General features: G+C 45.2%; 4 protein-coding genes across 4 annotated transcripts; 1 reads left to right on the top strand and 3 right to left on the bottom strand.

Moving 5' to 3' along the window:
- Positions 1–61,495: 61,495 nt before the first annotated feature.
- Positions 61,496–164,623, bottom strand: PTGES (prostaglandin E synthase). Its single transcript, XM_073541028.1, has 3 exons — positions 164,427–164,623; positions 155,208–155,290; positions 61,496–66,765 (listed from the first exon to the last, which is right to left on the bottom strand). Exons 1-3 carry the CDS (start codon positions 164,529–164,531, stop codon positions 66,516–66,518), a joined length of 438 nt encoding a protein of 145 aa, XP_073397129.1. The 5' UTR covers positions 164,532–164,623; the 3' UTR covers positions 61,496–66,515.
- Positions 164,624–183,843: 19,220 nt separating this feature from the next.
- On the bottom strand, positions 183,844–215,505 carry LOC141046568 (torsin-1A-like). The gene is made up of 5 exons (XM_073541030.1): positions 215,120–215,505; positions 210,585–210,847; positions 200,948–201,123; positions 186,847–186,971; positions 183,844–184,882 (listed from the first exon to the last, which is right to left on the bottom strand). Exons 1-5 carry the CDS (start codon positions 215,259–215,261, stop codon positions 184,638–184,640), a joined length of 951 nt encoding a protein of 316 aa, XP_073397131.1. The 5' UTR covers positions 215,262–215,505; the 3' UTR covers positions 183,844–184,637.
- Positions 215,506–224,665: 9,160 nt separating this feature from the next.
- SPOUT1 (SPOUT domain containing methyltransferase 1) lies at positions 224,666–231,569 on the top strand. The gene is made up of 12 exons (XM_073541031.1): positions 224,666–224,778; positions 226,452–226,494; positions 226,576–226,737; positions 226,873–227,032; positions 227,117–227,206; positions 227,305–227,354; positions 227,441–227,571; positions 227,661–227,724; positions 230,172–230,258; positions 230,333–230,435; positions 230,688–230,835; positions 231,417–231,569. Exons 1-12 carry the CDS (start codon positions 224,749–224,751, stop codon positions 231,489–231,491), a joined length of 1,143 nt encoding a protein of 380 aa, XP_073397132.1. The 5' UTR covers positions 224,666–224,748; the 3' UTR covers positions 231,492–231,569.
- On the bottom strand, positions 230,061–241,896 carry ENDOG (endonuclease G). The gene is made up of 4 exons (XM_073541032.1): positions 241,840–241,896; positions 233,580–234,113; positions 232,019–232,128; positions 230,061–231,949 (listed from the first exon to the last, which is right to left on the bottom strand). Exons 2-4 carry the CDS (start codon positions 234,057–234,059, stop codon positions 231,667–231,669), a joined length of 873 nt encoding a protein of 290 aa, XP_073397133.1. The 5' UTR covers positions 234,060–234,113; positions 241,840–241,896; the 3' UTR covers positions 230,061–231,666.
- Between the last annotated feature and the right edge of the window lie 22,604 nt (positions 241,897–264,500).

The following is a 264,500-nucleotide window of genomic DNA, read 5'->3' on the forward strand; positions in this document are numbered from 1 at the left end:
CGCAAGTGTAATCCCGGCCATAGCAGAAGTTTCGACCCTCCCAGGTCTTACTCATTGTGTCACTAAAAAAGAAAATTAACATACGAGCACAGAGAAATGTAAGATCCATTATCACTCAAACACTGAGATTAATAAAAAATACAAACCATTAAATGATCTCCCCATATGACTTCCTGAATTACAAAAAATAGAGCTATACAGCCATATTCCAATCAACTTAGGATTGTGTTCAAAATAATTAATTAAAATTCAGAGAATTCAAAAAGACTGAAAAAAGCACACATTGAAACTGAAAGTTCAGTATCTACATAGTATTGTCATTAAAGTAACATAAGAGATCAAATAACCAAGGAAAAGTAGATTAAACAAGATATGGTGCTATTAGGGTACTGTCACACTTAGCGATGTACCAGCGATTCCGACCACGATACGACCCAGTCAGGATCGCTGGTGCATCGCTAAATGGTCGCTAGTGAGCTGCCACACAGGCAGATCTCACCAGCGACATAGCAGCGGTCGGCGGTCGTTACCTGTCAGATGCGGAGATGAAGACGTCCACCCGCCCGCGTCCACGCCAGCAGGAAGCCCAGCAGGAAGTGGCCGACGAGAAACGATCCAGGACGTTCTCGCGCGATCAGCGATAACCAGCGGGGGAGCCGGTCGGAGGTAAGTATCACACATAGCGCTGCTGCGTCACAAAATCGGTGACGCTTTAGCGATATCGCTAGCGATCTCGCTGTGTGTAACAGGGGCTTTATGGTTAAATGTATGGTATGAGATAATGTAGGATTACCTGTATGTAGTGAACAAGGCCCGTAATGGGACTATCAGTAGATTCCAGATATTGAGTACTGTGGGAAATAACAAGGAACAAGTATGGGAAAGCTGTAGACAGGATTATAGAATGAGGGATAGATCCAGTACCTCTGTATATTGGCTGCCCCAAATAGTGGTGACCTGTGATAGATAGAGTTAGGGTCAGTGCATTAAAGTGAAATGAGGTACATACATAGCAAAATAGGATCCATAGGTGTTCTTCCGGTAGCGTATGTGAGAATACCTGGTGATCTAAGTGGAAAGTGGCGCTCCCGAGTCTTGCTCTGTCGGCGTGGTCTCCTGGACGATGCCGGTGTAACAGGCCAGATTAACCCCCCGCCCAGAATATACCCAGGGTTAAAGTGGCCTAGGCCAGATTATATCCCGGGTATATTCTGGCCTAGGCCAAATTATAGCCCGGGGTATAAAATTGGCCTAGGCCAGATTATACTCCTCCGGGTCAGAACATACCCCAGCTGCTGTAGATCAGATTTTTCAAGCTTTTGAGAAGCATCACAAATGGGGCCCCAGGCAGCACACGAGGCCCCAAGCTGCATACGGGGGCACCAGGAAGCGCACAGGGCCCCAGGCAGCACATGGGGCCCCAGGCAGTACACAGGGCCCCAGGCAGCACACAGGGGCCCCAGGCAGCATACAGGTTCCCCAGGCAGCATACAGGGGCCCCTGGCAGTGCAAAGGGGGGCAGAGACAGCGCACAGGGCCCCAGACAGTGCACGGGGGGCAGAGACAGCGCGCAAGGGGGGGGGGAAACTGTTTCTACCCCCCTGTGCAATGTTTGGGACCCCCTGTGCGATGTCTGGTGTCCCTGTGCGATGCCTGAGGCCCCCGTCTTCTGCCTGGGGCCCCGTGCGCTGCCTGGGGCCCCGTGTGCTGCCTGGGGCCCCGTGTGCTGCCAGGGGCACCTGTGCGTCGCCTGGGGCTCTTGCCTGCTGCCTGGGGCCCTGTGCGCTGCCTGGGGGCCCCGTGTGCTTCCTGGGGCCCCCGTGTGTGCTTCCTGGGGCCCCTGCATGCTTCCTGGGCCCCCTGTGTGTGCTTCCTGGTGCCCCTGCGTGCTGCCTGGGGCCCCTGTGCGTTGCCTGGGGCTCTTGTCTGCTGCCTGGGGCCCTGTGCGCTGCCTGGGGCCCCCGTGTGTGCTGCCTGGGGCCCCCGTGTGTGCTGCCTGGGGCCCCCGTGTGTGCTGCCTGGGGCCCCCGTGTGCTGCGCCTGGGGCCCCATTTTTGATGGTTCTCAAAAGTGTGAAAAATCTGATCTACAGCAGTTGGGGTATATTCTGACCCGGAGGGGTATAATCTGGCCTAAGCCAATTTATACCCCGGGGTATAGTTTGGCCTAGGCCAGAATATACCCAGGGTATATTCTGGTCCAGAGGGGTATAAACTGGCCTAGGCCAGATTATACCCCGGGGTATAGTTTGGCCTAGGCCAGAATTTACCCGGGGTATAATCTGGCCTAGGCTTTAACCCGGGGTATATTCTGGACGGGGGGGTTATTCAGTAACATGCACCTAGTGCGCATGCATGTCCATAACCAGGGAAGCGCTGTCAGTAAGCACCAATACTGGAATACAGGGGTCATAGAAGCATCGTCCGGTGCTGATAGCGCATTTACTTATAACGGGACACAAATTAAATATAACTGATGTCATATAATAAAGCATATATGATGCAGTGCGGTATTGCATACTTTGAATAAGGATTACATCCAGATAGTGTTAATTAGGATAATATAATAGGTAGAGAGATATGGACTAGTCACCGCATTGGGGTATTAATCAGACAAGTGTAGGATCTAGTAGATGTTGAATATTAAGATGAGCTACAACTAATAAAAGGACGAGTCAGTATTATTTATGGTCATATAATATCCGGTGGTAATGTAAATTAACCACCACATTGGCAGCTTAGGGATGACTGGATGCTGTTAGTAACCTGTAGGGAGAGAATAGGGTTATATGGACTCATGTAGGGGAACCTCACCAAGTTGTAGGGGGAGTCAGTGTGTCTGAAAAATAAGGTAATTTCAGGTTAGATGTATATTATAGAAGCCAATCAATCTCTCTGTTAAGGCCCTTAGGTGCTAATGTATCTAGTTTATGCATCCAAAAATTTTTCCTACTTTTGAGTAATCTAATGTGATTGCCACCCTTCTTGGTCTTGGGACATGTTCTAGGACCTGATAGCATAATTGTGCCACAGTATGTCTTAGTTTGCAAAAGTGATTAGGTATAGGCAACCAGGTTTTCCCACACCGTATCGTAGATTTGTGGCTGGCGATGCGGTCTTTAACATGTTGAGTGATCTCCCCTACATGCCACATGGGCATTTCATCAAGTTGACAACAAAATTTGAATCACAGGTATAGAATCCCCTTATCGGGTATGTATATCCTGTTCTAGGGTGAGTGATATTCTCTGACTTGATCACATTGAAGCAGGCTGCACAGTTTAGGCATGGAAAAGTGCCCATAGACGGTTGGCCCTCGCTTCAGTAGAGCCAAGATGCTGGTAAAATCCCACATAGTCTCCCAGAAATTCCAGTAGGGTAAGGTTCCAGTATACAGGAGGAACCAGTGCCATGAGAAGAATAGGCATAAAGGTGAACCGTGTGTGGTGAAAGGCACCAGCTCCAAAAACTGCAGCTGTGATGACTGCACACAATGATTACTGCAATCTGGGCCTATTAGCCTGAAGTGACCCCATCTCAGCACATCTTTGCTATATTGAGGACTCCGTCGCCATCTACTGTTCAGAAATGTACATTACTTCAGTAACATCTTCACAGGAATAACCTCAGTTCACATGAATTTGTCACTAACCGTGCGGAATATGGTTGCAAAACTTCAGTTCCTCTACTTATTACATAGAGATTATTGAAATAAAATAGTCCATCTGTGGAAAAGATGGGTTCTCTGAAGGAGAAAACCATAAACAAGCAGGCCAGCTGATGTAACTGGATATTGTGTGGCTCCTTCTTTATAATAATTATGGTTAATCAGAACTCTGGCCAGCGTCGGACTAGAACACCATGGGCCCACCAGAGAAAATCATTCTTGGGGCCCACTATGTAGCTACATAGAAATAAATACAAGACCACCAATTGTGCGGCAAAATGAGCTAATATCAAGGTATAATATAAGGTAGTACAAATCGTAATTATGTAGCAGGAGTTGGGATAGCCTCCTTCATAGAATATAAAGCAGCCCCCTCATAGAATATAATGCTGCCCCCCTCATAGAGTATAATGCACCCCCTCATAGGGTATAATACTGCCCCCCTCATAGGGTATAACGCTGCCCCCCCTCATAGGGTATAATGCTATATATAGAGATAGATCGATCCAGAGATAGATCGATCCAGAGATAGATAGATATAGATATAGAGAGAGATAGATGTAGAGATAGATAGATAGATAGAGTATAATGCTGCCCCCCTCATAGGGTATAAGCTGCCTCCCTCATAGGGTATAATGCTGCCCCCCCTCATAGGGTATAAGCTGCCTCCCTCATAGGGTATAATGCTATATATATATATATATATATATATATATATAGACAGAAATAGATAGATATAGAGATAGATAGATAGATAGATATAGAGATAGATAGATAGATAGATAGATATAGAGATAGATAGATAGATATAGAGATAGATAGATATAGAGATAGATAGATAGATAGATAGATAGATAGATATAGAGATAGATAGATAGATAGATAGATAGATAGATAGATAGATAGATAGATAGATAGATAGATAGATATAGAGATCTGGGCTCTGTTTTTTAGCCAATGACTAATTAAACATCCAGCTACAGGTGTTCCATTTACCTCACGCCACTGCTATTGTGGTGGAGAGAAAGATGGCAATGAAGACTTGTATGGAGGTCTACCCTATCAAGCGATGAGTGCTGCTTTTGTCTGGGATGCAATGGTCTTGAGAACACATCGACAACACCAAGAACACGAGGGAACGTCACACCAGTGGGGTGGTATACTACACTTTAGCTTTACTGTGGCGCCCCTGAGGCTCAGTCGTCACAGAGGTACTGCACCTTCTCCTAAGGTGTGGTGCCCCACGATCCAGGTAAGTTGGAGGCTCCTGACCACGCTCCAACACTCGCACCCCACACAATAGAGTAGTTCAGCAAAGCCACATTGCGGCTCCTTGCTTAGAGAGAAGCAGAGCACCTTTGGTGGTTCCCTGCTTGGAACACTAGATGTGCTGGGAGGTGGGTGGAGTTTAGAATACATATAAAAGAGAGGGATGGTTTCAGGATTGGGGGGGTCAGTGAGGTCAGTCTGAGAGAGGAAGCCACTCAGAGAGGAGTGGGGATCCCTGGAAGAGGGATGGACGAAGGAGTGCTGCAGCTGCCTCAGTGATCTGAGCCAGCTGGCACGGGAAAGGAAAGAAGGAGAAAGACATTGAACTGAAGCCTGAGCTTCCATAGAAGGGAAAGACAAGTACGGAACGTAGGAGTGAAAGGTAACACAGAGGCCATGGGTTAGAGGAAGAACCCTGCCTAGAAGTTCTAAGCGCAAGGCTGGGGCCCGAACCTCGAAGTTGTATGGACACTAATGGTTCTGCAGCAGACACCGGTGGAGTAGTGGGCTGTAAATGCACTACTCCCATCTAAGACTTGGGGCACAACAGCAACATGGATAGAGAGCCGGGATTCAGGAGTAGAGAGTCCCCGAAGCAGGCTACAGCTGTCTGCCGTGCAAGTAGAGTTCTTGGGAACATCTGTCAGGAGGAACTCCAGTGTAACTCAGTACTAGGAGATCTTCACACTTAAAGGCGCTATAGAGGAGACGTTCAGAAAAGGCACAAAAGTTGGCGGAGTGTTGGAAGGGAGCATTCCATCTTGCCTGGAGGTTGGTTGAGTCCCTGACCCGGAGGACACGGCACAGAAGCGGGCACTACAGACTGAGTAAAGCATTGGAACTACATGCCCTGGTGTCCTCCATTCCTTCCTGCGTCCGCCCACCTGGCACTGCTACATCCGCTGCGCCAGACACTACACCATCTAAGTGTCTCCACATCTACACTGCCCTGGGACAACAGCCTTGCCTGTGGAGGGCTATACCATCATTGCTGCACCACAACATCTGTCCCGGAGTATCTGTTAGCAGTGTCGGCTTAACACCTCCCTTGCCGAACACCACAGGTGGCATCACAAACTATTCATCTAACTTCATTCCACTATTCAGATCTCGGCTATTGCTTGGGCGCCCAGGGCCACGGTCCGGGTCACCGCTGCTGTGACACATCCCGCTGATACCGGCCCGGTACTGAGTACCCCACAGCCCTGGGAGGGCGGACCATTACCCCTCTAGTATTCCTTCCAGGTACACTAACATCTCGGTGATGCATTGCTTTGGTTGTGGATCCACTGGTGCGGCTATTTCTCCAAAGTGTCCCAGGAGCCGTTTTTCAACACGGAAAGACCAGGCCGTACGTTGCTTGTGTTACTGTGAGCTGCCTGTGGGCCTAAAAGTGCTCCCATGGCTGCAACATCTACAATTTTGTCTCCCATCCAGCACATCTGGGATGTCACTGCATAGAGATTACACAGGAGATGCCAGCAGCGGATTTTGATTTGTCCAAGTGCATTCAGTGTTGCAGAATATTTTTCAGACAACCATTAAGACCTCACTGACAGCAGCCGTGGCTGTAAGTGACGGGATTTCTGCAGGTGGCTCATACTCCAGACTGAATAAATCGAGATATTGTGAACATTTTGTCTCCATTTTTCAATCATTTGTATATCAGTAACTTGTCTATCCACCCTGTGATTTCCATAATTCCTCAACTTTCACTTCTTGGTGTTGCTCTACAGTGAATGAATAAAAGACAAATCTAAATCCCATCAGTTTTGGTGTGCACCCTTTGCCTCCACCAATTCTCCTAGGTACTTGTCACTTGCACACAGTTTTTGACGGAACTTGACATTGAGGTTGTTCTAGACATCTTGGAGAATAACCCCAAATCTTCTGTGTAAATCTCTCATTTCATGTGATACCAGACAGACTGTGTGATGTGAGATCAGGGCTCTGTAGACGCCATATCATTAATTCGATCAATTCCAACTGCTGTCATCGAAGCTAAGGGCCCCGTCACACATCGCGACTCACCAGCAATCCCGACAACGCTGCGAACTTGTCAGGATCGCTGGTGTGACGCCAAACAGGCAGCTTCACCAGCGATCAGCACCAGCGACACGCGGGTAACAAGCGACGCACGTTGCTTAGTTACCCACTGTGTACCTTAGTTACCAGCGCGCTGGTACAGGGAGCTGGTAACCAAGGTACACGTCGGGTTTCTAAGCGCTGTGCGGCGCTTAGAAACCCGATGTGTACCTTGGTTATCAGCTCCCTGCACCAGCGCACTGGTAACTAAGGTACACATCGGGTTTCTAAGCACAGCGTGGCGCTTAGAAACCCGATGTTTACCTTAGTTACCAGCTCCAGCTCGCTGATCGCTGGTCTCCCGCCTGCCACACGCAGCGATGCGTGCTGGCCAGCGGGAGACCAGCGATCAAAAAAATGTCCCGGCCATTCCAGGACGATCAGCGATACCTGGCAGGGGAGCCAGTCGCTGATAAGTGTCACACACAGCGATCTCGCTGCTGAGATCGCTGTTGCGTCTCAAAACTGTGTGTGACGGGGGCTTAACTCATATCTCAGCAATGAGACTCAGATTACGACTGTATAACACAGATAGCACCAGCGCCGTATGGAGCAGGCACACCTCCCAAGCCTTTTCCACGCAGTGTGATATCTGCTGTACGAGTAAAAAAAGGAGAAACCTTGGCAAAGTGGGCACCTCAAGCACCATCAGCCCCAGCATTTGCCAAAGCTCGCTGGGTGTTGATGCTTGCCTTGATGTTAAGGGCCTGTCACACTAAGCGATATCGCTAGTGTTACAGAACCACTCAGCACCCAGAATATGTTGTGCAGTTATATGTATGTATAATAGGTTCCATGGGAGATGCATGTCCCTAATGTATCAGCCCACAGGCTCCGCCTAGCCACCTCCCCCACCTTTGTAATTCCCAATGTAAATATCGGCAGGCTCCGGCCACCTGCGGCTATTGTAATGTATGTCTGGCCTGCCGCTTATCTATTGGCCGGCCCTCTGTATCTGTGTGATATATTCTGTGTCCTGTGAGTAAAGTGTTGTCAGACTGGAAATACGTGGAAAAGCAGTGATCTTTTATATGCGCCCATGTAACCAAGGAATTCCAGCCAGCATCCTTCATTCAGACTCCAGCCAAAGCAGAGTGGACCTCCGGAAACACGGGATGGTACTGAAAGAGGTACCCGAGATTGGAAGACCCCGTTACAGCTAGCAATATCGCTATAACGTCACTGTTTTTTGTGACGTTATAGCGATATTGCTAGCGATATCGCTATGTCTGATACTTACCTACGACCGGCTCCCCCGCTGGTTATCGCTGATCGCGCGAGAACGTCCTGGACTGTTTCTCGTCGTCAGCTTCCTGCTGGGCTTCCTGCTGTGGAGAGACGAGTGTGGAGCCGGGCGGGAGGACGTCAGGATCGCCTCGTCTGACAGGTAAGTAGCAACCCCCGACCCCTGCGATGTCGCTGGTGAGATCTGCCTGTGTGGCAGCTCACTAGCGACCACTTAGCGATGCATCAGCGATCCTGACCGCGTCATATCGCTGGTGCATCGCTAAAGCCCCCGTTACACACTGCAATATCACTAGCAATATCGCTGCAAAGTCACCGATTTTGTGACGTTGCAGCGATATTGCTAGCGATATCGCTACATGTGATACTTACCTCCGACCGGCTCCCCCGCTGGTTATCGCTGATCGCGCGAGAAGCTGCTGGATCATTTCTCGTCAGCCACTTCCTGCGGCGCTTCCTGCTGTGACGATGAGCGACTCGTGGAGGGAGGCGGGAGGACGCACGATCGCCTCGTCTGACAGGTAAGTAGCGATCCCCGTCCCCAGCAATGTCGCTGCTGAGATCTGCCTGAGTGGCAGCTCACTAGCGACCACCTAGCGATTCACCAGCGATCCTGACCGCGTCATATCGCTGGTCGGGATCGCTGGTGAGTCGCTAGGTGTAACGGTACCCTAAGTGTGACAGTACCTTTAGGCACTCAGGAAAGCCCAACTAAATCAACCTATAATAAGAATAACAAACCAATCAGTAGATAATCTGCTTGTTGATAGTTTCCATTGCGTCAACTAACTGAAAACAATAAAAATAGCGATGTAGATATTAGAAGATGTTCAAAAGGCACCTTTATGTCCACAACTAATAACGTTCTTGCTGACTTTTCCCAGTGCCGACATTAAACAGTCATAAAGGTAGTGCAGATAAATTTCACACGTGGCAGATTTAACATTTGAAGACAATATGGCGGATGATCGTCAGATGTAGGACTTTGTTTTTGCCGCGTATAACGTTTTCTCTTAGGTAGATGAGATCCTTTGTTCTTTAGCCTTCTATAGCCTGACACTTCTTATAGGCCATGATACGTGTGACATCCTTCGTGCCTCGCATCTTTTATTTTTTTTAATGGATTCTGCTCGCTGTTATTTCTATTTTTTCTAAACCAGATTGCGTGAAGTGTCCTATTACCTAAAGCGAGTCCTGTAAAAGGCGGCGGGACGTAAATAGCTGAGTCTAGACGAAGATTCACTGACGGCTCTCCATGTCACACCTAGTCCTGCAGACGTCAAAGGAGATCCCAGCGAGACATAAGAACATTACTAAAACCCAGTACTGCTGGTATATAGAGGCAAAGGGTTAAATTTATATAGAGCGAATAAAAATGTTTGTGCAACCCCATCCCAAGAAAGTAGACTCCATTGTTGGCTGTAAAACCTGATCCAGATAACCACAGAGAACAATGTCTCCTGCACAGAAATACACTAAAGGCATTTTTAAGAGTAGGAAAGTGAATGATACTGCCATAGAGAGCATTAACACCAGGGGCTCCGGGAAGGGGGTTGGCGGTCTGCTCTGCCAACACGTTGTACCCCAGGGTCCTGAAGAATAATGTTTCTGAACACAATGTTGCACTCTCACTTATAAATAGAAGTTGTATTTATTTTGGTGTATCATATATCAGAACCGGAGACTCACATCATACAAGCATCTCTGTTTTTCTTTTATAGCTCGACCATTGAGATTTCCATTATGGACTAAGCAGAGTAAGTGATGACATTATGGCAGATTTTAGAGGAATTCCAGGTGGTGTAAATATCAAAACAAAAATGTGGGTTTTTCATAGTCAATGGGATCATGTTAAGCCTTGTTTGCTACAGATTAATGCACTCTGTGTTAGATCCCGTTAAGACTATGCACAATGGATGGCACTACACTAATTAGGGAATGTGCCACTGCAGAGCCCCTCCACCTTTTGGGATTTTTTATGATATCTCCCTCCCCACCCCTTTATTATCTGGTTATGAGTAGTATGTCCACTCTAATGTGGCCAGTGAGAGCTGGAATGGCTAGTGTAGGGAAGTGGACTGACCTGTGGACCTGTCTGACGTAGGAAAGTGAATGCGAGATGTGTCATAAATATACTTGATGTGAACTGGAGTATACTTAAAGGGGATCTGTCACCCCTTTTTATCCCCTATTAGCTGCCGGCATAGACATCGGGGGCTTATCTACAGCATTCTGTAATGCTGTAGATAAGCCCCCGATGTAACCTGAAAGAGAAGAAAAACACGTTATATTATACTCACCGAGGTGGGCGGTCCGGTCCGATGGGTGTTGCGGTCCGGCCCGGCGCCTCCCTTCTTCATGCGATGACGTCCTCTTCTCCCGTCCTGAAATGGCTCCGGCGCATTGCTCTGCCCTGTTGAGGGCAGAGAAGAATTCTGCAGTGCGCAGGCGCCAGACCTCTCCCGACGCCTGCGCACTGCAGGACTCTGCTCTGCCCTCAACAGGGCAGAGCAGTGCGCCTGCGCCGGAGCCATTACAGGATGGGAGAAGAGGACGTCATCGCATGAAGAAGGGAGGCACCAGACAGGACGACGACACCCATCGGACCGAACCGCCCACCTCGGTGAGTATAATATAACGTGTTTTTCTTCTCTTTCAGGTTACATCGGAGGCTTATCTACAGCATTACAGAATGCTGTAGATAAGCCCCCGATGTCTATGCCAGCAGCTGCAAAGCCAAAAAAAGGGTGACAGATTCCATTTAAGGGGAGACAGCTAGAAAGACTGGAAGATGGTGAAGTACTGGGCTTTGGCCACTAGGGTGAGACCAAGAACAGCAGGAAAGGGAGACGGTGCAGTACTAGAGTTTGGCCACAAGATGGGGATAGAGAGCAGTAAGGAAAGGGCTTATCAGCAGCTTAAAGGCTAGGAAACCACATAGTCATGGCGGGCGGAGATACGGGAACTTGGGAGGGGAATAAATAGGGAGAGAGAGTTCCAGAAGGTAGCCAGTCCAAGGGGAGGAGCTGAGCAGAGGAAGAGACTGAAGGAGGAAAAGACGGAAAGTGGAAGAGCTCCAGAGGGGACTGGAAGAAGAGACGATCAGGGGGGTGGCCCTGACAGGATAGCCGAAGGACAGAGGAAGCCCGGGGGTACCAGATGGATGGACTCCGATGGGTGAAGCACTGTGGTGGTAGGCCTAGGGCAGCCACAGCGATAGAACCGCGAGGGACGTCACTACAAAGGAAAGAAGGAAGGTGAAAGGTACCCGGGCCTGTGAGTATGGAGGCTGTCGTGTTGCTGTGGTAGTCGGGAGGACGACCAATAAAGAAGACCTGTTGAACGTAAATTGGTTTCTGTCTCCAGTCTGTTCGTAGCGCATAAGGGACCACCCCCCCAGTCGGCTCACATACCTACACTAGTACAGCCCCTTCCTCTTGCGTAAATGTTCCCTTCTAGCCAGTCTCCTCCTCTTTCGTTTTGGGTCCAGGAGGTGCTTGTTCTGCAGCACTGTCTGGCAGGAGAGATGTCTGACACCATCATCCAAATAGTATGTGCCCAGGCAGTACAGGAACATGAGCACTGGCTACAAGCCCTTATTTCTGTGCTCAGCACTCACCGTCACCTCCCTGTTCCGGCAATGTACAGAGGGTGGCGGTCCACAAGGTGTTTCCTCCCTCCTGCGTGCCTTAGGTTTCCCTTCTCCAGTAACTGTCAGCCGCTTACACGCGCAAAGCAGAGTTTAGTCCCACCCAATCTTTCCCCTCATGTCATGTCCTCCGAAAGAGCTCGGCTCCATTACCAAACCGCCAGCTCTGCCCCTGCTAGAGTCACCTTTTCAATTCATCAGTCTATGCACCAATAATCTGAGTGGGCCCATAACCAGATAATCCTTATTACAGCTACGTGGTGCACCCTAATTGTGAGTATAGGGGAACATCAGCAGATGACCACGCTGTGATTGAAAATAAATCTATATACAAAAACGAACACTGCTATTACTATATGGAGACCATATAGGAGTAGACACAAGTCCTGCAGACCATATAAGAGATCACAGTACAGCTATTGATGGCGACTTACAGCTGATGTTCCTTCTTATGGAATCGTTCACTTTTCCCTTCTTTTCCATCTGGCCCAGACCGACATGACAACTTCTCCAGCCAGGACTCATCTGCAGAGATTACAAAAAAGACACATCTGACTTCTCACATTTCTTTCACTGTTCATGTCTATGCCCAACCTGTGCAAACTACTCATTCTACTGATACCCCAATACTGAGACGCTGCTGCCATATGTGTTCTACAATAATGGCTCCTCTTACCACCCCACATAGTAATGCCACCATTGTGCCCCTTACATAGCAATAACTGACGCTGATGGGAGGGGGTATCACAATGAAGACAGGAGGCAGGGATTACTTACAGCACCGCACGCCCCGGAGCCTGGAAGAAATCATTAACATAACAAGAGAATATAACATTTCTCCACAAGAAGAACATAAATATGAGGCATACATATTTTTACTACCTGTATTCTCATATTAATAGGTCATATACGTCCCGGGAAGGGGGACAGATCCCCTTTAAATGTGATGCAGTTCATGGTTACTATGGGAGCTTGTTATACTAATACTTGTATAAGACCCAGCTGGTAAGTATTAAAAGCCCCCTACCTCCCCATCTTCAGCCCCCAGACAGCAATTATTACATGTAATAGAGTGAATATAATCTACAAACAAAACAGTATAATAATCAGCCCCTTTGGGCTCTGTTGCCCCTCAACCACCTCAGCCCTCACAATACCCCCATCCTCTCACATTCAGCCCCCCAGTGCCCTGTCCCTCCTCCTCCACTTCAGCCCCCACAATACCCCCATCCTCTCACATTCAGCCCCCCAGTGCCCTGTCCCTCCTCCTCCACTTCAGCCCCCACAATACCCCCATCCTCTCACATTAAGCCCCCCAGTGCCCTGTCCCTCCTCCTCCACCACTTCAGCCCCCACAATACCCCCATCCTCTCACATTCAGCCCCCCAGTGCCCTGTCCCTCCTCCTCCACTTCAGCCCCCACAATACCCCCATCCTCTCACATTCAGCCCCCCAGTGCCCTGTCCCTCCTCCTCCACTTCAGCCCCCACAATACCCCCATCCTCTCACATTCAGCCCCCCAGTGCCCTGTCCCTCCTCCTCCACCACTTCAGCCCCCACAATACCCCCATCCTCTCACATTCAGCCCCCCAGTGCCCTGTCCCTCCTCCTCCACCACTTCAGCCCCCACAATACCCCCATCCTCTCACATTCAGCCCCCCAGTGCCCTGTCCCTCCTCCTCCACCACTTCAGCCCCCACAATACCCCCATCCTCTCACATTCAGCCCCCCAGTGCCCTGTCCCTCCTCCTCCACCACTTCAGCCCCCACAATACCCCCATCCTCTCACATTCAGCCCCCCAGTGCCCTGTCCCTCCTCCTCCACCACTTCAGCCCCCACAATACCCCCATCCTCTCACATTCAGCCCCCCAGTGCCCTGTCCCTCCTCCTCCACCACTTCAGCCCCCACAATACCCCCATCCTCTCACATTCAGCCCCCCAGTGCCCTGTCCCTCCTCCACCACTTCAGCCCCCACAATACCCCCATCCTCTCACATTCAGCCCCCCAGTGCCCTGTCCCTCCTCCTCCACCACTTCAGCCCCCACAATACCCCCATCCTCTCACATTCAGCCCCCCAGTGCCCTGTCCCTCCTCCTCCACCACTTCAGCCCCCACAATACCCCCATCCTCTCACATTCAGCCCCCCAGTGCCCTGTCCCTCCTCCACCACTTCAGCCCCCACAATACCCCCATCCTCTCACATTCAGCCCCCCAGTGCCCTGTCCCTCCTCCATAATACCCCCATCCTCTCACATTCACCCCCCTGTGACCATGAGATGCCTACATTTAATCAATCTTACTTTGCAGGCAGTGAGTGAGGCAGGACCAGGAAGTGTCTTGGAAAAGTGCAGAGTGGGCACTAGGACCCAGTGTGCCTGAGCCAATCCCAGCGTGCACCAAACAGCAACCCGGTCAAGCTGGCACTGTACCCACTACACACACTGCAGGAGCCATGAGGGAAACTCCGCAACCGGCCACTGTGCCCGGCGTGCAGAATCTCCGTCAGGCAGGGGAGCAGGCATTTTCCTGCTCTCCTCCTGCATTATCAAAAAAGTCACAGTCACTCTTGATGGGCCCCTTCCTGTGACGGGCATCGGGCGACAGCCCCCAGTAGCTATGCTACTGCCCAGTGCCCACACACAGCCTTGCAGCGACCCTGCACCAGCCTGTGCCTCTGTACCAGCCTAATTTTCCCAGGGGTGCCAGAGTTAGTAGTTCTGCAGCTGCAGAAAATCCCCCCAATTAAATTAATCCCCAGCACCCCATCAGCACATACTCCAATTGCTGCTAAGGTGAACATAGATTCTTTAATCCCTGCACTTCCATGCACTGATGCCCATACAGCACCTGCTCAGTGTCAGTTTTATCTATGCCCCTTCCCGCAGTCAGACGTGGCAGGTGTAAATGCCGTGGGTTCAGCTTCTCTTCCGGTTCATCACACTACCGCCATGGATCATAAGTTGAGGATCCAAGAAAAGCACTTCTGAGCATCCGCGCTGCTTTAGTGATAAGAATTCTTCAGAAATCCATATAAATCTTTCAAGTTCTTTATTATATGTACTACAGAAACTACGCGTTTCGAGGTGACAAACCGCACCTCTTCTTCAGGTTACAGTACAGAGTTGTCAACTCTGTACTGTAACCTGAAGAAGAGGTGCGGTTTGTCACCTCGAAACGCGTAGTTTCTGTAGTACATATAATAAAGAACTTGAAAGATTTATATGGATTTCTGAAGAATTCTTATCACTAAAGCAGCGCGGATGCTCAGAAGTGCTTTTCTTGGATCCTCAACTTATGATACCTAGTGGACGCTGTCCACCTGCACGAGCTCTGCAGCAGCTATATGACTGCAACAAACGTTGAGAGTGGTTGTGTCTGAACACAACCCATAAAGGGTGAGTACTCCAGAGTACTTTTATATTTTAATTGATTTATACCAGGTGAAGCCCTATGTCTGCGCCCCCGCCTTTGTTTTCTCTTATACCGCCATGGATAGCATTCTTCAGGTCGGCGCAGCAAGCTCTCCACGCATTTGCGTCAGAGGTCCAGATCCAACAGGTGTCACAGATCCTGGTTCTCTAGATGGCGCTCTCCATACTCATGGTCGGTGTTTTCCTGTGCATCGGGGAGACCCGATTGGTGGCCTCGTCCTTGTGGTGAGAAATGCGATCGGAAGGTATCAACCAGGACTTCCAACCTGCTCAAGTCAAGGGCTTCACCCAGCACTTCCAGCCTGGCCCTTCCTCACACATCTGTCGTTCCTGGTGCCGTAGTTCCTCCTTCAGTAGGAGGCCCTCCTTCCAGTTTTTACCTGCCCTTAAGGAGGCTGTGTGCCCACGATGCGATTTTTAAGCGTTTTTACCACAAAAAAAATTGTGTACAGAACGCCCCCCCATGCATTCCTATGGCATTCCGCACATGCTGTGCTAATGCTGCGCTTTTTTCCGCGGCGGAATCGCATCACGGAAAAAATCGCAGCATGCTCATTCTTTTGTGCGGAATCGCAAAGAATTGCCGCGATTCCGCACCCATAGCAATGCATGAGAATTGCTTACTTCCCGCATGTGGCTATGCCCACCATGCGGGAAGTTAAGCGTCTCATGTGCGGTTGGTACCCACGGTGTGGAGGAGAGGAGACCGTCCTCCAGGCCCTGGGTACCAAACCCCTGTAAAAAAAAGAATAAAAAATCGGGGTATATTTACCTTCCGGCGTCACGCGCTGCATTCCCGGGCCTCAGCGTTCCCAGTAATGCCTTGCAGCAAGGTCCTGTGATGACGTGGTCTCGCGTGACTCTAGCGGTCTCGCGAGATCGCTATAGTAACGCGAGACCAACGTCATCACAGGTCTCGCAAGGCATCGCTGGGAACGGGAGCGTCGCTGAGACAGCGCGGGACGTCGGAAGGTAAATATACCCCGATGTTTTTGTTTTTTAATTATTTTTTACATTCTATCTTTTACTATTGAGGCTGCATAGGCGGCCTCAATAGTAAAAACTTGATCACACTTGTCAAACACTATGTTTGACGAGTGTGACCAACCTGTCAATCACTTTCCAAGCGATGCTTCAAATCACTTGGAAAGTGCTGAATATCGCGAACATAATCGCGGTAAAATCGCGCGGATAAAACCGCGCGATTTCTGGGAAGGAGACGGTTTTCAGTGTCCGGATTTAAACGCAACGTGGGCTCATAGCCTAAGGCTTTATTAGAGCCGTTTTCTGCACCGAGTAGTACTTTAATCTCTGAAGGTAAAGGTTATACGTCCTTTAGCTAACGTATATAAAGATTCCTTTTTCAGTGGGATTACTCCCCTATGGTCTCGTCTACATGAGGAGACCAGGAATAAAATTTGGGGAAATGGCTATATTGACATTTGGTCTTTAGTATTGGTGGATCAACACACAGTTGATAAGGATAGGAGACCAGCTGATACAGTGGGTACGGAAAGTGTTCAGACCCCTTTAAATTTTTCACTCTTTGCTTCATTGCAGCCATTTGGTAAATTCAAAAAAGTTCATTTTTTTCTCATTAATGTACACTCTGCACCCCATCTTGAAATGTAGGAATTTTTCCAAATTTATTTAAAAAGAAAAACTGAAATATCACATGGTGATAAGTATTCAGACCCTTTGCTCAGTATTGAGTAGAAGCACCCTTTTGAGCTAGTACAGCTATGAGTCTTCTTGGGAATGATGCATCAAGTTTTTCACACCTGGATTTGGGGATCCTCTACCATTCTTCCTTGCAGATCCTCTCCAGTTCTGTCAGGTTGGATGGTGAACGTTGGTGGACAGCCATTTTCATGTCTCTCCAGAGATGCTCAATTGGATTTAGGTCAGGGCTCTGGCTGGGCCAGTCAAGAATGGTCACAGAGTTGTTTGTTATTTTAGCTGTGTGCTTAGGGTCATTGTCTTGATGGAAGGTGAACCTTCAGTCAAGTCTGAGGTACAGAGCACTCTGGAAGTTTTCATCCAGGATATCTCTGTTCTTGGCCGCATTCATGTTTCCATCAATTGCAACCAGTCATCCTGTCCCTGCAGCTGAAAAACACCCTCATAGCATGATGCTGCCACCACCATGTTTCACTGTTAGGATTGTATTGGGCAGGTGATGAGCAGTGCCTGGTTTTCTCCACACATACCACTTAGAATTATCACTAAAAAGTTCTATCTTCGTCTCATCGGAGAATCTTATTTCTCATAGTCTAGGAGTCTTTCATGTGTTTTTTTTGCAAACTCTGTGCGGACTTTCATATGTCTGGCAATAAGGAGAGGCTTCCGTTGCGCCACTCTGCCATAGTCGGGCTTGACTGGTGGAGGGCTGCAGTGATAGTTGACTTTGTGGACCTTTCTCCCATCTGCATCTGTGGCGCTCAGCCACAGTGATCTTGGGGTTCTTCTTTACCTCTCTCACCAAGGCTTTTCTCCCACGATTGCCCGGTTTGGCTGGACGGCCAGGTCTAGGAAGACTTCTGGTGGTCCCAAACTTCTTCCATTTAAGGATTATGGAGGCCACTGTGCTCTTAGGAACCTTGAGTATTGCAGAAATTCTTTTGTAACCTGGGCCAGATGTGTGCCTTGCCACAATTCTGTCTCTGAGCTCCTTGGCCAGTTCCTTTGGCCTCATGATTCTCATTTGGTCTGACCTGCACTGTGAGCTGTGAGGTCTTATGTAGACAGGTGTGTGCCTTTACAGATCAAGTCCTATCAGTTTAATTAACCCCTTTACCCCCAAGGGTGGTTTGCATGTTAATGACCAGGCTAATTTTTACAATTCTGACCACTGTCCCTTTTATGAGCTAATAACTCTGGAACGCTTCCATGGATCCCGGTGATTCTGACACTGTTTTCTCGTGACATATTGTACTTCATGATTGTAAAATTTCTTTGATATGACTTGCTTCATTTGTAGAAAAAAAACAGAAATTTTGCAAAAATTTCGCAATTTTCCATCTTTTAATTTTTCATTCCTTAAAACAGAGAAATATGTCAGACAAAATAGCTAATAAATAACATTTCCCATATGTCTACTTTACGTTAACACAATTTTGGAACCAAAATTTTTTTTTTTGTTAGGAAGTTATAAGGGTTAAAAGTTGACCAGCGATTTCTCATTTTTACAACACCGTTTTTTTAGGGACCGCATCACATTTGAAGTCACTTTGAGGGGTCTATGTGATATAAAATACCCCAAAATGACCCCATTCAAAAAACTGCACCCCTGAAGGTGCTCAAAACCACATTCAAGAAGTTTATTAACCCTTCAGGTGCTTCACATGAATTTTTGGAATGTTTAAAAAAAAAATGAACATTTAACTTTTTTTCACAAAAAAATTTACTTCAGACTCTCATGATCCATGCGGCATCATGTCAGATAAGAGCACTGGCAACCTTCTTTTTTTCCTCTCTCTAAGCTTTGTGCTTAGAGATAGTTTTGTCCCCGGTGGCCAGTATGGTCATTGCACTGGTGTGCTTAGAGATAGTTTTGCCCCGGTGGCCAGTATGGTCATTGCACTGGTGTTTTTAGAGATAGTTTTGCCCCCGGTGGTGGTTAGTGTAATTGCACGGGAATCACTAACAGGTGTGTTTACTCAATAAAGGCGTGTCAGTTGTGCTCACTGACGTTGGTGATATTGTTGGTCTTTTCCAACCATGCTAGGTGAAGGAAGGAGCTGAGGAGAGTCCAGGACAGCTCAGTCAGAGTCCTGGAGTGGCAGCTATGGTGTCAGCGAGGAGTTCATGTAAAGCATGGTGGAGTGGCAGCTATGGTGTCAGTGAAGAATTCTTGCAAAGCTTGGTGGAGTGGCAGCTATGGTGTAGAGCTGCACTCAGTTGCTGGACTCTGTTGCTGGAAGCTGCACTCAGGTGCTGGACTCTGTTGCTGGAAGCTGCACTCAGGTGCTGGACTCCGTTGCTGGACAGCTGCACACAGGTGCTGGACTCCGCTGCTGGACAGCTGCACCCAGGTGTTGGACACGGTGGGCGGAAGATGCACTCGGGTGTTGGACTCTGTTGCCTGGAGCAAGTGCATCAGAGCAAAGCTAAGTGTTTCCCTGTTTGTCACTTTTCCTCATGTTGGTGTTAGTACAGCGGTGGGGCCAGTGCCTGCACCACCCACCTCCCTAGTAAGGAATAGGTGTAGGGTGTGCTAGGGTGACAGGTATCCTGATCGGCGACAGGTGAGGAGCCTGTATAGGGAACGTTAGGAGTGTTAGGGACACTGACTCAGGGGAGTTCAGGAGGTCTCCACATCCCCCGTACCCTATTGCAGGGCCCACCGTTGTAAATGTTTCCCTATCCCCTGTGTCTTGTTGTATTAGGTACTGGCCTGCGGGCCGCGTCACACTGGACAATTACACGTGCCGTGTCCTGTTGTATTAGTTACCGACCTGCTGGCCGTGTCACACAGGACGGGGCACGTGACATTATCACCAACCCTTACATTTTTTTTTCTGGTGAGCCTCGGGCCATGTTCAGACCTGTGAGCATTTGCTTCTGGGCCTCACTGAGGTGAGTGAGGAGCTGCATGGTGTGTAAGCAGTTCCAGCAGCAGAAATCAGGGTCTGGGGTCTTCCCTCTGACTCAACCGGAAAATCAAATAGCGGCTGGTGTTGTGAGTTCATTTTCCCCTTCGTCACTGAGGTCTGGGGAACTCCCAATTCTGGTAAAGGAAGGTAATGAGCTTGATTATCAGGCACCTGAGTCTAATGAGGATGACTGGCTGAGTGGAGTCACTGACTGGATATAAGGCTGCCGACGCCCTTCTGCCCTGCGGGTGATTTCTCTGTGGACTTCTAGGATACCAGTCTGATTCCTGCTTCCCTAAAGCTAAGTTTCTGCTTTGCCTGTTTGCATTTATGTTTTGTGTTTGTTTTCCTTGCTTTTCTGGATTCTGCCATTCCCTGCTGGGATGAGCTGAATCTCCTTTTGCCGGTTGCTCTGCCTTCAGAATATTCCTGAGTACTGACATAGCTTTTTGAAGCCTAGCGTCTTCAGGGCCTTTTTCACTGTCAGTCTGTTGGCTCTTATTTTCATAGGGTTTTTCACGGATTGCAGACAGCAGCCTTCCTGTCCTTTCCTATCTAGGTAGTTTGGGCCCCGTCTTTGCTCAGTCTATCTGTCTGTGTTAGTGTTTTCATCTTGCTTCACCGTCATTATATGTTGGGGGCTGCCTATTGCTTTGGGGTCTGCTCTGGGGCAGTTTAGATTTCCTCTTTCTTTCTTTAGGCCTATTTAATGCTCCGGCTGTGATCGAGGGGTCTAGGGCATCGTAGGAACCCCCCACGGCTACTGTTAGTTGTTGTGATAGGATCAGGGGTCTGCCATCCGATAGCTGCCAACCTCTCTGGTTTTCTGGACTTAGCTAGCATTTTTGTTTTTGCCTCCTACGGTGACTCAATCATAACAGGCTGGCAATGAAGCCCCCTAGAGTCGCTGCTGGGGAGCGGGACTTGCTCATACAGGCGGACGCACCCAGACGGGTGGGTGGAGTTGGTGTCCCCATGGTGCTGTCTGGGGTTCCCCGAGGTGAAGGGGTGCGTCTCTGTAGTGAGCAGACTGGTGATATGGTCCACGGGGCTCACGCCAAATCTTCCATACCACCAAAGAAGCCGCCCCCTACTGGTCGTGTGGAAGAAGGCGACATGGGAGTGTATTTTTCCTCCATATCCCAGGCCCCTCCCTCAACGGTGTGAGCAGCAGGTGTGTTGCGGGGGAGTAGGGGCAAGTCTCTACCCTCGCCATTAGCCAACCCTGGAGGCGCAGACCTCGTGGCGGAAAGGGTTGGGGGGTGGTGTACCACTTGGTGGAGTGCGGGGGTGTGAGTGTGGTGACACAGGGGGACACCTCTATTGTCAGTCCCAGAGAGAGTTCCCCGATTATTGACAAACGAATGTGTGGCAATAAACGTTTAGGTCCAGACCTGTGTGTGAGCGAGTGTGTATGGGTCCCACCAAAAAAAACATCTAGTGGGAGTGTGTTGTGGAGTCTTACCAGCTCATATCAAACATACACATATATAACTCGTTCCCCAGGACGGCGCTTTGGAGATGTGTGGTGCCTCCAGAACTTATATTGCCAATACCAGCGGTGCGTTTGTCATTAACCTGAAGTGCAGGTGGTTGCTGGGGGGAACTCTGGATCTGGGCGTCCCCTCTGTAGGTAGTTCCTGATGAGGAGCGGTTTTGAGGGTCCAGAGGCCCCTCATTAAGGGGAGGGTACTGTCATGATCCATGCGGGATCATTTCAGATAAGAGCACTGGTAACCTTTTTTTTTTCCTCTCTCTAAGCTTTGTGCTTAGAGATAGTTTTGCCCCTGGTGGCCAGTATGGTCATTGCACTGGTGTTTTTAGAGATAGTTTTGCCCCCGGTGGTGGATAGTGTAATTGCATGGGAATCACTAACAGGTGTGTTTACTCAATAAAGGCGTGTCAGTTGTGCTCACTGATGGTGATACTGTTGGTCTTTTCCAACCATGCTGGGTGAAGGAAGGAGCTGAGGAGAATCCAGGACAGCTCAGTCAGAGTCCTGGAGTGGCAGCTATGGTGTCAGCGAGGAGTTCGTGTAAAGCATGGTGGAGTGGCAGCTATGATGTCAGTGAAGAATTCTTGCAAAGCTTGGTGGAGTGGCAGCTATGGTGTAGAGCTGCACTCAGTTGCTGGACTATGTTTGCTAGAAGCTGCACTCAGGTGCTGGTGTTATGAATGAGTCACCATAGGAGGCAAAAACAGAAATGCTAGCTAAGTCCAGAAAACCAGAGAAGTTGGCAGCTATCGGATTGCAGACCCCTGAACCTATCAACAACAACTAGCAGTAGCCGTGGGGGGTTCCTACGATGCCCTAGACCCCTCGATCACAGCCGGAGAACTGCCTAGCCTAAAGACAGAAAGGGAAATCTAAACAGCCCCAGAGCAGACCCCAAAGCAATAGGCAGGCCCCAACATATAATGACGGTGAAGCAAGAAGAAAAAACACTAACACAGATAGAAAGATAGATTGAGCAAATGATGGGGCCAAAGCTAACTAGATAGGACAGGATAGGAAGGCTGCTGTCTGCAATCCGCGAAAAACCCTATCAAAATAAGAGCCAACAGACTGACAGGGAAAAAGGCCCTGAAGACGCTAGGCTTCAAAAAGACTATGTCAGTACTCAGGTATTTTCTGAAGACAGAGCAAACCGACAAAAAGGAATTCAGCTCACCCCAGCAGGGAATGGCAGAATCCAGAAAAGCAAGGCAAACTAAAACCAAAACACAAATGCAAAAAGGCAAAGCAGAAAACTTAGCTTTTGAGGAGCAGGAATCAGACTAGTCTCCTAGAATTCCACAGAGAAATCACCAGCGAGGCAGAAGGGCGTCGGCTGCCTTATATCCAGTCAGAGATCCCCGTCGCCCAGTCATCCTCTCCCAGCTCAGCTGCTTGGTAATCAGCCTCACTACCTTCCTTCACCAGAAGAGGGAGTTCATCAGACCTCAATGGTGAAGGGGAAAATGAACTCATAACATGCTGGACTCCGTTGCTGGACAGGTGCACTCAGGTGCTGGACTCCGCTGCTGGACAGCTGCACCCAGGTGTTGGACACGGTAGGAGGAAGATGCACTCGGGTGTTGGACTCTGTTGCCTGGAGCAAGTGCATCAGAGCAAAGCGAAGTGTTTCCTTGTTTGTCACTTTTCCTCATGTTGGTGTTAGCACAGCGGTGGGGCCAGTGCCTGCACCACCCAGCTCCCTAGTAAGGAATAGGTGTAGGCTGTGCTAGGGTGACAGGTATCTTGATCGGCGACAGGTGAGGAGCCTGTATAGGGAACGTTAGGAGTGTTAGGTGTTGTGAACTCATTTTCTGGTCTACCAGTTGTGAGTTCTCTTTCCGGGCTCCCTCTGGTGGTAACAGGAGGTAGTGAGGTTGATTTAATTAGTAGAGATCTGCCACCTGATGATGAGGATAACGATTGGATCTCTGGAATCTCAGACTGGATTTAAGACAGCCGTCGCCCTGTTCTGGTGCTGGTGATTCCTTCTGGCTTTTCAGGTCTTGGTTTTCAGCTGTGTTCCAGTCATCTCAAGCTAAGTGTTTCTGCTAATGTTCACACTTGATTTTGTTGGTCTATTCAGTTTTTTGTGTGGTCAGCCAGCCCCGGCTGAGGCTGTGCTGAATTTCCACTCTTATTTATCTGTATTTGCCAATTTGCTTTTTGTCCCTTATTAGATTGGCCTCTTTTTGCTCTGTCTCAGAATATTTCAGAGTGCTGATATAGTGGGAGAAGTCTAGTGACTTCAGGGTTAATTTTGTTATCAGAAGTGTTGGGCATTATTTTTGTAGTTTTTTTTGGGCAGATTGCAGACAGTGTCTTTCCTTTCCTATCCTTTCTAGTTAGTTTGGGCCCCATCGTTTGCTCAGCCTATTTTCTTGCCTGTGTTTGTGTTTTCATCTTGTTTCACCGTCAATACATGTGTGGGGGCTGTCTATTCCTTTGGAGTCTGCTCTGGGGCAGTTAGTTTTCCCCTTTTCTTGCTTTAGGCTTATTTAGTCCTCCGGCTGTGACGAGGCGTCTAGATTCATCGTAGGAACGCTCCACGGCTGCTGCTAGTTGTGTGGTTAGGATCAGGGGTCTGCAATCTGCATAGTTACCAACCTCTCTGGTTTTCTGTGACTTAGCTTGTTTAGTTTTCCTCCTCGGTGACCCATTCATAACAGTTAGGGACACTGACTCAGGGGAGTGCAGGAGGTCTCCACATCCCCTGTTCCCTATCGCAGGGCCCACCATTGTAAATGTTTCCCTATCCCCTGTGTCTTGTTGTATTAGTTACCGGCCTGCGGGCCGCGTCACACTGGACAATTACACGTGCCGTGTCCTGTTGTATTAGTTACCGGCCTGCTGCCCGTGTCACACAGGACGGGCACGTGACACAGATCCAATTTGTTTTATTTTACCAAGGGTAACAGGAGAAATTGGACCCTAAAAGTTGTTTAACAATTTTTCCTGAGTACGCTGATACCCCATATATGCAGGTAAACCACTGCTTGAGCGCATGGCAGAGCTCAGAAGGGAAGGAACGCCGTTTGACTTTTCAATGCATAATTGGCTGGAATTGAGATTGGACGCCATGTCGCGTTTGGGGAGTCCCTGATGTGCCTAAACAGTGGAAACCCCCCATAAGTGACACCATTTTGGAAAGTAGACCCCCTAAGGAACTTATCTAGATGTTTGGTGAGCACTTTGAACCCCCAAGTGCTTCACAGAAGTTTATAACGCCCGGGCGTGAAAATAAAAAAAATCGTATTTTTTTCCACAAACATGATCATTTAGTCCCCAATTTTTTTATTTTCCCAAGGGTAACCGTAGATATTGGACCCCAAAAGTTGTTGTCCAATTTGTCCTGAGTACGCTGATACCTCATATGTGGGAGAAAACTACTGTATGGGCACACGTCGGGGCTCGGAAGGGAAGTAGTGACGTTTTGGAATACAGACTTTGATGGAATGGTCGGCGGGTGTCATGTGCGTTTGGAGAGCCCCTGATGTACCTAAACTATTGAAACTCCCCACAAATGATCCCATTTTGGAAACTAGACCCCCCACGGAACTTATCTAGATGTGTGGTGAGCACTTTGAACCCCCAAGTGCTTCACAGAAGTTTATAACGCCCGGACGTGAAAATAAAAAAATCATTTTTTTCCACAAAAATGATATTTTTGCCCCCAATTTTTTATTTTCCTGAGGGTAACAGGAGAAATTGGACCCCAAAAGTTGTTTTGCAATTTGTCCTGAGTAGGCTGATACCCCATATGTGGGGGTAAAACACTGTTTGGGTGCATGGCAGAGCTTGGAAGGGAAGGAGCACCATTTGACTTTTTCAACGCAGAATTGTCTGGAATTGAGATCAGATGCCATGTTGCCTTTGGAGAGCACCTGATGTGCCCAAACAGTGGAAACCCCCCAATTATAACTCCAACCCTAACCCCAACACACCCCTAACCCTAATCTCAGCCCTAACCCTAGCCCTAATGGGAAAATGGAAATAAATACATTTTCTTTTAATTTTATTATTTTTCCCTAACTAAGGGGATGATAAAGGGGGGTTTGATTTACTATTTATAGCGGGTTTTTATTTTTGTCACACGCTAAAAGATGCTTTTTATTGTAAAAATAGATTTTGCATCACCACATATTGAGAGCTATAATTTTTCCATATTTTGACCCATCAAGTCATGTGAGGTCTTATTTTTTGCGGGACGAGTTGACGTTTTTATTGGTATCATTTTCGGGCACGTGACATCTTTTGATCGGAATAAAAGCGATTTTTTTGGGACGCAGAATGAACAAAAAACAACGTTTCATGAATTTCTTTTGGGGGGTGCGTTTACACTGTTCTGCCTGCGTTAAAATTGATAAAGCCCTTTTATTCTTTGGGTCAGTACGGTTACAGCGATACCTCATTTAGGTCTTTTTTTTATGTTTTGGCGCTTTTATGCAATGAAAACAATTTTATAGAAAAAATAATTATTTTTGCATCGCTTTATTCTGCGAGCTATAACTTTTTTATTTTTTGCTGATGATGCTGTGTGGCAGCTCATTTTTCAAGATAACGTTTTCAGCGGTACCATGGATATTTATATGCGTCTTTTTGATCGCGCGTTATTGCACTTTTTGTTTGGCGGTATGATAATAAATCATTATTTTTTGCTTAGTTTTTTATTTTTATTTTTTAAGGGGTTCTCTAAAGGGATTAACTAGTGGGACAGTTTTATAGGGTAGGTCGTTACGAATGCGGCGATACCAAATATGTGTACTTTTATTGTTTTGTTTTCTTTATTTCCAAAAAATGAATTTATTAGGGAATTTTTTTTTAAATTTATTTAGCGATTTATTTAAAATTATTTTTACACTTTTTTTTAACTCTATTACATTGTCCCAGATCAGCGATCTGTCACAGGCATTGCACAGGCTTTCCTCATGCCTGCGCTTTGCAGGCACTGAGGAAGCCAGCTCTCTGCAGGCCCCCGAAAGTCCCCGTCGCCATCTTGGATTCGGGGACCTGCAGAGATGGAGCCCCCCGAAGCAGCGCTGCACATTGCGCTGCTGTGGGGGGCTCAGGGAAGCACGGAGGGAGCCCCTGACACATTTTGCCGGGTGTCAGCTGTGATAATCAGCTGACACCCGGCCGCGATCAGCGGCGCTCACCACGTGGGCGCTGCTGATCGCTGTGACGTAGTATCCCATCCCTGGGAATTAAGTCCCAGGGCACATGGAAGGGATAGTACGTCACATGACAGAAAGGGGTTAAGGACCTTCCACCTACCTCTAACTTTGTCATTTGTGCCAATGTGCACCAAGACCGCTGGATCCTCACCAGCCCCTCCCAGTAATCTGTCAACCCGATCAGCGATGTGTCGGACTCGAGCGCCAGGTAGGCAGCACACCGTTCGACGATCCCTGTCTTTGTGACAGATTGCCCTATCTGTTCCCCTAATAATTGAGTCTCCCACTACCAGAACCTGTCTGGCCTGCCCTGCTCTCCTATTTCCCCCCTTACTGGAGCAGACACTCCTCCGGCTTTCAGAGGACATGCCTTGCTGCAACAGTGCTACTCCTGTACTAACACTCCCCTCATCTGCCAACTTAGCAAACTTATTGGGGTGTGCCAGATCAGGACTAGCCTCCCTGGTGCTCTTCCCTATACCCCGCCTTCTAACTGTCACCCAGCTAGCTGCTTCATTGTCCTGCAGCTCCAACCTAGCATCCCCCCCTCATCTATCCCATTGAGCGTCTGCTCAGTGAGCAGAAGACTCCTTTCCATATTGTCTATGGATCTCAGTGTTGCCAGCTGCACATTTAGATCCAGTATCTGGGCTTCCAAATGCACAACGTGCTCACATCTCGCACAGAAGTATGCACCCTCGACCGGCGGTTCAAGGATTTCATACATGCGGCAAGACGTGCACTGGATGGCATTGGCAATAGCGGAGCACATCCTAATGGGGATTGCACCAGACAAAAAGATAAGCAAAAATAAATAAAAAGTATTAATAAAATATAACAGTAATTCAGTAATACCTCCCTTGGAAACTCCCTGAATCCAAAGTCACTGAATCACAAGTCACACACTTACCACAGTTCGCACTTACGCTCAGGTCACATTCAACTTGCTCACACTCGCTCAGGCAGAAGATTTAAAAGATTTTTTTTTCCCCCTTTACCAGCACACCACCCAGCTGCTCAATGCACTTCCAAAAGGAGTTGAGCCCCAACCAGCTGCCCCTTATAAACCCTTAATTATGAACTCCCACCCTTAATTAACCCCTTGTGGATATAGTTACACCTCAAGATTTACAGTTGTGGCCAAAAGTATTGACACCCCTGCAATTCTGTCAGATAATACTCAGTTTCTTCCTGAAAGTGAATGCAAACACAAATTCATTGGTATTATTATCTTCATTTAATTTGTCTTAAATGAAAAAACACAAAAGAGAATGAAGCAAAAAGCAAAACATTGATCATTTCACACAAAACTCCAAAAATGGGCCAGACAAAAGTATTGGCACCCTCAGCCTAATACTTGGTTGCACAACCTTTAGCCAAAATAACTGCGACCAACCGCTTCCGGTAACCATCAATGAGTTTCTTACAATGCTCTGCTGGAATTTTAGACCATTCTTCTTTGGCAAACTGCTCCAGGTCCCTGATATTAGAAGGGTGCCTTCTCCAAACTGCCATTTTTAGATCTCTCCACAGGTGTTCTATGGGATTCAGGTCTGGACTCATTGCTGGCCACCTTAGAAGTCTCCAGTGCTTTCTCCCAAACCATTTTCTAGTGCTTTTTGAAGTGTGTTTTGGGTCATGGTCCTGCTGGAAGACCCATGACCTATGAGGGAGACCCAACTTTCTCACACTTGGGCCCTATATTATGCTGCAAAGTTTGTTGGTAGTCTTCTGACTTCATAATGCCATGCACACGGTCAAGCAGTCCAGTGCCAGAGGCAGCAAAGCAACCCCAAAACATCAGGGATCCTCCGCCATGTTTGACTGTAGGGACCGTGTTCTTTTCTTTGAATGCCTCTTTTTTTCTTCTGTAAACTCTATGTTGATGCCTTTGCCCAAAAAAGCTCTGCTTTTGTCTCATCTGACCAGAGAACATTCTTCCAAAACGTTTTAGGCTTTTTCAGGTAAGTTTTGGCAAACTCCAGCCTGGCTTTTTTATGTCTCGGGGTAAATAGTGGGGTCTTCCTGGGTCTCCTACCATACAGTCCCTTTTCATTTAGATGCCGACGGATAGTACGGGTTGACACTGTTGTACCCTCGGACTGCAGGGCAGCTTGAACTTGTTTGGATGTTAGTCGAGATTCTTTATCCAACATCCGCACAATCTTGCGTTGAAATCTCTTGTCAATTTTTCTTTTCCGTCCACATCTAGGGAGGTTAGCCACAGTGCCATGGGCTTTAAACTTCTTGATGACACTGCGCACGGTAGACACAGGAACATTCAGGTCTTTGGAGATGGACTTGTAGCCTTGAGATTGCTCATGTTTCCTCACAATTTGGTTTCTCAAGTCCTCAGACAGTTCTTTGGTCTTCTTTCTTTTCTCCATGCTCAATGTGGTACACACAAGGACACAGGACAGAGTCAACTTTAATCCATGTCAACTGGCTGCAAGTGTGATTTAGTTATTGCCAACACCTGTTAGGTGCCACAGGTAAGTTACAGGTGCTGTTAATTACACAAATTAGAGAAGCATCACATGATTTTTCGAACAGTGCCAATACTTTTGTCCACCCTCTTTTTTATGTTTGGTGTGGAATTATATCCAATTTGGCTTTAGGACAATCCTTTTTGTGTTTTTTCATTTAAGACAAATTAAATGAAGATAATAATACCAAAGAATTTGTGTTTGCAATCATTTTCAGGAAGAAACTGAGTATTATCTGACAGAATTGCAGGGGTGTCAATATATCAAAAAGCAGCCCTCTTTTTCAGCGGCGTCTACTGGTCATTCCTCAGCAGCATGTCACCGCTCATTTGGTTATCTATAGACCTGGAGCATGCTGGTTATTTAATGAGGGGACACTGTTTTTTTTTTTTTTTAAGATATGTAAATAGAAACACAAGCTCTTTTCCTGTGGGGAAGCTCATCCAGCAGCGCATTGCCCCCGTCCCTTAGGTAAATTACCAGCAAAACCCTCACTCGGCAAACACTAGGAAGTTAAGGATCTCGATGAGCGTATTCGCGATGGGGCTATAGGTTAGACCAATATCCCAATAAAGATGCAGAGGGTTAATTTCATTTAGTTTTTATTTACGTTTTTTTCATCCTCTGTAAAATTAATAGGAACAAGTATTTCGCTCATAATTTAAAATCAGCCAGAGAACACCCTGAGATATCACCCCGAGACCATCATGAGATCCTCCGGAATAAAATCAATAAAGATGTTGCATTATGCAGGATTGTTGGACCTTTTCAATCCCCTAAATTTTGGAACTTTAGAGTCTAAAATTAAAAAAATAAAAGAATTGGTCATGTTCCGACTTATACATCATCTATTTCACCCCAGGGGTGATACTGTTAATGATGACATCTCGTTGGAAGATAGCTTGGGTTCCTACATCTCCTTGGCCGGAGCCGGGGTTTAGAAAGATCCAGTATCAAAACTGCCCCAATGGGTTGCTCCATTTTATGTTATGATTTTGAACTTTTTAGTTCCTTCCTGCACTGGGTTGTTAAATTTGAGACTGGTATCAGGTCAGTTACCCATTATTTGGATGATTTTCTTTTTGTGGTATCAATTCAAAAGATTCATAATCATGTCATGTTATTAAACCATTTTAAAATTATCACCAGTCGTTTTGATGTCCCTTTATCTTAAAAAAAAAAAAGCAAAAAAAACTTTGGCCCCGTTACTACCCTGTCTTTCTTTGGAATTGAGTTTGACACCATGGCGATGGTTTCCATTTACCTTCGGCTCAAATTAAGAAGGAAGCTCATGCACTTGATCGAGGGTTGCCTCAGGTTATCGATATTGAGAGAGATGTTGCTGGTCCAGTGATATTGGTTAAACATGTAGGTGATAACGACCTTTGTTCCTACAAAGTGGCAGAATTGATAATAATGATGACATCGGACATGGATTGTTTTCCAAGTTTCTTCCCTGAATTAGTCTGAGATAATTCTCCGAGCTGTATGACAGGGAGATTGTAATGGTATGATGATTGAGCAGACCCACCGTACTAAAGATGCATGTATGTTCAAGTTTGTTTGTGAAAAATTTGGTTTCATGGTAAGACATCGTCAGCTTGAAGATGACAATTCATCTCTCCAAAGGTCAGATGGCGTGCATCTTAAAAACATTGGCCTTGATATTTTCTTATCTGGGATTCAAGATGGTGTTGAACTAGCATTGTTACTGACCTTCACCCATCAATTTGTGTGAGTGTCTTATTTGTTCTACAGGGTATTGGGGGGGGCAGGGAAGCATCTGAAATTTCATTTTGGGATCTCTGCAGTCTGATTAGCTGCCTGCAATGCAGGAAACATTTTAAGGAGTGTTTTTAAACATAATTATTGTATTCAGGCACCATCTGCTACTTGTACGGGTGTTGTTATATATAGGTAAACCCTTTAGCCGATCAGTATACCAAAATGTTATATGTAGATAATACAATTCTTCTTTTGGCATCACCCCCCTACACACACATTGTTATAAACTGAACTAGGTTGGAGTAGAGGTATTGCAACCTCTTGGGTCAGCACTGGCAGGTAGTGTACTCAGGAATAGCCAGGGGTCGGTATACGGGGCAGCAATGGAGTTAAAGGATAAGCAGGTAGCGTAGTCAGGAATAGCAATGGGTTGATACCAGCAGTATAATCTTGGAATGAAGGAATAGGTGAAAGAAAGCTTGACTAAAGGCTGTGAGCTCAAAAATCTCACAATGAAGGAAGCACACTGCCAGGTTTAAGTAGGGTGTTCAATTAGGGTGTAGCCAATCAAGAATCAGGGTGGAGACGATCAGAAACAACACAGGTACTAGTATATGGATTAGCAGAACAGTTCAGAGGGATGAACTGCCACCTGGTGCACAAGACCTGCTGGGTTCGAGTCCTGACACATGCTACCAAAAAATACCTGTGATTATCTGTTATCTCTAACATCAAATCCTCGCTGTATCTGAAAAATAACTTTTCCTCTACTAACCTACCTAAAGTACATGTAACACCCCTTTAGGGCTACCACGGTACACTGGGTGTTATGGGGGGTCTCACCTCTCTAGGGCGCTGTGCCTCCACCCGAATCTTGATTGGAGCTCTCTCTCTGGGACTGCAGAAGGACAGTTATCTTCTGCCAGGGGCTGATTAGGGAAACCCCTGCCACAGCTCAGTACACACAGTCAGGGAACAGGAGTAAAACCGTTTAATAGAGTTATTGCTATGCAGCAGAATTGAGGTGGATTTAAAGGAATAACATACAATACAAATAACGGTGCTCTAAAAAAGTCATATACACATCACAGTCTACTTCTACTTCGACCCTGCAAATATAACGTAGCAGGTTCCCCCTCTTTTGTATTAACTCAGTCCAAACGTTGGGGCCCAGTTGCCACGGATGTTGGCGCGCAAAGTAGAACCGTGGGTGCACTTAGATGAATATTACTGTCAATAGTCTGGGTTGTAGTGTACTCACTGTAAATAGCGTTGGTAGAACCACAAGTCTCAGAAGGCCACTCACTGTGTGTCTCAAACGGTCGGAGGATTCTCTGGACACCAGCTGGGGGCGGCAGGACTTAGGCCTTTATGCAGTGGGTGTGCCGGCAGAACTCTCCGGATCTTTGCTCTCTCCAACAGTGCGGGTCTCTCAGCGGGGGGCCGCCACTCTGCAGCATAGAGGAATGCAGATCCCCACTGCTCTGTTTCTCACAGCAAGCTGCCACATTTCTTCTCTCCACATTTACTTTCACTTTCTGCATAGCTCCCTCCCCCAAGTCCCTCCTCCTCCAATCCTCTCTCTCTCCTATCATCTGACTGAAAAAAAGGTCCCTGGGAATTGTAGTCCACTGCCACTCGGGAAAAACGATTAATGTCTGTAGGTCCCTGTTTAACAGCCGCTGCAAAACTCTTCTTAGTGTCGGTAAGCTCCAGTATGCCGGTAGATGCTCTGACAGTTCCCTGTGCAGGTGTTACATACACCTGCAATCATGGGGGTCTTATTGCTGATGTGATTTACCTTGATTAAGGTAACTAAGTACGGTGCACAATGATTGGCTATTTGCAAATAGCCAAACATTTTCAGGGGTGTACGATCAGGTGTCATCTGCTGCTTGACCAAGTGTTGCTATATTGTAGGTAAACATGACTGTAGTCCAGGACAGTACAGGAATGATATTGGCAAATAATATGCTTTTTCTTGTGTCATCATCCCCTCCCACTACAAAATACCAGTGATGATCTATCCAAGATCTCTAACATCTTGTCTTCTCTCAAACTGAAAACTTTTCCTCTACTAACCTACCTAAACCTGATGTTTCCATGTTACTGTGTGATACTACCATAACTTCTAGGCAGCACATGTAAAGCAGGTGTTTGGATGCACTGAGCAGACAGTGACAAGGCGGAAGTAACCAATTAACCTATTTATTTCTCTAGCGTGGTGGGAAATTGCGGTAGCTATAGCAACAGTGAATAGTACAAAGCAGAGTTGGAGCACCCGACCAGGGCTATCGGGGTACTCTGTACCGGGTCTGTCGATCTCAATGGGAGTTGTCACGGAAGCTGTGACCCGGTCTGTGGCCCTGGGGCTCCATGGCAAAAAGGGGGTGAATAGTTTATGAATAGTTTGTGACGCCACCTGTGGTGTTCGGCAAGTAAGATGTTAGGCCGATGCTGCATGCAGATCCTCTGGGACTGGTGGTGTGTTGCAGCCAAGATGGTGAAGCTCCCCACAGGTGGAGCTGTAGTCCCAGGGCAGTGTAGATGTAGGGGTAAGCTGAGAGGCGCAAGCAGTGTAGAAGCTGGTACCCAGCTGTAGTGGTACCAGGTGTGTTGGCACAGGAATGAATGGAGGACACCAGGGCTTGTAGTTCCAAAGCTTTACTCACAGTCTGTAGTACACACAGGTGCCTGCCTCCGTGCCGTGTCCTCCGGGTCAGGGGCTCAGTCGACCTCCAGGCAAGATAGGACGCTCCCTTCCAACACTCCGCCAACATGTGCCTTTCTCAACGTCTCCTCTATAGCGCCTTTAAGTGTGAAGATCTCCTAGTACTGAGTTACACTGGAGTTCCTCCTGACAGATGTTCCCAAGAACTCTACTTGTTGTCAGAAACACCGCACTAACCTTGCTCACTGAGCCAGTGCGCGTGTCCTGAGTAAAGCGAAACAGTGCTCAAAGATACCTGTGGAGCGGGCAGCAACCGAGTAGATGCGTACTTCAGAGCCACAGGACCTGAAGCACGTGACTGCTAGAGGCGTGGCCTAAACTCCACAGAGCTAGGAGCTGCAAGAGAATTCCTAGCAGAGTAACTGCGAGACAAAATTACCAAGGGGCATAGACAGGGAGAATAGTCAGGACGTAGCCAATGAGTCACACACAGAGATAGCTGCAAGGTACCAAAGGGGCAAACAGAGAGTAGTCAGGTCACAGGCAATGAGTCGTACACAGATATAGCTACAAGGTACCAAAGGGGCGAGCAGAGAGTAGTCAGGTCACAGGCAATGAGTCATACACAGATAATAACGCAGTACAAAATCAACAGGCAAACTCACAACGGGAAACAGAGCCAGGTCAGAACCATATAAACAAGCTATAGCAACACACAGGCACACGGGGGTCAGCACACTAGGCCAAAGGCAAAAGTATAACTGGCAGGGATTGAAGCTTCCCAGGGGTTTAAGTAGCTCTCCCAGAACCAGAAAGAGGCCACAATCATTAACCCCAAGTGTGCAGGTAAAAACCTGCACAGAGCTCAAGACATTAACCCCCGGTGTGCAGCTCAAAAACCTGCACTGGGATCATGACAGTACCCCCCTCTCAACGGGGGGGCCTCTGGACCCCCAGGCTTCCCCGGGTACTTGGCAAGGAAAGCCCGAACCAGGCGATCTGCATGTACCGAGCGAGCAGGGACCCATGAGCGCTCTTCTGGTCCATATCCCTTCCAGTGGACCAGGTACTGCAAAGAGCGGTGCACCAGCCGAGAGTTCACAATATGTCCGACCTCATACTCCAATTGACCCCATGCAATCGGACCACATGCTGCACAAACAACCTTGACAATGTTTCTGCTGAAGGTAATGCTGCCAAGGGAATGATATGGGCCTGTTTAGAAAACCTATCCACCACCACCCAGATCACGGTATTGCCCCTGGAAGGTGGAAGGCCGGTAATAAAATCCATGGAAAGATGAGTCCATGGCCTATCAGGAACCGGTAAAGGTATGAGTTCCCCAGCCGGTCGGTTATGCGAGCTTTTGGAACGGGCACACATGCCACAAGCAGAAACAAACTCCTTGACATCGGACCTTAATGAAGGCCACCAAAAACCCCTGGCTACTGCCTCTCTAGTGGCCGTGATACCTGGATGAGCACTCAGCCTAGAATCATGAAACTCCTGCAGAAGTCTAGGCCGCAATGAATCTGGAACAAAAAGTTTATCGCCTGGCCTGGTTGCCGGAGCTAGGGCCTGAGCCCTTAGGATTTCTTGTTCCAACTCAGTTGAGACCCCCGCCACTACCACCCCTGGGGGAAGAATGGAGGACGGCGGCTCAGGGGGAGACACTGGATCAAAACTTCTGGACAGGGCATCCGCTTTGACACTTTTGGACCCCGGTCGAAAAGTAATTGAAAACTGAAATCGTGAAGAAAAAAAAGGTGACCAACGGGCCTGTCTAGGAGTAAGCCTCTTAGCAGATTCAAGGTATGCCAAATATTTGTGATCCGTGACAACCGTGATAGGGTGAGCTGCCCCTTCCAAAAAGTGCCTCCATTCCTCAAATGCCAGCTTGACCGCAAGAAGTTCTCTATTGCCTACATCATAGTTTTTCTCAGCTGAAGAGAACTTCTTGGAGAAGAAGGCACAGGGTTTGAGATTGGTAAGGGTGACCGGACCCTGGGACAGCACAGCCCCCACCCCCACTTCAGAAGCATCCACCTCCACAATGAATGGTTTGGACGGGTCAGGTTGTACCAACACCGGGGCAGACATGAAACATTTCTTAATCGCTGAGAAGGATTCCTTAGCGAGTACAGACCAATTTTTTACATCAGCTCCCTTCTGGGTAAGATCCGTGAGTGGTTTAACCACTTGTGAGAAACCTTTAATGAATCTCCGGTAATAGTTCGCAAATCCCAAGAAGCGCTGGAGCCCCTTGAGATCTCGAGGCTGAACCCAGTCAGCGATCGCCAGCACCTTCTTAGGATCCATACGAAACCCCTCACAGGACACAATCAACCCCAAAAAAGACAGCTCCTGTACAAAAAACGAACATTTTTCCAATTTAGCGAACAATTGGTTCTCCCTGAGTCTCTGGAGAACTGTCCTTAGATGTTGCAAGTGAGTTTGATTGTCGGGGAATACACCAAAATATCATCCAAATAAATAATAACAAAACGGCCTATCAGATCAGAAAACACAACATTGATGAAATTTTGGAAAATAGCGGGTGCATTAGTTAACCCAAATGGCATTACCAGGTTCTCAAAGAGTCCTCCTGATGTGAGGAATGCCGTTTTCCACTCGTCCCCTTCCCGAACCCTTATCAGATTGTAGGCCCCCCCGCAGATCTAACTTGGAGAACCATTGGGCCCCAGCTAACTGGTTACATAAGTCCGGGATGAGGGGAAGCGGGTAAGAGTTCCTAACCGTTATCTTGTTCAGTTCCCGAAAGTCGAGGCACGGCCGCAAACCACCATCTTTTTTCCTCACAAAGAAGAACCCTGCTGCCACAGGTGACACAGAAGGCCTGATATGCCCTTTGCAGAGGCTCTCAGCTATGTACTCCATCTTGGCTTGGCGCTCAGTCCCAGACAAATTGAACAATCGAGCCTTAGGTAACTTTGCTCCGGGAACTAAATCAATGGCACAATCATAGGGTCTATGTGGTGGCAGCGCCTCAGCCTCACTTTCGGAAAAAATGTCTTCGAAATCCTTCAGGTACTCCGGAATACCTTCCAGATCGACAGACGACACAGACACGGATTTAACAGCGTTAACAAGATGTCCCCGGTTACCACATTTATTATTGCATCCCCATTGAGTAATTTCCCCTGTAACCCAATCAATGGTAGGATTATGGCGTTGAAGCCAAGGCATCCCCAGTACCAGTCCTGCAGGCAAGTTATCTAGCACCAGACAACTTAGTTTCTCCACATGAGTGGAACCCACTTTTAGAGAAAAAAGTTCAGACCTGCAACAGATACCGTCTTGGGTAAGAGGAGATGAGTCAATTGCCACAAGTTTAACAGGATCGTGAAGCCTGACTGTCCCTATCTTATTAAGAGTCATAACCTTGGTATCAATCAGGTTCACAGCAGAACCACAGTCTGAACAGGACCATAACCAAGTTCCAGTTCCACCTGCAGCACCATTTTTGCACATGAGGAAAATTGTACCTGAAGGTCTGGGTAGCCTCCTCGACTACTACCCAGACCTAGTCGTTTCCCACCATCTTGGAGGATGATGGACACGAGGGGAAGTCCTTCTTCCAATGTCCAGATTTACCACAATAGAAGCACAACTGCTTTTCACGGCGGCGTCTTCTTTCCTTTCCCTCACTTGTGACAGCGCTCACCTCCATAGCCATAGGAAGAGTCCGGGTCTCATCTCCACTGAAGAATATGGGCGTTTCCCGTTGCATAATGCCTCTAGCCCGCAGCCTGCGATCCATGCGAACCGCTTGGACCATGGCATCCTCCAGGGAGTCAGGCGGAGGATGAAGTGCCAAAGCATCCTTCAGCCGTTCACACAGGCCTCTGTGGAACAGCCCCCGAAGGGCGGCATCACTCCAGGAAATCTCCGCTGTCCAACGTCTGAATTCAGTACAGAACCATTCGGCCGAGTGCTCCCCCTGACAGACACTCATCACTTTGTCCTCAGCCAACCGCACTCTATCAGGCTCATCATAAATAAGCCCTAAGGCTTCAAAAAACACATCCACAGACATTCTCTCAGGGGCAGAAGAGGAAAGCGAGAATGCCCAGGCTTGTGGGGACCCCCTAAGCAGGGACATCACCACCCCCACCCTCTGTTTCTCATCCCCAGAGGAGCGGGGTCTCAAAGAAAAAAAAAAGCTTACAGCCCTCCTTAAATGCCCTGAAATCATCCTTGTTACCAGAAAATATATCTGGCAATTTAACCGGGGATTCAGGTGGGACTAAAATGTCATCTCTATTCCCCACCTGCTGGAAGCCTGCGGAAAGTACCCCCTGAACTGAGTCCTCCACCCGCTGTTGGGACTGGGCCAGAGCTTGGTGTTCCAAACTAAGCTTCTGCAGTGACTGAGTCAAGCATTTCACCTGCTCAGATAAAGCACACATTGGGTCCATGCTGCAGAAGTGAGGAGAGAAAAAAAAATTGTAGGCCAGTTATAATGTCAAAAACACCGCACTAAACTTGCTCACTGAGCCAGTGCGCGTGTCCTGAGTAAAGCGAAACAGTGCTCAAAGATACCTGTGGAGCGGGCAGCAACCGAGTAGATGCGTACTTCAGAGCCACAGGACCTGAAGCACGTGACTGCTAGAGGCGTGGCCTAAACGCCACAGAGCTAGGAGCTGCAAGAGCATTCCTAGCAGAGTAACTGTGAGACAAAGTTACCAAGGGGCATAGATAGGGAGAATAGTCAGGATGTAGCCAATGAGTCACACACAGAGATAGCTGCAAGGTACCAAAGGGGCGAGCAGAGAGTAGTCAGGTCACAGGCAATGAGTCATACACAGATATAGCTACAAGGTACCAAAGGGGCGAGCAGAGAGTAGTCAGGTCACAGGCAATGAGTCATACACAGATAATAACGCAGTACAAAATCAACAGGCAAACTCACAACGGGAAACAGAGCCGGGTCAGAACCATATAAACAAGCTATAGCAACACACAGGCACACAGGGGTCAGTACACTAGGCCAAAGGCAAAAGTATAACTGGCAGGGATTGAAGCTTCCCAGGGGTTTAAGAAGCTCTCCCAGAACCAGAAAGAGGCCACAATCATTAACCCCAAGTGTGCAGGTAAAAACCTGCACAGAGCTCCAGACATTAACCCCCGGTGTGCAGCTCAAAAACCTGCACTGGGATCATGACACTTGTACAGCAGACAGCTGTTGCCTGCTTCGGGGACTCTTTACTCCTGAGTCCTGGCTCACTATCAATGTTGCTGTTGTGCCCCCAAGTCTTAGATTGGAGTAGTGCATTTACAGCCCACTACTCCACCGGTGTCTGCTGCAGAACCATTAGTGTCCATACAACCTCGGCGACCGGGCCCCGGGCTTGTGCTTAGAACTTCTAGGCAGGGTTCTTCCTCTAACCAACGTCCTCTGTTCCATTTTACTCCTAAGTTCCGTACTCTTTCCTTCTTATGGAAGATCAGGTTTCAGTTCAATGTCTTTCTCCTTCTTTCCTTTCCCGTGCCAGCTGGCTCAGATCACTGAGGCAGCTGCAGCACTCCTTCCTCCATCCCTCTTCCAGGGATCTCCTTTCCTCCTCTCTGAGTGACTCTCTGACTGACTGACTTCGAACTCCCCGAAATTCTAAACCTTCCCTCTCTTTTATGTATTCTAAACTTCACCCACCTCCCAGCACATTTAGTGTTCCAAGCAGGGAGCCACCAAAGGTGCTCTGCTACACTCCAAGCAGGGAGCCGCAATGTGGCTTTGCTGAACTACTGTGTTGTGTGGGATGCGAGTGTTGGAGTGTGGTCAGGAGTTCCCACCTTACCTGGATGGTGGGGCACCACACCTCAGGAGGAGGTGCAGTACTTCTGTGGCAACTGAACCCTCAGGGGCGCCACAGAGTAATAACAGCATGAAACATACAATATAAGATATACGATAATTCTTCATATTCACTATTATAACAGTCTCATGTTGTTTTTTAGTCTTATAATTTTCTAACAGGGGTAATAATCCCAGTACTATGAGAGTCATTATACTGTTTCTTCCTCTAGTACAGGCCCTAGCGGGGGTCTCAGGTATTTTACGCCAGGCGACAAGTCCTTCTGACAGTCTAGCAAGGCTCGCTGGGCCTCCATCGCTTTGACTGGTCCCTGTCCTGTCTGCTGTACTATCCCATGGCCAATCCCTGTACCATACATCAGTGCTGGAAGCAACAGCCCAGCTCACTAGCACCTCCCGTTCTCCACTGCAAGTGTCCTTCCCTAAGCAGAGTTTCCTCATGGATCTTCGATTCCTGAACAATGGCGGACATCTGTATCCGGTGGGATGAGGGTTGGTCCTCGGCTCTTGACTGGCATCATCTTTGCTCCGAATCAAGACCGGTGCGGGTCTGGTCTTCGGGCCTTGACCGGCGCCGTCTGGATTCTGTTTCCAGGCACGCCACAACCTACTGGTTTAAGCTTCCTGTTGTTAGGGACGGCGGAACGCACTAAATATAAAATAATAGAAAGTGCGTTCGCCGCCCGGGTTCCACCGTGCAGAGGTGTTAAACTGCTGCTATGTAATGGCAGATACATAATATGGCGGTATAGCACACGTGGGTTGAACGTCACCTTGAGTGCGCTGGCGAGCTCTGTTAAGTTCACAGAGGCGCCTCAGGCATAAACATAAATGCCGAGCCTGTTGACCTCACAGGTCTCAGCGGTGTGCATGCACGGTATATGTGTCATGATACCAGTGCTGGGTGACCGGCACTGCTGGGGTTAATGTTCTGACCTCAGTGCAGACTCTCACCTGCACATCTGGGACCTATTATGGTGGCCTCTCATTGGTTCTGGGGAGGCTTCTCATAGCCTCAGGAAGCTCCCATCCCCCGTCAGTTATACTCTTGCCCTTGGCATTGTGTGGTGACCCCTGAGTGTTATGAATGAGTAACCGAAGGAGGAAAAAACAAAAATACAAGCTAAGTCCAGAAAACCGGAGAGGTTGGTAGCTATCGGATTGCAGACCCCTGATCCTATCCACAACAACTAACAGTAGCCGTCGGGGGTTCCTACGATGCCCTAGACCCCTCGAACACAGCCGGAGAACTAAATAGGCCTAAAGAAAGAAAGGGGAAATCTAAACTGCCCAAGAGCAGACCCCAAAGCAATAGGCAGTCCCCAACATATAATGACGGTGAAGCAAGATGAAAACACTAACACAGATAGAAAGCTAGGATGAGCAAACGATGGGGGCCCAAGCTAACTAAAAAGGACAGGATAGAAAAGCTGCTGTCTGCAATCCATAAAAAACCTACCAAAAAATGACCCAACAGTCTGATAGGAAAAACAGGCCCTGAAGTCGCTAGGACTTCAAAAAGACTATATCAGCACTCAGGTAAATTCTGAAGACAGAGCAAAGAGAAAAACTGATCAGAGACAAAAATGGAACTCGGCACACCCCCGACCGGGGATGGCTGAACTCCAAAAAACAAGGTAAACAAAACAAAACTAATAGGTTCAATAGCAGAGCAAAAACTTATCTTTGGGAAGCAGAAATCAGACTGGTCTCCAAGAATCCAGCAGAGAAATCACCAGCGACTCAGAAGGGCGTCGGCTGCCTTATATCCAGTCAGAATTTCCTGTTACCCAGTCATCATCTACCAGATCAGGTGTTTGGTAATCAGCCTCACTACCTTCCTTCACCAGAAGAGGGAGTTCATCAGACATCGACGGTGAAGGGGAAAATGAACTCACAACAGTACCTCCCCCTTGAGGAGGGGTCACCGAACCCTCATCCACGCCACCAGGGAGATCAGGATGGGCCCGATGAAAGGCACGAACCAATCTTTCGGCATGAATATCGGATGCAGGGACCCAAGAATTATCCTCCTGGCCATAACCCTTCCATTTAACCAAATACTGGAGTCTCCGTCTAGCAAGGCGAGAATCCAGTATCTTCTCAACCTCATATTCCACATTACCTTCAACCAATACCGGGTCAGGAGGTGCCACCACAGGAACTACTGGCTCAACAAACCTCTTTAACAGAGACTTATGAAACACGTTATGGATCTTAAATGTAACAGGAAGAGCCAATCGAAAAGAGACTGGATTAAGAATCTCCAAAATCTTGTAAGGTCCAATAAATCTAGGTTTAAACTTAGGAGAAGCCACCTTCATAGCGATATTCTTTGATGACAACCAAACCATATCATCCACCTTAAACTGGGGACCAATGGTCCTATGCCGGTTGTAAAACCGCAGGGCCTTTTCCTGGAAGAGAGACAACTTATCCACCACTTGGTCCCAGATCTGGTGCATTCTCTCCACCACAGTGTCAACACCTGGGCAGGCAGGAGGCTCCACCTGCCCTGAAGAGAATCGAGGATGAAACCCAAAGTTACAAAAAAAGGTGACATCAAAGTGGCAGAACTAGCTCTATTATTTAAAGCAAATTCGGCCAAGGGTAAAATTGAAACCCAATCATCCTGATCAGCAAAAATAAAACATCTCAAATACGACTCCAAAGTCTGGTTTGTTCTCTCCGTCTGCCCATTGGTCTGAGGGTGAAACGCAGAGAAGAAGGACAACTGAATTCCCAGCTTGGAACAGAAAGTCCTCCAAAATCTAGACACAAACTGAACTCCTCTGTCGGATACAATGTTCTCAGGAATCCCGTGCAAGCGAACCACCTGTTGCAAAAACAAGGGCACCAACTCTGAGGAAGATGGCAACTTAGGGAGTGATACAAGATGGACCATCTTAGAGAATCTATCACAAATCACCCAAATAACAGTCATTCTCTGAGAAACAGGCATATCAGAGATAAAATCCATTGAAATATGGGTCCATGGCCTCCTGGGCACCGGCAAAGGCATCAACAACCCACTAGAGCGAGAACAAGGTTTAGACCGAGAGCAAGTCCCACAGGACTGCACAAAATTCCTGACATCACGAGACAAGGCGGGCCACCAAAAAGACCGACTCACCAAATCTCAAGTACCAAAAATACCTGGATGACCAGCCAATGCAGAGCAATGAACTTCAGACATCACGCTCTTCCTCCACTGGTCAGGAACATACAATTTTCCAATGGGACAACGCTCAGGTTTGTCCTCCTGAAACTCTTCCAGAGCACGTTTCAAATCGGGCGAGATGGCAGAAAGAACTACCCCCTCACATAAGATGGTAGCAGGCTTGGTCACAACAGGAGAATCAGCAAAGAAACTCCTAGAGAGGGCGTCTGCCTTGACATTCTTAGTGCCCGGAAGAAAAGAGACCACAAAATCAAAACGTGTGAAAAACAAGGCCCACCTAGCCTATCTAGGATTCAAGCGTTTGGCCGACTCCAGGTAAATCAAATTCTTGTGGTCAGTAAGGACCACGACTTGATGTTTAGCTCCCTCCAACCAATGTCTCCACTCCTCAAATGCCCATTTCATGGCTAACAGTTCCCGATTCCCCACATCATAGTTACATTCGGATGGGGAGAACTTTCGGGAAAAGAAAGCACAGGGATTCATTTTAGATGTTACAGGATCTTTTTGGGACAAAACAGCTCCTGCACCAATCTCAGAAGCGTCCACCTCTACCTGAAACGGGAGTGAGACATTAGGTTGCCGCAAAACCGGAGCAGAAGTGAACCTTCGCTTCAGCTCCTGAAAGTAAGAAACAGCCTCCGGAGACCAATTCAGCACATCAGCACCCTTCTTAGTCAAATCAGTCAATGGTTTGGCAATACCAGAAAAATTAGCTATAAATTTACGATAAAAATTATCAAAACCCAAAAACTTCTGGAGGGTGTTATGGATGAGTCACCGAAGGAGGAAAAAACAAAAATAATAGCTAAGTCCAGAAAACCAGAGAAGTTGGAAGCTATCAGATTGCAGATCCCTGAACCTATCCACAACAACTAGCAGTAGCCGTGGGGGGTTCCTACGGTGCCCTAGACCCCTCGATCACAGCCGGAGAACTAAATTAGCCGAAAGACAGAAAGGGGAAATCTAAACTGCCCCAGAGCAGACCCCAAAGCAAAAGGCAGCCCCCAACATATAATGACTGTGAAGCAAGATGAAAAACACTAACACAGATAGAAAGATAGGTTGAGCAAATGATGGGGCCCAAGCTAACTAAATAAGACAGGATAGAAAAGCTGCTGTCTGCAATCCACAAAAACCCTATCCAAAAATGAACCAACAGACTGATAGGAAAAACAGGCCCTGAAGTCACTAGGCTTCAAAAAGACTCTATCAGCACTCAGGTATATTCTGAAGACAGAGCCAGAGATCAACAGATCAGAGACAAAAATGGAATTCAGCTCACCCCCGGGCGGGGATGGCTGAACTCCAAAAAACAAGGCAAACAAAACCAGAACTAAAGTGTACAAAAGGCAGAGCAAAACTTAGCTTTGAGAAGCAGAAATCAGACTGGTCTCCAAGAATCCAGCAGGAAAATCACCGGCAAGGCAGCAGTGCGTCGGCTGCCTTATATCCAGTCATCAGTTCCTGTGACCCAGTCATCATCTACCTGCTCAGCTGTTTGGTAATCAGCCTCACTACCTTCCTTTGCCAGAAGAGGGAGTTCATCAGACCTCACTGGTGAAAAGAAAAATGAACTCACAACAGGAGGGCCTTCAAAGAAGTGGGATGAACCCAGCGTCGGACTGGCCCACCGGGGAACCGGTGGATTCTCCGGTGGGCCCTGGCATCTGGTGTGCCCTGGCACCTGCAGGCATACAGGGCCAGTAGTTGCCTAGGGCCCCCGCTGCTCCAGGGGCCCCCAGCCAGTGGTGTGTCGCACACCATGCAGCTGCTATGGGGGCCCCTGCCAGCGGAGCAGCAGCGGGTGTCAGGAGGCAGGAGCCCCTGTCCCCGCTGCTAAAGAGAAATGAATATTCACTGCGAAGCAGTGAATATCATTTCACAGTCTCCACCCCCAGAGGCCCCGCCCCCAGCCCAGTAAGCCGCTCTGCATCTGTAAATCAGGGCCGGCGCCGCCCTCAGTCCCCTCTGCTCCTGGCTCACAGCCAGTGCGCGATGACGTCACTACATCGCGCACCCGCTGTGTGTCTGGCAGAGGGGGCAGCTCCTGACACTGAAGCCGGGATCAGCGTGGGAGCGAGGGGGAGAGGTGAGTATTGTGTTTTGTTTTGTTTTTTATATCTCTCTCGCTCTCTCTATCTGTCTCTCTCTATCTATCTATCTCTATATCTCTATATATCTCTATATGTCTCTCTCTCTATCTCTCTTATATCTATCTTTCTATCTCTATCTATTATCTATATCTATCTATCTATCTCTATATCTCTATATATCTCTCTCTATCTCTCTTATATCTATCTATCTTTCTATCTCTATCTATTATCTATATCTATCTATTTCTATATCTATCTCTATCTATTATCTATATCTATTTCTATATCTATCTCTATCTATCGCTCTATCTTTATATCTATCTTTCTATCTCTATATCTATCTATCCATCTCTATATCTATCTATCTTACTCTATCTATCTCTATATCTATTATCTCTATATTTATTATCTATCTAGCTACCATCTATATCTATCTATCTTTATCTATATATATCTCTATCTAATATCTATATCTATCTATCTCTATACCTATCTATTTATCTATCCGTTATCTATCTCTATATCTTTTCTCTGTATCTATCTATCTCTATATCTATTTCTCTCGCTATCTATCGCTCTATCTCTATATCTATCTCTATATCTATCTTTATATATCTATCTCTATCTATCTCTATATCTATATCTATTTCTCTCTATATCTATCTCTATATCTCTCTATAGCTATCTATCTATATATCTCTATCTATCTCTATATCTATCTCTCTGTATATCTATCTATCGCTCTATCTCTATATCTATATATCTATCTATCTTTCTCTATCTATTTATCTCTATATCTTTTCTCTGTATCTATCTCTCTCTATATCTATATCTATCTATCTCTATATATATCTATTATCTCTATATCTATTTCTCTCTATATCTCTCTCTATATCTATCTATTTATCTCTATCTCTATGTCTATCTCTCTGTATATCTATCTATCTTTCTATCTCTATATCTATCTTTCTCTATCTATCTATCTATCTATTTATCTCTATCTATTATCTATATCTATCTCTATCTATCTATCGCTCTATATCTATATCTATCTTTCTATCTCTACATCTATCTCTATATCTGTCTTTCTATCTATCTCTATATCTATATCTATCTATTATGTCTATCTATCTAGCTATCTCTATTATCTATATCTACCTATCTCTATATCTTTCTGTCTTACTCTATCTCTATATCTATCTGTTATCTCTATATTTATTATCTATCTTTATCTATCTATCTCTATCTATTATCTATATCTATATCTATCTCTCTATCTATTTATCGATCTCTGTATCTCTCTCTATATCTATCTCTCTCTATATCTACCGCTCTCTCTATCTATCTTTATATCTATATCTATCTATCTCTATATCTATCTATTATCTCTATATCTATCTACCTATCTATCTCTATATCTATCTCTATATCTGTTTCTCTCTATATCTATCTCTATATCTCTCTCTCTATAGCTATCTATATATTATCTCTATATCTATCTATCTATATATTATCTCTATATCTATCTATCTCTATATCTATCTATCTCTATATCTATCTATCTCTATATCTATCTATCTCTAGATCTATCTGTTATCTCTATATCCATATCTATCTCTATATCCATATCTTTCTCTATATCTATCTATCTCTATATCTATCTTTCTATCTAACACCATATCTCTATATCTATCTCTATATCTCATTATCTATCTATCTCTATCTCTCTCTCTTTATCTATCTATCTATTGATCTATCCATCTATCTCTATATCTATCTCTATATCTATCTATTATATCTATCTATTATCTCTATCTATCTATCCATTTATCTATCTAGCTATCTCTATCTATCTCTATATCTCTCTATATCTATCTATCTATCTTTCTAACTATATCTATCTATCTCTATACATATCTCTATATCTAGCTATTATCTCTATATATATCTCTATATCTATCTTTCTATATCTATCTGTCTCTATATCTATCTATCTATCTCTATATCTATTATCTCTATATATATCTCTATATCTATTTTTATTTATAGCCATCTATCTATATATATTTATCTCTATATCTATCTATATATGTCTATATTATTATTATTATTATATCTGTATATCTCTGTCTATTATCTATCTCTATTATCTATCTCTATCTATATATCTCTATATCTTTCTATCTATAGCTATCTATCTATCTATCCATTATCTATTTTCTATCTATCTCTATATCTATCTACCTATCTATCTATCTATCTATATTTCTTTCTATGTCTATCTTTATATCTATCTCTATCTATCTCTATGAATCTTTCTATCTATATCTATCCATTATCTACTTTCTATCCATTATCTACTATCTATCTCTATATCTATCTATTTCTACATCTATCTTTCTATCTATATCTATCTAACTCTATATATCTATATAGCATTATACCCTATGAGGGGGTGCATTATTCCCTATGAGGGGGGCAGTATTATACCCTATGAGGGGGCAGCATTATACCCTATGAGGAGGCAGCATTATACCCTATGAGGAGGCAGCATTATACCCTATGAGGAGGGCAGCATTATTCCCTATGAGGGGGGCAGTATTATACCCTATGAGGGGGGCAGTATTATACCCTATGAGGGGGGCAGCATTATACCCTATGAGGGGGTGCATTATTCCCTATGAGGGGGTGCATTATTCCCTATGAGGGGGGCAGTATTATACCCTATGAGGGGGGCAGTATTATACCCTATGAGGGGGGCAGCATTATACCCTATGAGGAGGCAGCATTATACCCTATGAGGAGGGCAGCATTATTCCCTATGAGGGGGGCAGTATTATACCCTATGAGGGGGGCAGCATTATACCCTATGAGGGGGTGCATTATTCCCTATGAGGGGGTGCATTATTCCCTATGAGGGGGGCAGTATTATACCCTATGAGGGGGGCAGTATTATACCCTATGAGGGGGGCAGCATTATACCCTATGAGGAGGCAGCATTATACCCTATGAGGGGGGCAGTATTATACCCTATGAGGGGGTGCATTATACCCTATGAGGGGGTGCATTATACCCTATGAGGGGGTGCCTTATTCCCTATGAGGGGGGCAGTATTATACCCTATGAGGGGGGTAGTATTATACCCTATGAGGGGGTGCATTATACCCTATGAGGGGGTGCATTATACCCTATCATTATACCCTATGAGGGGGCAGTATTATACCCTATGAGGGGGTGCATTATACCCTATGAGGGGGTGCATTATACCCTATCATTATACCCTATGAGGGGGGCAGTATTATACCCTATGAGAGGGGCAGTATTATACCCTATGAGGGGGTGCATTATACCCTATGAGGGGGTGCATTATACACTATCATTATACCCTATGAGGGGGGCAGTATTATATTCTCTGAGATGGCTGCATTATATTCTATGAGATGGCTGCATTATATTCTATGAGGGGTCTACATTATAGTCTATGAGGGGGCTGCTTTATAGTCTATGAGGGGGCTACCCCAACTCCTGCTACATAATTAAGACATGTACAACCTTATATTATACCCGGATATTAGTGTGTTTTACCGCACAATTGGTGGTCTGGTATTTAACTCTATGCAGCTACATAGTGGGCCCCAAGAATGATTTTCTCTGGTGGGCCCAAGGTGTTCCAGTCCGACGCTGGATGAACCCAATCATAAATGGCCTGTACCTTGGCCAGGTCCATTTCAATAGTTGACGGAGACAAAATAAATCCCAAAAATGAAATCCTCTGTACACCAAAAAGGCATTTCGATCCCTTGACATACAGGGAATTCTCCCTCAAAATCCGGAACACAGTCCGAACATGTTCCACATGAGGGTCCCAATCCTTGGAAAAGATCAAATTATCATCTAGATAGATGATCAAAAATGTATCCACCAAGTCTCGGAAAATATCATTGATGAAGCACTGGAAGACAGCAGGGGCATTAGTGAGCCCAAAAGGCATCACCAGGTAATCAAAATGTCCCTCCGGAGTATTAAACGCCGTCTTCCATTCATCCCCATGCTTAATGCGAATAAGATTACACGCCCCCTGAGGTCAAGCTTTGTAAACCAGCAAGCACCTTTAACTCTGGAGAATAGATCAAAAATCAGGGGTAACGGATACTGATATTTAACAGTAATTTTGTTGAGGGAACGATAATCAATACAAGGCCTTAATGACCCATCTTTCTTAGCCACGAAAAAAAACCCAGCACCTAAGGGTGAAGAGGATGGTCTAATATGACCCTTCTCCAACGACTCCTTAATATAGGATCGCATAGCCTCGTGCTCGGGTACAGATAAATTGAAAAGTCGACCCTTGGGAAATTTACACCCAGGGCTCAGCTCAATTGCACAGTCATAACTCCTATGAAGAGGCAAAGACGCAGACTCATTCTCACTAAATGCATCATAATATTCAGCCAAATAGTCAGGAACATCATGCGACTGGGGAGAGGTGGAGAAAACAGGAGCATCACTAAGGGCACACCGACAACCCCAACTCACCACAGACACAGATTTCAAATCCAAAACTGGATTATGGATTTGCAACCAGGGAAACCCCAGAACAATGGTATCATGCAAATTATGCAACACCAAAAATCTGCAATTCTCTTGATGGTCTGGGGCGACCCGCATTACCACCTGGGTCCAAAACTGAGGTTTATTCTTCACCAAAGGAGTAGTGTTGTGAGTTCATTTTCCCCTTCACCATTGAGGTCTGATGAACTCCCTCTTCTGATGAAGGAAGGTAGTGAGACTGATTACCAAACACCTGGGCAGGATGATGATGACTGGGTGACGGGAATTACTGACTGGATATAAGGCAGCCGACGCCCTTCTGCCTTGCTGGTGATCTCTCTGAGGGATTCTAGGAGACCAGTCTGATTCCTGCTCCTCAAAAGCTAAGTTTTCTGCTCTACTTTTTTCATTTGTGTTTTGGTTTTGTTTTGCATTGTTTTCCTTGATTTCTGCCAATCCCTGCTGGGGTGAGCTGAATTCCTTTTTGCTCTGTCTTCAGAAAATACCTGAGTACTGATATAGTCTTTTTGAAGCCTAGCGTCTTCAGGGCTTTTTTCCCTATCAGATGTTGGCTCTTGTTTTGATAGGGTTTTGGCGGATTACAGACAGCAGCTTTTCTATCCTGTCCTATCTAGTTAGCTTTGGCCCCATCATTTGCTCAGCCTATCTTTCTATCTGTGTGCTTTTTCATCTTGCTTCACCGTCATTATATGTTGGGGGCTGCCTATTGCTTTGGGGTCTGCTCTGGGGCAGTTTAGATTTCCCTTTCTGTCTTTAGGCTATGTAGTGCTCCGGCTGTGATCGAGGGGTCTAGGGCACCGTAGGAACCCCCTACGGCTACTGCTAGTTGTTGTTGATAGGTTCAGGGGTCTGCAATCCGATAGCTGCCAACTTCTCTGGTTTTCTGGACTTAGCTAGTATTTCTGTTTTTGCCTCCTACGGTGACTCATTCATAACAGAGTAGCATCAATACCCCTCAAAGGGATAGGCGTCCGCAGAGGTGTCATAGAAAATCCACAACGTTTAGCAAAATCCAAGTCCATCAGGTTCAGAGCTGCTCCCGAATCCACAAAAGCCTTAGCGGAAAATGTGGACAGGGAGCAGATCAGAGTAATTGCCAGACGAAACTTAGGATGAACACCACCCACAGCAAATGTGTGTGCAAAATGTTTCTCTCGTTTAGGGCAGACAGAAATAATATGCGAGGCATCACCACAGAAGAAACACAGCTTATTACGCCTTCTGAACTCCTGACGTTGCGCCCTAGACAAAACTCTCACATTGCATAGGTTCAGACATTTGTTCAACAGGTGGCAACACCTCTCGTGCGGTTTTGCATTCACGCAAACGCCGATCAACCTGAATGGCTAATGACATAGAATCGTCAAGACCACAGGGAACAGGAAATCCCACCATAGTATCTTTTATGGTTTCTGACAAACCCTTCCGAAAGAGAGCTGCCAAGGCACCATCATTCCAGGTAGTAAGGACCGCCCACTTTCGGAATTTTTGACAGTACAACTCTGCAGAATCCCGACCCTGGCTCAATGCCAACAGGGCCTTTTCAGCCTGATCAATAGCATTAGGTTCATCATACAACAACCCCAAGGCTTGAAAAAATGCGTTCACATTAGTAAGAATAGGATCATCAGGTTTCAAAGAAAACGCCCAATCCTGGGGATCGCCGCGCAGCAAAGAGATGACAATTTTAACCTGCTGCGCGGAGCTCCCCGATGAGTTAGGCTTCAAGGCAAAAAATAATTTACAATTATTCTTAAAATTCAAAAATTTAGACCGATCCCCAAAAAACACATCAGGAGTAGGGATCTTTGGTTCAGCAGCATGTGAATGAGCAAGATAGGTGGAAATTCCCCGCACTTCAGCAGTGAGCTGCTCCACACAATCAGACAATTGCTTCATCTCCATTGAGAAAGAAAAAAAAAATTTCCCCTACGGCCTCTGAGACATAGAGGAAAAAATATACACAAAAAAAAAAAAATACTCTGACAAACTCTTTTTTTTTTTTTTTTTTTTACAATTCTTTCCTGCTATTGTTGAGTACCCTAGGATCTGCGGTATGGCTGGTGATTCTGTTATGAATGAGTCACCGAAGGAGGAAAAAACAAAAATACAAGCTAAGTCCTGAAAACCGAAGAGGTTGGTAGCTATCGGATTGCAGACCCCTGATCCTATCCACAACAACTAACAGTAGCCGTGGTTGGTTCCTACGATGCCCTAGACCCCCTCGAACACAGCCGGAGAACTAAATAGGCCTAAAGAAAGAAAGGCGGAAATCTAAACTGCCCCAGAGCAGACCCCAAAGCAATAGGCAGCCCCCAACATATAATAAAATAGGGGGGGAAGCCAGCACTGCTTAAGGTTAGAACGCATAAATTGGAGTGCATATGCACATAATGTCTAGCTGTATTCAAAAATGAGATATTTAGCAAAAAAATTGATCAATTCAATTGAGCCACCCCGCCGCGCCAAGGCAATCTCATATGGGGGGTCCTACTCTATATATTTTTAATAAATGCTGTGCCATTACGGCCTCCTAAATACATTTAGAGCATGACCACATCAAGTGCAATCTGTACCTGAACATTGCTGGATCGCTCCCATGAAGCCAGATGAAGCAAGTGCAGATGAAGGCCAACCAGGTCTGAACACAGACATATCAGGAATGGCCTCCACACATTGCCTGACCAGCAAACATAGATGAAGGGCGATGTTGGTCCAGACACAGGTGCACAATTAAATAAAGCTTGGGGCAGGGTGGGGCTGCCGTGTGTGTGCACAGCAGCCTAATCCATCACAATGAACACAGAAAAATTATGGCGGACATAACCAAGCGTGCACGGCAACAGTGGTGGTGAGCCACAAACCAACAACAAGAAAATAGGGGGGGAAGCCAGCACTGCTTAAGGTTAGAACGCATAAATTGGAGTGCATATGCACATAATGTCTAGCTGTATTCAAAAATGAGATATTTAGCAAAAAAATTGATCAATTCAATTGAGCCACCCCGCCGCGCCAAGGCAATCTCATATGAGGGGTCCTACTCTATATATTTTTAATAAATGCTGTGCCATTACGGCCTCCTATTTTCTTGTTGTTGGTTTGTGGCTGACCACCACTGTTGCCGTGCACGCTTGGTTATGTCTACCATAATTTTCTGTGTTCATTGTGATGGATTAGGCTGCTGTGCACACACACGGCAGTCCCACCCAGCCCCAAGCTTTATTTAATTGTGCACCTGTTTCTGGACCAACATCGCCCTTCATCTATGTTTGCTGGTCAGGCAATGTGTGGAGGCCATTCCTGATATGTCTGTGTTCAGACCTGGTTGGCCTTCATCTGCACTTGCTTCATCTGGCTTCATGGGAGCGATCCAGTAAATGTTCAGGTACAGATTGCACTTGATGTGGTCATGCTCTAAGTGTATTTAGGAGGCCGTAATGGCACAGCATTTATTAAAAATATATAGAGTAGGACCCCCCATATGAGATTGCCTTGGCGCGGCGGGGTGGCTCAATTGAATTGATCAATTTTTTTGCTAAATATCTCATTTTTGAATACAGCTAGACATTATGTGCATATGCACTCTAATTTATGCGTCCTAACCTTAAGCAGTGCTGGCTTCCCCCCCTATTTTCTTGTTGTTGGTTTGTAGCTGACCACCACTGTTGCCGTGCACGCTTGGTTATGTCTACCATAATTTTCTGTGTTCATTGTGATGGATTAGGCTGCTGTGCACACACACGGCAGCCCCACCCTGCCCCAAGCTTTATTTAATTGTGCACCTGTGTCTGGACCAACATCGCCCTTCATCTATGTTTGCTGGTCAGGCAATGTGTGGAGGCCATTCCTGATATGTCTGTGTTCAAACCTGGTTGGCCTTCATCTGCACTTGCTTCATCTGGCTTCATGGGAGCGATCCAGTAAATGTTCAGGTACAGATTGCACTTGATGTGGTCATGCTCTAAGTGTATTTAGGAGGCCGTAATGGCACAGCATTTATTAAAAATATATAGAGTAGGACCCCCCATATGAGATTGCCTTGGCGCGGCGGGGTGGCTCAATTGAATTGATCAATTTTTTTGCTAAATATCTCATTTTTGAATACAGCTAGACATTATGTGCATATGCACTCTAATTTATGCGTCCTAACCTTAAGCAGTGCTGGCTTCCCCCCCTATTTTCTTGTTGTTGGTTTGTGGCTGACCACCACTGTTGCCGTGCACGCTTGGTTATGTCTACCATAATTTTCTGTGTTCATTGTGATGGATTAGGCTGCTGTGCACACACACGGCAGCCCCACCCTGCCCCAAGCTTTATTTAATTGTGCACCTGTGTCTGGACCAACATCGCCCTTCATCTATGTTTGCTGGTCAGGCAATGTGTGGAGGCCATTCCTGATATGTCTGTGTTCAGACCTGGTTGGCCTTCATCTGCACTTGCTTCATCTGGCTTCATGGGAGCGATCCAGTAAATGTTCAGGTACAGATTGCACTTGATGTGGTCATGCTCTAAGTGTATTTAGGAGGCCGTAATGGCACAGCATTTATTAAAAATATATAGAGTAGGACCCCCCATATGAGATTGCCTTGGCGCGGCGGGGTGGCTCAATTGAATTGATCAATTTTTTTGCTAAATATCTCATTTTTGAATACAGCTAGACATTATGTGCATATGCACTCTAATTTATGCGTCCTAACCTTAATCAGTGCTGGCTTCCCCCCCTATTTTCTTGTTGTTGGTTTGTGGCTGACCACCACTGTTGCCGTGCACGCTTGGTTATGTCTACCATAATTTTCTGTGTTCATTGTGATGGATTAGGCTGCTGTGCACACACACGGCAGCCCCACCCTGCCCCAAGCTTTATTTAATTGTGCACCTGTGTCTGGACCAACATCGCCCTTCATCTATGTTTGCTGGTCAGGCAATGTGTGGAGGCCATTCCTGATATGTCTGTGTTCAGACCTGGTTGGCCTTCATCTGCACTTGCTTCATCTGGCTTCATGGGAGCGATCCAGTAAATGTTCAGGTACAGATTGCACTTGATGTGGTCATGCTCTAAGTGTATTTAGGAGGCCGTAATGGCACAGCATTTATTAAAAATATATAGAGTAGGACCCCCATATGAGATTGCCTTGGCGCGGCGGGGTGGCTCAATTGAATTGATCAATTTTTTTGCTAAATATCTCATTTTTGAATACAGCTAGACATTATGTGCATATGCACTCTAATTTATGCGTCCTAACCTTAAGCAGTGCTGGCTTCCCCCCCTATTTTCCCAACATATAATGACGGTGAAGCAAGATGAAAACACTAACACAGATAGAAAGCTAGGTTGAGCAAACGATGGGGCCCAAGCTAACTAAAAAGGACAGGATAGAAAAGCTGCTGTCTGCAATCCGTAAAAAACCCTACCAAAAAATGACCCAACAGTCTGATAGGAAAAACAGGCCCTGAAGTCGCTAGGACTTCAAAAAGACTATATCAGCACCCAGGTAAATTCTGAGGACAGAGCAAAGAAAAAAACTGATCAGAGACAAAAATGGAACTCAGCGCACCCCCGACCGGGGATGGCTGAACTCCAAAAAACAAGGTAAACAAAACAAAACTAATAGGTTCAATAGCAGAGCAAAAACTTATCTTTGGGAAGCAGGAATCAGACTGATCTCCAAGAATCCAGCAGAGAAATCACCAGCGACTCAGAAGGGCGTCGGCTGCCTTATATCCAGTCAGAATTTCCTGTTACCCAGTCATCATCTACCAGATCAGGTGTTTGGTAATCAGCCTCACTACCTTCCTTCACCAAAAGAGGGAGTTCATCAGACATCGACGGTGAAGGGGAAAATGAACTCACAACACATGAGTGTGTTAGTCCTGTGTTCTGGTTACATGATTCTCTGTGTATGACTCGGTCTGTTCTCTGGATTCTGCTTTGGATTCTGCCTGGTACCTTCTACGCCTGTTTGGTTTTGATCTCTGCTTGGCTCTGACTATCTGTTCTGTCTCATCCCTGGTATTTTACTGAGATCTTGTGTATGACCTTTGGCTTTGTCTGACTTCCCGTCTGTTTATCCCTCCTGTACCTCGCTTGCCTGTATTGTGCATGACCCCCGCTTTGCCTGACTTTGAGTTTTCTACCTTCTTTGAAAGCAGGATGCTAAGCCCCACCCCCTTGTAGTCACATGACCGTAGGTCCAGTGCCTGCTTTCTAAACTTCTACATTCAGGTCCCGTGCATCTTTATTTTCTGGCTGTTCTTGTCCCCAGGAGTCCCTACGGTGCGGGTGAGTCCCTGCTTAGCGGGGGCTGTACGCCGGCGCTGTCAGGACCCTGACAATATGGTCACAGGACTCGGGCCCAAGACACAGGGTCAGTGTCCATCTAGACCTACCGTGCGAGCGGCGTCGCTACCGCGGATGCCAACAAGTGCTGCTGATTGTAGCGTGGCGACTGACCCAGCTGCTGTAAGACAATGCCCAAGAGGGGGCGCACTGTCAGTCGCTAGTACTGTGTAGATGCTTATTGTGGCTATAGCTTGCCACTGGCTAGTGCTGACTCTAAAGCTAAGTCCCTATACACACTCGTAATATCAGAGGGAGGGGATCTTAATGAGTCATTCGCAGGTTCATGCATCCATCATCATTCACACAGTAGCAACTAGAGACTATACTAGTGCATGGGCAAGCGGCCATGCAAACCTTTTATAGCCGGGACCTTCCGAAAGCTTCCAGATCCCTGAGGTGGACCAATCAGATCACGAGAAGGACCTGGGCATGTGACTCCCAATCTCCAATGGGAGATCGTCTCCTGAGCATGCCCAGTAGAGCAACGAGAGGACTTAGCCTCTGGAGTGGCTTGTTGCTGAGCAGCCTGCGATGCTATTGCTGACCCAGAGGTTGCAGCAACAGCCAGACCCACAGAGCTGGTCTGAGCAGAGCGTCTGGGGCGCCGGGATTGCTGTGCAGGCTCCTGAGCGATCGGTGGAGAATGGGAGACCGCTGAATGCAAGGCTCTGGACTCCTGCTGTGCAGCTGCAGGAACCCGACGCCTAACACCTGTCATGGCTGACACCCTGGCTTCCTTGTCACACGTCCATACCGTCCCTTGTCTTGGCGCCAAAAACTGCTCTCATTTTGGTGCACTGGCCTCTTATGCTAGGGAACTGCGTCATCCAGGTCACCTGACCTGGTACTCAGTCTAAATCCATCCCTCCGGAAACGTTCAAATCGAAACCTTTCGCTCCCATCTCCAAGACTATTCTCATGCTGCATTAGTTCCCTGGAATGCACTAGCCCTGACAATCAGGTATATTCCAGATATCCACAGTTTGAAACAATGCAGCACGTCTATTCACTGAGGATGGTCACATTTCATAAATTGATTCCTGACCACTATTTCTAAGAACCTCATCTTTTCATTTAAAAGTCTCTAAAACACTTCTTAAATCCTAATGTCCTTTATATCTGTCATCAACTCATGCAGTTTGATATGTACTACCTAATTTAACCCCTTTCTGCCATTAGACGTACTATCCCGTCCATGTGCCCTGGGACTTAATTCCCAAGGACGGGATAGTACGTCTAATGCGATCAGCGGCGCCCACGTGGTGAGCGCCGCTGATCGCGGCCGGGTGTCAGCTGATTATCACAGCTGACACCCGGCACAATGTGTCAGGGGCGGTCACGGACCGCCCCGACACGTTAACCCCTTGTACACCACGATCAAACATGATCGCGGTGTACCGGGAGTTAAAGGGAAGCATCGGCAGGGAGGGGGCTCCCTCCGTGCTTCCCTGAGCCCCCCACGGCAGCGCAATGTGCAGCACTGCTGCCGGGGGCTCTTTCCCTACAAAGCGCAGGCATGAGGAAGCCTGCTGCACTGCCTGTGACGGATCAGCGATCTGTCACAGGACTGTGGTGTCCCACCTAGGACTATGTAATAAAGTTAAAAAAAAAAAAAAAAGTGTAAATATAATTTTAAAAAAATCGCTAAATAAATTAGTAAAAAAAAAAAAAAATATTCCCCAATAAATTCATTTTTTGAAAAAAAAACAAAAAACAATAAAAGTACACATATTTGGTATCGCCGCGTCCGTAGCGACCCGCCCTATAAAACTGTCCTGTTAGTTAACCCCTTTAGCGAACCCCTTAAAAAATAAAAATAAAAAACGAAGCAAAAAATAATGATTTATTATCATATCACCGAACAAAAAGTGCAATAACACGCGATCAAAAAGACGCATATAAATATCCATGGTACCGCTGAAAACGTCATCTTGTCCCGCAAAAAACGAGCTGTGATACAGCATCATCCGCAAAAAAATAAAAAAGTTATAGCTCGCAGAATAAAGCGATGCAAAAATAATTGTTTTTTTATATAAAATTGTTTTCATTGCAAAAAACCGACAAAACATAAAAAAACGACCTAAATGAGGTATCGCTGTAACCGTACCGACGCGAAGAATAAAACAGCTTTATCAATTGTACCGCAAAAGAAATTCATGAAACGCTGGTTTTTGTTCATTCTGCGTCCCAAAAATCGGAATAAAAAGCGATCAAAAAATGTCACGTGCCCAAAAATGGTACCGATAAAAACGTTAACTCGTCCCACAAAGAATAAGACCTCACATGACTCGGTGGGTCAAAAAATTATAGCTCTCAATATGTGGTGATGCAAAAACTATTTTTACAATAAAAAGCGTCTTTTAGCGTGCGACAGCCGCCAAACATAAAAACCGCCATAAATAGTAAATTAAACCCCCGTTATCACCCCCTTAGTTAGGGAAAAATAATAAAATTAAAAAAAAGTATTTATTTCCATTTTCTCATTAGGGTTAGGGCTAGGGTTAGGGCTTAGATTAGGGTTAGGGGTGTGTTGGGGTTAGGGTTGGAGTTATAATTGTGGGGTTTCCACTGTTTGGGCACATCAGGTGCTCTCCAAATGCAACATGGTGTCTGATCTCAATTCCAGCCAATTCTGCGTTGAAAAAGTCAAATGGTGCTCCTTCCCTTCCAAGCTCTGCCATGCGCCCAAACAGTGTTTTACCCCCACATATAGGGTATCAGCATACTCAGGACAAATTGCAAAACAACTTTTGGGGTCCAATTTCTCCTGTTACCCTTAGAAAAATAAAAAATTGGGGGCAAAAATATCATTTTTGTGGAAAAAAATGATTTTTGTATTTTCACACCCAGGCGTTATAAACTTCTGTGAAGCACTTGGGGGTTCAAAGTGCTCACCACACATCTAGATAAGTTCCGTGGGGGGTCTAGTTTCCAAAATGGGGTCACTTGTGGGGAGTTTCAATAGTTTAGGTACATCAGGGGCTCTCCAAACGCACATGACACCCGCAGACCAATCCATCAAAGTCTGCATTCCAAAACGTCACTACTTCCCTTCCGAGCCCCGACATGTGCCCATACAGTAGTTTTCTCCCACATATGAGGTATCAGCGTACTCAGGACAAATTAGACAACTTTTGGGGTCCAATTTCTCCTGTTACCCTTGGGAAAATAAAAAAATTGGAGACTAATTGATCATGTTTGTGGAAAAAATACGATTTTTTTCTTTTCATGCCTGGGCATTATATACTTCTGTGAAGCCCTTGGGGGTTCAAAGTTCTCACCACATATCTAGATAAGTTCCTTAGGGGGTCAAGTTTCCAAAATGGGGTCATTTGTGGGGGGTTTCCACTGTTTAGGTACATTAGGGGCTCTCCAAAGGCAACATGACACCCGCAGACCATTCCATCAAAGTCTGCATTCCAAAACGTCAATACTTCCCTTCCGAGCCCCGACGTGTGCCCATACAGTAGTTTTCTCCCACATATGGGGTGTCAGCGTACTCAGGACAAATTGGACAACTTTTGGGGTCCAATTTATCCTGTTACCCTTGGGAAAATAAAAAAAATGGGTACTAAAAGATGATGTTTGTTGAAAAAATACGATATTTTTATTTTCACGCCCGGTAGTTATAAACTTCTGTGAAGCACTGGGGGGGTTCAAAGTGCTCACCACACATCTAGATAAGTTCCTTAGGGGGTCTAGTTTCCAAAATGGGGTCACTTGTGGCGGGTTTCCACTGTTTAGGTACATCAGGGGCTCTCCAAAAGCAACATGACATCTGCAGGCCATTCCATCAAAGTCTGCATTCCAAAACGTCACTACTTCCCTTCCGAGCCCCGACATGTGCCCATACAGTAGTTTTCTCCCACATATAAGGTATCAGCGTACTCAGGACAAATTGGACAACAACTTTTGTGGTCCAATTTCTCCTTGTACCCTTGGGAAAATGAAAAAATTGGTGACTAAAAGATCATGTCTGTGGAAAAAATACGATTTTTGTATTTTCACGCACGGGCGTTATAAACTTCTGTGAAGCACTGGGGGGTTCAAAGTGCTCACCCCACATCTAGATAAGTTCCTTGGGGGGTCTAGTTTCCAAAATGGTGTCATTTGTGGGGGGTTTCTACTGTTTTGGTACATCAGGGGCTTTCCAAACGCGACATGGTGTCCGGTCTCAATTCCAGCCAAAAACGTCAAATGGCGCTGCTTCCCTTCTGAGCTCTGCAATGCGCCCAAATAGTCATTTACACCCACATATGGGGTATCAGTGTACTCAGGACAAATTGCACAATAACTTTTAGGGTCCTGTTACCCTTGGAAAAATAAAAATTGGGGGTGAAAAGATCATTTTTGTGGAAAAAATATGATTTTTTAATTGTACCGCTGTACGTTATAAACTTCTGTGAAGCCCTTGTGGGTTCAAAGTTCTCACCACATATCTAGATAAGTTCCTTGGGGGGTCTAGTTTCCAAAATGGGGTCACTTGGGGGGGTTTCCACTGTTTAGGTACATCAGGGGCTCTCCAAACACGACATGGCGTCCGATCTGAATTCCAGCCAATTTTGCATTGAAAAAATCAAACGGCGCTCCTTCCCTTCTGAGGTCTGCCATGCGCCGAAACAGTGGTCCCCCCCCCACATATCAGGTATCAGCGTGCTCAGGACAAATTGCACAATAACTTTTGCAGTCCAATTTCTCCTGTTACCCTTGGTAAATTAAAAAAAATTGAACCTGAAGTATTTTTTTAGTGAAAAAAAGTTAAATGTTCATTTTTTTTTTTAAATATTCAAAAAATTCCTGTGACGCACCTAAAGGGTTAATAAACTTCTTGAATGTGGTTTTGAGCACCTTAAGGGGTGCAGCTTTTATAATGGTGTCACTTTTAGGTATTTTCTATCATATAGACCCCTCAAAGTGGCTTCAAATGTGATGTGGTCCTTAAAAATAAAATGGTGTTGCAAAAATGAGAAATCGCTGGTCAACTTTTAACCCTTATAACTTCCTAACAAAAAAAAATTTTGGTTTCAAAATTGTGCTGATGTAAAGTAAACATGTGGGAAATGTTACTTATTAAGTTTTTTGTGTGCTATATCTCTGTGATTTTAGGGCATAAAAATTCAAAGTTGGAAAATTGCGAAATTTTCAAAATTTTCGCCAAATTTCCGTTTTTTTCACAAATAAACGCAAGTTATTTGAATGAAATTTTACCACTAACATGAAATACAATATGTCACGAGAAAACAATGTCAGAATCACCGGGATCCATGGAAGCGTTTCAGAGTTATTACCTCATAAAGGGACAGTGGTCAGAATTGTAAAAATTGGCCTGGTCATTAACGTGCAAACCACCCTTGGGGCTTAAGGGGTTAAAATAAAAGATGGCCAGAGCATTGTACAAAATAAACATTTTGACCTTTTGTTTAATACTTATATCCTCATAGATTGTAAGCTCTTGTGTCCCATTTTTGATTTTCCTACTATGATACATATCCCTCTGAAATGTAAAGTGCTACAGAATATTCTGGCACAATGTAAAAATAATAATTCTTCATAGTGTAGGAAGCTCTTACCAGTCCACATCTGGCCATGCCAAATGTGGCCCAACGATTGGATAGCTATCGCCCTCGATTTCCTCCTAAGCATGTAAACTTGGATTGAGAATGACTTGGAGGAGGGATAAGCTACTTTCAGATTTCTCTGGCAACGCTTATCAGAGAAAAGAAGAAAAGCATAAACTAAAAATAAAATGCAGGAAGGAGCAGAATCCTATAGGAGCACAAAAAGACAATAGTAAAGACAATGATTGTACATCATTAAGACATGCAGAGAGCAATAATTTGATTACTAAGACCCCTTGCAATCATGAAAATAAAGTGTGATCAGTGCTAATAGTTATGGTGCCATTTTGGCACCAGTTAGCATCTATACTAGGTATACAGATAAAGTGCTTTTCCGAATAAGACACTAGAGGGCAGTATAAGAACGACACACGTAGAAGGAAGTTTATTTAGTGCATAAAATTCAACAGATAGTAAAATCAATAAATCCTACAACATAAACAAAGAATTGTGAAAGGACAATTTATTTAATATGACTTCAGAACCAACCCTCCAAAAAAAAGACCTCCCAACATTCTTTCATGAAAAATCATAAAGTTTAAAGCACCACTCCAGTTTTTTTTTTTTCCATTTAATCACTGGATTGGTACTACTAATCTAAGCTCCCTACCCCTAGTCTTATACTTGCCAGCTTCTGTCTTCAGCTATTCTCGACGCTGCCCCGATCCAGCACTACTATCTTGTGACCATAACTTCTGATGGACCGGAAGTCAGCAGTAACTACGGTCACAACCTCTCAATGTAGGTCTATGGGAATCTCTTTCTGGACTCCTTCTGGCTCTAATAGACTTAATATTTGGTTTTGACTTCTGTGTCACTTAGCAAACACTGGAGCAGTCAGGCACATAACCGCTGAAGAACAACAGGAGTGACATCGATAACAGAAGAAAACAGCGGCTGGAAAGTATGAGACAAGGGAAGGGAACTTCAAGTAGTAGTAGTAGTAAAAAAAATACATCCCTGGAGTGGCACTTTACATGTCTTTTAAACAAAACTATATACATTTGCAGTAAACAAACAATTGTTTAGTTGTGTTTCTTGGATGACATGAATGCAACGTGTAGTGTCAGTGTGCTAATATTCTAGAGCATAATTTTAAGCAAGGCCATACTAAAGGTCTGGATTATAGGCTGTTAGGCCAAGTCCACTTTAGCAAGAATCTAAAATTAAATTAAAAAAATAATAATAATAATAATATATAAGAAAATTGAATGGTCTGTATTTGAAACCCCCCACTTCTATTTTGCATACCCAGCCCCTCAGTAGGGTAAGAGTATGTGCACTTTAAAAAAACAACTCCATCCAATATTGAAGAAACTGCTAGCAATTTTTCACCCGAAATGCTCCTAAATTCCCCCTGGGCATCTTTTGAGCTCTCTCAGTGACTTATTTTACTATAACCTATAGAATGTCTTCAGAATGAAAAACTCTTGAAGAATCATCAGGTCACTTTTTAACTACTTGGCATCTTTTGAACTGTTTCAGGTTTCCAAAGATTGAACGCCTGAACATCAAGTCATGTTTGCATAGAAATAAATAGGAAGATTCTTTGGAGTGTTTTCTGGTTGCTTTTTCAGACGGATTTTAGAATAGACCCATCTGAAAAATATATTGGGGGCACATCCCATTAGGCTGAATTCACGTGGAGCTTTCTTTGATAGTTTTTGCAGAAGAGCCACGTCACAAAACAGACATTGACATTAAAAGACTGCAAAAACAAATTACCCATTCCCACCCCCCCAAAAAAAAATATTCCAAAACCTCTTAAAGAACAGCTTTTACAAAAGAAACACCTTCAAACCCGGAGAGCTTCCTGAAACAAGAACCTTCCAAGTCTGTGTGAACATAGCCCCGTGTCTCCATGGATACAGACTACAAACAAACCATTTGTAGTCTGATCCTGCTCTCTTCTAGATTTTAGAAAGGCTAGTGGAACAGTGATTTTTAAAAGTTAAATTGAAAACCCCTTCCTTTACGGTCTGTAAGTTGTCATGTATAGTGAGAGAGCAATAGGAGAGGAGTAACAGGTGACTGCAGAATTTTGACTACATAGGGTTTGTTTGACTTCTGTAACCACGGAGATGCATTTTTTAAATCAAGATTAGTAGCTTCATTCTGTAAATTTTAGATACTTTGGATCAGCAAAAAATGGGTGAAAAAGTAATGCATATAGGGACACTAAATATAACATTAGTCCATCTCACTATATGCTAGTCACAATGTGAACAACCCACTTAGGACAACCTCCTAAACATTAGAGGGAAATTCTTCTTGTGAACTGCGAGAAAAAGGGGTCATATCACTTTTGGCTGAGTTCTGTTGTGCTTCCAGTGGGAGCGACCCCTATCTACATGCAGAATGATAGATCCAATGCAAACTAGGACCCTTCATTACATACAGTTGTGGCCAAAAGTATTGACACCCCTGCAAATTTTGTCAGATAATACTCAGTTTCTTCCTGAAAATGATTGCAAACACAAATTCTTTAATTTAATTTGTCTTAAATGAAAAAACACAAAAGAGAATGAAGCAAAAAGCAAAACATTGATCATTTCACGCAAAACTCCAAAAATGGGCCAGACAAAAGTATTGGCACCCTCAGCCTAATACTTGGTTGCACAACCTTTAGCCAAAATAACTGCGACCAACCGCTTCCGGTAACCATCAATGAGTTTCTTACAATGCTCTGCTGGAATTTTAGACCATTCCTCTTTGGCTAACTGCTCCAGGTCCCTGATATTAGAAGGGTGCCTTCTCCAAACTGCCATTTGTAGATCTCTCCACAGGTGTTCTATGGGATTCAGGTCTGGACTCATTGCTGGCCACCTTAGAAGTCTCCATTGCTTTCTCTCAAACCATTTTCTAGTGCTTTTTGAAGTGTGTTTTGGGTCATTGTCCTGCTGGAAGACCCATCACCTCTGAGGGAGACCCAGCTTTCTCACACTGGGCCCTACATTATGCTGCAAAATTTGTTGGTAGTCTTCTGACTTCATAATGCCATGCACACGGTAAAGCAGTCCAGTGCCAGAGGCAGCAAAGCAACCCCAAAACATCAGGGAACCTCCGCTATGTTTGACTGTAGGGACCGTGTTTTTTTCTTTGAATGCCTCTTTTTTTCTCCTATAAACTCAGTGTTGATGCCTTTGCCTAAAAAGCTCTACTTTTGTCTCATCTGACCAGAGAACATTCTTCCAAAACGTTTTAGGCTTTTTCAGGTAAGTTTTGGCAAACTCCAGCCTGCCTTTTTTATGTCTCTGGGTAAGAAGTGGGGTCTTCCTGGGTCTCCTACCATACAGTCCCTTTTCATTCAGACGCCGACGGATAGTACGGGTTGACACTGTTGTACCCTCGGACTGCAGGGCAGCTTGAACTTGTTTGGATGTTAGTCGAGGTTCTTTATCCAACATCCGCACAATCTTGCGTTGAAATCTCTTGTCAATTTTTCTTTTCCGTCCACATCTAGGGAGGTTAGCCACAGTGCCATGGGCTTTAAACTTCTTGATGACATTGCGCACGGGAGACACAGGAACATTCAGGTCTTTGGAGATGGACTTGTAGCCTTGGGATTGCTCATGCTTCCTCACAATTTGGTTTCTCAAGTCCTCAGACAGTTCTTTGGTCTTCTTTCTTTTCTCCATGCTCAATGTGGTACACACAAGGACACAGGACAGAGGTTGAGTCAACTTTAATCCATGTCAACTGGCTGCAAGTGTGATTTAGTTATTGCCAACACCTGTTAGGTGCCACAGGTAAGTTACAGGTGCTGTTAATTACACAAATTAGAGAAGCATCACATGATTTTTCGAACAGTGCCAATACTTTTGTCCACCCTCTTTTTTATGTTTGGTGTGGAATTATATCCAATTTGGCTTTAGGACAATTCTTTTTGTGTTTTTTCATTTAAGACAAATTAAATGAAGATAATAATACCAAAGAATTTGTGTTTGCAATAATTTTCAGGAAGAAACTGAGTATTATCTGACAGAATTGCAGGGGTGTCAATACTTTTGGCCACAACTGTATCTCCCAGAATCTTCTAACGCAGGTACTCCGCCTTCAAGTATTTGCAGGAAAGTGCATAGCACGCATGATATATTGCTGTAGCCATATGACATGTAGATCTCCAGAACCTATTGATCAGGATTGAGAACCAGATTTGCAAATACTTCATCTTATAAAAGGTATTCATATTACGGTCACAGAAATTAGGAGCGTGCCTCATACCTAGCAACATGTGAACCTACCAGATTGGAGGTCGTTGGAAATTCCAATCCGGAATGGGCTTTTTAATGAATATTGTATAAACTCCACACCCCTAACGTGGTTCGGATCATGGATGGTAGGTTTATATGAAATATAGGCACAGAAAACAAATCCTTATCAGTATAAGAGTATGTTAAGAAGTAACCCAATATGTATGGTAATCTATGGAGTCCTGCATATTTCTACTACTATTAGGGATCTACATACAGATAAGGAACACATAGCAGTGTCTCCTGTACTATGCAGGGTCCTAGACTTCTTGCACTTGATCACCATTCCCTGCCTGGAAACTACTGGACCCCTTTATAAGTTCTCTAACATCCCCCCTCCCAACTATTATATTTAATCGAGGGTGTACATACAAATAGGGGCCAACCGTGTGGCCCCTTCAGTGAGGCCAATCCTCTCTGCCACCTACACAGGCTTTCCTTATTCCAAGCAACTTCAGTTTTAGCTAGCAACCATGTGGAAAATTGTCCCAAAGGTCAGGTAGAGTTAAATCCAAAATTCAGAACTATAATAGGGGGGCCGCATTGTGACCTTCATTATTGGGTCCCATGTATTCTATGCATGAAATTGTGAATATCTAATCTCTTTGTACTGAAAAAAAGGACCTTTTCAGTGACAAACTCCCTGGTCCAGCGCAACCACAGTCCATGTAGGTGACAGTATTGTCATGGTTCATTAGGAAAAACTTAGTTTTTTTACCCCTACAAACAGCGCCACTCTTGCCTATAGGTAGTGCTTGGTATTACATTTTAGCTCCGATCAAGTTAAGCTGTAATATCACACAGCCAACAATGGAAAACTAAAAGATCTCGGATATAAACTCCTTCAAGAAGCGATATTCAGCTTATTCTATTACCATCATAAAAAATCTTTATCAGTTGTATACAAGCCATATAATAAAACTACATCACAAATGGTCATGTAGTCAGAATACTGATATTTGATTACATAATTAAGATCATTTCAAAAATATAAATTCATAATGAATAAGGCTCATGGGGCACTTTGGAGGTCGAGGTCTACACTTGGTAAATTACCCTTATTGCCTTCGTAGACACAACATTGAACGAAATCCCGGCCATGGCTATGTACACGCTATACTTATGTCTACCAATAGGAGGCGACAGAATAGAGAACTTGGAAAGCCATAGAAAAGCATGGTAATTGAGCTAGGCTGTAGGCCACAGAACGTGTTGGGGCTTTCAGGACCAACACATAGGCTGCTGTATGTACTAATCGACCAATGAAGAAGACTAAGAAATGGATCCTGGCGATGCTTGGATTGGGATCCATTAAGGAGTAGATGGCGCCGAGGAAAAGGAACGGGAAGATGTTCTCCATGTCATTGCGATGGGCTCTAGGAAAAAATAAAATAGAGAATTAAATTAAATGAAAGGAATAGAAAAACCAAGACAGTATCAGCAAAAGTAATGAGATCCATCAACAGCAACTTTCCATAATCTGGTATCATGAACCTCTACCTCAGGCCCCCCATGAGGCATAAGACAGTATCATTAGCCTTTTCATGGGTTTCTGTTTTGACTTACATGTTGCACAAAATAATGGAATGCTGTTGATTGGACTAAAAGATCTTCTATGTAACTATCAAGAAGCTGCTGTTGATAGATCCAGCATCCGTGGTCAAGCTATACCTATTGAAGGAGTACCGTTTAAGACCTAGTGGATGCATCTTATCCTTTTTAGTGATTCTTTGAGTCTCTAATATTGTACTATATTTTTTTGGTTTGTTGGCCCTGAATCTATCCTTTTCTAAGGACTTAGAGTCATCAAGGGACAGATGACTTGTGAGTGGGGGCGCCACTGGCATGTAGAATTAGGGTGCCAACCTCTACGGACAGGAAGGTTAATCTAAAGGATACACAGGTTATCCATTGACTGTGATATCGATATTTAGTGAAGATCTTGTACCTTATTTTTGAGCACTTTATTCACTTGTATAGGTGGGACTTTTTAGGAATACTTTAATATCTTTAATAAAATTATATATTTAAAAAGGAGTTGTTTATATAAATTGTAATGTTCACATCCTTATATTCTTGTAAGTAAATCCAGCATCCTTACTATGGATTTTATTTGGAAGTGTGACTTATGCGCTGCTGTAATTGGGGAACTGATCGGATTGTCTTGTTCGTTTCTTTAAAATCCACTGTAAGATAACAATAAATCATGCTCACCATAGCGATCCACAGCCACTCCTCTTTCGATACTACGAGAGACCAACCCGTCTCATCACTTCCTGTTTTGACCAGGCTCTCTACTTCCTTTTCCATAAAGACAGGAAACCACTGCAACCAATCACTTATAGCAGTACTGACACTACTGTGGGCAGTGATTAGCTGCAGTAGTTACATTCCCCCCTTCTAAAAGATGAAGCATAGGATACTGAGTTTGTTAAAGGGGGAATCTGGTCTATAAGGCTTGGTTCACATCGTGTTAGGGCAATCCGTTTAACGGATCCGTTAAACAGATGCGCTAATGATGAGCCCCAAATTGTCTGTATTTTTGCGATCATGTTAACGCATGCATTAAAGCATGGTTGCATTGTTTCGGCCTGCGTTAGCAATAGAGTTTTATGCAGAGCGAACGCTTCCGTTCGCTGTGCGTTCACCGTAACAGACCCGAAAACGCGGTAGTCCGCGTTCGAAAGTGCGTCACAAAATAACGGACCATCACTAACGCATGCCAACTTTGACATGTGTTAGGATCCGTTACGCTAATGGAAGTCAATGGGTACGTTAACGGATCCGTTACATTGCGTTAGTGCCGCTTAGAAACGGATTGCCCTAACGCGATGTGAACCTAGCTTAACAGTTCTTGTTGCTGACAGTTTCTGAACAGCCTTTTCCCTTACTACACTGAGACCTCATTCAAACAGCTGTTTTTCTTTTATCATGTGCAATAAAAAAAAGAAATCAATTTTCATTAATGCGCTTGATCCAATCTTCATCCATTGTTTTGTCTATTTTTATTTTTTACTGTAGCATCTGTTTTACTGGTAAAACCACCAACGCCTATGAAGCTAAGCAAAAGCTGAAAAACAGCACAAAATGGAACAAATATTCTGGATTTTTCCCTGGATTTTTGCATTAAAGCATCTCCACAATACCAATTGGTTGCACTAAGGGGTCATCCTAACTGGACAATGTCTTCAGGGGAAAAAAAAAGTCACCGCTAAGGACTGGCTGTTGAAAACACCGATGATTGGATATGTTCCAAAACTAGTTTGTAACGCTTGGGTCAAGTGACTGGTAAATATTAGACAGTTCTATGGGTGGTAACATTTCCTTTTATTTCTGTGTGATTTTCACATAACTCTACCAAGTTGTGCCAAAACTTGCAGATGCAGTCCCATTAAGCAGAACAAATTGCAGATTTATGGGTGAGGCAGTCTCAAGTAAGCTCTTGTCGAAATGTGATATCTAGCCCTGGCCTTGCAATGAAAGCCCCTTCTCCAGGACCATGTTTTGGGGGTGGATTAGAGGCATATTGCCAAACACCAACTGCTTCTAGACTATGTTCACACAACCTTTAAAAAAGTTTTTATTAATGAATCTGCTTCAAAACCACACTTTTTTTTCCGAAATTCAGAAAAACCCCTGGGGAAATGGGGTGAAGGGGTGAATATGTATATACTGTATATATATATATATGTCCGACTCTGGTGTAATATATTAGTAGTGCAGTTTAGTGCTTTAATATTGCCACAATGCAACATTGACAGAATCCTGTGATATAGTGCCAACTGCAATCAACATATAATAGCGTTATATACTGCCTACATAGTGGCACCATATATAGTACATTGAATAAATAACAGTACCATATAGTGTAAACATCAAAATACTTCGTTTTACAGATTTGATGATGTCATGTGGGATGCCGACAGGCAATGGACTAATTGCCCTTTTACTCACGCTATAACCCAGTACGGATTTTGTGTACATTCTAGTGCTTTAACACTACCACCATGGAGTGCCCCCCATACAGTTAAACATGACAACACCATGTATTTCTCAAGTAATAATGCCAGATACTTCATAACAGAAGACACCATGATGCATTTAGGCATGGACGGTGGTGACTCTGTTGGGCAACTGCGCCTTTTTGTCATTGCTGTAATCCAGCCCTAAGTTGATATCATTGATATCAATTGATTATTGTACTTGTTTTTATTATGTATACCCCTCCTTACATGTAAAGCGCCATGGAATAAATGGCGCTGTAACAATAAATAATAATAATAATCAAGGATTTGTAGTAAATTCCCTACAGCCGGCAGGCCCCCGACTGTGCTGGCAGAGAGGAGTTTGTTCTTATAGGCTCCTAATATGCATTTCCAGTACTGGGGCCCCTACTAGAGGTAACAATTCCCCCAAAAGATGCCTGCAGATGTCAACAAGCGGCAGCAGACTGAGCGACTACAGGAGACCTGCAGCTGAGTCTCTTCATTCTGCAGCTTGTCTCCAATTTCCCAGTGTAGCCTTGAGCTTGGAATGTGATCCAGGAAAAAAAAAATTGCTGGAGAGAATAAAAGGCCAGTCTCTAAAGTAGACAGTCTCCCCCTGCCCTGTAATTAAGTGCAGATTTCTTAGGGGATGGATCCCTTCTTCTACACTTTCTCTTAGGGAGAATCAAAATGACAAGTGAGATGTTATATAAACAGGGGCTGTATAAACATAAGCTAGGGAGTTCCCTTTTCATTAGCCGCACAAGCAAAAGCCATGTATACACAAATCTCCGCCGTATGTGTGTGTATACATGGAATCAGCTCAGCTTTCAGTTGTTTCCGCATGCCTAAAACGTTCCAGAAAAGTTACAAACCACAGCATATGGTTCATTGAGGTCGTCATACAAGATCATGCTGAAAGCACATTCTTAGTTATACTTTACCTTTTTTCTCATCATTTATAGATTACCGATATATTCTGCGGAGACTGCACAGAAAAAAGCCGAGGAGTCGGGAACTCTTGAGAGAAGACAGAAGTGGTTTATTACCATTTCTGTCTTTTTTGCTGTCCAAATAGCGCTGATAGAAATTAGTTTTTTTTTTAATAAAATATATTTTATTACATACATATAACAAACACCCCTCAAAACTGAATATAATAAGTATCCATACAACGCAAAAACACGGGAATTTGTTCATGGAGATTGTTTGGTGTGAAATGTGAACATTAAGGGTATGTGCACACGTTGTGGATTTGTGTGCGGAATTTTCCACGCAGAATCTGCTATTTTTGGCAGAATCCGCAGGTCAAAATCCACACATTTTTCCTGCGGATTTATTGCGGAGTCGGCACGCGTTTTTAGACCTGCTGGTTCCTATAATAGAATGGGTGTAAAAACACTGCGGAATCCGCACAAAGAATTAACATGCTGCAGAAAATGAACCGCTGCGTTTCCGTGTGGATTTTTCTGCAGCATGTGCACAGCGGGTTTTTTTTCCATAGGTTTACATTGGACCGTAAATCACTAGGAAATCCGCAGCAAATCCGCAACGTGTGCACATACCCTAAAACAAAGCTCCCAACCGTCCCGGATTTGGCGGGACAATCCCGTTTTTGATTGCATGTCCCGCTGTCCCGGGCGGTAGCTTATTTTTCCCGCATTTCACTGAGACGCCACACCCCCCCAGACAGACCCACCGGCCACCGCAGCCCCACAGTGATGAATCCGAGCACCGATCGCTGGGTTCTTCAGTGCGCACAGGACCTGTGATGAGGTCACAGGAGGAGACGAGTCAAGGGTCACCTTATCAGGGGCCTCAGTGTATGCAGGACTCTGCTGTGCTGGTTGTCATGGTGCTGGATGAGGTGAAGTTTATGTGTGGGGTCAGGAGGGCTTTACAGGGTGGATGTAGCAGAGCTGTTTATTTACAAGGTGTACGGGAGCGGAGCCATGTGTGTACGAGGTGTACGGAGCGGAGTCGTGTGTGTACGGAGCGGAGCCACATGTGTACGAGGTGTATGGAGCAGAGCCGCACGTGTACGAGGTGTATGGAGCAGAACCGCGTGTGTACGAGGTGTACGGAGCAGAGTCGCACGTGTACGAGGTGTACGGAGCAGAGCCGCGCGTGTACGAGGTGTATGGAGCGGAGCCGCAAGTGTACGAGGTGTACAGTGTGATCATTTGAAATCCTGGCGCCTGCGCTATACTATATTTTCTTGGGCATGCGCAGTTAGCGCTGCCCGTGCTGTCACATCACATCATGGCCTTCCCATCGCGCCTGCATGGACACGTGGCCAGAGATCCCACCCCTCAGTAGCTTATGATTTATTCACACTGCCGGGCTGGGAATCTTGGGCATGAGAGCCGCAGAGAACTACTGCGCATGCCCAAGATTCCCAGCCCCGCAGTGTGAATAAATCATAAGCGACTGAGGGGTGGGATCTCTGGCCACGCGTCCACGCAGGTGCAATAGGAAGGCCATGATGTGATGTGACAGCACGGGCAGCGCTAACTGCGCATGCCCAAGAAAATATAGTACAGCGCAGGCGCCAGGATTTCAAATGAACGCTGAGGAGGTGGAGCAAAGACTGAAGGAAGAAATGACTGATGGATGTGAGGCGTCTGTGTCAGAGGGGGAAAGACCTGCCCCTGGTCAAACTTCAGGTATGTCTGACCAATTTTAAAAACGATTATTTCTGCGATGGAAGAGACGCTAAATAAAAGAGCCACCTTGACAGAATGCAGCATTAGTGCTGCACAAGGTGGCTCTTTTACTTAAAAACGCCTGGGGGGGTGACAGCTTCCCTTTAAGGGGTTAGCTAGCATTTGTTTTAATACAGCCCGTGCTATAAACAGATTAAAATCATGTTATATAACAAATTGCTGCTCGTTAGGTGCAAATAATAGTCATATATAAACACAGCTTAACACAAGCATCGAAAAATCAAACAGTTGGATGTTACTAGGTATGATTGGAACCCAATGCACAAAACTGAAACTTAAGGAAATGCAGCATCAGGAAAATAAAAATAATAATTATATTTTTCCACATATGATCTTTATTTATTTTTTTTTAAGAATTTTGTAATCTTACAATTTTCTGATTGGCCATTGAGCCATTTTAGACTCATTCTTTCTATTCTTTTAGGAAGAGTTTTCAGCAGGCTCATTATCATCAAAGACAGGATTACAATGACAGGTAACAGCCCTGAATACATAGGTGATAACACAAGATCCACCAATCACAATAGGCGATGTTATAGCTCCCTCTCCCTTTACAATGAGCTTTGCACGTTTATTAGACACTTCAATTCAATAGATGAGTTCTGTTCATTGTTGCTAGTGCAAATGTGAACTTTCTGAAACAGGAAGTGTGAGGCAAAAAAAAAACCCAAAAAGACAGTGGCCAATGTGAAAATTCCAAAGTTTCTAATCTTTAATACAGATTGTGATAGAGATGAAAAAAAATGATAATTACACTAAACGGTAATTTGATATTCCGGGGTCCATCAGTGCCATGAGAGGGGTGTACACCTCATAGGACAGGAAACCTGTGAATACAAAAAGTCGTAATCTTCCACCATTCCTCAGTGGTTTCTGAGAAAGAAGTCACCTTCATTTGGTTAACCTAAACATTTAAAAGTTCTTCTGGATGTGACACCCATTGAAATAACCCCCATCAATCATAAAAACAGAAGAAAAATGGATGAAATTTAGGGGTGCTGTAATGGGCTCCAGAAAATTAAATTACTAGTTAGTGTAATTATCATTTTTGCCTTCACCCATGGCAGCACCATGAGAGATTAGCTAGTAATCGCCCCTTAGGGTACCGTTACACTTAGCGTTGCACCAGCGATCCCGACAACTATATGGATCGCTGGTGCATCACAAAGTGGTCGCTAGTCAGCTGCCACACAGGCAGATCTCACCCGCGACATAGCAGGGGTCGCGGGTTGCTACTTACCTGTCAGACGCGGCGATCCTGACGTCCTCCCATCTGCGTCCACGCGTCGCTCGTCGGCGCCACAGGATGCCCAGCAGGAAGCGCCCGACGAGAAATGGTCCAGGACGTTATTGCGCGACCAGCGATGAGCAGCGGGGGAGCAGGTTGGAGGTAAGTATCAGACATAGCAATATCGCTATCAATATCGCTGCTACGTCACAAAATCGGTGACGTTCCAGCGATATTGCTAGCGATATCGCTATGTGTAACAGGCCCCTTAGGGAAGAAAGACAAGATATCTTATCTGCAGTGTCAGAATAAAGTAGATGGAGAAGGCCAAGTGGCTGTTCTACATAAAGAACCTATAGAAGCCTCTGACTTCTCTACCCAAGACATGGAAATGGCTCCAATGGAGTGAGCTGCAAGAACCCTTGGGGCTGGAGTAGAAGACTTGTAGGTCCCTAAAATAGTCTGTTTAATCGACCTAGCTATGGTCCTCTTACTAGCCACCTTCCCTTTATTTATTCCTCCAAAATGAAAGCAGGAACTAATCGAAAAGTGAAGGTAACCTAGAGATATTTAATAACACATCTTCCTACGTATAAGCAGTAAAACTCCCTTTCCTTTTCTTACTTCAGATGATCATAAAAAAAAACAGGAAAATACTGTCTCCTGAGAACTATTAAATTTGTTAGAGATTTTACTAAGGAAGGTTGGATCTGGTATTATTACAATACGGTCCTCTAAAATAGCCGTGTACGGAGGAGAAATGGACATCATCTGAAGTTTCCCAATGCGCCTAGCGGATATAATCGGAAACAAAAAACAGCATTTTAGTGTCAGTTTTTAAGAAAAGTTAATTACTTGGCTCAAGAAGGGGATTTAGTGAGCGCCTTCAACACTAAGTTTAAATCCCAAGGGTGCATCCTAGGAGCAGGAACCAGACGAGACCTAGAGATGCCCTTAAAATAAATTGCAACCCATGGATGGTCAGCAATATTATGTTGAAAAACAGTGCTAAGGACAGAGACGTGTACTTTAAAGGTGCCAACCACTAAGCCATTTTCGAAACCTAATTGAAGGATATTCAAAATCGATAGGAATCTGCCCTGTATTTAATCGATCTATCCTTGAACCAGATAAAAAAAGGGTGTCCAGGTTCTGAAATATATGTTAGGTCACTGGCTTTCTAAATCTCAGGAGTGTGAACACCACCTTATCTGAAAGGCCACCATTTAAAAGTTGTCTCCATTCAAGAGTCAGGCAGTTAATCTCAGGTTTTCCATACTGAGGTGATAAATAGTACCCTGGAGTAGAAGGTCTGTAATTTGAGGAAGAGGCATAGGCACTGTCTCATGAAAGAGGATGATCCATGAATACCAAGCCCTCCTTGGTCAGTCAGAAGCTATGATAACCTGGCTCCGTCCCCACTTATCCTCCTCAATACTTTTGATATTAAATTAAGCATTGGAAAGACATAACTGAGGAAGAATTTCCACTCTTGGCTGAGGTCATCTATTGCTAGAGGCTGGTTCTATTGATTGATTTAGGGAAAAAGAACCTTATATTTGCATTAGTTCTTGTAGGAATCGATGTAAATGCTTATGTCTCAAAAATATGAGAAAGCTCTTCAAGGAGTGATACCTTTATTGGCTAACCAGAGAAGTTATATTTGAAAGCTTTCAGGGCTCAGGAGGCCCCTTCATCAGGCTGAATTACAAGTGAATTATTGAGAAGAGACGGCAACATTTAAATAAGAATTACAACAGGACATGAGATGATGCTAGCTATAGACAGGCCAAGGAAATCAAATTAAGGTTTTTGTTATACATGCAGATGAGGTGCAAGTGTTCTATTAGACATCTGAAGACCTTTTTGTGGAGGTGCGAACTGTATCCATGTAATGAGTCATGAATCCAGGTGTCAAATTGAGTCCTATGGTTAGAGATTGAAACATATTTATAAATTTGAACTCCCAGATTTTTCTTTCTCTGTCACTATTAAAATGACCTTTCAATATTAGGGCTTTTAGATCTGCCAAGCTGTGTCCAGGTCTAGAGAAGTGTATCCCTACAGGCGTGTCCAGCTCATTTTTAATAGTGTGTCTATGCAGATTCATCCTTGTTTGTAGTTTTTGTTTTGTTTCCCCGATGTAAGTCCCTGCATTGCACCTTGTACATAGTATCATGTTCACCACATGAGAGGATGTACATGAAAAAGAGTCCATGATCAAAAGGGCCTTTTACACATAGTGAGATCGACCAATTTTGTGACGCAACAGCAATATCGCTAGCGATCTCGCTTTGTGTGACACGTACCTGCGACTGCCCCCCCCCCCCCCCCCGCTGGATAGCGCCGATCACGCTCAAATATCCTGGGACATTTTTTCCTCATTGGCATCCCGCGGAGCCAACTAGCAACGCATGGACGCAGGCAGAAGTCGTCATCATCGCTGCAGTGTGACAGGTAAGAGCGACCGCCGACGGATCACTTTTCGCTGCTGCGTCGCTGGCGAGATCTGCCTGTTTGGCAGCTCACTAGCGACTATTTAGCCATGCACCAGCGATCCTGACCAGGTTGTATCATTGTCGGGATCGCTGGTGCATCTCTAAATGTAACGGGACCCTTATAGTCCTGATTTGTGTTGGGTATGAGGACTTTATCTGTTGGTGATATGTGGGTGCAGGTTTTGCATTTCTTACTGTTACAGGGGACTGTGCCAGTCTCTGATGGTGATGCGAGGGCACTTCTGACAAGGATATTGCTTAGGTTGGGAGGCTGTTTGTAGGAGAGCAGTGGCAGTTCTGGGAATATTGCATTCAGTCTGTAGGAAATAATTCTACAACTGAATTCCTCCACTTTTGTATGATCCTGCAGTACACTGTCCAATTCAGACATCATTTTTACTGGATCAGAGGCTGGCAACTGAGAAAGTTTGCTCTCCTGTTATGTATCTGTTGTTAGTTCCCTTAGATTGGAAGAATTGACAGATGAAGAACTGTCCCACCATCAATGCACACTCTACGACCCCGTAGGGACCCCCAACCATAGGGACTGGCATCAGCAGTTATTATTAACAGGTTCGTCACCCTTCAAAGAACACCAAAAGGAAAGGATAGAACAGATCTGCCACCATTCCAGCTAATCATCTGTTAGTCCAGATGGGTGTCTTTGTCTCTACAATTGCTTAAGATCTGAGCTTGGAGGCATATGAAGTGGCCCTGTGCCCACTTTACCCACAGAATGCAAGAGGTCAGAAAATCCAGAACTGACATGGCCTGTCTTATAGTCACCTTTGGTTACAATATTAAATCTTCCACCAATTGATACACCTTTCGTATTATCTCCTCTGTAAGGAAACAAAGCATATGTATGGAGTCCAGCTATATGCCTAGGAAAGTGTGACTCTGGAGTCCAACCAACAAAGACTCTTGATGCTGCCGTTCTCTCGGGTCTACTATCAGGTAATTGTCCAAGTAAGGAATAAAAAGGATACCATCTTTTCTTATAAAAGCTACTATTTCAGAAACTTTTTCTGAAGATATGGGGGCCACTGATAGACTGAAGGGAAGACCTCAATATTGAAAATGGGATGACTTCCCCTGATAAATCATGGCTACCCGTAGAAATTTTTGGTGGTCTTAATGGGTTGGTATATGGTAGTAGGCGTCCTGGATGTCTAGTATCGCCATGGAGCAGTCCTGCCACAACAGACCCACCACCGACCTTCTCGTCTCCATTCTGAATTTTCTGTAACTTGTTTGAGACTTTTACGTATATAATGGTTCTCATCTTCCCAATGGGTTTTCTTGCCAGAAATAGATGGAAATAAAACCCTTAACCGTCTTGTTAAGTGGGGCAGGGCACTAGAACACTTTCTTTCACCAGAAAGGAAACGTATATGGTAATTCCAGGGCAGTTTGACTTTTTTCCCGTGCTATAGTCAGCTGAAATTTGTCCTCGGGGAGAAGGAGAGAAATTCTAGTTTCAAACCATTTTATATTATACCCAGGACCCAGGAATTTGATGTAATCCCTTCCCAACTTTAACCCCTTCATGACCCAGCCTATTTTGACCTTAACCCCTTCACCCCCAAGGGTGGTTTGCACGTTCATGACCAGGCCAATTTTTACAATTCTGACCACTGTACCTTTATGAGGTCATAACTCTGGAACGCTTCCATTGATCCCGGTGATTCTGACATTGTTTTCTCGTGACATATTGTACTTCATGTTAGTGGTAAAATTTCATTCAAATAACTTGCGTTTATTTGTGAAAAAAATGGAAATTTGGCAAAAATTTTGAAAATTTCGCAATTTTTCAACTTTGAATTTTTATGCCCTTAAATCACAGAGATACGGCACACAAAAAACTTGATAAGTAACATTTCCCACATGTTTACTTTACATCAGCACAATTTTGGAACCAAAATTTTTTTTTGTTAGGAAGTTATAAGGGTTAAAAGTTGACCAGCGATTTCTCATTTTTACAACACCATTTTATTTTTAGGACCACATCACATTTGAAGCCACTTTGTGGGGTCTATATGATAGAAAATACCCAAAAGTGACACCATTCTAAAAACTGAACCCCTTAAGGTGCTCAAAACCACATTCAAGAAGTTTATTAACCCATTAGGTGCGTCACAGGAATTTTTTTGAATATTTAAAAAGAAATGAACATCTAACTTATTTTCACAAAAAAAATACTTCAGGTTCAATTTTTTTTATTTTACCAAGGGTAACAGGAGAAATTGGACTGCAAAAGTTATTGTGCAATTTGTCCTGAGTACGCTGATACCTGATTTGTGGGGGGGAACGACTGTTTCGGCGCATGGCAGAGCTCAGAATGGAAGGAGCGCCGTTTGACTTTTTCAATGCAAAATTGGCTGGAATTCAGATTGGACGCCATGTCACGTTTGGAGAGTCCCTGATGTACCTAAACAGTGGAAACCCCCTACAAGTGACCCCATTTTGGAAACTAGACCCCCCAAGGAACTTATCTAGATATGTGGTGAGAACTTTGAACCCACAAGGGCTTTACAGAAGTTTATAACGTACAGCGGTACAATTAAAAAATCATATTTTTTCCACAAAAATGATCTTTTCACCCCAATTTTTATTTTCCCAAGGGTAACAGGACCATAAAAGTTATTGTGCAATTTGTCCTGAGTACGCTGATACCCCACATGTGGGGGTAAACCACTATTTGGGCGCATGGCAGAGCTCGGAAGGGAAGCAGCGCCATTTGACGTTTTTGGCTGGAATTGAGATCGGACACCATGTCGCGTTTGGAAAACCCCTGATGTACCAAAACAGTGGAAACCCCCCACAAATGACACCATTTTGGAAACTAGACCCCCTAAGGAACTTATCTAGATGTGTGGTGAGAACTTTGAACCCCCATGGGCTTCACAGAAGTTTATAACATAAAGACATACAATTAAAAAATCATATTTTTTCCACAAAAATGATCTTTTCACCCTCAATTCTTATTTTTCCAAGGGTAACAGGACCATAAAAGTTATTGTGCAATTTGTTCTGAGTACGCTGATACCCCACATGTGGGAGTAAACCACTATTTGGGCGCATGGCAGAGCTCGGAAGGGAAGCAGCGCCATTTGACGTTTTTGGCTGGAATTGAGATCGGACACCATGTCGCGTTTGGAAAACTCCTGATGTACCAAAACAGTGGAAACCCCCACAAATGACACCATTTTGGAAACTAGACCCCCTAAGGAACTTATCTAGATGTGTGGTGAGCACTTTGACCCCCCCATTGCTTCACAGACGTTTATAATGCCCGGGCGTGAAAATAAATAATTCGTATTTTTTCCACAAACATGATCTTTTAGTCACCATTTTTTTATTTTCCCAAGGGTACCAGGAGAAATTGGACCCCAAAAGTTGTTGTCCAATTTGTCCTGAGTATGCTGATACCCCATATGTGGGAGAAAACTACTGTATGGGCACACGTCGGGGCTCGGAAGGGAAGTAGTGACGTTTTGGAATGCAGACTTTGATGGAATGGTCTGCGGGTGTCATGTTGCCTTTGGAGAGCCCCTAATGTACCTAAACAGTGGAAACCCCCCACAAATGACACCATTTTGTAAACTAGACCCCCCAAGGAACTTATCTAGATGTGTGGTGAGCACTTTGAACCCCCCAGTGCTTCACAGAAGTTTATAACGCCCGGGCGTGAAAATAAAAAATTCGTATTTTTTCCACAAACATGATCTTTTAGTCACCATTTTTTTATTTTCCCAAGGGTACCAGGAGAAATTGGACCCCAAAAGTTGTTGTCCAATTTGTCCTGAGTATGCTGATACCCCATATGTGGGAGAAAACTACTGTATGGGCACACGTCGGGGCTCGGAAGGGAAGTAGTGACGTTTTGGAATGCAGACTTTGATGGAATGGTCTGCGGGTGTCATGTTGCCTTTGGAGAGCCCCTAATGTACCTAAACAGTGGAAACCCCCCACAAATGACCCCATTTTGAAAACTAGACCCACCAAGGAACTTATCTAGATGTGAGGTGAGCACTTTGAACCCCCAAGGGCTTCACTGAAGTTTATAATGCCAGGGCATGAAAATAAAAAAATCGTATTTTTTCCAGAAACATGATCAATTAGTCCCCAATTTTTTCATTTTCCCAAGGGTAACAGAAGAAATTGGACCCCCAAAAGTTGTTGTCCAATTTGGCCTGAGTACGCTGACACCCCATATGTGGGAGAAAACTACTGTATGGACACACATCGGGGCTCGGAAGGGAAGCAGTGACGTTTTGGAATGCAGACTTTGATGGAATGGTCTGCGGGTATCATGTGCGTTTGGAGAGCCCCTGATGTACCTAAACTATTGAAACTCCCCACAAGTGACCCCATTTTGGACACTAGACCCCCCACGGAACTTATCTAGATGTGTGGTGAGCACTTTGAACCCCCAAGTGTTTCACAGAAGTTTATAACACTCGGACGTGAAAATAAAAAAATCATTTTTTTCCACAAAAATGATATTTTTGCCCCCAATTTTTTATTTTCCTAAGGGTAACAGGAGAAATTGGACCCCAAAAATTGTTTTGCAACTTGTCCTGAGTAGGCTGATACCCTACATGTGGGGGTAAAACACTGTTTGGGCGCATGGCAGAGCTTGGAAGGGAAGGAGCACCATTTGACTTTTTCAACTCAGAATTGGCTGGAATTGAGATCAGACGCCATGTTGCATTTGGAGAGCCCCTGATGTGCCCAAACAGTGGAAACCCCCAATTATAACTCCAACCCTAACCCCAACACACCCCTAACCCTAATCTGAGCCCTAACCCTAGCCCTAACCCTAGCCCTAACCCTAGCCCTAACCCTAGCCCTAACCCTAACCCTAGCCCTAACCCTAGCCCTAACCCTAAGGCTGTGTGCACACGCTGCGGATTTTGCTGCGGTTCCGCAGCGGTTTTGGCTGCTGCGGACCCGCAGCAGTTTCTGCTGCGGTGTACAGTACCATGATTCCCTATGGGAATCAAAAACCGCAGTGCAGACGGTGCGGAATTTTCCGCGCGGATTATCTGCGGTTTTCAATCCGCAGAAAGAATTGACATGTCAATTCTTTCTGCGGATTCTCCTGCGGTTTGCCATCTCCTCTATTGAGGAGATGAAAAACCGCAGGACAAAACCGCAGAGCAATCTGCAGGTAAAACCGCAGGTCTTTTGACCTGCGGTTTCACCTGCGGATTTTACAAAATCCGCGCGGATGAATCCGCACCTAATCCGCAGCGTGTGCACACAGCCTTACCCTAACGGGAAAATGGAGATAAATACTTTTTTTTTAGTTTTATTATTTTTCCCTAACTAAGGGGGTGATAACGGGGGGTTTGACTTACTATTTATGGCGGTTTTTATGTTTGGCGGCTGCTGCACGCTAAAAGACGCTTTTTATTGTAAAATAGTTTTTGCATCACCACATATTGAGAGCTATAATTTTTCCGTATTTTGACCCACTGAGTCATGTGAGGTCTTATTTTTTGCGGGACGAGTTGGCGCTTTTATTGGTACCATTTTCGGGCACGTGACATTTTTTGATCGCTTTTTATTCCTATTTTTGGGACGCAGAATGAACAAAAACCAGCGTTTCATGAATTTCTTTTGGGGGGGTGCGTTTACACCGTTCCGCGTGCGGTAAAATTGATAAAGCGGTTTTATTCTTCGGGTCAGTACGGTTACAGCGATACCTCATTTAGGTCTTTTTTTATGTTTTTGTCGGTTTTATGCAATGAAAACTATTTTATATAAAAAATAATTATTTTTGCATCGCTTTATTCTGCGAGCTATAACTTTTTTATTTTTTCGCTGATGATGCTGTGTGGTGGCTCGTTTTTTGCAGGACAAGATGAAGTTTTCAGCGGTACCATGGATATTTATATGCGTCTTTTTGATCGCGCGTTATTACACTTTTTGTTTGGCGGTATGATAATAAATCATTATTTTTTGCTTCATTTTTTATTTTTATTTTTTAAGGGGTTCGCTAAAAGGGTTAACTAATGGGACAGTTTTATAGGGCGGGTCATTACGGACGCGGCGATACCTAATATGTGTACTTTTATTGTTTGTTTTTTTTATTATTTCCAAAAAATGGATTTATTGAGGGAATATTTTTTTTTTTTTTCTAATTTATTTGGCGATTTTTTTTAATTTATTTTTACATTTTTTTTTTATTTTTTTTTTACTTTATTACATAGTCCCAGGTGGGACATCACTGTCCTGTGACAGATCGCTGATCTGTCACATCACAGATCACTGTGACAGATCAGCAATCTGTCACAGGCATTGAAGAAGACTTCCTCTTGCCTGCGCTTTGCAGGCACTGAGGAAGCCAGCTTCCTCAGGTCCCCGAAGGCCCCCGTCGCCATCTTGGATTCGGGGGCCTGGAGGATAGGAGCCCCCGGCAGCAGCGCTGCACATTGCGCTGCCGTGGGGGGCTCAGGGAAGCACGGAGGGAGCCCCCTCCCTCCCGATGCTTCCCTTTAACTCCCGGTACACCGCGATCATGTTTGATCGCGGTGTGCAAGGGGTTAACGTGTCGGGGGCAGTCCGTGACCGCCCCTGACACATAGTGCCGGGTGTCAGCTGTGATAATCAGCTGACACCCGGCCGCGATCAGCGGCGCTCACCACGTGGGCGCCTCTGATCGCGGTAGACGTACTATCCCGTCCACGGTCATACGGGCCCTGGTACCGTGGACGGGATAGTACGTCGGATGTCAGGAAGGGGTTAATGACCTGGCCATTTTTTGCAATTCTGACCAGTGTCCTTTTATGAGGTAATAACTCTGGAACGCTTCAACGCATCCTAGCGATTCTGAGATTGTTTTTTCGTGACATATTGGGCTTCATGTTAGTGGTAAATTTAGATCGATAATTTTTGCGTTTATTTGTGAAAAAATCAGAAATTTGGCGAAAATTGTGAAAATTTCGCAATTTTCAAATTTTGAATTTTTATTCTGTTAAACTAGAGAGTTATGTGACACAAAATAGTTACTAAATAACATTTCCCACATGTCTACTTTACATCAGCACAATTTTGGAAGCAAAATATTTTTTTGTTAGGAAGTTATAAGGGTTAAAAGTTGACCAGCGATTTCTCATTTTTACAACAAAATTTACAAAACCATTTTTTTTAGGGACCACCTCACATTTGAAGTTACTTTGAGGGGTCTATATGGTAGAAAATACCCAAAAGTGACACCATTCTAAAAACTGCACCCCTCAAGCTACTCAAAACTACATTCAAGAAGATTATTAACCCTTTAGGTGTTTCACAGGAACTAAAGCAACATGGAAGGAAAAAAAGGACATTTTAATTTTTCCAGCAAAAATTTTCTTTCAGCATCAATTTTTTCATTTTTCACATGGGCAACAGGATAAAATGGATCCTAAAATTTGTTGGGCAATTTCCTCTGAGTACACCGATACCTCATATGTGGTCAAAAACCACTGTTTGGGCGCACGGCAGGGCTCAGAAGGGAAGGAGCGCCATTTGACTTTTTGAATGGAAAATATGCTGGAATATTTAGCGCTTGCCATGTTGCGTTTGGAGAGTCGCTGTGTGCCTAAACACTGGAGCTCCCCCACAAGTGACCCCATTTTGGAAACTAGACCCCCCAAGGAACTTATCTAGATGCATAGTGATCACTTTGAACCCCCAGGTGCTTCTCAAATTGATCCGTAAAAAAAAAAAAGTACTTTTTTTCACAAAAATTATCTTTTAGCCTCAGTTTTTTCATTTTCACATGGGCAACAGGATAAAATGGATCCTAAAATTTGTTGGGCAATTTCTCCTGAGTACACCGATACCTCATATGTGGTCATAAACCACTGTTTGGGTGCACGGCAGGGCCCGGAAGGGAAGGAGCGCCATTTGACTTTTTGAATGGAAAATTAGCTCCAATCGTTATCGGACACCATGTCGCGTTTGGAGAGCCCCTGTGTACCTAAACATTGGAGCTCCCCCACAAGTGACACAATTTTGGAACCTAGACCCCTTAAGGAACTTATCTAGATGTGTAGTGAGCACTTTGAACCCCCAAGTGCTTCACAAAAGTTTATAACATAGAGCAGTGAAAATAAAAAATCATTTTTTTTCCTCAAAAATGATTTTTTTAGCACGCTATTTTTTATTTTCACAAGGGTAACAGGAGAAATTGAACCAAAAAAGTTGTTGTCCAAATTGTCCTGAGTACACTGGTACCCCATATGTGGGGGGGGGGCACTGTTTGGGTGCACGGCAGGGCGCAGAAGGGAATGAGCGCCATTTGACTTTTTGAAATGAAAATTAGCTCCAATCGTTAGCGGACACCATGTCGTGTTTGGAGAGCCCCTGTGTGCCTAAACTTTGGAGCTCCCCCACAAATGACCCCATTTTGGAAACTAGACCCCCTAAGGAACTTATCTAGATGCATAGTGAGCACTTTGAACCCCCAGGTGATTCACAGAAGTTTATAATGCAGAGCAGTGAAAATAAAAAATCTTTTTTTTTCCCTAAAAAATTTTTTTTTAGTTGGCAATTTTTTATTTTCACAAGGGTACTAGGATAAATTGGACCCCAAAAGTTGTTGTCCAGTTTGTCCTGAGTACGCTGGTACCCCATATGTGGGGGGGAACCACTGTTTGGGCACACGTTGGGGCTCAGCAGGGAAGTAGTGACATTTTGAAATGCTGACTTTGATGGAATGGTCTGCGGGCGTCATGTTACATTTGCTGAGCCCCTGTGTGCCTAAACAGTAGAAACCCCCCACAAGTGACCCCATTTTGGAAACTAGACCCCCCAAGGAACTTATCTAGATGTGTGGTGAGCACCTTGAACCCCCAAGTGCTTCACAGAAGTTTATAATGCAGAGCCGTGAAAATAAAAAATGTTTTCCTCAAAAAATGAATTTTTAGCTCGCAATTTTTTATTTTCACAAGGGTAACAGGAGAAATTGGACCCCAAAAGTTGTTGTCCAGTTTGCCCTGAGTATGCTGATACCCCATATGTGGGGAGGGACCATTGTTTGGGCACACGTCGGGGCTCGGAAGGGAAGTAGTGACGTTTTGAAATACCGACTTGATCGAATGGTCTGCGGGCATCATGTTACGTTTGCAGAGCCTCTGATGTGCCTAAACAGTGGAAACCCCCCACAAGTGACCCCATTTTGGAAACTAGACCACCAAGGAACTTATCTAGATGTGTGGTGAGCAGCACTTTGAACCCCCAAGTGCTTCACAGAAGTTTATAATGCAGAACCGTGAAAATAAAAAATCTTTTTTTTACTCAAAAAATGATTTTTAACCCGCAATTTTTTATTTTCACAAGGGTAACAGGAGAAATTGGACCCCAAAAGTTGTTGTCCAGTTTGTCCTGAGTACGCTGGTACCCCATATGTGGGGGGGAACCATTGTTTGGGCACACGTCAAGGCTCGGAATGGAAGTAGTGACGTTTTTAAATGCAGACTTTGATGGAATAGTCTGCGGTCGTCATTATGTTTGCAGAGCCCCTGATGTGCCTAAACAGTGGAAACCCCCCACAAGTGACCCCATTTTGGAAACTAGACCTTCCAAGGAACGTATGTAAGATGTGTTGTGAGCACTTTGAACCCCCAAGTGCTTCACAGAAGTTTATAATGCAGAGACGTGAAAATGAAAAAATCATTTTTTTCCACAAAAATAATTTTTTAGCCCCCAATTTTTTATTTTCCCAAGGGTAACACGAGAAATTAGTCCCCAAAAGTTGTTGTGCAATTTTTCCTGAGTACGCTGATACCCCATATGTTGGGGTAAACCACTGTTTGGGCACACGTCAGGGCTTGGAAGGGAGGGAGCACCGTTTGACTTTTTGAACGCAAAATTGGCTGGAATCAATGGTTGCACCATGTCGCTTTTGGCGACCCCCTGATGTGCCTAAACAGTGGAAACCCCTCAATTCTAACTCCAACCCTAACCCCAACACACCCCTAACCACAGCCCTAACCCTAACACATCCCTAACCACAAGCCTAACCCTAATTCCAACGCTAACCCTAATTCCAACCCTAACCCTAACCCTCTTTCCAACCCTAACCCTCTTTCCAATCCTAACCCTAACCCTCTTTCCAACCCTAACCCTCTTTCCAACCCTAACCCTCTTTCCAACCCTAACCCTCTTTCCAACCCTAACCCTAACCCTCTTTCCAACCCTAACCCTCTTTCCAACCCTAACCCTAACCCTCTTTCCAACCCTAACCCTAACCCTCTTTCCAACCCTAACCCTCTTTCCAACCCTAACCCTAACCCTCTTTTCAACCCTAACCCTAACCCTCTTTTCAACCCTAACCCTCTTTTCAACCCTAACCCTCTTTTCAACCCTAACCCTAACCCTAATGGAAAAATAAAAATATTTTCTTTATTTTATTAGTGGTGCCTACCTATGGGGGTGATAATCGGGGGGTTTATTTACTTTTTCTTTCATTTTGATCACTGTGAGAGTGATCAAAATGAAAGAATTGAATCTGCAGCCGGCAGATTCGGGCGGGCGCACTGCGCATGCGCCCGCCATTTTCTAAGATGGCGGCGCCCATGAACCGGACCCGCCGGACACCGGGAGCGACGGGGGGACTTAGAAGGTGCCGGGGGAGGTGAGATGGGGTGAGGGGGGATCGGAAGCTGGCGGGGAGCGAAGGGAATGGGAGGGGGGCAGATCATGACAGCGGCGGCAGATCGCCGCTGTCATTCAGTTGAGGGGGGGGGCGATCGCCGGTGGGGGGGGTGGAATCGGTGTCTCCAGCCATGTCCGATGCTACAGCAGCATCGGCCATGGCTGGATTGTAATATTTCATCAATTTTCATTGATCAAATATTACTATCGCTCTGATTGGCTGTTTCACTTTTAACAGCCAATCAGAGCGATCGTAGCCATGTGGGGGCGAAGCCACGGCCCCTGTGACGAAGAACAAAGCCCCCTGTATCTGCGGGTCGGGTGACCTTTCAGTGACCTAGGTCACCCGACCCGCAGGGGGGGCTTTAAAGTCAAGACGCCACATAGGCGTCATGGGTCGTTCTGGCACGACTTTTCATGACGCCTACGTGGCGTCAAAGGTCGTGAAGGGGTTAATGAAACTTTTTCCCGGGTGTCATTTTCATTTTTTAGTTGATTCTGGGGGTGTATTTCCAAACAGGAATCCCCTTTTTACTCCCCCTGGAAAACCTCAACTTTGGTTCTTTTCCTCTGAGGCTTCTATCCCCGGCTTCTATCCCCATAAAATCTTTTTTTCCTCAAGGAAAGGATCTACTGGGTCTACTGGAAAAAAAAGGGAAACCCTTTTTTCTTTTTTATCATCGGCAGCCTGTGCTAAAATGTCGTCCAGGAATGAACCAAACGGGTGTAACTACAGTGGCCGCAGCAATCGCCACCCTGACTGGGCCCAGAGGGTGAGGGGCCCACTGACACCAGCAAATACTTCAGCTGGATGTGCGTCCTTGAACGTACATTCAGCTGACGTGTATTACGGCGCAGAGACCAGTTGAGTCTGTGCCGCCGCATTTTAAACAGCTGGCCAATCAGAGGTCAGCAGCTGATTACAGCGTGCATGTGACTGTGGGCGCATGGCAGTTGTAACGCCGGTGTGTTTTTACTTTGCTTCCCCGGCGTTACTCTGCATATCTGCATTAACCCTTTGCTCCTCTCCTCCTAACTAGCGGGGATACTGTTGCCTGTTACCGTTATGGATGCTGCTCAGGTCCCTGCCCCGCTGCGTAGCCGTACATGCGTGCGTGGCTCCGCTGCTTTGCAAGACCACCCGCTGGTGCGGTCCCTGGCTGCTGCTGTGGGAAGCTATACGTGGGTTAATAGGTCCTCTACATTGTGTATGGCTTACCACGTTTGTTCAGGCTTGCAGCTCTCGCCAGGTGTCCTCTGCAATGCTGATTTGTTTGGCCTTGCTTAGGGTGCGCGCGGCCATACCTCCCCTACTTTTATGAGGAATGGGTGTGTGCTACAATTGCTGCTCCAGCCTATCACTGTGAGGCAGCTGCTATATAAAGTTCCCTCCCCCTTTGGGGCGTCGCCAGAGCTTCGCATTGAGTTCCTGAACCTAGCCATGTGAGTGTGTGTTCAGCTCCTGCTCTGATTCTGATCAGTTCTAGGGGAGCTGTGGCTCTTTGTCCTTGTGTGAACTGTGTCTTGTTTGTTTGCCTGCTCTGGGGGCAGAAATACCCAGACTGCCCTTCCTGGAGGCTGCATATCCAGGCCTGTCCATGTTGTCTTGTTTCCTGAATCCCTGATCCTGGATCTGTTCCTGCACCTGACCCTGTCTGAATTGTCTTGTTTGTCTGCCTGCTCTGGGGGCAGAAATACCCAGACCGCCCTTCCTGGAGGCTGCATATCCAGGCCCGTCCATGTTGTGTCTTGTTTCCTGAATCCTTGATCCTGGATCTATCCCTGCACCTGACTGTCTGAATTGTGTCTTGTTTCTTCGCCTGCTATGGGGGCAGTAATACCCAGATTGCCCTTCCCAGAGGCTGCATATCCAGGCCTGTCTATGTTGTGTCTTGTTCCTTGAATTCTGGACCTGCTCCTCTACCTGACCCTGTCTGAACTGTGTCCTCTGTGGGATGTTCCTGAGGTCCCTCTGTGTCTTGAACCCTGTGGCCAGTGACTGTGACTCTTTGCTACCTGACTTGCTGTGATTTAACCTGGGTTCATCTTGGAAGTAGGAGTCCGGTGTGTCAGCTGAGTTTCTGCCACTCTGTGCTCAGCTGGGGATTCGGTGCAATTCCCTGCCGGTTCCAGTCCAACCCAGCAGGGTTTGCACCAGACCGCTGGGGTTCCTTTCTAGGTCGCTGCCAGATGACCGGAGCCTGATGACCGTGGCCTCTCGTCCGGAGCCTGATGACCACGGCCTGATGTCCGGAGTCTGACGACCCCTTCCAGATGTGCTGTGCCTGATGTCCTCTGCCAGATGTCCGGATCCTATGCTTCTCTGCCCGATGTCCGGAGCCTGCCGATCGCTGCCAGTGGTCCGGAGCTTGATGACTGCGGCCTGATGTCCGGAGCTGATGTACGCAGCCTGATGTCCGGATCCTGTCGGTCGCTGCCAGATGTCCGGAGTCCGATGCCAGTGTGCTGATGCTCTATCTGAGATCCGAGTCCTGATGCCCTGCCTGTGTCCTGATGTCCAGTCCGTGTTCCTGGTGTCCTGATGTCCGTGGTCCTGATGTCCGTGTTCCTGGTGGCCTGATGTCTGTGTTCCTGGTGGCCTGATGTCCGTGTTCCTGGTGGCCTGATGTCCGTGTTCCTGATGTTCCGCCAATTCCCTGAGGTCCACCCAGTGATGACGTCCTTCTGGGATCGGTGTTTGATGTTCTCCTGCTGAGCCTGTGCTACGCCTGAGGCCTGAGAGATAGGCCGTCCTGATATGCCCGTGCCAGACGACCCTGGACTGCATCAACCCGTGATGACCCCTGCCATCGTCTGAAGTCAGTCTGAGGTCGGTGTCTGATGCTCTCCTGCTGAGCCTGTGCTACGCCTGAGGCCTGAGGATGAGGCCGCCCTAGTATGCCCGTGCCAGACAACCCTGGACTGCATCAACCCGTGATGTCCTCCTGCCTTCGTCTGTTATCCTGAGACGTGTACCCTTCCCTGATGTGCGGAACCGGGAGCCTTGCATAACTGTTTTGTTTCTGTACCATGTCTTGTTCAAGTAAACTTTGTCTATACCTGAAGTTGTGCGGTGTCGTTCTGCCTCCTCGTCCACATGCTCAGCTGCCACAGACCCTGGTCACTACTCTTCCCTAGTCTGGGTATACCAGGGTCGCCCCTGTGGTCCAGTGGGTCCACAATCCGTTCCCACCTGGGATGCTCGCCCCACGTCGGCGTGGTCGGTCGGAACGTTTCTCCGAGCCCTGCCTGGTGAGCAAATTGGACTGCTCGGACCCCATGTGGTAAGTGGACTAGTTTCATCAATCCTGCGTTTGGTCAGCGGTTTGGATTTTTTGAGCTATGGACTCCGCTGCCATATTGTGAACTGTGGGACCTACCGCCAAACCCAAGTGAATTTTCTGGGGAATTTTTTTCACTTGGGGCTTCAGAAGAGGGGGCCTGAGGAGGGGGATACTGTAACGCCGGTGTGTTTGTACTTTGCTTCCCCGGCGTTACTCTGCATGTCTGCATTAACCCTTTGCTCCTCTCCTCCTAACTAGCGGGGATACTGTTGCCTGTTACCGTTATGGATGCTGCTCAGGTCCCTGCCCCGCTGCGTAGCCGTACATGCGTGCGTGGCTCCGCTGCTTTGCAAGACCACCCGCTGGTGCGGTCCCTGGCTGCTGCTGTGGGAAGCTATCCGTGGGTTAATAGGTCCTCTACATTGTGTATGGCTTACCACGTTTGTTCAGGCTTGCAGCTCTCGCCAGGTGTCCTCTGCAATGCTGATTTGTTTGGCCTTGCTTAGGGTGCGCGCGGCCACACCTCCCCTGCTTTTATGAGGAATGGGTGTGTGCTACAATTGCTGCTCCAGCCTATCACTGTGAGGCAGCTGCTATATAAAGTTCCCTCCCCCTTTGGGGCGTCGCCAGAGCTTCGCATTGAGTTCCTGAACCTAGCCATGTGAGTGTGTGTTCAGCTCCTGCTCTGATTCTGATCAGTTCTAGGGGAGCTGTGGCTCTTTGTCCTTGTGTGAACTGTGTCTTGTTTGTTTGCCTGCTCTGGGGGCAGAAATACCCAGACTGCCCTTCCTGGAGGCTGCATATCCAGGCCTGTCCATGTTGTCTTGTTTCCTGAATCCCTGATCCTGGATCTGTTCCTGCACCTGACCCTGTCTGAATTGTGTCTTGTTTGTCTGCCTGCTCTGGGGGCAGAAATACCCAGACCGCCCTTCCTGGAGGCTGCATATCCAGGCCCGTCCATGTTGTGTCTTGTTTCCTGAATCCTTGATCCTGGATCTATCCCTGCACCTGACTGTCTGAATTGTGTCTTGTTTCTTCGCCTGCTATGGGGGCAGTAATACCCAGATTGCCCTTCCCAGAGGCTGCATATCCAGGCCTGTCTATGTTGTGTCTTGTTCCTTGAATTCTGGACCTGCTCCTCTACCTGACCCTGTCTGAACTGTGTCCTCTGTGGGATGTTCCTGAGGTCCCTCTGTGTCTTGAACCCTGTGGCCAGTGACTGTGACTCTTTGCTACCTGACTTGCTGTGATTTAACCTGGGTTCATCTTGGAAGTAGGAGTCCGGTGTGTCAGCTGAGTTTCTGCCACTCTGTGCTCAGCTGGGGATTCGGTGCAATTCCCTGCCGGTTCCAGTCCAACCCAGCAGGGTTTGCACCAGACCGCTGGGGTTCCTTTCTAGGTCGCTGCCAGATGACCGGAGCCTGATGACCGTGGCCTCTCGTCCGGAGCCTGATGACCACGGCCTGATGTCCGGTGTCTGACGACCCCTTCCAGATGTGCTGTGCCTGATGTCCTCTGCCAGATGTCCGGATCCTATGCTTCTCTGCCCGATGTCCGGAGCCTGCCGATCGCTGCCAGTGGTCCGGAGCTTGATGACTGCGGCCTGATGTCCGGAGCTGATGTACGCAGCCTGATGTCCGGATCCTGTCGGTCACTGCCAGATGTCCGGAGTCCGATGCCAGTGTGCTGATGCTCTATCTGAGATCCGAGTCCTGATGCCCTGCCTGTGTCCTGATGTCCAGTCCGTGTTCCTGGTGTCCTGATGTCCGTGGTCCTGATGTCCGTGTTCCTGGTGGCCTGATGTCTGTGTTCCTGGTGGCCTGATGTCCGTGTTCCTGGTGGCCTGATGTCCGTGTTCCTGATGTTCCGCCAATTCCCTGAGGTCCACCCAGTGATGACGTCCTTCTGGGATCGGTGTTTGATGTTCTCCTGCTGAGCCTGTGCTACGACTGAGGCCTGAGAGATAGGCCGTCCTGATATGCCCGTGCCAGACGACCCTGGACTGCATCAACCCGTGATGACCCCTGCCATCGTCTGAAGTCAGTCTGAGGTCGGTGTCTGATGCTCTCCTGCTGAGCCTGTGCTACGCCTGAGGCCTGAGGATGAGGCCGCCCTAGTATGCCCGTGCCAGACAACCCTGGACTGCATCAACCCGTGATGTCCTCCTGCCTTCGTCTGTTATCCTGAGACGTGTACCCTTCCCTGATGTGCGGAACCGGGAGCCTTGCATAACTGTTTTGTTTCTGTACCATGTCTTGTTCAAGTAAACTTTGTCTATACCTGAAGTTGTGCGGTGTCGTTCTGCCTCCTCGTCCACATGCTCAGCTGCCACAGACCCTGGTCACTACTCTTCCCTAGTCTGGGTATACCAGGGTCGCCCCTGTGGTCCAGTGGGTCCACATTCCGTTCCCACCTGGGATGCTCGCCCCACGTCGGCGTGGTCGGTCGACGTGGAGGCGCCGGCTCGGCCGCGAACGCGGTCGCTAGTCGTGACAGCAGTGATGTCATCCGCTCCCATCACTTGCACTCTGGAGTAAGCTGCCGGCTTCAGAAGAGGACGTCGCATGGCGGGGGAGTGGAAGGCAGGTGAGAATTTATTTTTTTAACTCAGTGCGTACACGGTGCCCATACTACTACATGGATGACTATGGGCTGTGCATTATATGAAGGATATCGGCTGTGTATTATACTAATGTGGAGGTGCATTATACTATACTAGCTGAAGAGCCTGGCGTTGCCCGGGCATAATAACTAACTACGGTCAGTTATAACAAATTATAATGATTATATCTATATACAGTCATATGTAAAAGTTTGGGCACCCCTATTAATATTAACCTTTTTTCTTTATAACAATTTTGGTTTTTGCAACAGGTATTTCAGTTTCATATATCTAATAACTGATGGACTCAGTTATATTTCTGGATTCACATGAGGTTTATTGTACTAACAGAAAATGTGCAATCTGCATTTAAACAAAATTTGACCGGTGCAAAAGTATGGGCACCCTTATCATTTTCTTGATTTGAACACTCCTAACTACTTTTTACTGACTTCCTGAAGCACTAAATTGGTTTTGTAACCTCATTGAGCTTTGAACTTCATAGCCAGGTGTATCAAATCATGAGAAAAGGTATTTAAAGTGGCCACTTGCAAGTAGTTCTCCTATTTGATTCTCCTATGAAGAGTGGCATCATGGGCTCCTCAAAACAACTCTCAAATGATCTGAAAACAAAGATTATTCAACATAGCTTTTCAGGGGAAGGATACAAAAAGTTGTCTCAGAGATTTAACCTGTCAGTTTCCACTGTGAGGAACATAGTAAGGAAATGGAAGAACACAGGTACAGTTCTTGTTAAGCCCAGAAGTGGCAGGCCAAGAAAAATATCAGAAAGGCAGAGAAGAAGAATGGTGAGAACAGTCAAGGACAATCCACAGACCACCTCCAAAGACCTGCAGCATCATCTTGCTGCAGATGGTGTCACTGTGCATCGGTCAACAATACAGCGCACTTTGCACAAGGAGAAGCTGTATGGGAGAGTGATGCGAAAGAAGCCGTTTCTGCATGCACGCCACAAACAGAGTCGTCTGAGGTATGCAAAAGCACATTTGGACAAGCCAGTTACATTTTGGAAGAAGGTCCTGTGAACTGATGAAACAAAGATTGAGTTGTTTGGTCATACAAAAAGGCGTTATGCATGCACTGTATTGTTGACCGATGCACAGTGACACCATCTGCAGCAAGATGATGCTGCAGGTCTTTGGAGGTGGTCTGTGGATTGTCCTTGACTGTTCTCACCATTCTTCTTCTCTGCCTTTCTGATATTTTTCTTGGCCTGCCACTTCTGGGCTTAACAAGAACTGTACCTGTGTTCTTCCATTTCCTTACTATGTTCCTCACAGTGGAAACTGACAGGTTAAATCTCTGAGACAACTTTTTGTATCCTTCCCCTGAAAAGCTATGTTGAATAATCTTTGTTTTCAGATCATTTGAGAGTTGTTTTGAGGAGCCCATGATGCCACTCTTCATAGGAGAATCAAATAGGAGAACTACTTGCAAGTGGCCACTTTAAATACCTTTTCTCATGATTTGATACACCTGGCTATGAAGTTCAAAGCTCAATGAGGTTACAAAACCAATTTAGTGCTTCAGGAAGTCAGTAAAAAGTAGTTAGGAGTGTTCAAATCAAGAAAATAATAAGGGTGCCCATACTTTTGCACCGGTCAAATTTTGTTTAAATGCAGATTGCACATTTTCTGTTATTACAATAAACCTCATGTGAATCCAGAAATATAACTGAGTCCATCAGTTATTAGATATAAGAAACTGAAATACCTGTTGCAAAAACCAAAATTGTTATAAAGAAAAAAGGTTAATATTAATAGGGGTGCCCAAACTTTTACATATGACTGTATGTATATAAAGCTGAGTGTAGAGCCCAGCCCTCTCCGCATAACCACATTCACTATAATATCCCACATCATCCCGTCAGCCAGAGCTACCGGACTACTACCCCTAATATCCCACATCATCCCGTCAAAGCCACCGGAATACTACCCCTTATATCCCACATCATCCCGTCAGCCAGAGCCATTGGACAACTATCACTAATATCCCACATCATCCCGTCTCAGCCGCCAGACTACTACCACTAATATCCCACATCATCCCATCAGAGTCACCAGACTACAACCCCTAATATCCCACATCATCCCATCAGCCAGAGCCACCGTACTACTACACCTAATATCCCACATCATCCTGTCAGCCAGAGCCACCGGACTACTACCCCTAATATCCCACATCCTATCAGCCAGAGCCACCGGACTACCCCTAATATCCCACATCATTCCGTCAGCCAGAGCCACCGGACAACTACCCCTAATATCCCACATCATCCCATCAGCCTGGGGTCAGAACCAGAGCGTTGAGTGAAATGGTCCTAACTTCCATACCGGGGATCCCTTTAATAGAAGCCTGGAGTGAGAATCAGAGTGCTGAGGGATTTACCCTAATTTCCATACCAGAGATCCCTTTAAGAGAGGCCTGGGGTCAGTACCAAAGCGCAGAGTGGATTTGCCCTCACTTCCATACCGGGGATCCCTTTAAGAGGGGCCTGGGGTCAGAATCAGAGCGCAGAGTGGATTTGCCCTATCTTCCATACCAATGATCCCTTTAAGAGACCCTGGGGTCAGAACCACAGAGCTGAGTTGAACGGTCCTTACTTCCATACCGGGGATCCCTTTAAGAAAGGCCTGGGGTCAAAACCAAAGTGCTGGATGGATTTGCCCTGACTTCCATATCAATGATCCCTTTAATAGAAGCCTGGGGTCATAATCAGAGCACTGAGGGATTTGCCTTAACTTCCATATCGGAGATCCCTTTAAGAGGGAAGATGTGCCTATGGCGTGGAGGATGTGTGATGGGGATATGGGCACGGGAGGGGGTGATTAATTTTTGTCATCTGCTCTCTGCTTCTTTCAGGGGGGGCAGTCAACGGCTGGGAGCTTATGTTTCCCGGGATGTTAGATTTCTCCCACCTGGTCAGTGTCTGCTGAGGTGGTGTGGTGTGGGATAACTGTTGCTCATAGCAACCTGTTATGATTGAGTCACCGTAGGAGGCAAAAACAAAAATGCTAGCTAAGTCCAGAAAACCAGAGAGGTTGGCAGCTATCGGATTGCAGACCCCTGATCCTATCACAACAACTAACAGTAGCCGTGGGGGGTTCCTACGATGCCCTAGACCCCTCGATCACAGCCGGAGAATTAAATAGGCCTAAAGAAAGAAAGGGGAAATCTAAACTGCCCCAGAGCAGACCCCAAAGCAATAGGCAGCCCCCAACATATGACGGTGAAGCAAGATGAAAACACTAACACAGACAGAAACATAGACTGAGCAAAGACTGGGCCCAAACTACCTAGATAGGAAAGGACAGGAAGGCTGCTGTCTGCAATCCGTGAAAAACCCTATGAAAATAAGAGCCAACAGACTGACAGTGAAAAAGGCCCTGAAGACGCTAGGCTTCAAAAAAGCTATGTCAGTACTCAGGAATATTCTGAAGACAGAGCAACCGGCAAAAGGAGATTCAGCTCATCCCAGCAGGGAATGGCAGAATCCAGAAAAGCAAGGAAAACAAACACAAAACATAAATGCAAACAGGCAAAGCAGAAACTTAGCTTTAGGGAAGCAGGAATCAGACTGGTGTCCTAGAAGTCCACAGAGAAATCACCCGCAGGGCAGAAGGGCGTCGGCAGCCTTATATCCAGTCCGTGACTCCACTCAGCCAGTCATCCTCATTAGACTCAGGTGCCTGATAATCAGGCTCATTACCTTCCTTTACCAGAATAGGGAGTTCACCAGACCTCAGTGACGAAGGGGAAAATGAACTCACAACAGCAACCAATCACAGCTCAGCTTCTTTTAAACAGCTCTGGTGAAATGAGAGATGCTTAGTGATTGATTGAGGACTCTCAATTCTAAATATTCTTCGTGATTAATTGGTGATACACACATACATTCAATTTTATACAGTAGATGGATGACTATGGGCTGTGCATTATACTATATGGGGGATTATGGGCTGTGCATTATACTATATGGAGGACTATGGGCTGTCCATTATATTATATGAAGGATATGGGCTGTGGGCTTATCAATTATCGCACGAGTTATACGGCCGTCTGACTCTGCCCTTAAGGGTAGTACGAATTTCCCCTTTAATTATCTGATAGACCTAAACATAGATGATGTCTCAGCAGCTTTGTCTCCTCAATACACTTTTCACCTAGAAGCTTAGTGTAGGAGGCACCAAGTTTAGATTTACAATCCGCACATTCCTTAAACTTTGCCTTAGTTGAGGCTTTCCTAGGCCTTTCTTCCTATAGCATTAATATAAACACAGTAGCAGAGGGAAAAGAGGTTTTTGGCATTCAGCCACTCACGCATACCATCATTCAATACCATAGTGAATGGGGCAGCCGGGTCACAACTCATTTCGTCTGGACTATTGATCTTGTCAACCAAAGTCTCCAGGAGGATAAGCCCTCCTCCTGCGACCAGATCTATCCTTAAGAATACAGGTGATCCTGGGCTAGCTACTAATCGCTTTCACTCAGTGTGATTATGGGTCGCCCCCGTCCCAGGGCTGTGGGGTACCCGGTACCGGGCTGGTGTCAGTGGGATGTGTCACAGCAGCAGTGACCAGGTCCGTGGCCCTGGGCGCCCAAGTAATGGGGAAATGTAATGGTGTAATGGAATAGTTCGTGATGCCACCTGTGGTGTTTGGCAAGCAAGATGTTAGCCAATGCTGCGTGCAGATCCTCTGGGGCTGATGGTGTGTTGCAGCATAGATGGTATAGCTCCCCACAGGTGAAGCTGTAACCCCAGGGCAGTGTGTAGGCGCAGGTAGTGAAAAGGATGATACCTAGAGTAGCGGTGCTGACGGTGTTGGCGCACAATGACTGGAAGACACCAGGGCTTGTAGTTCCAAAGCTTTACTCACAGTTCGTGGTACACACTGGTGCCTGCCTCCGTGCTGTGTCCTCCGGGGTAGAGACTCGATCAACCTCCCGGGCAAGTCAGGATTCTCCTCACCAACACTCCGCCAACATGTACCTGTCCTGAACGACTCCTCTGTTGCGCCTTTTAGTGTGAAGAGCTCCAGTACCGTGGTACTCTGAAGTTCCTCCTGTCAGATGTTCCTAACAACTCTTCCTTGTACGGCAGACAGCTGTAGCCTACTTTGGGGACTCCCTTTATCCTGAGTCCCGGCTCTCTATACAGATGCTGTTGTGCTCCAAGTCTTGGATGGGAGTAGTGCATTTACAGCCAACTACTCCACCGGTGTCTGCTGCAGAACCATAAGTGTCCCTGCAACCTTGGGGACCGGGCCCCGGCCTTGCGCTGAGAACCTATAGGCAGGGTTCCTCTTCCAACCCACAACTCCTCTCTGTTCTCCTACTCCTTCGTTCTACGCTCTTCCTTCTCTCTCTTATGGAAGCTTAGGTTGCAGTTCTACGTCTTCCTCCTTCTGTTCCTTTCCCAGGGAGCTCGTTCCATTAAGACCAGTCCTCAGCCTCGCCTGACTGACTGTCTTCCTCCGCCTTGAGCTCCCCTCAGGCTGACCTCCTGTCAGACTGACCTGTAATTCTAAACTTTCCCACTCTTTTATACCTAACTCCACCCACCTCCCAGCACATCTAGTGTTACGAAGCAAGGACCCACGAAAGGTGCTCTGCTATCCTCTAAGCATCGAGCCGCAATCTGGTCCATTGCTGAACTATCCTGTGTGTGGGTGCAGGTGTTAGAGTGTGGAAAGGAGTTCCCAACTTACCTTGGTGGTGGGTCACTACACCTTAGGAGAAGGTGCAGTACCTCTGTGGCGACTGAGCCTCAGGGGCGCCACATACCCCCCGTTAAACACAGCACGTCCGCAGGCTGCAAGGTAGACAGCAAAGAAACCTACAAAAATTTTGTAATGCATAACAAACTTTTCTTATACTAATCTTCCTAGTATAGGAGGTACTCATCTTGAACGTTACAAACAATTCTATCTAAAATTCTATCTAAAATTTTTAATTCTAAGTGCAATTCTCAATTCAAAGTGCTATTCTCTGTAACACATTTTTCTAGTTTCCTTCTCTAGTACACATTTATTTTTCTACTTTCACTGTCTCTTCTAGACGCAAGACACTGACCGCAAGTACCTGGTCCGTCACCTGTCTACTTTGAATTCTTTATTCACATCACTTATCTCTAGATCAGACATTCCTAATTCTATAAAAGCCATTTCTCAGTTACTAATACTCTTATAAAACACATCAAATACCTAACAGTAAAATATTCAACAGTTATTCTTGTAAGTGCTGGACACCGCTCCCAGCCGGGATTTCTTGCAGTGTCCTTTGAGGTAGACATCATCTTCGAAAAGTGTCCATGCAAAAACATTATCTTCGCAAAGTGTCTCTATATGTAAAACTAAGAGAGGGCACCTAAAGAGGTGCAACTATTTACAATAAAAGTTTTTGGATCACTCCAAGTTCATGATCGCTAGTTCAAATTGGGAAAATGCTGCCATTGCAAAAACTAGGCAACAAAAGTGGTACCAGAAAACATGATAACAAGAAGGCACAACTGGTGCAAACAAACCCTCCTGGGTAACGAGATTTGGAAGTTTACTTGTGGTGCCCTCCTGGGGTTCTGGAAGCTGAACTGGATCTGTTCTCAGATGTGGTATCTTCATCTTGATTCTGGTCTGCTTCTTCGGGGATATGATTGACAGCTGCCTGTGCGGATACTGTGGTAGCTGATGGGTCTGTTACTTGGGGTTCTGCAGGGGTTGCAGCCGGTATTTCTGCAGTCAGCGATTCGGCCAAAGCGGCAGTGGGTACCGATAGATGTTGTTCTGCGACTGCAGGGGGTATCACAGCAAAGGATACTATGGCCGGCCGTTGCGGGTATAAAGCAATTTGGAGGCCACCCCCTGATGTTGGCACAACCACTGAACCGTGTCTGTCTCCGGGTGCGGCTATATACTAGGATCATGGTAGGGGCAGTCATCACACCTGCTGCCTCCCGCTGCTGTTCCGGCTCCTGCGGGGGCACTGGATGGCGAATGATGGCAGCCGCCCCGGGGTCGTCTGTCGTACAGCCGGTGGCTGTATCCGTTCCGGTTCAGGACCAGGACAGGCAGGCAGGAGCCTGCGCGGCCGCGCCGGCTTCTGGCTGGGACTCCGCTCTCATCCCCCGATCTCCGGGACTCTCATGTATCTTCTCCTGGCAGGCCGCATCCAATGACAGCACCGGCCTGGCAGCAGCGGCGGCCGCTGTAAAGGGTGTCAGAGCGATGGTACGCTCCGCGAGCACTGCCTGGGGGAGGGTGGCTTCCCCCCGTCATTTTCTTCTGGCCTCCGCACTCCTGCCATCATGGCGTTCTGGCGTTCTTCTTCCTGCCTCAGCCCCTTTCCCGCCACTTGCTTCTTCTGCCCCTCCTTCCTGGGGCGGCGTCTTCTTCCAGCGCCTCCATACCAAGCCAGTATGTGAACCCCTCGGGGGGTGGGCCATGTCGCTGTCACATAGTAATTCAGGCAGGAAAGGCCCAATACTCTTCGCGGTCTTTTCCTAGGACCTCCCATCTCTTCACGCCCTTCTTCTCCGCTCCAGCGGCCATTTCTAATGTCCATTTTACAGTTTATCAAATCAGGTCTTCTGCACATTTTCAAAAGCACAAAGTCTCACAAATTTCATGCGCACAGAACCCGATGGTATCGGGTCTCGTCATCCTGTTCGTGACGCCAAGTTGGGTCGCCCCAGTCCCAGGGCTGTGGGGTACTCGGTACCGGGCTGGTGTCAGTGGGATGTGTCACAGCAGCAGTGACCCGGTCCGTGGCCCTGGGCGCCCAAGTAATGGGGAAATGTAATGGTGTAATGGAGTAGTTCGTGACGCCACCTGTGGTGTTTGGCAAGCAAGATGTTAGCCAACGCTGCATGCAGATCCTCTGGAGCTGATGGTGTGTTGCAGCATAGATGGTATAGCTCCCCACAGGTGAAGCTGTAATCCCAGGGCAGTGTGTAGGCGCAGGTAGTGAAAAGGAAGATACCTAGATGTAGCGGTGCTGACTGTGTTGGCGCACAATGACTGGAAGACACCAGGGCTTGTAGTTCCAAAGCTTTACTCACAGTTCGTGGTACACACTGGTGCCTGCCTCCGTGCTGTGCCCTCCGGGGTAGAGACTCGATCAACCTCCCGGGCAAGTCAGGCTTCTCCTCTCCAACACTCCGCCAACATGTACCTGTCCTGAACGACTCCTCTATTGCGCCTTTTAGTGTGAAGAGCTCCAGTACCGTGGTACTCTGAAGTTCCTCCTGTCAGATGTTCCTAACAACTCTTCCTTGTACGGCAGACAGCTGTAGTCTACTTCGGGGACTCCCTTTATCCTGAGTCCCGGCTCTCTGTACAGATGCTGTTGTGCTCCAAGTCTTGGATGGGAGTAGTGCATTTACAGCCAACTACTCCACCAGTGTCTGCTGCAGAACCATAAGTGTCCATACAACCTCGGGGACCGGGCCCCGGCCTTGCGCTGAGAACCTATAGGCAGGGTTCCTCTTCCAACCCACAACTCCTCTCTGTTCTCTACTCCTTCATTCCGCGCTGTTCCTTCTCTCTCTCATGGAAGCTTAGGTTGCAGTTCTACGTCTTCCTCCTTCTGTTCCTTTCCCAGGGAGCTCGTTCCACTAAGACCAGTCCTCAGCCTCGCCTGACTGACTGTCTTCCTCCGCCTTGAGCTCCCCTCAGGCTGACCTCCTGTCAGCCTGACCTGTAATTCTAAACTTTCCCACTCTTTTATACCTAACTCCACCCACCTCCCAGCACATCTCGTGTTACGAAGCAAGGACCCACAAAAGGTGCTCTGCTATCCTCTAAGCATGGAGCTGCAATGTGGTCCATTACTGAACTATCCTGTGTGTGGGTGCAGGTTTTGGAGTGTGGAAAGGAGTTCCCAACTTACTTAGGCGGTGGGGCACTACACCTTAGGAGAAGGTGCAGTACCTCTGTGGTGACTGAGCCTCAGGGGCACCACAATTACCTGGAGGAAATGTTTACATTTACTGCGCGCCAACAGTGACGTCACTCAATCTTGAGTTCCGGTGACGTCCTTCCGGCGCTGGGAGCTGCACCGAATCCTATACTGATCCAAGGCCCGTTGCCTCTTCCTTAGTGCTCGGTAAGATGGGGCATCCACCGATCCCTCCTAGGATCTTGAGAAAGCTACTCCTGGGGCCGGAATGTGGTACTTTCTGGGAAACTACCGCATGCCTGCCTCCCCCTGGGAAGGCAGCCTCCTGCTGCAAAGGATATCTGTCCTCGCCTTACCCCAGTCAGCACCTGGGAATCCACAGGAACCTGCCCCTAGATTAGGAAGCCACTGAGGAATGGTGGAAGGTTCCATCTTTCTGTAACTACAGGTTTCCTGTCCTAGGAGGCGTCACCGCTCTCATTGTGTGGTCATGGGTGAAGGGAGAGGAAACACTACCATATACTGTATATATAGTATACATACTGTATGTATGTATATATATATATATATATATATATATATACACAGTACAGACCAAAAGTTTCGACACACCTTCTCATTCAAAGAGTTTTCTTTATTTTCATGACTATGAAAATTGTAGATTCACTCTGAAGGCATCAAAACTATGAATTTACACATGTGGAATTATATAGCAAAAAAGTGTGAAACAACTGAGAAAACTGTATGTCTTATATTCTAGGTTCTTCAAAGTAGCCACCTTTTGCTTTGATTACTGCTTTGCACACTCTTGGCATTCTCTTGATGAGCTTCAAGAGGTAGTCACCAGAAATAGTTTTCACTTCACAGGTTGCCCTGTCAGGTTTAATACAGTTAGGTCCATATATATTTGGACAGAGACAACATTTTTCTAATTTTGGTTCTAGACATTACCACAATGAATTTTAAACAAAACAATTCAGATGCAGTTGAAGTTCAGACTTTCAGCTTTCATTTGAGGGTATCCACATTAAAATTGGATGAAGGGTTTAGGAGTTTCAGCTCCTTAACATGTGCCACCCTGTTTTTAAAGGGACCAAAAGTAATTGGACAATTGACTCCAAGGCTATTTCATGGACAGGTGTGGGCAATCCCTTCGTTATGTCATTCTCAAGCAGATAAAAGGCCTGGAGTTGATTTGAGGTGTGGTGCTTGCATTTGGAAGGTTTTGCTGTGAAGGAAACATGCGGTCAAAGGAGCTCTCCATGCAGGTGAAACAAGCCATCCTTAAGCTGCAAAAACAGAAAAACCCATCCGAGAAATTGCTACAACATTAGCAGTGGCAAAGTCTACAGTTTGGTACATCCTGAGAAAGACAGAAAGCACTGGTGAACTCATCAATGCAAAAAGACCTGGGCGCCCACGGAAGACATCAGTGGTGGATGATCGCAGAATAGTCTCCATGGTGAAGAGAAACCCCTTCACATCAGCCAACCAAGTGAACAACACTCTCAAGGAGGCAGGCGTATCAATATCCAAATCTACCATAAAGAGAAGACTGCATGAAAGTAAATACAGAGGGTTCACTGCATGGCGCAAGCCACTCATAAGCATCAAGAATCAAAAGACTAGACTGGACTTTGCTAAAAAAACATCTAAGGCTAGTTTCACACTAGCGTTTAAACTACGCGCGCACGGCCCCGCTAAGCCACGCCCCCTGCCGGCTCCCTGCCCGCCCCTTCCTGTTATCGCCTTCTCCGAGCGCAGAGGGCTGCATGCGTTATGCGCACCCTATCTTTAGCATAGGGTGCGCAGGCCATGCGCAACTATGAATATAGCGTGCGCTGCGCATTTTTGGAGGTGCGCCATGCGCGCCGAACGCAGCATGTTGCATTTTGGCGCGCACGGCGCACATTCAAAAATGCGCAGCGCACGCTATATTCATAGTTGCGCACGGCCTGCGCACCCTATGCTAAAGAAAGGGTGCGCATAACGCATGCAGCCCTCTGCGCTCGGAGGAGGCGATAACAGGAAGGGGCGGGCAGGGAGCCGGCAGGGGGCGTGGCTTAGCGGCGCCGTGCGCGCGTCGTTTAAACGCTAGTGTGAAACTAGCCTAAAAAAGCCAGCACAGTTCTGGAAGAACATTCTTCGGACAGATGAAACCAAGTTCAACCTCTACCAGAATGATGGAAAGAGAAAAGTATGGCGAAGGCGTGGTACAGCTCATGATCCAAAGCATACCACATCATCTGTAAAACACGGAGGAGGCAGTGTGATGGCCTGGGCATGCATGGCTGCCAGTGGCACTGGGTCACTAGTGTTTATTGATGATGTGACACAGGACAGAAGCAGCCGAATTAATTCTGAGATATTCAGAGCCATACTGTCTGCTCAGATCCAGCCAAATGCAGCCAAACTGATTGGTCGTCGTTTCATACTACAGATGGACAATGACCCAAAACATAAAGCCAAAGCAACCCAGGAGTGAAATGAAAGCTGAAAGTCTGAACTTCAACTGCATCTGAATTGTTTTGTTTAAAATTCATTGTGGTAATGTTTAGAATCAAAATTAGAAAAATGTTGTCTCTGTCCAAATTTATGTAGGGAAGGTGACCTGACAGACGGACGGACTAGTCAGAGTGAAGAAGGAAAGGTTTGCACAGTGTAGGTAGGTGTCAGTTATTACAGTGGGGAAACAGCTAGGAAAGTGTAGTGGACGTGCAGTACCTTGGGTTGACCATTAGATGGCAGGGAGGAGTGTGAGCAAAGGACTTGACAACAGCTTAGGGCTTTAGAAACCGTTGGTCATGGGGGGCGGGGTTACAGTGACAGGGGACCGGGAGAGCTATAAATACTGAGGGAGGGTTCCAGAAGGTTCCAGTCCCCAGGGGGAGCTCCAGTGACAGGAGGACTGAGACAGTCTGTGCGCTGTGAGGAGAATCTAAACCAGGGGGACTGAGGAGAGAGAACGTCAGGGGGGTGGTCCTGACAGGAAGAACCGCAGAAGGGACGAGGCACTGGGTGTGAGACACCGTATTTTGACACGACGACTGATCAGAGGAAGCGCTGTTGGTTTAAGGGCCTAAGGCGGCCACAGTGACGGACCTGTCAGGAGCGTCGACGAGTGAAGAGGGGACGGTGTGTGCATACACGTCCCCCAGTGTAACGTGCGGTGTGTAAGAAGCGGCCCTGGAAACGGAGGGCCGTGAGGTAAAGGAAGTGCGGTGTGCTTCTGAGGCCGTCAGGCGGACGGCAAGTGAGAAATATACTTGGACTTGTTGCACCCAGAATCTGCCTCCATCGTGTCTCTGTTTTTATCTCTGCGCGGTAAGAAGAGGGACCACCCCCCAGCTCGGCCCCACCGACCCTACATTTGGCGTAGTCGGCAGGATCGCCGCCGCTAATACATCATCTTCTGCGGCAGACCTGCCTCAAAGAATGGAAAAGGACTTGGACTTTGCTGCTTGGATTATAAATACCTGTGGATTACAACTGGCTTACCTGTGGATTACAAATTGGGAGCGCTGTGGTGACTCAGTGGTGCTGACAGAAGATCCGGGGCGGTATCAGGAGCGGTGCAAGATGGCGGCATTACTACAGCGCAGGGGAGAGGTCCGAGTGTTTGCAGTCGTGTTGAATGGACTGGGACCCCATCCAACGTACCCCCCGTGGACAGCAGTATGTGCCCGGAGGCCGACGCTCCCATGTACTGGACCCTAGCAGATGGGTGAAAAGGCCTGCCAATGCCCCACCCAGCAGGAGGAGTGGCACAGGAGGACTGGGTTGCGGCTGTTTGGCGCCATTCGATTGCTGCCCCACGGACGGTATGAGACGCTGTGGGTGTCGGGGCCTCGGCCGCCTAGAGTGGCAGTGGCGGCAGGGGATGGAGCTGTGCCAGAAGTCGCCCTCAGGACCATGGGCAGGTAGCGGGATGCTGGGCTGGGGAGCGGAGCCTGAGCGGAGTCAGCGAGAGCGGCCGCCACCAATACCGGCAGAGGACTTCCCAGCGGAGCCCCCGAGTCTGGGGGAAAGGCCCACAGGACAGTGGAGCGAGGGACGGAGGCTGCGGGGGAAGCCGCGTGTTGATGTGATGAAGGCCGCAGCGCCGGGGAAGGTGAGAGTACCCCCGGCACCACCAGTGCCTCCGCAAGCGGCCCCCACCATTCTGCCACAGCACGCGGTCCCCAGCATACCGGAAGGTCGGGCTGCAGAGGGCCCTAGGATATACGCAGAGTTGAGTGAGGCCCCTGCCCCCATCTCTGAGCCATCCCGCCCGGAGTCACCAGGGCGGAGCTTGTTGACGGAAGATGCGTCTGTGCTCTCTCGGCCGGAAAAACCGCCATCACCAGAACCGGCTGTCACTCTGGCTCTGCTGGATGCGGCCTACCCTGCGGCCGCGGTTATGCCTGCATTAGAACCGGCTGTGGCCTGTGAGACAGGCCCTGTGGACCAGCCCCCCGGAAACACGACTGCTCCCATCCGCCACCCGGCCCCAGCGGCTGCTGAGCCGCAGAAATCATCGGCCGCCTCTGATCCACGCCCTTTCTCGGCAAGGTCCTGCCCACCGGACTCTGGGACTGGTGCGACACCCTCTGTCTGGGTTGCGGAGGTGATTAAACAAAAGAAGATCCGGGAGCAGGAGGTATGGAGCCTGCTTCACTCAAAAGGGGAGGCTGGCATGGCGGTGGAAAGATCCCGGGGAAGGCTGGTGTACACCAACACGGACAGGGGGTACGGTTTCATTCGTGACCAGTCTGGCCAGAAAGTGTACGTGAATGTAGCATCCATACGTCATGGCCGGGCCCTGAAAGAAGGGGACTTCGTCTCCTACTATAAAGAATACTGCCCCCGCGGGTATTATGCAGTGACAGTACTGGCGGAGCCCGAGCAAAGCGGACCCCCGTGAAAAAGGACTGATATGGACACTCTCGGTTCCCCCAGGAGTTCCACGGCTGTGGAGCCTTCACCTCTGTCCATTGAGAGTGGGATAGACTGTCAGGAGTTCGATGCACCGTTGTGCAGGTTATAAGGACAGTTGCATTTAGAAAAAAAAAATGTTTTTGTTGTTGTTTGTCGGATGCAACTATTCTCTCTCTCTTTCTTTCTTTTTTCTATGTTCTTTATATACGAAAATATGTTTACCTGACAGAACGGGGATACGGAAAAGCGGAGGAGTGTCCAGGTCCAAGGAAGGGGGGAAGGGAGAAAGAGGATCTGCAATGTTATGTTGTTATATGTTGGTTTTAAAAGCAAAAGAAAATGAAAAAAAAATTATAAAAATGGGTACTTGTGATATTGTAAAGTTGTTTTGGTGTACAATATGCACAAGAAAATGCAACAGGTCCGGGTAAGGGAAGGTCTGCGGGACCAAAGGAAAGTGTGAGATCCGGTAGGGATCTAAGAGTTGAGGAGGTCTAGGAGACCGGGACGCCGACCATGACATGTTATTGAAAGAAAGGAAAATGAGTTGGAAGACGTGAGGAAGACAGCCGTCCTAGGTCAGGTCCCCAACACCACGGACACCCCTGAAGGAGGAAGGAGGGCGCTGGTAATGATCTGGAAGGTAAGAGACCTCGATCATGGCGTACCGAATAGTGGAAGGTGACAGTAGGGGAGAGTAGGGGAAGGTACACGCCATAGAGAGAATATGGGTGTACCTAGCCCAATTTGAAAGACGTTGTCATGTGGCGTGCACGCTGGTGAGTAGGAGTAGGCTGCTCAGAGCATGGTGCTCCCAGTATGGTTCGGCCCCTGCAGATAGTGGGTTTGGCGCAACAGCTGGTCCGACAACAGAATGTAGGTGTAGCTTCAGAACGACGAAGGCAGGGATGACGATTGTCGAGGACGACAATGGACAAAGGAAGGGAGAGTGTAGGGAAGGTGACCTGACGGACGGACGGACTAGTCAGAGTGAAGAAGGAAAGGTTTGCACAGTGTAGGTAGGTGTCAGTTATTACAGTGGGGAAACAGCTAGGAAAGTGTAGTGGACGTGCAGTACCTTGGGTTGACCATTAGATGGCAGGGTGGAGTGTGAGCAAAGGACTTGACAACAACTTAGGGCTTTAGAAACCGTTGGTCATGGGGGGCGGGGTTACAGTGACAGGGGACCGGGAGAGCTATAAATACTGAGGGAGGGTTCCAGAAGGTTCCAGTCCCCAGGGGGAGCTCCAGTGACAGGAGGACTAAGACAGTCTGTGCGCTGTGAGGAGAATCTAAACCAGGGGGACTGAGGAGAGAGAACGTCAGGGGGGTGGTCCTGACAGGAAGAACCGCAGAAGGGACGAGGCACTGGGTGTGAGACACCGTATTTTGACACGACGACTGATCAGAGGAAGCGCTGTTGGTTTAAGGGCCTAAGGCGGCCACAGTGACGGACCTGTCAGGAGCGTCGACGAGTGAAGAGGGGACGGTGTGTGCATACACGTCCCCCAGTGTAACGTGCGGTGTGTAAGAAGCGGCCCTGGAAACGGAGGGCCGTGAGGTAAAGGAAGTGCGGTGTGCTTCTGAGGCCGCCAGGCGGACGGCAAGTGAGAAATAAACTTGGACTTGTTGCACCCAGAATCTGCCTCCATCGTGTCTCTGTTTTTATCTCTGCGCGGTAAGAATAGGGACCACCCCCCAGCTCGGCCCCACCGACCCTACATATATATGGACCTAACTGTAAGTGGGATTTCTTGCCTTATAAATGGGGTTGGGACCATCAGTTGTGTTGTGCAGAAGTCTGGTGGATACACAGCTGATAGTCCTACTGAATAGACTGTTAGAATTTGTATTATGGCAAGAAAAAAGCAGCTAAGAAAAGAAAAACGAGTGGCCATCATTACTTTAAGAAATGAAGGTCAGTCAGTCCGAAAAATTGGGAAAACTTTGAAAGTGTCCCCAAGTGCAGTGGCAAAAACCATCAAGCGCTACAAAGAAACTGGCTCACATGAGGACTGCCCCAGGAAAGGAAGACCAGGAGTCACCTCTGCTGCGGAGGATAAGTTCATCCGAGTCACCAGCCCCAGAAATCACAGGTTAACAGCAGCTCAGATTAGAGACCAGGTCAATGCCACACAGAGTTTTAGCAGCAGACATCTCTACAACAACTGTTAAGAGGAGACTTTGTGCAGTAAGCCTTCATGGTAAAATAGCTGCTAGGAAACCACTGCTAAGGACAGGCAACAAGCAGAAGAGACTTGTTTGGGCTAAAGAACACAAGGAATGGACATTAGACCAGTGGAAATCTGTGCTTTGGTCTGATAAGTCCAAATTTGAGATCTTTAGTTCCAACCACCTTGTCTTTGTGCGATGCAGAAAAGGTGAACGGATGGACTGAACATGCCTAGTTCCCACCGTGAAGCTTTGAGGAGGAGGTGTGATGGTGTGGGGGTATTTTGCTGGTGACACTGTTGGGGATTTATTCAAAATTGAAGGCATACTGAACCAGCATGGCTACCACAGCATCTTGCCGCAGCATGCTATTCCATCCGGTTTGCTTTTAGTTGGCCCATCATTTATTTTTCAACAGGACAATGACTCCAAACACACCTCCAGGCTGTGTAAGGGCAATTTGACCAAGAGGGAGAGTGATGGGGTGCTACGCCAGATGACCTGGCCTCCACAGCCACCAGACCTGAACCCAATCGAGATGGCTTGGGGTGAGCTGGACCGCAGAGTGAAGGCAAAAGGGCCAACAAGTCCTAAGCATCTCTGGGAACTCCTTCAAGACTGTTGGAAGACCATTTCCGGTGACTACCGCTTGAAGCTCATCAAGAAAATGCCAAGAGTGTGCAAAGCAGTAATCAAAGCAAAAGGTGGCTACTTTGAAGAACCTAGAATATAAGACATATTTTCAGTTGTTTCTCACTTTTTTGTTAATTATATAATTCCATATGTATTAAAGGGGTTGTCCGGGCTTTTCACATAATCTCAGTACACATCTGGGCTGCAGAATTATGACAATAAGTAATTTACTTTCTGTCACTAGTTTGCACGGTTTTCTAGATATTCCGAACAGAACGTCCAAGGGGGGTGTGTTAAGGCATTGAAATGAGAACTAGTCGTAACCTCCTACTCTACTCCAAATATGCCCTCTATAGCAACAACCCCACCCTCCATAGCTATAGGCCCTCCCCGTCCACATGAAGAAGCCCTCATCACACAGTAACAAATTCTTCCCCTCCAGCAGCCTCAGTGCAGAGAGCAGAGAGCTGCTCCTCCCCCAGACACACACTGAACAGTTATCTATGGAAAGTGATACTAGTGAAGAGGAGGGAAAATCATCCTGTATTCTGGGCCACTCCATGATTACAATGCATAACTCATCAGTAATTCCTTCCCTCACTGTCCCAGGCTGCTGGCAGCAGTGAGAACAAACTAGTGACAGAAAGTAAATTACTTATTGTCATAATTCTGCAGCCCAGATATGTACTGAGATTATGTGAAAAGCCCAGACAACCCCTTTAATTCATAGTTTTGATGCCTTCAGAGTGAATCTACAATTTTCATAGTCATGAAAATAAAGAAAACTCTTTGAATGAGAAGGTGTGTCCAAACTTTTGGTCTGTACTGTGTGTGTATATATATATATATATATATATATATATATTCTGCAAAGTAAAAGTCATTTTCTGATGACGCGTTTCTAAATTATATTATCCATGCCCTACAAATTCAATACTGGACTTATAGGGGTGTCTGAAATAAAGGTTCAACATTTCTTCAAGATATAGTGCCCTTCTTGCTTATGGCATGCATCTATTCACTTAACTGAGTTGTAATAACAAGCTTTTGTCTCCTTCATGATACATAATACCAAGGTACCTGTAGTGGTGCACCATATCTAATGTGCCAGTGCTGCATTGTCCTATTATAGCAAACATACACATGAGGATCACACGGTTAGCACCACAGCAGTAGCATGGTCTGTATTTATAGCTGGGATGCCTGACTCTATTGCAAGTCTACCAAACCGAATATTAACCTTTGGGTGAAATTATTGTAAAATGCAACATGTCATTACGGATATGTTTCATGTAGCATCATATCATTACAGAAAGCCTTTTTATGTCCCAGGAGTCATCCTACACTACGGAAGTCCCAATATATTTCAGCAGCTGCTGCGTCATCCCCGGTATCCATCATCTGCAAGTAAAGGCAGATACAGTTTTATAGTCTGATTAGAGAAGCAACTTAACCTAGCAATAAAGTAAACTGCTTTTTGTAAAGAATATCTCAGGGCTCAATTCCCTGATCCAAAGAGATCATATTAAACCCGAATGTAGACAAACACTGAGAACACAGGAACTGTGGCTGACCTCATGCACCAGGCTTCAATTTCCAAATAAAACCTCCTGGGTAGAATGATGGGAATCTGTACCAAACACCTTCAAAGTCACATCCAGGGCTCATCTATCTGTGCATTGTATTATCACAGTCAAATCTCATCTATATATGTAACCTGAAGCTTCTAGGCCTGAATACAGAAGCAGCCCCAAACCATTAAAGGGGCTGTCCATTTGTTGAAAAAAAAAAATACTTTAGACGCGTTTAAATGAAATCTGTCAGCAGGTCTATGATATGTAATCTGGCAGAAGCACGATGAAGAGAAAAAGACCCTGATTCAAGTAATGTATCACTTAGTTTAAAGGGGCAGCAGTTGTGATAGAATCAGAGTTTTCACTGCTGTAGATCTAGCAAAGCTGGGAATGCTGAGCTGTGTAACTCCGCCCATACCTCTGATTAGCAGCTCTCTGTGTACATTGTCAGCAAGCAGCCAATCAGTGGTGGGGGTGTGGGCGTGGTTGGACCAGGAGACATCAGATACCTAGTCCTGTAGTGATAATTTCCTTCCTGTGCTGATAAAACACTGATTTTATTGATACAGCAACACAGCCTAGTAAATGAGACAGCTGGAATCAGGATCTCTGGCCCTACATTATGCTGTTCTCAAATTACATAGCAAAGACCTGCTGACGGCTTCCCTTTAATATAGGCATATATAGAACTTACTTGCATTAAGATAAGTGCGCAAATCTCAAGGTATCAGCACCAGTACTGGGTTCTTTCAGTCATAATTTTGGCTTGCATTCGACACAAGAGTATCCTGTGTTGGTATATAACTAGTGTTCTGTGTGTAGGGGGATGGCTGACTGGCTCATTTAAATAGCTAAGCGAGTATATTCTTTTTTTGTCTGTGAATTATTTTTTGATGGAGAGGGGTCTGACTTAGCTGGTTGAGAAATCAGCCAGCCCCCTTCATATGAGGAGTTAAAACCCAAACAGGAAAAAGTCCTGCTGGGACTAGAACTAATATCAGATCAGGGCACATTTCTTTATACAAGTAAGAAGTGTAAGTATATTAGGAAGTTGTATAAGTTTCTTTTTTTTTTTTCAAGCGGACATCCGGACAACCACTTTACAGTACTGGTCTCCTCATGTGGGCCACATAATTAAGTCCCATCTTTTCTACATACTTCCATTTATGCGGTATTAGGTACATCATCAAATGTCACAACAATAACTACCAGCAGGGTTGGAGGGTTGGACTACACAGGGGGTGGGTTTCCTGCAAATTTTTGTAAAAAAAAAGAAATATATATATATATATATATACACACACACACAGAGTATATATATATATATACATATATATATATATATATACACATACACAGTGTGTGTGTATATATATATATATATATATATATACGGCTCTGGCAAAGATTAAGAGACCACTGCACAGTTTTATAAAAATCAGCTTCTCTACATGTCTGACAGCCATTCCATTCCAGTGTCGATTGAATTCCAACCAGAGTACTCCTCATTCTACTTAATGTACTTCTGATTAGGTGGTCACCTGAGCCTAATCTTACTAGACGAAGGAAAGTATAAAAAAACCAAACCCTGATGTGGTGTTCACAATCCTCTTGCAATAGGACTAGCTGGATGGCAAAACAAGTGCTGGTAATATCCGAAAAGTAGTAGGAATGAAAAAATAACTTTTAACCATGCCAAAGAAGTTGAAAAGAAAAGTCTTGAGTGAGGAAAAGAAGGCCTCAACACAATTCTGGCTTTACTAGCAGAGGGATACAGTGAGCGTCATGTTGACTCCATCCTTAAAATTTCTAAGATGGCAGTCCATTACAACAAGGTCAAGCAGCAGACATTGGGGGCAACAAAGCTACAGACCAGCAGAGGACGAAAACAACTCTCCACTGACCGGGATGACTGTCATCTTATTTGAATGTCACTCAGCAATCACAGGATGACATCCAGTGACCTACAAAAGGAATGGCAAATGGCAGCTGGGGTGAAGTGCATGGCAAGAACAGTTCGTAACAGGCTCCTAGAGGCAGGGCTCAAGTCATGTAAAGCTAGAAAAAAAGCCTTTCATCAATGAGCAAAGGAGAGCCAGGCTGAAGTTTGCCAAAGACCATAAGGATTGGACCATAGAGGACTGGAGTAAGGTAATCTTCTCTGATGAGTCTAATTTTCAGCTTTGCTCAACACCTGGTCATCTAATGATTAGACAGAGACCTGGAGAGGCGAACAAGGCACAATGTCTTGCACCCACTCACTGTGAAATTTGGTGGAGGATCGGTCATGATCTAGGGATGCTTCAGCAAGGCTGGAATTGAGCAGATTAATCTTTGCAAAGGACGTATGAATCAAGCCGCATACAAGGTTATCCTTGAAAAACAGTTGATTCCTTCTGCTCAGGCAATGTTCCCCAACTCTGAGGACTGTTTTTTCCAGCAGGACAATGCGCCATGCCACACAGCTAGATCAATCAATGTGTGGATGAAGGACCACCACATCAAATCCCTGTCATGGGCAGCCCAATCTTCAGAACCATTTAAAACCTCTGGAATGTAATCAAGAGAAAAATGAATAGTCCACAAGTCATGAAACAAAGAACTGCTTAAATTTTTGTACCAAGAGTGGCATAAGGTCACCCAAAAGCCGTGTGAATGACTGGTGGAAAGCATGCCAAGACGCATGAAAGCTGTGATTAAAAATCATGTTTATTCCACAAAATATTGATTTCTGAACTCTTCCTGAATTATAACATTAGTATTGTTGTTTCTAAATGATTATGAACTTGTTTTCTTAGCATTATTTGAGGTATGCAAGCACTGCATTTTTTTTTTATTTTGAACGTCTCTCATTTTCTGAAAATAAATACAAAATTTAGTGCATTGGAAATTCAATGTTAGGCGTCAGGTTTCTGCGTCTGCTCTGCAGGAATCCAGAGCCTCACATTCTGCGGTCTCTTGCTGTCTTTCTACTGCAGAGGAGATTACTTTGCAGCAGACCGCTCCAGAGACTAAGTCCCTCTGTGCTCCTACTAGGCATGTTCACGAGACGATCTCCCATTGGAGATCGGGAGTCATGTGCCCAGGTCCTGTTCCAGATCTCATTGGGCCATCTCGGAGATCTGGAAGGTCCCGCACGGCTATAAAAAGCGTGCATTGCCGTTCCGCCATGCGCTATTATAGACTATACTTGCTATGTGTGAATGGTGACGGATGTATGTTTCTGGTGACTGACTCATTATAAAACCCCTTCCCTCAGATATTACGCATGTGGATAGGGAATTAGTTTAGCAGTCAGCGCCAGTCAGTGGCAAGCCTTAGGCCACTGTGCTCACCGCACCTCTCCGCTAGTGGGTCGCCCCTCACACCCAGGGCAGCGGGGTACTCGGTACCGGGCCGGTGTCAGTGGGATGTGTCAGCAGCGGCGACCCGGTCCGTGGCCCTGGGCGCCCAATATCAATGGCGGTGATGTCAATAGTGTTATAGCTTAGTTGAATAGTTCGTGACGCCACCCGTGGTGTTTGGCAAGTAAGATGTTGAGCCAACGCTGCATGCAGATTCCCTGGACTGATGGTGTGGTGCAGCAAAGATGGTGTAGCTCCCCACAGGTGGAGCTGTAGTCCCATGGCAGTGTGCGTGCAATGGATGAGGAGAGGCGCAGAATGGTATAAATGCTGGTACCCAGATGTAGCAGTGCTGAAGGTGTTAGCGACGAATGAATGGAGGACACCAGGGCTTGCAGTTTCAAAGCTTTACTCAAACTTCGTGGTACCCACTGGTGCCCACCTCCATGCCGTGTCCTCCAGGGTAGAGACTCAATCATCCTCCCGGGCAAGTCAAGGTTCTCCTCTCCAACACTCCGCCAACATGTGCCTTCCCTGAACGACTCCTCTATTGCGCCTTTTAATGTGAAGAGCTCCAGTACCGTAGTTCTCTGGAAATCCTCCGGTCAGATGTTCCTAGAACCTTACTTGTATGATAGACAGCTGTAGCCTCTATCGGTGACTCCTCTCAGAGTCCTGGCTCGCAAATCGGTTGCTGTTGTGTCCCAAGTCTTGGATGGGAGTAGTGCATTTACAGCAAACTACTCCACCGGTGTCTGCTGCAGAACCATAAGTGTCCATACAACCTCAGGGACTGGGCCCCGGCCTTGCGCTGAGAACCTATAGGCAGGGTACTCTCTCAACCCACAACTCCTCTCTGTTCTCCGACTCCTTCGTTCCGTGCTGTTCCTTCTCTCTCTTATGGAAGCTGAGGTTGCAGGTCTACGTCCTTCTCTTTCTCTTCTCTTTCCCGTGCCAGCTGGCTCAGATCACTGAGGCAGATGCAGCACTCTCTTTCTAAACTGAACTCAAACTGAACTCAAAACTGAACTTCATAACTGAACTTCTCTCGCCTGACCTCCCGTCAGACTGACCTACTATTCTCTACTTTCCCCTTCTTTTATACTAACTCCACCCACCTCCCAGCACATCTCGTGTTACGAAGCAGGGTTCCACGAAGGGTGCTCTGCTACCCCCAGCCTGAAGCTGCTAGGTGAACCTACTGAACTATCCTGTGTGTGGGATGCAGGAGTTGGAGTGTGGAAAGGAGCTCCCAACTTACCTAGGCTGGTGGGGTACTACACCTTAGGAGAAGGTGCAGTACCTCTGTGGCGACTGAGCCTCAGAGGCACCATACTAGCGTCCAACATTGCGCTTGCTTTCTAGCTTTGTCGTAGAGCGGCAATGTCCTACGCCGCGCTGGTGTTGCAGCCCTTCTTGGCGCTTGCAGTAGCGATGCCGCACACACGGTAGGTCTAGACGGAAGCAGCTCCTCTGTCTTAGGTCGTGCTCCTGTGACCAGATACCGTGTGTGCATTTACTTAAGGCCTGTGACACTAACAGGCTCAGCGTTTTTGTAAGTTTTTGTTGCTGTGTCTCTGTGTGTGAACAGAGCCCGCTCTGCGCACTTTGGGTGAAGTTGAACTCGTGCGCATTATACCGTCATATTGCTCCTCTGTCATTACCTAAGCAGCAGTCACATCATCTACTGCACGGTGGACCCCGAGCGGCGAACGCACTTTATTATTTTTATTTAGTGCGTTCTGCCGTTCCTAACATTCAAAGACATGTTGTCAGTAGTTTATAGAATAAAAGAGCAATTTACAGTTTAGTCAAAAATGTACCTATAAAGAGAAAAATCAGACAAACTGAAAATTTTGCAGTGGTCTCTTAATTTTTGCCAGAGCTGTATATATGCACTTCTCAAAGAAAGTTATTGCAATTACACATGTTTTGTTATAGACATATTTAAAAAAAAGGCAGAATGGACATAATTTCACACAAACCCACAAAAACGGGCAGGACAAAATTGTTGCCACTTTTCCCAAATTGTGGGTAACCAACTTTGTTTCCAGCATGTGATGTTCATTCAAACTTTCCTGTGGCAAATAACAGGGGTGGGCAATATGAAAATCAGACCTGAAACCAGATAAGCATTGTGTGTCTGTATGTGCCACACTAAGCATGGAGAAGAGAAAGAGGAGAAGAGAACAGTCTGAGGAATAGAGAAGCAAAATTGTTCAACAATATCAACAATCTCAAGGTTACCAAGGTTACAAGTCCATCTCCAGAAATCTTGAGGTTCCTTTATGCATGGTGGGCAGCATAAACAAGAGGTTTACAACCCATGGCACTGTAACTAATATCCCTGGATGTGGATTGTCGACAAAAATTGATGAAAGGTTGCAAAGCAGGATAGTCCAGATGGTGGATAAGGCTGGGGTCACACTGCGTTAAAGGGAATCTGTCACCCCATTTTTCGACTATCAGCTGCCAGCACCGCCATCGGGGGCTTATCTACAGCATTCTGTAATGCTGGAGCGGTCCGGGTTCGGTTTTGGTCCGATGGGTGTAGCGTTCTAGTCCGGCGCCTCCCATCTTCTAACGGTGACGTCCTCTTCTTTGCTTCCCGTGATGACTCCTGCACAGGCTCACTCTGCTCTGCCCTGTTGAGGGCAGAGCAGAGTACTGCAGTGCGCAGGCGCCGGACCAGAGCACTGCAGTACTTTACTCTGCACTCAACAGGGCAGGTAAAGTACGCCTGCGCCGGAGCCGCGACAGGAAGCAAAGAAGAGGACCTCACCGCTACAAGATGGGAGGCGCTGGACCCCGACACCCATCAGACCAAGAACGGACCGCCCCCGTGTGAGTATAATATAACTTGTTTTTCTTCTCTTTCAGGTTTCATCAGGGGCTTATCTACAGCAGTACAGAATGCTGTAGATAAGCCCCTGATGGCGGCGCCGACAGCTGATAGTCGAAAAATGGAGTGACAGATTCCCTTTAAGGCAGTCTGTTTAACGGATTGCGTTACACCACGGCATAACGCTGTGTAGCGCAATCCGTTATCGCTGCCATTCACTTCCATTAGGAACGCATCGCTAGCGCATGCCATTAATCGGCATGCGCCAACAATGTGTCGTCATTCTGTGATGGACCCTCGAAAGCGGGCTGCAGCATCCGAGGGTCGGTCACTGTTAGCGCAGATATAGCATCTGTGCTAGCGGGCTCACATAACGAGATCGCGTTATGTGAGAAGCGTCAATGCAGTCCGTCATCGCTATGCATTGAATGGACTGCAATAATGCTATGTGAACCTGGCCTAAGCAGCGCTAATCAAGTTCCAAAAAAATTTAAGCTGGCCTGCAGGCTCTGGGTGCATCAGTGTCAGCGCGAACTATCCGTCGACAGTTGAATGAAATGAAACATTATGGCAGGAGACCCAGGAGGACCCCACTGCTGACAGACATAAAAAAGCTAGACTGCAGTTTGTCAAAATGTACGCGAGTAAGGCTATGTCCCCTCGATCAGGAAATAGCAGCGTTTTGGATGCAGCATATTTTCGTTGCATCCAAAAGGCTGCGTTCTAATCACGCAGTTAAATCCACATGTGTTCATTGAGCCATGTGATTTACTGCATCTAGTACATGGTTACGGCGTCTCCACTGCAGATAATTGATATGCTGTGGCTCATAAACTTGCACTGTTAAATAGAAGCACAGTCGGCATGGGATTTCTATAAATCCCATCCACTGTGCTTCTAATGTAGAACTCAGTGTTTTGGATACAGTGTAGGTGAGCTGCTTCCAAAATACTGCTCTTCCTGATATAACCTAAACCAAAATCCTTCTGGGAAAGCATCTTGTGGACAGATAAGACCAAAATAGAGCTTTTTGTTAAAGCACATCATTGTCATTGTACTGTTTACAGAAGAAATTGAATGAGGCCTACAAAGAAAAGAACACAGTACCTACAGTGAAATATGGTGGAGTTTTAAAGATGTTTTAGGGTTGTTTTGCTGCCTCTGGCACTGGATGCCTTGACTGTGTGCAAGACATCATGAAATCTGAAGATTACAAAAGGATTTTGGGTCGCAATGTAGTGCCCAGTGTCAGAAAGCTGGGTATTGCATCCTAGGTCATGGCTCTTCCAGCAAGACAATAACCCCGAACATGCTTCAAGAAGCACCCAGAAATGGCTGGAAACAGATGGCTGGAGAGTTCTGGAGTGGCCAACAATGAGTCCGGTTCTAAATCCCATTGACCACCTGTGGAGAGGTCTTAAAATTGCTGTTGGGAAAAGGCGCCTTCAATTATGTGAGACCTGGAGCAGTTTGTAAAACAAGAGTGGTCCAAAATTCCAGCTGAGAGGTGTAAGAAGCTTGTTGATGGTTATACGAAGTGATTGATTGCAGTTACAGTATTTGTTCAAAAGAGTGTGCAACCAAATATTAAGTTGAGGATGCCAACAATTTTGTCCGGCCCATTTTGGTGATTCTGTGTGAAAATATGTCCAATTTGCTTTTTATTCTTTGTTCTGTTTGTGTTGTTCTCATACACACAAAGGAAATAAACATGTACAGTATATAACAAAACATGTGTAATTGTAATAATTCTCTGCGAGAAATATTTCATTTTTTTTTAACAATTTCAATGGTGCCAACACTTTCAGCCATGACGGTATATAAATAATAATATTTCATAGGTGTTTGGGAGTTTCCAATGTGGATTAGCGATGAGACTTATAATGTCAACCACAAGATGCTATAATAGTAAATTAGGACTAATACTGCAATATAGGGAAACATTTTACAAGTAATTTAGTTACTCCTCTCCCTGCAAGACCATAAAAACTGAAAATGCTGGAATTTAGATATAAGTCCGGAACATTTTAATGGTCTAGATACGTTTACGACTGCAATGAAACGGTAACATTCCAGAAATGCCAAAAAGTGTGCTTTCATCTCACACATTAAAAGCTAGAGCAGGAAGTGATCCAAAATCCTGGGTCAATATAGAGACCCGCTCTACAGGGAGTGAAAATCATTAAATTTAGAAACAATTGATAGGCAACATAACTGTAATAAATGCCAAACTGACAAAACTATCAAGTCTGTCGAAGGTATAAAATTTGTTTCATATTTTTTAGCTTGTATTTTTCTTCAAAATTAAATATAGGATCAAGGCCATATTTACGGCACCCTTTTTCTTCCTGCATTGTTGGAGCAGCAGGATGTGTGCACTTCATTTAGCAGTTGCAGTTTATTCCAGTTAATTGACAGAACATTGTCTTAGGCTGAGTTCACACGTGGCGTTTTTTAGCGTTTTCGCGGCGGTTTTAACCATGCGATTTTGCAGCGAAAACGCGAAAAATAAGCATCCCATGCATTCCTATGGGATTCCGCAATGCTGTGCTAATGCTGCGGTTTTTACCGCGGCAGAATCGCTTTGCGGTAAATGCTCATTAATTTCGCGGAATTGCGGCAATCCCGCACCCATAGGAATGCATTGTTCTGCTAACTTTCCACATGTGGCTGTGCATACCATGCAAAAAGTAAGCAGAACATTTGCGGATGGTACCCATGGTCCGGAGGAGAGGAGACTGTGCTCCAGGCTTTGGGTACCATATCCCTGTAAAAAATAGAATTTAAAATAAAAAATATTGTTATTCTCACCTTCCGACGTCCCGCGCAGCCTTCCCGCCTCTCTCCACGCTCCCGGTCCCAGTAAGCCTTTGCGAGCGATGACGTCCGTCCTCGCGGGATCGTGAAGTCTCGCAGTCATTCGTGCAACGTCATCGCGAATGACCGCGAGACGTCGCAATCCCGCGAGAACAGACGTCATCGCGGTAATTGTCGCAAAGGATTACTGGGACGTGGAGAGAGGCGAGAAGGCCGCGCGGGACGTCGTAAGGTGAGAATAACAATATTTTTTTTATTATTATTATTGTTTACATTTTATCTTTTACTATTGATGCCGCATAGGCAGCCTCAATAGTCAAAAGTTGGTCACACTCGTCAAACACTATGTTTGACGAGTGTGACCAACCTGTCAATCAGTTCTCCAAGCGATGCTCCAGATCGCTTGGAAAACGCTAGCAATTCTGCAAGCTAATTACGCTTGCAAAATGCTATTTTTTCCGCGGCAATTTATAATGCGATTTTCCCAAATGGAATTCCGGAATTCTCGCAGTAATTTCCGCGAGAGTTCCGCTACGTGTGAACCCAGCCTTATATTGGGCCCCAGCCTCACAAAATATGAAGATGTTTTATGATTGAAAAAAATAAATAAATATATATATATTAAACACACATACGTATATATTTATATTTCTTTTATTTAGTTATTATGAGGTTACTGTGCTGGTTGCAGCCCAATCTACACATCAAAGCTTAAAACTGAGCTTCAGCAGCGCCACAAGCAACCTGTAACTAGAGCGTTTTATGGATTTTATGAATAGCTACCATAATAAATGCTTTAAAGGAAGATTACACTCTTACTGTTTGGGTATATGCACACATCTTTTTCAGGCAGATTCCTGCAGAAGAGTTGTCACCCTTGCATCCAAAAAGGCCCCCACACACACCACGCTTTTTTTGCAGCACCTTTTACCCATTCAAGTGAATATGTGAACAGCACAAGTAAAACACGTTTAGTGCGCAGTATTTTTCCTACCAATATTCTTTTTCTACAGAAAAAATAAAACGCCACGTGTGAACAGATTCTAATATCGCTAATGTGCTGGCAACTGCATGAAATATATGGAGGAGATCCAACAGGCTTCCAAAAATTAGTCAAAGTCCATATTATATACTCTGTGACTTCTGAGTCTTATGTAACACACAGTATACAATGTACCTATGTCTTACCTCTCTCTTCCAGATTTTCATCTGACTAACACAACATTGCGGTTACACCAAGACTGAAGAAACTTTGTACTTTCCTCAAAGACGACTTCACATCTTGCTGCCAAGTCATTAGCTAAACATCGTAAAATTGCCCTAAATATTACGTTTACTGTGGGAAAAAACAAAAGTTGAAACAGGGATTACTGTCCGTCCTAATCATGGCTTCCTGGACAGCCACGTCTGTTGACATTCCCATGCAGGGAAAGTCTTCCCTGAGGAATCCAAAGGGCACAGAGGAAAAATCAGAATGGTGGTATGGAATATACACAGTAACCAAAGCCTTGTGTAGTCAGGGGGCCACGACAACTGCAAAATATAGATGGAAAAAAACAGGGAGTAATCTGAATTATAACCAAGCTATATAATGTCTAAATAATAGTCATACATACCAGTGCTTTATCACAGGTGGTTTGGTGGAGGATGGTAGATTTTTTATACTTTTTTTTTCGCTGGTGGAAAAAGAGGCCCTGATGCGTCTTCTACCCCCCAACAACAATGAGCACTACGTGTATAAGGTGGGCGGTAGTCATGGTCAAGGAGATGCCGCTTGTCACCTTGGCTCCTTACAGATTAAATGTGTCCCGGTCTGTATGCACTGTGGGTGCAGAACACTCACGGTTCGGGCAAGATGCCTCCGCTGTCTCCAGGCTTCTGGAGTCAGGAACAGCCGCACATATATCAGGAGAAACCCGCTTCTTATCAACCAGTTCAACTTTACTAAAAAGCCCAAGTTCAACTGATTACAAAGCGTAGTACATTTCAATGTTTTTTGTTGGTTCAGCTTGAACTATCCTTTCGCTTACTTGCTCCTTCAGCCCCGCAGTATTCTCGAGACCCGCCCCGTCTTCCTCACACATTTCCCTGTCCAGGTTCCTCTTGTTGGAGGGGAATAAGGCTAGTACATAGTTCAAGCAGCAGGCCATGGACGTTACAGGAATGTCCAAAGAAAGTTGCCGACATTCTCATACTGCCAGAACAATATGTACTTGCCGTGATCCCGTGAATCCAGCACTCTGGCCTTAAACTATCTCTCTCACGCTATCTAATCTAATCAGGAAATGCTTCCCTCCCATGCTGGGCTGGTCCAAAACTTTTACCTGTATCCTAACCTATACATTATTTCCGACTACTAATATGCCCACCACTGCATATTTCCCTTTCCTAATTAAACCTCTAAGCCCGATACTAAACCTTATGTCCAAGATCTAACCCTATTCTTTCCCTATTTGCTATGCATTGCTAATACTGTTTATATTACATTACAATAACCACATCAATTAGCACTTATAAAGTTCTATGTCTTTTCACATATTACCCCACTCAATAAAATACAATAGAATCCCATGTCACAAAACACATCTTCGTCTTGGTCACACCCTTACATGTGCACTTTACTTGCAGGAATACAGAAGGGACTGAGGGCGTTATTTCAAGAGATGGTCATTGATGACTGAGCCTCCAGGTGTGATTTTTTTCTTGGGTGGTTGGTATTAAGCTACCTGTGTAAACAGAGAAGCTGATGTCTAGTCACTGCTATGCTGAGCCATGATGTAGCTGGGTTTTAAGGTACTGTCACACTTAGCGATGCACCAGCGATCCCGACCAGCGATATGACGCGGTCAGGATTGCTGGTGCGTTGCTAAGTGGTCGCTAGTGAGCTGCCACACAGGCAGATCTCACCAGTGACATAGCAGCGGTCGGGGGTCGTTACTTACCTGTCAGATAAGATGATCCTGACGTCCTCCCGCCCGCGTCCACACGTCGCTCGTCGGCGCCACTGGAAGCCCAGCAGGAAGCTGACGACGAGAAACGGTCCAGGACGTTCTCGCATGATCAGCGATAACCAGCGGGGAGCCGGTCGGAGGTAAGTATCAAACATAGCGATATCACTAGCAATATCGCTATAACGTCACAAAAACCAGTAACGTTATAGCGATATTGCTAGCGATATCGCTTAGTGTGACAGGCTCTTTAGTGCCTGGATGTAAAGACTTTACATTTATTTTGCACCCCAACTATAAAGGACAGGAGAAGCCCTGTCTGAAGCAAACTTCTGTGCAGCCATCTGACTGCATTTGATCCCATTCTGCCTACCGCTACGCAGCTAATCCTCCACTGCATCTACTGGCATTTCAAGCGGCGGAATATAAATGATATGGAAAATTGGATTGCAGGCCATGGAATAAAGGGAACAGGAAATCGTGCAAAGAGCCAGACATACAACAAAGGCCCCTCTTCCTCTGTGGTTTGTGGGATGTGATTGATGTGTTGTTTTAGTTGTTTTTTTTAAGACCTCTTCACATTTAATATGGTCCCAGCATGAGACATAACATGAACTTCAAGAGGAGCCCCCGACTTTGGTGAAACTACTCATTAAAATAATGCTTTAAAAGGGGTTTTCCAATTCTTCCATATTGATGATCTAATTTTAGGAACCCTCGATCAGCTGATTGCAAGTCTTACAGTGGCCAGATCCAAAATACCACAGCTCTGTGCATCGTGTAGTGGCTGTTCTAGGGTACTGCAGCTCAGCTCCCATTTACTTCAATAGGAGCTGAACTTCAGTAACCGAGAGCAACCACTACATGGTGCACATAGCTGGAGACTTCCAGCTACATACACTGTGTATATTCAGCAGTCAGGACCCTCTTTACAGCTGTGGTATCGGACCCCCACCTATTCAATATTAAACAACTTTCCTAAAGATGGGTCATCAATATCGTGTTCTGTACATGGGTCGCCCTCCCAGGGCTGTGGGGTACTCGGTACCGGGCCCGATGAGCTTCAATGGGAGATGTCACGGCAGCGGGGACCCGGCCCGTAGCCCTGGGCGCCCATTGTAAAAAGGGGAAAGTTTATGAATGATTCGTGACGCCACCTGTGGTGTTCGGCATTGGAGATGTAAGCCGACGCTGCAGACAGATCCTCTGGGACAGATGGTGTGGTGCAGCAATGATGTTATAGCCCTCCACAGGCAGGGCTGTAGTCCCAGGGCAATGTAGGTGAAGTGACACTTAGATGGTGTAGTGTCGGGCATAAGGGATGTAGCAGTGCTGGGCGGCTTGGCGCAGGAATAAGTGGAGGACACCAGGGCATGTAGTTCCAAAGCTTTACTCACAGTCTGTTGCAGGTACAGGTGCCCACATCCGTGCCGTGTCCTCTGGGTCAGGAGCTCAGCCAACTTCCAGGCAAGATGAAGTACTCTCTTCCAACACTCCGCCAACATATGTGCCTTTTCTGAACGTCTCCTCTTATAGCGCCTTTGAATGAAGTACTCCTAGTACTGAGTTACACTGGAGTTCCTCCTGTCAGATGTTCCTATGAACTCTACTTGTACGGCAGACAGCTGTAGCCTGCTTTGGGGACTCCTTCTACCTAGTCCCGGCTCACTATCGTTGCTGTTGTGCCCCCAAGTCTTGTGTGGGAATAAAGTGGTCACTACTTCTATTCCTCCGGTGTCTGCTGCAGGACCATTAGTATCTGTACAACCTCGGGGACCGGGCCCCGGCCTTACGCTTAGAAGTTGGGAAGGGTTCTCCTCTAACCCTCGTCCTTGTTCTCTTATTCTCCTCACGTTCCGTGCTAATCCTTCTTCCCAATGGAGAATCAAGCTTCCTGTCTCTTTCCTGTGCCAGCAGACCCAGATCACTGTGGCCTGCTGCAGCACTTCCTTCTTCCATCCCTCTCCCGGGGATCTCTGTCTCACTCTCTGTCCTTCTACATCCTCACTCACTGACTGAATGAATGACTCACTGACTGCACTCAACTCTTCCTGCTCTTTTAGGTGAACTAAGCTCCACCCACCTCCCAGAACGTTTCGGGTTCCAAGCAGGGAGCCACCAAGGGGTGCTATGCTACACTCCAAGCAGGGAGCCGCCAAAGGTGCTTTGCTACACTACTTTGTGGTGTGGGGTGCAGGTGTTGGAGTGTGGTCAGGTGTTTCCACCTTACCTGGATGGTGGGGCACCACACCTCAGGATGAGGTGCAGTACCTCTGTGGCGACTAAACCCTCAGGGGCGCCACATACAGCCATCCATATCTCAAATACTATAGACTGCCCTGTACAAACCTGGAGGATGTTATCTGTTCATGCCACACTAAGCTGGCCCTTCTTTTGAATGGCCCCAATGTAATAATACAAATTTAAGGGAGTGGTCAAGCATTGCTCAAGTGCCCATCTATACTAGGGTTGCCACACAAAAAATTGCCTACAAAACCCATAGCGACACTATCATTAGTTGGATACAACACAAAACTTTCAGACAGTAGGTAAGGCATACTAAAAAGTTTATGTTTTGTAAAGGCTCAGCTGAGTCAACCCAGTGTGACCCCCTCTACAGCGTTCCCTGGAGCACAAATTCCCATCTAGCTAATGGACGCTGACTTTTTATAGTCTACTTAACATACAAGACAAACACAACAAATGCCAGTCGTGTTTTTATTGCAAAATCAGCCTGCTGCGTAAAGGGAATTTGCAGATTTTCTTACCACATCGGAAAAAAAACCCCAACATCATAAACACCTCAGGGTCAGCCTAAAATCTTTTTTCAAATAGCTGCGGTTTCCGGATCACAGAACATGCTGGGTTTATAAAATAAAGAGGTACATAGGATAAACTATCTTTAGATAGTGTTGATCCAGAGGAAGGAAAAAAAGCTCCAAAGCAGGGGTCGAGATGAGAGGGCCCATGGTAAAGATTAAAACCTGTTAGCCATTAGCCATGGCAGATAGTAGTCATAAAGAGTCTCTCATTCAGGAGGCCCTAACATGTCCATGCGTTTCATGAACCCTACTGATCTTATTAAGCACCATTTAATACTTGGTTTCTACTGTGGAATTAAAGGGGACCTGTCAATTTTCCATAAATATGGAAGTTTTTCCTCTGGTATAAATGTCTCCTCAATGCGGTGCCATTTTTCTTTTGTTACTGCATCTCTCCATTCCTCAGGTATATCTCTCTCTTTCCTGTATGTAAAATGTAGTTGTGTTAGCCAAAAGGCCATTGTCCTCAAGGTGACACCCACAGATGTGGTCAGGATAACACCCATTTGTGAACAAGAGCAGATTTTATATACAGGAAAGATGGGGTCATATCTTAGGAGCAGGAACAAAAGAAAAACAGCTCCAGATTCAGGAGAACAGGGGCATTTATACACAAAAAAACAGCAGATCACCAGGGTTTTAGCAGTAAACAGCTTATTGTTGGGGGACACTTTTACTATCATTTTTGAAAAATATGGGTCATCATAAGTAAAATTGCTTCATGTATGGGCAGCCCTTCTTTTACGGTCTGTAAATTTGCAAGTATAGTAGACAAAGGGATTACAGTACGGATCATAATTCATGGGCTTTGTTTCTAGACTGTGACCATGGAGGCACAAATCTGTATGAGAGCTAAAATCAACACAAAATTACTAACTTGCTTCATTTCTAATTTTAGATGCACTGGAGAATGGAAACTATTGCAAAAGTCTACATACCGTTTTGATACATAGCTGTCAAGGCTGAACTTTATATCCCCTATTACTAATGTACCCTTTAGTGAATGTCCCATTTCTTGTGCAAAAGAAAGTGACTCACGCCGGCATTTCATATGACTTCTGTTTTATTTAAGTGTGAATAGAGCCGGGCTGTTTATGCCAGAAATTTGCTTTCATTACAGAGGAAATAGTAATAGTGTGGTCAGATTTGGCCGGGACAGCGATGGTTGAAGCCGAGGAAGCTGACTAGTAGATGAGAGACTCCGGCAACAACATAACATCTACCATCCATCCTCCAATTAATACATCCTTATACGGCCGGGACAGAAGCAGGCGTAATATTTTATCATACTCGCTATGCAAAAGGTTTATGCACTTAATCAGTGTGGACAAGGTGCCAAGACTGAGATAATCTACCAATGCTGCCAACAAGTGCCAAGCTACAGGAAGCATGCTTGTGGGACATTACTGCAGTCCAGTACCACACCAAATACTGCATTGCAGGGCCATATAAAGTGCGACACCTGGAATGTCAAAAATATCTGCCCTAGTCTATGAACCAACAGTCAGAATGGTACTATATGCACAAAAGTATGTGCCCCCTCCACATTACACATACAGGAGCTTTTCTGACCTCCCATTCCTAATCATAGCCATTAATATGGAGTTTGCCCCTCTGCAGCTATAACAGCTCTAGCTCTTCTGGGGAGGGATTGTAAACAATTCTAGGTCGTGTCTGTGGGAAGGCATATATCAATAAGATGGCAATTCGTAAATTGGTGACAATAAAACACAGTTCTTTCTGTCTCTCTTGCCCTAGTGGTTACCATTTGTCCTCAATTCTGCATCTGTTGCCCTATAAAATAATAAAACCAGCACTACCGCACAAAGAAGTGTGACACCAATAGTCTAGTTATCGACTAGATATCCATAACTTCCCCTAATACTGTCTGTCAAAATTCACAAATCAAGAAACAATCACTGACCTCAGGGAGAACAGTCAAAGAAAACACTGTGGCAGCCAGCAAAGGCACTCAGTCAGTGAAATCCTAGGTGCAATGCTCCCTGGGAAATACGAATATGCAAATATGCAGATCCGTGCAGCCTCATTTAAGCGTCTCAAACACGGGACTAGCCAGATCTTCCTCCAGGGAAGGACCCAGCCAAGGGGTGGCTCCTTTCGGAAACCACCATTACCACCATATTAAGTGGCCCTTTAAGTCAATATCCAGCTCTTTACGAGTTTACAGATATGACAAGGGAAATACCAAGGCCAGGTATCCATCCACAGACAGCTGTTTCGGGGTGTTGCCCCTCATCAGTGTGGAGTAGAATTCTGGCTAGGTGGGAGCAATGCCTAGTAGACCAACATCACGAAACAATCACTGACCTCAGGGAGACCAGTCAAAGAAAACACTGCGGCAGCCGGAAAAGGCGCTCAATCAGTGAAATCCTAGGTGCATTGCTCCCTGGGAAATACGAATATGCAAATAAAATTCACAAATGGCATATGGAACATAAACTGATTTACAAACCTTAGTATTATACATCGAACAATAATATTTAAGGATACACCAGACTGCCAACCGTCAGAGTCTGAGCTGAATCCGTAGAGGCCTTCTCCTGGCCGCTATAGCTTCTGATAGCGGCCCTAACAGGAGCCACACTACGCACTCCTGCTAGGCCACAAATCCCACACTGTAGTCTGCAGAGAGTTCCTCCTGTTGTCAACCTGTTACCATTGTCTTAAATTCTAAAGAGACCATTCACATCCTCTTCACTCACTCGATCGAGTTTCAGTCCCTTTCACCAGGCCTCTGCTCACACAATTGAGGTTCAATCCCTTTAACCTTTGCAAACAGTATTCCTTACACTCCAGGAAGGCTCTTCAACCCTCAGCTCATCCACTACTGATGAGAGCTATGGGTTTCCAACCACACTCCCCTAGGGTTTGGCTGTAAGCTAGTACAAGCCTTGCTCCACATGTGACAAGTTCAGGTGAAAACCGAGATCCTGCCTAGGTCCCTGTGGCATTTGTATTTTCTTGCTGCGTCACAGCAAATCACATGTCTCCCTGTGCATCTGGCTTCACCTTTCCGCCCATTCTGCCCTCCTCTTGTCGGTTTCCATGGTCTCTGATTATTAGATGGCAGCATTGTGGCGCCCCCAGGAGTATGGTCGCCACAATGGCATTGCCTTCCTCCAGGGAGCGTGGTGTCAGCCTTGGAGGCAATGAAGGGTCTCTCTAACAGTTAACCATGTCATGCAACACAGTTCCCACTCCAGGCCAGCAGGGGGAGCTCTGAACCAGAATTGGGGAGGAGTGCTCTCTGAGGGCCAGGAGGGGAAATGAGGAGTTAGTGTGAGGTGGGCAACGAGTGTAGATGTGTGGAGAGAAGCTGGAGGTTGAGCTGAGGATAGAGAGCTCCCTCCCAGTGAGAGCGCATGATCTGGAGCCTGGTCTCCACGGTTGTATGGATACTGAAGGTCCTGCAACAGAAACCAGAGGATTAGGAAGCTGTAAATGCTCTATTCCCAACTAAGACTCGGAGGCACAACAGCGACGGGTGAGCCAAGAGAGATAGAGGGCTACAGCTGTCTGCCATATGAGGTAGTTCTAAGAGACGATAAGGAGGAACTTCAGTGTAACACTGTACTGCATGTACCTCAAGCCAGTACAAGGAAGGAGACTACACAACCCATCTGATAGAGAGATTCCTGAGTTGCTTCCAGGCTAGCCTGCTCCTGTGCCATCCGTAATCAGGACCCTGGACTGCGTTTGCCAAGTAAAGGTAAAGAAACTGCACCCTGTTGTGTCCTTGCCTCCTTCCTGCAACATCCTCAGCACTACTATATCTCTGTGCCAAACACTGCACCTTCTTCCTAACCCTTTATCTACACTGCCCTGGGACAACAGCCCTACCTGTGGAAGGCTACAACATCATAGCTGCACTACACCATCTGTCCCAGAGGATCTGTCTGCAGCGTCGGCTTATATCTTCATTGCCGAACACCACAGGTGGCGTCACGAATCACTTATAAACTTTATTCCCAACTCAACCCCTTTTACATGGGAGCCCAGGGCCACGGACCGGGTCACCGCTGCTGTGACAACCCCCTCTGAGAGACCGGCCCGCTACCGAGTACCCCACAACCCTGGGAGGGCCACCCAGCATCCATTCACAAATGCTATAATATCTAATATATAAAGCTCAAGTGTGTGTATGCATGTATGTATGTATGTATGAATGTCCGGGATTGGCATCCGCACCGTCGCAGCTACAGCCACAAAATTTGGCACAGTCACACGTCTGGACCCCGAGAGTGTCCTAGGCTATGTTGTGAGGCGAAATTTTAACCCTGCGCATCCCAATTCACCAAACAATTTTGCCCCTATCTACATAATGGGAAAAAGTGTGTGTGTATCAAGCCCCGCCCCTCATTATGATGTCATAATGGTTGCCATGGCGACGCTGATGTCATCATAGTTTGCAAGCCCCGCCGCTCATTATGATGTCATAATGGTTGACTATGGGAAGGAGGATGTGTGATGGGTATATGGGCACTGGTCTATGGGATGGAGGATATGTATGACAGGTATATGGGCACGGGACTATGGGATGGAGGATATGTACGATGGGTATACGGGCATGGGACTATGAGATGAAGGATGTGTGATGGGTATATGGGCATGGGACTATGGGATGGAGGATGTGTGATGGGTATGTGGGCACTCGACTATGGGATGGAGGATATGTATGATGGGTATATGGGCACGGGCCTATGGGATCGTGGATATGTATGATAGGTATATGGGCATGGGACTATGGAATGGAGGATAATTATAATTTGCTATAACTAACCACAGTTAGTTACTATGCCCTGGCAGCGCCGGGTTCTTCAGCTATATATATATATATATATATATATATATATATATATATATATATATAAAAATACACATACACACATATATACATATACAGTGCGTTGCGAAAGTATTCGGCTCCCTGGAACTTTTCAACCTTTTCCCACATATCATGCTTCAAACATAAAGATGCCAAACGTAAATTTTTGGTGAAGAATCAACAAGTGGAAAACAATAGTGAAGTTGAACAAAATGTATTGGTTATTTTAAATTTTTGTGGAAATTCAAAAAACTGAAAAGTGGGGTGTGCAATATTATTCGTCCCTTTACTTTCAGTGCAGCAAACTCACTCCTGAAGTTCATTGTGGATCTCTGAATGATCCAATGTTGTCCTAAATGACTAATGATGATAAATATAATCCACCTGTGTGTAATCAAGTATAAATGCACCTGCTGTGTGGTAGTCTCAGGGTTCTGTTTGAAGCACAGAGAGCATCTTGAAGACCAAGGAACACAACAGGCAGGTCCGTGATACTGTTGTGGAGAAGTTTAAAGCCGGATTTGGATACAAAATGATTTCCAAAACACTAAACATCCCAAGAAGCACTGTGCAAGCGATCATATCGAAATGGAAAGAGTATCATACCACTGCAAATCTACCAAGACCCGGCCGTCCCTCTAAACTTTCATCTCAAACAAGGAGAAGACTGATCAGAGATGCAGCCAAGAGGCCCATGATAACTCTGGATGAACTGCAGAGATCTACAGCTGAGGTGGGACAGTCTGTCCATAGGACAACAATCATTCGTACACTACTCAAATCTGGCCTTTATAGAAGAGTGGCAAGAAGAAAGCTATTTCTCAAAGATATCCATAAAAAGTGTCATTTAAAGTTTGCAACAAGCCACCTTAGAGACACACTAAACATGTGGAAGAAGGTGCTCTGGTCAGATGAAACCAAAATCGAACTTTTTGGCAACAATGCCAAACGATATGTTTGGCGTAAAGGCAACACAGCTCATCACCCTGAACACACCATCTCCACTGTCAAACATGGTGGTGGCAGAATCATGGTTTGGGCCTGCTTTTCTTCAGCAGGGACAGGGAAGATGGTTAAAATTGAAGGGAAGATGGATGGAGCCAAATACAGGACCATTCTTGAAGAAAACCTGTTGGAGTCTGCAAAAGACCTGAGACTGGGATGGAGATTTGTCTTCCAACAAGACAATGATCCCAAACATAACGCAAAATCTACAATGGAATGGTTCACAAATAAATGTATCCAGGTGTTAGAATGGCCAAGTCAAAGTCCAGACCTGAATCCAATCGAGAATCTGTGGAAAGAGCTGAAAACTGCTGTTCACAAATGATCTCCATCAAACCACACTGAGCTCGAGCTGTTTGCCAAGGAAGACTGGGCAAGAGCAAGAATTTCAGTCTCTCGTTGTACAAAACTGATAGAGACATACCCAAGCGACTTGCAGCTGTAATCGCAGCAAAAGGTGGTGCAACAAAGTATTAAGTTAAAGGGGCTGAATAATATTGCACGCCCCACTTTTCAGTTTTTCAATTTCCACAAAAATGTAAAATAACCAATCATTTTCGTTCAACTTCACAATTGTGTCCCACCAAAAATTTACATTTGGTATCTTTATGTTTCAAGCATGATATGTGGAAAAGGTTGAAAAGTTCCAGGGAGCTGAATACTTTCGCAAGGCACTGTATATGTATATTATATATAGTATATTTCTATTGTATGAGTCACTCCACCTCCTTACACCAGGTCCTACTATCAAACATCAATATCTATGTAGTTCATCCCAAATGTGTTCATTGGGGCTGAGGTCCGGGTTCTGTGCATCCGCCCATGTTCTTCCACATCAATCTCCCCCTCCATGTCTATAAGGAGCTTGTGTACTGGGCACAATCATGGGTAACATAAAGGGTCTTCCCCAAACTGTTCCCACAAAGCTGGAACCTACAAGTGTTCACAATGTCTTGTGCTGAAGAATGAAGATTTCCCTTCACTGGGATTAAGGTGCCAAGGCCAACCCTTGATAACAAGCCCATAGCATTATCCTCCTCTACCATACTGTACAAAGGGCACATTGCAGTCAGGGGGTATTGTTCTCCTGACATTCACCAAACCCAGACTCCTCCATCAGACACAGATAGAGAAGTGTGATCCATCACTGCGCAGAACAGGTTTCCTCCAGAGTCCAGTGGTGGCCGCTTTAATACACTCCATCCAACACTTAGCATTGTGCTTGGTGATGTAAGGATGCATGCATCTGTAAGAGGGGGACAGGACGGTAGTCATAGCCGAGGACACCGGGGCTCTGGTGTCCTGACCTCCTCCCACAGACAAACCATCAGCTTCTATCGGCGTACCTGTTTGAGATGCTGGTCCACCATCAGGGATTCCACACCAGAGCGACCCAGCTCCTGCAAACTTTGTTCCAGTGCTCAGGGTAGAAATAACAGACACAGATACCGGTTCTGATGCCAAATCAACAATTTTACTTTCTTCTTCAATGGACCTGGACACACCAGTTACATTACAGTTCACACAGCCTTCCTCCTGCACTTTCCTTTGCTTGATTTCTCACGCACATTCCAGGGTAGTAGGGACCTTGGCGGTACCACAGCATCACTCCTGTGAGACCTCAAGATATAGTGGATCCCGTTCATCTGCTTCACCTCAGACTTACAGGCTTCAGCCCTATTTAAGATCTGCCACATTGTGAACTCTCTGCACCCTGCACGACTCTTGGACCACTTCTTCCTTTCCGTTCCTGCTGCTGTCATAAACTGTAATTTCCATGGGTGCTCCGATCTTTTCCAGCACCCGCCTGACTGTGCCCGTGCTTTTGTGCTTTATGATAACATTGCGTAGCTGCTATGGCATCCTGGGCGTAGAGCCCCTGTGGACTTGTCGGGCGTGCTCGCCCTTCTGACTAATTCCTATAACCTACTTTACTTATCCCATAGCAGCTCCTCCTACAGTTAACCCTATGTAAAACTACCTATCATCTATACCTAACAAGGCCCACTAGTGTACCCCCATCTAGTGGCCCATTACAGAACTATGCTTACCCAATTTATGGAACTATATACTAATAGTGCCCTCCACTATTGTATCCGAAGGATGCACTGGCTTACCCTAATCTAAACATTAACGTATGGCATAAAATAAAATATATTACATCATGGTAACACATATAATGTGGCAGTACCAGTAAGAACAGAGGTAATACACAATAGTGTAGCAGTACCGAGCATAATCATATATTTACAATATATCTATATGGGGAACTCTTAAAGGGGAGGTGGCATTAAACCCCTTACACAGCCATGAAGCTCCCAGTGGTTGTGCAGTGCTTGTGCTGATCTTATACCTGACGAAGTCTGGACTCTGCAGTTATGGAGGCAGCAGAGAATTGATGACTTTTTTGCCCTAAATTGCTCAGCACTCACGCCCCCGCTCTGTAACGTTACGGGGTCTCCACTTTCTGGCTGAGTTGCTGCTTTTCCTTCCACTTACCAATAATATCACTCACAGGTGATGGGGAATATTTAGGAGAGAAGAACTGTCATGAACGGACTTGTTACACCGGTGGCTCCTATTTCAGGACTGAGATGGAATTCAGCATGTCACAATACTTTTGTTTATATAGTGAATATATGCTTTGGCTATAGCGCATTAGACACACATTTCTAGACATATTGCCCTCTGTTGGAAGAATTGGGTTCTACAAGTGAAGAAGCTTCTGAGAAGGTAACAGTGAGATTAGAAGTTAGCATCAGCTTTTTTTTTCTCATCAAACAGCGCCACTTTTGTCAACAGGCACTCTAGCCCCATTCAAGTGAATATACTACCAGATAGCAATACAAAATCTCTAACAAGGTGTCATGATCCATGCTGGATCATGACTGATATAATGCAAAGTAACCTTTTTTTTTCATTGAGCTGTGTGCTCGGAGTTGGGTTTGCCCCCGGTGGCCATTAGGATTATTACACGGTGGAGTCTTTTGTTCTGTTTGCCCTGGTGGCCAGTATGGTCATCGCACTGGTGTTTTTAGAGATAGTTTGGCCCCCCGGTGGAGGTTAGTGTAATTGCACGGGAATCACTAACAGGTGTGTTTACTCAATAAAGGTGGGTCAGTTGTGCTCACTGACATTGGTGATACTGTTGGTCTTTTCCAACCATGCTGAGTGAAGGATGGAGCTGAAGGAGAGTCCCGGGCAGCTCAGTGAGAGTCCTGGAGTGGCAGCTATGGTGTCTGTGAGGAGGGCTGGCATGGTTTGGTGGAGTTGCAGCTATGGTGTCAGCAAGGAGTTCTTGCATGGCTTTGTGGAGTGGCAGCTATGGTGTAGAGCTGCACTCATGATGCTGGACTCGGTTGCTGGAAAGCTGGACTCAAGATGCTGGACTCTTTTGCTGGAAAGCTGGACTCATATGCTGGACTCTGTTTCTGGACAGCTGCACGCAGGTGGTGGACTCTGTTTGCTCCAAGGCTGCACTATGGTGCTGAGAAGAGTCCAGGACAACTCAGTCAGAGTCCTGGGGTGGCAGCTATGGTGTCAGCGAGGAGTTTGTGTAAAGCATGGTGGAGTGGCAGCTATGGTGTCAGTGAAGAATTCTTGCAAGGCTTGGTGGAGTGGCAGCTATGGTGTAGAGCTGCACTCAGTTGCTGGACTCTTTTGCTGGAAGCTGCACTCAGGTGCTGGACTCCGTTGCAGGACAGCTGCACTCAGGTGCTGGACTCCGTTGCTGGACAGCTGCACCCAGGTGTTGGACACGGTGGGAGGAAGATGCACTCAGGTGTTGCCTGGAGCAAGTGCATCAGAGCAAAGCTAAGTGTTTCCCTGTTTGTCACTTTTCCTCATGTTGGTGTTAGTACAGCGGTGGGGCCAGTGCCTGCACCACCCAGCTCCCTAGTAAGGAATAGGTGTAGGGTGTGCTAGGGTGACAGGTATCCTGATCGGCGACAGGTGAGGAACCTGTATAAGGAACGTTAGGAGTGTTAGGGACACTGACTCATGGGAGTGCAGGAGGTCTCTACATAATAATATAATAATAAATTTTATTTCTATAGCGCTGACATATTTCGCAGCACTTTACATTTCAGAGGGGACTTGTACAGACAATATACATTACAGCATAACAATAATCACATAGATCATAACAGATGCCAAGAGGAATGAGGGCCCTGCTCGCAAGCTTACAGTCTATGAGGAAAAAAAGGGAGACATAAAAGGTGGGTGGTAACAGTTGCCCTGATTGTATGGACCAGCCATAATGTTAACTGTGTAACAGTACACATCCCCCGTTCCCTATCGCAGGGCCCCCTGTTGTAAATGTTTCCCTATCCCCTGTGTCTTGTATTAGTTACCGGCCTGCGGGCCGCGTCACACTGGACAATTACACATGCCGTGACCTGTTGTATTAGTTACCGGCCTGCTGGCCGTGTCACACAGGACGGGGCACGTGACACAAGGTCTCTAAATATCACAGGTCTTCTAAATTGGGCCAAAGGAACATTTTGAATATCTATAGGCTCCAGGGCTCAGGTGCTACTGTAAGGAGATAGACAAGGGAGAAGACGCACACAGTTAATGCACAACAAAGTAGTTGCAAATGAACAACACCATCTTCTGGTCAAAGACAATAGAGAAGATGAACACAGAAATAATTGCATTAGTAGGAACTCAAGAGTGAAGCGCATGTTCCCTCAGTGAAGAGGTTGGAGGAGACATTAAGTCAGGTGATAGCTGTGGCCCAGTTAGTAATTACAAAAGGCCCTGAAGGGCAGTGAAGGGGAGGAATTGGCTCCCGAACCTGTATCAAGATGGACGTGCGATATAGCGAGACTGGAGCCGAGAGACCAGATTCGAGTAACAGATCTGAGAGACCAGATCCAAATAAAGGAGCTGAGAGACCAGATCCAGGGCAGAGAGAGTGACAATTAGGCCGCTGCAGAGGAGCGTTCATGTGATCCAGCACATCCAATGTAGACATACGGTACAAAGTAGGGACCAGATCCGTGCTTCAGGGAACAAAGGCAGCCAGAGTGACAAGTGCACCAAGTAACTCACCAATCTGTGACATTTGGCTTAGCGGGTAGTATCGTCGACCCCCATTAGGGCCTTTATGAAGTTTTGAGATGCCTAGAGAGTGACGACGGTGACGGGCCCGGTAGTGACCATGCTGTCCTTTAGGTTGTTATCAGGACTAAGACCTCACTGACGATAATAGTTATTTAATGGTAATAATAGAATGATAGTGTGTAAATAGCATGGTATAACTATCCTTTTCATCTGTTCTGTATTCTTATTGTAACATAACTTGTTTCATTTTCACTATTTGCATTATTTCCTGATATTACACCGAGAGCACCCTCTGAATGTATCATTCGAATAAATAGTTGTTGGCTTAAGTACCACTGTCTCCTCATTATCTGCGCTGTTGCATCCGCATACAATTTAACACTACTGCAATCCTGGGACCCTGTTTTTTTTTTACCATATCACTGAATCCATTTCAGCAGTAAAATAGAGATAAGCAACCACTATAACCATCTGGAGCCACTTCTATTTCAAGAAATAAAGAACTGGAAAAATAAAAATGTAACAGTCATACGCCCAATGGTAGACATCAGGGGAGAGTCAGATCAGGCTGTCATTCACATGGCTAGTTACACGTTATGACATCGGTATGTCTAAAAGGCCCCTTTTTTTGCCCTGATGAGATGGTTATGCCAACATACAGCTATGGCGCTAGTCTGTGACATTAGTCAGTGCTAGCATCAGCGAGATACATAACCAAACAAGTGACATGTGAGAATGGATTAAAGCTTGAGAAAAAATAACATTTCACTTTGGATTGCTTCATGCTGTGACTGCTGGCTTTGCGTAATAACATTTCATGCCGGCCAAAAACTAATTCTTCCCAGACATGGTGGATATCAGGTTTCTGCACATAATGAAGCACTAAGATCTTTTATTTCTGAGGGAGGCCACACTGTGATTGGGAGAGGTCATAGGATGAAAAGAAATGGAGCATTGAAATCATAGTGTAAGCGACATCTAAAAAAAAAAAAAAGCTAGGATAGAAAGCCAGGTACGTGAAACTAAAAAAAACTTTAGCCTACTAGCTGCTGGACTACAACCATAAGTCTCCAGCTTTACACAGACCCAAGACCCATGCTGCCCATGTGTTAGTCACCACTGCAGTATCGGCATTGTATTCATGGACCCAGAAAATAAAGATCAATAGAGATAAAATTGGTGGTACCTGTTTGACGGACGGCAGGTCAGATCATTTACAAAAGCCTACAAATCTTAGTTGTCAGCAGGAGATGTGCTGCTGATAATATTCAAACCGTTTGGGGGAAAGAACGATCATTTTCACAACTGCATCAGTCCATGTAAAAAAGACTCAAACCAACTGGTTAGATCATCGATCAGCTTAGGTTATTGACAGATCTCTGCTCATATAAATCCGATAGTAGACTTAAGTAAAGAGGTTTAACTTGAAGATTGTGGGCCCCAATGCAAGATATTCAACAGGGCCCCCAACTATTACAAGCCTGAGTGGGTGAAGGAACTTCGAGTCTAGGAGGACCCAAAATGAGAAGACCAACGTTTTTCAAAGAGGTAATCCAAGATGGCAGCCGTCAGATTTTTATATAGACTGATGCGACGTGAATATGATAGTTCTATCCCCATACAGACTGCTGAATGTTGCTGGCAGCACATCCCACCCACTATAATTGTACCCCCACTGATCAGCTCTTTGCAGCTCCCTACTCTCAGGTCATCAATATCAGATCGGTGTGGGTGCAGAGTGCCGGACCCCCACCGATATACAGTGGTTGGACAAAATAATGGAAACACCTATCGTTTTGGCATCATAATCTTTCAACGTGTTATAAACATGCAAACCGTGACATATGGAAAATGTTTTGTAGTTGATTATTTGTGTTATGTGATATGTGTATGTAAATTAACTGTTTGTTTTGCAGAATTGTAAGAACATTTATGAAAACCTGATACCAATGGCAGGGATTTTCAAAGCGGCCAAATTGCTGGTGCTCGTATGGCAGGCACTAGTGTAACAGAAAGAGCCCGAATGCTTGGCGTGTCAAGAGGTACTGTCTCCAAAGTAACGACTGCGTTTGAAAGAGAAGGAAAAACGTTCGCAGCAAAGCACAGGTCCGGCCGAAAGTCGAAGCTGACTGAGAGAGACCGTCGGACTCTAATGCGAATTGTGAGAGAGCATCGCAAGACCACAGCTCCGAAAATCACTGCTGAGCTCAATGAACACCTACAGAACCCAGTTTCTACGAAAAATGTCGGGAGCTGCACAAATCAGGATTCCACGGAAGAGCTGCAATTCGAAAACCGCTGCTCTCAATGACAAATGTTTCCAAGCGTTTAGAGTCAGAGGTGTAGCTAGGGTTTTGGTTCAGGGGGGGCGAAACTTCTGAGTGAGCCACCAACAAGGTAACCTTGATTACAACTCGGTGACGCACAATAATAGTGGAGGAGAACCTCAGCAGAGGATCGTGCTGTTGCTGAATATAACTTCTAAATAAAGACCAATATTGATATTACCGCCATATAGTGAGTGGTAGATACCTGTCCTACAAAACATACCGTATAAGAGATCACAGCACAGTTACAGATGGTAACTTACAGCTGACGTTCTTTCTGATGGAATCGTTCACTTTTCCATCTGCCCCAGACCAACATGACAACTTCTTCCAGCCAGGACTCGTCTGCAGAGATTACAACAAAGATTCATTTCATGTCGCATATTTTCAGCACTGTCACCAATGCCAATGACTACTCCCTACCTGCACAAACTCCTTACCCTGCTGATACCCCAATGCTGAGCCACTGCTGCTGTATGTGTCCCTTTAACTGTACCTGCTGTGTGGTTCTCTGTGCCCTCTAAATTCTAAAGCAACTCTCAAAAACAGTGCCCATATTTTGTCCCCTAGAAAGTAATAGCGCCATTTGTGCCCCTTTGACAGTCACAGTTACCTGAGTTCCCTATAACAATAAGTGCCCACTTTACATTTAATAATGTCATGAGTCTCCCCCCCTGTACAGGTCCCCTATACACTGTATGATGCTCTCTTATACACAGTCTAATCCCCCCTCACTGTATATATACTGACCGCTTATTATTCCCCAAATTGTTTGATAGCTCCAACACTGTAATCTCCACACTGTATGATGGCCCACTAGATAGCCTCCATATAGTATAATGTGCCAAACAAGTTCACTATAGTCCTCAATATAGTATAATGCACTCCCCATAGGCAGACCCTACAGAATAATGCAGCCCTTTATATAATGCACCACATAGGCAGCCTCATGAAAAATAAATCCAAAACTCACCTTTCTTACTGGTTTCTTCACTGCTGCGAGCTTCCGCACATCTCCGGACTGTAGGCTCCGAGTAGTGACGTCATTGCGACCCCCTGTCAGTGTTGAAATTAGTGACATCAGAAGCTGATGAGAGGGGGATGATGGAAGAGGGAGCTTAATGCTCCTTCTCTCATCAATGTAGTCAGCTGAAATGGCATCCAGCCAACACAGTTGATTTTGCAATGACAGGTGGGGACCCTCTGCTGTCACAGGGCCCTAGCGCCTGCTCACGGGCCCCATAGCAGCCGGGTGGCAGAGCAGGGAGATCGATTCTGCCTGATCTGCCGCAGAATGTAACACTATCGGCGTGCTGTGGGTGGGTCCCCTCAAAGCGCTGGTCCCGGGGTGACCTCCCTCCCCCTGTAGCTCTCCACATTGTAGGATTCACTCCAACAATAAGTCACCTGCATTACTGATACTAATATATTATATCACACTAGTAAAATGTTAATGCCACTAACAATCGCTGTATAGAAAAACACTATTCCACAGCTATTTGTCATCAAGGACTAACTGCTGCTGTGGCACTACAAGTGCCAGACTTAACTTCCCAGTAGGATCACTCTGGGAGCAGCAAACACTAATTAGGGTGTGTGCACACGTTGCGGATTCTGCTGCGGATCTGCAGTGGATTTGGTCCTGCGGATACGCAGCAGTTTCTGCTACGTTGTACAGTACAGTCTATGAGAAATGAAGAACACAGTGCACATGCTGCGGATTTTCTGCAGATTTAAATCTGCAGTATGTCAATTCTTTGTGCGGAATCCGCAGCGTTTTGACACCTGCTCCATTATAGGAATCCGCAGGTGTAAAAACGCAGGGGAAATCCGCACAAAATCTGCACTAAATCCGCAGGTAAAACGCAGGTCATTTAACCTGCGGATTTACCTGTGGATTTGGCCAAATCCGCGCTGAAAAATCCGCAGAGTAATCCACAACGTGTGCACATACCCTAATCCTCTAGGACTCGCTGTCAGCCTGGTAACGGGTAGGTTAATAATTACACGCCAGCACGAACAGCGAGATAAGGTGATCGATACACTGGTTTAACCCTCCCTCTGCCTGCCAGGGAGGATGCGCCGCTTTCTCTGCACAGCTTAATGACTGCAGCCATCAGTGCGATCTCTAGATTGCACTTTTCCTGGTTTTCTCTCAGTCCCAAAGTGCAGCAAATTCCCAGGCCAAGACAATGCATCGCCATATAGCGCATCAGTGACCGCTGCAAAGTGCCTGAAAACTATGTAACACGTAAGGAGAGCATCATGTAATGAATATTACACCCAAATAGCAGTAAGTTGTATGTATATATCCAAAGCAACAGATTAAATAGTAATTAACATAGATACTCATCAATTCCCATGCTGTGTGCAGTGTCCACTGGTCCTTGAGCAGCACGCTCCTCAGCTTTCAGGCTCCTCTCAGTCAGAAGCAATCAAGTGCAGAGCAGACAGTGAACTCAGCTCACAGGCAGAGGCAGAGCCCCCTGCGTCCAGGCTGCTGCTGGAGCTGATGACTTCTCTGCAGCAGGGAACATTCAAGGAGAGCGCGCTCAGCCAGGATTGGGTGAGTGACCTCCCCTCCCCCTCTCCTCGCAGAAGAGCGGTCACATGACTTACTCCCTGCTGCAGCATGTAATTGTATCGGCGCGATCTGCACGCCGATATAGTTACATAGCATAGCTCGGGTGGGCCCCATCAGAGCGCGGGGCCCGGGGCCACCGCCCCCTCTGCCCCCCGGTAGCTACGCTACTGTTTAGAGTGGTGTAGAAACCTCCAGAATTGGTCCCTCGAGCAGTGGAAACGTGATATTCTCAGACGAATCATCGTTTACCCTATTTCCGACCTCCTGTCGAGTGTACGTTTGGAGACAGTCGAAAGAAGCCTTCCATCCAGACAGCCTTCTCCCAACCGTAAAACATGGCGGAGGTTCTGTGATGATCTGGGGTGCTATTTCGTGTAGATCCGCTGGGCCAATGATATCCCTTCATGGAAGAATTAACAGCCGCGATTATTTAGGCATTTTGGGCGACCAAGTGCATCCTATGGTTCAAGCACTGTTCCCGGAGGGGAACGCCATCTTTCAGAATGATAATGCATCAATTCATACAGCCAGAATCGTTAAAGCATGGCACGAGGGACATTGTAATGAAGTTGAGCATCTCATCTGACCCCCACAATCCCCAGACCTCAACATTATTGAGCATTTATGATCGATTTTAGAAATTCAAGTTAGACGTCGATTTCCACCGCATCGTCGCTCAAAGAACTGGAGGGTGTTTTAATTGAAGAATGGGCTAAAATTCCTTTGGAAACAATTCACACCTTGTATGAATCCATACCTCGGAGAATTGAGGCTCTAATCGCCGCAAAAGGTGGACCTACACCATATTAAACTAACTTTTGTTGATGTTTCCAGGTGTTTCCATTATTTTGTCCAACCCCTGTATGTTGATGTCCTGTCCTTAGGATAGGTCATCAATATTAGAAAGTCCTGGACAACTCCTTAAACAATCCTGCCTTTGGAGTACATAGTCAGTGAGGGGTCATTAGAATGATCTTGATATACTCATTTGCTCCATAGAAGTGTTCTCATCTATCTCTTTGGTGGTCAGTCTGCTGTTTTATCCTTCCCCATGCTTTAGACTGCAGTTCTGCTTGACTGCAGTGTATAATCACCAAGTCAACATAATTATGGCGACATCCTGCACAATATTGGTATTTTGACCAGGCATTGGAAAGTATGGACGCTCTCTTTCTGTGATGTGATTAACAGAATTATGAACTGTATGGGGGCAATTCATTAAGACTGTCGTAACGCTACAGTGAAGCGCACTGACCTGATTCATTAAGTGGTGATACTTAATTAATCAGGTGCATCTGGTACCCAGCTTGCGTTACCACCAAAAATGTACGCCAGGCAGGGACTGGTCAGTACATTTCTGGCGTGACTGATGATTAATTTGACAGCCGAGACCATGCTCCATCCCACCCATATAATTTGTCAGATGGCAATACGCTCCATTCCACCTACAAAATTTGACAGGTGGGACCACGCTCCATCCCACCTGTATAATTTGACAGGTGGGATCACACTCCTTCTCACCCATATAATTTTACAGGCGGGACCACACTCTATCCCACCAGTATAATTTGTCAGGTGGGACCACACTCTGGTACCCAGCTTGCATCACCACCAAAATGTACACCAGGCAGGGACTGGTGTACATTTGTGGTGTAACTGATGATTAATTTGACAGGCGAGACCATGCTCCATTCCACCCATATAATTTGACATGTGGGACCACGTTCCATTCCAGCCATATAATTTAACAGGCGGGACCACACTCTATCCCACCCGTATAATTTGACAGGCGGGACCACACTCTATCCCACTCATATAATTTGACAGGTGGGACCACGTTCCATCCCACCAATATAATTTAACAGGCGGGAACACGCTCCATCCCACCTGTATAATTTGACAGGTGGGATCACGCTCCTTCTCACCCATATAATTTGAAAGGCGGGACCACACTCCATCCCACCCGTATAATTTGTCAGGCGGGACCACACTCTGGTACCCCGCTTGCATCACCACCAAAAATGTACACCAGGCAGGGGCTGGTGTACATTTGTGGTGTAACTGATTATTAATTTGACAGGCGAGACCACGCTCCATTCCACCCGTATAATTTGACAGGCGGGACCACACTCTATCCCACCCGTATAATTTGACAGGCGGGACCACACTCTATCCTACTCATATAATTTGACAGGCGGGACCACGTTCCATCCCACCAATATAATTTAACAGGCGGGACCACGCTCCGTCACACCCGTATAGTTTGACAGGCAAGACCACACTCCATCCCACCCATATAATTTGACAGGCGGGACCATGCTCCATCCCACCCATATAATTTGTCAGATGGCACTACGCTCCATTCCACCTACAAAATTTGACAGCCGGGACCACCCACCATCCCACCTGTATAATTTGACAGGCGGGACCACACTCCATCCCACTCGTATAATATACCATGCGGGACCACACTCCATCCCACCCGTATAATTTGTCAGGCAGGACCACACTCTGGTACCCAGCTTGCATCACCACCAAAATGTATACCAGGCAGGGACTGGTGTACATTTGTGGTGTAACTGATGATTAATTCGACAGGCGAGACCACGCTCCATTCCACCCATATAATTTGACATGCGGGACCACGCTCCATTCCAGCCATATAATTTAACAGGCGGGACCACACTCTATTCCACCCGTATAATTTGACAGGTGGGACCACACTCTATCCCACTCATATAATTTGACAGGCGGGACCACGTTCCATCCCACCAATATAATTTAACAGGCGGGACCACGCTCCATCCCACCCGTATAATTTGACAGGCAAGACCACACTCCATCCCACCCATATAATTTGACAGGCGGGACCATTCTCCATCCCACCCATATAATTTGACAGACGGGACCACGCTCCATCCCACCTGTATAATTTGACAGATGGGACCACACTCCATCCCACCTGTATAATTTGACAGGCAGGACCACACTCCATCCCGCCATTATAACACTGCGCAACAAATTTCAGGGAAGTTCTTGTCCCCTGAGAAAATGTTATTGTATTTATAGATTTTGATATACTGAACACGAATATGTGCTCCAAAAGTCTGTATCATGTAAGGTTTTTAAAAAACAAAAGTTTATAGTCTACATTATGACGTCCAAGACTCTACATACATGTGCATCGATGTCAGTAGCAAAAGCAATTGTTCAAAAGTGTTTTGCAGATGACTTTCATTTATAATCCATGACAGATGCTTCTCGAATTAGATTCAAGCAATAGTCAGCCAGCATTGACGTACTCCACATTCCCTGGTACCTTTTCTCCATCAGCGCAATGTCTTGGTGAAATATTTCACCGTGTACATCGCTAACGGCACCAAGATTTGCTGGAAAAACGTCCAAGTGAGAATGTAGAAAATGCATTTTTAGTGACATATTGCATTTCATCAAATGATATGCTGTGAGCATGTTGTCCACGAGTTGTTCAAAGTTTGGTGCCCTGCTGTTGCCAAGGAAGTAGAAGGACACATCTTTAAAGGCTCTCCATGCCACTTGCTCAGCACTTTGCAAAAGACCATCAAAGCTACTGTCATTCATTATATCTCTGATTTGTGGGTCAATAAAAATACCTTCCTTAATCTTTACATCACGTATTCTTGGAAATTTCTGTCGCAAGTAAGAAAAGGCTTCCGATTCTTTGTTCATTGCTTTGACAAAATTCTTCATAAGCCCAAGTTTAATATGTAAAAGAGGGAGAAATATCTTTGCTGGATCAACGAAGAGGATTATATTTAACATTCTTCAGTCCAGCAACCAGGTTTTCGCGGAGTGGCCAGTCCTTTCTGAAATAGTGTATTTCTCGTGCACGACTGTCCCATTCACAAATAAAACAACAATACTTGGTATATCCAAGCTGCAGTCCAAGAAAAAGTGCAACAACTTTTAGATCACCACATATGTTCCAGTGTTGTGAATTCGCTTTCTGGCCTACCTCTTGTTACTAGTGAAGGTAGTGGAGCTGGTTATATTGACAGAGGGGTCGCGAGTTCTCTTTCCGGGATCCCTCTGGTGGTTACTGGAGGTAATGGAGCTGATCTAATTAACAGAGGCCTGCCACCTGATAATGAGGAGGATGACTGGAGATCTGGAGTTTCTGACTGGATTTAAGACAGCCGACTCCCTCTATCCCTGCTGGTGATTTTTTCCTGCCTCCTGAGGTCTTAGTTTCCAGCTCAGTCCCTGCATGCTCAGCTAAGTGTTCTTTTGCTATTGTTCACATTTGATCTGGTTTTGTCTATTTCAGTTTTGTGTGGTCAGCCAGCTCCGACTGGGGCTGTGCTGAATTTCCATCCTTAGGTTACTGCTTGTGCCAGTTTGTTTTTGTCCCTTATTAGATTGGCCTCTTTTTGCTCTGCTTTTAGAATATACCAGAGAGCTTATATAGTGGGCGAAGACTAGTGACTTCAGTATTTTTCTATCAGACGTGTTGGGCATTTTTTGCAGGGTTTTTTGCGTGATTGCAGACAGAGTATTTCCTTTCCTGTCCTGTCCAGTTAGTGTGGGCCCCATCGTTTGCTCAGTCTATTCTCCTACCTGCGTTTGTGTTTTCATCTTGTCTCACCAACAATATATGTTTGGGGGCTATCTATTCCTTTGGGGTCTGCTCTAGGGCAGTTTAGATTTCCCCTTTCTTGCTTTAGGCTTATTTAGTTCTCCGGCTGTGTCAAGGCATCTAGGATCATCGTAGGTACGCTCCACAGCTACTGCTAGTTGTGTGAATAGGATCAGGGGTCTGCAATCCGCTTAGTCACCAACCTCTCTGGTTTTCTGTGGCTTAGCTTGGTCATGCTATCCTCCTCAGTAACCCAATCATAACAGAATCACCAGCCTAAACCGCAGATTATAGGGTACTCAAAAGCAGGAGAGAATTGTAAAAAGAAAAAGTGTCAGAATTTTTTATTTTTTTACATATTTTTTCCTCTTTTTCTCTGGGGCCGTAAGAGGATTTTTTTTCTTTAATGGAGACTAAGCAATTGTCTGATCATGTTGAGCAGCTGGCTGCTGAAGTGCGGGGAATGTCCGCCTATCTCGCTCAATCATCTGCTGTTGAACCAAAAATCCCTACTCCTGATGTGTTCTCTGGGGATCGGTCTAAATTTTTGAACTTTAAGAATAATTGTAAACTATTTCTTGCCTTGAAGCCTAACTCATCGTGGAGCTCTGTGCAGCAGGTTAAAATTGTCATCTCCTTGCTGTGCGGCGATCCCCAGGATTGGGCTTATACTCTGACACCTGTAGATCCTATTCTGACTAATGTGGATGCATTTTTTCAAGCCTTGGGGTTGTTGTATGATGAACCTAATGCTATTGATCAAGCTGAGAAAACCCTATTGGCATTGAACCATGGTCAGGATTCTGCAGTTATACTGTCAAAAATTCCGAAAGTGGGCGGTCCTTACTACATGGAATGACGGTGCCTTAGCAGCGCTCTTTCGGAAGGGTTTGGCAGAAACCGTAAAAGATGTTATGGTGGGATTTCCTGTTCCCTCTGGTCTTGATGATTCTATGTCATTAGCCATTCAAGTTGATCGGCGTTTACGTGAACGTAAAACTACATGAGAGGCTTGCCACCTTTTGAATGAACGTCTGAACCCATGCAATGTGATAGGGTTTTGTCTAGGGCGCAACGTCAGGAGTTTAGAAGGCGTAATAAGCTGTGTTTTTTTCTGTGGAAACGCCTCTCATACTATTTCTGTCTGCCCTAAATGAGAAAAACGTTTTGCGCACACATTTGCTGTGGGCAGTGTACAACCTAAGTTCCTTTTGGCAATTACTCTGATCTGCTCCTTGTCTACATTTTCCGCTAAGGCTTTTGTAGATTCAGGAGCAGCTTTGAATCTGATGGATTTAGACTTTGCCAAACATTGTGGTTTTCCCATGATACCCCTGCGGACTCCTATCCCTTTGAGGGGTATTGATGCTACTCCTTTGGCGGAGAATAAACCCCAGTTTTGGACCTAGGTGATAATGCGGGTCGCCCCGTACCACAAAGAAAATTGTATATTTTTGGTGTTGCACAATTTGCATGATACTATTGTTCTGGGTTTTCCCTGGTTGTAAACTCATAATCCTGTTTTGGATTGGAAATCTGTGTCTGTGGTGAGTTGGGGTTGTCAGTGTGTTCTTAGTGACACTCCGGTTTTCTCCACCTCTCCCCAGTCTCATGATATTCCTGAATATTTGGCTGATTTTTCTGATGTATTTAGTGAGAGTAAGTCTGCGTCTTTGCCTCCTCATAGGAGTTATGACTGTACAATTGAGTTAATGCCCGGGTGTAAATTTCCCAAAGGTCAGCTTTTCAACTTATCGGTACCCGAACATGATTCTATGCGATCTTATATCAAGGAGTCGTTGGAGAAGGGTCCATCCTCTTCACCTTTAGGTGCTGTTTTTTTTGTGGCCAAGAAAAATGGTTCATTAAGGCCTTGTATTGATTATCGTTCCCTTAATAAAATCACTGTTAAATATCAGTACTCGTTACCCCTGACTTATGATTTATTTTCCAGAGCTAAAAGTGCCTGTTGGTTTACCAAGGTTGACATCAGGGGGGCGTATAATCTTATTCGCATCAAGCACGGGGATGAATGGAAGTCGGCGTTTAATACTCCGGAGGGACATTTTGAGTACCTGGTGATGCCTTTTGGGCTCACTAATGCCCCTTCTGTCTTCCAATCTTTTATGAACAATATTTTCCCGGACTTTGTGGATAAGTTTTTGATCATTTATCTGGATGTTATTTTGATCTTTTCCAGTGATTGGGATTCTCATGTGGAACATGTCTGGACTGTGTTCCAGATTTTGAGGGAAAATTCCCTGTATGTTAAGGGATCGAAGTCCCTCTTTGGTGTACAGAGGATTTCATTTTTGGGATTTATTTTGTCCCCGTCGGCTATTGAAATGGACCCGGCCAAGGTACAGGCCATTTATGATTGGGTTCAGCCCACTTCTTTGAAGGCTCTCCAGAAGTTTTTGGGTTTTGCTAATTTCTATCGTAAATTTATAAGTAATTTTTCTGGTATTGTCAAACCACTGACTGATCTGACCAAAAAGGGCGCTGATGTGGTGAATTGGTCTCCAGAGGAAGTCTCGGCATTTCAGGAGCTTAAGCGGAGATTCACTTCTGCTACGGTTCTGCGGCAACCTGATGTCTCACTCCCATTTCAGGTGGAGGTAGATGCTTCTGAGATTGGTGCAGGAACCGTTTTGTCCCAAAAAGATCCGGTGACTTCTAAAATGAATCCCTGTACCTTCTTTTCTCGAAAATTCTCCCCATCTGAACGTAACTATGATGTGGGAAATCGGGAATTGTTGGCCATGAAATGGGCATTTGAAGAGTGGAGACATTGGTTGGAGGAAGCTAGACATCAAGTTGTGGTCCTCACCGACCACAAGAATTTGATTTATCTTGAATCAGCCAAATGCTTGAATCCTAGACAGGCTAGGTGGGCCTTGTTTTTCACGCGTTTTAATTTTGTGGTCTCTTTTCTTCCGGGCACTAAGAATCTTAAGGCGGACGCTGTTATGAATGAGTCACCGAAGGAGGAAAAAACAAAAATACAAGCTAAGTCCAGAAAACAGGAGAGGTTGGTAGATATCGGATTGCAGACCCCTGATCCTATCCACAACAACTAACAGTAGCCGTGGGGGGTTCCTACGATGCCCTAGACCCCTCGATCACAGCCGGAGAACTAAATAGGCCTAAAGAAAGAAAGGGGAAATCTAAACTGCCCCAGAGCAGACCCCAAAGCAATAGGCAGCCCCCAACATATAATGACGGTGAAGCAAGATGAAAACACTAACACAGATAGAAAGATAGTTTGAGCAAACAATGGGGCCCAAGCTAACTAAAAAGGACAGGATAGAAAAGCTGCTGTCTGCAATCCGTAAAAAACCCTACCAAAAATGTCCCAACCGTCTGATAGGAAAAACAGGCCGTGAAGTCGCTAGGACTTCAAAAAGACTATATCAGCACTCAGGTAAATTCTGAAGACAGAGCAAAAAGACAAACTGAGCAGAGACAAAAATGGAACTCAGCACACCCCCGACCGGGGATGGCTGAACTCCAAAAAACAAGGTAAACAAAACAAACTAATAAGTTCAAAAGCAGAGCAAAAACTTATCTTTGGATGCAGGAATCAGACTGGTCTCCAAGAATCCAGCAGAGAAATCACCAGCGACTCAGAAGGGCGTCGGCTGCCTTTTATCCAGTCAGAAGTTCCTGTTACCCAGTCATCATCTACAAGATCAGGTGTTTGGTAATCAGCCTCACTACCTTCCTTCACCAGAAGAGGGAGTTCAGGAGTTCATCAGACATCGACGGTGAAGGGAAAAATGAACTCACAACAGTACCTCCCCCTTGAGGAGGGGTCACCGAACCCTCATCCACGCCACCAGGGCGATTAGGATGGGCCCGATGAAAGGCACGAACCAATCTTTCGGCATGAATATCGGATGCAGGGACCCAAGAATTATCCTCCTGGCCATAACCCTTCCATTTAACCAAATACTGGAGTCTCCATCTAGCCAGGCGAGAATCAAGTATCTTCTCAACCTCATATTCCACATTACCTTCAACCAACACCGGGTCAGGAGGTGCCACCACAGGAACTACTGGCTCAACAAACCTCTTTAACAGAGACTTATGAAACAAGTTATGGATCTTAAACGTAACAGGAAGAGCCAATCGAAAAGAGACTGGATTAAGAATCTCCAAAATCTTGTAAGGTCCAATAAATCTAGGTTTAAACTTTGGAGAAGCCACCTTCATAGCGATATTCTTTGATGACAACCAAACCATATCACTGGGGACCAATGGTCCTATGCCGGTTGGAAAACCGCTGGGCCTTTTCCTGGAAGAGAGACAACTTATCCACCACTTGGTCCCAGATCTGGTGCATTCTCTCCACCACAGTGTCAACACCTGGGCAGGCAGAAGGCTCCACCTGCCCTGAAGAGAATCGAGGATGAAACCCAAAGTTACAAAAAAAAAAGGTGACATCAAAGTGGCAGAACTAGCTCTATTATTTAAAGCAAATTCGGCCAAGGGCAAAAATGAAACCCAATCATCCTGATTAGCAGAAATAAAACATCTCAAATACGACTCCAAAGTCTGGTTTGTTCTCTCCGTCTGCCCATTGGTCTAAGGGTAAAACGCAGAGGAGAAGGACAACTGAATTCCCAGCTTGGAACAGAAAGTCCTCCAAAATCTAGACACAAACTGAACTCCTCTGTCAGATACAATGTTCTCAGGAATCCCGTGCAAGCGAACCACCTGTTGCAAAAACAAGGGCACCAACTCTGAGGAAGATGGCAACTTAGGGAGTGGTACAAGATGGACCATCTTAGAGAATCTATCACAAATCACCCAAATTACAGTCATTCTCTGAGAGACAGGCATATCAGAGATAAAATCCATTGAAATATGGGTCCATGGCCTCCTGGGCAGCGGCAAAGGCATCAACAACCCACTAGAGCGAGAACAAGGTTTAGACCGAGAGCAAATCCCACAGGACTGCACAAAATTCCTGACATCACGAGACAAGACGGGACACCAAAAAGACCGACTCACCAAATCTCTAGTACCAAAAATACCTGGATGACCAGCCAATGCAGAGCAATGAACTTCAGATATCACTCTCTTCCTCCACTGGTCAGGAACATACAATTTTCCAATGGGACAACGCTCAGATTTGTCCTCCTGAAACTCTTCCAGAGCACGTCTCAAATCGGGCGAGATGGCAGAAAGAACTACCCCCTCACCTAAGATGGTAGCAGGCTTGGTCACAACAGGACGCCCTTTCTAGGAGTTTCTTTGCGGATTCTCTTATTGTGACCGAGTCTACTACCATTCTAAATGAGGGGGTAGTTCTTTCCGCCATCTCACTCGATTTGAGACGTGCCCTGGAGGAATTTCAGGAGGACAAGCCTGAACGTTGCCCTATGGGAAAATTGTATGTTCCTGACCAATGGAGGAAGAGAGTAATGTCTGAAATTCATTGCTCCGCGTTGGCTGGTCATCCAGGTATTTTTGGTACCAGAGATTTGGTGAGTCGGTCTTTTTGGTGGCCTGCCTTATCTCGTGATGTCAGGAATTTTGTGCAGTCCTGTAGGACATGTTCTCGGTCTAAACCGTGTTCTCGTTCTAGTGGGTTGTTGATGCCCCTGCCGGTGCCCAAGAGGCCATGGACCCATATCTCAATGGATTTTTTTTCTTATCTTCCTGTCTCTCAGAGAATGACTGTTATCTGGGTGATTTGTGATAGATTTTCTAAGATGATCCATCTTGTACCACTCCCAAAGTTGCCATCTTCTTCAGAGTTGGTGCCCTTGGTTTTACAACAGGTGGTCTGGTTGCATGGGATTCCTGAGAACATTGTGTCGGACAGAGGAGTCCAGTTTGTTTCCAGATTTTGGAGAGCTTTTTGTTCCAAACTGGGAATTCAGTTGTCTTTCTCCTCTGCATTTCATCCTCAGACCAATGGGCAGACTGAGAGAACAAACCAGACTTTGGAGTCCAATTTGAGATGTTTTATATCTGCTGATCAGGATGACTGGGTTTCATTTTTGCCCTTGGCCGAATTAGCGCTAAACAATAGAACTAGTTCTGCCACTTTGATGTCACCCTTTTTCTGTGACTTTGGGTTTCATCCTTGATTTACTTCAGGGCAAGTGGAATCTTCGACCTGCCCAAGTGTGGACACTGTGGTAGAGAGAATGCAGCAGATTTGGGACCAAGTGGTGGATAAGTTGTCCCTCTCTCAGGAAAAAGCCCAACGGTTTTCCAACCGGCATAGGACCATTGGTCCCCGGTTTAAAGTGGGTGATATGGTTTGGTTGTCGTCAAAGAATATTCCTATGAAGGTTGTGTCTCCAAAGTTCAAGCCAAGATTCATTGGACCTTTTAAGATTTTGGAGATTCTTAATCCTGTTTCTTTTCGATTGGCTCTTCCAGTTACGTTTAAGATCCATAACGTGTTTCATAAATCTCTGTTAAAGAGGTTTGTGGAGCCAGTAGTTCCTATGGCGGTGCCTCCTGATCCTGTATTGGTTAAAGGCAATGTGGAATATGAGGTAGAGAAAATATTGGATTCTCGTTTGGCTAGACGGAGACTCCAGTACTTGGTCAAATGGAAGGGTTATGGCCAGGAGGATAATTCTTGGGTCTCTGCCTCTGACATTCATGCCGATAGATTGGTTCGTGCTTTTCATCAGGCCCATCCTGATCGGCCTAGTGGCGTGGATGAGGGTTCGGTGACCCCTCCTCAAGGGGGGGTACTGTTGTGAATTCGCTTTCTGTTCTGGCCTACCTCTGGTTACTAGTGAAGGTAGTGAAGCTGGTTATATTGACAGAGGGGTCGCGAGTTCTCTTTCCGGGCTCCCTCTGGTGGTTACTGGAGGTAATGGAGCTGGTCTAATTAACAGAGGCCTGCCACCTGATAATGAGGAGGATGACTGGAGATCTGGAGTTTCTGACTGGATTTAAGACAGCAAACTCCCTCTATCCCTGCTGGTGATATTTTCCTGCCTCCTGAGGTCTTAGTTTCCAGCTCAGTCCCTGCATGCTCAGCTAAGTGTTCTTTTGCTATTGTTCACATTTGATGTGGTTTTGTCTATTTCAGTTTTGGGTGGTCAGCCAGCTCCGGCTGGGGCTGTACTGAATTTCCATCCTTATGTTACTGCTTGTGCCAGTTTGTTTTTGTCCCTTATTAGATTGGCCTCTTTTTGCTCTGCTTTTAGAATATACCAGAGTGCTGATATAGTGGGCGAAGTCTAGTGACTTCAGTATTTTTCTATCAGACGTGTTGGGCATTTTTTGCAGGGTTTTTTGCGTGATTGCAGACAGAGTCTTTCCTTTCCTGTCCTGTCTATTTAGTGTGGGCCCCATCGTTTGCTCAGTCTATTTTCCTACCTGCGTTTGTGTTTTCATCTTGTCTCACCGACAATATATGTTTGGGGGCTATCTATTCCTTTGGGGTCTGCTCTGGGGCAGTTTAGATTTCCCCTTTCTTGCTTTAGGCTTATTTAGTTCTCCGGCTGTGTCGAGGCGTCTAGGATCATCGTAGGTACGCTCCACGGCTACTGCTAGTTATGTGGATAGGATCAGGGGTCTGCCATCTGCTTAGTTACCAACCTCTCTGGTTTTCTGTGGCTTAGCTTGGTCTTGCTTTCCTCCTCGGTGACCTAATCATAACATTCCAGTTATAATTTCTATTAATGTGGGTCAATAGTAACTCCATATTCTCATACCTTTCTTTCATATGTAGGGCATGTACAATAGGTATAGAAGGATAGATATTTCCGTTGTTTAGAAAACAGCCTTCAGACTTAAAACTGATGAGTCAATGAATAGTCGCCATTCCTTCTGGTCATGTTCGCATCCAAGAGCACCAAACAACCCCAAGACGTCGTTGCAAAAGGTTAAACTGTCGACATGGTTGAATAATTGATTAAGGTCTTCTTGACGACTGCGAAAAACAGAAACTCTTGTTCCTGGTAATAAGAGATTCCATTCTTGTAGCCTTGATCCCAATAATTCTGCCTGCCTCTTTGACAATTTCAAATCTCTGACAAAGTCACTCAGATCAGCTTGACTGAATAGATGTGGATTAGATGTAGTTGGCTCAAAGTCTGGGTCTGCAGCAGTTTCGTTTTCCACTGACATTATGTAACGTCCGTCTGTTGCGAGTCTGAGCTGCAAGTAAGACAGCACCCCAAGAAACCCCAAGACCCTTTACCCCCATACAGGGATCTGGAATTACAGCGGAGCCCAAGGGGTAGCTGTCTATGAGAACAGCGGACCGGAGCAGGACGGTCACTAGGAAAGGACTAATAAACGTGACCGAAAGCGTAGTCAGGAGTCAAAGTCAAAACCGGGCGAGCAGCAGAGGTACAAAATCGGCAGGCTGTAGAAGGGTTGAAAAATCCAAGCTAAGGTCAGAGTCAAAATAGTTATTAAACAGTAGATCACTGGGGAAACCAAGACTATATCTGGCGGCCTGCAGGACAGGCTCCATAGTATTTGAAGGACACGGCTATCTCTCATAGGCTCACAGCCTAATGACCTAATCTGGACCGCCCCCAGAACCAGGCCAGATGGCGATGTATGAGTGGCACCATCCACTTCACCTCTGACAGAAGAGCAAAGCCTGTACCCACCAGACGCCTGCGCAGGGACCCCTTCTCTGTCACCAACATCACCCACAGGAGAAACACGGCGATGCCCAACGACAAAGGCATGCGTCAAAGGAGCGGGACCATATGAGGATATAGCCCTCCTATCACTGGCACTACCAGTTGAAGGAGTCCGGCGTCTCCCAGCGGCTGAGGCAGGAGCACCAGCCACCGAGTCCAACGGCGACGTGACAATAGCCCTCCTATCACCGGCACTACCAGTCGAAGGCGTTCGGCGCCTCCCAGCGGCCGAGGCAGGAGCACCAGCCACCGAGTCCAACGGCGACGTGACAATAGCCCTCTTATAACCAGCACCACCCGTAAAGACGTTTCTGTTGTTGATGCGGCATAAAGCTGCCATATCAGCGGGGCATATGTCCCTCAGAAGATGTCCATGTTATTCCAGTATTACTAGGAGGACAGTGGGCATACTGCTGTACCCTGGCACATAGGTCTCGGACTATGCACACACGGGTGTCATGGATGGTACACATGTGTTTTTCAGGTCTGGCTCCATATTTGTGAGAGCCCTTTGGTGACCCAGTGGGCCCTTCTCTGCTTTTGATTTTGCCTTCTCACTTTCCAAGAGCTAGAACTTATTTTTCAGAACTTGTTTTGTTTTTTGCAGGACAAGATGGTAATTTCTACCGTTGTCATTTTGGAGTCCATGTGACGCGCGCTCTCTTTTATTTTACCTAGTATGCAAGGGGCTGGCATTTCTATTCACCGACAGCAGAAATAGTAAAAATCACAAGGAATCAATGAGAAAATACCCCCTTATTAAATAGGACACATACCTTCTATAACGTTCGACATCAGGGTCTTCACGATAAAACTCAACACCGCCATGTCTCATGGCATCTTCAGGGTTGGCAAAAGCCTGTTATAGAAGGGCATCAAAATATAACAGTATTAGTTATAGCAGGTCCCAAGTGGCCTCAGATTATAAAAATAAGGCTTTTCCTCCCTCTCACTTGTCAGAAACAGTGCCACTCTTGGTCTTAGGCTACATCTGGTATAGCAGCTCTGCATTATTCAAATGTATGCAATGTCAAACACAACTCATTATAGGGGAATTTTATATTAAAATCTCACTTTCTCAGAATAGATGATAACTGTGACCTCTGGAACAACCACTACTTGCCAGAACGGGGGTCCGGTGATCCGTTGGAATAGATCCATAGTAGCACATGCATGCTGAGGCTCCATTGATCTAAAGGACTGACGGAGAAAGCTTAGTACTGAGCTTGTCTAGCTAAGGTCTCTTTCACACGTCTGTGTCTCTGGTATGTGTGGTGACAGTTCTCACACGTACTGGAAACACGTACTCATGTAGACCAATTCAAATGAATTGGTCTGTGCACATGTCACTGTTTTTCCACGGATCGTGTGTCCTTGGGCAAAGCACGCTGACGTGTCCGTTTTTTGCCGTCAGCATGGATGGCAAAATGTCCCGCACACGTGCACATGGAGAACACACATTGATGTCCTCCATGTGACACGCATCGGGGAAGAAGCGCTACAGTAAGCACTGTTCCCTGGTGGCAGGTGCTGAAGCCGGCTCTCATCATTCTCCCCTACTCTGCCGGTGAGCAGAGGAGAATGATGAGCAGTATATTAAAGTCCAAACGACAGCACGTGGGGGGCTTTGGGACTGTTACCCCCATCATCCAACACCTGCTGCCGCTAATAACAGTGACAGTAGGTGCGACTGATCGGGTATTCCACAGCCCCCACCTGCTGTCATTCAGACTTTAACGCTTATCATTCTCCTCTGCTCGCTGGCACCTGCCGCTGGGGAACAGCGCTTATTGTATGTAGCGCTTCTTCCCCGGCGGCTGTCCGTGTGGTACTGATGCCGCACATGGGTGGCACACGGTTGCCATACGTGTGCTACACGTAGTACACACACGGACATGGATATCTCCGGTACCGGAAATAAACGGACGTGTGAAAGAGGACTAAGACAGTTTCATTGACTTTGTAATGGGGTAATGGTTGAGCAAGCATGCTTTCGCTCCACTATTGAGGGCTCTTAGGTCCCCCATTCTGGCAAATGAGGGGGGGTCTCAAAGTAAGCACACCAATCTGGCAATTATCACTCATCTCGTGGATCCAATTTTTCAGTGTTTTTTATCCAAAGCATCTATTAAAGAAAATTTGCATATTGTCTTGACTGCAGCATCAGACTTCAGTCCTTGTAGTCTGTGATCAGGGAGGCACATAGGTCTGCATAAGAGCTGTATACACAAAACAGTATGATTTGTACAGCTGAGACTATTTACCATGATTTCTTTTGTTTTAGATGCAAGTTTCAAAAGTGTGCACACCCTTTAAATCTATAAGCACTGTTCAATAGGGTCTAAAATCTGGGGGGAAAAAATGCCTAGTCTTTTTTTCTTGCAAGAGAGACTCGTATAAAGATTTACTTGTTGTTAAACAGTAACTCAGCTTCGACATGTACCGTGCACCATTTGTCACCATCAATTATTGAGCCTGATTTATGTCTGTAATTTGCAGTTAGTCATGTAGACAGTGGCAGCGCTTTAGGGGAAGTAAAGCACTAAGTTTAGCTAGTCGGAGTGGCAAGCAGCCTTATTATAGCAGTGTGGAGACTAGATAGATGAAACATTACATATCTAGACATATTGCATCCATATTTAAAGAGGTTTTCTCAAAATTGTGCCATAGGGTAGGTGATAACAAGCAGTCAGACCCCAAGCAATCCCAAGAACAAGTCTTTGAAAAGGCAAGAATGGTGCTTTACGGAGACCAGTCTTGAATAGTGAGATAAAGTCAACCGAATGTCTAATGACTGTATGGGGGTCTCATGACTCTCTTCGACAGACAATTTCTGGGGAGAGAAGGATCTAGCGGTTGGAATTTCAATGACTGATCCTTTCATTCATCAGGGAATCAGGGAAGTATGCCGCTGCCAGAGGTCTGTTGTAGTAAAGAGACAAATGTTCCTATGTATGGGGGAAATCAGGAGAAAAAGCTGTTGGCCAAACAATTGTCCAGCTGACAGCCATCTAATATGCAAGGCCAGCTTTAGCGTTTCCGCCAACTCATGAGCTACTTTCTCTGCATGCAGTCTTGAAAAATAGCAGCCGCTTTTCATGGAGAAATCAGCATTCTCGTGAATTTGTCACTTGCTTTGACAGTTTATATATTAGCCAGCAGAGGGAGACAATGAGTACAGAAGTCAGCCATTCCCAGGATGAAGACAATATCGCATCTGTGTTCTGTCCAGAGGCATGATGGGAGTGAATTAAAAGCTTAAAAATGGTATTTATCCAAACTTATTTGTAAAAAGCATTTTTGTCATTATCTTTTGGATGTCAACTGTACCTTCTCTGGCCATATCTATGGTAGCTGAAGTTGCACTTTAATTTTGGTTACCAGTACAATGTTGTACATGGCATTTCTATAACATAAGCTCTCTTCATGCCCTCTCGGCAATCTCCCACACAGCGCTTTCCTGTGTGACCTTCCCAATGTTACACAATACATAAAAACACAGTATTATTTAGATTCTAAGATGGTGCAGCCCCGGAGATTGCATGAAGGCGTTTTTTATTTTTATAAATGTCGTGGGTAGAAGAAAATCCAGTCCTCCCTGCACATCTGTTTTCTCTCACATCATCGCAGCCACACAGAATTCATAATCAGCGCTCTCCCCGGATAACATTACACGGCCTGTTTCATCATGCACTTTATAGAGTTGCATTGAACAACTTGTGATTCCAACAAACTAGCAATTTTAAGGTCAAACTTTTCTATTTAGTGGCATAACCACCATAGGTATAGAGCGTGAAAATGCTACAGTGCCCCTGGTGGATGGAGGGTAACTGAACCGCATCATCTTCTTGTAGGGTCACTTTAAATAGTGACTTTTGAAAGCCACCACTAGAGCGAGTTCACTGCATACAATTTATGCTTCTCAGTGATTTCAATACAGCTGTAAAAGTCCATATGCAGTCAGCTCCCCCTACTGGTAGACTAGAAGTAGTGTGAGATCACCACAACACTTTGGATTGATAAACAGAATGGTGAAAGCTAGGAATATTATGAGTTTTTCCATAGTACCACTAGCAACATGGGAGAAAGACTGTCCTAGAACACTCATAATGTTAATTCTCTGTTCCGTCCTGGGGCATGATGGAAGAGCCCTTCACTTTATGATGCACTGACAACCCCCTGTGCAGGGGAAGCACAACACAGCTCTATCCAAGTGCATATGGCCACTTGCAGTTCCCTGTACAGCTGGTTGACCAGGGTTTTACCATGTTGAGGAGAGCAATAAAATAGCCACAACACTAGTTAAGTCTCATAACCGTGTACTTGGTCTGCACTAGGCTTGCCTAACTTGCTGACCTGGGGGGGGGGATGTTGGAGAAGAGAAGGATCTGGCTGCTGTAATTTCAATGGCCGATCCCTTTGGCAGGGGAAATAAGCCGCTGACATAGGAATCTGGCAGCGGCTCTCAGAAACCATAGCAGCACTTGGCACATACAGTGGGGAAAACAAGAATTTAGTCAGCCACCAATTGTGCAAGGTCTCCCACTTAAAAAGATGAGAGAGGCCTGTAACTGACATCATAGGTAGACCACAACTATGAGTGTCAAAATGAGAAAACAAACCCAGAAAATCACCTTGTCTGATTTGGAAGGATTTATTTAGCAAATTATGGTGGAAAATAAGTATTTGGTCATTAACAAAAATTCATCTCAGTATTTTGATATTTATCCTTTGTTGGTGATGACAGAGGTCAAACACTTTCTGTAAGTCTTCACAAGGTTGGCACACACTGTTGGTGGTATATTGGCGCATTCCTCCATGCAGATCTCCTCTAGAGCAGTGATGTTTTGGGCCTGTCACTGGGCAACACGGACTTTCAAATCCCTCCAAAGGTTTTCTATGGGGTTGAGATCTGGAGACTGGCTAGGCCACTGCAGGACCTTTATATGATTCTTACAAAGCCACTCCTTCGTTGCCCTGATGGTGTGCTTGGGATCATTATCATGCTGAAAGACCCATCCATGTTTCATCTTCAATGCCCTTGCTGATGGAAGGAGATTTGCACTCAAAATCTCAGGATACATGGCTCCATTCATTCTTTTATGTACACGGATCAGTCATCCTGGTCGCTTTGCAGAGAAACAGCCCCAAAGCATGATGTTGCAACCCCCATGCTTTACAGTAGGTATGGTGTTCCTTGGATGAAACTCAGCATTCTGTCTTCTCCAAACACAACAAGTTTTGTTTCTACCAAATAGTTCTACTTTGGTTTTATTAGACCATATGACATTCTGCCAATACTCTGGATAATCCAAATGCTCTCTAGCAAACTTCAGACGGGCCCGGACATGTACTGGCACTGCAGGATCTGAGTCCCTGGCAGCGTAGTGTGTTACTGATGGTAGCCTTTGTTATGGTGGTCCCAGCTCTATGCAGGTCATTCACTAGGTCTCCTCATATGGTTCTGGGATTTTTGCTCACCATTCTTGTGATCATTTTGACCCCACAGGGTGAGATCTTGCGTGGAGCCACAGATCGAGGGAGATAATCAGTGGTCTTGTATGTCTTCCATTTTCTTATTATTGCTCCCAGAGTTCATTTCATCACACCAAACTGCTTGCAATATTGTTTCTGGTGTCCTTCGACAGCTCTTTGGTCTTCACCATAGTGGAGTTTGGAGTGTGACTGTTTGAGGTTGTGGACAGGTGTCTTTATACTGATAACATGTTCAAACAGGTGCCATTACTACAGGTCAAATGAGTGGAGGACAGAGGGGCCTCTTTAAGAAGTTACAGGTCTGTGAGAGCCAGAAATCTTGCATGTTTTTAGGTGACCAAATACTTACTTTCCACCATAATTTGCAAAATAAATCTTGCCAAATCAGACAAGGTGATTTTCTGGATTTGTTTTCTCATTTTGACTCTCATAGCTGTGGTCTAACTATGATGTCAATTATAGGCCTCTCTCATCTTTTTAAGTACGGAGAACTTGCACAATTGGTGGTTGATTAAATGCTTTCTTTCCCAAATATATATATATATATATATATATCAAAAAAAGGGCAGCACTACCAAAATTAAATAGTTGGTGCAAAACCTATTCAGCAGTGTCCAAACAGCCAAATTAACAAAGGTAAAAAAAAATAGGCAGCACTCAAATTAAATGTGAAAAAAAGTGGATACTTTACTGATCCTCCAGTGGCAACGTTTCAACGGTGACCCGTCTTTATCAATTTGAGTGCTGCCTATTTTTTTTACCTTTATATATATATATACACTGAATATAACTCCAAGTAAATAAAGCTTCAGTGAAATCAGACTGTCCACTAAGGAAGCAACACTGATTGACAATAAATTTCACATGCTGTTGTGCAAATGGAAAAAATGGAAAAGACAACAAATGGAAATTATTGGCAATTATCAAGACACCCTCAATAAAGGAGTGGTTCTGCAGGTGGGGACCACAGACCACATCTCAGTACCAATGCTTTCTGGCTGATGTTTTGGTCACTTTTGAAGGTTGGTTGTGCTTTCGCACTCATGGTAGCATGAGACAGACTCTACAACCCACACAAGTGGCTCAGGTAGTGCAGCTCATCCAGGATGGCACATCAATGCAGCTGTGGCAAGAAGGTTTGCTGTGTGCCAGCGTAGTGTCCAGAGACTGGAGGCGTTTCCAGGAAACAGGCCAGTACACCAGGAGATGTGGAGGGGGAGGAGGGCAACAACCCAGCAGCAGAACCGCTACCTCCTCTTCTGTGCAAGGAGGAACAGGAGGAGCACTGCCAGAGCCCTGCAAAATGACCTCCAGCAGGCCACAAATGTGCATGTGTCTGCACGCGCCCTGTGCTCCTTTTGTGTGATTTTGTTGTCAGCACATTCAACTTTGTACAGAACAAAGTATTGAATGAGAATATTTCATTTACTCAGATCTAGGATGTGTTATTTGAGTGTTCCTTTTATTTTTTTTTGAGCAGTGTATATATATACACACAGTCACACACTCTTGTTGCTTTGATAGCCTTATACCATCCCACTCTTGTTTATGCCACTGACACTTAATTTTTCAGCTGAATAGTTAAAGGAGTGTTTCTTCCAGAGCGCCTTCATGTTTGCTGCGGGGCGATGTGCTCCAGAAGATTGATAGTTCGGCATAGTAGTGCTGTTGGTCTTAACTGTGTGCTCTCCAGCTTTGCGTCCACAGCATCGGGGTCACTGTAGCCAGCCTCAGAGCAGTGCATGCAAAGCTGTAAGGCAAGCAGCCTGAGAGTGCACACTCCTTGCCCAGAAAACTGTCCACCTCTGAGACTGCAGAAGCGACTGGTAGCCTAGGCAGCAATCTGTAAATAATAGAATTATAAATCCATCTGTTCTTGAAAATGGATGGGATTTCTAATAAGTAGTGAATTGCAAAGTTGTTTGTTTTCACAAGGATGTTGCAATTTTAACCATTTACCAGCCCCTTTAAATCCTGTTTGCTTAGGGATAGACTGCAGGCTATTGACAGACATTGTCCCTAGAAACCAGCCTGTCCCAAGTCAATGAGCAGACTGCTTTTCCATGTGCCATGTTTCTCCTTGCCCCGCCATTATACCCTGCTCCAGTCCAGTCTATTCCTATAGTGCATACATAGGCCTGGTGACATGTGGGAGGTTTCTTCTTACCTAATTCTCCATCCACATAGCGCTACGCCCTGACTCTCAGTACTACATGATGCCTCCACGTCTTCAGCAGGTGATCATGTAACCTGACCTTTCTCTCAGCGTACCCTGGGCGTGGAAGGCAGGGATTAGATATTAATGCTACCTCCTTCGCACATCAAAGAGCCATTGAGAGGGATGTACAGTGCACTGAAAGAGCTGACATCCTATGAACCCATCTGGATATTCATCATCTCTGGCGCATGGACAATAGCAGCTCTGGGGCCTACATAGTCTTCACTAGCGGATGTCATTGGACTGACAGGATAATTAGATGAGACACAATTGTGTAGACTTGTATTTTTCAAAAAAGCAATAGTCAAAAACCCATTACAGTCTGGATATTCCTGTTTGCAAGGGATTACCTGAGGTCATTGAACAGGTGTATCTATCGGTTGTATCTGTCCTGCTGCCTGTAGTGTGATCCGACCTCATGGGATATCATTCATCATTGACATGACATTGTTGTTTTTATTTAAAGGGCGGCTGCAAGGTTTACACCTTCCTGGAACTAAATTTACATAAAAAAACAACTTTCTCCTTACTTTTCAGATACAGAAAATATGGCAGATTTGCCCTTGTGGGCGTAACCTTAAAGGGGTTGTCTGGGCATTGGTATTTGATGACCTATTTAATGTCTTCTTGCTCTCCACAGGACTGGTCATTTCTATAGATTGCTTTCAGTAGGCACCATGTAATGCTTTATTTCTCCTGCGGAGGCGCTGCAGGAGAATTTTGCACTTGTTGCCAGGTTGTTCTGCAAATTACTGGCGATTGCGAAAGGACCCCAGGGTAGGATGTGAGCAGCTTATTGTTGGGGCATTCTTCTCTCAGACAAGTCCATTCTTGTTTATACGCCAAGTCAGATATTATAGCTCGATCCCATTCTTGTCCACTACCAGGGCTGGACTGGCCATCTAGCAATTCTGGCAAATGCCAGAAGGGCCTGCCTGGTCGCGGACTGCCTTGTCTGCTACATTGTTAGCAGAATCAGTGTTCTCAAGACACCCATACTGTTAAGAGTTGTGACGGAGCTCAAAGTATCTCCGTCACTTACCCCAACAGCCCACGGGTATCATTAGAAATATTGGTCTTGTAGAAAATCTTGCTTTCCTCCATTCAGGGTAATATTAGTAGTAATATACCTCCTCTATTGCTTGGGGGGGGGTGATGATACAATGGGCCTGTGTTATTTCAAATGCCAGGGCAGAATTTTAGCCCCAGTCCGTACCTGTCCACTACTTAAGGTCATCAATATCTGATCGGTGGGGGTCCGCACCCCCACCAATTATCTGGATATAACCAGTGTACAGAACTGGATCATCGACGCTCCCTTCACTGTAGTGGCCATTCTCAGGTACCAGAGCTCGGCTTCTAATGAAGTGAATAGGAACTGATCTGAAGCACCCAGGAATGGCCACTACATGGAGCCATGCTGTTCTGCTCCATACACTGTGTACATCTGGGCTACTTTGTGTACCAAGGGTGTAGGACCCCAACTGAGGCTATGTGCACACGCTGCGGATTTGTATCTGCGGAACCGTAGGTAAAATGACCTGCAGATTGGCCTGCGGTTTTCCCCCGCGGTTTATCACCTCTACAATGGAGGAGATGGTAAACCACAGCAGAATCCGCAGAAAGAATTGACATGTCATTTCTTTCTGCGGATTCAAAACCGCAGCTTTTCCCTCAGTTAAAAATCTGCAGCATGTGCACAGCAGATTGTAAATCACATAGAGTTACATGCTACTGTACACTGTCTGCAGCGTGTGCACATAGCCTGATATGTTATTGATCACCTCTCCTAGCAATAGGTCATCAATACTGAAGTGGTATCCAACCCCCTTAAATGTTTAGAAACTGCAATACCGCCGACAGACAAGACTGGCGCTTTCTTAAAAATAGACAACCCTACTTTTGGAATCCTTGATGACCCCTTTAAATGCATGTGGCCACTAAAGAGTTAACTCTTAGGCTCCAGGCTTCTTTTCCCCCCAAAGACATTCACATCAATCACCACCATCTTTCGCTTTTATACTTTGGTGTTAACAATTGCCTTTCACTGATACCAAATCCATTAACCATTTACTCGCCAGTAGAAACTGAAGACGCTTATTCATGTACCCCAATGCGGTCTCGGTTACATCTCATTCAGAAATATGCACTCCTGCTATTCATGGTGAGCCCCCAGGGTTTAACAAGCATCATACATACTGGAGGGGAAAGTTTAACTTTTTCCAACCTTCTTGCCTCAAATTTGCTGAGTTTGCAAAAGTAAGAGGATATTGGGACTTACTTTTTTCCGCAGCCGGATCTGCCCTGTGATGATCGCCAGGAGGTACATTTTCATGATGAGGAGGGTGCTGTAAAAGACAAACATCAGGAATACCTTGTTTTCCATCTTGATTGCTGCAAGGAGCACTTCTCCTGGACTGCAGAGTAAATGAGGCTCAGTAGGAAAGGAAACAGGAGGAGTAATAGAAAGGAGGGGAGAAGCCAGAAGCTCTATGTACAGTACAGCTGTCTCTCTTCAGCTCCCTCTAATATAGGGAATGGCCTAAATGGCTCCTGATCAATTCTATCACATGCTGATCAAATCTGCTCAAATATAAATCAAAAGGCTGCAAAAAACACTTTAGGAAAAGAAAACCCCCTCCAAAACATGAGCATTAAATATATTCTGTGTGATATCACCTATTGTGAATGGTGGATCCTGTGTTATCTACTGTGGATAAAGGTGTTATCAGTTATTGTACAGGAGGAGGTGAGCTGTGACATCACCTATTGTGAATTGTTGATCCTGTGTTATTTACTGTATATAGAGGTATCAGTTATTGTACGGGAGGAGGAGGATGTGAGCTGTGACATCACCTATTGTGAATGGTGAATCCTGTGTTATCTACTGTATATAGAGGTGTTATCAGTCATTGTACAGGAGGAGGTGAGCTGTGACATGACCTATTGTGAATGGTGGACACTGTGTTATACAGTATACTGTATATAGAGGATATATCAGTTATTGTACAGGAAGAAGAGAAGGTGAGCTGTGACATCACCTATTATGAATGGTGAATCTCGTGTTATCTACCGTTTATAGGTTTATAGAGGTGTTATCTGTCATTGAACAGGAGGAGGTGAGCTGTGACATCCAGGGCTGCCACTAGGAATTTTGAGGCCCCATACTGGCAAAATTTTAGGGGCCCCCTTGAGACTCCGCACAGGCTCCACCCCTCGAACTGTCCACAGTCCCACCACACATTAACAGTTCCCATCTCCAGATCATACACATAGCCAGCAGCTCTTGTTTTGGCCAAAAGATTTTTTAAATCTGCCACCATGACAAGCTAGACTCTTTTGGCCAGGCCCTACTCTACTCTAACCTATTAAACATTTGTTAAAATATCCAATACAATTTAGGTATATTTTTTATTTTTCAATACCACCGCACCATGACCAGACCACATATTACCACCACATAGTGACCTATAATACCATATACAAGGAACAAATACCGCCACACCATGACCAAACCACATATTACCACCACATAGTGACCTATAATACCACATACAAGTAACAAATACCACCGCACCGTGACCAGACACTATATTACCACCACATGGTGACCAATAATACCACATACAAGGAACAAATACCACCTCACCATGTCCAGACCACATATTACCACCACATGGTGACCTATCATACCACATACAAGGAAAAAATACAGCCACACCATTACCAGACCACATATTACCACCACAGTGACAGAATAATAGCACATACAAGGGACAAATACCACCGCACCATGCTCAGACCACATATTACCACCACGTGGTGACTAAATACTACAATATTGATCATTAATAAAAAAAAACAATACTATCACCATAAGTGCCATTATACACAGGAGATCTTTACTTAGTATGCAATGTCTGTGTACAGGTAATACAGTGATCACTGGTGACATTATGCACAGGACCTCTGTGAAAATGTGTGTAGATGGGTAAGTAACTGGCTTAGTGATAGAAAGGAAAGGGTGGTTATAAATGGTATATTCTCTAACTGGGTCGCTGTGACCAGTGGGGTACCGCAGGGGTCGGTGTTGGAACGATCTGGTAGAAGGTTTGCACAGTAAAATATCGATATTTGCAGATGATACAAAACTATGTAAAGCAGTCAATCCAAGAGAAGATAGTATTCTGCTACAGATGGTTCTGGATAAGTTGGAAACTTGGGCCGAAAGGTGGCAGATGCGGTTTAACAATGATAAATGTAAGGTTATACACATGGGAAGAAGTAATCAATATCACCATTAGGCCGGGATCGCACATGCGAGAAACACGGCTGAGTCTGGCATGTTAATACTCGGCACTCAGATAGGAGCATGCGGCCGCATAGCAATATATGGAGCTGCACGCTCCGCTCCCCAGTGCCAGGTATTAACATGCGAGACATGGCCATGTTTCTCACATGTGTGATCCCGGCATCACACACTGAACGGGAAACCGCTGGGTAAATCTGACATGGAGAAGTACTTGGGGATCCTAGTTAATGATAAACTTACCTGGAGCAGTCAGAGCCAGGCAGCGGCTGCCAAGGCAAACAGGATCATGGGGTGCATTAAAAGAGGTCTGGATACACATGATGAGAGCATTATACTGCCTCTGTACAAATCCCTGGTTAAACCGCACATGGAGTACTGTATACAGTTTTGGACACCGGTGCTCAGGAAGGATATAATAGAACTAGAGCAAGTACAAAGGAGGGTAACAAAATTAATAAAGGGGATGGGGGAACTACAATACCCAGAGAGATTAGCAAAATTAGGTTGATTTAGTCTAGAAAAAAGATGACTGAGGGGCGATCTAACAACCATGTATAAGTATATAAGGGGACAATACAAATATCTCTCCGAGGATCTGTTTTTACCAAGGAAGGTAATGGTCACAAGGGGGCATTCTCTGCGTCTGTAGGAGAGAAGGTTTTTCCACCAACATAGAAGAGGATTCTTTACTGTTAGGGCAGTGAGAATCTGGAATTCCTTGCCTGAGGAGGTGGTGATGGCCAACTCAGTCGAAGGGTTCAAGAGAGGCCTGGATGTCTTCCTGGAGAGTAAAGCCCCCGTCACACACAGCGATCTTGCTAGCGAGATCGCTGCTGAGTCACGTTTTGTGACACAACAGCTATCTCACCAGCGAGATTGCTGTGTGTGACAGCCATCAGCGACCGGCCCCCCTGCCGGGTATCGCTGATTATTCATGAAAGGTCAAGACTTTTTTGGGTCGTTGGTCTCCCGTTGGCCAGCACGCATCACTGCGTGTGGCAGGTGGGAGAGCAACAACCAGCGATCAGCTAGCTGGTAAACGTCGGGTTTCTAAGCGGCGCGCGGTGCTTAGAAACCCGATATGTACCTTAGTTACCAGCGCGCTGATGCAGGGAGCTGGTAACCAACGTACACATCAGGTTTCTAAGTGCCGCGCCGCTTAGAAACCCGATGTGTACCTTGGTTACCAGCTCCCTGTATCAGCGCTCTGGTAACTAACGTACACAGCTACGCGCCCACTTGGCGTTGCTGGTGCTGATCGCTGGTGAAGCTGTCTGTTTGACAGCTCACCAGCGATCATGTAGCGACATACCAGCGATCCTGACAAGTTCATATCGTTCTCGGGATCGCTGGTGAGTCGCTATGTGTGACGGGGCCCTTACAATATTGTATCTTACAGTTATTAGGGTCTTTAGAAGGACGTAGGTCTGGGGATTTAGTCTGACAGAATATAGGCTCAACTGGATGGACAAATATCTTTTTTCGGCCTTGCTAACTATGTTACTATGTTACATTGTAATCCTGCGTATGATAAAAATGAAACTGTTTAAAAATTTTCTGAACAGAATTGTAAGTATGAGTCTAGTACAGGGCCTAAAGGCCAGTAGGAGAATTGTAAGATTTCCTTTTTTATATAGGGATCTGAAAATTGAACAAAAAAAGCTAACATTTTTTAAAACATTTAATGGGGTTTTCCAGGCACAAGAGAAACCTCTGCAGTCAGTCACTCTATGTGACTGCGGATTGACGAATTGTGACAGTGTGCAATGTACACACTTGTCAGAATTCCCCTCTATTTCCAGCATGAGTGAAGGGTCATTTGACTGCAGGTATGAGATTTGCATAAATGCACGTGCCGACTAGAATCTCAGAACATTGAGAGAAGTGGAGGAGAATCTATTCAACATGTGACTGCTCACTCGCATTGAAAATAAAGAAGGATCATTACAGTGAACATATTGAACACTGTCTTAATTTGGCAATCTGCAATCACATGGAGTGACTATATAAATTTCTCTTTATTTAAACAAGACACAGAAGAGTTGAGGGCCACACCCACTTGGCTATAAAGATTACATTTATATACAGAGAGGAGGGGCTATAGTTCAGCAACGAAGGGGTGCACTAGAAGTGAAATAAAGCCGGATTGAGGAGAACAGTGGCATTTACAGCAGGTACGGTAAATTCCATATTCCAAGTGATGGGTCCTCTTTAAATTGTCTGTGGATGACTGCACCCCAATGGTCTGGAACTCCTGTTAGTCCAGAATGGACGTGGATCATTGAGCACTTTGAGCAAGTTTGATTTATTGTAGTAATGGACCAAGAACCACAACCAACAGTATACCCCAATGAGTAGAGTTTTAGGCTATGTGCACACGTTGCGGATTCCGCTGCGGGTTTTTCCGCGCGGAAACACAGGTAAAACCGCAGGTAAAGTGACCTGCGGTTTTCCTGCGGTTTGGTCTGTGGTTTTGCCCTGCGGTTTCACACCTCTACTATGGTAAAGGTATGAAACCGCTGCGGAATCCGCACAAACAATTGACATGCTGCTGTTTGTAAACCGCAGCAAAACCGCGCGTAAAAATCCGCACCGTCAGCACAGCGTTTTTGAAACCCCATAGGGTTCCATTGTACTGTACATGGTCAGCGGAACTGCTGCGTTTCCGCAGGGCCAAAGCCGCTGCGGAAACGCAGCAGAATCCGCAACGTGTGCACATAGCCTTACTGTCTACTGGATTTACCAAATGTGTCTGACAGTATCCATTAAATGACCAGATCCAAGAAAAAAATAAATAAAATACTTTAAACATGTAAAGCAATGAAAAGGGCAGCTCTAGACAGTTCTGTAAGGTGTTGACTAAACTTTATTTGAAGTTTTAAAACAAAGTCATGCAAGGTCTCCGCAGTCCCAGGCAACAGTTCCGAGGCTGGAGAGGTGTCGTTTACAGGCATGTGGAGAATTTAGGTCACCGCATGTAAAAAAAAAAAAAAAAGTTATAAATCCTAATTTCTGCAAAAAGTTGTCCATTTTTCTATTGTGTAGGATAACATACTTGCATTCTAACATAACAGGCATCATGCATTCTAGTGGTGCACCAAAAGTTTATAGATCCATTGAACCTGCAAAACTACTAGTCAGCAGAATAAACCCACTGTTGACCACAGTGTTCCCTCCATATCGAAGGGCAAAACATTTTCAAACTTTTCTTTTTCCCTGCAATGATTTTGTAGAGTTTTTTTTCCTGAAGTGTTTTTTTTTGCAACCTTTAGATTTGACAGCGCCTCGTTTATTTTATTACTTACTTTATTTGCATCCTTATTCTCCACAGCACTTTGCAGACATCATCGCTTTCCCCATTGGGGCTCACAGTTTAAACTCCCTATCGGTATGTCTTTGGAGTTTGAAGGGAAATTCTATTAAAAAAACGCTCAGAAAACTCATATCAACAGCAAAGTGAATTTCCCATAGAAGTGAGTTTTTTCGAGCGTTTTTGAGAAGGATTTTTGAGTTAATCCAATCAAAAAAAAACTTCTTGAAACCTCTATGTGAACCTAGCTCTGTGCACACGACGCCTTTTAAACTCAGGCATTTTCAAGCAGATGACACTTTAGGAAACCAGCATGTTTTCTTTCCCTGAACTGTCTTTTGTCTGTCATTTTTTTACAATCGTTTCGGCCTCTGGTAATATTTTAATATTTTGGAGGGTTTTCCCAGGGTCTTTGTGACATTTTTTTTTTTTTTTAAACTGTCACTGGTTCTTTTTTTCAATCCAATGATTAAAGATTAAACCTCTAGCAATTTAAAAATAAATAAAAATTATGGCAAAATATTCCAAATGACGTCCTGCCAGCTTTTGATCTTTCCCATTGACTTGTACTGTAAAGTACCGAGCATCTTCTGAGCCGAAAACGCCTGGCGAACAGTCAGGTCAATTCTTTTAACCGCTTGTCGGTTTTGGAAACCTAATATGTGCAGAGCAAGTCCTTTTCCATACAAATGCTTATGTTCAATCTTTTCAGTATTTTCTGATAGTTTTTTCAGATGGTTTCTGCCTGACAAAGACATTGTGTGCTCATATTTTTTAAGCAGTCCATGGAGAGTGGATGGAAGCAAACACGGTGGGTCCTTTTAACCTTTTTTATCCAATAAATTCAGATTTTGACACCTGATTGCACAACATTAGTCAGACAGGGTAAATCCAGAACTATGTTTTTCTTGAATAAAACAGGTTAAAAGGTTAAAAAGAGAAAGTTTACATGGCTGTGAAAATACCAGGTATAAAGGTAATGTGCGCTAATCTCATGTTTTGGCTCCGGTAGGCTGCCGCAGGTCATATACCTTACGTGCCTTTATTCAGCTGCATTGACATTTCGCGAGATGCAAAGGGTATGCAAGCGGCTGACGGCAAGCGGAAAAGGAAGAAAGCGAACCAAGATCATGAAGCGTTGATCTGTACGTGACGGGCAACAGAGTTGACAGTCCCGGACGTGGAGACAGGTAGGGGCCTGCTAATACAGAGGCAGAAGAATGAAACATGCATATATCATAAAGGGTTAAAATCAAGGTGGGGGCAGACGCCCACTCTACTCACCCTTGATCATACTCAGGACCTGAGGACTCTACTTACATTACATTCCTGGAGTAATATCACATCCATTCCTCACTCTAATCCCCCTCTAGCCGAAAAAAAACAACAACATATAAACCCACAAAATATTTCAGTTGTGTCATAATGGGAAATGACATCTCCATGCTACATATTTTTTTTTCGGGAGATCAATTTGACAATTTCCTGTAAAATTCTGAGAATATTTACAATGGAGAGCTCTTTCCCTTGATTTCATTGGGCGCAGTGTAATATGGATCACTTAGGATGGGCACCAGTAGGGCCCCCTGGGCCATCGCCAGCAGCACCAAGAGTTTCAACAAAAATAATGGCACCAATGTGATGCCAAATTTAAAAGAACAGTGCAGAAAAAAACCCATCAACATTCCATTCTGTGTATTTAATCAATGACCACCACGATAGTGTCTATACAAAGAGTAGTCCACCGTGCTGTAGTATATGATGCGACAGTAACCGTGCAATATATCCAGATACCTAATTATACATGGTCCAATCCATCGATGAAGGTGTAGTGGCTTTAAGTAATAGGTCAATTGAGCGTTGGCCCGGCCAGCAGCGCGCGCTATCAGAACGCTTCCGGATGTCCGTCTCTGTTCTATGGCAAGTATCCTGAATGACAGGTTGTAGCGTGACGTCACATAGCTAGGCTGGTATGATTCACAAACTGAACTAAAGCTCTTTCCAACGCATTTTGGAAACAGAGGTTTCCTTCCTCAGGGATGGTCCGGAGTAGCAAGTTAACACTTTTATAGTCCAGTTTAATAGCAATATCTAATAGCAATATGTAAATTTATTCAATGCATATTTAAAGCCAACTTATATATTTACTGAAATGCAAATAGTTTGATTTCATTCCTAGAGGAACATATGAGAAATATTAACAAAAAATTTCTTGATCATCCCCTATCTGAACATTATGTTCAGAAACATAGGGGCTCTTTTAATGGCACACTAATATGGGACTTACAAAAGGTTAATAAAAACAATGAAGGAGGGGATTATACAACCGCTGGCAAAAATTATGGAATCACCGGCCTTGGAGGATGTTCATTCAGTTGTTTAATTTTATAGAAAGAAGCAGATCACAGACATGGCACAAAACTAAAGTCATTTCAAATGGCAACTTTCTGGCTTTAAGAAGTACTAAAAGAAATCAAGAACAAAAAATGTGGTAGTCACTAATGGTTACTTTTTTAAACCAAGCATAGGGAAAAAATTATGGAATCACTCAATTCTGAGGAATAAAATATGGAATCATGCGCTCCTATGTTTAGCATGGAGGGGCGCATGGGCTAGCGTTTGCACGCGTTCATATGCGTTTTCGTGCGCATGCGGTCTTTTAAGGTGTGCGCCCAGGCGCGCCAGACGCAACCTGTTGCATTTTTGGGTCCGTCCAACGGCGCCAAAAAACGCATGTGCACACTTGCGCACGGAATGTGACAAAATAACGCATTACAGTCTATGGGACCGCAGGCGTGCGCATGGACATGCGACATGCGCACACCTGCGTTAAAAAACACATGCCTTTTAAGAGTTAACATGGCTTGTAACTGGTTAAAACGCTTGCACCTAAAAAATGCAAACGCATGCAAAATGCATGATGCGTTTTTTGCATGCATTCCTATTGCGCATGAAGTGCTGCGCTAAAAAACGCTAATGTGAAACCAGTCTAAATGAGTGTCAAACAGTACTCTTCATCAATCTGGCTCCAACTTTCTCTGATTGCTTTTGCCCGATCAGCTTTGCAGGTTGGAGCCTTGTCATGGACCATTTTCTTCAACTTCCACCAAAGATTTTCAATTGGATTGAGATCCAGACTATTTGCAGGCCATGACATTGACATCATGTGTTGTTTTTTTTTTTTTTTCAAGGAATGTTTTCACAGCTTTTGCTCTATGGCAGGATGCATTATCATCTTGAAAAATGATTTAATCATCCCCAAACATCCTTTCAATTGATGGGATAAGAAAAGTGTCCAAAATATCAACATAAACTTGTGCATTTATTGAAGATGTAATGACAGCCATCTCCCCAGTGTCTTTACCTGACATGCAGCCCCATATCATCAATGACTGTGAAAATTTGCATGTTCTCTTCAGACAGTCATCTTTATAAATCTCATTGGAACGGCACCAAACAAAAGTTCCAGCATCATCACCTTGCCCAATGCAGATTCGCGATTCATCACTGAATATGACTTTCGTCCAGTCATCCACAGTCCACAATTGCTTTTCCTTAGCCCATTGTATCCTTGTTTTTTTCTGTTTAGGTGTTAATGATGGCTTTCGTTTAGCTTTTCTGTATGTAAATCCCATTTCCTTTAGGCAATTTCTTACAGTTCGGTCACAGACTTTGACTCCAGTTTCCTCCCATTCGTTCCTCTTTTGTTTTGTTGTGCATTTCCTGTTTTGGAGACATATTGCTTTAAGTTTCTAGTCTTGACACTTTGATGTCTTCCTTGGTCTACCAGTATATTTGCCTTTAACAACCTTCCCATGTTGTTTGTATTTGGTCCAGATTTTAGACCCAGCTGACTGTGAACAACCAACATCTTTTGCAACATTGCACAATGATTTACCCTCTTTTAAGAGTTTGATAATCCTCTCCTTTTTTCAATTGACATCTCTCGTGTTGGAGCCATGATTCATGTCAGTCCACTTGGTGCAACAGCTCTCCAAGGTGTGCTCACTCCTTTTTAGATGCAGACTAACGAGCAGATCTAATTTGATGCAGGTGTTAGTTTTGGGAATGAAAATTTACAGGGTGATTCCATAATTTTTTCCCTATGCTTGGTTTAAAAAAGTAACCATTACTGACTACCACATTTTTGTTCTTGATTTCTTTTAGTGTTTCTTAAAGCCAGAAAGTTGCCATTTGAAATGACTTTAGTTTTGTGCCATGTCTGTGATCTGCTTTTTTTCTACAAAATTAAACAACTGAATGAACATCCTCCAAGGCCGGTGATTCCATAATTTTTGCCAGCGGTTGTATTAAATAGGTGTCCAGTATTGAGACCCAGTGGATACTCCAAAACCAAAAGGTTTGAGTAGCAAGATCGAGCTGTGTGCATAGATTTGTCAGTATAAGGCTAGTTTCACACTAGCGTTTATGAGCGCAGCGACGGCCTGCGCACGGCCGCCGCTAAGCCCCGCCCCCTGCCGCGCCCCGCCGGTAGCTCCGCCCACCGGCGCATGACGCTGCATGCGCCCTGCGTCCCCTATCTTTATCACAGGGGGCACAGGCCGTGCGCAGTATGCGTTTGGCAGCGCATGCGCCTTTTTGACGGTGCGCCGACGCAACCAAACTGCAGCAGGTTGCGTTTGGCGCAGGTTGGCGCACTGTCAAAAGGACGCATGCGCCGCCAAACGCATACTGCGCACGGCCTGCGCCCCCTGTGATAAAGATAGGGGACGCAGGGTGCATGCAGCGTCATGCGCCGGTGGGCGGAGCTACCGGCGGGGCGCGGCAGGGGGCGGGGCTTAGCGGCGGCCGTGTGCAGGCCGTCGCTGCGCTCATAAACGCTAGTGTGAAACTAGCCTAAGGCCTCATTCAAATGTTCATTTTTTGCTTTGGAATTCTATCCATGTTACTCACGGATTTCATAATTACCTATGATAATGAATGGGGCCATTCACACACCCATGATTTTTTGAAGACCAAGCAATCTGCACAAAATCGCGGAGACATGTCTGATATTGATTTGAGTATCCACCTTGATAGAAATCCATGCTGATAGAAAAATTAATTCTGTTTGTCTCCATAGCAAATCAGCCAGTGGTAAAAGGGCACAAGGGAATAGCATGTGAGAATTACGAAGGAAGGATTCGGGTGTAACTTCCTCTGCTTTACAGTGTAACAATACTGTAACTGTATCACTTTACATTCTGTTGTGGGAAGCGATAAATGCCAGTGGTGGTGTTAAAAGCTCGGGTTGCCCCTTTAATATGCCGATTGAGTCTGAAAGATTCTGTCCACTTTCACAACAAAGTTTTTTTTTGCATAGTTCTAAAAAATCTAAAATGAAAAAACTTTGCAAATATAAACTCTCCTATTGATTTGTGTCTACAGCTCCTATGCAGGCAGATATGTTTTTACGGCAACAGACTACAAACAAGCTCCGTGTGGTCTGATCTTGAAGCTTGACTTTTTCTATCTGTCCTCAGAGCTACATTTGGTAAGTATATAGTGGGGAACATACAAGGTACACAAGAATAGTGGAAAACTTCGGCACAACCATCCGGTCATCAAACCAATTTCTTTATTGAAAGGGTTTTAAAACAGAGAGTTTCAATCTTATCGATGGATCCAGACGCGTTTTAGCAATACATGCTCTCAGGCTAGTTTCACACTAGCGTATGGAGGAGCTGTGGAAGGATGCCTCCGTCGGCATGCGGCCTGCGTACCCTATCTTTAGCATTAAGTACGCAGGCCGTGCTGATGTATGTGGATGCCTCCACATGCGTCGTTTTGATGGTGCGGCAACCGCACAAAAATGCAACACATTGCGTTCGGCGCAGGTCGCCACACCGTCAAAGGGACGCATGCAGAGGCATCCACATACATCGGCATGACCTGCGTACCTAATACTAAAGATATGCCGACAGAGGTGGAGCTGACCGGAGGAGGTGTGGCCGTGGGCGAAGCTTCACGGAGGAAGTCCGCATCCCTCCGCAGCTCCTCCATATGCTAGTGTGAAACTAGCCTTAGTCGTAGGGGTATCTATAGCCAGAAAATCATCAGTTTCAGTTTTAACGATGGATCCACTCTGATTTTAAACACTTTAAATATAGAAATTGTTTTTTATGACCGGATAGTTATACCCTATTGTTATCTACCTTGAATGCTGCGCTTGGCAGCGGTATCGGCTCCCACCGGTGACAGTTTTCTCAGCACTGAAAATCGAGCGACGTGGTGAGCTCCATATATTCTCAGTTAGGGAACATACAGACTACACAGAGATTATTTGTAGTCTGTTACCATGGAAACAAAGGTCTATAACTGTATACAAAAAAATGTAATAAAGACTATGTGTAAACTTGATTTTTTTTTCTATAGATGCAATTAAAGGGGTTGTCCAGGCTTGGGGTTCCTGTCTGTAGTCACTCGTGAGTTGAGAGAGGCCATACACGTGTAGTCGGAATGTGACCGAAGGTATGCATATCACATGTGACCACCAGCTCCCTGAGAATCCTGACAGTGCGCACAGTGGGGATTGACAAGCCTGCAGTCACATACAGTGACTGAAGACTTAAAGTGGTTGTCCAGGCTTTGGGTTTAACTAAATGTTTATACATTTAGGACGCCATTAAAAAAAATTTTTTGAGATCAGTTTATTTTTTTTAAAAAACACAACATGCTGGAGATTGGAATTTTTTTTTTTTTGCTCCTGTAGACTATCATTCTTTTTCCCTGGGTAAAAAAAGGATGTGATTATGATAGTTATGAAAATCTGTCCCAGTCATTTGATTATCACACAGATGAACAGTTCGTTATAAATATAAAGTCTTATATTTAAATAGCCCAAGAATTTAATTTATTCCTGATTGCTATACTCAGATCGCGGAAAGGAATCATGAACAATACAAGAAAGTGTTAAGAATGCAGGTTTATATCAGGACACATTGTTCACAGGGTAGCTGGTACAGGATGCTTCTTGATAACAAGTTGAGCTGCCAGGGACCTCCCTGAGCATTAAAAAATGTCCATCATAAATACTGGTATATATACAAAAATTTGCTTTTAAATAGATCTCCCAAAAATATTCCCAGATACATCATTAGAAATACTGTAGATCTTTGAGTTGTACTCTTTGTCAATTGACTTATGCAATCTGCTATGCCTATTGAAGATCCTCATTGGGTGGAAAAGGGACTCTCTGTTTTAAAAATCAGTGTCATGCTCTGTACCCTTATGTCCTGGACTAAGCATAACGCAGTGTATCAGTTTTGTCTAAGGTGTTCCATTAAAGGGAAAGGGGTCGACACAGAACAGCTTCCCTCTCACTGTAGAGTCTTCTGTGTATTCTATTTGATGCAGCTTTAGCTTCTGTTACTTGCTTCTGCTTGTAAAAGGTTTCTCCTTGTCAGCTCAGATAGTGTGGATAAACACATACAGCCTTACATCACACACATATGGTGGCAAACAAGTAAACAATTTGCCAGCAAATTGATGTTACCATTCCCCTCTGCAATTGAGAGTTGTTTTTGACAGCATGAAATCAGCCACACTATCTGGTCTCGCTGTTACAAGCTGGAGGCAGAGTGAGAAGCGAAATCTGCATTTCTTAGACATACACCAGAGATTCTACACACACAAATAGTATAGACAGCCAACATAAATTAGAGAAGAGAAAGTTACATGTCATGGGATATACTAGAGAGCCAGCACACAGAACTCATAGGTAGTATAGACTATCAGTCTGCAGCTAATCATTCTATGGACTCACCTACTATATAACAACTCTTGTATATAAACCATATTCGATATCTTCCACTGAAAATTTGAAAGAGCGTAGGAGACATGCAAAGGAACAAGGATGATGCAGGTCAGGCTTTGAGATCTGCCAGGAAGGAAGATGTCATACACAGAAGAGCGTCACTGGACTAGTGATCAGGCTACAGATCACATGAGATAATTTGCCATAATGAAGGGGAAAAATCTACAGAGGCCAAAGAGAATATACTGAAGACTCCTCAGTGAGCGTATAGGGCAGATCTATGTACAGGTACAACTCAGACAGGAAGAAATAAATCACACAGCTGGTGAGTTACCGTTATATGTGCAAAAAAATTATTATTATATGGAAACATAGGAATGTGAAGACTTTCCATGAAGCCGTACACTACTCACTCTACACATCAAGATCCAATCCCAAATGCTGGGGCACAGTGTTAAGCCGCATGCTTCTGCCCCTTCTTTTTAGCGATCAGTGGACATCACAATACTCTGAGCACGACTGATCAAAACCTTTCCAGTTACTGTGACATGTCATATGTACTATTAAATGATAGGCACCCTTTAAGTCTACCTAGAAATTATAACAGTGACTGGGATTGGATGACTCAATACCAAACTTGCTGACACTAGAGAACTGCATTGAGGGTATTCCTGAACTCTAAAAAAGGTGGGAGTCAAACCATGCCCCCTTTTGTAAACCATACCCATTTACACAACCCTTTCTCACCCTAATGTTCTGGAGCTGCACACAAAATGTGAAATCCCTGAACAATTCTGTGTACGCATAAAATGGTAAGCAACGTTGTAGGTATATTACCCTTTCTGTAAATGAAATAGACATTATCAGCAGTCCTATGTAATACATATGACACAGGGATAATGCACAGTGCAGATAAATCCAGAGTCGCAGGTGATGTTCTCTCTGTTCGTAGTCATTCATTTTAATCTTTTCTTCTCTGTTTAGCCCAGACCTCCATGACAAGTTCTTCCATCCATGCCTTGTCTCTGCAGAATGTAAGGCACAAATGTAATACCATGTTGAAATGTGGAGGCTACCACTCCGCCATGGCAGTGACAAAAAGGAGAGGGATTTATGACGGCAGGGTGCACTTAGTTAGTCTCTGCTTCCATGGTAGACATAGGGTTAATTGCAACCATTTACTTGGGTAAGAATCACCAGTCCATGTATCTTAATGGTTCTAGAACGCAGTTTCCATTGTGTTGCAGCAAGCACAGTGTGAAGTGAGATGGCAGCTCTCAGGAAGGTTTTGGTGAGACTCTATGTATCTTAGGTGCACAGCTTCCTTAGCTGCTCTTACCCCCTCCAGCATACTTGGTACCTTCCCGTGTACCCCCTCTGTGCCACTCCACAATAAAAGTGCTCCCTCTGTGCTTCCATACACTGATTTTGTCCCCTATATACCTCTAAGCAGTAAGTATGCCCACTTTGCGTCCCCACATGGTATTTGTGTGTCATTTGTGGCCAAACTGTATTAATAATTTTCTTACCCCATAGATAAAAATATTATTATTATAGCACTGTTTATTCCATGGGGTCTAAGGGGTAAGGTTTCTCCTTTTGGAGAGTGACATACCAGCTTTTGACAAGCCTGAGCTGGTATGTCACTCTCCACAAGGAGAAACCTTACCCCTTAGACCTCAGTCCAGAGCCTGTCACCTAGCTAAATTAGTTCTCATACTTTGCACTGACGAGGGCCAATAGCCCGAAACACGGTGTCTGCAAATTGAGATTCTGATTTGGCTTTTATCCTAAATCATATTACAAGACTCGTTAAAGGGTCGATTGTGACTTGTAGGATCGCTATAACCAACAGGTGGCGCTATAGAGTTCAAGCCCTCTTTCTCTCTCTGAAGGGGCAATTTGCATACTTATTCCATAACACTATACGTCTTTTGTACCTCCCCATTTGTAACCCCTCACCCCAGTAATGTTGCCAATTTCTGCCACTACAAAGCAGTATACCGCATTTGTGCCCCAGCATAGTAATGTCCTTTATTTGCTGCCCTGTATAGTAATGTCTCCCTTTTGTGCCCCTATATTCCCATATTATCACTTCCAGTGCCCCATTGGTGTTAATAAAATAAACTAAAGAAGTTGCCCAAACATACAGGTTGTTGTTCTATGCAAAGGATAGATTGTCAATACCAGTTCAGTGGGGGTCCGACATCCTGGACCCTTACCGATCATCGTTTATTTGCCCTGACAGCATCTGGATGTAAACACCTTGAATGCAGCTGCTGAGTGCAGCTCTGGTCAAAGTGTAGCGGCCTCTGCTAGTTTTTGCCAGCTACCGCAGCAGTATAGTTCTATCACTGACTCAAGCTGTGCTCGGCAACAAACAGCTAATCTGTGAAGTGCACTTTGTCGGACAGACCCCCACCAATCTGCTATTGATGACCTATCAGAGTGTCGGACCCCCACCAATCTGCTATTGATGACCTGTCAGGCCAATCAGGGTGTCGGACCTCCACCAATGTGCAATTGCTGTCCTATCAGGGTGTTGAACCCCCACCAAACTGCTATTGATGACCTATAAGGATGTCGGACCCCCACCAATTTGGTATTCATGACCTATCAGGGTGTCGGACCCTCACCAATGTGCTATTGATGACAAATTAAAGTGTCAGATCCCCACCAATCTGCTATTGATGGCATATCAGGGTGTCGGACCCTCACCAATGTGCTATTCATGACCTATCAGAATGTCAAACCCTCAACAATGTGCTATTGATGAACTATCAAGGTGTCGGACCCCCACCAATCTGCTATTGATGACCTATAAGGATGTCGGACCCCCACCAATTTGGTATTCATGACCTATCAGGGTGTCGGACCCTCACCAATGTGCTATTGATGACAAATTAGAGTGTCAGATCCCCACCAATCTGCTATTGATGGCATATCAGGGTGTCGGACCCTCACCAATGTGCTATTGATGACAAATTAGAGTGTCAGATCCCCACCAATCTGCTATTGATGGCATATCAGGGTGTCGGACCCTCACCAATGAGCTATTCATGACCTATCAGAATGTCAAACCCTCAACAATGTGCTATTGATGAACTATCAAGGTGTCGGACCCCCACCAATCTGCTATTGATGACATATCAGGGTGTCGGACCCTCACCAATGTGCTATTGATGACCTATCAGGTTGTCAGACTCCCACCAATCTGCTATTGCTGACCTATCAGGATCTCGGACCTCCAGCAATGTGCTACTGATGACCTATCTTGTGTATATATATATACACACACACACACACACACATCCATACCGTGTGCTCGACTGGACGACCCCTTTAAACTCTTCTGCGAGTCATGACCTCTGTCTTCCTCCCCTGGCAGTCTGCTGCAGCCAACAAATGCTGCCATAGGTCCCCCAAGGGCCCTGGCCTGGGCTTCAGGCAGAACTAAAGCAGTCCGTGACTCGATAGAGTAAGTGGTAGACAGGGAGCCGATGGCCATAGCTTTCATCTTATCCATGTGCTGAGGACAGACAGAGATGGATGGGCTCTCACTACGGAGAATCTGCCAACTCGTCCTGGAGTGCTGGCGGTGTCACTAATTTTCAGTATCCTTCTGGACGTTCCGGGAGAGTTGGCACATAGGCTGCAGCCATTGTATGCTGGTGCTAAATAAATTATTGGAAACAATGAATTTCAGGCTTTGGTGGTAAAATGAATGCAGATTTCTAGGAGATGTTCATACTTGCCAGTTTCCCCAGAATAAAACATTACTACTGACTTATTACATACAGTGCAGGTGGATAAGTGTAAACACATTCTACTCACCAGGCACATCTTACATACAGATATACTGGATTTTGCAATTTCCAGCTATGTAGTAAATATCTGTAAATGCATATCTTGTACCAGGGTGTAACTCTCACTAATGCACAAAGCTTTCCATCTGTGTGTGCTTGAATAATGTGGATGTGTAGGGTCTTACAGGGAAGCTCTAAACCTCATAGCACAATATGGATTGGGGTTCCTGTAAATGTGAGCACAAAAAATGAGCCAAGAAACGGAAAATACGAGCTCATAGCATGTGGCTGCCATAAACAGCTTGAAGGAGTTGTCAAGCTCCTTTTACTGCCACATCAGGCGGTGGGAGACCCCGCTGGCAAGGCACGCATCGGATGGGGGGGGGGGGGGTATTGTGCTCGGTATCTGCCAAGCTTCCAACGCAGAAGAGAGAGGTAGAAAGCCCCTTTAAATTGGCCATCTCACACGCAGAGTCCATATAGGTGATTTTGGACTCGATGAGCTGTAACATTTAATTTTTTAAGGCCGTGATAAATCATCTGATCTATATATAAAACCCCACAGACTCTAGACCAGATCCCAAATTTTGGAATCCGTAACTTTGACCCTAAACCAGACCCCATTTACTTTCAGGGCAGAATTATTTAGATTCTAAACCCAGTAATTTAGGTTCCAATATAACAGTCCCCAAGCCAGAACCTAATATGCAGACCCCAGGCCAGACCCAGAACCCCAATGCAGACATCATAGTACAGACTACATACTAGACTCCAATAAGCAGACCCTATAATACAGACCTCAATATTTAGACCACAAATCTTACCCTAATAAAGACCCCAAAGAGAACTCTATAATTCAGTCCCAAAATTTACACCCATTTAATTAATCACCTTTCCTTGCTACCAACTTTTCCAGACCAGTATGTGATGTCCAGGCACTGACTATAAGGGAAAAAAACTGCTGCACCTTCGTTTGGAGGAAAGCAGCTTGGACAAATATTGCACTTAAAAATAAAGACTGTCCTGGAAATTTGGGGAATGTTAACAACTTTCCCTCTCTGAGCATGCAACCTCAGCACCTTAGATCAAGTCCTTACAGCGCTGACCCATTACATGTCCCTTACTAGACTGCATGCTCTACAACAGTAGCATGGAGAGAGGGAAGCCAGGAACAGGGAGGTCCTTGTTCTGTCTCCGACATAAATAATGACTCTTAAATGTTTATTTTTATAGCATAAATTCAGTGATAATGCTCAGTTTGCCATACAGTTTGATGTGCATTGTTTCCAGCTCCATCTAGTGGCCAAAAATAATAACTGCAGTGTTATTCTCTTCCTGCTTTCGTTTTATTTTCCCTCCAACTCCCACTGTATCATGGGTAGATTTGCAAGGGATTATGGTCTAGTCCAGCCCCATTTCCCAGTCCAGTCCTCCATTTTCAATCTGCTTGCATACTGGAAACACCTTATCCATCTTTTCGCCCAGTGTTAGCATCACTGGTAAGTGATACGCTCCCTTTATAAATCCCTGTCTCTCTTACTGGCCAGCTTAGACAGTTTCATTGTTCAGCTGCTAGTGCAGTCATGTACGTTATGTGTATATGTATTTTCTATGTACCCGGCACTGATTGTCTCTATGTATTTCTGTCTATAGTTTCACCTCATCTATATACCTACGTTCAATAAAACATAGATTCAACTGCAGTCTCCCTTATTGGACCCGGTATAGCTGCTTGCTAAGCTATTTGAATCCCGTTCATTTAGTGAGAGCATGAGAGTCCTATTTTAATGATGGTTTGGGACACCCTCTTTTTTGAAGGCCTCTAGCATGATGGCAGAATACACCGAGTCATGAAATCTAATGAACCACATTTCCAGCCCTATAACTGACTTTTTAACCAGGATTCGCATAAGAACCCATTGTATTAATCATATTAAGGTCGGACCTGTGGACATATTTTTCCAAAGTGAAGCCACTTCAGCAGTGAGGCTGGGATGTAGATGTCCATTTTAAATGTTGACATAGATGTTAAAGAAAAAAGTAGTCAGCCAAATGCTTGTCTGACCGACAGCTATGTTCCCCGACAATCCCATTAATATGCCTGACCCAGCCGGCATGTTGCTTCAATGGAGTGGGAAAGAAGCCTCAGCCAAGAATCTCTTACCCCTTTAATTTTGGTGTCCATGTTGACGTGTAATTTCTGGGCTTTTGTTGCACTGTCCCATTCATTTGATACAACCCCTTTTAGATAAATAAAAAATTTTTGCAATAAAATTTGCAGAGTGAAAAATCAGCTTCTGGAACCCCCATTGATCAAGGGAATGTAGAAGCCATAGCACAAGCGTAGCGAGAGAGCCGAAGGGCAAGGAAAAATTCCAAGGGGAAGAAAATCCTCTTCATTCAGTGGGATCCCAGCTGTGATAGCATATCCCAGTGCAATAGTGGGCAATGTGGAATAATAATGACGATATATCGGAGCAATCATGGACACACTGAAGGAATCACACAATCTCATTTAGGAAACTGACACTCTTTAAAAAAAAACATATACATCCTTTACACCTGGCAGCACATGAGGTTATTGGCAGATAATGGTAGATCTCAGCCGTTTTGACATTAGATTCCAGTAAAATTCAACTTACTGGTGGTCCGGTGTCTTTCGGTTGGGGAAGGGGGGTTTATTGTGTTCTTTTTTTTTTCTTTCTTGCTTGGATGATACAGACTCTGCTGTCCTCTAGTGGTCAATGGGGAAATGACATTCAGACAAGAGTTTGGACATTTTTGCCTTGACTAGGAAATTGTTATGGTTCCCACTGATGAAGTGGATCCTTGATTCTCAATTAGTTTGACACTGTCTAAACTAAGGAGTCTTCCCGTTCTTCACTCCAAACACTCTCCAATCAGCTAAGATATTATTGTCGATGATCCCGGTAAGTTTTTCTTTGTCCATATTTGCTGATTTCTTTCCAACTATATAATATACCAGGGTGACTGTGCAGGAATCTGATATAGGAGAAATAAAACCTATATATAAGACCCATAGGGGCCTGTGGACATCATTACAGGACCCTATGGATTTTGTCAGGGTAGATAGCCATCTTATTTGCATGTAGGTGCCCTGAGTTATTTTTGGGGGAAAGAAGGATCGGGCATATTAAATTTCAGTGTCTGATCCTTTTGATGTCAAGGCAGATAAGCCGGCATAGGTGTCTTGCAGCAGCTCACTCCCCTCTCCCCATTGGAAACACATGCACACTCCACCGGCTCGCAGCTACTATGGGCACCTTCAGACAGGCCAGGACAACCCTTTAAAGGTATAAACTGATTTTTGTGGCCACTGTTTTACAGCCTTTTACTGAGAAAACTCTTTCCTTCTCAGGGTAATAGGACATTTCTTCAGCAATTTTACTGACGAGTCCTTCATCTATGGTTCTGTCGCGCTGACGAAGCTCCGCTCTCACACACATCTTCACGTGTTTCATTTCCAGAGGGAAAAACGGCACAAAGACATCAATCAGATTTCTGTCTATCAGACTACTGTGCCAGAATCCACCTAAAGGAGAAGAAAATATACAAACTGGTGATCCAGAGGCATAAAAAGTGACACTGTAAAGCCAAGCAAAATGTCTCTCATTGAAAATACATGCACACAGCTGAATCAAGCATGCATGTACAGTTGTGTAAAAAAAGTGTTTGCCCCTTCCTGATTTCCTATTCTTTTGCATGTTTGTCACACAAATATTTCAGATCACCAAACAAATTTCAATATAAGAAAGATAAGAGAAGTAATTACAAAATTCAGTTTATAAAAGAAGGTCTTTACTATTAAGAGAAAAAGAAATCCAAACCTACAGAGCCCTGTGTGAAAATGTTATTGTCCCCCACTCCTCTAAAAACATAAATTACCTGTGGTTTATAACACCTTTGGGAAGCTGAGTTCACATTCCCTAGCCACACGCTGGTCTGATTACTGTCACACCTGTTCTCAATCAAAAAATAACTTAAATAGGACCTGCCTGACAAAGTGATGTAGACCAAAAGATCCTCAAAAGCTACACATCATGCAGCAATCCAAAGAAATTCTGAAACAAATGATAATTGAGATCTATCACTCTGGAAAATGTTCATTTCTAAAGCTTTGGGACTGCAGAAAACCACACTGAGAGCCACTATCCACAAATAGAAAACATGGAAGCGTGGTGAACCTTCCCAGGAGTGGCTGGCCGACCAAAATTACTCCACGCTTGCAGTGACAACTCATCCAAGAGGTCACAAAAGACCCCACAACAACATCCAAAGAACTGCAGGCCTCACTTGCCTCAGGTAAGGTCAGTGTTCATGACTTCACCATAAGAAAGAGATCTGGCAAAGATGGCCTGTATGGCAGAGTTCGAAGACGAAAACCACTGCTGAGCAATAATGACATAAAGGACATCTTTTGCCTTTTACTAGAGATTTCTGTGTAAGTTTTATGATTGTCATTTAATAAAATTTTCTATTTTTATTCATATTGTTGGTTATATATTGAGGTGTGTGCATCATTAGTGTCTCTCTTTCCCTTTTGCCATTGTTGTTGTGATACATGATTATGCACCCTAAAATATTCAGGATGTTTTCTTTTTCTTTCCATGGTCTCAATAAGTGCATAAAGGCTCATCTCAGAAAACATCTGAATGATCTCCAAGACTTTTGGGAGTTGAACTTTTTGGACGGTGTATGTCCCATTACATCTGGAGTAAAAGTAACACAGAATTTCAGAAAAAGAACATCATACCAACAGTAAAATATGGTGGTGGCAGTGTGATGGTCTGGGGTTGTTTTGCTGCTTCAGAACCTGGAAGACTTGCTGGAACCATGAATACTGCTGCCTACCAAAAAATCCTAAAGAAGAATCTGTTCGTGACCTCAAACTGGAGCGCACATGAGTTTTGCAGCAGGACAATTATCCAAAACACACCAGCAAGTCCATCTAAGAATGGCTTAAGAAAAACAATTTTAAGACTTTGGAGAGGCCTAGTCAAAGTCCTGACCTTAAAACGATTGATATGATGTGGCATAACCTTAAAAAGGTGGTTCATGCTTGGAAACTCTCCAATGTGGCTGAATTACAACAATTCTGAAAAGATGAGTGGGAAAACATTGATCTAGTTTGTTGTAAAAGACTCATTGCCAGTTATCGCAAATGCTTGATTGCAGTTGTCGCTGCTAAGGGTGGTCCAACCAGATATTAGGTTTAGGGGGCAATCACTTTTTCACACAAGCCCTGTAGGTTGGGATTTATTTTTCCCTTAATAAAGACCTTCACTTAAAAACTGCATTTTGTGTTTATTTGTGTTATCTTTGTCTAATATTTAAATTTGTTTGGTGATCTGAAATATATAAGTGTGACAAACATGCAAAAGAACAGGAAATCAGGAAGGGGGTAAACACTTTTGCACACATCTTTTTAGTGGTGATCTAAAATCTATGGGCATCAGCCTGCATTACATGAAACCTCCCAGCACATTGGTCACTTACTCTTTTTGTTGAAGGCATGCCTTGATAAGTGGTTCTCCACATCTGACAGTTTAATTTCTTCTCTCTCCTTATGATTCCACCAGAACTCCATTGCCAACTCTGTAAGCTTTTCTCCTCCAGTGTTACTGTAACATAAAACACATCTGGACAAAAATCCGAGAACATGTGACCCACTGTAGAGCTATGAGGCTATGTGCGCACGATGCGAATTTCTTGCGGATCTGCAGCGTTTTTTTCTGCGCTGAATTGCACCAAATCTGCAAAGGATTCCTAAAGCAATGTTAATGAAAATCCAGAATTGTTGTGCACATGATGCGGAAAATTTGCAGTGTTTTATTTTCTGCAGCATGTCAATTCATTTTGAGGATCTGCAAAGTTTTACACCCATTGACTTCCATTGAGTCAGTCAAATCTGCAACAAAAACACAGGTGTAAAAAGGTTTGCGGATTTGCTGCAGATTTGCTGCCAAAAACGCTGCGGAATTGTCAAAAGAAATGATGTCAGAAGGAGGAAGAATGTGTGGGCAGAAAATATGGGCGTGTCTGTCTGCGGGTGTTTGTGGGTGTACCCATGGGACGAACAGCCCATAGTGATTGTACTTATGCGTCGTCTGGTGGGACTACTACTCCCATCCGGCTATGTCTCCTGTCACATATTACAGAGACAGCATGAGCCGATGATGAGAGAACAGACTTATCATCCGGCACCAGAGTTCAATTGTAAAAAAAAAAAAAAAAATCAAAACATTGACATAATCACATGCAATATACGTACTCACCGAACACCTAATCCCTGATGCCCACGTCTACTGCAAGCAATCAAAAATAATAAACCAACATATACTCCCTGTCCGCCATAGTCCATTTAATACCAAGTGCCCCACATCATTGTCACCCGGCCGCCAGCAATACACAGACAGGAGGTAATCGCTCCCACAGTGTATCATTGAGCCACCGTGAGAGTTCAGCGGACGACATCAGCTGATCAGCCTCAATGCTCTCACTTATGGCTCTGCTACTTGGGAAAGTTCTCACACAGCGGTAGTGTCGTGAGAGCACCGGAACTGATGAACTCCAGTGAACACTCAAGGCAGTGCAGTAATACACTGCGGGAGCGATTACCTCCTGTCAGTGTATCGCCGGAGGCCGGGTAGAGCAGTCACATCTCCCGATGTGACTGTTCTACAGGTGAGATCGCAGTGGGACACTCGGTATTAAATGGACTATGTCGGACAGGATAGTATTATATGTTGGTTTATTATTTTTGATTGTTTGCAGGAGACGAGGGAATCAGGGAATAGGCGTTCAGTAAGTATGGTTAATTTAGATTCACTAAAGGAATCTGTGATTTTTTTCAAATAAAGGACTTTATTCTGGCTGTGTTTATTTACCATATACTGTAACTACTGGATTAGTAATGGATAGGTGTCTTACAAACGCCTCTCCATTACTATCCTCTGACAATACAAAGGTGACATCAACCCCACAAATATGAACCCCACTTGGCTCCGCTACAGGGCAAGTGGGAAGAGCAAGGCTAAGTGCCAGAATTGGCGCATCTTATAGATGCACCATTTCTGGGGCGGCTAAGAGCTGATGTTTTTAGCCTGGGGGGTTTCAATATACATGGCCCCTTCCCAGGCTATTAATATCATCCCACAGCTTTCTGCTTAGCCTTTGCTGGTTCAATTTTATAGTGGAACCCCATGTTTTTTCTGGGTTTCCCCTGTAAACTAGACAGTAAAGGCTAAGTAAACATCTGTTAGCAGATATTAATAGCCTGGGAACCTTTATGGCTATTGGCTTCTTCCCAGAAATATCATCAGCCCTCAGCCATTGGCTTTCCCTCTGCTGGCTATGAAAATTATGCAGGAGCCCACACAATTTTTAAATAATTTGAAAAATAAACCGATATTGCATTTCACGCAGATTTCTGACAGTTGCTGTTTTGTTACAGCATATGTAGGTTAATTATGTTAATGCTCCTACACAGGCGTGTGTGTGTGTCTTTAACTCTTTATGTATTATTTTATTAATGAGGGCATCTGGCTGATATCTGTTCATTACTAAACCTCTGGCTTGGTATTACATACATATATACAGTGCCTTGCAAAAGTATTCGGCCCCCTGGAATTTTTCAACCTTTTCCCACATATCATGCTTCAAAGATAAAGATACCAAATGTAAATTTTTGTTGAAGAATCAACAACAAGTGGGACACAATTGTGAAGTTGAACAAAATGTATTACTTAGTTTAATTTTTTGTGGAAATTCAAGAACTGTAAAGTGGGGCGTGCAATATTATTCGGCCCCTTTAAATACTTTGTTGTGCCACCTTTTGCTGCGATTACAGCTGCAAGTCACTTGGGGTATGTCTCTATCAGTTTTGTACATCGAGAGACTGAAATTCTTGCCCATTCTTCCTTGGCAAACAGCTTGAGCTCATTGAGATTTGATGGAGATTGTTTGTGAACAGCAGTTTTCTGCTCTTTCCTCAGATTCTCGATTGGATTGAGGTCTGGACTTTGACTTGGCCATTCTAACACCTGGATACGTTTATTTGTGAACCATTCCATTGTAGATTTTGCTTTATGTTTGGGATCATTGTCTTGTTGCAAGACAAATTTCCGTCCCAGTCTCAGGTCTTTTGCAGACTCCAACAGGTTTTCTTCAAGAATGGTCCTGTATTTGTCTCCATCAATCTTCCCATCAATTTTAACCATCTTCCCTGTTCCTGCTGAAGAAAAGCAGGCCCAAACAATGAAGCTGCCACCTCCATGTTTGACAGTGGGGATGGTGTGTTCAGGGTGATGAGCTGTGTTGCCTTTACACCAAATATATCATTTTGCATTGTTGTCAAAAAGTTTGATTTTGGTTTCATCGGACCAGACCACCTTCTTCCACATATTTGGTGCGTCTCCCAGGTGGCTTGTTGCAAACTTTAAACGACACTTTTTATGGATATCTTTGAGAAATGGCTTTCTACTAGCCACTCTTCCATAAAGGCCAGAATTGTGCAGTGTACGACTGATTGTTGTCCTATGGACAGACTGTCCCACCTCAGCTGTAGATCTCTGCAGTTCATCCAGAGTGATCATGGGCCTCTTGGCTGCATCTCTGATCAGTCTTCTCCTTGTTTCAGATAGGGACGGCCGGGTCTTGGTAGATTTGCAGTGGTATGATACTCCTTCCATTTCAATATGATCGCTTACACAGTGCTCCTTGGGATGTTTAAAGTTTTGGAAATCATTTTGTATCCAAATCCGGCTTTAATAAACTTCTCCACAACAGTATCACGGACCTGCCTGTTGTGTTCCTTGATCTTCATGATGCTCTCTGCATCAAACAGAACCCTGAGACTATCACAGAGCAGGTGCATTTATACAGAGACTTGATTACACACAGGTGGATTATGTTTATCATCATTAGTAATTTAGGACAACATTGGACCATTCAGAAATCCACAATGAACTTCTGGAGTGAGTTTGCTGCACTGAAAGTAAAGGGGCCAAATAATATTGCACGCCCCACTTTTCAGTTTTTGAATTTCCACAAAAATTTAAAATAACCAATAAATTTCGTTCAACTTCACAATTGTGCCCCACTTGTTGTTGATTCCTCACCAAAAATTTACATTTGTTATCTTTATTGTGGTGCAGTGACCGCTGTGACAGCTAGGGAGCGCTGTATGGGTCATGCACAGAGGCATATCCAATGTGGTAATGGAGATAGGATGGTAAATGACCGTCATGTATCCCAGGGTTGGTGGCCCTTGGATGGAAGCTTGAACATGTGTTGATCAGCAGAGGTACTGCTGAGGTCTTTGTTACAGTGTATCAGGAGAGCTTCCAGGTGGCTGGTGAGATGGGTGGGGCCAGTCACCTACAAACCCACCCAGGGGCGTGTGTCTAAACGCCCATAGTAAGTGTATGTGTGTGTGTGTGTGTGTGTGTGTGTGTGTGTGTGTGTGTGTATATATATATATATATATATATATATATATATATATATATATATATATATATATATATATATATATATATCTGGGTGTCTGAATATAGGACCTGCAATGAGGTCATAGCCATGTGATGGCGTGGCTACGGACCATATAAGATGACCAGGGTAGGTCACATGAGGGAATGCCTGGATCTGATTGGTCCGTGTGGAAGGTCCCGGAAGGCCGACGTGCTAGAAGGTGTGCTGCCTTCCTGAAGCGCATATGCAGAGGCCGCTGATCGGGTGAGGCCTGTGTGTATCGGACAGTCCCCAGCAGGGAATGGACGTCCGCAGCGAGAAGCACCTAAGAGGTAACCCCGGACAGGGGGAATTAACCGAGAGACTGTACAGCCTGATTGCTAGACAAAGCACCGCCTGTGTGAACACAGGGCTAAGGGAGCGGAGCTCCATTGTGAGTATTCGTTTGGTCTGCTGTAAGACTGATCGTTTCTTCATGCTGCTATGGTTTATGCCGTGTATAATAAACGTATGGACTTTTTTGTGGAAAAGCCTGTGCCGGACTTGGTTTATCTGCACCCGAGTGAGTGTCCCCCAATACACTCAGTGAGGTCTACCTTAATATATATATATATATATATATATATATATATATATATATATACACACACACACATACACACTAGATTGGCCCGTGCAAAATTTTCACACATTGGCTGACGGGGGCGCAGGCAATTTAAAAAAAAAAGCAAGCTGGTCAAATGTAAATGTATTTCATGAGAGGATGAACACAGACAGATATTTATATATGTAGATTGGTAATACAATAAATTGGTTTGATAAGTAGAGGCCATAAAATGTCTTCCAGTTGAGGTGTCACCTGCAGGTCATTGTGTCTTTCTGCAGGTTTATGAAAATGAATGTTTAAACTGTATTTAGTGACAAAATCGTGAATGTGGTTTGTTTGGCTCTTTTCTTGCTGAAGGTAGCAAGTTTACCTTTCGAATGGTGAATCATTTGTGTGTGTGGGACGAAGTAATCTCCGAAAAGGCAGTGCATGTATACAGGGCTGGTTTTAGGCAAAGTGGGGGACTAGGTAAAGTTTAAAATGGGCCCCAAATGCTAACAATATTGCACATCACACAGAAGCATTTCGGTTGTAGTTACATGCGCTGAGTTCAGGCCGCTAAATGAGTGTGATCAACAATGTTGAAGTCGTTCACCACTTGTTTCCCGGCCTCTTTCCACCATCTGAGAAAGAATGATGGGGACAGAACAATCACTAACGGATCACTAACAGATCACCATACACTATCATGTTATCAGCAGCACATCTACAGTTTACAATCCATAGTCCTCCATATAATATAATGTGCCCCATAGTCCTCCATATAGTATAATACACTCCTCAGTCCTCCATATAGGATAATACATTCCTCATAGCCCTCCATATATTATAATACACTGCCCAGTCCTCCATATAGTATAATACACTCCTCATAGTGCTCCATATAGTATAATGCACCGCCATAGTCATCCATGTAGTACAATTCACTTCCCATAGTATAATGCACCCCATAGTTCTTCATATAATGTATTCCCCATAGTCTTCAATACAGTATAATGCAGCCCACATATAGTATAATGCAGCCACCCCATAGAGTATAATGAAGCCTCGCCATACAATATAATGTAACCCCCCATAGAATACAATGCAGCCCCCCTCATATAGTATAATGCAGCTACCACAGAGTACAATGCAGCCTCGCCATACAATATAATGCAGCCCCTTATATAGTATAATGTAGCCCCTCCATAGAATACAATGTAGCCCTCCTCATATAGTATAATTCACCCCCATAGAATATAATGTATAAAGTATAACGAAGCCTCCATACAATATAATCTAGCCCCCACAGAATATAATGCAGCCCCCCATAGAATACAATGGAGCCTCCTCATATAGTATAATGTAGCCCCCTCAAAGTATGATGCAATCACCCCCCCATAGAATATAATAGAGCCCACCTCCCTATATAATATAATGCAGCCCCCCATATTATATAACACAGCCTCCCCCATAGAATATAATGTAAAATGTACCCCCCCATGGTATATAACACAGCCGCATAGTATATAGCCCAGCACCATGGAATACATAGCCCAGCCCCACGTGATATATACAGCCCAGCCCCATGTGGTATCTATAGCCCAGCCCCACATGGTATACATAACCCAGCCCCACGTGATATATACAGCCCAGCCCCATGTGGTATATATAGCCCAGCCCCACATGGTATATATAGCCTAGCCCCACATGGTATACATAGCCCAGCCCCACGTGATATATACAGCCCAGCCCCATGTGGTATACATAGCCCAGCCCCACATGGTATATACAGCCCAGCCGCACATGGTATATACAGCCCAGCCCCACATGGTATATACAGCCCAGCCCCATGTGGTACAATATATACAGCCCAGCACCACATGGTGTATACAGCCCAGCCCCACATGGTATATACAGCCCAGCCCACATGGTATATATATCCCAGCCCCACATGATATATACAGCCCAACCCCACATGGTATAATGGTATATATAGCCCAGCCGCACATAGCACTAACCCCCCCCCCCCCCGAGAGTGGCCCCACAGTCCAGCACACACAGCGATAGATAAAAAAAAAACAACACATTCCTCACCTCCTCGTGCCTGCGCTGCTCCCGGCCGTCTCCTGTCTCCTGCTGTGCCTGGCACACAGTGAGAGCGCGATGACGTCATCGCGCACCCGCTGTGTCAGAAGCAGAGTGGGGAATGATGGGAGAGGGAGCGTCAGCTAACGCTCTCTCCTTCATTATTGCTGTGAATTGTACAGGTGTCTATGATGCCGGTATAAGTTCAATGGGTGGCGGGGGGAGTCGGCGCTGGGGGCAGGCGGGCCCCCCTGCCTCACAGGGGCTCCATAGCGCCAGCATGATGTGCCGCTAGCTGGGGGCCTCTGGGGGAGCGGGGGCCCTAGGCAGCTGCCTGGTCTGCCTGCCCCTAATGCCGGCCCTGCATGTATACAAATGTGTTTGCATATGTGACTCACCTGCAGTGAAGTGTGCAATCCTCCAATGTGCCTGAAATAGGCTGGGCAAGCACTTGAGCAAGCTGGAAAGACTCCAAGGCAAATGTTTGGATTTGTTTGTGATGTCTAAGCAGCTTTGTGGTAGTGTGCTTTGTGGTAGAGTGCTTTGGGGTAGTGTGCTGCCACCTGCAGGTAATTTGACCTTTCAAATGGTGTATCATTTGTTTGTGTGCGTGGAGTATGAACAGAGCAAGTGTGCAATTCAATAGGCAGTGCATGTTTACAAATGTGTTTGCATATGTGCCTCACCTGCAGTGAAGAGTGCAATCCTCCAATTTGGCTAAAATAGGCTAAGCAAGCAGTTCGGCAAGCCCGAAAGCCCCCAATGCAAATGGTTGGATTTGTTTGTGATGTCTGTGAGCAGCTTTGTGGTAGTGTGCTTGCGGTTACTGTGGTGCCACCTGGAGGTCATATTTCCTTACTGCAGGCTTATGAAAATTAATGCTTAAACTGTATTTTGTGATCAAATCGTGGATGTGTGGTTTGTTTGGCTATTTTCTTGCTGAAGGGGGAAAGTTTACCTTTCAAATGGTGTATCATTTGTGTGTGTGGGTGCAGTATGAACGGAGACACAAAGTATTCACCGAAAAACAGTGTTTAGAAATAATTATATATATATATATATATATATATATATACATATATACATACACACATATTTCTATCTATATATTTATTTATTTCACTTATATTACCTATATTTATTTTGTGCGTGTAAACATTTTAAATTTGAACATGGTGTGTAATGATATTTTGGTATTCAATGGAGAATGACAATGAAGAGGTTGAACAAGGAAATGACATCACAATTCTTTTTAATAATATATCTTTATTTAGTACTACGGATTTAGAAAAACGCATGAAAAATTGCATCAAAAATGTATGAAATCGCACAAAAAACCGTGCGGAATTTATACTGCGTTTTCTGCCTAGAGATGCAGAATCCTTTCATAAATATCCGCAAGCAAATCTGCAAAGTGTGCACTTAGCCTGTCCACCACCCCTGCACGGTGTCCCTTTCCACCTCCATGCAGAGATGTCAGCTTAATCAGCGCTCCGGCCCTCGGTGCAGTCGTCGGCATGCTTCCTGCTGTGTGTGAATGCCGAAGTTCCCAGTGACAAGCCTTCATAACCAATAGTCCAACTTTACTTAGTAGTCCACATTCAATTGATGGTACAGCACAGTACGTTTCCATATTCTCTGTTCTTTCAGCCTGAGCTATCCCTTCGTTTAATGGCTCCTGTGGTCCCTGGGATACTCCATCCGGCCTCGTAGCTCTCGTCTCATTCACACATAAACACACTTTCTTTGTTCCCGAACATTGCAGGATGTCCTCAGAAAACAGTAGCCGATGTCTTCATGCTGCCCGAACAGTCTGTATTTATCGTGCCCTCCAGCCCTCTGGCCTCGAACGCTGCTAACACTTTATCTTCCAATAGGGCAGAGCAGTGCGCCGGAGCCACGACAGGAAGGAAAGAAGAGGACGTCACTGTTAGAAGATGGGAGGCGCCGGACCGGACGGCGACACCCATCGGACCGGAACGGACGCCGGGGTGAGTATAATATAACTCTTTTTTCTTCTCTTTCAGGTTACATTGGGGGCTTATCTACAGCATTACAGAATGCTGTAGATGAGCCACTTATGTCGGTGCCGGCAGCTCATGTTCGAAAAAAGGGGTGTCAGATTCCCTTTAATATAACAGCGAGTACTGGACTGTGGGGCCATTCTCGGGGGGGGGGGTTGGGCTATGTTATATACTACGTGGCTGTGCTATATACTATGTGGGCTGTGTTATATACTACGTGGCTGTGCTATATACTATGTGGGCTGTGCTATATACGGTACTATGTGGGCTGTGCTATATACTATGTGGGCTGTATTATATACTATGTGGGCAGTGCTATATACTACGTGGCTGTGCTATATACTATGTGGGCTGTGTTATATTGTATGTGGGCTGTGTTATATCCTATGTGGGCTGTGTTATATACTACTTGACTGTGTTATATACTATGTAGGCTGTGTTATATACTACCTGGCTGTGTTATATACCGTCTGGCTGTTATATACTATTGGGGGATTCATTATATTCTATGGGGGAGGCTGTGTTATATACTATGGGGGTACATTATATTCTATGGGGGAGGCTGTGTTATATACTACTTGGCTGTGTTATATACTATGTGGGCTGTGTTATATACTACCTGGCTGTGTTATATACTACGTGGTTGTGTTATATACTATGTGGGCTGTGTTATATACTACCTGGCTGTGTTATATACTATTGGGGGGTTCATTATATTCTATGGGGGAGGCTGTGTTATATACTATGGGGGTACATTATATACTATGGGGGTACATTATATTCTATGGGGGAGGCTGTGTTATATACTATGGGGGGTACATGATATTCTATGGGGAGGCTGGGTTATATACTATGGGGGGTACATTATATTCTATGGGGGAGACTGTTATATACTGTGGGGGGGCTACATTATATTCTATGGGGAGGCTTGCTGTATTATATTCTATGGGGGGGCTGTATTAGATTTTATGAGGGAGGATTGCTCATACTCTGATGGGGCTACATTATATTCTATGGGGAGGTGGACTGTATTATATTCTGTTCAGAGCTACATTATATTCTATGGGTGGCTGTATTATATTTATTATATTCTATGAGGGGTGATTGCATCATACTATATGAGGGGGGCTACATTATATTCTATGGGGGGTTACATTATACTCTGTGGGGTGGTTATATTATACTCTGTGGGGTGGCTGCATTATACTATATGTGGGTTGCACTGTACTATATGAAGAGCTATGGGGTGCATTATACTATGGGAAGTGAATTATACTACATGGATGACTATGGTGGTGTATTATACTATATGGAGCACTATGAGGAGTGTATTATACTATGTGGAGGACTGAGCAGTGTATTTTAATATATGGAGGACTATGGGAAGTGTATAATACTATATGGAGGACTGAGGAGTGTATTTTAATATATGGAGGACTATGGGGAGTGTATTATACTATATGGAGGACTATGGGGCATATTAGATTATATGGAGGATTATGGGGTGTGCATTTTACAATATAGAGGACTGTGGTGCACATTATAATATATCGAGGACTATGGGGTGTATTATACTAAACATACAAAATACTGCCCATCCATTGAGTCATTGAATTGTTTATGCCGGAATAAAAATCATTGTTCTCAGCAGCACATTGCCGGTGTAAACTGCAGATATGCTGCTGATAACATGATACTGTATGGGGACAGATTGATCTAATAGTGATTGCTCTGTTCCCATCATTATTTCTCAGTTGGTGTAAAGAGGTGGGGAAAGTGTTGAATGATTTGTCGATCACATTCATTTAGCGGCCTGAACTCAGCACATGTAAATACAACCGAAATGCTTCTGTGTGATGTGCAATATGTTAGCATTTGGGGTCCCATTTTAAACTTTGCCTAGGACCCCACTTTGCCTAAAACCGGCCCTGCCTGCAGCCCAGTATGTCTCCAGCATCAGGCGCTCCAGTGAACACCTGGTAGCCTCTTAGCTATGCCCCTTCCTGGGCTGGCCGAGCCCTGTGGCACAGTGTGCACGCAAATTCATGTGCGCCACCGTTGGGTGTAACACCCACAAACAATCACAATTCTTGCACATCCGGCTTCAGATAATCAGGGCAGATCTGGTGGAACATAAAGTTCACAATGTGAGTGCACTGTTATCCCTTGATGATCCCTATGACAGGGACATGGTTCTGGTGCTTTTAGATGGGACGAGAATTGCTCATTTTCTACTATTGGCCCATTATTATTTGGCCACCACACATCATGCATTCAAAGATCCCGGCTACATCACACCATAATGTAAAAGAATGAGGCACGCAACTTGGAGCAACAACTCACTGGTCCAGATCACATTTCCTAATTTGTGGTGCTGTGGCGTTGAGACACTTCTCACGGCCAAGTCGTGAGTCAGGATAGTCAAGGAGTCCAAGGTCAGAAGCCACTAGGGTACGTCATAAACAGAAGGAAGAGACAAAGGTGTAGTCGGGTAACGTTTTGAGGTCAGAATACCAGGAGGATAGCGGATCAGAGGAGAAGGGGTTAAGTAGACGGATGGTGTGAACGAGATCCAAGGTCAGGCAACGAAAGATCTAAAAATGGAATGCAGTCTGCTGTTCACCGCGTCTCTCAGGGATTATGTGGTCCATTCGTATGGCCTGAGTCATGGCCTCCACCAGAGAACAAGGAGTGTCATGAAGGACCACAGCATTCTTAAGGGTATGTGCACATGCTGCGGATTCTGCTGCAGATCCGCATCAGTTCCGCAGACATTGTACAGTACAATGTTAGCCAATGGGATTTCAAATCCGCAGTGCACATGCTGCAGATTTTTCCATGCGGATTTACTGCGGTTTTAAAACCGCAGCATGTCAATTCTTTCTGCAGATTCCGCAGCGGTTTGACACCTGTTCCATTGTCCAGGTTTCAATCCGCAGGTCACTTTACCTGCGGTTTTACCTGCAAATCCGCGCTGAAAAATCCGCAGGTGAATCCGCAGCGTGAGCACTCACCCTTTGTGGAACTGGCACCTAAGAGCTGCATCGTTCCACGGAACTTCAGTGGACCACTGTCAGAACTCAGTACAGTAGTCCTCAGCTGCGCGACCTCCCTGTGCCAGGTTCATGATCTTAGCCTGAGCGACCTGGATCCTGTCTGGTTCGTCATATATCAGACCTAACCTGACAAAAAAAGGCATCAACAGAAAACCGTTCGGGGGCTTGTGAGGACAAAGAAAATGCCCAGGTCTGAGGACCCCCTCGCATTATTATTCCTACCCTCTAGAACTCCTCCCATGACGACCAGGGACGTAGGGTAAATAATAACCTACACCTCTCCCTCAATACCCTAAACTGGTCTTTCCCTCCTGAAAATTTATCAGGGAGCACCATTACAAGTCCGGGAGAGACCAACTGTACATCAGAGGGTACTGAAGTCACAGCCACTGCTGGCAGGGGAAGGCTATAGGGGGGTCTTCAACAAATTAATTATCTGACCCTGCAACAGATATTGCGATTACACCAGACTCTGGCAATCCTTCGCCAGATCCAGAGTCATCTGCATTAAATTCGCCACATGGTCACAAAGCATGTGAACAAGGATCCATACTGGTGAAAAAAAAACGTAACGTGACGCTGAGTCACTTCTCACAGACAAGCTGTAAGTCAGGATAGTCAAAGAGTCCAAGGTCAGAAGCCAGGAAGGTACATCATAAACAGAAGAAAGAGACAAAGGCTTAGTCAGGTAACGTTTCAAGGTCAAAATACCAGGAGGACAGCGGATCAGAGCAGAAGGGGTTATACAGACGGATGGTCAGAATGAGGTCCAAGGTCAGGCAACAAAAATGCTACAAACAGAATGCAAGGCACAGAGAAACAAACCACACAGTAGCTGAATGTATGTCTGGCAGAAGTCTGGGAGAAACAGCTCAGTTAAATAGCCTGGCAATCACTTGGGACAATGAACACCTGGAGACACCCAGTGCCTCCCAGTCTCAAACTGGATGGCTGAGCTGTCAATCAACAGACCGACACTTCAGCACGCCCCATCTCCAGACTGGATGACTGAACCGTCAGGCTATGTACCCACGTTGCAGATATGCTGCGGAAAGTTCCGCAAGACTTCCGCACTCCCGCTGCGGGTAAAACACATGCGAATTCGCATGCGTTTTTCCCATGGAAAACAAGCGTTTTGCAAGCGTTTTTCGCTTGCGGAATGCTTGCGTATTCCCAGAGATTAGCATCGCTTGGAATGTGATAGGTAAGATGTGCAACGTCATCGCGGTCATTCGCACAAAGCATTACTGGGACCGGAAGATGCCGGGAGCATGGTGAGAGGCGGGAAGGTGAGTATATCACTTTTTTATTCTATTCTATTTATTACAGGATTATGTTACCCAGGGCATGGAGGAGCGTCTCCTCTTCTCCAAACCCTGGGTACCATCTGCACATGATCCGCTTAGTTTGCGCATGGTGGGCATAGCCACATGCGGAAAGTAAGCGGATCAATGCATTCCTATGGGTGCGTAATCGCCGCGATTCCGCAAAAAGAACGGGCGTGCTGCGGATTTTTCCATTATGCGATTCTGCAGCGGAAAAATCCGCAGCATTAGCACAGCATTGTGGAATCCCATAGGATTGCATGGAATGCTTTTTTGCGGCGATTCTGCAGCGGGAAAACGCAACGTGTGCTCACAGCCTCAAGGTACTGACAGATTCAGCACGCCCCTGTACCAGATTGGACTGCTGAGCGGTCAGTAACTGCATTCCAAACACACTGAGGGGTGGAACTGTGACAGGTGCTATGTATCATCGATCTTTGACCATGCAACATGTGTAGGGTACAGAGGTAGAATCTGCACCTGGCATCAGACAGGTCTCAATGGCCCACCATCACCAAGAAAAGAGCACGAGTATTGTAAATGGACCATAGCAGATAGGGTCTCTTTTACAAATTTTACAGTCTTATCTTTGAGGTCACCACCAGAATTGTATTTTCTGCCATGAGCACCCAAGATATTGCGTTATGTGATCAGTGCCTGGTAGTGATGAGCGAACGTGCTCGGATAAGGTGTTATCCGAGCATGCTCGGGTGCTGAATGTCTTTGGCTTGTTAGAATAAAATGTTCGAGTCCCCACGGCAGCATGTCTCGTCGCTGTTCAACAACGGTAACACATGCAGGGATTGCCTAACAAACAGACAATCCATGCATGTGTTGTGGCTGTCGAACAGCCACGAGACATGCAGCCACGGGGACTTGAACATAATATTCAAGAACAATGAAGACACTCAGTTAGCACCTGAGCATGCTCAGGTAACACCTCATCCAAGCCCGTTCGCTCATCACTAGTGCTTGGTACTACATGTGCCTCAGCATGTAGAGTTGCCAATACAAGGGCTAAAAAACATATAATATGTCTAAGTTTACCTTAGAAATATGAATATACATTTTCTGAAAGATAATCCATCCAGTTCTTCATAGTAATCTAGGTAAGGCTTGATGACGTCAATGAGGCCTGGAGGCATCTTGTCCATCTCATCAAATATGAAGATCGTTCGCTCACACTGTTTTACTGTTTTGTAGATACGTTGTTTTAACTTCTCCTGTGGCAACAATGATAACATATGTTATAGTCTTCAGATACATGAGGGCCAAGGTATCAACCACAACCCTGCTAACATGACAATGTTTGGAGCTGGTGTGGAAATAAGTACCATGTCAACGATTTGCTATATTGAATGACAATTGTACTAATCCTCATGTGGATCTTCTTCACAAACCAGCAGCAAATCTGTGGCAGAAATTCAAGGGTCAGCCTTGAAAGCATATGTTGACACATTAACCTAACATACTCTTTTTAGAGTAGTGCCAGCACCCCTTAATTAGTCCTATTTCTCTCAGCATGGATGCCAGCATGTTCACTTACCCTCCAGCGCTGCCCTGGTGCCTACAGCATCTGCTTCCTCCCAGGACCAATGCACAGCATGCAGGTCTCCTGGGAGTGTGCTTAGGGCATGTGGGCACTCCTTGCCTCTTAAAAGGGCAGCGCACGTGCTTCTGAAAATGGCCCCAGCCAATAGCTGGGAGACGTCAGATATTTAAGGCACCCTCCCCTATTGGGAGGTGCCTTATCAACATTAGTATCAGTGTGCTATCCTGCTACCTACTTGTAAGGTCCCTCTACCTGTGCTTCCTGAATATAATCCTATCTATCCTGTCTACCTGATCCTGCCCTTCTCGCTGTAACCTATTCCTGAGCTTATTCTGCTAATCCTGAGCCTGATCCATCTCACTTGTCCAGTCTGAACCAGCACCTGTGGTCCTGCACCCGAGTCTGACTTTGTTCCTGAACATATCCTGTCTGTGCCTGATCCAGTACCTGTTCTGTCTACCAACTGTGCAGTCCTATACGGAACCTGTTCTGTCTAACAAACCACAGGTTCTCCTATTAACCAGTTTATATCCAGTTCTGCTTCCCTGCTCCTTTGGATGTTGACTGCTACAGCTTCAGGGTATGTCCTGGAGTAGCAACTGGCGTACACATTGGTTCAAGTCTAACCACACCATCAGAGAGAACTAGGTGGTCTCTGAGGCTGGTTTCACACTAGTGTTTTATCGCGCAGCGCATCATGTGCACGTGCAATGTTCCCCTATCTCTAACATGGTCGTCACAGGGTCTTGCGATTGCACGCGCTCATCAGCGTTTAGTGTGCGCTGCGCATTTTACAGGTGTGTGCCCAGACGCACCGTACACTACATGTTGCATTTTTTGTTCTGCCTACATCGTTAAAAAAATCACGCACACGTGTGCGCCCAAAAATAGCATTACAGTCTATGGGGGTCGCTGACGTGCGCTTGGATTCGCGCACGTCAGCGCTTTGTTTACTGAAATCGCGTGCGTGCACAATGTCTAGACACTTGTCTAAACCTCCCCCTAAACAAGCAACATTGTTTGAGAGGAGTCTAGATAAAAGAAGGTGTCTTCAGGGCCAGACCAATACTCTACAGACAGCCTTGAAGAGACAAGACAGCCTTCCAACTGTGGATTTAAGCTTCAGAAGCCAAAATGTGAGTATTCTTCAACATATTGTCTGTGTGTCCTGTACAATTTTATAATGTACTAATGTATTTTTTGTTTAAACTTCAGCATGTCTTCTTCTGGATCGGTCTATTCGCCATCTCGGCAAGAACTGGCCCAAGCTGATCGTGAGGTGAAGATGTTGCTGCCTTTGGGTACGTTTAGCTGCCTCTAGAAATGTGTTTTAATTTTTTTTTTCTTTTGTACAGACATCGGACACGGCCAGTGAAGGTGAAGTGCGGGAGCAGTCTGAGCGGGTGCAGTCTGAGCGGGAGCAGCGTAGCCAAGTCGTAGGCGAGGAGACACAATCTTAGTATATAGTCTTTCCTTTTCTTTTTTTTCTGTCTTTATTTTCATCTTCTTCTATTTTCATCTTCTTCTCTGTTTCTTTTTCTATCTTTTTCATTCTCCAAAATTACAAAGATTCTAATTTTTTTTTTTTCTAGGTTCCACAACGGGATGACGAAGAAGTGTACATCGACAACGAGCGCCTGATCCGCCTTGTTGAGGAACATATCCCGTTGTGGGACAGCAGTGACCAGCAGTACAAAGACACAGTGGTGACCAGGCAGCTCTGGAATGAGGTGGCCGCAGCGATGATGGATGGCTGGGACAGCGCCTCTCCAACTTCAAAAAGGGCGTTCAGTAAGTATAAAGATGCTCTGTGATACTGCATTGATTTTTGGTCCAGATGGTGCTGGTGTGTTTGTGGCAAAATATATTCTTGCATCAAACACACCAATGTCTTCTGGAAAACAGTGATTGCTTTGTGTATTGAACTGCTGTCTTGAAGCTGCATTGATTTTTGGTCCTGATGGTGCTGGTGTGTTTGTGGCAAGATATATTCTTGCATCAAACACACCAATGCCTTCTGGAAAACAGTGATTGCTTTGTGTATTGAACTGCTGTCTTGAAGCTGCATTGATTTATGGTCCTGATGGTGCTGGTGTGTTTGTGGCAAGATATATTCTTGCATCAAACACACCAATGCCTTCTGGAAAACAGTGATTGCTTTGTGTATTGAACTGCTGTCTTGAAGCTGCATTGATTTTTGGTCCTGATGGTGCTGTTGTGTTTGTGGCAAGATATATTCTTGCATCAAACACACCAATGCATTTTGGAAAACAGTGATTGCTTTGTGTATTGAACTGCTGTCTTGAAGCTGCATTGATTTTTGGTCCTGATGGTGCTGGTGTGTTTGTGGCAAGATATATTCTTGCATCAAACACACCAATACCTTCTGGAAAACAGTGATTGCTTTTTGTATTGAACTGCTGTCTTGATCCTGTTTTCACTCTTGCTCCTGATGATACTGTTGTTTTGGCTGCTACATATATTCTAGCAGGAAACATAACAGTGTCCTCAGGATCAACAGTGACTGCATTGTGTATAGAATTTTTTTGTGCTGCAGCATTGACTGTTTGCAAAGTTCTATCAGGTGTGTGCTGATAATTATGTTGCCTTCAGCGCATTGTCTAATGCTTTTTCTTTTTTTTTCCCAACAATGAACAAAATCTGCACACGCTGGCGCTCGATAAAGGACCGCTTCAACACTGATGTTCGTGCTGAGGGACAGGTTCGCAGTGGTTCAGCGGCAAGGCGCAGAAGAAAGTAACGCTATCATCACGAGTTGGCTTTCCTGAGACCGGTCCTTGCCAGCAGAGCGTAATTTTTTTTTTTTTTTTATTACTATGTGCTTTTCTATTCCACAGCTGATGCTTCTTGTTAATGCATGATACTAATGTTTTCCCTTTCTTTCCACAGCACTTGGAGCAGCACCCTGCAACCTGTCCCGGGAGCAGTTCATCGATCGACCTCGGACCTGTCCCAGCCATCCGACAGCCAGGAAGCATCTTGCAGGTCAACAACACAGACAGCTGGTGACCAGGAAGCTGGTCCATCAGGTGTTCCCCTGTCCCAGGTCTCTGTCACTGGTTTTGCGGGCACTACCCGCCAGCAGCAGAGGGCCTCGGACAGGCCTGTCATGCCCGAGTTCATGTACTTGAGCGAGGCCTTTCAGTCCAGCCTCAAGGCGCTGTCCGCCAGAGTGGAAAGCGGTTTTTCCCTGATGGAGCGTGGTTTTAACCACATGGAACACCGCTTCCACTCTGTCGACCAGTGCCTTGACCGCCTGGAGGCCGACCTCAACAGACCAGCGCACCATTTTTTCAGTAAAATTGAACAGGGCATGGCGGAACACCTTAGTCCTGAGCAACAACTGAGTGTGTTACAGGCCTGCAACACTGCTTACTTGCAGGCTATGCAGTAGAATCGGTATGTGCAGCAGTCAGTGTTGTCATTTCCAACAGTGCCACCGCTGACTCGCTACACCTCCCTACCGACTTCTGCTGCATACCACTGCACGGCCACCTGCATTCCCAGCGAAGTCGGACACCACTACATCACCCCAAGTCTGATTGGTGCTGGACACTCCTCCACCACCACCACTATGGCAAGCGCTGCTCCTGTATGGAGCACCATCACTGCCACAGCACCACCTGCTTGGAGCAAAACCACCACAGAACCTGCTTGGGCCACCGACACCACCAGTCAACATCAAAGGAGCACCGCCAGCACTCCTCATCAAAGGAGCATCGCCAGCACTCCTCATCAAAGGAGCACCGCCACCAATTCTCCTCGGAGTCCCGCCAGAACTTCTGCTCAGATCACCGACACGACTACATCTCCAAGGATCACCGCCACTTCTTTGAGCACCGACACAACTTTGTCCCCTTCTAGGAGCACCGCCACTGCCACTTCTAGGAGCACCGCCACAACTTTGTCCCCTTCTAGGAGCACCGCCACTGCCACTTCTAGGAGCACCGCCACCGCAGAGCAGCAGAGTGGCGACCTGCATTCGATATTTTACAGGTCAACGCCACGGTCCACCATCTCCAAGCGGTCGAGCAAAGTAAGGCGGTCACACGGTGGAAGTCGGTCCAGGCAGGATACTCCTGCGCCAAAGAAAAAAAACAAAAAAAAAAAAACTTTGTTCGTCCATCCACCCTCTCCTCCTAATGTGTCTCAACCTGCCTCCATGTCCATCCCTGAGCTCCCTTCCCCCAGTACTTTCGTCGCCCCTTCTCCTAGAACCCCTTCCTCAACCTCCAGCCGTTCCTCGTCTCTCCACACCCCCAAAGTATCCCAATCTTCTCCCAAACGTCATTCCTAATAAAATCTTTTTTTTTTTTTTTTTTTTAAATAAATGTGCAATTCTGCTTTCAAAATATTTGGATTGGTTACTGTGTCAATCGCTGACTACACACACTGCGCCGTACACTTAGCATTTTTGCCACCAGATATCTCCATTACTGAGACATGTTTCTTGTGTCAGTCTTGGAGATATGTGTTGTCAAAACAACCAATCTATATGACTTTTCTTTTCCACAGCAGTCTCTACATTCTTATAATATTGCACAGACTGGATCCAGCAGGGTTCCCCAACTCCAGTCCTCAAGGGCCACCAACAGATCATGTTGTATGGAATTCCTTTTTTTTTTTTGCTCTTGTGAAGGAGTTATCAACAGAGATATGGATTTCCTTACAACATGATCTGTTGGTGGACCTTGAGGACTGGAGTTGGGGAACCCTGCTGGATCCAGTCTGTGCAATACTCCAAGAATGTAGAGACTGCTGTGGAAAAGGCAAGTCATGTAGATTGGTTTTTTTTTATTTTTACAACAATTTAGTTCTAGACTGACACAAGAAACATCAGTAATGGAGATATCTGGTGTATTGCACAGACTGATTTGAGCAGGGTTCCACAACTCCAGTCTTCAAGGCCAACAAACAAATCATGTTTTAAGTAATTGCATTACTCTGGTGATAACTGCATCACCTGAGGAAAAAAAAATTAAATCCTTAAGGCTATGTGCACACGTTGCGGATTCCGCTGCGGGTCTTTCCGCGCGGAAACGCAGGTAAAACCGCAGGTAAAGTGACCAGCGGTTTTCCTGCGGTTTGGTCTGCGGTTTTGCCCTGCGGTTTCACACCTCTACTATGTTAAAGGTGTGAAACCGCTGCGGAAACCGCCCAAACAATTGACATGCTGCGGTTTGTAAACCGCAGCAAAACCGCACGGATAAAACCGCAGCGTGAGCACAGCGTTTTCGAAAACCCATAGGCTTTCATTGTACTGTACTTGGTCTGCGGAACTGCTGCATTTCTGCAGGGCCAAAGCCGCTGTGGAAACGCAGCAGAATCCGCAACGTGTGCACATAGCCTAAAACATGATCTGTTGGTGGACATTTAGGACTAGATTTTGGAAACCCTGGCATAGAGGATGGTGTTGAGTGCAAGGCATATCTATTGTTACCTTGCCTATTTTGTACTATCATAATTTAACTATTAGAGATAAGGCAAGGAACTGTAGATATACCTTGTAGTTAACCACATACTCTTATTACGTGTGTGTTGAAGAAACTGATTAATGATGGTGAAAATAAATGTTATATATACTTCACAAATACCCTGACCTTGTATCATCATCTCTATCACACCTGGGCAGGTGAATACACATGAGTTTGAACCTGCAGCGTTGCTTAACTCTCCATATATTTGAAGAACAGTGTAGTGATGCTGCAGTTTAATGTGTATTCTCCTGCCCATTTGTGATAAATTTGTGAAATATTCGTCACTTCAGCATGACACCAGGCCTGGGTATTTTACCAGTGTGCTTTCAAAATCCAAGCCACAGTGCTGATCCTACAAATAATATTTATAGTTACATGTTTTTGTGGCATAAAAAGTGAAGTATTCCAGTGAATCCAAAAATCACTATTTGTAAAATCACCCCATGTGACACAAATATTAGTTGTATTATGTCCACGGTCGCTGTTAATTGAACACACTGTAGAGATTATAAAGGTCATACAACGTGTGTGTGTGTGTGTGTGTATAGTTACCTACTCAGGAGTATTAGTGAATTCATGATGCACAAAACACAGCATCATAAATTCACTGATACACCTGGCTACTTGCTAATAGTATTGGGAGTGTAAAAACACAGAATGCACTCAGTACAGGTATCAAAACAGTGTTTTTTATTAACATACCAACAAGACAATTTTTTTTTACACCATTTGATTTTGCCATTCCACCCATCCTACATCTGAGTTGAAGTAGGCCACAAATTGGTCCCTCATTTGGCCAACTTCAACGGATGACCTGAGAAGGTGCTGAGTGAATGCAGGCAATGGGTTAGGCGCAACATCATCAAGATCTAAGTTCGGGTGCTCTCTAGCCATGACAAAATTATGTAGAACCACACAGGCCTTCACCACCTCATCCACTGTTTCCAGTTTCAGATTAATGGCTGTGCCAAGAATGCACCATCTAGATACAAGTATACCAAAGGCACACTCAACAGTTCTTTTGGCCCTGGTCAGCCTGTAATTAAAAATTATTTTGTTGTGGTCCAAGTCCCGGCTGGAGTAGGGCGTGAGCAGGTTTTGGCACATCTGGAATGCTTCATCACCAACCATTACAAAGGGCTGTGGCGGACCTTCGGTGTTGGGAAGAGGCCGTGGCATGGGGAAATTGAACTTGTTGCCATACAACCTCCTGCCCATGTCTGAGTTCTTAAAAGCCTGGGAGTCATTCCCACGGCCAAATGCACCAATGTCCACTGCAATAAACATACAGTCTGCATCCGCAATGGCCATGAGTACTGTAGAGAAGTACTTTTTATAGTTGTAGTGCTCAGAGCCTGTTCTTTTGGGCTTGATAATCTGGATGTGTTTCCCATCTACCACTCCCAAAAATTGGGGAAATTGCATACAGTCCAGAATCTTTCGGCGATTTCCAACCACTTTTCTGCGGTGGGCAGGGGCATGAATTCTGGACAAAGAATGTTCCACAAAGCCCGACAGGTGTCCGCTACAATTCCAGACAACGTGGAGATTCCAATACGGTACTGGAAGTGCAGTGAAGAGAGGGTCTCTCCAGTAGCCAGGAATCTGGGAAACCAAGAAAAAAATTAATATTTGTGTATTGGGATTTTTGTACACACCTAAAATTCAATTAAAAAATATATATATATCTGCAGCCTTTTGTTCAATACATGCCATAAAAAAATTACCACAGCCTTTTGTTAACTACATGGCAGAACTATAATTCTGCCAGATTTGGAAGAGTACATGTGACAACAAAGAGAATTAGGCAGGCATTGGTTTTGCAAACCTACATACCGTAATGTAACCAGGAGCTGTTCCTCAGGAGTAATCGCACGACAGAGCTGCCTGTCCAGTCTCCGGATGGCTTCTTGGACACGACCAAGCAAATCGTTAAAGCTTTCTTGGGACATCTGGGTATATAGTCAGTAAATGTCTCCGGGTTTGCCTGTAGCTCACTGTAGAGGGTGTGGTACGCTCCATGGCTCTCCCGGAGTTCAATAATGGGATGTATCCAGAAACGCTGCTGCCTCTCTCTCCCCCTCTGTTCATGGCAAGCAACTGCTTAAGCCTGAGCCATCCTGATGTCCAGATCCAAGTCAAAGTAAAAACTCTTCCAGCGCAGATCCATGTTTCACAAGGCAAATGCAAGCAAATGTGAAGAATTCAGCTGTAAACAGGGTCTATATAAAGAATTTCCATAAGACACACCCACTGCTGTCCCATTGGTGGAGTCTGTTGCAAGAATTTTTCAAGGATTTTCCTCCTGTGAAGTGACACCATTGCGCATAAAAAATGCAAACGCATGAAAAACGCTTACAAACGCATAAAAACGCTGCGATTTTTTGTCGTAATGAGCACAATAATGCTACAAAAAAAGCAGCATTTACAAGCGCTTTTGACATGCGTTTCATGTGTGCTCGATACGCTGCGCAAAAAGGCGCAAGTGTGAAACTAGCCTAAGTTACGCCCCTCCAGGCTGTCCCCGGACCGTGGCACAGTGGTTCCACAACCACGAGTGTAACACTCTTAGTCAGATGCACATTGTGGAAGTAACATTAAGACTAGTGACCTCAACTTTTCCCTATTGGAAACAAGGTCACCCACAACTTTGTAACCCATCACAAATCTTTTCAGAAGTTCAGTCTGGTACTTCCCCCCCCCCCCCCAAAAAAAAAAAAATTCAGGTTGAGTAGCAATAATCCCAACATGTTATAGATCTACACAACAACAAAATGCTACCAACTAATAGAAGAAGGGTCAGTCTAATGTCACAATAGGGTATTCTCAATTAAATAAATAAATAAAAGTGATACTCGCCTCACTGGTCCTCTGCCATTCATGACCCAGCTCTTCCTGGGTTTCCGGTTGGTCGCTACTTCCTGGTCCCTCTTGACAGACAGGAAGTGACTGCTGAGCCAATCACTGGTCGCAGTGGTGATATCTCTGAGCCAGTGACTGGCTGCTGCAGTGATATGTCCTTGAATCAGGATGGGATTCTGGACAACATTGGAACAGGAGTTTCAGGGCATCGATGAGATCAGTAGCGCTTCTTTTACTTTTTTAAACATTCTTTAAATAAAACCTGAATCATTACCTCTTACATAGAGTATACATAAAGTATAGTAATACAGTAATTATAAAAGCAACCAACAGCACGGTGCCTAAATTTCAGTGATAAACAATGGTCCTAAGGTTCATCTACAGTATAATTACATACTACACTGTGTAATATTATACTACACAGTGCCACACATGGAAAATACCAGCATATGGTGACCAAGTAACAGCTCCATTCAAAAAGTTATCTAGAAACACTATTATACAATTAATGTTAACATATGTGGTAGTCACAAGCAAAGGGCGGCTTCCTCTCCAACAGGAATGGCTGTAGGAACCACACACTGAATACCGCTCTGGCTAAAACTGAAGACACCACAAACGAAATAAAGAAGTCTAAAAAGGAAGAGGTTTTAAAAACTACACAAAGAAACACTGATGTGTCTTGAAGCCGATTCCGCTTAAAAAAAGCAACTTGATGGTTCACCCAAGTTTGAAAGACGTTGTGTGCACATACCCTTAGGCTTCTTCTTACCTTCACTATATTCTCTTCCTGGGAAAAATGGTATGTAACATCAAAAGATTGTACACACTTCTTCCTCTTATCCACTACCGGGTAGATATTCCTGACCAGGATCTGGCTGACATGATTCTTGCCACCACCAGTCCAGCCATGAAAGGAGAGAACCAGTGGCTTCTTAGGGTTGGTGTTATTCAAGAAATCAGGTACAGCCTTGAGGACCACAAGCTCTGCCAAGTGCTGCCCGAATACATTGTCTTGGTAGTCCTTCTTCAGAGCTAAAAAAGAAAGTAAATATATATAAGCATGAGAATTAGGGTATGTGCATATGGCTTTTTCAGGTGGCCCAAACCATCCATTTTTCAAGCAGACAACTCTTCAGGAAACTCTCCTTCTCTATGACATTCTGCAGACTTGAAGCATCATGCATTTTTTGTAGTTTCCTGTGCTCTTTGTTGATGGTTTTTATTTGCCACTTTTCCAGTGATTTGTGTGGCTTTTTATTTTTTACTGACATTTTTCAGACATTTGATTTATAATTCCAGTCAACAATGCAGAAACCGCTAGTGGGTTTTCAAACAAGAACGCTGATAAAATGCTCATAAAGACGCCCTACTGCCATTTAAAGTTGGGGAGCGTTTTCAGAGGGAAAAATGCCTGAAAAATGGTCAGGTCACTTCTTTTAACTACTTGGCTTCTTTGGAATCCTGAAAAGGTTAAAGGATGCTCGAAAGCCTGAACATGTGTAACGCTGCTTGGGGTGGTAGCCTCGGGCAAAACACTGGTCTTTTCCTGTAACACCGCGGTGTGCTACATGAAAGAATGGGTCTTGCCATGGTGCTGGTGCTGTATGGGCCTTGTGCTTGTGTAGGCCTGTGATGTTAGTCACTATTCACAGGCAGATGGTGAGGCAGAGAAGTCATACGTTTTGGGTTAATACCAAGAGAGCAGGTAGATAACCAAGGGAAATGACAAAGGTGTAAGTCACGCCATGGTCCAAGGGACACAATACCAGGAGATTGCGGATCAAAGCAAAAGGAAAAGACAAAGCGATAGTCAGAACACGGACAAGGGTCAGGCAGCAGAAGATCAGAACAACAGAATCAGGGAAAGACTCACCAGGCAGCACAAACTACGTCTGGTAGAGATCAGGGCCAGACAGCTCAGTTAGTCAGAACACCTGGAGAAAGTCTCACACCTCCCAGTCACAGAATAGACAGCTGAGCCGTCAATCAAAGCACCGGCAGCTCAGCACACCCATCACAAGATTGGACAGCCGAGCTGTCAATCAAAACACTGACAACTCAATATGACCCAGTTTCCAAAAGACAGCAAAATAATCACTCACTGAGTGGAGGAATCATGACAGGCCACCTTCAGCCGATGGTGCTGGCTGGCCAGGACCACAAATTCCACAGATTAATAAAGGAGACTTCCATTCAAACATGAGGACTTTATAAGGGTTATGTACAAGTGATAGTGGGTACAGTCTTAAGCACGTTTCCTTCACGATAAGAAGCCTTTTCATACCCACTGGATCTTTCCTCTGTAGGCTACTGTAGGCTACTCCAGGGCTCTGCAGCTTATCTGTTATGTCTGTGTATTGCCACAACCCAGCTTTTAGGATGCAGTTCTGATCAGCGAGTTTCTCGCTACTCACTCAGCGGTTCTGCCTCCTATCGCTATGGAAGCCCTGGATCTACCGTTCGGGACCCCCACCAGTCCCACATTCGCAGTCTTCTTTAGGCTCGTTACCTTCAGCCTTAGCATAATGCCTTCTGAAAGGTCACTCAGTCTTGTCAATAACTCTTTAGGATCTCACTATTCCTCACTCTAAACTCTTTCCTAGACGTGGCTCACTCCTTGGCAGCCTGCACACTTGTTACTCTCCAAACTCTAAATAACTCTATGCAGCAAGCACAGTCCTTCCCCTATTACTAAGGCTACTTTCACACTAGCGTCGTGTGACGTACGTCGCAATGCGCCGTTTTGGAGAAAAAACGCATCCTGCAAAGTTGCCCGCAGGATGCGTTTTTTTCTCCATAGACTTGCATTAGTGACGTATGGCCACATGTCACATCCATCGTGCGACGGATGCGTCGTGTTTTGGCGGCCGCGACGCACAAAAAAAATTACATGTAACTTTTTTTGTACGTCGTGTCCGCCATTTTCGACCGCGCATGCGCGGCCGAAACTCCGCCCCCTCCTCCCTGGACATTACAATGGGGAAGCGGATGCGTTGAAAAACTGAATCCGCTGCCCCCGTTGTGCAAATCTTTCACAACGTGCGTCGGTACGTCGGCCCGACGCATTGCGACGGGCCCGTACTGACGCAAGTGTGAAAGTAGCCTAAGCCTTCCCCCTGTGGGCTAGTTCCAACACTACTTCTGACCCTGCTGTCTGTTGCTGGGCAGATCTCCTTCACAAACACTATGCATTACAGTTCTATACCCTAAGCATATTACACTTAACCTCTACTTATTCCGTACTGCACACAACACACATTATGCATAACCTTTACATTACAATTCACATTATATCACATGACTACCTGACACATTTCAAAACTGCTGGACATAGTGTCATGTGAAGCATAAACTATTTATGTCATTTGTTATGATTACTTTTAACAACTTCAGTGTTTTTCCCAAGAGCCATAACGTTGTTTGTTTGTTTTTTATTTCTGGCAACATGGTAAAATGAGATCTTATTTTATTTGTGGAGGAATGAAGAAAAAAATTGTCCTATTGTTGCTCACTGTTTGGTAAAAACACAACTTTTATTCTGTGGCTCAGTATGATTACAGCCATAATTAGACCAAAAAACAAGGAACCAAAGTAGTAATGGTGGAGGTGTACAAAGTATCTACCATATAGTAAGTCTATACAACAATGTTTATCAATCAGGCCCACCACCATACAACCGGACCATAGTAACACCATGTGGACAGTCAGCAGGGCTGTGGAGTCGGTAAGCCAAACCTGCGACTCCGACTCCTCAATTTCCCTTACACCGACTCCGCGACTCCGACTCCGACTCCCACATATATTGCTTATATTTAAATGAAAAATTTATTGTAGTACAATGTGAACCTCAGACATTTAATCATTTTTATGATCCAATAATCAAGATATTTAGATAGAACAGAATATATATTGGTGTACTACCCGGTTTTCATTCTTTTTGGTACAGATACGATATGGATAGACAGATATGGATAAATGGATAGAGCAGATTTCTAATCTGCTTTTGCTATTGAAAACATTATCTATGAGCTCAAAAACCTTTCAGGTGATGCAGTTTTTTAAAAAGATGATCAGCTTTTGCAGCTGAAAAACGTATCCTCAAAAAAACACAGGAAAAACGTTGTGTGTGAATGTAGCCTTAGATCAGGAATAGAACAGCCATTTATAGGACATTTCATAACTTTCCCAAATTCCTATGAAAAAATATTCAGCACATCCTGCATTGAATTACTGTACCCAATTTATTATATATTTTAGGAGTCGGAGTCGGTCCATTTTATACCGACTCCAACTCCACCAAAATGAGCACCGACTCCGACTCCACGACTCCGACTCCGACTCCACAGCCCTGACAGTCAGAACAAACATTAGATAGAAGCCGAACAGAGGAAAAACCGACCATAAGTCCACACAAATAATTTTTATTATAATCCAGGTGAGAAACAATGGAAAATTCCAATGTGTAAAAAACAAGGATAAAAAAAATACACGAAGGGACGCAGCCCCGAGAGACAATGAGTAGAAAAACTGTTATTTATATATAATAAACTTATTATAATGCTGCAAGGCAAAAAAAGTATATAAAGGTAAAAAATAGAAATACTGGTATCACCCATTATCTTATATTACAAATTATTAATAAAGTGACATGTGCAAGTGCAAAAAATTGGAAGTCAATTCCACAATATATCTGACAAATGTTATTAATGATACCACATATTTGCAAAAATAAAAATTTATATACAATCATTAATATATTAGTGCCTAGTCTTATTAAAAAGTGACACCTGCAAGTGAACAGAAGGCACTGTAATGTGCAAAACATAGAAATTAGTTACATGTGTATAATAAAAAAAATGCCCAATACTCATATATGCAACATGGAAGCAAATAGCTACATGAAGCACACTATTCCACTCTGTGAGATAGAAAACCCACGTAAGTAAGAAAGTTTATACATAAAACTAGATGGTGGCCCGATTCTAACGCATTGGGTATTCTAGAATATGTATGTAGTTTTTTTTTTGTTTTTCTCTCTCTCACTCTCTCCTCCCGACGGTGGGGTGCGTCGCGAACTGCGCCTGTCGCCAATTGGTCGCGGCCGGCCGGGCGCGACCAATCAGCAATGCGGGATTTCCGTTACAAACAGACAGAAGGACAGAATTAGATGATTATATAGTAGATAAGATAATCAACTCTGTGGGTAAGGTAACGTGTCTGCTCCCGGGTAGCGGGTATAATTGGTACAAACCCATTGAACTCGTCGTAGTCACTCATCCTACACATACATTTTACGCTTCTTACCTGCGATGTCTATCAGGGCGTCGTAGCGTGGCGAATATAAATACCACAGTGTAATGGCAATAGGTACAATAAGGACGGAGAAGCCAACACACGCGTCACAAGAATCCTTCTTTGCTTGTTTGGAGGGCTGGGGTGCAAGCATTTTGGGGTGACTAGCTCTTGGCTGAGGAATGTTTTGATCCAACTTCAGGACTTTTCTGGAGTGGAAAGTTAAATCTCATTAGTAGCAGATGGGTGAAGAAAGCCCCATCTCTGGATTTAACATAGTATTAATAAAAAAAACATTAATTTGAGTCTGAGCTCTCGAGAACTCTGAAAAAGCTATCAAGTCACCATCGAGGTAGAAAAATATGACTTCCTGCTTAGTTCTCCAGTTTTTTACTTTCCCTTTCTGAAGCTTACAAGGGCGTGACTGTTAGGCCGGGGTCACACATCAGTTTTTTACAATCAGTCACAATCCGTCAAGGTGTGTAAAAACCGGATCCTGTGCAGATTGTAAAAAACTGATGCACCGAATCCGCTTTTTTTTACTGATCCGTCGAATCAGCAGCTTTAGGCTGAGTGCAGACGTACTTTTTGGCCCTGCGATCTTTCGGCGCAGAATGGAAGAAATCCGCAGGTCAAATGACCTGCATTTTTCCTGCGGATTTCTTCAATTTTTAATGCGGTTTTCATGCGGTTTTTGTGCGGTTTTCCCCCTGCGGATTTGGTGACAGGGGAGATAGAAAACCGCACAAAAGAAGTAACATGCTGCGGATTTTGTACCGCGGGAAAACAGCGCGGAAAAATCCGCAGCGTCTGCACAGCGTTTTTTTTTACATTGATTTTAAGGCTACTGTACATCACAATGCGGATATGCAACGTTTCTGCGCGGAAAAATCTGCTGCGGAACCGCTGCAAATCTGCATCGTGTGCACACAGCTTTAGGATTTTTAAAGGAACAGAATTCCAGAGAGCGAGAATTTTTTATGTGCCAGAAAGGAAAAATGGGTTAAATTAAAGGAATAGAAATTATTCCGGGCATGCTCAGTTGTAAAAAATGGAATCCGTCGCTGGATTCCGTTCTTTGACGGACAGCGACGGATCCTGCGCCCATAGGCTTCCATTACAGCCAACGACGGACGGCGCTGGATCCGTCGCTGTCCGGCTTTTTGATGCACACACAAAAACGTTACTATGTCCGTTGCCTCCAGCCGACGGACAAAGAATTTACAATGGATCTGTCAAACAACGGATGAATCGGACGGCCATCCGTCACAATCCGTCACCAATGCAAGTCTATGAGAAAAAACTGCATCCAGTGGCATCATTCATTGGATCCTTTTTTTTTTCAAAAAAAGACGGATTGTGACTGATGGCAAAAAAACTGATGTGTGAAAAAGGATGCATATACTGTGTCAGGGCAAACCGGGAACCTGTCACATGTACATGCAGTCTGATCTGTGGACAGCTCGTTATAGTGCGCAAAAAGCAGAGCAGAATGATATATATAGGACTGTGGGAAAAGATTTAGTATAACTTGTATTTTGTTCATTGAAATCCCTGACGTTTGTATGTTTGAGTCAAGTGGGTGGTCCTATTCATGAGTCCAGTGGGCTGTCCTACTTGTGAATGATAGCTATCTCTGCAGGCACAGTTATACAAGGAAGACTGTCAGTCACTAGTAGGACCGCCCACTGGACTCATACATACACCAGGGATATCAATTAATAAAATACAAATTTTACTGAAATTTTTCCACAAAAAAATGGGACCCAGAACCTTTTTGCCAACTGAAAAAAAGAGTCTTAATAATCTAAAAAATACATGCACTGACCACGTGACCAGTTTTCCCACTGATCGGATTCAGTATGAATTAACATAAGAATCGGAAATATCGAAAGATCGGTGAGAAACCTCACAAGCCATGGTCAACAGGGCCAAACCACCCGGGGCCAATAGTTTGAAGACTTATGAAATTTTCATGGAGAATACAGAAAATGTTGTAAAACATCCAGTGAAAGGGGATCTCGATGACTAAAGGGGTCAGAGGAGGACGGGAGTGTTCACGGTGTAGACGAATACAATATTTGTCCGGACACACCGCTTCTCATTCCCATGCATGGGTCATATCATCAAACGACCGATTCCAGCGCCATTGCTAAGGATGACAGAAAGGTGATGACTCCAGTGAGCAAAAGAGTACGAAAACATCATCATTGCACATTTCCTGATCAGATGAATCCAGATTTTGGTTATACCATGCTAATGAGAGAGTCAGAATATGGCGCAAGCAGAATGAACGGAAGACCCCTTCTTGTCGGGCGTCATCAGTTCCAGCAGACGGGGATGGGATAATGATGTGGGGAATGTTTTATTTGCACCACCTGGTTCGTGTGATACCTGAAGATGGACATATGGCCACTGGGCTTACCTAAGCATTATGGCAGCTGTTTACCTTCTGGCATTAGGACATGGCACCATGCCACAAGGGTTTTATATGAGGTGTAAATAACATGGCACAAACTTATTCCAAATAGTAATGTTTTGTAAGATGAAAAAGAACCTAGACATGTTTGGTGTCTATGAACTCGTAATGACCTGGAGAATCATAATGGCAGGTCAGTTTTAGCATTTAGTGAACATGGTAAAAAAAACACAAACCAAAAGAACAATTGTGGAATTGCAATTTTTTTGCAATTTCACCGCACTTGAAGTTTTTCCCCATTTTCTAGTATAGTATATGGTAAGAGCAAAGGTGTCCTTCAAAAGTGCAACATGTCCCGCAAAAAAACAAGCCCTCACACGGCCATATTGACAGAAGAAGAAAAAAGTTATGGCTCTGAGAAGAAGGGGAGTGATAAACGTAAACACAAATTGACCGGTGGTTAAAGAGGTTAAATACAGTATGTCACTATTTGGAATAAGTTTGGGCATCTCATTGAATCTACTGTACAACCGAATACCGAAGCTTTCTCTACTGTTGAGTGGCGCCCATATTGTATTCTGCGAGGGTTTTATAGTCTTGGATTGGTTCCATGAATATGGTGATGAGTTTTCATTGCTTACCTGGTCTTTATAGTCTGCAGATCCTACTCCTACAGAGCATCTATGGAAGGAGGTAGAAGGCGCCAAATGAGAAGTTACCCTATCTGGGCCACTACCCTACATGGGCCAATATCCTATCTGGGCCACTACCCTACATGGGCCAATGTCCTATCTGGGCCACTACCCTACATGGGCCACTACCCTATCTGGGCCACTACCCTACATGGGCCACTACCCTATCTGGGCCACTACCCTACATGGGCCAATATCCTATCTGGGCCACTACCCTACATGGGCCAATGTCCTATCTGGGCCACTACCCTACATGGGCCAATACCCTATCTGGGCCACTACCCTACATGGGCCAATATCCTATCTGGGCCACTACCCTACATGGGCCAATGTCCTATCTGGGCCACTACCCTACATGGGCCAATACCCTATCTGGGCCACTACCCTACATGGGCCACTACCCTACATGGGCCAATATCCTATCTGGGCCACTACCCTACATGGGCCAATGTCCTATCTGGGCCACTACCCTACATGGGCCAATGTCCTATCTGGGCCACTACCCTACATGGGCCAATATCCTATCTGGGCCACTCCCCTACATGGGCCAATACCCTACCTGGGCAATATCCTATATCCTATCTGGGCCACTACCCTACATGGGTATATATATATATAGAATCTAATTAATAAAAATATTGGAGAAAGAGAAACCAATCACAAACTAAAATGTTTCTATACTAATGCACAAAGCATGGGCAACAAACAAGGAGAATTGGAACTACTAACACAGGAACAGAAATATGATGTAATTGGAATCACTGAAACTTGGTGGGACAATACACATGATTGGAATACAAGACTAGAAGGATACAACTTATTTGCAAGAAACAGACTTGATAAACGAGGAGGGGGTGTCGCATTGTATGTTCGAAACACGTATATCTGCACAGAGATTGAAGCTTCAGAGACTGGGAGTTCTGTGGAAACTGTTTGGGTAAGAATACAAGGACAGAACAATGGAAAGGACACCATTGTAGGCATTTACTACAGGCCGCCTGTGCAAGCCGAAGATATAGATGAACTCTTTATGCATCAGATGGCCAAGTTCTCCAAAAAATATGACATAGTTGTCATGGGAGATTTCAACTATCCAGACATTTGTTGGGAATCTCTCTCAGGCAAAACTAACAGGTCAAGGAAATTCTTATCCTCTCTTGCTGACAACTTTATCTTCCAAAAGGTAAGGGAGAAAACAAGGGGAACTGCTACCTTGGATCTAATCCTTATAAACAGGGAGGAAATGGTTGAGGAGGTAAAAGTGGCTGGGACCCTAGGAGGTAGCGACCATGCTATTTTAGAATTTTGGATAACTAGAGGAGGAAGACCTGTGAAGACTCAGACGTCAAGGTTAGATTTCAGAAAGGCAGATTTTAAGGGATTCAGAAAGAGAATTGGAGGGATCCAATGGCTGGATATCCTTAAAGACAAAAATGTCCAGGAAGGATGGGAAATCTTGAAAAATGAAATTCTCAAAGCACAGTTGTTAACAATTCCGAAAAGAGGGAAGAATAGGAAGCATTTAAGGAAACCAGGATGGATGAACACAGAACTTAAGCACATGCTAAAAAGGAAGAAAAAAATGTTTATAAAACGGAAAGAGGGAGGCATATCTAAAGAAGAATATAATGCTGTCTGCAGAACCTGCAGGGCACAAATCAGATTAACTAAAGCTGAAAATGAACTGAGGCTTGCAAGAGATGTCAAAAGCAATAATAAAGGATTTTGGGGATATGTCAAAAGTAAAAGAAAAGTCAAAGATGCTATAGGATTTTTACAGGATGAAAATGATGAAATGGTAAGACAGGATGTTGAGAAGGCTGAACTTTTAAATTCCTATTTTGCATCTGTTTTCTCTCAGAAAGGAAATGCCTCATCAACTGTTATTCACTGTCCTATTAAGGGAATAGAAGAATCCAGGATATCTATAAACAGAAAGATAGTGAGGAAACACTTAGCTAACCTAAATGAATTCAAGTCTCCAGGTCCAGATGAATTACACCCCAGAGTACTGAAGGAGATAGCAGAAGAAATTTTTGAACCCCTCTCCATAATCTTTGAAAATTCTTGGAGAACAGGAGAAGTGCCAGAAGACTGGAGAAGAGCAAATGTTGTTCCTATCTTCAAAAAGGGGAAGAAGGTGGACCCAGGCAACTATAGGCCGGTGAGTCTGACTTCTATACCAGGAAAGATCTTTGAACAAATTATTAAACAACATGTATGTCAATACCTGGATAAGAATGAAGTGATTAAACAGAGTCAGCATGGGTTTCTAACTAATAAGTCATGTCAGACTAACTTAATTTCCTTCTATGACGGTATCACTGATTGGGTGGATCAAGGAAATGCTGTAGATATAGTATATCTTGACTTCAGCAAAGCATTTGACAAAGTCTCTCATACAATCCTTATTGAAAAAATGACTAAGTATGGAATGGACAAGGCAACTGTTAGGTGGATTCATAACTGGCTTAGTGATCGGACCCAAAGAGTGGTCGTAAATGGCTGCACATCCAGTTGGAAGAATGTCTCAAGTGGGGTACCACAGGGCTCTGTCCTGGGCCCTGTATTGTTCAACATCTTTATCAACGATTTAGATGAAGGAATTGAGGGTAAACTGATTAAATTTGCTGATGACACAAAGCTAGGAGGGATAGCTAATACTAGAGAAGAGAGAGAGAGGATTCAAAAAGATTTAAATAAACTGGAGAAGTGGGCAGCAACTAACAGAATGGTTTTTAACAGGGAGAAATGCAAAGTACTACATCTGGGCAATAAAAATGAAAAAAGCATATATAGAATGGGAGGAATAGGGCTAAGTGACAGCACATGTGAAAAAGACTTGGGTATACTAATAGATCACAGACTGAATATGAGTCAACAGTGTGATGCAGCAGCAAAAAAGGCAAATGCAATTCTAGGATGTATTAACAGAAGCATACAGTCTAGATCACGTGAAGTCATTATTTCCCTCTACTCCTCTTTGGTCAGACCTCATCTGGAATATTGTGTCCAGTTTTGGGCACCACATTTTAAAAAAGACATCAACAAACTGGAGCAAGTTCAGAAAAGAGCGACCAGAATGGTGACCGGTCTGCAAACCCTGTCTTATGAGGAAAGGTTGCAGGATTTGGGAATGTTTAGTTTGCAAAAGAGAAGACTGAGAGGAGACTTAATAGCTGTCTACAAATATCTAAAGGGCTGTCACATTGTAGAAGGATCAACTTTATTCTCATTTGCACAAGGAAAGACTAGAAGCAATGGGATGAAACTGAATGGGAAGAGACACAGATTAGATATTAGAAAAAACTTTTTGACAGTTAGAGTGATCAATGAGTGGAACAGGCTGCCACGAGAAGTGGTGAGTTCTCCTTCAATGGAAGTCTTCAAACAGAGGCTGGACAGACATCTGACTGGGATGATTTAGCGAATCCTGCTTTGAGCAGGGGGTTGGACCAGATGGCCCAGGAGGTCCCTTCCAACTCTACGATTCTATGATTCTATGATTCTATGGGCCAATACCCTATCTGGGCCACTACCCTACATGGGCCAATATCCTATCTGGGCCACTACCCTACATGGGCCAATGTCCTGTCTGGGCCACTACCCTACATGGGCCAATGTCCTATCTGGGCCACTACCCTACATGGGCCAATGTCCTATCTGGGCCACTCCCCTACATGGGCCAATACCCTACCTGGGCAATATCCTATCTGGGCCACTACCCTACATGGGCCAATACCCTATCTGGGCCACTACCCTACATGGGCCAATATCCTATCTTGGCCACTACCCTACATGGGCCAATGTCCTATCTGGGCCACTACCCTACATGGGCCAATGTCCTATCTGGGCCACTACCCTACATGGGCCAATATCCTATCTGGGCCACTACCCTACATGGGCCAATGTCCTATCTGGGCCACTCCCCTACATGGGCCAATACCCTACCTGGGCAATATCCTATATCCTATCTGGGCCACTACCCTACATGGGCCAATACCCTATCTGGGCCACTACCCTACATGGGCCAATATCCTATCTGGGCCACTACCCTACATGGGCCAATGTCCTATCTGGGCCACTACCCTACATGGGCCAATGTCCTATCTGGGCCACTACCCTACATGGGCCAATGTCCTATCTGGGCCACTACCCTACATGGGCCAATGTCCTATCTGGGCCACTACCCTACATGGGCCAATATCCTATCTGGGCCACTACCCTACATGGGCCAATGTCCTATCTGGGCCACTCCCCTACATGGGCCAATACCCTACCTGGGCAATATCCTATATCCTATCTGGGCCACTACCCTACATGGGCCAATATCCTATCTGGGCCACTACCCTACATGGGCCAATGTCCTATCTGGGCCACTACCCTACATGGGCCAATGTCCTATCTGGGCCACTACCCTACATGGGCCAATGTCCTATCTGGGCCACTACCCTACATGCGCCAATATCCTATCTGGGCCACTACCCTACATGGGCCAATGTCCTATCTGGGCCACTACCCTACATGGGCCAATGTCCTATCTGGGCCACTACCCTACATGGGCCAATATCCTATCTGGGCCACTACCCTACATGGGCCAATGTCCTATCTGGGCCACTCCCCTACATGGGCCAATACCCTACCTGGGCAATATCCTATATCCTATCTGGGCCACTACCCTACATGGGCCAATACCCTATCTGGGCCACTACCCTACATGGGCCAATGTCCTATCTGGGCCACTACCCTACATGGGCCAATGTCCTATCTGGGCCACTACCCTACATGGGCCAATGTCCTATCTGGGCCACTACCCTACATGGGCCAATGTCCTATCTGGGCCACTCCCCTACATGGGCCAATACCCTACCTGGGCAATATCCTATATCCTATCTGGGCCACTACCCTACATGGGCCAATACCCTATCTGGGCCACTACCCTACATGGGCCAATACCCTATCTGGGCCACTACCCTACATGGGCCAATGTCCTATCTGGGCCACTACCCTACATGGGCCAATGTCCTATCTGGGCCACTACCCTACATGGGCCAATATCCTATCTGGGCCACTACCCTACATGGGCCAATGTCCTATCTGGGGCACTACCCTACATGGGCCACTACCCTATCTGGGCCACTACCCTACATGGGCCAATGTCCTATCTGGGCCACTACCCTACATGGGCCAATATCCTATCTGGGCCACTACCCTACATGGGCCAATACCCTATCTGGGCCACTACCCTACATGGGCCAATATCCTATCTGGGCCACTACCCTACATGGGCCAATGTCCTATCTGGACCACTACCCTACATGGGCCAATGTCCTATCTGGGCCACTACCCTACATGGGCCAATATCCTATCTGGGCCACTACCCTACATGGGCCAATGTCCTATCTGGGCCACTCCCCTACATGGGCCAATACCCTACCTGGGCAATATCCTATATCCTATCTGGGCCACTACCCTACATGGGCCAATACCCTATCTGGGCCACTACCCTACATGGGCCAATATCCTATCTGGGCCACTACCCTACATGGGCCAATGTCCTATCTGGGGCACTACCCTACATGGGCCACTACCCTATCTGGGCCACTACCCTACATGGGCCAATGTCCTATCTGGGCCACTACCCTACATGGGCCAATGTCCTATCTGGGCCACTACCCTACATGGGCCAATGTCCTATCTGGGCCACTCCCCTACATGGGCCAATACCCTACCTGGGCAATATCCTATATTCTATCTGGGCCAATATCCTATCTGGTTCAACACCTAGTGGAATCTATGCCAGAACAAATTGCTGCAGCTAGGAAGGCCAAAGGAGGCTGAAGCCCTACTAAGTGGGCACCTCTAAAAAAATAGCCAGTGAGTGTGTGTGTATGTATATAAAGTAATACGTGCAGTATCGCATGTCTCCCTGATGATGCACAATTCCCATGACCACTACAGTCAATCATAGGCTTTAATTAATTTTATTTAAAAAGAAAATCCACAAAATGTGGCTACAATTAAGACAGTAATGACCCTAAGTGATCAATGTCATAAAAAAGCATAAAAAATTACGGAATTTTTGTTTGATTGTTTTTAATCCTGTTCGAACGGATCCCGCTAGCGGATTGCCCCAACGCAATGTGAACCCAGCCTTAGTACCATATATGACAGCAAGGAGAAACTCATTTCTCCACAACATTACACCAAGTCTGGCATCACACTGCAGAAGGGTGACATTACAGAAAGAGCTGCAGAGCAGAACTCACAGTGCTTCTTCCCCAGACCTGTAGCTGGGGCTTATGCTGGCATTAGTGCCTGGCACTCATATTGGCCTCTGTCTATGGCTTCTCCGGGGGATTGGACACATTTCAGGTGTTTGGAAACCCCCCCCCCCACAACAGCCTCCAGGACTGACACTGGCTGCAGTATGAGGCGCCAGCCACAAGAGGGCAGTAGCGGCCAGGCTGCCCCGGCGGTTGCTAAGGGAATCCTTGAAAGCGGAAGTGCAGGCCACACGTGGCGCAGACATGGCGGAGAAGAGGCCGAGGCTGCTGCTGGTGAGGAGGATTACAGGGCAGTAGTAATCTGGGATAAGGAGTCCTGACGTCAACTCTCATCATCCTCCACTCAGGACATGTGCGTGTGCACGAGTGGTTCTGGTTTAGGCATTATATTCTGTACGAACACTTAGATAAAGCGCAGGATGTGATCGATAGAGTTGCATGCTGGGAGTTGTAGTTCTACAGACTACTGACTAGCCACAGCCTGTATGTACTGTTATCACTGGCTGCTGTTCCTCAGTTGGAAATTTTTGCATTTGTAGTTCCCCTTGCTTCCATGGTGATGCATCTCACAGCTGAGGGACTGCTACATTGTATCCAGGCTGGGAAATAATGGGTTAATCCAGTGTGTCATATCAGTGGGGGGCTTCCTTATTGATTTAGCGCCCATTATCAAAAAGGGGTACCCCACGTTTTCCACACCCATCCTGACGCAATCTTGCATTGAAGGAATTGGGATCGTCGGGGTCCCAACATTGCGCCCCCCCTACGGTTTAGGGTTTATCGCCCATCCAGTGCACAGGAGATGAATGCTTCAGACTGTGATAAGGGGATTTCCATTACTGTAAAACTTTTTTTTTTTTCCTCCCATCACTTACAATCTATACTTGACTGAGGCCGGACTCTGCGTCTCCCACTGGCTTCCTTGCTGCTTTTTCAGCCTGTACGTGAAGGCTGCAGCCGATCATGACTACTAATTGGCTGCAGCGGTCATCTGATGCCTCTGCCTGAAGAAGCAGCAAGGATAGGAGCGGGGAGGACAGTAAAGATACGGATGAGAAGGAGTATCGTTATTTTCCCTCTAGTTTGAGCCCGTTGTAACGGTTTTAAAGCGGTAAAGAAATCCTGCAACTATCGGAGAAGCTCCCAGCCTGTGTAGCAAACCCTCAGCTGTGAGTATGAGCCACAATACAGAGTAGCCTTTATCCTTGGGATCAAAGGGGGCCTGGGACAAACTCCAGTCTTGATGGATATTTCAGGCACCTATGAACCACGGGCCATAAACAGACCATGATGACTGGATCGGCCGTGGATCTTCTGACCTGATCTCACCAACCTTGTACAAGCCTGCAGGGCGATGAGTTCTGCTCTGGGGAACTGCAGCCAGGCCAGACATCCCGGTCCATACGTGCACCATGCTTCATGGACAGCTGAATGGAAGATTATCTAAACTGGTAGGAAAAGGAAACTTAGCTATAAGATATAGGGCCCATACTGATCCTCTAGCAGTAAACCAGTATCATCCACCTACACTGACTGCAAGCAAAGATCTCAAACGGTGAGGATCTGAAGCACATAGTATAACAGCAGACTGCTGAAGTTGGAGCAGACTAAATGCAGGTGTTAGTCCAAGAATTTTATTGATCTGTCCACAGGTGATCTTTGGGGACCCCAGCTGATCACGGGAATAGGGGTCCCATGTATGGTTTGGCTATAGTGATGGTCACACATGCGCACTAAATGCTCGCTTTATTCAATGGTTTTGGGGCTGATGGAGATGGCCAGGTTCAGCGCGTGCTCATACTGTGCTGGAGGATAGAGCATGATCCAGGGATTCTCCATTTGGTTCTCCTGGACTGTTTGTGTCCTGCTCAGACCCTGGAACAAGCGGCTAGAAAGGATTCCCCTTAGCTCCAGCCTTGGATAATTTTTTTTTTTTCCTTTTCCAGGAATCTGATGAGAAAACAGACTGGAGAAAACATAATGCACAAAGTATGACCCATCCTTCGTGTGTCGCCTCCTTTGTGTCCTTTATAGGAGTCTTAACTACCTGAAAAACTTTGCGAATTGCAGGAAAAGAACTGCTAAAAAAATGGAAGGAGTCAAGGTTGCTGAAGCAGTTGGAAGTGAAGCATGCAAAGGAACAGCGAAGAGCTGAGAGAGTGCAACAGGAGGAGCAGCAACGGGAGGAAGAAGAGGAGCAGCAACAGGAGGAAGAGGCGTGGGAATCACACGGTACAGTCAGTGGCTGTTTTGTGGCGAAGCGGCGCCAAGAGAGCACAGTCTCATTTTCCACTTGTTGGGACATGCTGGGTGATGTAGTTTCACAACAGCACTGCATATCCAAGCATGGATGATTGTGTTTCTTAGGTCGTCCCTACACAGTGAGTGTGGCATTACCTGGCTCCATTATGGATAACGCCCAGTCATTGGAGCTGCGTACGTACCTGGCTGGACAGATCGCTCGGGCGTGCGCCATTTTTTGTGTGGATGAGATAGTGATATTTGATGAGACCGGAGAAGGATCAACGTATGTAATTGTATCTGAGGGCGAGCGTGACAACTGTCAATGTTTAGTGCGATATGTTCTCATCTGATGCACTCTGAATTGCAGAAGCACGGAGGGAGAGTTTGAGGGGGTCGGTAAAAAAGGCAACGGGTGTGTGCAGATGGCGCGTATACTGCAGTTTCTGGAGTGTCCACAGTGAGTACAGATCCCTGTGGGTACTAGTCGGTCACCATCAGCACAGACCAATTGCTATGTATGTGTCGCGCTTCACGCTCTTGTCTTTTCCTCCATAGGTATTTAAGAAAATCCTTCTTCCCCAAACATCCGGATCTACATTTTGCAGGTAGTTACACAATATCTCGGTGATACTGGTGTCTATCTTGGGGCATTTATAGCAACTTCATCGTTCTGTATGTTAACTCTTTCTAGGGCTCCTGAACCCTCTGGACAGTCCTCATCATGTGAGAATTGATGAAGAGTCTAAGTACAGAGAGGGAGTTGTAGTAGATCGACCCACCAAGGCCAGGAAAGGTTCATTTGTGAACTGTGGGTTGCGGAAGGTACAGTGACACCTACTATAGGTGACTGTATGTCATCTGCTAGGAGTAAATGCTGGTCCGAGCCGTCAGTACATCTTATGTCTTTGTAGGAGGTGCAGATCGACAGGCAGCTACAAGCTGGAGTCCGAGTCACTGTTCAGATGCAGACGTCCGGTAACTTATCATATGCCTCCAAAATATCAGATCTGTATCTATCAAACTTGTTAGAGACTCGATTCATCATCTTAGTGTTTAACCTGTAATACTAAGGCTAAGTGCACACGTACCGGAACTCTTGCGGAAATTACCGCGAGAATTCCGGAATTCCAGTCCGCGGGAAAATCGCATTTTAAATTCCCGCGATTTTCCCGCAGAAAAACTAGCATTTTGCAAGCGTATTTAGCTTGCAAAATGCTAGCGTTTTCCAAGCGATCTGTAGCATCGCTTGGAGAACTGATTGACAGGTTGGTCACACTCGTCAAACATAGTGTTTGACGAGTGTGACCAAGTTTTTACTACTGATGCCGCCTATGCGGAAAAAAAACGCTTGAAAAACGCTACGTGGGCACATAGCCAGGGCTGTGGAGTCGGTAAGCCAAACCTGCGACTCCGACTCCAACATATATTGCTTATATTTAAGTGAAAAATTTATTGTAGTACAATGTGAACATCAGACATTAAATCATTTTTATGATACAATAATCAAGATATTTAGATAGAACATAATATTTATTGGAATACAACTTTAGAACACAAAACTGTAATTGTAAATATGTAATATCGATTACATATATACAGTGTGTGTGTGTGTGTGTGTATATATATATATCTATCTATATCACTATGCAATAAACTATGTAAATGGCAAAAAACAGTTTTCAACAAAAACATACTAAATAACATTTGTGCAGTCTATGAATTTGTTCTAAGAAATAGAATTGCCTCCATCACATCCTCCTTCATAGATGACCTAAAATCTGACCTAATAATTTTAAGGCCAGAGAACAACCTCTCTACAGTAACTTGGGTTGGAGGCAAAGCCGTAACCACATGGGCAACATCTCTACCAATTTCCAGGTATAAAAGGAATTGCCTCATGCACAGTCAGTTTTGATGAACGGTTGAATTTTTCTTTGAGAGCAAGTGAAACATTTTGCCGAAATATGGTTAATCTGCTTGCTATAGGAGACAGAGTGAAATATTTTTCCTTATAGCAACGCTTTGCCTGCTCCATGTCATCCAAATACTTGTCAAAGTCAAACTCCTCATCTGATGAGGCTGAAGATATGGCAGCAGTAGCACTTTCAGAACCCAAGTTCTCTTGCGCCTGGCAGTCCTCCTGTAAGCCACTCTTCCTAACTGCTACCTCAGTCAGAGCTTCTTTTCCTTTAGTAAGCTGTTAATCATCAAGCAATATACGATGACTTGAGTCCACATAAACAGCTGCCAGAAAAATTTTATTTTTCAGTAGCTGTGTCTCTCTCCATTTCATTGAAGCAGAAATGCCATCTGCGATTAAATCTCCTCTTTGGGACAGTCAAAATAGCAAGTTCTTCCACTCCCTTATGAAAATGCCAGGAGTTAAATCCTTTGCTTGTAATTTTTTAGTCACGGTAAATAGGTGATTAAGCAATTCCTTCAATTCAGCCACCTGTGTCCATTGACCTTCATTTAGGGTTACCTGAGGGTTCGCCATATCTATAAGAAACGGTTTTAGCCAGGATCAAAACAGGGGGGGGGGGGCAGAACCTCATACTGCACACCTCAGCTGCTGCAGAACCTTATACTGCACACCCCTATACTTGAAAATAAAGCCTGCACCTTAAGATGTGGTGAATGCAGTCTATTTATTCCGACTATCAATTGATGTTGATGTGTTACTGAAGACGAGCAATGCCTGTCCTGGGCGGCCTTTTGGGCAGCTATGAGGTGTACCTGACTGGTGCTAAAAAAAAAACAAAAAAGAGTGTTAGTCTGTGTGCTACCCGGCTTTCATTCTTTTTGGTACAGATAAGATATGGATAGACAGATATGGATAGAGCAGATTTCTAATCTGCTTTTGCTATTGAAAACATTATCTATGAGCTCAAAAACCTTTCAGGTGATGCGGTTTTTTAAAAAGCTGATCTGCTTTTGCAGCTGAAAAACGTATCCTCAAAAAACGCAGGAAAAACGCTGTGTGTGAATGTAGCCTTAGATCAGGAATAGAACAGCCATTTATAGGACATTTCATAACTTTCCCAAATTCCTATGAAATATTCAGCACTTTCTGCATTGAACTACTGTACCCAATTTATTATATATTTTAGGAGTCAGTCGGACCATTTTATGCCGACTCCACCAAAATGAGCTCCGACTCCACAGCCCTGCACATAGCCTTAATATTGGGCTAGAGAGGGAATTAAAGTGGTGACTGAAAGCAGGGGGAGGCAGTGCAGGCACTGTTGGGGAGCGGACCGGGGGGTGCAGTGCGGAAACTGTCGGGAGCCATAGCTACAACAATATATAAACCCAACTGTCTCCTCCTATATAATTCTGAGCTTATCCAAACCTCCATCATCCTACATATTGGTTGTTATATCTGGACTTTTCATTATTTCATCTCTTTCTAAACCAAAAAGTTAAAGGAATTGTCGTGTCGCCGCAGCAGCCGAGGACAGAAGATGGCATATACTGGGGGTACAGAGTGAGGCTGGCATCGTGCCTCAGTGAGTATGAGACTTCACCTATAATCTCATGTCTGCCTCGTGTGCGGCCGCATTAACGCTTCTCTGTATCTTAGGTGCAGTTTTCACAGAATGCCTCTTTAAGGAAAGCTATGACCTTACGATTGGAACCTCAGAACGAGGGACCAGTGTGGAGGAGGTGACGCTGCCAGGTTTCAGGTAACCATTAGAGCCTTTATTTGAGGGGGGATAATTTTTGGGTACACACATTAGGATGTGGTAAATGTCATTGGGTGCTCAGATCCCGTTGTGCCTCCGTCCTAGAGACTTATTAGTACTGCCACTTATGCTTCATGCAGGACACTGGGATTCTCTTTTTGAATCTTCCCGCTCAGTTTTAAACACTTTTGTGATGAGTATTTCCTTCTGCTATTTCACATCAGTGACATTTATCTTCTGATATGTTGTCAGACATGCTTTGATTGTCTTTGGTGGACTTCAAGGACTGGAAGCCAGCTTGGACAGTGACCAGAACCTGGACATAGAAGAACCGGGCGTCTTGTTCAACTATTACCTAAACACGTGTCCAGGTCAGGGCAGTCGCACAATCAGGACAGAGGTTGGTAGATCCACGTCTGCACACAATTTGCGTCATGTACTCGCACCATAGATCATAACTGTAGAGGGCCCTTTTTCTATTTCTCCAATAGTTACTGTGATGCAGCAGCTGTGGCCACTCACTCTCATAGGTCTGAGCTGTAGTACCGGACACAGCCTATGGTCACTGAGCGGCAGTGTGTCTTAAAAATCAGAAGAGGCTGCATTACACATTACATTTCATAATTGGATGGGGCCCTCAGTGGTTAGACTGTCCCCTACCAATTGCACTATTTACAGGGAGCGAACCCCTCTTTAGGCTGGGGTTACACTCCAGGGGTCGCTTGACCTAAGATCATAGGTCAAGTAAATGGGGGGGCGGGCTATGATTAGCAAACAAGTCCCAAAAAGTCCAGATGATCTGACTTTTTGCAGTGTGCTTGTTGCACTTCTACCCCACTCACTTGCTGATATAGCAGTGACATACAATGATAATTGATCTGTAGCCCCAGTGGCAGAAACAATTCACAATTGATGGAATCTAAGTAATTCTTGTACGTTTATTCTAACACTTTTTTTTTTTTTTTTCCTTCCTCTGTCTAGGAAGCCATACTGATCTCACTCACCACATTAAAACCCAGATTAGAACATGCAGGTCAGGAGACCGAGGAAAGCTGAAGAATGATGGACAGCCTGAGTGGTGCGGACATTGTATATATGAACAAAGCATTTCATCAATAAATGTATTAGATTCTGCTGGATGTCTCTTAATTCTATTCACCTGTCCATAGAAATCCCTGTAGAAGGTAGATATGACTGGTCCCCGCTGCCTTCACTACCCCCATGTCCCACATCATTTGTCTCCTGCCGTGATGGCCCTCAAGTTACTTGAGCTCTTTAGAATGTTAGGAACAAAAAGCAGCCCCGAGGCGCGCTCAATGCTCTCTATCGGGACCAAGAAGCGCTCCAAGGGGGTCTTCTCGTTTACGGGGCAGTTTGGCATCACATAGGGTTGCAGCTCTATCTCTCCATTGTGCTTCTCTACGACGACCACCTTGAAAAAGTGTGTGGGGACAGCGACATTGTTCGCACCGATGACTTGGTATTTCACATACATTTTCCCATCTGCTTCCATTCTGTAAAGAGAGAGGAATGAGTGCTACGATCCCTGGGATCCATCAGCGTCTTGTTGTCACATGACTCACTTTGGTAAGAACAGGGGTCCGGTGCACACATACACGTTCTTGTTCCTCCTGGACAGGCCCCGGCAGTATTTCTCCAGATTGTTCCAGGCATTCTGATTAAGATTTGGGTTCTGGGGGGAAAAAAAAGCCCAAGTCAATAACTACTGCAGTGGACTACAACTCCCAGCATGTTTAGAAGTTCTGCAATAGTTAGCTTGTCCACTTTGATGATTCCATAGTGCTATATGCACCTACAAGACTGAAGCCCGGTGTAATTTATACTTTTTCTAAAATTTCAAAGGATTCTGCTTGGGAGCTCATTGGAAAGTCTATAGACAGCACAGGTATTTCCCTATGGTATAGTAAGCCACACTTACTATATGGGGCAGTGCATATGTGGACAAAATAGGTTTCTCCAAAACTTGGTAAATGCGTTCCCAGATTTTCTAATATCGAACCTTTTAAAAGTGTATCGCGTTTACTGCTAAAGGAGCTGAGTTGCAATTTCCAAGAATGGCCACTCCATACTGTATGGCGCTGTACTGTATGCATATACGCTTACATGCAGAGGGAGCAGCTAAATGCTGATCAGTGGGGCTGCCAGGTGTCAGACCTTCACCGATCTGATATTAGGGCTAAGTTATCAATATCTAACCCCTTTCTCACATTGGATGTACGGCTACAATGTCGCGTTTCTGTGTATGATGCCTGCTCAGAAGCTGAGACTGCATCATTCCCAACAGATGCTGGCTGTGCTACACATAAGACAGCAGCAAACAAGTACTGAGTAGTGTTGAGCGAACGTGCTCGGGTAAGGTGTTATGCAGGGATTGCAGCTGACGAACAGCTGTGGGACTCATTTATTTCAGCATGCTGAAGACGCTCGGTACGCGAGCATGCTCAGATACCACCTTACCTGAGCACGTTCGCTCATCGAGCAGTAAGAATGGACGCTATAAAAATAATTGTGGGTTTTTGATTTTCTTAGTTGCAATATCACCGCACTTGGCATTTTTTCCTGTTTTTCACTACATTATATGGTAAAGTGAGTTGTCACTCAAAACTACAATCCCTCATACAGCGCTGTAGATGGGGAAAAAATGAGGCTGTGTGCACACGCTGCGGATTTTGCTGCGGTTCCGGCCGCTGCGGACCCGCAGCAGTTTCTGCTGCGGTGTACAGTACAATGATTCCCTATGGGAATCAAAAACCGCAGTGCGGAATTTTCCGCGCGGATTATCTGCGGTTTTCAATCCGCAGAAAGAATTGACATGTCAATTCTTTCTGCGGATTCTCCTGCGGTTTGCCATCTCCTCCATTGAGGAGATGAAAAACCGCAGAGCAATCCGCAGGTAAAACCGCAGGTCTTTTGACTTACAGAAAACACCTCTAATAGAGCGATCTTTAATTTTAAAGTGGAGGAACAGTTTAAGTGATCTGAAATTAGGGTTTGGTTCCCTCTGTTGGCAGGGTGACTGTATCCATATGCTAAAATACACCTGAATTACTGCGGTCTGCAGCTGTTGAAAGACTACAATTCCCAGCATGCCCTTGCAGCCAATGCGTTTCAACAGACACCTACCTGAGGGTAAACATTGCTCAGTATGAATGTCTCATCCATTGCCTTTTGGCTCCACCTGTGATTTGCCGCAGCTGCCAAATGCCCCCGGTCAAACCCACTGCCACGGTAGTCATAGTTGGTAGCCCGGTGATAGGGATGCACAGAGTCGTCTTCTGTGAATTCAGAGTCTTGACGGTTGGCGTTGCCCTGTATCCGCTCACCATTAAGCTGCTCCAAAACCCAGGCTGGGCCCCGAAGTCTGGGGTCATAGCTCAGGACATGGGACTGGCGAGTCTTGAGCTGACTCAACCCGGGTAAACCAAAACGGGTGATGCTGGAGGAAGGAGGCCGAGAGATATCTGAGGCTGCCTCAACTATTAGAGGCTGGAGGATTTTCGGACCAGTGTCATCCATTAGTTTCCAGCTGGTCAGACCAGCACCAAGTGCGACTCCGACTGCTAGGGAGGCCCCTGAAAGCAGAACACTGCGGGGTAGTCTCATCTTGCTAATCTGCAACCTTCAAAGCCTGCACCCTAGGTCCATTCTGGGGGCTTCCTGTAAGAGAAAAATCAGTGAGCCTCCATCACAAACCTCTGCTTGAACAGACCCCAAACCAACGTATTGGATGTACAGCACTGTGCAAAGGTTTTAGGCAGATATGGAGAAAATGCTGCAGTGTAAGAAGTGGTAGTTTATTTCCATCAGTTAACAAAATACAAAGTTACTGAGAAATCTAAATTCCGAAATATTTGGGGAGTGCTTTTTGCCTTTTATCAGTTCTCGGTACACCTGGACAAAGGGGTTTTGTAGGATTATAATTGGGCCTATGAGAAACCAGCTACAGCAAACGACTGACCGAAACACAGTCATTAGCAGAAACAGCTGTAAAAATAGGTGAGGAACAAACTTTTCTGCAAAGGTGAGGTTGTGGAAGACAGTTTCATGTCACCAGCCATACACCATGGAAAGACTGGGCACAAGGTAGTTATACTGCATCAGCAAGGTCTCTCCCCAGGCAAAGATCTCAAGGCAGACTGAGGTTTTAATATGTGCTTCAAGCTGTTGTAAAGAAGCAGAAAGAAATTATCAACATTGAGCACCATAGAGACTTGCAGCCAAGGAAATTTAGTGCAATAGATGAGACACTGGATGTTTACTACTCTTCTAAATCAGATGTCCAGCAGTGCCATCAGGAAAGAACTGGTAGCAACCAATGGGACCCAGCTACATCCATCTACTGTTTAGAGAAGTCTGGCCTGAAGTCATCAAGGAAGAATTTTGGCCAAAAAACTTACATGGATACGTGGAAAAAAAGCCAAGAGACTCAACTTTTTAGGGTGTGTGCACACGCTGCGGAATTTTCCGAGCGGATTTACCTAAATCCGCAGGTAAAACCGCAGGTTAAAAGACCTATGAAAATAGGGGGGAGTGGAGAACCACTCAGAAACGACCACAGATCCGATATAAAAATATATAATATATCTTTATTGGGACATACAAACAGATCCTAGACAAAAAAATGCTAAAGTGCACAGAATTAATCCACGCATCATGGAAAACACGGCAGACCTCCCTAGATCATACAGATGATGTAGTCCAACAAGGACATAAAATTCTCCTCACCAAAATATACCATGGGGACACTATACTCCCTATCACTAGTCCTAATAACATAGTATATACACATATTTATATAAAGTCAATAAATAAATATAAACAAATATATATGTTTATATACATAGACACTGAAATAGGACAACGGTATAACATGAACATATTGTCAAGAAGGCCACTATAATGGTGGCTAAAGGATGTCACTATCAACATATAACACCAAATGGTGGTGTAGCATCCTCATTATAACCATTACATATATTATATATTACAGACAGGCCTTATTAGGGAGATAAAGAAAATATTTGAGAGAAAATCTCTCTAGCCCTAACCCTCCATAACCTGATGGGGTGACAATTGCTACCATACTCAAAATGACAGGCAGCAAAAAAATCGGTAATTATTACCAAAATGAACGATGGTGGGTGAGGAGTCTCAGAGGAGACCGCACGTGTACCCCAATTGCTACCATACTCAAAATGACAGGCAGCAAAAAAATCGGTAATTATTACCAAAATGAACGATGGTGGGTGAGGAGTCTCAGAGGAGACCGCACGTGTACCCCGACGCGCGTTTCGGAAGCTCGTCCTTCATCAGGACGAGGACGAGCTTCCGAAACGCGCATCGGGGTACACGTGCGGTCTCCTCTGAGACTCCTCACCCACCATCGTTCATTTTGGTAATAATTACCGATTTTTTTGCTGCCTGTCATTTTGAGTATGGTAGCAATTGTCACCCCATCAGGTTATGGAGGGTTAGGGCTAGAGAGATTTTCTCTCAAATATTTTCTTTATCTCCCTAATAAGGCCTGTCTGTAATATATAATATATGTAATGGTTATAATGAGGATGCTACACCACCATTTGGTGTTATATGTTGATAGTGACATCCTTTAGCCACCATTATAGTGGCCTTCTTGACAATATGTTCATGTTATACCGTTGTCCTATTTCAGTGTCTATGTATATAAACATATATATTTGTTTATATTTATTTATTGACTTTATATAAATATGTGTATATACTATGTTATTAGGACTAGTGATAGGGAGTATAGTGTCCCCATGGTATATTTTGGTGAGGAGAATTTTATGTCCTTGTTGGACTACATCATCTGTATGATCTAGGGAGGTCTGCCGTGTTTTCCATGATGCGTGGATTAATTCTGTGCACTTTAGCATTTTTTTGTCTAGGATCTGTTTGTATGTCCCAATAAAGATATATTATATATTTTTATATCGGATCTGTGGTCGTTTCTGAGTGGTTCTCCACTCCCCCCTATTTTCATAGTTGCTGTTAGCGACTGATCTATATTTAGGTCCAACACTTCAGTGGAGGCATCTAGGTGTAATTTATTATGCCAGGAATATGTCCTCCTGTCTGAGTGTGTTTATGAGTATTTTACTTTAGGTTAAAAGACCTGCAGATTCTCTGCGGTTTTGCCTATGGGTTTCCCCTGTGGTTTGACACCTGTCATGGAGCAGGTGCCAAACCGCAGCGGAATTCGCACAAAGAAGTGACATTCTGCGGATTTGAAACCGCAGCCAATCAGTGTGGAAAATTCTGCACTGTGTGCACTGCAGATTTCATTTTCCATTGATTATAATGGTACTGTACACTGCAGCAGAAACTGCTGCGTTTCCACAGGACCAAATCCGCTGCGGATGCGCAGCAGAATCCGCAGCGTGTGCACACACCCTTACTGTGAGGAAACATAGGAACTAGGGTGCAGAAAACTGGCAGCAGGGGCTCTGGACTATATCAAAATGTCAAATATTCGGCTGTGACAGAAGGCAGGATGCATTTGTTTCCACACCTGCCTAAAACTTTTGCACAGTACAGTATGTGGTACAGCTAGTTACTAAGTGGTTCCACGATGGTCACATTGTGCACTCTCTACATTAACCCCTTCCTGACATCCGACGTACTATCCCGTCCATGGGACCCGGGCCCCTATGCCCATGGATGGGATAGTACGTCTACCGCGATCAGCGGCGCCCACGTGGTGAGCGCCGCTGATCGCGGCCGGGTGTCAGCTGATTATCACAGCTGACACCCGGGACAATGTGTCAGGGGTGGTCACGGACCGCCCCCGACACGTTAACCCCTTGCACACCGCGATCAAACATGATCGCGGTGTACCGGGGGTTAAAGGGAAGCATCGGCAGGGAGAGGGCTCCCTCCGTGCTTCCCTGAGCCCCCCACGGCAGAGCAATGTGCAGCGCTGCTGCGGAGGGCTCCTTTCCTGCAGGTCCCGAAGGCCTCCGTCGCCATCTTGGATTCGGGGGCCTGCAGGAAGCTGGCTTCCTCAGTGCCTGCAAAGCGCAGGCATGAGGAAGCCTTCTGCACTGCCTGTGACAGATCGCTGATCTCTCACAGTGATCTGTGATGTGACAGATCAGCGATCTGTCACAGGACAGTAATGTCCCACCTGGGACTATGTAATAAAGTTAAAAAAAAGTGTTAAAATAATTTTTACAAAATCGCCAAATAAATTAGAAAAAAAAAAAAATATTCCCCCAATAAATCCATTTTTTGGAAATAAAAAAAACAAAACAATAAAAGTACACATATTAGGTATCGCCGTGTCTGTAACGACCCGCCCTATAAAACTGTCCCATTAGTTAACCCCTTTAGCGAACCCCTTATAAAATAAAAATAAAAAACGAAGCAAAAAATGATTTATTATCATACCGCCAAACAAAAAGTGTAATAACGCGCGATCAAAAAGACGCATATAAATATCCATGGTACCGCTGAAAACGTCATCTTGTCCCGCAAAAAACGAGCCGCCACACAGCATCATCAGCGAAAAAATAAAAAAGTTATAGCTCGCAGAATAAAGCGATGCAAAAATAATTATTTTTTATATAAAATAGTTTTCATTGCATAAAACCGACAAAACATAAAAAAAGACCTAAATGAGGTATCGCTGTAACCGTACTGACCCGAAGAATAAAACCTCTTTATCAATTTTACCGCACGCGGAACGGTGTAAACGCACCCCCCCAAAAGAAATTCATGAAACGCTGGTTTTTGTTCATTCTGCGTCCCAAAAATCGGAATAAAAAGCGATCAAAAAATGTCACGTGCCCGAAAATGGTACCAATAAAAACGTCAACTCGTCCCGCAAAAAATAAGACCTCACATGACTCGGTGGGTCAAAATACGGAAAAATTATAGCTCTCAATATGTGGTGATGCAAAAACTTTTTACAATAAAAAGCGTCTTTTAGCGCGTGACAGCTGCCAAACATAAAAACCGCCATAAATAGTAAATCAAACCCCCCGTTATCACCCCCTTAGTTAGGGAAAAATAATAAAATAAAAAAAGTATTTCCATTTTCCCATTAGGGTTAGGGTTAGGGCTGAGATTAGAGTCAGGGGTGTGTTGGGGTTCGGGTTGGAGTTAGAATTGGGGGTTTCCACTGTTTGGTCACATCAGGTGCTCTCCAAATGCAACATGGTGTCTGATCTCAATTCCAGCCAATTCTGAGTTGAAAAAGTCAAATGGTGCTCCTTCCCTTCCAAGCTCTGCCATGCGCCCAAACAGTGTTTTACCCCCACATGTAGGGTATCAGCCTACTCAGGACAAATTGCAAAACAATTTTTGGGGTCCAATTTCTCCTGTTACCCTTAGGAAAATAAAAAATTGGGGGCAAAAATATCACTTTTGTGGAAAAAAAAATTTTTATTTTCACGTCCGAGCGTTATAAACTTCTGTGAAGCACTTGGGGGTTCAAAGTGCTCACCACACATCTAGATAAGTTCCGTGGGGGGGTCTAGTGTCCAAAATGGGGTCACTTGTGGGGAGTTTCAATAGTTTAGGTACATCAGGGGCTCTCCAAACGCACATGACACCCGCAGACCATTCCATCAAAGTCTGCATTCCAAAACGTCACTACTTCCCTTCCGAGCCCCGACGTGTGTCCATACAGTAGTTTTCTCCCACATATGGGGTGTCAGCGTACTCATGACAAATTGGACAACAACTTTTGGGGTTCAATTTCTCCTGTTACCCTTGGGAAAATGAAAAAATTGGGGACTAATTGATCATGTTTGTGGAAAAAATACGATTTTTTTTATTTTCATGCCCGGGCATTCTAAACTTCTGTGAAGCCCTTGGGGGTTCAAAGTGCTCACCACACATCTAGATAAGTTCCTTAGGGGGTCTCGTTTCCAAAATGGGGTCATTTGTGGGGGGTTTCCACTGTTTAGGTACATTAGGGGCTCTCCAAAGGCAACATGACACCCGCAGAACATTCCCTCAAAGTCTGCATTCCAAAACGTCACTACTTCCCTTCCGAGCCCCGACGTTTGTCCATACAGTAGTTTTCTCCCACATATGGGGTATCAGCGTACTCAGGACAAATTGCACAATAACTTTTAGGGTCCTGTTACCCTTGGAAAAATAAGAATTGAGGGTGAAAAGATCATTTTTGTGGAAAAAATATGATTTTTTAATTGTACGGCTGTATGTTATAAACTTCTGTGAAGCCCTTGGGGGTTCAAAGTTCTCACCACACATCTAGATAAGTTCCTTAGGGGGTCTAGTTTCCAAAATGGTGTCATTTGTGGGGGGTTTCCACTGTTTTGGTACATCAGGGGTTTTCCAATCGCGACATGGTGTCCGATCTCAATTCCAGCCAAAAACGTCAAATGGCGCTGCTTCCCTTCCGAGCTCTGCCATGCGCCCAAATAGTGGTTTACCCCCACATGTGGGGTATCAGCGTACTCAGGAAAAATTGCACAATAACTTTTAGGGTCCTGTTACCCTTGGAAAAATAAGAATTGAGGGTGAAAAGATCATTTTTGTGGAAAAAATATGATTTTTTAATTGTACGGCTGTATGTTATAAACTTCTGTGAAGCCCTTGGGGGTTCAAAGTTCTCACCACATATCTAGATAAGTTCCTTGGGGGGTCTAGTTTCCAAAATGGGGTCACTTGTAGGGGGTTTCCACTGTTTAGGTACATCAGGGACTCTCCAAACGTGACATGGCGTCCGATCTGAATTCCAGCCAATTTTGCATTGAAAAAGTCAAACGGCGCTCCTTCCATTCTGAGCTCTGCCATGCGCCGAAACAGTCGTTCCCCCCACATATCAGGTATCAGCGTACTCAGGACAAATTGCACAATAACTTTTGAAGTCCAATTTCTCCTGTTACCCTTGGTAAAATAAAAAGAATTGAACCTAAAGTATTTTTTTTGTGAAAAAAAGTTAGATGTTCATTTTTTTTTTAAATATTCAAAAAAATTCCTGTGACGCACCTAAAGGGTTAATAAACATCTTGAATGTGGTTTTGAGCACCTTAAGGGGTGCAGTTTTTAGAATGGTGTCACTTTTGGGTATTTTCTATCATATAGACCCCTCAAAGTGGCTTCAAATGTGATGTGGTCCGTAAAAATAAAATGGTGTTGCAAAAATGAGAAATCGCTGGTCAACTTTTAACCCTTATAACTTCCTAACAAAAAAAAATTTTGGTTCCAAAATTGTGCTGATGTAAAGTAAACATGTGGGAAATGTTAGTTATCAAGTTTTTTGTGTGCCGTATCTCTGTGATTTAAGGGCATAAAAATTCAAAATTTTCGCCAAATTTCCGTTTTTTTCACAAATAAACGCAAGTTATTTGAATGAAATTTTACCACTAACATGAAGTACAATATGTCACGAGAAAACAATGTCAGAATCACCGGGATCCATGGAAGCGTTCCAGAGTTATTACCTCATAAAGGGACAGTGGTCAGAATTGTAAAAATTGGCCTGGTCATGAACGTGCAAACCACCCTTGGGGGTAAAGGGGTTAAAGGGTAGAGGATAATTTGCTGATCCCTGGAGGTTCGACCACTGGGACCCAAGTGACGCCAAGAAGCTGAGATACGTATGCACACTCGACCTCTGCTCTATTCATTGTCTATGGGACTGTGGAAAATAAGAAAACAGCACGTCGCTATCTCTGACAGTCCCACAGACAATGAATGCTTCATGTAAGGTAGGGCTTCAGACCCTCAATGATCAGCACTTACCTACACATAAAGGATAACTTGTGTTTTTGTATTTGAATGATGCTCTTTTTTAATAATTGTAATTTTTATTGAAGGATTTTCATATTCAACAAAGAACAGATTTGGAAGACTGAATAAAGATTAACAGATTACAATGAAAACAAAGTAAATCAGCTTTGTGATGTAGATGTAACAAGTTATTGTGATATACACATTATATATATTCAGATTAAAAAACAAAGGGTGATACATACAAGTAGAAGGAAAAAGGGGTGAACAAAGGAGATCGGGGTGAAGGGGATCTATGACCTAGTGAATAAGGTTCCTAATATTCAGAAGTTCCTGCTTAGATAACACCACATGAAATATCCTAGTACGGGAGACAGATTGGGATTCTCCCTAAAGCCATAGGTCAGAGCAGAACATGGATAGTAACAGCCCTTCTGGCAATGGAGGACCCAGCACGTTCTTGCAACACAGCCCATTGATTTTGTAGTACTACAGGTCCCACCATGCCCTGTCCTGCCATAATGTGACTCCAATGCCCTTGATCTATCAGCACGTGTTCTGTATGGAAGCGTTATGTATCAGCAGCAGAGCCACGAGGACATGTAATAATCCAGGAGGAGGACAGTGACACAAGCACAGAGGAGACATTACTTACAGACTCCTGCAGTGAGAGAGGAGACGCAGGGGAGAGTACAGGAAGAGGGGTCCTCTCTGCGCGCACCACACTACCACCCTGTGGTCACCTTTAGTACTACAGGGATGCAGTACAGTGTGCACAAGGGCGCCATCCTGTGGCAGAGTTGCAGCATTTGCGCTCAGTTTGCTCCAGGCTGGGATCACAGGACATATGCAAGAGATGAGAAGGACCAGACTTTACACATTGAGAATTAAAGGTGAAATGACTTCAATTTATTAATGTATGTTTCTGCACAAGTAAAGGGGTATTACAGTTAAAAGTTATCACCGATCCAAGGGAAAGGTCCTTCAGAGAGCCGCACGGGGCATCTTTATCATTAAAACGGCGCAACAATGCATGTGCTCAAACGCCGCACCATTATTACACTATGGTTATTACACTGTGCTATTAATTCCACAGCGCTTTACAGACATTGTTGGCACTGTCCCCGATGGGGCTCACAATCTACATTCCCTATGAGTATGTCCTTGGAATGTGGGAGGAAACACACAAACACGGGGAGAACATACAAACTCCTTGCAGATCTCCTTGGTGGGATTTGAACCCAAGTGATGTGTCGTTCGTGAACGATCCGATACAAAGAGCCGGCTCCCTGCTGTGAACGAAATGAGCCGGCTCTGCAGGGTGAATGAGCCGTTTTGGGTTTTTTTCTGGTGCCTGGAAGCAGTGAATCCTGACTGTGACTCATCTGGGGGGAGGAGCGGTCAGGAGAGGAGGAGATGTGGATATATGCACGTGAGTTAACCCTTCAGTCCCAAATATATCCTGCCAGTCCCTCCATGGCATATATAGTGTGTGACTATGTGTAAGAGGAGGGACGCAGCACATTGTCGTCATCATCATCTGCAATGACCTGTGCATTACCGTTAGTCCCAAATAAAGCTACACTTTCCTGGCCCCTCATCCATGGCGTATACATACAGTATATGGTGTGTGCAGGAGGAGAGACTCCGCACATTGTTTGCTATATCATCTTCTCATAGTGTTAGGCCAGGTTCACATTGCGTTAATGGCCCTGCATTCAGCGGGATCGTTACATAGCGGCACTAACACATCCATTGGCCGCAATGATACTAACGCATCCAAACGCATGATGCGTTACTTCATGGTGCACCCCAAATGCTGCAGACCGCGTTCCAGGGGGCGTCATGAAGTAAGCATGCCGATTTTGGATGCGTTAGTGCCGCTATGTAACGGATCCCGTTGAACGCAGGGCCAGGAGGATTAGGGACAACACTACAGGGAGGAGGATAGACGACGGCAGCTGTTGCTGCTAAGGGCTCACACTCACTTGTGAGTGTTAAATATTAATAATTCGTTAAATATTTCTTATTACACCCAGTTCTGTAGAATACTTTAGCTTACATGACATAGGCTATTTTTAAGCTTGGCTCATGGTAGGAATGTCAGCTCACTACATATTTAAGTTTAGCCTTGAGGTAAATGTCAAACTCCATATATACCGAGATCACGTGTTTCAAGAGACGTATATAATTCATGGCTAACTGTAGAGGGTGCTCTTCTTCCCTCACCATCATGAGAGACAGACCCGAAGATGTCATCTGTTCTGGGCCATGACATGACATAACAGCTGGTATGTTACTTGACTACGAAGAAGCCGAACTGAGAGACAGACGCCATTTGCCATGTGAGATCCCGGAGAGAAGAAGAATACATGCTGCTTTGCTATGAACAATGGACAATATCTCTTTCACTTATTTTTATTCACCTGTTTTTCTGTAATAACCTTTCTTTGATGAAAGAATCCAAATAAACCACTATATTTTTATCTGGTAACTAGTCCTGAATATTTTACAGGATATGCATTATTTTACATTGGAGAGCCAGCCAGATCTGAATTTTTGTACTTTTTTGCGGATTTCCCTCAACTTGCCCACATGGGGGATTGGACTTTGCTAACGTCAAATCATATGTGCAAGTTATCGGGAATTCCACTACTTACAAGAATCACACAGAACCTAGAAGTAAGAATTGCCAGATAGATTGAGAAGTACTACAAGTGCCAAAGTGCCAGATGTGCTGAAACCAAGACAACAGGAACCCAGCGTTGTCCATCAAAGGAACAAGCTGAGACATTTCAAGGTAAGATAAAATGGATGTCATTAATTGTCTTGCTAAGCAGAGTAAATTGAAATTTAAGTCTGTAGACAATTCTAATTCAGAAGTTTTATGGTTAAGTTTATATGCCGAGTGTGAACTCGAGAATCAGAGGTTAGATTCTAAGTTTTTCAATAGAGAAAGAGAGAGATTAAAAAATATTCTACAGATGGTAGATATATTTCATAGATCTGTGTCAGAGAAATCTAAAAATGATTGTTGTGATGTTCCCGAGATTCACTGTAATGTGGAGAAACAGTTACAAGTAGCAGTCATTGAAGGTGACCTTGCAGACGTGGAACAAGATGGAGACGTAGGAGGAGACTTCAGAACTGACGTAGAGGACGTACAAGGGAAAGACGTACCACTAAAAATAGAAGACTCACAGGCCCAAATCCGAAGTAGCGTGAGGAAGAATTTGATAAAAATATGCCAAATAATTCCTGCTTATGACAACAAAATAGATGTTTGTAGAAACTCTGAGATTTTTGAAAGTTGTGCTGATAAATTTGATTTATCTAACGAGGAGAAGAATCAGTTGTGCAAAATGTGGATCCCTGTAAATTTTGCTAGGAGATTGTCTTTAAAGTTATCTGGTGAAACACATGAGAATTTAACTGATAAGGACAGATTAAAAATTCTCATTTTTTGTTCATCAAATGAAAATCATCCAGATATTGATATTCTTCAAAAATTAAGAATTGGTCGGAAGGAATGTATTTTTACGTTCATGTCCATATATGAACGTTTGTATAGAATGCTGAGTGAGAATGTCAAAACACCGTCCCTCATAAGGAGTTTTGTAAGCAAATTTTGGTTTCTAAATCCTGCATCTCGTGTTATTGCGTCACAAAAAGATTCTTTGTTTGAATGTGCGCAATCCCTTGATTTTGCCAGAAAACACGAGAATCGTGAAAGGAAAGTAAATTGTGCTAATTTTGTAAAGACAGGCAGAGTAAAATCTTATCAGAAGCCTGTATTAGCAAAGCCTTCTAAAATGAGTTTTCCCCAAAATCAAATCTACGAAGAAAGAAAAAGAAAATCACATGTTTGTTATAAGCCATATGGAATGATGCAAAGGAACACCGAAAAGACACAAATGGAATTAAGAAAAATGATGAGCTCTGATTTTCTTTCTGTAACAAAGATGGCCGAATTTAACAGACAGAAACAGGTGGTGAGTGACATCATGGCCTGTAAACTGAATACTCTGCTCCAAGAATCTATCAGCTTTAAAATGGCAAGAACCTTTCAGGATATTTTTTGCAGAGAAATAAGTATGGGTGTAGGAATTGGCTAGGAAAAAAGTAATATATATTGTGTAACAGTGTTATACAATTAGTGAGTTATAGAGTATAATCCTGTAGTTTTATGGTTTGTGGATATATACATAGTCATACAGTATATATAGAGTGTTTGTAGAAGTAGAAATAGTAGAACTGTATTTTTTAATGAAAATTAAAATCTACATCAGTAATAATATTTAGAATATGAATATGATATTAACCTTATTTTTTATGTTTCCTTAGAATTTTCATTTCAAAGCAGGACTTAATCGAGAAAAATTCTCTTCCAAGGATTTATGCCTTTATTTACACAGGAAGTTGCAATATTGCATGATTTTATATATCTAACCCTTAAAAGGAAATAACTAATTGCTTTTTAAAATGTTCTGGGTGTGTGCTTTACTGCATGGTTTTAATGACAACCACAGCAGGGGAATTTGAACCTTGTTCTAATAATACAAGTATACCAGTATACTATGTCCCTGTTCCTTAGGAAAATAATTTTTAAGGGGGTCTCAACTTTTGCAAGGCAATGGAATTTTTTTTTCCAGGCCTAAATGTCAAGTATAGCTATACACATACACTCACTGGCCACTTTATTAGGTACACCTGTCCAACTGTGTGTTAAGACTTAATTTCTAATCAGCCAATCACATGGCGGCAACTCAGTGCATTTAGGCATGTAGACATGGTCAAGACAATCTCCTGCAGTTCAAACCGAGCATCAGTATGGGGAAGAAAGGTGATTTGAGTGCCTTTGAACGTGGCATGATTGTTGGTGCCAGAAGGGCTGGTCTGAGAATTTCAGAAACTGCTGATCTACTGGGATTTTCACGCACAACCATCTCTAGGGTTTACAGAGAATGGTCCGAAAAAGAAAAAAAATCCAGTGAGCGGCAGTTCTGTGGCCGGAAATGCCATGTTGATGCCAGAGGTCAGAGGAGAATGGGCAGACTGGTTCGAGCTGATAGAAAGGCAACAGTGACTCAAATTGCCACCCGTTACAACCAAGGTAGGCAGAAGAGCATCTCTGAACGCACAGTGCGTCGAACTTTGAGGCAGATGGGCTACAGCAGCAGAAGGCCACACTGGGTACCACTCCTCTCAGCTAAGAACAGGAAACTGAGGCTACAATTTGCACAAGCTCATCGAAATTGGACAGTAGAAGATTGGAAAAACGTTGCCTGGTCTGATGAGTGTCGATTTCTGCTGCGACATTCGGATGGTAGGGTCAGAATTTGGCGTAAACAACATGAAAGCATGGATCCATCCTGCCTTGTATCAACGGTTCAGGCTGGTGGTGGTGGTGTCATGGTGTGGGGAATTTTTTCTGGGCACTCTTTGGGCCCCTTGGTACCAATTGAGCATCGTTGCAACGCCACAGCCTACCTGAGTATTGTTGCTGACCATGTCCATCCCTTTATGACCACAATGTACCCAACATCTGATGGCTACTTTCAGCAGGATAATGCGCCATGTCATAAAGCTCGAATCATCTCAGATTGGTTTCTTGAACATGACAATGAGTTTACTGTACTCAAATGGCCTCCTCAGTCACCAGATCTCAATCCAATAGAGCATCTTTGGGATGTGGTGGAACAGGAGATTCGCATCAGGGATGTGCAGCCGACAAATCTGCGCCAACTGTGTGATGCCATCATGTCAATATGGTCCAAAATCTCTGAGGAATGCTTCCAGCACCTTGTTGAATCTCTGCCACGAAGAATTGAGGCAGTTCTGAAGGCAAAAGGGGGTCCAACCCCTTACTAGCATGGTGTACCTAATAAAGTGGCCAGTGAGTGTACATATATTTATGTCATGTGTATTTGGGGAATATTCAAAGAAATATTAAGAGACTAAATTGAAATAGTTTACAATGCATTGATAATTAGGATAATTTGGGTTAAAACACGTGTATTCATCACACCTTCGTATGTGAGGTATTTGGTTTAAAGTTAATATGTGACACAGTCTGAGTGACAGTGACTGAGTGTATGAGCAGCTGCTGAGCGAGTAATGTGATATGTTTGTGAGGCCTCAGGATCCTGAATGCATGAGAGAAAGAAAAAAAAAAAACCCCAAAGCTTTTATCTTTAGGAAATTATTAGAATATTAAGATACATAATGAAATATTATCTATACAACATATATTTCTATATTTCTATAGTAATTATTATTTCTTGATTTAGTTAATAGTGGATAAGTGCAAAGTGCAATCGCACATCAAAATGGTTTATGCAAATTAATTTTTCCAAAGGATAATTTTATGATATTCAAATTAATTTTGATGGTTACACATCTTCAGACAAATAATGGTATAAGCAAGTATAAATTCACATAATTTATACATTAATTATTTTTAATTTTGGTTTTGATAAATGAATTATTTCATGAAACAATATTTTTTGGTATTAAGGGGGAAAATATGTTTTTTATCCTGACTACATCATCACATTTGATTAATACCTCTTCTTCACACATTTTAATAGGAAAAAATATTAATAAGGTACAATGGTATAAGTATTGGGTATAATAACAAGTATTATAAAGAGTCATTTCTTTACACTAAGAGGAATTACATGCAAAGTTGCATAATTTGAATATTTTGGTAACACAAGTTTATGACAATTATGAAATAATCCAGATCATGGAAATATTAAGGGTATATGTTACTGAAGACATAACTACTCTGCATCAACATAAAGGCCTTATTCTTATTTTTATTTTTATTCTTATTTTTCATTATTTTTAATTCTTTCACCAATATTTAGTAAAGTAATATCTACTGAGAATATTGCTTCATTAAATATAGCAATTATATGGTTCTATTACTAAGGAAAATGTTTCACTTCTGAGTTATATGCAACAATTCTTTTATTCATTCATTCGCTCACTCATATATTCTTATTTTGGTTCATGGCTATACATTCCTACATATTATTAGTATAATAAATATATTCCGTATTAATAAAGATGAAAACATTGGTTACATAAAACACAGTGACACCTATGGGTTGAAAAAGGTAATTACACCTATGACATAAAAAATGTTCTATCACATGAAAGATGCGGATAATAATGTATTATCGTTTATTATTTCAAATATTGAAATCCATATATGGTACAAATTCTGATAATAATTATATGGATATTACTGATTGCTATGGTACGCTGTGATATTATAGGATAGGAAAATTACCGGATTTGGTATAGACTAGGGAATGAAGACTTCAAGCAAGATACTGAAATTACGTTAATAAAGACTTTTCATATTAAAATTGATTCTTATCAGTTGCAAGAAGAAGAATGCCGCAATCCAGAAGTCCCAGAAGGTAACAAAGCTATGACTTCTCAGTAAGACTGTGTTAATTACAAGTGCAGAATCCACCACTGACAGTCACAATTAAAGTGTCTAACCTGACAACCAGAGGACGATGATCCTATGATGCTGAGATGAACGGTGTTATCACGTTCTTATCAAGTTCCAGAGGTTTTCAATCACCTGAAAAGCTTCGATGAAAGCTGGTGAACAATGAAGGTAATTATCAGGAAGCTACAACCCTGACATATGTCCTGTGCATTAGGACAAGGACTGGTTATGGTGCTATGTTTAGCAAGGAAGAGTCATTTTAACCCTTGCTTTGCTGACCAAAGACGTCACACCTGTTCAAAGACCAGTACCGATGGAGGATTCCAGAATATCCAAGGCGAGCCAATATAAGCCCAGGTTTTTAAAGATGACACTGCACAGATATTAAAGCTGCATAGACTTTGTTTTCGTATTAACATTTGAAATTATGGACTTTGATTTGATACACAACACAATTTCTATATGCTATAGAAAAACTGTGTTTTTAAAAGAACCAAGAAGAAGACAGAAGACATCAAAATGAAGACCAGATGACACCAGATGATGATGACTGGACCTGAGATGCTTCAATTTAGACTTAGGGAAGTATAATTATACATATTTTATATGAATATTGTTCACGGCTTACCATAACATGAATTCACATCAATTATGTCATTGAGTACTTATAACGGTAATCTGATATTATTATTATTATTATTATTATTATTATTATTATTATTATTATTGATATTAAATTATTTTGTCAAAGAAGAAGGAAAGAAGAAAAAGATCTTGTTATATTTGAGGGTTCCAATTAATGTCTGTCTCCCTCAAAAGGGGGAATTGTTAAATATTAATAATTCGTTAAATATTTCTTATTACACCCAGTTCTGTAGAATACTTTAGCTTACATGACATAGGCTATTTTTAAGCTTGGCTCATGGTAGAAATGTCAGCTCACTACATATTTAAGTTTAGCCTTGAGGTAAATGTCAAACTCCATATATACCAAGATCACGTGTTTCAAGAGACGTATATAATTCATGGCTAACTGTAGAGGGTGCTCTTCTTCCCTCACCATCATGAGAGACAGACACGAAGATGTCATCTGTTCTGGGCCATGACATGACATAACAGCTGGTATGTTACTTGACTACGAAGAAGCCGAACTGAGAGACAGACGCCATTTGCCATGTGAGATCCCGGAGAGAAGAAGAATACATGCTGCTTTGCTATGAACAATGGACAATATCTCTTTCACTTATTTTTATTCACCTGTTTTTCTGTAATAACCTTTCTTTGATGGAAGAATCCAAATAAACCACTATATTTTTATCTGGTAACTAGTCCTGAATATTTTACAGGATATGCATTATTTTACAGTGAGAGACGCACGTGATTCTCGTGCGAGTCTCTCGCATGGAAACCTGGCACTGCCACCAGCACTGGGACTGAAGCATGCGGCTACATGTACTTCTATGCAGCCGCCCCCTCCGGTCCGAGTGCCGGCGGCAGTGCCAGGTTTCCATGCGTGAGACTCGCTCGAGAATCACGTGACTCTCACAAGTGAGTATGAGCCCTAAGGGTAGGGGAAGTGATATAAAGTGATTTTAGGAAAACCTGTGGAGAGATCAGGTCCAGCCCCAGTCATTATATTAGATAAGCTGGTTTCACACTTGCATATTTTGGCTGCACACAGATTCGTTTTCGTCTCCATTGACTTTCAGTGGTGACGGATGGGACTGTGCATCCAGGTGTCACCGTTTTCCCACAGATCCACATATCTGCATATTTTATCAGATGCACAAAAACGCAACTTGTTGCAGTTTTGTGTCATCTGAAAAACACGCAGGCACAGGGAGACGCACGGATCCGCGGCTACACGTCTGGAATTAACATGGAGCTCTATGGAGCACGGATCCAGGAGAACACGGATCCAGGAGAACACGGGTCCGTGTGCAGGGATCCATATTGTGGCACTGAGCATGCTCGGAAGCGAGGGATGTGCTGTATGGGAAAGTGATGAAACTGTATGGGACCAGTCTGCAGACATAATGTAGACTACGTCTGCATGCTGCTCTGTCATACAGTGATCTTTCCCACCTCACTAGAAGAGCTTGTGCCCTGTGCTATGCTGTGGTAATGATAATAAAATGTATTGGGAGCATGTATGGGGGCTCCTGGTTAGGGGCTGCACGACTGGGGCTGCGTTCACACTAGTGCAGGGGCGGACATAGACTGTAGTGGGCCCCTGTGCAAGAAATTTTTCGCCCCCCCCCCCCCCCTTCATAGGGCAACAAAGTTATTTGTTATCTAATATTGAGTCTATGCAGGGCAGGATATAATATCTGTACAGAATATAATGTAATCCCCCATAGAATATAATGCAGTCCCCCCCATATAGTATAATGCAGCCCCTCCATAGAATATATGGCAACCCCCTCATAGGATATAATGCAGCCCCTTATATAGTATGATGTAGCCTCTCCATAGAATATAATGCAGCTCCCATAGAATATAATGCAGCCCCTTATATAGTATGATGTAGCCTCTCCATAGAATATAATGCAGCCCCCATAGAATATAATACAGCCCCCCTATAGAATATAATGTAGCCCCAAATAGAATATAATACAGCCCACCTCCCCATATAATATAATGTAGCCCCCCATATTATATAACACAGCCTCCCCTTATAGAATATAATGTAAAATGTACCCCCATGGTATATAACACAGCCGCATAGTGTATAGCCCAGCAACACATGGTATACAACCAACCATGGTATATAGCCGACCATGGTATAATACAGCCCAGCATGGTATATAGCCCCCCCAGCATGGTATAATACAGCCCAGCATGGTATATAGCCCCCCAGCATGGTATAATACAGCCCAGCATGGTATATAGCCCCCCAGCATTGTATAATACAGCCCAGCATGGTATATAGCCCCCCCAGCATGGTATAATACAGCCCAGCATGGTATGATACAGCCCAGCATGGTATATAGCCCCCCATCATGGTATAATACAGCCCAGCATGGTATATAGCCCCCCAGCATGGTATAATACAGTCCAGCATAGTATATAGCCCCCCCAGCATGGTATGATACAGCCCAGCATGGTATATAGCCCCCCAGCATAGTATAATACAGCCCAGCATGGTATATAGCCCCCCTGCATGGTATAATACAGCCCAGCATGGTATATAGCCCCCCAGCAAAGTATAATACAGCCAGCCCCCCCAGCATGGTATGATACAGCCCAGCATGGTATATAGCCCCCCCAGCATGGTATGATACAGCCCAGCATGGTATATAGCCCCCCCAGCATGGTATAATACAGCACAGCTTGGTATATAGCCCCCCCAGCATGGTATGATACAGCCCATCATGGTATATAGCCCCCCATCATGGTATAATACAGCCCAGCATGGTATTTAGCCCCCCCAGCATGGTATAATACAGCACAGCTTGGTATATAGCCCCCCAGCATAGTATAATACAGCCCAGCATGGTATATATCCCCCCCAGCATGGTATAATACAGCCCAGCATGGTATATAGCCCCCCAGCATAGTATAATACAGACCAGCATGGTATATAGCCCCCCCCAGCATGGTATAATACAGCCCAGCATGGTATATATCCCCCCAGCATGGTATAATACAGCCCAGCATGGTATATAGCCCCCCCAGCATGGTATAATACAGCCCAGCATGGTATATAGCCCCCCCCCAGCATGGTATAATACAGCACAGCATAGTATATAGCCCCCCCAGCATGGTATAATACAGCCCAGCATGGTATATAGCCCCCCAGCATGGTATGATACAGCCCAGCATGGTATATAGCCCCCCCAGCATGGTATAATACAGCCCAGCATGGTATAATACAGCCCATCATGGTATATAGCCCCCCATCATGGTATAATACAGCCCAGCATGGTATTTAGCCCCCCCAGCGTAGTATAATACAGCCCAGCATGGTATATAGCCACCCCCAGCATGGTATGATACAGCCCAGCATGGTATATAGCCCCCCCAGCATGGTATAATACAGCACAGCTTGGTATATAGCCCCCCAGCATAGTATAATACAGCCCAGCATGGTATATAGCCCCCCAGCATGGTATAATACAGCCCAGCATGGTATATAGCCCCCCAGCATAGCATAATACAGCCCAGCATGGTATATAGCCCCCCAGCATGGTATAATACAGCCCAGCATGGTATATATCCCCCCCAGCATGGTATAATACAGCCCAGCATGGTATATAGCCCCCTCAGCATGGTATAATACAGCACAGCATAGTATATAGCCCCCCCAGCATGGTATAATACAGCCCAGCATGGTATATAGCCCCCCAGCATGGTATAATACAGCCCAGCATGGTATATAGCCCCCCCAGCATGGTATGATACAGCCCAGCATGGTATATAGCCTCCCCAGCATGGTATAATACAGCCCAGCATGGTATATAGCCCCCCAGCATGGTATAATACAGCCCAGCATGGTATATAGCCCCCCCCAGCATGGTATAATACAGCCCAGCATGGTATATAGCCCCCCCAGCATGGTATGATACAGCCCATCATGGTATATAGCCCCCCCAGCATGGTATAATACAGCCCAGCATGGCATATAGCCCCCCAGCATGGTATAATACAGCCCAACATGGTATATAGCCCCCCCAGCATGGTATAATACAGCCCAGCATGGTATATAGCCCCCCCAGCATGGTATGATACAGCCCATCATGGTATATAGCCCCCCCAGCATGGTATAATACAGCACAGCTTGGTATATAGCCCCCCAGCATGGTATATAGCCCCCCAGCATGGTATATATCCCCCCCAGAATGGTATGATACAGCCCACTAGTGTTTTGGTACGGTGCGTTGTGATGTGTAGCAATCCTGATCCAGATTACATCCCTATACTTAACATAGGGACGCACGGACCTGCGTTTGCATCAGGATCAGGATGCATCAGGTGCACCAACACATATCACAGCACTTACTAATTCACAAAGGACATTAACAAAAAATGCCACAATACATGTTAAGACTACAACCGAGGAGGAGCCGGGGCCTGATCACAAGAGCTGACAATCTGAGGAAGCAGCAATGCTGAATAACAGTCTACACTGCGTCACACAGGGGTATAATGAGGCCTCACTGTACAGGAGAGACCGGAGCGAGGAGCCGGGGCCTGATCACAAGAGCTGACAATCTGAGGAAACAGCAATGCTGAATAACAGTCTACACTGTGTCACTAGATCCTTATACAGGGGTATAATGAGGCCTCACTGTACAGGAGAGACCGGAGCAAGGAGCCGGGGGGCCTGATCACAAGAGCTGACAATCTGAGGAAACAGCAATGCTGAATAACAGTCTACACTGCATCACTAGATCCTTATACAGGTGGAGAATGAGGCCCTCACTGTACAGGAGAGACCGGAGTGAGGAGCCGGGGGGCCTGATCACAAGAGCTGACAATCTGAGGAAACAGCAATGCTGAATAACAGTCTACACTGTGTCACTAGATCCTTATACAGGGGTATAATGAGGCCTCACTGTACAGGGGAGACCGGAGCGAGGAGCAGGGGCCCTGATCACAAGAGCTGACAATCTGAGGAGACAGCAATGCTGAATAACAGTCTACACTGTGTCACTAGATCCTTATACAGGGGTATAATGAGGCCTCACTGTACAGGAGAGACCGGAGCGAGGAGCAGGGGCCTGATCACAAGAGCTGACAATCTGAGGAGACAGCAATGCTGAATAACAGTCTACATTGCGTCATTAGATCCTTATACAGGGGTATAATGAGGCCTCACTGTACAGGAGAGAGCGGAGCGAGGAGCGGGGGTCTGATCACAAGAGCTGACAATCTGAGGACACAGCAATGCTGAATAACAGTCTACACTGCGTCACTAGATCCTTATACAGGGGTATAATGAGGCCTCACTGTACAGGAGAGACCGGAGTGAGGAGCAGGAGCCTGATCACAAGAGCTGACAAACTGAGGAGACAGCAATGCTGAATAACAGTCTACACTGCGTCACTAGATCCTTATACAGGGGTATAATGAGGCCTCACTGTACAGGAGAGAGTGGAGCGAGGAGCAGGGGCCTGATCACAAGAGCTGACAATCTGAGGAAACAGCAATGCTGAATAACTGTCTACACTGCGTCATTAGATCCTTATACAGGGGTATAATGAGGCCTCACTGTACAGGAGAGACCGGAGCGAGGAGCTGGGGCCTGATCACAAGAGCTGACAATCTGAGGAGACAGCAATGCTGAATAACAGTCTACACTGCGTCACTAGATCCTTATACAGGGGTATAATGAGGCCTCACTGTACAGGAGAGACCGGAGCGAGGAGCAGGGGCCTGATCACAAGAGCTGACAATCTGAGGAGACAGCAATGCTGAATAGCAGTCTACACTGCGTCACTAGATCCTTATACAGGTGTATAATGAGGCCTCACTGTACAGGAGAGACCGGAGCGAGGAGCAGGGGCCTGATCACAAGAGCTGACATTCTGAGAAAACAGCAATGCTGAATAACAGTCTACACTGTGTCACTAGATCCTTATACAGGGGTATAACGAGGCCTCACTATACAGGAGAGACCGGAGCGAGGAGCAGGGGCCTGATCACAAGAGCTGACAATCTGAGGACACAGCAATGCTGAATAACAGTCTACACTGCGTCACTAGATCCTTATACAGGGGTATAATGAGGCCTCACTGTACAGGAGAGACCAGAGCAAGGAGCAGGGGCCTGATCACAAGAGCTGACAATCTGAGGACACAGCAATGCTGAATAACAGTCTACACTGCATCACTAGATCCTTATACAGGGGTATAGCAAGGCCTCACTGTACAAGAGAGACCAGAGCAAGGAGCAGGGGCCTGATCACAAGAGCTGACAATCTGAGGACACAGCAATGCTGAATAACAGGCTACACTGCGTCACTAGATCCTTATACAGGGGTATAATGAGGCCTCACTGTACAGGAGAGACCGGAGCGAGGAGCAGGGGCCTGATCACAGGAGCTGACAATCTGAGGAAACAGCAATGCTGAATAACAGTCTACACTGCGTCACTAGATCCTTATACAGGGGTATAATGAGGCCTCACTGTACAGGAGAGACCGGAGCGAGGAGCAGGGGCCTGATCACAAGAGCTGACAATCTGAGGAAACAGCAATGCTGAATAACAGTCTACACTGCGTCACTAGATCCTTATACAGGAGTATAATGAGGCCTCACTGTACAGGAGAGACCGGAGCGAGGAGCGGGGGCCTGATCACAAGAGCTGACAATCTGAGGAAACAGCAATGCTGAATAACAGTCTACACTGTGTCACTGGATCCTTATACAGGTGTATAATGAGGCCCTCACTGTACAGGAGAGACCGGAGCGAGGAGCAGGGGCCTGATCACAAGAGCTGACAATCTGAGGAAACAGCAATGCTGAATAACAGTCTACACTGCGTCACTAGATCCTTATACAGGGGTATTATGAGGCCTCACTGTACAGGAGAAACCGGAGCGAGGAGCAGGGGCCTGATCACAAGAGCTGACAATCTGAGGAAACAGCAATGCTGAATAACAGTCTACACTGCGTCACTAGATCCTTATACAGGGGTATTATGAGGCCTCACTGTACAGGAGAGACCGGAGCGAGGTGCGGGGGCTTGATCACAAGAGCTGACAATCTGAGGAGACAGCAATACTGAATAACAGTCTACACTGCGTCACTAGATCCTTATACAGGGGTATAATGAGGCCTCACTGTACAGGAGAGACCGGAGCGAGGAGCAGGGGCCTGATCACAAGAGCTGACAATCTGAGGAAACAGCAATGCTGAATACCAGTCTACACTGTGTCACTAGATCCTTATACAGGGGTATAATGAGGCCTCACTGTACAGGAGAGAGTGGAGCGAGGAGCAGGGGCCTGATCCCAAGAGCTGACAATCTGAGGAAGCAGCAATGCTGAATAACAGTCTACACTGCGTCACTAGATCCTTATACAGGGGTATAATGAGGCCTCACTGTACAGGAGAGACCGGAGCGAGGAGCCGAGGCCTGATCACAAGAGCTGACAATCTGAGGAAACAGCAATGCTGAATAACAGTCTACACTGCGTCACTAGATCCTTATACAGGAGTATAATGAGGCCTCACTGTACAGGAGAGACTGGAGCGAGGAGCAGGGGCCTGATCACAAGAGCTGACAATCTGAGGAGACAGCAATGCTGAATAACAGTCTACATTGCGTCATTAGATCCTTATACAGGGGTTTAATGAGGCCTCACTGTACAGGAGAGAGCGGAGCGAGGAGCGGGGGTGTGATCACAAGAGCTGACAATCTGAGGACACAGCAATGCTGAATAACAGTCTGCACTGCGTCATTAGATCCTTATACAGGGGTATAATGAGGCCTCACTGTACAGGAGAGAGCGGAGCGAGGAGCGGGGGTCTGATCACAAGAGCTGACAATCTGAGGACACAGCAATGCTGAATAACAGTCTACACTGCGTCACTAGATCCTTATACAGGGGTATAATGAGGCCTCACTGTACAGGAGAGACCGGAGCAGGGGCCTGATCACAAGAGCTGACAAACTGAGGAGACAGCAATGCTGAATAACAGTCTACACTGCGTCACTAGATCCTTATACAGAGGTATAATGAGGCCTCACTGTACAGGAGAGAGCGGAGCGAGGAGCGGGGGTCTGATCACAAGAGCTGACAATCTGAGGACACAGCAATGCTGAATAACAGTCTACACTGCGTCATTAGATCCTTATACAGGGGTATAATGAGGCCTCACAGTACAGGAGAGACCGGAGCGGGGAGCAGGGGCCTGATCACAAGAGCTGACAATCTGAGGAAACAGCAATGCTGAATACCAGTCTACACTGTGTCACTAGATCCTTATACAGGGGTATAATGAGGCCTCACTGTACAGGAGAGAGTGGAGCGAGGAGCAGGGGCCTGATCCCAAGAGCTGACAATCTGAGGAAGCAGCAATGCTGAATAACAGTCTACACTGCGTCACTAGATCCTTATACAGGGGTATAATGAGGCCTCACTACAGGAGAGACCGGAGCGAGGAGCCGAGGCCTGATCACAAGAGCTGACAATCTGAGGAAACAGCAATGCTGAATAACAGTATACACTGCTTCACTAGATCTTTATACAGGGGTATAATGATGCCTCACTGTACAGGAGAGAGTGGAGCGAGGAGCAGGGGCCTGATCCCAAGAGCTGACAATCTGAGGAAGCAGCAATGCTGAATAACAGTCTACACTGCGTCACTAGATCCTTATACAGGGGTTTAATGAGGCCTCACTGTACAGGAGAGAGCGGAGCGAGGAGCGGGGGCGTGATCACAAGAGCTGACAATCTGAGGACACAGCAATGCTGAATAACAGTCTGCACTGCGTCACTAGATCCTTATACAGGAGTATAATGAGGCCTCACTGTACAGGAGAGACCGGAGCGAGGAGCGGGGGTCTGATCCCAAGAGCTGACAATCTGAGGAAGCAGCAATGCTGAATAACAGTCTACACTGTGTCACTAGATCCTTATACAGGTGTATAATGAGGCCTCACTGTACAGGAGAGAGTGGAGCGAGGAGCAGGGGCCTGATCCCAAGAGCTGACAATCTGAGGAAACAGCAATGCTGAATAACAGTCTACACTGCGTCACTAGATCCTTATACAGGTGTATAATGAGGCCTCACTGTACAGGAGAGAGTGGAGCGAGGAGCAGGGGCCTGATCCCAAGAGCTGACAATCTGAGGAAGCAGCAATGCTGAATAACAGTCTACACTGCGTCACTAGATCCTTATACAGGGGTATAATGAGGCCTCACTGTACAGGAGAGACCGGAGCGAGGAGCGGGGGCCTGATCACAAGAGCTGACAATCTGAGGAGACAGCAATGCTGAATAACAGTCTACACTGCGTCACTAGATCCTTATACAGGGGTATAATGAGGCCTCACTGTACAGGAGAGACCGGAGCGAGGAGCGGGGGCCTGATCACAAGAGCTGACAATCTGAGGACACAGCAATGCTGAATAACAGTCTACACTGCGTCACTAGATCCTTATACAGGGGTATAATGAGGCCTCACTGTACAGGAGAGACCGGAGCGAGGAGCGGGGGCCTGATCACAAGAGCTGACAATCTGAGGAAACAGCAATGCTGAATAACAGTCTACACTGTGTCACTAGATCCTTATACAGGTGTATAACGAGGCCTCACTGTACAGGAGAGACCGGAGCGAGGAGCAGGGGCCTGATCCCAAGAGCTGACAATCTGAGGAAGCAGCAATGCTGAATAACAGTCTACACTGCGTCACTAGATCCTTATACAGGGGTATAATGAGGCCTCACTGTACAGGAGAGACCGGAGCGAGGAGCTGAGGCCTGATCACAAGAGCTGACAATCTGAGGAAACAGCAATGCTGAATAACAGTCTACACTGCGTCACTAGATCCTTATACAGGAGTATAATGAGGCCTCACTGTACAGGAGAGACCGGAGCGAGGAGCAGGGGCCTGATCCCAAGAGCTGACAATCTGAGGAAGCAGCAATGCTGAATAACAGTCTACACTGTGTCACTAGATCCTTATACAGGGGTATAATGAGGCCTCACTGTACAGGAGAGAGTGGAGCGAGGAGCAGGGGCCTGATCCCAAGAGCTGACAATCTGAGGAAACAGCAATGCTGAATAACAGTCTACACTGCGTCACTAGATCCTTATACAGGTGTATAATGAGGCCTCACTGTACAGGAGAGAGTGGAGCGAGGAGCAGGGGCCTGATCCCAAGAGCTGACAATCTGAGGAAGCAGCAATGCTGAATAACAGTCTACACTGCGTCACTAGATCCTTATACAGGGGTATAATGAGGCCTCACTGTACAGGAGAGACCGGAGCGAGGAGCGGGGGCCTGATCACAAGAGCTGACAATCTGAGGAGACAGCAATGCTGAATAACAGTCTACACTGCGTCACTAGATCCTTATACAGGTGTATAATGAGGCCTCACTGTACAGGAGAGAGTGGAGCGAGGAGCAGGGGCCTGATCCCAAGAGCTGACAATCTGAGGAAGCAGCAATGCTGAATAACAGTCTACACTGCGTCACTAGATCCTTATACAGGGGTATAATGAGGCCTCACTGTACAGGAGAGACCGGAGCGAGGAGCGGGGGCCTGATCACAAGAGCTGACAATCTGAGGAGACAGCAATGCTGAATAACAGTATACACTGCGTCACTAGATCCTTATACAGGGGTATAATGAGGCCTCACTGTACAGGAGAGACCAGAGTGAGGAGCCGGGACCTGATCACAAGAGCTGACAATCTGAGGAAACAGCAATGCTGAATAACAGTCTACACTGTGTCACTAGATCCTTATACAGGTGTATAATGAGGCCTCACTGTACAGGAGAGACCGGAGCGAGGAGCAGGGGCCTGATCCCAAGAGCTGACAATCTGAGGAAGCAGCAATGCTGAATAACAGTCTACACTGCGTCACTAGATCCTTATACAGGGGTATAATGAGGCCTCACTGTACAGGAGAGACCGGAGCGAGGAGCTGAGGCCTGATCACAAGAGCTGACAATCTGAGGAAACAGCAATGCTGAATAACAGTCTACACTGCGTCACTAGATCCTTATACAGGAGTATAATGAGGCCTCACTGTACAGGAGAGACCGGAGCGAGGAGCAGGGGCCTGATCCCAAGAGCTGACAATCTGAGGAAGCAGCAATGCTGAATAACAGTCTACACTGTGTCACTAGATCCTTATACAGGGGTATAATGAGGCCTCACTGTACAGGAGAGAGTGGAGCGAGGAGCAGGGGCCTGATCCCAAGAGCTGACAATCTGAGGAAACAGCAATGCTGAATAACAGTCTACACTGCGTCACTAGATCCTTATACAGGTGTATAATGAGGCCTCACTGTACAGGAGAGAGTGGAGCGAGGAGCAGGGGCCTGATCCCAAGAGCTGACAATCTGAGGAAGCAGCAATGCTGAATAACAGTCTACACTGCGTCACTAGATCCTTATACAGGGGTATAATGAGGCCTCACTGTACAGGAGAGACCGGAGCGAGGAGCGGGGGCCTGATCACAAGAGCTGACAATCTGAGGAAACAGCAATGCTGAATAACAGTCTACACTGCGTCACTAGATCCTTATACAGGGGTATAATGGGGCCTCACTGTACAGGAGAGAGTGGAGCGAGGAGCAGGGGCCTGATCCCAAGAGCTGACAATCTGAGGAAGCAGCAATGCTGAATAACAGTCTTCACTGCATCACTAGATCCTTATACAGGGGTATAATGAGGCCTCACTGTACGGGAGAGACCGGAGCGAGGAGCCGAGGCCTGATCACAAGAGCTGACAATCTGAGGAAACAGCAATGCTGAATAACAGTATACACTGCGTCACTAGATCCTTATACAGGGGTATAATGATGCCTCACTGTACAGGAGAGAGTGGAGCGAGGAGCAGGGGCCTGATCCCAAGAGCTGACAATCTGAGGAAGCAGCAATGCTGAATAACAGTCTACACTGCGTCACTAGATCCTTATACAGGGGTATAATGAGGCCTCACTGTACAGGAGAGACCGGAGCGAGGAGCCGAGGCCTGATCACAAGAGCTGACAATCTGAGGAAACAGCAATGCTGAATAACAGTCTACACTGCGTCACTAGATCCTTATACAGGAGTATAATGAGGCCTCACTGTACAGGAGAGACCGGAGCGAGGAGCAGGGGCCTGATCCCAAGAGCTGACAATCTGAGGAAGCAGCAATGCTGAATAACAGTCTACACTGCGTCACTAGATCCTTATACAGGGGTATAATGAGGCCTCACTGTACAGGAGAGACCGGAGCGAGGAGCCGAGGCCTGATCACAAGAGCTGACAAACTGAGGAGACAGCAATGCTGAATAACAGTCTACACTGCATCACTAGATCCTTATACAGGGGTATAATGAGGCCTCACTGTACAGGAGAGACCGGAGCGAGGAGCAGGGGCCTGATCCCAAGAGCTGACAATCTGAGGAAGCAGCAATGCTGAATACCAGTCTACAATGCGTCACTAGATACTTATACAGGGGTATAATGAGGCCTCACTGTACAGGAGAGACCGGAGCGAGGAGCAGGGGTCTGATCACAAGAGCTGACAATCTGAGGAAACAGCAATGCTGAATAACAGTCTACACTGCGTCACTAGATCCTTATACAGGTGTATAATGAGGCCTCACTGTACAGGAGAGAGTGGAGCGAGGAGCAGGGGCCTGATCCCAAGAGCTGACAATCTGAGGAAGCAGCAATGCTGAATAACAGTCTACACTGCGTCACTAGATCCTTATACAGGGGTATAATGAGGCCTCACTGTACAGGAGAGACCGGAGCGAGGAGCGGGGGCCTGATCACAAGAGCTGACAATCTGAGGAGACAGCAATGCTGAATAACAGTCTACACTGCGTCACTAGATCCTTATACAGGGGTATAATGAGGCCTCACTGTACAGGAGAGACCGGAGCGAGGAGCGGGGGCCTGATCACAAGAGCTGACAATCTGAGGAAACAGCAATGCTGAATAACAGTCTACACTGTGTCACTAGATCCTTATACAGGGGTATAATGAGGCCTCACTGTACAGGAGAGACCGGAGCGAGGAGCAGGGGCCTGATCACAAGAGCTGACAATCTGAGGAAGCAGCAATGCTGAATAACAGTCTACACTGTGTCACTAGATCCTTATACAGGGGTATAATGAGGCCTCACTGTACAGGAGAGACCGGAGCGAGGAGCAGGGGCCTGATCACAAGAGCTGACAATCTGAGGAAGCAGCAATGCTGAATAACAGTCTACACTGCGTCACTAGATCCTTATACAGGGGTATAATGAGGCCTCACTGTACAGGAGAGACCGGAGCGAGGAGCGGGGGCCTGATCACAAGAGCTGACAATCTGAGGAGACAGCAATGCTGAATAACAGTCTACACTGCGTCACTAGATCCTTATACAGGGGTATAATGAGGCCTCACTGTACAGGAGAGACCGGAGCGAGGTGCGGGGGCCTGATCACAAGAGCTGACAATCTGAGGAAACAGCAATGCTGAATAACAGTCTACACTGTGTCACTAGATCCTTATACAGGGGTATAATGAGGCCTCACTGTACAGGAGAGACCGGAGCGAGGAGCAGGGGCCTGATCACAAGAGCTGACAATCTGAGGAAACAGCAATGCTGAATAACAGTCTACACTGTGTCACTAGATCCTTATACAGGGGTATAATGAGGCCTCACTGTACAGGAGAGACCGGAGCGAGGAGCAGGGGCCTGATCACAAGAGCTGACAATCTGAGGAAGCAGCAATGCTGAATAACAGTCTACACTGCGTCACTAGATCCTTATACAGGGGTATAATGAGGCCTCACTGTACAGGAGAGACCGGAGCGAGGAGCGGGGGCCTGATCACAAGAGCTGACAATCTGAGGAGACAGCAATGCTGAATAACAGTCTACACTGCGTCACTAGATCCTTATACAGGGGTATAATGAGGCCTCACTGTACAGGAGAGACCGGAGCGAGGAGCGGGGGCCTGATCACAAGAGCTGACATTCTGAGGAGACAGCAATGCTGAATAACAGTCTACACTGCGTCACTAGATCCTTATACAGGGGTATAATGAGGCCTCACTGTACAGGAGAGACCGGAGCGAGGAGCGGGGGCCTGATCACAAGAGCTGACAATCTGAGGAAACAGCAATGCTGAATAACAGTCTACACTGTGTCACTAGATCCTTATACAGGGGTATAATGAGGCCTCACTGTACAGGAGAGACCGGAGCGAGGAGCAGGGGCCTGATCACAAGAGCTGACAATCTGAGGAAGCAGCAATGCTGAATAACAGTCTACACTGTGTCACTAGATCCTTATACAGGGGTATAATGAGGCCTCACTGTACAGGAGAGACCGGAGCGAGGAGCAGGGGCCTGATCACAAGAGCTGACAATCTGAGGAAGCAGCAATGCTGAATAACAGTCTACACTGTGTCACTAGATCCTTATACAGGGGTATAATGAGGCCTCACTGTACAGGAGAGACCGGAGCGAGGAGCAGAGGCCTGATCACAAGAGCTGACAATCTGAGGAAACAGCAATGCTGAATAACAGTCTACACTGCGTCACTAGATCCTTATACAGGGGTATAATGAGGCCTCACTGTACAGGAGAGACCGGAGCGAGGAGCAGGGGCCTGATCACAAGAGCTGACAATCTGAGGACACAGCAATGCTGAATAACAGTCTACACTGCGTCACTAGATCCTTATACAGGGGTATAATGAGGCCTCACTGTACAGGAGAGACTGGAGCGAGGAGCAGGAGCCTGATCACAAGAGCTTACAATCTGAGGAAACAGCAATGCTGAATAACAGTCTACACTGCGTCACTATATCCTTATACAGGGGTATAATGAGGCCTCACTGTACAGGAGAGACCGGAGCGAGGAGCAGGGGCCTGATCACAAGAGCTGACAATCTGAGGAAACAGCAATGCTGAATAACAGTCTACACTGCGTCACTAGATCCTTATACAGGGGTATAATGAGGCCTCACTGTACAGGAGAGACTGGAGCGAGGAGCAGGAGCCTCATCACAAGAGCTTACAATCTGAGGAAACAGCAATGCTGAATAACAGTCTACACTGCGTCACTAGATCCTTATACAGGGGTATAATGAGGCCTCACTGTACAGGAGAGACCGGAGCGAGGAGCAGGGGCCTGATCACAAGAGCTGACAATCTGAGGAGACAGCAATGCTGAA

This window comes from Dendrobates tinctorius, unplaced genomic scaffold, assembly GCF_039654945.1.
Source record: "Dendrobates tinctorius isolate UK_male_01 unplaced genomic scaffold, ASM3965494v1 ptg000120l, whole genome shotgun sequence".
Classification (NCBI taxonomy): domain Eukaryota; kingdom Metazoa; phylum Chordata; class Amphibia; order Anura; family Dendrobatidae; genus Dendrobates; species Dendrobates tinctorius.

Excerpts from the sequence above, each read along its gene's own strand:
- SPOUT1 (XM_073541031.1), top strand. The coding sequence starts at position 224,749 with ATGGCGGAGAAGAGGCCGAGGCTGCTGCTG. Across the intron at positions 230,259-230,332 it reads GAGGCTGGCATCGTGCCTCA|GTGCAGTTTTCACAGAATGC; the intron begins GTGAGTATGAGA and ends TCTGTATCTTAG. Across the intron at positions 230,436-230,687 it reads GTGACGCTGCCAGGTTTCAG|ACATGCTTTGATTGTCTTTG; the intron begins GTAACCATTAGA and ends ATATGTTGTCAG.
- LOC141046568 (XM_073541030.1), bottom strand. The coding sequence starts at position 215,261 with ATGCTTGCACCCCAGCCCTCCAAACAAGCAAAGAAGGATTCTTGTGAC. Across the intron at positions 210,848-215,119 it reads CGCCCTGATAGACATCGCAG|CTCTGAAGAAGGACTACCAA; the intron begins GTAAGAAGCGTA and ends TTTCTTTTTTAG. Across the intron at positions 186,972-200,947 it reads TGTATATTCATATTTCTAAG|TAACACTGGAGGAGAAAAGC; the intron begins GTAAACTTAGAC and ends TTTATGTTACAG.
- ENDOG (XM_073541032.1), bottom strand. The coding sequence starts at position 234,059 with ATGAGACTACCCCGCAGTGTTCTGCTTTCAGGGGCCTCCCTAGCAGTC. Across the intron at positions 232,129-233,579 it reads TGAGCAATGTTTACCCTCAG|AACCCAAATCTTAATCAGAA; the intron begins GTAGGTGTCTGT and ends TTTTCCCCCCAG. Across the intron at positions 231,950-232,018 it reads GGACCCCTGTTCTTACCAAA|AATGGAAGCAGATGGGAAAA; the intron begins GTGAGTCATGTG and ends CTCTCTTTACAG.
- PTGES (XM_073541028.1), bottom strand. The coding sequence starts at position 164,531 with ATGGAAAACAAGGTATTCCTGATGTTTGTCTTTTACAGCACCCTCCTC. Across the intron at positions 155,291-164,426 it reads AGATCCGGCTGCGGAAAAAA|GCTTTTGCCAACCCTGAAGA; the intron begins GTAAGTCCCAAT and ends CTTCTATAACAG. Across the intron at positions 66,766-155,207 it reads GATGTCGAACGTTATAGAAG|AGCCCATCGCAATGACATGG; the intron begins GTATGTGTCCTA and ends ATTTTTTCCTAG.